Genomic DNA, 288,358 nt, shown 5'->3' on the forward strand with positions numbered 1-288,358 from the left:
CCCAATACAGATACGGTATTCATGAAGCCTATCATACGAATAGCAAATTTCTCCAGATCACAATACTACTTGGCACAAGTCTTAAAGACAAAGAAAGAAGTGGCGGACCATCTGTCTGTGAAGGGCCGTGAAATGCAAGAGAAGTGGAAGCCCTGTTGCCCAAATACCAACGTATCACAATCGTGGAGATTGCAGAAGAAAAGGAAATCAGTCATAGGTCAGTTTTCAACAACTTGCACGACATTTTGATCATTACCAAGACTGCGACTGCTCGCATCCATTCAGAAAGCCCGCCGGACCGAGGCACCTATGGCAATGTTGCAGCTGTGCCATACAAATCTCGATGATCTCCTTAGACGGATAATCACCATGGACGAGTGCCGGGTGTATCGGTACGACCTTGAGACAAAGCGTCAAAGCAAACAGTCTAAAGATGTGGATTCACCACCACGGATAAGGCGAAAAACCAACAATCAATTGGGCAAGGTGAAGCTGGGTGTTTTTTTTTGGGTTTCCCTTGGGGTGGTGGTAACAGATTACTCTCGTTACGGGGCAAACCATCACAGCAGTAGACTACCGGAATCTCCTGGCGAGATTATGGGCGGCTGTCAAGACGTCACGTAGCGGAAAGCTGTTCGCAACGGGTTGTTTTTTGCTCTACAGCAGCGTCCCTACTGGTAGCAGTTACTTCTGTAAAATATATGGGAGTAAGCGTACGGAACGATTTGAAGTGGAATGATCACATACCATTAATTGTAGTTAAGGCGGGTGTCAGGTTGTGATTCATTGGGAGAATCCTTAGAAAATGTAGTCCATCAACAAAAGAGGTGGCTTACAAAACACTCGTTCGACCTATACTTGAGTATCGATCATCAGTGTGGGATCCGTACCAGGTCGGGTTGACAGAGGAGATAGAGAAGATCCAAAGAAAAGAAGCGCGTTTCGTCACAGGGTTATTTGGTAAGCGTGATAGCGTTACGGAGATGGTTAGCAAACTCAAGTGGCAGACTCTGCAAGAGAGGTGCTCTGCATCGCGGTGTAGCTTGCTGTCCAGGTTTCGAGAGGGTGCGTTTCTGGATGAGGTATCGAATATATTGCTTCCCCCTACTTATACCTCCCGAGGATATCACGAATGTAAAATTAGAGAGATTAGAGCGCGTACGGAGGCTTTCCGGCAGTCGTTCTTCCCGTGAACCATACGCGACTGGAACAGGAAATGGAGGTAATGATAGTGGCACGTAAAGTGCCCTCCGCCACACACCGTTGGGTGGCTTGCCGAGTATAAACGTAGATGTAGATGTCGATTCTGCACTGGATACACATAGTGCTTTTCTGGGCTATCAAATTTTGCCTCAGCCTCCGTATTCTCCCGAAATGGTACCCAGTGACTTTTTCCTCATCCTCGGATGACGAGGGCATTTCGTGACAAGCATTTCCAGAATGATGACAAGGTGAATTTCGAGATATACGTTTCCTGAACCGCCAAAATACACATTTATATTAACAAAGCCTTCGGTAATTCATCCATCTTTCGGACAAATTCGAAGGCTGAAAGTGTAGAGAAGGACTAATTCTATCAGTAAGTTTCACAGTCCCTTCTTGATTTTTTTTTACGTTGATTATTAAAAAATTATGACTTCCCTCGCAAGTACACTTCCACTAAGTCCCGTCACGTGATATAATCCATACATATTATAAAAACGGCTGTACGTATATATGTATGTATGCATGCATGTTCCACATCTCCTCCTAAACCTCGGGGCCGATTTTAACCATACTTGGTACACATATCACTTACTGTCTGAAAAAATCGTTGTGTGAGTAAGGACCACTTACCTGTCAAAGGGGAGGGGGTGGGGGTGAAAAAGTAGTGTAGCTCACAACACGTGAATTCATAGGTTTTATTCATCCAGTATTTGAGAATAAGAGCACCTAACGAGTTGCAACAAACTTTAGACATAATTTAAAATCTTTACGAAACATTTTCTCGCTGACAACACCCACAATATGACGAAAGGAGAAAAATGTACGCTTACTACAGCTTCGCTGTTCATGCAGTAAAACTGCCGCATCAGGTATGACGTTTTAAGTTTATTATGTCTTTACAACTCACTGTTTTCTCTGCACATGCTGCAGACAGTATTCAAGTGTGCCATTGAACGTACCTGCAAAATTATATCACTATACGACACATAGTTCAGGAGATACGTCATTAACACTGGCATGTTCACAAAAAATTTCGCAGACAATACCCACATATGCCGCTGAATGTACCTACAAAATTATATCATTGTATGATATAAAGTTCAGCCGATATACCGTCATGAACACTGAGGTGCATGAAAAACTGTCGCATCGTGCGTGATGGTTTAATTTATTACGTCTTTACTATTTACTTACTCGCAACACATTTCGCAGGCACTATAAATATATACCACTGAATTTTCCTGCAGAATTATATCACTGTAGGACACGTTGTTCAGGAGGTATGACGTCATAGAGACTGAGCTGCGTGAAATCGAAACTATAAGACAAAATTCGCTACAAATACATTTGAAATATGTGTACAGATATGTGTGAAAAGTGTTAAATATATGTGACATATGTGTACTACGGCGAAACTGAGAGAGATAGAAGGAGATGGACAGAGAGAGGGTTCAAATGGTTCAAATGGCTCTGAGCACTATGGGACTTAACATCTGAGGTCACCTAGAACTTAGAACTACTTAAACCTAACTAACCTAAGGACATCACACACATCCATGCCCGAGGCAGGATTCGAACCTGCGACCGTAGTAGTCGCGCGGTTCCGGACTGAAGCGCCTAGAACCGCTCGGCCACCACGGCCGGCTACAGAGAGAGGGCGGAGAAGGAAATCAAAGGAAGTGGGGAGGAGACAAAAGAGCAGGAGGAGATGGACCCAGAGGTGGTGGTGGAGGAGATCATACAATGCTATAATTTTGTAGGTATTTTCAGCTGTATATGTGGGTACTGTCTGCGATTTTTTTTGTGAACAGAGATAGTAACAGAGAAGCAATAAATTTAAATGTCACGCATGATGCGGCACGAGCAGAACAGAGAGTTGAGAGCTGCAGAGGAATAGAATGAGAGATATAGGGAGATAGAGGGTGGGGAATGGAGGAGGAGGACAGAGAGAGGAGGGAAAGGGGATGGGCAGTGAGGAGGACGGTGTAGATGGAAAAAGACATGCACTAATAGAATTGGTATAAATACATATCTGGTCAACACCGGGTACTCATCTAGTAAGAAATAAAGCTCTGTATGGAGATTCAAATTGAACAGCAGAAAATATGCACCAATGCAGCTGGTGAGCTTCAAGGCCAAGAACCAGTCGTGAAGTCCTGTTCACGCGAGCGAGAGGAGAACCGGACAAGAGCCATCGGCAGAAGGAAGACAAACTCGTGGCCGGACTGCTGAAGACTCACGTCGACACTAGCCGTAGCCACTGGATACATGGGAGAAGCTGCTGTTGAGGTGCGAGATGACGCACCATAAGCAGAGAGAGGAAGTGTATAAAATCTCTCTTTCTTTATCATGGACACACATATATTTAACAGCTGTAAACTTGTTAATTTACATCACGGAATTATATTACACTACTGGCCATTAATATTGCTACACCAAGAGGAAATGCAGATGATAAACGGGTATTCATTGGACAAATATATTATACTAGAACTGACATGCGATTACACCTTCACGCAATTTGGGTGCATAGATCCTGAGAAATCAGTACCCAGTACAACCACCTCTGGCCGTTATAACGGCCTTGATACGCCTGGGCATTGAGTCAAACACAGCTTGGATGGCGTGTACAGGTACAGCTGTCCATGCAGCTTCAACACGATACCACAGTTCATCAAGAGTAGTGACTAGCGTATTGTAATGAGCCAATTGCTCGGCCAACATTGACCAGATGTTTTCAATTGGTGAGAGATATGGAGAATGTGCTGGCCAGGGCAGCAGTCGGACATTTTCTGTATCCAGTAAGGCCCGTACAGGACCTGCAACATGCGGTCGTGCATTATCCTGCTGAAATGTAGGGTTTTGCAGGGATCGAATGAAGGGTAGAGCCACGGGTCGTAACACATCTGACATGTAACGTCCACTGTTCAAAGTGCCGTCAATGCGAACAAGAGGTGACCGAGACGTGTAACCAATGGCACCCCGTACCATCACGCCGGGTGATACGCCAGTATGGCGATGACGAATACACGCTTCCAATGTGCGTTCACCGCGATGTTGCCAAACACGGCTGCGACCATCATGATGCTGTAAACAGAATCTGGATTCATCCGAAAAAATGACGTTTTGCCGTTCGTGCACCCAGGTTCGTCGTTGAGTACACCATCGCAGGCACTCTTACCTGTGATGCAGCGTCAAGGGTAACCGCAGCCATGGTCTCCAAGCTGATAGTCCGTGCTGCTGCAAACGTCGTCGAACTGTTCGTGCAGATGGTTGTTGTTTTGCAAACGTCCCCATCTGTTGACTCAGGGATCGAGACGTGGCTGCACGATCCGTTACAGCCATGCGGATAAGATGCCTGTCATCTCGACTGCTGGATACGAGGCCGTTGGGATCCAACACGGCGTTCCGCATTACCCTCCTGAACCCAACGATTCCATATTCTGCTAACAGTCATTGGATCTCGACCAACGCGGAATGCAATGTCGCGATACGATAAACCGCAATCGCGATAGGCTTCAATTCGACCTTAATCAAAGTCGGAAACGTGATGGTACGCATTTCTCCTCCCTACACGAGGCATCACAACAACATTTCACCAGACAACTCCGGTCAACTGCTGTTTGTGTATGAGAAATCGGTCGGAAACTTTCCTCATGTCAGCACGTTGTAGGTGTCGCCACCGGCGCCAACCTTGTGTGAATGCTGTGAAAAGCTAATCATTTGCATATCACAGCATCGTCTTCCTGTCGGTTAAATTTCGCGTCTGTAGCACGTTATCTTCGTGGTGTAGCAATTTTAATGGCCAGTAGTGTATTTTACATACAACTTTTCTTTTTGATTCGAAACTATTAATTTTTATTTTTAGTTATCCTTGGCGTTACCTTTTCACAATTACGTACTGCATTAGCATAAATGCTGTTTAATTTTAATTTTGTATTAATCGAAAAAAATTACAGAATGAAAATCGAGACTTCGAAAGAGCGATAAGTTTTTACACATATTTTTTTAACAGCAATCACATTCATAATAATTTGTTCACATTAGTGTTTGGTACATCGCTTTAGCATAATATCCAAAAAAAGAAATCAGAGAAATATAGCACCTGATATGCATTCTTCCTAAATATTTGAGAAGCACATGTGTCATGCAACTGATTTATAACTGTAGTAGCAACAAGCTCTCGCAATTTTCGCAGTATCGTAATTTCAACAACATAAAAAGGTGTGTGCCCACTATTATCAAAATTTCACCAAGCATTAGCATTAGGAACACAAATCTGTAAAGTATGGCTATGTGGAAGTGTAAATGTGAGTAATGTTGCTTCGGGAAGTCAGTCTTTTTTTGTTCTTTTTCCTTAGTAGATGGACTTTCCCTTAATCAACTTCGTGTATTTTGCTGGTTCTACCTGTGGACTCATGGGCCGCCTCGGATTCATTGTTGATGGCAGCTACGGTCAGACTGTAATTGGCGCCGTTACCTAGCTGGGATGTTACTAGTCACGCCGCAATCGTACCCTTGTGCGCATACCCTCATGCAAGTATCTGAAGAGTATTCTATGTTAAACATAGTTTGTGATTAGTTAGCTGCGAAATATCGAGCAAGGTGGCTCACTGGTTAGCACACTGGGATAACAAGTGGGAGAACGACGGTTCAAAACCCACGTCTGGCCATCTGATTTAGGTTTTCCGTGAGTTCCCTAAATCGCTTCAGGCAAATGCCGGGATGGTTTCATTGAAAAAGCACGGCCGACTTTATTCCTTAATCCTATGGGACCGATGACCTCTCCCCTCCCCCCCAAATCAACCAACCAACCATAGCTGCGAAATTTGGAAACTAGTATGTGTAAGAATATAAACACTTCTACCAAAAGTCATTTTTTTGAGTGGGGGGGGGGGGGGGGGAAGGAATCATGACTCTCAATACCTCCCTCCACTCTAGGAACAATGCCTTGTTTGTTTGTTTTTATACTTCTTCGACTTCTTCTTCTTCAGGATTTAAGGCCTCATTGGACCACTTCAGTCAATCATTTCCAGTCATCTTCTAAAATAAGTTTTCTTTCTGCATTTCCCAGTACCTTTTCATTCCTTCTTATCTTTGGTTGTCGTTCCTCATCAATAACTACACTTTTCATAATCTGTCGTCTGTCTGTTTTTGGTTTAAATCCTATTTTTATATTTTTCAGTTTCTTTATATTTTCTGTTTTGTTTTTCAAATTGTGGAGGGTTAGTTCTAGCTCTTTCATATCCTCCCTTGTTTCCTTTGAAAAGAGCTAATAATTGGCAACCAATGTTGTACAATCGCAATTAAGTCATGAGATGTTCAATTGACTCTTTTATTAGAACATATTACGAGTTTCGGGATTACACCCATCTTCAGACATCACAAATTTCAACTCCTTCCTAATCAACCAGGCGTGCAGCCTTGACAACTCAAAGAAAGACTGCTTGTGTCGCAGTTGTAGTCATATGTTACTGGACACTTTCTTTGAGTTGTCAAGGCTGCACACCTGGTTGGTTAGGAAGGAGTTGAGATTTGTGATGTCTGAAGATGGATGTAATCCCAAAATGCGTAACATGTGTTAGTAAAAGAGTCAATTGAGCATCTCGTGACTTTATTGCGATTGTACAGCATTGGTTGCCAATTATTAACATAAAAATGATCGCAGGCCTCAGACGGGATTTTATGTCCTGTATATCTTTGAAAAGAGTTACACTTCCGTAAGTCGCCTGTGGTTGAACCACCGTCTTATAACGTTTTAATTTAGTTTTGACTGGTATACGTTTTTCATTGTATAGAGACCATGTATTCCAGAGCACTACTGAAAAGTAATGGCAACAAACCACTTCCCTGTGATAATCCTATTTCAGTCGTAAATGGTTCACATATTTCTCCTCTGAACTTTACATTAGATTTGGTGTTTGTTAGAGTTAATTTTATCATTTTTATTAATGTGGGATGAAGTCTGAAATTCCTTAGTATCTTCATCATTCAAGATCTTTGGATAAAATCACAAGATTCTTTGAAGTCTACAAAGTTTATGACTTCTTGTTTTTGTCTTATTTTGAAGTAATACATTACCAATTTCAAAGTAACCATCTGTTCTGGCCAGCTTTTCCATGGCCTAAACCTGCTTGGTATTCTCCTAGTTCCATTTCTTCTTTACGACGTTTGTATAGAATTCCTGACATGACTCTATATGTGATACAAGTGTTTTATTATTATTTATTGATTTTCCCTTTCTTTGTTCCCACCCTCTCTCGTCCTTACGCTTTATACCTTGAAACGGTTAAATACTTGAGCTACTCCTAGCGCCCGGACCAAACAAACAGTGGTACGAGCCAGTGCACAAGACGGCTAGAGCAGCAGCGAGGGCGCGCCATGTGTGTCGGCGGCTGGAGGCTACGTTCCACTTGCGGCTGCGAGCACTTTCTCCATGCCGGCGCTGCTGCCGCCATCTAACGGTACGGCAGTCGTGTGCCTGACGCCGCCGGTGCTGCCGCCGCCTCAGCCTTGCTCTCGCCCAGGTGCGTCCCAGCTGATCTACAACGCATTCGTGTTACGCTAAATCTTGCGCACATGGTGTTCCACAGCTTTTACAAAGTTAAAGAACGCCATTTTTAGAGGACAGCATGAGATTTATGTGACAGTTTCTTTATTATGACGTATTAAAGATATCGTCACGTAATTACTGATGATATAAAACTGACATTTCTTAAACTTTAATGTTCTTTGCTGTTTATTATATCTATATGATGAAAGACGTTGGTTTCATGCGTCTACGCTTACACGAGATTCGTACAGCAAATAACTATCTGAGAACTCTAGTGTTGACTTAATCGATGTTGACAAAATAAAGTGTGTGAACGTTGGTTAGGTGGAGGACGCGCCCTTAAAGAGTACAGTGCTAAACTTAATTGTGGACAATAATAAGAACCAGCATAGCTGCAGTTAGTCGAAGCTAGTAACAGATATTTTAGGAATCTAGCTTGAAGGGATTAGTTCTCATCTCCGTTTTCCAACTGAAGATGTTCCTTTTCGCCAATAGTAAACAAGAACGACACCGTCCTGCTGTGTTATTAAATCACACCATTTCTAGAATATCATATATTGCGGGAGGGGGGGGGGGGCTTCAGCAATTACTCTTACTACTCAAACTGTATTATAAAGTGTTACAAGGAAATCTGACAGGATATCAAAATGTATTTTACAACATTGAGTTGAAAATCTGTACACCATTTTTACCAAAGTAAGTAGTGGTACTGAAATTGTCGTGCTAGTACTTAAGAAATATTCTTGGTGTATGAGTTTTTGACCACGATATCGTGCGCCAAAGTGTTCAAGAGGAGCCGTAATCAGATCTTACTCCAACCACCCAACCATCCTATTTTCTTTTATTTTTTTGCGGCTTTCGTAAATAATTCTAGGCCAATGTCCGGATTATTCTCATAATCAACGTCGCTTGTAAGCCATATTTCCTGCAGGTCTGAAGAACGATACATTACGTATTTTTGTGTTGACTATTGGTGAATCATCGGAAATGGAAAGATGCCCATCTGATTTACTTACCGGATTATGCAGAAATTAGATCGACCCTTAATAATTACGAATAGCACCATTCCATAGGGGAATTATATGATTTCCACTGAATCTAGAAATATCGTTTAAGCAAGTCACACCTCAGACATTACAAACTTCGTTACTCCTCCACAATAAATTTTCATAAAGTTCTACGTATGTACGCCTGCACTGTAGTTATAAATCAGTAGCAGTTTACGAGTTTGTTTGCGTGGCCATTCTCCGCAGCAAGACAGAAATATTTGTTTTGTAAGTAAAAACCGCCTTTTCTTGCTGTTTTGTTTTGTATCATTCTAGATCCCACTGATGATGCCTTAAAGTGAAAAGGGCGAAACGCGTCTGGGAGAAATAAAATACAGTGCAGCAAGAAAAGGCGGTTGCTATTTACAAAACAAGTAGTAGTAGCTAGTAGAGAAACGTGTGCTATTAACAATGCTCGGAAGAGGAAGTTCGTGAAACACGACTCAGCAGTGTACCGCTTTTACTCCTCAGATTACTTTCAAAGCTGGTGCAGTAATTAAACATTGTCTCGTATTCCGGAGAAGCCGTAGTTAGAAAATGACACATCGGCCATGAAGCAGTTTTTCTGTTTTCTCTCACTCGTTTTAGACGAACAGCGAAATGTCTGCTTCCTCAAGACACGGTGATAACTTCCTCATCGCTTCATCACTGTCTGGTTAAATTGATGCCAGACATCCAATACCAACAGGCTGTTAACGTCTGGCAACAAAAGGGGCAAAAATCAGTTCTACAAAAATATGTCGTAATGATCTCTTTTCTAGTTTGATGAAAAGTATTTTGTATTGGAAACATAAATAACTCATGTATCGGTTTAATAATATTAATATGTTATCCTAAAATCCATCTTATCATGATATGATCTAAAAGAAATGCTGAGAGTGAATTGTGTTGGAATAATTTTAGTATTTTTCAGAGGTACCTACTGAGCTGGAACTGCCGTTGCGCATTGGACAATGAATGGAAGAAACGAATGACACCTGACGTTTAAAGGCAGGCAGCGCTGGGGGCGGTACAACTCTCCTAACGTCACTTCTCCACAGGGCCAACTAGGACTGCCTCGATTCTTTTCAGGGCTCAGCCTACTTTCGGTGCATCTCTGTAAGTTTCCAGGCACTTTCTTATTTAGCATATGAGGGCACTGAACTAATCCTGGCAGTCAGTTGCTCCTGATAACAATGAGTAGTTCTGCGTGCCAATAGTTCGAGTATGTCAGCCGAATTAGCGCAGTCTGTAGACCTAATAGGTTTTTTTATTATTTATTATCAGCAAAAGTTCAGTTCTCTCTTCCTCTTTTTGTGTGTCCCTCTTGCTTGCTCGCTACATTGCATGGATCGACTATAACGCAGGGTGTATTATGATTAACAGAGAAAACTGGCACAAGTCATACTTTACGATAATAGAAGCAAATGTGTTCCAGGAAACATCGGCCAGCAAACGAATCCTTTGTGAAATAAGAGCGAACGCATGGCGACGATCCGCCATTGACTTCAGAACAAAATATTGTCCTGGTTAGTGTAGAAGCATTTGAACTGTAAACTTTGCGATTTATTCGCCATCTGATTGGGCCCAAATTGTTATCCGTGGCCTATCTTGACAAAAAATACAGTATTACTTCAGAACTTTGCATGTTACAATGTACTATTCACCGTCTGCTAAAGCAGATATTGAACGTGTTATCCTTGTATTTGGATGCAAAGCTGTACTCGTCTCTACAACGAACTGTTTCACATAAACCCTACTCCCCCCCCGCCGGATCATCTCGTAAATCTTGATAAGACTGTACTGTATCAACGTGAGTGCAAGACACATCACCTCTGAGATGACACCAGCCAGAAAAGTTCAGAGCACTGACGTCAGGAGATGTTGGATGTGAAGATACAGGACCTGCTTGGCCTATCCATCTCGAGGTGTTGTATTCACCAAATACATTTGGCGTCAATATACAAGGTGAACATAAATGAAACTGACAAACTGCAGGGACCGATTCCTGACTAGAAATAGAGGAAAGAATGTCCTATGAACATGTGTCTGGAAATGGACGGTGTGTGAGCAACGACAACAAATCGTCCCGAAACACAGAACACAGCTGTATCACATCCACATTACAACAGACGTGCAGAGTGGACTCCATGGGATTGCAGGTGATGGAGATAGTAGCGGTTGTCGTGCAGGATACGCATAATCGTGCTTTGACTTACACCATGTTGGCGGGCCTCTTGCCTGGTGCTTGTACGGGGGTTCGTCTCAATATCCTGTAGAGCACGGTCATCTAAATCTGTTGTACGCACGGTCCGCCACCTCCTTACAAGTTTGCCTGTCTGAAAGAACCCATGATCACACAAACGCCCAAAAAGGGCTTAATATGTTGTGTTGGTGCGTATGAGGGTGCTTGTTTCCGTATAGACGTGTTGCCTCTCGACAGTTTACATTTACCTGGCCATACACAAACATGTCTCGGCTTGCTTCCTTCCGACATGAATACCTGGCCATACTGCTGCTTACAGTGCGCTGCGTCAATAACACAGCCCCAAAAAGAAAAAAAAAAAGGAATACACGGCACGTGGTCAGAGGAACTGTCATTCGTCAGCGGCGTATAACGTGGCAACGATGCATTTCCCGACACATGTTCATGGGACATTTTTCCTCCATTTCAAGTCACGAATCCGTCCCTGCAGTTTGTCGGTTTTATTAATGTTCACTCCGTATAAATTAAATGTGGCAAGAAGAGACCCCCCCCCCCCCCCCCCCAACAGAAAGCAGTTGCTGTTATTGGCGCGGCTTTTTGCGCGAAGTAATTATACAGCCTCATCACAGTGCCAAACAGGTTTAGGCAAACTACAGCGAAACTTAAGGCAACACATTTTAGCAACAGTTTACAATAATCTATTAAGAGAAAATATACATCAAGTATCTTGAGTGTGAAGACGCTTGGCGATGTTGTAAAAAGTTCACTTGTACTGTCTTCGAACACTGGACTAGTCCTGAATCCAGCGCACGACAGCTAGTAAAACGTGTAAAATGTCCAGCTGCGCTCTCCTCGGTTGCGACTGTAGATACTTTACGATGCTGCCTTGAGACACGGTATTGATCTGTCTAACTAACTGACAACTTGGGCCGGCCGTGGTGGCCGTGCGGTTCTAGGCGCTTCAGTCCGGAACCGCGCGAATGCCACGGTCGCAGGTTCGAATCCTGCCTCGGGCATGGATGTGTGCGATGTCCTTAAGTTATTTATGTTTAAGAAGTTCTAAGTTCTGGGGGACTGATGACCTCAGATGTTAAGTCCCATAGTGCTCAGAGCCATTTGAACCATTTGAACTAACTGACGATACACGCTGTAAGTACAGTCGTACGTCTTCCTATATCCGCGTTTGGTAGATGGATTTTCACGTGGGAACTATTTGCGTGACGTGATGATGAAGCATAACATAGTCCATGTTGTGTGGCCCTCTGTGGCGTCTGACCGTGACTACTCTCTAGACGCTGGCATTGACGTGTGGAGCCCTCTCTGTGTATGGCTGTGTCTTGTACCTCCTGGCGGACACAGACATTGATCCACTAGATCTCGTCTTACGTCAGAAACAAATTGTGCTAGTGCCCCATCATGCATCTACCACATTCCGCAACTATGGGTGGAACTTGAGCTTAATCGAAAACTGTACATTTAAAATACCTTTGCACCTATTAGGACAATATTTCATGCTGAAGTCAATGGCGGCTTGTTTCTTTTTTATTTATTTGGCCTCCAGAGTGTGTATAATGTTGTGTTGTGGTTTACAGTCCGAAGGCTAGTTTGATACAGCTCTCCATGCTACTCTATCCTGTACAAGCCTCTTCATCTCCGAATAACTACTGCAACTTACATCCTTCTGTGTCTGCTCACTGTATTCGTCTCTTGGTCTCGCTCTACGATTTTTACTCTCCAAACTTCCCTACAGCACTGAAATGGTGATCGCTTGAGGTCTCCGAATGAGTCCTGTCAACCGATCCCTTCATTTAGTCAAGTTTTCACACAAATTTCTTCTCTGCCCAGTTCTATTCAGCTCATCATCATTAGTTACGCGATCTAACCACGTAATCTTCAGCATTCTTCTGTAGCATAACATTTCAAAAGCGTCTGTTCTCTTCTTGTCTAGACTCTTTATCTTCCACGTTTCATTTCCTAACATGGTCCACTCAAGACAAATGCTTTCAAAACAGACTTCTTAACACATAAATCTATATTCGATGTTAACAAATTTCTCTTCTTCCGATTCGCTTTTCTTTCCATTGCCAATCTAAATTTTATATTCTCTCTGCTTGGGCAATCTTCAGTTCTGTTATTTTTCTGCCCAAATAGTAGCACTAATCTAATACTTTTAGTGTCTCGTTCCCTAATCTAGTTCCCTCAGCGTCACCTGATTTAATTCGACTACACTCAATTATCCTTTTTTTTGCCTTTGGTGATTTTCATCTTACATCCTGCTTTCAAGAAGCTATCCATCTTGTTCAGCTGCTCTCCCAGGCCTTTCACTGTCTCTGTCAGAATTACAATGTTATCGGCAAACCTCAAAGTTTTTATTTCCTCTCTCTGAACTTTAGTTCCTATTCCAAACTTTTCTCTGGTTTCCTTTACTGCTTGCTCAGGGCACAGATTGAATAACATCGGGGATAGGCTACAACACTGTCTCACTATTGAGCTGTCTAAAACACGTGGTTACAATGTGCACTGAATTGTATAAAAAGAATACATAGATTCATATAAGCTGTCAGAATTTCGTCCACTGTAAAATGATAACAAACACATTTAGAAGAAAATCAGACAACTGTTTTTTTTATGAGTCCACATCATTACGGAAATTGCATCACAAGCAAGACATAAAAATGAGAAACACATACCATTAAAACCTAAAGATTTTTCCCACTACTCATAAGGAAGTTAACAATAACTTTCTAAAGTCGAATGCCTTTGCTAAACAAAAGAGAAGAAGCTGATTAAGGGAGGTGGTAGCCCATGCTGAACAACGTCTTCAAAATGTCCAATGTATCACAGTCAAATTTGGGACACAAAAACAATATGGGGTTAACATCTGCTTCCGATTCACAATAGCATTCACGTGCAGGAGAACCATAAATGTTAATTTGATGCAAATGCAACGAAAAATATGCGTGGTTGAAGTGGAGTGAAATGACAGTAGATACTGTTGATCGGTCCAAATGTGTGCACGTAAACCATGTCATCGCAGCAATTCGAGGCTGTAAGGCCGTATAATAACCACCTTTCGTTTGTTGACCCGTACCACATCTCTTTCAGTAGACGTTTTCAGTGGCTCTTAACTCACGTATTTAGTCTATACGGCAATTTAAAAATCAATGACATTCCCTATAGAGGGAGCTTCTTTCGCTAAGACCTCAGCTCCCTCTTTATGGCGGATGCCGGCGTGGTAGTGCACCTACACCAATGGTCAGCCATTTATGAATACTGTGAACAGCCGGCCGCTGTGGCCAAGCGGTTAAAGGCGCTACAGTCTGGAACCGCGTGGCCGCTACGGTCGCAGGTTCGAATCCTGCCTCGGGCATGGATGTGTGTGATGTCCTTAGGTTAGTTAGGTTTCAGTAGTTCTAAGTTCTAGGGGACTGATGACCTTAGAAGTTAAGTCCCATAGTGCTCAGAGCCATTACTGTGAACATATTCTAAAACAACATCCATTGTATTACGGTTGGTTGTTTTATTCCATCTCTGGTGTTTGAATATTTTTAAGTGCGCCCTCGGAGTCAGACACAATTAATATCTTTCGGATAAGAGCTGAAGATACAAACCTGAGAGCATCCAGAAGTGCCACTGTCTCCACTGCAAAAATAGAAGCGCTTTTAGGCAGGTTGAAGTCTTTTCAGACTTGAAGCTGAGGGCATATAAAAGCACATCAAGTTAAATTTTGGATCCATCGGTTTAAATACGTAGATAATCAGGCCACTGAGCTGCAGTTGACGTGCTACGGTCGCAGGTCCGAATCCTGCCTCTGGCATGGATGTGTGTGATGTCCTTAGGTTGGTTAGGTTTAAGTAGTTCTAAGTTCTAGGGGACTGATGACCTCAGAAGTTAAGTCACATAGTGCTCAGAGCCATTTGAACCATTTTTTTGCAGTTGGCTGGCTCTGAGCACTATGCGACTTAACTTCTGAGGTCATCAGTCGCCTAGAACTTAGAACTAATTAAACCTAACTAACCTAAGGACATCACACACATCCGTACCCGAGGCAGGATTCGAACCTGCGACCGTAGCGGTCGCTCGGCTTCAGACTGTAGCGCCTAGAACCGAACGGCCACTCCGGCCGGCTTTTGCAGTTGACGACAACACTATCCGCGCCGGTCGTATGAAAATAATTGACTTGAATCTGGAAGCTGAGTGTATCGAGATAATATTCAAATAAAGGAAAATGCGAAGAACGTCGAATAGAACGAACGATGGGACAGCAAGGTGGTACAGTTGGCCAGAAGTTTTTTCTTTTGCAGGAGGCAGTCCATAATCGGTAAATGCAATCTCTACTTTTATAGACTGAACTGTCGATGAAGGCCATGCCCTGAATGTAAATTTCTCGGACAATATTTGACGTCTACTGCTCAAGGGCTTTTCCCCTGACTCCACCAAAAGGGCATTAGTGGACGTCGAGTACAAGGCTCCAAGAGAGGTACGAATGGCTCTGCATTGACGAGTATCTAATTCAGTGCACTGCGATACAGTAGACAGCAATAATCTATCGAGATCGAGTTATCACTCAGAACATGATGAGTAACGTACTCTGATGCGCTCCACACAACACACGAGTGAGTGAGCGAATTACGTTAAAACCTTCCTCGTACTTAGATACTTCATATTAGATCGAATGAGGCGCCCAGCTTAACCGAGAGTCAAATACCATTTCTAGGAATCGAGCATGATATTATATGTGAAAAGTGAACATTCCACACGTGGCATGACCATCAATGTGAACAGCCTTCGATTTGTAAAAAGGAATAATCAACCGATTTCTCAGCCGAAACCTCCAACCCGTTAGTAGACAGCCACTCATCGATGCGCGCTATGGTAGTGAGTAACGCTGTTTTGGCATGAAGATACGACTCGCAATTGGAATAAACACATACGTCGATAGCATATTGCAATATTTTAGTGGAGGGAGAAATCGTTCGTTCTTAATCATGAGTATACAGAGTGTACAAGAGGGGGGTTAAAGTTATATCGTGTGTCAAGCACTGCGAGATGGGAAAAGGTCTTTGAATCTGACGTAGACTGATCTTTGAGCGACAAGGGTGCAGATACCATTAACCATCCTTGAAGGAATTCCTAATTCCTTCAGCTTGTACAAGAGAATCGGTATGTGTACGTTTTCATAAACTCCTTTAATGTCCAGAGAAGCGGTGACGTCTGTTTGTCTCGTTTGAAAGGCTGACTTGATATCCTTAGCGAGCGAATATAGATTTTCCATAGTCTCTTTGCCTTTCCTGAATCTTTATTAACTCCGAGGCATCAAATTGCGATTTTCAAGTCATGTTCCAGTATCCGTTTTACCATTGGCTCCCACAAGTTCGCAAGCATAGAGTAGTGAATAAAATCGATGCCAGGACATCTGTCACTCGATGATTTTAAAGAGTGGTTGAGTTCTTCTTGAGAGAATGGAAGAAGTCATCGTCAACTGGAGACGGACGATTTAGGAGATGCACCATGGGAGGACAGAGTGTATCGATAAATACCTTTGACAAGTTAGTGGAAGTAGGAATAGGAGAATGCCGTCGGTTGTTTCTAAAAGCCTTTTTTAATACCAAATGTTGGTCATATTGGTTGCTCTATTGAGTGAAGAGCAAAATTTAATCCAGTTATCTTGTTTAACGTTTTTCAAGAATTCGTTAACACGATGCGCTTTAACTTTTCGCACTTCCAAGATATTGTCAAAAGTAGAATTCTGGCGATAGGTTTTCAAAGCAAGTTTGTGTTTTGTAACTTCTTGAAAGCATTCGGGATTCCACCAAGGAGGGGAACATTGCTTTATAATAGTGAACTCTTTTCTTCTTAGGAAAACTGACCTCTGCTGCCAATTCCATAGCGCTGGTTAAAGATTGGTACCGGTACGCGTCTTCTACCAAAAAGTCACGTCGTATGTTTTCGAGTGTCTGTCTAATTATACCCGTATATCTGTCTCATTTGGATTCCGTGATTTTCCACTTACTGTTAGCGTAACATAGTTGTTTGGTATCAACGTTTATACTAATGTGAAACTACTGGGAGATAATCGAATCCCATGGGATCTATTATAATGTGCCAGTTAGAAAGTTCAGTAAACAGATGGTTACAAAGCGTTTCATTTACTTTTGAACGTCTACTGAAGGGTGACTATACCATGGTAGCAACTCCATTGTTGACAATCATTAGGTTATTATCTTCGATAACGTTCATCAGAGCCCTGCCGCTTCTGTCTGTCATATCTCCTCCCTACGCTACATGACGGGAATTCAAGTCACCGTCTATTACAAAGCTAGGCCGAAGCTGGGTTATTAAGTGTCCCCAGTCGTCTTCCAAGATACTGTAGTGGGGAGATTTATACGCAGAGACAAATGCAAACGTTTTGTGAACAGGTTGTATCTGCACAGAAACCAATTTGACGTCATTTTTTCTTACATTGAGCGGATATGGTTAATACGGCATCAAATGTTTTACCAATATAGCAAAGCCACCCTTCCCATGGTGACGGTCCCCCGTTATCATGAAATAATTTTTAAAGCAAACAGTTTGCTGAGACTTGAATCATGTTTCGCATAACAGGACGGTATCAGGCTAACTAATGAATAATTCTCGTTTCAGTCTTCGTCTGTAGGAGATGGCTGACCTAGCGTTCTGCAGCAGTACTTTTATAGGCTTCATAATTTGGGCAGGAAGAGAATGAAATATGCTTGTTACGAGGTGCCGGATATCGGTATAGCTCATAACGCTGTTTTGTTGCATATTCTGAAAGATAACGTCAATAATATTTATAATCTTATCGATGAGTTCGGCGTGAAAATCGGAGGGTGTCGATTTTGTACTTTTGAAGTATCAGGCTGACAGGGACTATAACTTATAGGCGTGGCTGAACGTCGCGTGGGGTACAGTAAAGAGCAGTTCTATAATCCCTTACATACAATACTGTGACTGCTTGCTCCCGCCTGTTGAATGGCGGCTCAAAACCACAACATCCCCAAATACAACACCAACGATGCCTTTGCGGAACAATGTTTACTGGAAACTTTACCGTATACTGTCACCCGTGTCTGTTTTCGGTATTAAATATGACACAATCCATATATCGTATTTGTATGTCAGCATGTCCAGCAGTCAAGCCCAGCTCTTACAACGCCACAGTTCTAATCACGCAGGAAAGGAACCATTGTTTTTTGCTCTTTGTAAAATATAATTGCTGTCACTGTCTGAAAACGTTCTCGCGGTAGTTTATATTGTGGATAGTTGGCTAACTCACCCGTTTACTTCATACCTGACCTCAACGCTCTTAATTTTTCTGCTTGTAGTCATTTTAGAAGTGAAGTGTCCAACACTCCACCTGATACAGTTGAGTAACTGGAACAGTGATTGTACAGTCTTGTGAATATTTACGAGATGATTCTGGAGCGTTTGAAACAATTTATAACTCAGTGTAGAGCCGAATATAGTATTGGTTCAAGAAATCATGAGAGCAGCTATTGCAGTTAAACTTTTTTTGTTTTGAAAGACTGTACCAAGCCAGTGTCAGTGTTGGTTTAGCCGTCAGATCCTGCTCCTACTGCCTCCCACTAAATGTGAGCTCAGCGGTTCTGGGAAGGCGCGTCTGTGCGGCGGGCTGACCAGGCGAGAGCCTTGGAGCCGGTGCGCCGCCAGCCTTCCGCTCACTTTCGTTGGACCTGGCGGAAGTCGACGAAACTGGGTCAAGTCGTAGCCGCCTTTCATGCTGCAGTTAACACGAAAAGGTCGTGCGACTCCAAGTGTAGGTAACAAAATCCAAAAATTGGTGTTATTTGTCCTCTCAGCGTCAATAGGTTCCACCGATCTCAACGTAACTTACGAGCGAAGTCAAAGACAGCTTCAATAACACTGCACACTCATGTAAGGAAGTTGGCGGCAGAATGTTCTTTAGTTTCCTGGACACGAAAAGTTTCGATCTGAATTCGGTGGGACAGTCATCTGCGATATCGAAGCCAATGGATACTGCATTATGGAAATGTCAAACATGTCCTTCCACTGTCTCGTCGAAACACGAATCCTCTGTAACTGACCCGGATGCGGAGCTACGCAACGCTGTATTACTATTCAGAACACAGACCGTAAACTGTGTACTGTCATTTTGCTGTACATTTTGCGCGTGGATACGCGTTTCTCGCCCTCTTTGAACATCTGTACTGTATCCACAGCCTAATTAACCTGCGTGTCAGAGTGTTACACTGCAACTGGCAATATGCCTACTTAAAAACAGCTTCTGCACAGTTCATCTTCGATTTAAAAGAAGGCTACCGAAACGAGGTAGTTTTCGCACAAGTTGTGTAAGCGAAGCACGAGCGACCGTATTGATGAAGGAGATAAAACAAATGTTACTGTACGAAAGTCGATGTGACCTGTAAATGAAGAACCTAAGGTAAGATGAAGTAATCGAATATAGTGTTAGCGTACAAGAAAAATGGTTCAAATGGCTCTGAGCACTATGGGACTTAACATCTTAGGTAATCAGTCCCCTAGAACTTAGAACTACTTAAACCGAACTAACCTAAGGACATCACACACATCCATGCCCGAGACAGGATTCGAACTTGCGACCGTAGCAGTCCCGCGGTTCCGGACTGAATCGCCTAGAAGCGCACGGCCACCGCGGCCGGCAGCGTACAAGAAAATCAACTTAAAACACACCGGCAGGTCACAGATAGTATGAGAACGAAGATTTTACGGTAATTACAATTCTCCCTATTTCATTAATTTCATAACTCTGTTCTTACTTAAAGCAATGGTGAGACTGTGAGCTTCGATTTGGAGATACTTTACCAACTAACTGCTACATTTCGTGTTCTCTCCTGAAAGACGTACGGCGAACAATGGATGAAGAACAACGGGCAGATTCCAAACTTCTAGATTTCCGGAAAGCATTTGACACGGTGCAGGCTGATAATGAGCAGACGGAATAAGTTCACCGATATGTGAGTGGCTCGAAGACTTCTTAAACAACAGAACCCAGTATGTTGTTCTCGACGGCGAGTGTTCATCAGAGACAAGGGTATCATCAGGAGTGCCCCAGGGAAGTGTGATAGGAATGATGTCATGCTCTGTATAAATAAATGATCTGGCGGACAGGGTGGACAGCAATCTGCGGTTGTTTGCTGATGATGCCGTGGTGTACGGTAAGGTGTCGAAGCTGAGACGACTTAAACAAAATGGAAGACGACTTAAACAAAATTTCCAGTTGGTGCGATGAATGGCAGTTAGCCTTAAATGTGGTAAAATATAAGTTAATGCGGATGAGTAGGAAACCTGAAATGTTCGGATACAGTATTACTAGTGCCCTGCTTGAGCGGTCACATCGTTTAAATATCTGGGGGTAACGTTGTTAAGCGATATGAAGCGGGACGAACATGTGAGAACTGTGTGTGTGTGTGTGTGTGGTGGGGGGGGGGGGGGGGGGAGGGGAGTGAGGCTAATGGTCCACATCGGTTTAATGGGAGAATTTTAGGAAAGAGTGGTTCACCTGTAAAGGAGACCGCATACAGGACGCTGGTGTGACCTGTTTTTGAGTACTGCTCGAGTGTTTGGGATGCGTACCAGGATGGATTGAACGAGAACATCGAATTAGTTCGGAGGACGACTGCTAGATTTGTTACCGGCAGGTTCGAACAACATAAAAGTGTTATGGAGATGCTTCGGGAACTCAAATGAGAATCCTTGGAGGGAAGGCGACGTTCTTTTCGAGAAATACTATTGAGAAAATTTAGAGAACCGGCATTTGAAGCTGATTGCAGAACGATTCTACTGTCGTCAATATACATTGAGCATAAGGACCACGAAGATAAGATTCGAAGGATTAAGGGTCACACGGAGTCATATAGATAGCCGTTTCTCCCTTGCTCTACTTGCGAGTGGAACAGTAAAGAAAATGACTAGTAGTGGTACAGGGTACCATTCGCCACGTACCGTACGGTGGCTTGCAGAGTATCTATGTAGAGATAGATGTAGAAGGAAAGCGTTTCAGGCTTCGTAGCTTAATTATGTATTTGCATTTTCGTCATCGTTACGATTGGGTTGACAAGGCTTTTTCGCTTCCTCCTTATCGTATTTTCAGAAAGTAAGCGAATTTCATTATCTGTCCAACCCCATGCTTTCTCTCACTGTGAAACAGCTAGGCTTTGTATAGACGTACACTATGGGATCAAAAGTATCCGGACACCCCAGAAAACATACGTTTTTCATATTAGGTGCATTGTGCTGTCACCTACTGCCAGGAGCTCCATATCAGCGACCTCAGAAGTCATTAACATCGTGAGAGAGCAGGATGAGGCACTCCGCGGCAGTCACGGACTTCGAAGGTGGTCAGGTGATTGGGTGTCACTTGTGTCATACGTCTGTACGCGAGATTTCCACACTCCTAAACATCCCTAGGTCCACTGTTTCTAATGTGATAGTGAATTGGAAACGTGAAGGGACATGTACAGCACAAAAGCGTACAGGCCGACCTTGGCTGTTGACTGACAGAGACCGCCAACCGTTGAAAAGGGTCGTAACGTGTAATAGGCAGACATCTATCCAGACCATCACACAGGAATTCCAAACTGCATCAGGATGCACTGCAAGTACTATGACAGTTAGACAAGAGGTGAGAAAACTTGGATTTCATGGTCGAGTGGCTGCTCATAAGCCATACCTCACGCAGGTAAATGCCAAAAGACGCCTCGCTTCGTGTAAGGAATGTAAACATTGGACGATTCAACAGTGGAAAAACGTTTTGTGGACTGTTGAATCACGGTACACAATGTGGCGATCCGATAGCAGGGTGTGGGTATGGCGAATGACCGGTGAACGTCATCTACCAGCGTGTGTAGTGCCAACAGAAAAATTCGGAGGCGGTGGTGATACGGTGTGGTCGTGTTTTCATGGAGGGGGCTTGTACGCTTTATTGTTTTGCGTGGCACTGTCACAGCACATGCCTACATTGATGTTTTAAGCACCTTCTTGCTTCCCACTGTTGAAGAGCAATTCGGGGAAGGCGATTGCATCTTTCGACACGATCGAGCACCTGTTCATAATGCACAGCCTGTGGCGGAGTGGTTGCACGACAGTGACATCCCTGTAATGGATTGGTCTGCACAGAGTCCTGATTGAATCCTATAGAACATCTTCGGGATGTTTTGGAACCCCGAGTTCGTGCCAGGCCTTACCGACCGACATCGATACCTCTCCTCAGTGCAGTACTCCGTGAAGAAGGGGCTGCCATTCCCCAAGAAACCTGAACGTATGCCTGCGACAGTGGAAGTTGTCATCAAGGCTTAGGGTGGTCCAACAACATAGTGAATTCCAGAGTTACAGATGGAGGGCACCACGAACTTGTAAGTCATTTTCAGTCAGGTGTTCGGATACATTTGATGGCATAGTGTATTTTGTTCATTACCCCCAATTTCTTTCTGAAGGCGAATTATCTATCTAAAACTAAATATGCATTCTGATAAAAAAGAAAATTCCATATTTTGAGTGGTGTTAGTGTGGACCAAAGTATGGAGGCAAAAATGTCCAGTAAACATGGGCTCTAAAATACATTCCTTAAGAACTATGAGCACTTCTTCGTCTTCGCTTCTTTGAAACACATGTCTTTTATTGAACTAATGCTCAGATCTCTTAAGGTATGTACTTTAGAGACCATGTTTTACTGGCCATTTTTTCTTGTTTTCGTCCGTACTTACACCTCTAAAAATATGGGTTGACAGTAGAAGAGATATGTTGCACAGTAGCGAAAATAAACAACTGCTCATAGTTCTTAAGGAATGCATTAGGACCCCATGTTTACAGGACATTTTTGCGGTGTTTGGTCCATAGCACCACCTCTCAAAATACCATGTATACTGATACAAATGAAAGAAAAAGATTGTTATTTTATGACGTACCTACATAAACGATCGAACTGTAAGCGGTGTTGGCCGGCCGCCGTGGTCTAGCGGTTCTAGGCGCTCAGTACGGAACCGCGCGACTGCTACGGTCGCAGGTTCGAATCCTGCCTCGGGCATGGATGTGTGTGATGTCCTTAGGTTAGTTAGGTTTAACTAGTTCTAAGTTCTAGGGGACTAATGACCACAGATGTTAAGTCCCATAGTGCTCAGAGCCATTTCAACCATTTTGTAAGCGGTGTTATTTAGTGTTAGTGTCTAGAAGTACAGTGACTGCTTTGCAAAAGTGCAGCAGTCGAGTGTCGTATGTTCTCCATTCCTTTCCTGCCATGCTGCTATAAAAAGTACACATGCATGTACTTATCCACAACAAATCACCTCTGCAGTCACATAGGTATACATAGAAGCAGCAAAGCCATCATGGTTATTTATTTTCACGTTTGTGCCTTTCTGGAAATTTTAGTTGCGGTGAATTGTCTTCAGCCACAACCCACTGTCCGTATTTTCTTTTCAAACTCTGACTTCACAAGTGATTTCTTGAAATTATTGACTATGGAACTCTGCGCAGCTCTTTAATATTACAGGATATGTTCTTTCATCGCCGCTTTATGCTCAGAACTACTCAACAAACAGCTACAGGTGGTATTATAAGATACTGTTGTACCCATTATTTACCGTTGAGCTAAGCCGACACTGTAAAATGTAAAATGACCTTTTGCTGAAGTTACATTTGCTTGTTCGAGAGACTGACGAATGGTAAAACACAAAAAAAATTTCTATTCACCAAATACAAAAACTATCTTTTTTTCGACAGGTTACTTTTGCCACAAGACTTCGATATTTTACTAAAGAGTTTCGCAACTCACCACGTTAGTTCCGTCACTAACCGAAGTACATCCAGACAGCAGCAAAATTACTAAGTACTTGTAAATATAAGTCTTTCTTACAAGGCAACAGCTTTGGACTGAGATTGGAAAGCTGTGGAAAGTAAATTATTAGCCGCGTCAGTGTAAAATCAACAGTGCGGTTCTGATCGAAAAAGATCAGTAAGCGCCCCAACATGAGGGTCAGCGTAGAGACGGCATTCAGAATATTCTCCACATTACAAGGATTTGCTTCTAGGGACCACCTCATGTTCCGGTTTACTAATACTGTAGCGTATTTACTTTAGTCTCTGATTGCACTAAAAGTTGACGGAACTGTATTTCCCCGTCATGCTTGCCTAGGTACCAACTAATTTACGAAATCAGGAGTTCATGTCCTAATGAAAATATTACTGGTCAAAAAGTGTGTCAAATCAGACTTCGCAAATCCTGTGAATGCTAATTTCAGCAAAGTAAGAATTCGGATAAGCATATTCTTCATAGTGTGTATATCTGGGCAATCTGAATGTTATGTTAAATACAGTGGAACCTCAGTGAGTAATCACTCGGTGGAAAGAATGGTTGTTTTAAATGAAAACCACTAGTTCGTTACCGTATCGTTCTCCTAGTGGAGTAATAATCAGCATTTCCATTTGCTTAGAAATTCAACATTTTAACTGAGAAATCATCTCAAATGTATTTTTAATAACTGTTTCAGTGCTGAAATTTACCCTCCTAAAAGAAATTACGCAAATTTCTAAAAAGTATTAACCGATTGGTGATAGATCCAACAAACATGTCGAATGCAGAAGAGTCTGGAATCACAAGCATTGTAGATCTTGTGTTACTCTCTTCGACTACGAGAAAGGTAGCGCACAGCACATACCCTGCAACCGTTCACATCCGATATTGCGTCATACAGTAGTTCCACTGTACAGCTAAATCTCTAGTACGACAAAGAAAAGGCCGCTTAAAGAAAGAGGAGTCGCATGTTATTGGTACATCACGCTCGTTTTGCAGAGACTTTCTGACCCCTGCAGAGCTATTGCCATTGTTCTGCATATTATATCTTAGAGTTTATTGGATGATCTCATATTACATTATTTTAGCTGTCATTAAATCTTTTTATTAGTCACATTTTGAGTGTATCAAATTTATCAACGAATCCCTTTCATATTCATTCTGTAGTTATAATATAGACCTATTCCGTACGAGAAAAATGAGAGAAATGCTAAAAATAATTATACTGCCGATAAATTACCATTAACTGCTCTCATTTAAGAGCATCTTGGTTCGATTCCAGCAATACTGTTTTGTCTTCGCCTGTTTGCAGAGATTTTTGACATTACCGCGTACTTGATTAATTCAGAACAATGTGTAAGGCTTTGCATGGAGGAACCGATCGACTACTGAGGGCCGGTTCTTGTTGCGAACAGTGCTTTTCTTATTTCTGTTCTTAGAATTCAGTTCGTGATTTGAGTAATTCTTTACCTCATTCAGAAATTCAGAGCTTCAGAATTCCCCATTTATTTCTGAAAGTAGCAAGCAGTAAATACAGGTTGATAGTTTCAATGCAATTTAATTTATGCTCCACAGACTCTGGATATTATACGTGAGCCTAGGTGTCTGTGAGTGGAGGGAGGAACGAAAACAGGGCAGATGTCAGGTAGGGAAACGTAGCTCACAGAGAGTTAAGTATGGAGGATAGTTGTAGAAAGCTGTTGTTAGGTCTATTCCATGATTCTCTCGGAGAAAGCTAACCAACGTCGACTGCAGGCTCTCCGAGAATGTTTGTAAACCACCATTTCCAAGCTTTGCAGGTTTCCGTTTTCACTGCAATGAATAATTCAGTCTGTATTTTATTTTGTATACACACTTGAGTCTACCGCAGCATAGATTTAATTTCATGTCTCTGAAACAGCGTCAGGTGTTCGGAAGCCCACCTGCGCGAGATGCATCAGGTCTGCTCACAGCTATGGACGCACACATTTGTCGGCAACCGTTAGCTGTTACTGACTTTCCGTAAGCAGAGCACTGATTGGATCTCCAGAAGGATTCCTGCACTTACAGAATACTTTCTTACAAGTTTCTGGGCTAAAAAGAGTGTCTTCCACGAAGTCAGTGAAACTTTTCTGCTCATTATAATGTAAATATTAGCAACAGCAGCTAATAAAGGGCAATTCGTGAAAAGGGAGGAATCGCCAATATTAATGTTTCGTACTAAGCGAAATCAGTCATTCTAAAAGTAGTGCTCATAGACTGAAATGCTAAATGGCGAAAATTTTTCGGGAGTTGCTCTAGACTTTTTAAGTCTGAGAGTGCGGTGCAAGAATTCTGTAAAGTGAGGCTGTGCAGGTTTGGCTCTGCAGAGTTTGAAAAACTTGTCATTATTTTAAGGACTGCCGTTGTGGTCTAGTTTGTAAGTGTTGGTGAATAGTGACTGGAAGTCCCGGATTGGATTCGCGGTGACTACTTACTACTTTTCTGGGGTGGAAGGTTTATTAGAATAGGTCCTCTCAACCTGATGAGGTTAAACGAGATATTCATTGAATGAATAACACGAGAATTTTACTCACAAACCACTCAAGTAGAGTCAAATAGCATGACTAGTATTGGGCTCAGAGACACAAGATATTTATTTATTTATTTGCTTTCTTAAGACGAGAGTTGTTGGCCATAGGGGATTGGCAGAGTGACGTTTGAAGTATATAGACATAGTGTGAAACCAGAGTTACAATTCGTATCACTGGCGGCTACTGGAATGGGCTTTGAAGAAGCTGCTCTATATTTTTGACCAAGCGTGCAGGACTTTTAGAGGGAATCCTTGTTAGTCTGTAAAGATAATAAACAATCGGAAAAGGTTTTGCTGGAAAGAATGGACTTCACAAAATTCCAATAAAGTGACAATAAGCTGTGATTATTCAATGCAATTTCTACTACTTTGGTTTTTGCGACATTGGACTCCAATTTTAACTGTTATCCAGAGAATAAAGGATACCAGTAAAAGATTACGTGAATATTACGTGGAGATATTCAAATGATGCATTTTTCCACTCGAATATTCGAATCACGAGTTTTCTGAGGGAATTATAGGCGTACTGGCAGAGACTTTCCCGTGTCAGAGCAAGGCTAAGTCCCTTGTTGAAACTATTTATTGAACACTGAAGTGGAGCAGGTAGATCGGGATCCTCCGATAAAATATTTTCTTTGTCGACCGTGGGACAATTGCGTCGCTTAGGTGGATCACGAGCGCCACACAGCATATGGACTGTGTGGAGACGGCAGCCAGCACTCATCTTCCGTCGCGAAGCTGAAAAGAAAGTTTTAGCGTTATTTATTGACTGCTCTCCTAGAGCATTCGTTTTTTCTGTCAACTGTGTTTGGAAGGAGTTGTTCTCCGTTAAGGGAAGAGTTGCTTAAGATGTGAAATTGTCAGTATAGCATTTGTTAATTTATCTCATGATAAATTTCTGTATTATGAGGTGAATACAAGATAGGAACTTAACCATTGTATTCCTTGCATTAGAAGGTCATACTCCACGAGAGGTGTTTTTTTTTTTCTTTAAATAATGTTAACTGCCTTATAAACGTTTAGTTACTTTGCTGTGCACTCTTCCGAAAACTTTTATCTGCATCTACAGTTACAAAAAATGATTTTAGAATGCTATTAGAGATGACAGCTTATGACAACACGTTTTGAAACCTACAAAAATTTGCTACTCATAAACACCTTTCTACGTTGTTATGCTGGAATTAGTTTTTCTTCAAAAACACTAAAATGTCTTGAACAGTACTATGTATGAATGCTAGAGTGACGTTTTCAGTCAGTTAATGTTCAGTGTCAAAAAATTTGAGCCATTTTTGAGAAGCTCTAGGAAACTTGATTTATTTTCTTTGTGATTTCCGGACAAACGAAGCATGGGATGGAAGTTGATCGCTTTAGAATCACGACGGAAATCAATAGTTGCTTACGGGGATTCGTACTACAAATCAGCAGTGGCAGATCGAACACCACAGTCAGTCTTATTCGGGTGCGAACCTCAGTGTGATAGTCCGTATTTCCTTATTTCATGAGTTCTTTAAGTCACTATATGCAACTGACAGAAAAGTATTTAAACTGTAGCCGGAATTTTAAATAAGAAAGAAAAGAAACCTTCAGTAAGCTGAAATTACAGTAAATAAAATGCATACTTATCTAGCACTTAAAATTATTGCCATTTGTCATCGATGTATGTCCCATGGGTATAACGAATAAAATTTCACTTATTTCCTTAAATCATTACCAGGTGAGATGGCGCAGTTGCTGAGACACTGCAATCGTATTTGAGGAAATCACATCTCTCTCTCTGACATGAGAGGTGGGGACAACATGATTTTTAGGTTAATAGAGCCAATTTGTTCTGGTTCTGTACTGGCGAATTACAATTTGTTTCCCTACAATCTTTCCAAAACTGTCATGATGTCAGATCTATTACATTTAGTAAGAAATATTGTAAATTTCTGAAGCTCTCGATGTCAGTCTTTACACAGGTGGTTCTGTATCTTACTCATGCGATAACTGTGGTTAATGCATCAGTCTGGTTGAAGATATTGTATACAGTATCAGTTTTCGGTTAAAAGTTTAAATTGCAAACCAAGCTAATGTTTAACAGTTTCCATTCGCTTCAGTGTTTTCTAAATTGTAGCAGTCTGGTTCAGGGATAACGTGAGCACAATGAAATTGTTCTCCAACCCCACTATCTCCAGGGTTCATTTCATTGCACCCACTTGGAGAACGCTGCATAGGCAGAGATATTCAGCCATGGGCAGATTTCTCTATCTGTGTAGCAAAATTAATAGTTCGTGGGAGTTTTGTTCGGTCAGTCGACTGAATAATTCGAACAGTATTTAAACGTGGGGGACAGGTTTGTGTAGGTCACGCGATGTCCTTGGAGGAGGCTGCAGAGGTGGGAGGCGCTCCTACCTTACAGGAGGGGGAGGGAGGCCGCAGCTCTGTGGTGCGGGTGCGGGTGTGGGTGTAGGTGGGCTCGCTTCTTAGCAGGCAAACACTCAGCCCTAAGAGCACTGACCTTTCGTCCTACTGCAGGAACTCATTATTCTGACTGCTGCTCCTTGGCACCAACAAAGGAACAACGGTTTTACCATCCGTTTGTCGATGGCTAGATCATTTATATATTATCAGGAAAATTGCTCTTCTTCCGACTTTAAAACTTACTTCATACTTCGTTTAAAATTTCTTGCAGAACTAAGAAGAATGCTGTGTACGAAGTGTGTGGTTTCTGTTCCTCATTTCCATGATGTGCGCAATGGTCAAGACGCAGGTCTCATTTCTTGGAGAGTTAGGTTCAAATTTCGGTCCAGTCATACCGATGTAAGACACTATGATTTCTTTGCCCTACTACAGCGGAACGCTGGGATGATTCCTTCAACATCACCTAACTCCAATACTGAACAGCTGAGCCAGCACATCAGTCATTATTAAATGCAGGAAACACCAAAGTCGTTCACTAAATGCCAACGCTGCCCGTCTTTAAAGACTTCTTGTACTGTGAAGAACTTTATTGAAGCTATCACATGAAAGTGTGTGTTGAAAGAGGAGTTCGCCAATAAAATTTCTACGTCTCTAAAGATGAAACAGTCTTCTATTAGGTTTGCCGAGACATAGTAGGCAATATATTGGGCCTACAAACGTCCATCTCCTTTAACACAACTAAAAAAATAGTAAAGTCACACCGACGCGTAACTCAAGACATTATTACTTCGGTCTCACCAACACGACCTCTGTCAGAGTCTTCCATTTGTTTGTACCGGTGTGTATGTGGCTTACAGACATGCATTTAGTTACGAGTGGTAAGTATATTGCATGCTATGTCATATTAAATTCTCCTGAGATTGTGTAATCCTGTCGGTAAGAGACGTACCAAAAGAAATTAAAAGTTATATTAATTGAGTCCACACCTTGCACTGACTGTGCCATTAACAAGATTTCGGCGGTTCAGAAGTTACTGTATTTCGGCTCTGGTGAGTGTACAAGTTCCTATGGCACACGATATTTATATATTTTTTATATATTGGAAACGTTACGCATTCGTATATAACAATGAAAGATATGGGAAATGGTTAAGAAACTGATTTCAAATTCAGTAGGTACGAGAATGAAGCCCCCGTCCGGCCATTAAGATTTAGGCTTTTTGTGCTTTCCTTTGCATATAAGTGGCGAAAAAAAAGTTTAACGACGAAATTCAGAAAACAGTGAGGAAACAAGAGGCTGTCGTATTCTCGATTCAAAAGAGAACGCGCAAATGAAGGTGGGCAAAGGTTAATAGAGATTCGTGGGTCTGTGGAAAGATACATGCGTGAAGCATACAACGATTACCACCGTCGAACCTAAGAAAAGGATATGGCCGAGAACTCAAGACAATTTTGGTCCTATGTAAAATCGGCAAGTGGATTAAGGCTTTCATTCACTCACTCGTTTATCGTTTTGGTGGGGCAGCAGAAGATAGCAAAACGAAAGGCAAGGTTTTAAATTCCGCGTTTAAGAAATCATTCACACAGGACAACCGTACAAACATGCCGCCGTTTGATCATCGCACAGAGTCCCGTACGGACATCACAGTAATAAGCTCCGCTGACGTAGAGAAACAACAGAAAAATTTGAAAACAAATAAGTTGCCAGATCAGGTTGTAATCTAAATTCGGTTTTACGATGAGTACTCAACGGCATTGCCTCCTTACTTAGCTTGCTTTTATCGTGAGTCTCTCGCCCAGCGCAAAGTCCTAAGAGACTGGAAAAAAGCGCAGGTGACTGCTGTGTATTAAAAACCGGATCCGTAAAATTACGGACCAATATTCTTAACATCGGCTTGCTGCAGAATTCTTGAACATATTCTGCGTTAAAGCCGAAAAGGTTGTGTCCACGAATCAGCATGGTTTTAGAAAGCATCGCTCGTGCAAAAGTCAGTCAGCTCTTTTCCCACAAGATATACCGCATTGCGAACTATGGATGAGAGGCAACAGGTTGACTCCATATTTTTAGATTTCCGAAAAGCATTTAACTCGGTGCCCCTCTGCAGACTGTTCACTAAGGTAATTAGATATGTGAGTGGCTCGAAGACTTCTTAAGTAATAGTACCCAGCACATTGTCGACGGCCAGTGTTCATCACGAACAAGGATATCATCAGGAGTGTTCCAGGGAAGTGTGATAGGACTGCTATTATTTCCTACATACATAAATGCTCTGGAGGACAGGGTGGGTAGCAGTCTGCGGTTGTTTGTTGATGATGTTGTGGAGTACGGAAAGGTGTCGAAGTTAGTGACTGTATCAGGGTACGAGATGAGGTAGCCAAAATCTCTAGTTGGTGTGATGAATGGCAGCTAGCACCAAATGTAGTAAAATTTAAGTTAATGCAGACGAGCAGGAAGAACGAACTTGTAATGTTCGAATACAGCATCAGCAATGTCCTGCTTGACGCACTCACGTCGTTTAAGAAACAGGGCGTAACGTTGCAAGGCGGTGTGAAATGGAACGGACGAGCAGTTCTTGAGTATTGCTCGAGTGTTTGGGATCCTCACCAGGTCAGATTAAAGGAAGACATCGATGTCATTCACAGGCGGGCTGCTAGATTTGTCATCGATAGGTTGGAACAACACGCAGGTGTTACGGAGATGATTCGGGAATTCAAATGGGAATCACTGGAGGGAAGGCGACGTTCTTTTCGAGAAACACTGTTGAGAAGATAGAGAACTGGCATTTGAAGTTGACTGTAGCACGATTCTACTGCTACCAACATACATTTCGCTTAAAGACCACGAAGATAACATAAGAAAAATTTAGGCTCATACGAAGCGATATAGAGAGCCGTTTTTCCCTCCTCTGTTTGCGAGTGGAACGGGAAAGGAAATGACTAGCAATGGTGCAGTGCACACTCCACCGCGCACAGTGCAGTGACTCGTGGAATATGTAAGTTGATGTTGATGTAAATATAGATGCAGAAGGCCTTACAGCCCAGAATCGTTATCCCAATCAGACAAAATCACCGTGAGCATTTAGGGCCGGTCGTTGTGACCGAGCGGTTCTAGGCACTTCAGTCCGGAACCACGCTGCTCCTACGGTCGCAGGTTCGAATCCTGCCTCGGGCATGAATGTGTGTGATGTCCTTAGGTTAGTTAGGTATAAGTAGTTCTAAGTCTAGGGGACTGATGAACTTAGATGTTAAGTCTCACAGTGCTTAGAGCCATTTGACCCATTTTTTAGCATGTAAGTAATCAACCTACTGATGCACCAGGTTCAAGATACTCGTTTGGTAAACACCGTATCCTGCTGCTGGAAGAAGTCCGTAACTGCCTACTGCACATCTTCGTCTGACAGAAATCGTCACTCTTCAAGACCTTTTCTAAGGGACCGAAGGCGTGATAATTGCATAAGGAGAGCTCAGGACTATAGGGCGGATGCTCGAAGGTCTCCCACTTGAGTTGGCGTAACTTCTGCGTTACGAGATTTGCGATATGGGGATGTGCCTTATCACGAAGCAGCTGCACCCCATGCCGCACCATTCCACAAGGGTGGTTTCAAACAGCCATGCTGCCCCATATAAATATGTACTTCATTACCCGACGGATGTCTACCGGTGTTTGTCCATCGGAAGCCAAGAAACCTTAAGTTGGTCATGTTTGGACGTATTCGGTAATAACGTCACCATAGTTCACCTTTCCGCATTGACCACACGCACGTCGGAAAGACACGAATGGCACACTAATCCCTTGGCTACATAGCGGTGCTTAGGGGTATACCCCTCCATCGGAGTCGTGCTACGTTGCAAATACGCTGCAGCAAGGCCTTGAGACGGAAACTTTTTGATCGCCCCTTATGCTTCAGAATAATGCTTAGCAAATCACCGCCTCTAAAAACACACCGTTGTTTGGCTAATGTAGCAGTCAGTCTATAACGACTTCGAGGCCGATGAGACGTGTAACTCCACCTTCCTTCTGTTTTTGTCCAAGGTTAGTGTGGTAACTCCACATCCGTCACTATGTCCTCAATCAACAAGCTTTGTGTCAATACCTGTCAACTACCGCTAGTAAATGAGACGTATTTCTTCTATGGTACCGAAAACTATACACGTTAAAGAATGTCTACAGATATTCTGACATCTCTGGAAGCAGTACAGGGATCTTACAGAATAAATGCTCGTATTTGGTAACATGCATAACATGATATTACCCTACTTCTCAAGATTTGAAATAAAAGTATTACAGCCTTCGCAACTGGAGTCATCAAACCTCTTTATCCGGTAAGTTGCTACCATTGCTGATATCGCTGTCACTAGCTGGTTCCTAACTGTACATGGCTCAGAGGTAATTGGTTCGGATCCTGGTGGTGGAGAAATTTTCACAGTTAGTGTTTGACTAACAACCGGAGGAGAGGTGGTGACGTACAGTTCCTGATCACCAGGCTTTGTAGTGATGCCCTGGAGTAAATTCGCTGTGTCTCAGGAAGTGAGGACACCTCATAGTGTGGTGGTGACCCGTGCGTCGGATGGGAACGTTAATCCCGACGGCCCCGTTGGTGCTGTTCGCGAGCAGTAGGCTATGTCCTCTCTTCTCTCACCATCGTACAATACAAACATGCTACCACACCACACATGCATCCATATGTCACTTACACTCTGACTTATTTCGACGTAAGAGGCCATTGTGCGCGGAGGAAGAAAGCCGTTTCCAATTAGGTGGCTCAGTCTATCCCTCGGAGTCCCACTTCCAACAGTGTCACACGACTCTTCCTTTCCTTATGCGACTAGTGCAGCCATATTTAGGCAAAGAAGGAAATTGACAGTTATATCGTGAGTGACGCTATACACTGCAGTTCACATACTAAAAATTTTCAATAAGGCTGTAATTTATATTTCAGAGGAAAAACGTGTATTTCTTATACAGTGAAATCAACCACTCACTGTTTCGTGTAAGCGAAGGCTTTTTCTTGGAGAGCTCTTGTACAACGTTAAGTATTGACTTTGAGACTAGGTAATCTAATGATCTTGAACACAGAATAAGAAAATAGTTATGATTAATATTGTTTGGCGAAATGTGTCACAGACGTAGAAACTCACCACCACGAATGAGGAAAAATGAGATGTTGCAACTGCTTCAGCGGAAAGTAGATAATGTCAAAACAGGCCAAGGATTTACGATGTCACAACTAATTTGAAATGTGAACCAGTTCCGCGGCAGCTCAGTTTCCCGAACGTTTCCGAACGATATACTGCTGTGGTGAAGGCAATAACTATTCGGTAAGAGTGTTTATCAAATAACCGTCGGAACACCCTGTTACAGTCTTTCTGTAGTTTCTCTAAATAACTTTAGGTAACTACCAGACAGTGACTCTACAGTTTTTCTACTTCATCTTTGTGCAGCTGAGCTACTGTCTGCCTTGATGTTACCAGGACATGAACCTCCCTTCCTTCTGCTTGTACATTCAAACTCCGAAAGGTACTGTAAGTGTACGGCAGGGTGATTATTACCCTAACAGACACAATCGTGCGCCTAACATAGGCACCGCCTACAACTAGCTCTCTTTCAAATGCTGTTCGTAAGCATACAGCAGCTACTACAAAGAGAGCGAGAAATGGAGGCTCGAGTTCTCAAATAGTGTAACTGATAATTCGTGAAGACGAATACCGGGAAGTGGAGATAGAAGTTCTTTCGCATCCGCTATAAGACTAGATTAAGGATATCTGAAGGTGTATCTTTAGTCTCAAACTTTCTGTATGCGTTCTCTTTCCCCAGAACCATGGTTTTTTGTTCTACTCTTTTCTTTCGTGCGCTACACAATAGTATACACTTTGTACGCCAACATGTGCGAATGTGTACCTGCGTGTGCAATGAGTATTGCGTTTGGGACTGAAGGTTGGTGGAGGGGGGGGGGGAGGGGAGGAAGGAGGGGGAATGTGGAAAGTGCAGGAAAGATGTGTTTCATTGGCTCCTGCTCCTAGGTGAAGCCGTTCACGTAATGTACAAAGGTGGAAAATAATAAAATGAACAGCTTCGTCTCCTAAAAGGTTTCTTAGTTTACCGCCTGATGAAAGTGATGGCGCTGAAGCCGACAGGGGCAATGTCTGACTGTAGTGAAACTGGCGAGGCTTCCACTTTTATGCCCAAAGGACGACATCTGGTTGGCTCGATAAAGCACGCAAGCATAATGCATGGACATGGAAGGCACTAACTCAGTACGCGTTGTTTCGGTGATGTCATCATGACGTATCCCAGGCAATCATATGCAGGCCTTTTGGCCATAAAAGTGGAAGCCTCGCTAATTTCACGACAGTCATACATAGCTCCTGACCATAATGGTGGAGGAAATCATCGAAAGCTTGGGATTTTATCCGAAATTGACGCGGCAAGTCTACCTAGAACATTTTATACAAGGACTCCACTGCGAAAGAGCCCTATTTTCCTCCTAAACACAGTACAGGATGAGAAACAACAGCTACTGACAGGCGTAAGTGGTCTTCTAGGCTCTAATAAGAACTATACTGTCACAAAATTTACTATTAGACCTAGTAATCTTGTAGGCAACCCAGTGACAGCGAAAAATGTTCCATGGGAACTGCAGAAAAATATTCATGGTAGAGTTGCTGTCGCCGAACGTCTCATACACCTTGTGAATACAGAAAAGAAGCATCAGCGACGAGAATTGCAAAACCTGAACTGTCAATAATGGCTCTGAGCACTATGGGACTCAACTGCTGAGGTCATTAGTCCCCTAGAACTTAGAACTAGTTAAACCTAACTGACCTAAGGACATCACAAACATCCATGCCCGAGGCATGATTCGAACCTGCGACCGTAGCGGTCTTGCGGTTCCAGACTGCAGCGCCTTTAACCGCACGGCCACTTCGGCCGGCGAACTGTCAATAGAAACAGGTAATATGGTCTAGTGAGTTTCGTTGTACGTTGTTTCTAGCTACGTAGGTCTTTACAAATTGAGGAAACAGGACTTGCCAGTGGCGCAAAAAGAAGTTTTGCTCTTAATTTAAGGGTCATGTTTTGGTTTTGAGCAGATCATACAGCCACTGGAGAGAAAGGTAAGTGGTGGTCCGTTTAACCATTTCAGGGGACTATATTCACATATTAATTCATTCGTACCAGCAAAATATTGTGACCGTAGAAATGTGAACGGCCTAGCTGAATATAAACAGGATTGAGCAGGAGAATAAAATAGTGAGCCTTCCCGCCCCTCCAACAGTATCTCTCAACTGTAGAGCTGTATAAAGCATTTTTTCCACCGTATATAATGGTTACTCATCTGGCGACCATTTTCCACTCGAATCTACCTTTTGGGCCACATTCGATCACTTGCTTTTGCTACTCGTTAACTTAGAGTAACTCAGTATTAGCCTCTATTTCTGCCAAGTGATACTCAACCCAAAGATCTAACTTGGACTGTCCTCTACCATATTTTTGCTTCCTAATTATAGTTTATCCGTCCCTTACCGTCAACCCCACTCCCTCTCCCCGCCCATGCTGCACAGTCCCGCCCATCCAGATTTTTAACGATCAAACTTGCGATGTGAGACACGTGATTTCTGTTTCTGAAAATCGTCATATATTCTCAACACTGCTGCAAGACCCCTCAAAAAGAAACATTTACACACACGGATAATTATAAAAGATGGAATCACTGGTGACCTTTCTGAAGCAATCATTCCAAATTTCGGATACAGCTACCTATAGCAGGATGGTCGGAGTGCAGATAGAAATAGGCTCTCCTCAAACTCTAGTCCAAATTTTGACCACTACGCTCCCTTTCTCAACACCTCCATTATAGTGATATTTTAATATGTGCCGTTCCTAGCTTCCTCACACACCTTCGTCATTTTGTCTTCCTTGTTTTTTTTTTCTTTTTTTTTCTTTTTTCTATTAGTGATGATAATGTGTGTGTCTGGCGAGGGGAGAGGGAAGTTAAGTTCTTGTCTGGCGAGGGCAGAGGGAAGTTAAGTTCTGTTCAACAGATATTTTTGCTTCTATGATGCTATTCCTGAGCATCTGGCCTTACAGAGATAATAAGTTCCGTTTGGTTACAAGTCAACGGGGTAACTGACAAATTCTTATTGTGTTTCAGATAATGAAATCAATACCTGCAGAAATTTGGATTTCATTTTTTAAGCAAAATGATGGACATATGCACTATAATAACAAGTTTACAACAACCAACCAAGAATAATATGAAATAGAAAGCTGAACTAGAATTTTATGAATAAGAGTTAGTTTAGAAATTTGAAGAGCGTAATAGTCGCCTTTGACCGTTAAAACTACTTATTTATAAATTCTCCTTCTGCAGTTTCGCGCGTTTAACCATTTTCAAATGGATCACAGAGCGAAACAGCCGAAAGTCATATATCGATTAAAAAAAGTTTAAAAAGACAAAGGCTTCAACTGTCTCTTTCAAAAAGTTTTAGATGAACGTGAACCCAGCTATAAAAATTAATCGTGATGTAGACTGTTTTGTTTAGGAAAATTTAAATATAGATCGAAACTATCTCATGGGACACAAAGCCGCCGCTTCCCAAACTTGTGTAGTTACAGTATGAAATGCATAAGAATAGCGCGAAATATGAGTTTTGATTTTAAGTAGTTCTTGCCCGTCGTTGACCAATAAAACCAAGAGAAAGGAAGTTTTTTCCATAACTTGTGAATTAAACGCTAGTGTATGAAGTAGTTGTCCCCGAATCTACAGACAGAAAGTAGTTCTCCCAAATATTGATTCTCACCTCAGATCCGACTGCTTCACCTTGCAACACTCTTTCTTGTGGCAAAGACCAAGCACTAAGACTTTCACAAACCAGAAACGTTACGTAAATGGAGGCTGCCTTTCTGCAGTGAGACTGCAATCCACGATAAAAATGAACTGCTCAGCAACCCGTTACGTCCCCCAAACTGCTCGATGAAACGCAATTATATGGTTCAGTGATTAAAACACTCAAGGCTCATTCGACAGGACCGAGAATTAAGACCTCGCCTACCCATCTTTACTAAAGATTTTCGTTTTTCTCCAGTCAATTAAGCCGGATGATGGGTTAATTCCTGTAGCATGGACACGAGCGATTCCTTCAACATCCTTATGTAACGAAGCTTCTGCTCACTCCGTAACAATCTCGATATCGATGAAACGCTTAACCTTACCATGCGTCCTTCCTTCCTGGTTGTTCATTTCATCTAAGGTTCACTCTAAGCGCACGCGGTTGCTGATTATTAAAACGGAAGAAAAGGGAGGAAGATTGGGTTTTAATGTCCCATCGAGAGGTCATTATAAGCGAAGCAGAAATTTGGACTGGGGAAAGAAATCAGCAGTGCTCATTTCATAGTAACCATCCCGGCATTTGCATTAAGTGTATTTGGGGAAATCACGGAAAACATACGTTGACGAGCCAAAGCATTATGATTCGTTACTTGCTGCGGGTACGTGGCGCGGTAATAAAAGTACATTATCTGATCAAAAGTATCCGGACACCCCGGCGTAAAGCGAAATCGACCACTAGGTCTCACGATAGACGGACCCGCCAGTATAAAATGGGGTGGAGAGAATTGTGTTGTCAGTGCAGAAGCAGAATGGGTCCCTCAGGAGAGCTCAGTGACATTGAACATGGACTAGTCAGTGGATATCACCTGATTAACAAATCCATCACGGACATTTCAACACATCTTTTGTTGCCCATGTCGACTGTTAGTAGTGTGACTGTGAAGTGAAGAAGCGAAGGAACAACCACAGCTAAACCAAGTCCAGGCAGACCTCTTTTACTGACGGACAGGGATCGTCGATCATTGGGGAGAGTGATTGTAAAAGATCACGTGATATCAGCGGAAGAAATCACCCATGAGTTCCAAAGAGCTGACAACAGTCCAGCTAGCACAATGAATGTGCGTACAGAGTTAAGAGTAATGGGATACAATGGTCGAGAAGCTCTTCATAAGTCACACATTTCTGTAGTTATCGCTAAGCACCGCTTGAGGTGCTGTAAAGGGCGAGGCCACTGGACAGTGGTTGACTGGAAATAAGTTATTTAGAGTGATTAATCACGATGGAAGTGTTTGGATGGGTGATTGCCCGGAGAACATTACCTGTCGTCGTGTGTACTGCAAACAGTGAAGTACGGAGGAGGTGGTGTTACGAAATGCCTGTATTTCTCATGATTGGGGTATGGTCCCCATACCGCGGTTGGGAAAACGCTAAATGCGAAAGGATATACTTTAGGTACTGCGTACAGTAGATGAACGGTTTAGTGACCTCGATTCTATGTATCAGTATGTCAGTGCACCCTGTCACGAAGCAGCATCTGTGAAGGAATGGTTTTTAGAAAATAACACTCCTGAAATGGACTGATCTACACAGAGTCACTTCCTGAACCGAGTGGAACACATCTGGTAAGTGTTAGGACGCTACTTCACGCCAGACCTGCTCTTGAGAAAATCTGGGTTTCCATTCTCCTACAGACATTCAGACACCTAACTGAAAGTGTGCCCAGCAGAGTTCACGCTGTCATAGATCCGAAGAATGGACACACCCCATATTTATGTCCACATGTAGATGTCCGTGTACTTTTCATTAGTCCTGACAGAACTCTACCATCTGGTGAGCTAGATGTATGAAACAGGCGAAATACCCTCAGACTTCAAGAAGAATATAATAATTACAATCCAAAAGAAAGCAGGTGTTGACAGATGTGAAAATTACCGAACTATCAGTTTAATAAGTCACAGCTGCGAAATACTAACGCGAATTCATTACAGACGAATGGAAAAACTGGTAGAAGCCGACATCGGGGAAGATCAGTTTGGATTCCGTAGAAATGTTGGAACACGTGAGGCAATACTGACCCTACTACTTATCTTAGAAAATAGATTAAGGAAAGGCAAACCTATGTTTCTAACATTTGTAAACTTAGAGAAAGCTTTTGACAATGTTGACTGGAATACTCTCTTTCAAATTCTAAAGGTGGCAGGGGTAAAATACAGGGAGCGAAAGGCTATTTACAATTTGTACAGAAACCAGATGGCAGTTATGAGAGTCGAGGGGCATGAAAGGGAAGCAGCGGTTGGGAAGGTAATGAGACAGGGTTGTAGCCTCTCCCCGATGTTATTCAATCTGTATATTGAGCAAGCAGTAAAGGAAACAAAAGAAAAATTCGGAGTAGGTATTAAAATCCATGGAGAAGAAATAAAAACTTTGAGTTTCGCCGATGACATTGTAATTCTGTCAGAGACAGCAAAGGACTTGGAAAAGCAGTTGAAGGGAATGGCCAGTGTCTTGAAAGGAGAATACAAGATGAACATCAACAAAATCAAAACTAGGATAATGGAATGTAGTCGAATTCAGTTGGGTGATGCTGAGGGAATTAGATTAGGAAATGAGACACTTAAAGTAGTAAAGGAGTTTTGCTATTTGAGGAGCAAAATAACTGATGATGGTCGAAGTAGAGAGGATATAAAATGTAGACTGGCAATGGCAAGGAAAGCGTTTCTGAAGAAGAGAAATTTGTTAACATCGAGTATAGATTTAAGTGTCAGGAAGCTGTTTCGAAAAGTATTTGTATGGAGTGTAGCCATGTATGGAAGTGAAACATGGACGATAAATGGTTTGAACAAGAAGAGAATAGAAGCTTTCGAAATGTGGTGCTACAGAAGAATGCTGAAGATTAGATGGGTAGATCACACAACTAATGAGGAGGTATTGAATAGAATTGGGGAGAAGTGGAGTTTGTGGCACAACTTGACAAGAAGAAGGAACCAGTTGGTAGGGCATGTTCTGAGGCATCAAGGGATCACAAATTTAGCATTGGAGGGCAGCGTGGAGGGTAAAAATCGTAGAGGGAGACCAAGAGATGAATACACTAAGCAGATTCAGAAGGATGTAGGTTGCAGTAAGTACTGGGAAATGAAAAAGCTTTCACAGGATAGAGTAGCATGGAGAGCTGCATCAAACCAGTCTCAGGACTGAAGACCACAACAACAACAGTGTATATACGGGGATCAGTGACGTATGTGCAATCATTCTAACCACTTAAGGGGAAAAAATGTGAAATACACTGACATTAACAAGTTCGACAAAGGCGAGATTGTTATGGCCCGATGTTTGCAAACGTGCATCTGGGAAAGGGCGAAGCTGGTTGGCTGTTAGATTGCTACTGTCGTGAGCATCCATGGTACGTGGTTGAAGAATGGTGAAACCATGATTAGATGCAAGGTGTTGAAAGTTCACGCCCTATCACAGAAGGTGGAGGTTGGTAGCATGATCGTTCTGTGAACCAGTAGAGGTAGCGATCTGTAGCAGATCTCACGACAGAGTGCAGGCACAAGTGTTTCAGAACACATCGTACAGTGTATATTGCGGAACATGGAGCTCCTTTTTTCTCTGCCTCGTGATGACTGGGTGTTGTGTGATGTCCTTAGGTTAGTTAGGTTTAAGTAGTTCTAAGTTATAGGGGACTGATGACCTTAGATGTTAAGTCCCATAGTGCTCAGTGCCAATTAACAATGGAGCTCCTTTGCAGACGATCCCTACGTTCTCCGATGTCGACCCAACGACGTCGTATGTTACGATTAAATGATAAACTAGATTGGACGGTATTAATTTTAATTTGAAAAACCAACAGCCTTAGTTGCAAAGTTTACCTAGCTTTACCTAGGTTTCAGTCGGGATAACCCAACCTTTTAGTTGACGATGTCCACTATGGACAAACGGTAGTTACTTTTATTCTGAAGAAGGTTGGGTTATACCGACTGAAACCTAGGTAGAGCTAGGTAAACTTTGCAAATGAGGCTGTTGGTTTTTAAAATTAAATTGGTTTTTAAAATTAAAATTAATATTTATACAGTTGCTGACAGGGCCGCGAAATGTTGAAAATATTTAAGATTGGACGGTGGTTCAATGTAGATGTGTCACTCCGTCGCAGAAATCACATTTCTTGTTACAACAGTTCGATAGTCGGGTCCGGATACGCTGACATCCAAGGGAATGGCTGCTCGAAACATGTACCACGCCACTGACATAGGTCTGTGACTGGAGTATTATACTCTTGCGGGACATTCACCAGGGCTGATATTCATAGAAGGTATCATGACAGCTGTGCACTAAGTGAGCACAAATGCTTACCACCTGCATCCCTTCCCTACACGTCAGTGGTATCGTTAACAGATATCCGCCCGTGTCACAAGGCCAGAATCGTGTTACATTTGTTTTAGGAGCATGATCGTGAACTCAAGTTGATGCCTTATTCATCAGATTCGCTTGATGGAACTAATTGGGCCTCCGTACGCTTTCGGGCGCCCACTACCCAGGAGAGAGCGATTTTGCACCCAATTACTAATTGATGATTTAATGAAAAAATGACGAGAGTGAAACGCGCATATTGTCTGTCTGTGTGTGTGTGTGTGTGTGTGTGTGTGTGTGTGGCGCACTTCATACTTGTTGTGGGACTGTTTGTATACGCATTCTGAATTCTGCTACTGGCACGAGTTTTAAGTCTACACTTGCTATGGTATGCACATAAACAAAAATAAAAACTAAGATACAGGTGTGTATAAACGGTGGACGTACTGGATCGGTAAATTTTTAATTTGGACAAGAGCCTCATGTTGAAATTGTTACGTCTTCAATGTTTATTCCAAGGATCACGTGTCTGTTCAAAAACATGTTCAGATGTGTGTGAAATCTTATGGGACTTAACTGCTAAGGTCATCAGTCCCTAAGCTTACACACAACTTAACCTAAATTATCCTAAGGACAAACACACACACCCCTGCCCGAGGGAGGACTCGAACCTCCACCGGGACTCCTCCATGACTGCAGCGCCTTAGACCGCTTTTTTTTTAACAGTTTGTTCCTTATTGTTCGTTGTGTTAGGTCGTAGCGGACGTCAAATGACATCCGTTGAACGTCTTTGTTGATCCCTTCACTCAGTATTTTTTTTATTACAGAGACCAGCCTGCGCTCTGACCGAACACGCTGAGCTACCGTGCCGGCTTGACCGCTCGGCTAATCCCGCACTCACGTGTCTGTTGCGACGTCTTCCAATGATGAGCCGAAACATTATGACCACTGCCCATCGCAAGACAGAATGCAACCTCGTAGCGTTGCGAGAACGTGACGTAACGAGGAGAGTATTTAACCTTAGCAGAGACTGATGGTATATCATTCTAGCAACGATATGGGCAGCAACCGGGGAAATCCACTGACATTAAGCGACTTTGTCAATTGATGGATTGTTATACCCCAGCGTCTCAAAAAAATTGGCTCTGAGCACTATGGGACTCAACTGCTGTGGTCATCAGTCCCCTAGAACTTAGAACCACCGCGGCCGGCCCAGCGTCTCAGAAAGAGGATCTAGCAAGTGGCAGCTTGCAGCTGGTCAAGTGTTGGAATGCTGCTGCTGCTGTTACCATTTTTGGAAAGTAGTTGAAGGACTTTGAATCCACCAGTCGGCAAGGTGCTGGACGTCCACGCCTCATTACAGAACGTGGAAGTCGCAGGCTTTCCTGCTGTATAAAATAGGGTAGCTGGCGTTTTGTGACAGGTCTGACGATATAGTACGATGATGGGGCAGGTACAAGTGTTTCGGAGAACACTGTTCAGCGCACGATGTTGAACATGGGGCTCTGCAGCAGACGACTTCTACGTGCTTCCACGTTGACCCAACGACATCGCATACTACGATTTCAGTGGGCACAGGATCATCAAGGTTGCACCGTAGACCAGTGGAAACGTCTTGCCTAATTGGATGATTCACCTTTCTTGTTGTATCATGTCGATGATCGTTTCCGTGTATACCGTCATCCAGGTGAACGGGTCCTCGAAACATGCACTGCGCCACGAACAATGCCGTTAACGCCAGTATTATGCAATTAGGGACGTTTACCTGGGGTTCCATGATGGCTGTGGTAGTAACCGAGGTTACCATGACAGTTGTGGACTACATGAACATTATTCCTTGCCACATGCATCTCGTCACGCTTGATGTCTTCCCCGACGAGGATAGCATCTTCCAGTACGATAACTGCTCGTGTTACAAGGCCAGAATTGTGCTACAATTTGTTCAAATGGCTCTGAGCACTATGCGACTTAACTTCTGAGGTCATCAGTCGCCTAGAACTTAGAACTAATTAAACCTAACTAACCTAAGGACATCACACACATCCATGCCCGAGGCAGGATTCGAACCTGCGACCGTAGCGGTCGCTCGGTTCCAGACTGTAGCGCCTAGAACCGCACGGCCACTCCGGCCGGCGTGCTACAATTATTTGAGGAGAGTGATAGTGAATTCATGTAGATTGTCACTTGATCTAAATCCAATGGAACGCATTTGAGACGCTGTTGGGCGTTAGCTCTGGGCACACAAGCCACTGGTCCGCAATTTACGGGAACTGCTCGAGCTGTATGTAGACATCTGGTGTCACATACCTCCAGAAACCTGTCAAGAAGTTGTCGAATCCTTTTCACCCAGAATCCCCGCTGTATTGCTGTTCAGCTGAGTGCCAGCACAGTGTTAAGCAGGTGGTTATGATGTTTTGGCTCATTAGTGTATACACTGTGTTTTTATGATACTTCAATATATAGGATAATTAGCTTATGTAGAGTAGGTACTGGCTAAAGTGATAAATTTATTGATACGCGTGCAAGGCTGGTTACTCCCAGACAATTAGAACATGCTACAGTGCATTCTAACCTAAAAGAGAAATTTTCAGGAGAGTAAAATGGAATCGTACAGAAATATCAGGTATTAGACAATAAATCATTACCGCTACAAGTGCATGTATTCCACCACTTGAAATGAGCGTAAGTAACGTGACAATCTTGACAATGAATGACTGGCTTAGAAAACAAATATTGACCAGCTGATGACTGGGCAACATTCTAGCTGAGCGCTTTGCTTGCGCAACACTACAGGCATATGATGTAGTGGACTAAGAGGCCTAGCCTACAGCGGGACGAGGCTTGTTAACGGGAGAGAATTACCTCCTTCCGGGATCGGATTACGGTGCGCCGTTCAGACGTAGATCTCGGGTCATAACAATAGGAAAATCTGTGATGGCGTCAGGAGCAGACATTGGCGAAGGTAATAACTCGAAGCATCAGTGGCTACTGAGACGTCTTGACCCCACTCAGACTGCAACACAACAGAGCCCTGTGTTCGAATGTCGCCCTCCAAGACTCCGATTCCGAGTGAACAGAACCACCTTACGAAGTGTTTCTGGCCGTTGCTCCTGGTTCGCCCACTCTACGGCCTGCTGGCAACGGGATGTAAAGTTAAAAACTCGTGAATTACACTAGATCCTCTTCGTGTCACTCGATTCATTTACTAATTTCCAAGTTAGACTGCCACGTTCTTCTGGACTTGATAAAGAACGCGAAGAACCTTCTAAGATGGACAGGTTCCCTTCGCATTTCTATTTTACAGTGCCGTCTTGAGTGCAATTATGTCGTCTACCAGATTCGTTCTCTGAAGATAGCTGTTTCCTGAGTCAAAGTGGACTACTGAGGACTTAGAAGCGTGTGCCACTGCATCTGCCGACAAACGGGGAGGTTCCGGGAAGAACTCTAAATGTCGTAGTGATACACTCCCCTTTCTCATAACTTGAAATATCTCTTTCTGCAACTTTACCGCCCTCCCCCTCCCCCCGCAAACACACACACACACACACACACACACACACACACACACACTTCTCTCCATTACGAAATGGACTACTCACCGACGACTCAGGTTGCTTCCTGTCAACCGATCCCTTCTTTTTCTAAATTTTTGCCATAAATTTCCTTCCTCGAGTTCGATTCTGAACCTCTTCCCTAGCAACTCGATATACCATCTAATCTTTAGCTTTCCTCTTAGCACTGTATTTTACAAGCTTTTATTCTCTTCAAAAAATTTTCTTTTTAAAATTCAGTTTTGATCGCACCACGTATGCTTCAAGAACATAGGTGACCGGTTTCGGTCATATGACATGACCATCATCAGACCTGTAACTTAATTTAGAAAGTAATAGAAACCTTACTAGATTGACAATAAAATATGACAAAATGCTTATAAGGATTAAATACAATAAGACTTGTTATACCATGGTAAAATAAACGGATTGAGGAAACAAGTGTTGCGACACACTCTTATAATAAAAGACTGTGAAATCAAGCCAGCCATGAAAATATCGCCCTACGAGAAGCGCAGACGAGAACAAGTAAACAATACAACCTAAAAAATGAAGACTTCCACTAAGACCCGACGAAAGAATATAACAAACACAAATACGTCGTACCTGGAAAATGGATAGCATCTGCTAAATTTGCAACGGGAAAAAATTCAGTAGAAGAACACCACGATTATGTTGGATGACTGGAAAAATTCGATTACCACCACTGGAAGTTCGTCGCAGGAATTTTTACATTATCTGACCTGGGAAAACTCCAGAATCAAAACACTTCCTTCAAAATCTAAAAGCGTACAACGCCTGCTTCCAAATGACTTCTTTCGGTATCACTTCGATCAACACTAACAGAGATGAAATAGATAATATTTTTTTCCATCCAAGGAGAAATCTATCACAACATGGGATTGTTACTATCACTACCCAACGAAGACCTTAAATTTCTGCAAGTATAATGAAGAAACAGAGATTGGTCAACGATGCACAAATATTAGTGGATTGAGACGAGAAGTAGTCCAAGATGTACAGAGAATCTTATACAAATAAGATCAACTGATTCACGTATTCAAAAGAGCACTGGACCGAATGATTTCTGATGACTATAAGGTTATAAATCGAGTCGATAAAAGACCACCTGGAGAACGCAAACGTCGATTTAATGCACCTCAGATAGACGGAGTCTCCCTCATAATTGTGGACAATGGAAACACAAGCCGTGACATAATTGTACAATGAAGGAGAGAAGGACTACAACGCACTGAAGAGACACACCGTTCATATGATGCCCTCCAGTACCCATTAATATTTCTGCCCGGAGAGGACATATATCATTTTAATGTGAAATACATCCATCTTAGAACAGGCGTAGAAACAAACAAGTAAGTCACTTCCAAGGAGTTCTATGTTTACCGTTCAATGATCAGAGACAATGAAGCAGACAATCACATTGTCAACACTCTCCGTTTATTCCAACAATTCCTGGTAGATATGTGTGCAAAAACAGAAGCAGAACGGACGCTGTACATGAGACTGAATCAGAAGAAACTGCGCGCGGAAGAAAAGTACTTCTAGAAATGTACTTCTAGACTAAATCATGAATGACGGAAACACTGTCGACACGGAAACAATGGTAATCTTACTCTCATTATACATAGTCTGAAACACATGCAGGAATACACTCAAGACGCCATGACCTACATAAGAAAATATGGATGACCTGAAGAGGTCAGCTCTTAGTTACATTCACATGCAACTCGCCGTGGCCAGAAATCAAAGAACAGTTATATATGGAACAGGAACCCGTGCATCGACTCGACATAATAGCCCGAATTTTCCAACAAAAACAAATGAGATTTATTGAAGTCATCACAAAACACCAAATCTTTGGAACCGTTAGACGCTGGATGTACACAATCGAATGACAAAAACGAGAACTGCCTCTCTAACACAATCTCATATAACTACCCAACGGATTTCGACAAAATTATCCAAGCTGAATTTCCCAATCCACAAGAAGATCCGGAACTGAACCACATAGTAGTGAAAAACATGATTTACGGACCATGTGGACCGTTAAACCCCAATTTGCCATGTACGAGTGATGGAAAATGTACAGAAAAATACACAAAACCATACTTGGACGACACACTAACCGAAGTTGATGGCTATGCTAAATACAGAAGGCGATTACGGTGGCTTCACAGGAAAAATACGAATACGAAGCAGGAACGAACTGGAAATAGATACACACTACTTACCAAAATGTTCCAAGCATACATAAACTTAGGATACTGCAATTAAGCGAAATCCATCAATATGTCTGTAAGTATGCGAACAAAGAATGTGACTTGGCAGTATTTTAAATAGCCAAAGGCAGCGAACAACAGCCGGCCGGAGTGGCCGAGCGGTTCTAGACACTGCCGTCTGCAACCGCGCGACCGCTACGGTCGCAGGTTCGAATCCTGCCTCGGGCATGGATGTGTGTGATGTCCTTAGGTTAGTTAGGTTTAAGTAGTTCTAAGTTCTAGGGGACTGATGATCTCAGAAGTTAAGTCCCATAGTGCTCAGAGCTATTTGAACCATTTGAGCGAACAATAAGACAGAAACTGTGAGATACTCATGTACCAAATGGGAAGATACATCAACAGTAACGAAATGGCGTGGCAGGTTTTCGGTTATCCCACACACAAACGCGAACCAACTGTGCAACATATAGCAGTACATTTGGAGAACTGACACCGCCAGAAAAATTGCAAGCGAACCACCTCAGAACCACAACGTTAACAGCTTTTCACCGACTGTGCCAAACGGATCCTTTCGCGAAAACATTACTATATGTCGACGTCCCTACTTATTATGCGTGTAACACAACAAGAAAAATCTTTCAACGACGAAAACAAGGAATTCCAGTAGAAGATCATCCAGAAATTATGAAAACTGGCGCTGTAGGCCGAGTATACAACGTACATCCGAACAACACCGAATGTTTCTATCTCCGGATGTTGATACACGAAATACGGGGACCAACAAGTTTCACAAATCTCAAGACTGTTGGCGGCTACGTACGCCAGACATACAGAGAAGCATGCCATACTTAAGACTACTGGAAAACGGTAACCACTGGGAATTAACACTACCAGAAGCCTCACTCACAGCCTCAGGTGAACGAATGAGAGACTTATTCGCCATAATTTTAACAACATGGAACAATCGAATGAAAAACTGCTATGGGACTCCTTCAAAGACAATGTGAATGTTGACATACTGTACGAAATCCGATAAGCTTAGCATGAACCGACCATTGCATTCAACGACGATATCTTCAATGAAACACTCATTTGCCTAGAAGATAAATGTTTAGCAATAAACAACTAGACCTCAGTGTAAATGCTGATGCTGTCAGTGTGCTAAACTTCGAAATTACAAAGGAAAAAGTCTACTTAGATACATTACTCACAACAAACCATTCTTCAATGATAATCAAGAGAAAATTAACAACATTATCACGGACCGGATTTACAACAGTATTTGAGGAATTGTTTATTCGGACGCACAAGGAAGCACGAGGAGAACGGTTCCAAAAAATATATTGCTGGCGGAAATGCGTGCTAAACGACGCATCGCACTTGCACTGGCATTATCCGTCATCGCAGCCACACTTATGGAATGAGGACGAACTGCCCCTTCTGCCCTATAACTACCACTCAACATAGCCGAAGACCAATTCCTGGTATGTAAAATCTCAAGAGCATCAGGATGGGATGAATTCCTAACGCAAGCTAAAATTAACTTCTGGCACGAATGGATAATGGCACATAAAAAAATCACTCGAAGCCATGGATAGAACATAACAAGACTTGAGAGGAAACTGTGAAATGATAGGAGGAGCTCTACTCATACTCTCAGGAGGTTTTCGACAAACACTTCTAGTTATCACGGAGCCAACACCAGCAGACGAGGTCAATGCATACTTTAAAAAAAAAAAAAATCACAAATCTGGCCACACACACAAGTACTGCGACTAACCAAAAACGTGACAGTTCAAGTATCAAAAGACGAAACAACAGCACATTTTGCTCGACATCTTTTACAAATAGGCGAAGGTACATATGCTAGTGACCAGACGACCGACATCTTTAAACTCAACAGTGATTTCTACAACATAGCCTGTGAATGGACATGTGGCCGCTCCTTCAGCAAAGTCCGAGCAGGCACACGGGGGGAGTGGTTTATTAGTTATTGGGAGCTCCAATGTTAGGCGGGTGATGGAGCCCCTTAGGGAAACAGCGGAAAGGTCGGGGAAGAAGGCCAGTGTTCACTCTGTCTGCTTGCTGGGGGGTCTCATCCGAGATGTGGAGGAGGCCTTGCCGGCGGCGATAGAGAGGGGCTCGAATGGCTCTGAGCACTATGGGACTTAACATCTGTGGACATGAGTCCCCTAGAACTTAGAACTACTTAAACCTAACTAACCTAAGGACATCACACACATCCATGCCCGAGGCAGGATTCGAACCTGCGACCGTAGCAGTCGCGCGGTTCCGGACTGCGCGCCTAGAACCGCTAGACCACCGCGGCCGGCGGCGATAGAGAGCACTGGGTGCACCCGACTGCAAACTGTTGCTCATGTCGGCACCAATGACTCCTGCCGTCTGGGCTCAGAGGTCATCCTAAGTTCATACAGGCGGTTGGCGGAATTGGTGAAGGCGGAAAGCCTCGCTCGCGGGGTGGAATCTGAGCTAACTATTTGTAGTATCGTTCCCAGAACCGATCGCGATCCTCTGGTTTGGGGCCGAGTAGAAGGCTTAAACCAGAGGCTCAGACGATTCTGCGGAGATCTGGGGTGCAAATTTCTCGACCTCCGCTATCGGGTGGAGAAATGTAGGGTCCCCCTGAATAGGTCAGGCGTGCACTACACGCCGGAAGCGGCTACAAGGGTAGCGGAGTACGTGTGGAGTGCACATGTGGGTTTTTTTAGATTAGAGAATTCCCTCCCTAGGTCCGACAAGACGCCTCCTGAGACGCAGCAAGGTAGGAGTAGGCAAAATGCAACAGGGAATAACAATATTAATGTGCTAATAGTAAACTGCAGGAGCGTCTATAGAAACGTCCCAGAACTGCTCTCATTAATAAACGGTCACAATGCCCAGGGAGAGAAAGTTGGCTGAAACCAGACGTAAACAGTAATGAAATCCTAAACTCAGATTGGAATGTATACAGCAGAGACAGGCTGGACAGTGAAGGGGGAGGCGTGTTTATAGCGATAAGAAGTGCTATAGTATCGAAGGAAATTGACGGAGATACGAAATGTGAAATAATTTGGGTGAAGGTCACGGTTAAAGCAGGCTCAGACATGGTAATTGGATGTCTCTATGGGCCCCCTGGCTCAGCAGCTTTAGTGGCTGAGCACATGAAGGATAATTTGGAAAATATTTCAAGTATATTTCCCCACCATGTTGTAGTTCTGGGTGGAGCTTTTAATTTGCCGGATATAGACTGGGAGACTCAAACGTTCATAACGGGTGGCAGGGACAAAGAATCCAGTGAAATTTTTTTAAGTGCTTTATCAGAAAACTACCTTGAGCAGTTAAACAGAGAACCGACGCGTGGCGATAACATATTAGACCTTCTGGTGACAAACAGACCCGAACTATTAGAAACAGTTAACGCAGAACAGGGAATCAGCGATCATAAAGCGGATACTGCATCTATGATTTCAGCCGCAAATAGAAATATTAAAATAGGTAGGAAGATTTTTCTGCTTAGCAAAAGTGACAAAAAACAGATTACAGAGTACCTGACGGCTCAACACAAAAGTTTTGTCTCAAGTACAGATAGTGTTGAGGATCAGTGGACAAAGTTCAAAACCATCGTACAATATGCGTTAGATGAGTATGTGCCAAGCAAGATCGTAAGAGATGGAAAAGAGCCACCGTGGTACAACAACCGAGTTAGAAAATTGCTTCGGAACCAAAGGGAACTTCACAGCAAACATAAACATAGCCAAAGCCTTGCAGACAAACAAAAATTACGCGAAGCGGAATGTAGTGTGAGGAGGGCTATGCGAGAGGCGTTCAATGAATTCGAAAGTAAAATTCTATGTACTGACTTGGCAGAAAATCCTAAGAAATTTTCGTCTTATGTCAAAGCAGTAGGTGGATCAAAACAAAATGTCCAGACACTCTGTGACCAAAATGGTACTGAAACAGAGGATGACAGACTAAAGGCCGAAATACTAAATGTCCTTTTTCCAAAGCTGTTTCACAGAGGAAGACTGCACTGTAGTTCTTTCTCTAGATTGTCGCACGGATGACAAAATGGTAGATATCGAAATAGACGACAGAGGGATAGAGAAACAATTAAAATCGCTCAAAAGAGGAAAGGCCGCTGGACCTGATGGGATACCAGTTCGATTTTACACAGAGTACGCGAAGGAACTTGCCCCCCTTCTTGCAGCGGTGTACCGTAGGTCTCTAGAAGAGCGTTGCGTTCCAAAGGATTGGCAAAGAGCACAGATCATCCCCGTTTTCAAGAAGTGACGTCGAACAGATGTCCAGAACTATAGACCTATATCTCTAACGTCGATCAGTTGTAGGATTTTGGAACACGTATTATGTTCGAGTATAATGACTTTTCTGGAGACTAGAAATCTACTCTGTAGGAATCAGCATGGGTTTCGAAGAAGACGGTCGTGTGAAACCCAGCTCGCGCTATTCGTCCACAAGACTCAGAGGGCCATAGACACGGGTTCCCAGGTAGATGCCGTGTTTCTTGACTTCCGCAAGGCGTTCGATACAGTCCCCCACAGTCGTTTAATGAACAAAGTAAGAGCATATGGGCTATCAGACCAATTGTGTGATTGGATTGAAGAGTTCCTAGATAACAGAACGCAGCATGTCATTCTCAATGGAGAGAAGTCCTCCGAAGTAAGAGTGATTTCAGGTGTGCCGCAGGGGAGTGTCATAGGACCGTTGCTATTCACAATATACATAAATGACCTTGTGGATGACATCGGAAGTTCACTGAGGCTTTTTGCAGATGATGCTGTGGTGTATCGAGAGGTTGTAACAATGGAAAATTGTACTGAAATGCAGGAGGATCTGCAGCGAATTGACGCATGGTGCAGGGAATGGCAATTGAATCTCAATGTAGACAAGTGCAATGTGCTGCGAATACATAGAAAGATAGATCCCTTATCATTTAGCTACAAAATAGCAGGTCAGCAACTGGAAGCAGTTAATTCCATAAATTATCTGGGAGTACGCATTACGAGTGATTTAAAATGGAATGATCATATAAAGCTGATCGTTGGTAAAGCAGACTGAGATTCATTGGAAGAATCCTAAGAAAATGCAATCCGAAAACAAAGGAAGTATGTTACTGTACGCTTGTTCGCCCACTGCTTGAATACTGCTCAGCACTGTGGGATCCGTACCAGATAGGGTTAATAGAAGGGATAGAGAAGATCCAACGGAGAGCAGCGCGCTTCGTTACAGGATCATTTAGTAATCGCGAAAGCGTCACGGAGATGATAGATAAACTCCAGTGGAAGACTGCAGAAGAGACGCTCAGTAGCTCGGTACGGGCTTTTGTTGAAGTTTCGAGAACATACCTTCACCGAAGAGTAAAGCAGTATATTGCTCCCTCCTACGTATATCTCGCGAAGAGACCATGAGGATAAAATCAGAGAGATTAGAGCCGACACAGAAGCATACCGACAATCCTTCTTTCCACGAACAATACGAGGCTGGAATAGAAGACAGAACCGATAGAGGTACTCAAGGTACCCTCCGCCACACACCGTCAAGTGGCTTGCGGAGTGTGCATGTAGATGTAGATGTAGATAGCCTCTGCTGAACACGAACTCATCAACGAAATTTATACAAACATTGTTCACAACTATACCAATCTGGACAGGCTATTTGAAAGGGCTATTTTCGCAACTAAAAATAATATTATCGACGATATCAACTTTAATATTCAAAAGAAAATTCCCGGTGGAGAGAAAACATACAGATCGAGAGACACGATGGTAAACGTTGAAGAAAGTGTGAACTTCCCTGCAGAATTTCTAAAGTCTTTGCTAGTACCAGGAATGCCATTACACTGCCTTTGACTGAAAATTGAATCTCCGATCATACTAGTCAGAAATCTGAACTCTTCAAAACTGTGTAATGGAACAAGGATGATCGTCAAACAGCTGTGGAATAATATTATCGAAGCCGAACTTATGACTAGAAACTATTCATCCCCAGAATACCAATGATCGCTACTGAACTGCCATTCCAATTTAAAAGAGTGCTATTTCGAATGAAATTAGCCTACAGTTTTAAAATTAACAAAGCGCAAGAACAAACTTAAAATATCGCGGAACCAACCTCAGACTCCTGCTTCTCTCACAGTCAACTATATGTAGGAAATTCGAAAAATTTGTACATATATAGCCCGGATAACAATGTGAAAGAATATGTTATTAATAATTACTTTGCCTCTTATACTTTAACATGCACTGTAAATAGTTAGAATATGTTTTCAATAAAAATTTTTACCTCTTATACTTTAAAGTTTATCCTTTTATTCCAACTACCTTGCAACCTCATATCAATTCCCTGAGTGAATCCCGGTACCCTAGGTAGTATCTCATATGTGGAGATACCACTCTCTTGCGTAGTTTGCAAAACTGTTCTGATAATTTCGTTTGTTCTGCAATACATGGTGTAATGTTATCAATTTAAACTTCAGTACTGTTAATCTTGGAGTTTCTAATGTTATCATCTAGTTTACGAATTGACCCCCTGGTCAGATTACCATACTGTTTTTCTGGCCGGTATGTCGCTTTTATTCTGATGTCATAACTTCTTATATCTTGACGTATTAAATGGTTCTGAGCACTATGGGACTTCACATCTGATGTCATCAGTCCCCTAGAACTTAGAACTACTTAAACCTAAGTAACCTAAGAACATCACACACATCCATGCCCGAGGCAGGATTCGAACCTGCGACGTAGCGGTCGCGCGGTTCAAGACTGAGGCGCCTAGAACCGCTCGGCCACATCGGCCGGCTCTTGGCGTATTGCTGTGCAGTCTGCAGTAGTGCTGCAAGTTTATGTTGAATCCATTCCGAGATTCCACGTGCATGATGACATGTGACCCCGGTATATAAGTGTATTCTTTTCATTACACTAATCACAGTTTGGTTAATCCACAAGATGGACAGAATATAACTTTGTGCGACCACTGAGCTACGGAGGCGGAGATTAGGATAGATCTGTTGCTAAAACTGTAGTTAAAGAGATGTGGAGGGAGATAATCGCAAGCACAGGCTTAGATATAAGTCAATACAGCGGGATACAACACTTGTGAAATGAAGAGAATAGCTAGCAAATGACAGGAGTGCAGAACTGCATCTCGCCATCTTTAGGGTTGGTGATGAGAAAAACAACCGGAATTATGGGAACTGCACGGCTGTAGTACCCATCGCCTGGGCTTGGGCGAAAGTAACCTCGCACTATCGGCGGAACTGCAGCAGTAACGACCTGGCGTTGTCCACAAGTGAGCTCTCAATTGCAGCTTATCTGCGATTGCTTGCGAAGCTAGATGGGAACCCATTAAACCCTCCACTTCGGTCATTCTTGTCAATCCAACTCATCCTAGCAAACAGTCCCCACATTTTGAACCTAGTAAACGTGGGTTCCATGCGCTCTGATGCCAGTATTTCCCCGTGTCACTATATGGATGCTTTCTCGCCATATGATTGCATGTAACCAACACCTCGATGCTCGAACGAGAATCTGAACCGTCCTTATTGTAATCATATGAACTTGCTCTGAATTTCTCTCAGATCCCGATAACTTCACTAGTTTTTTCCTAAATTCCCGAATTTCTGTAGTTTAAAAGGTACCAAACGGGAGGCAACTACAGAAGAGTCTGATCCAAAACTTGTACATTTCTCCCTGTCGCATGTTCAAGTTACAGAAATGACGATTACAAAACTTTGTATCATTTACCACTTTTCCATCTTTACTGAGCATAAAATTTAATATCTTGCTTCTCACCTCGGTTAAACTAGGGGAGTATTTCCAAGTGTTCTTGAGAATACATTGAAGTTTCAGTTCAATTTTCACTCCTTCAGAGATAGAAATGTTTTTGGATGGGGTGAGACAGAGGGGATTTATCTTGCATGTTGCCGTCTATTTGTAGTTGAGTCCAAATTCAAGGGATAGCCGACATTTTCCTAGACATGTAGGTGAAATCTTTCTAAAGACAACATGTAGCTCGATCAGCAACGCCAGTGCGCTCTATGCTTGAAAGGCAGCTCCGAGTCAGGTCGCGTCTCCTTGGCACCAGGAAGACTCGAAGGTTAACGTACCGAGTAAAAACTGCGGTGCGAACAGAACGCGTAGGTAGTGATGATGAGCTCGCCTGCAATAACAGTAAACGCTTTCAAATGAAAAACCTCAGTCACGCAGAGGTGTAATTTACGACTGTGACGGGCTGATCTTCTTAAAGCGGTGTGTAAGAATCGTGTTTCGTAAGGCCGGTGGTGTGTACAGGCTTTCCCCGAGCAGTGAGTAACAAGGAAGCCGGGTCGCTCCCCGTTAGGCTCGTCAGTGGGCGGGTACCGCTGCTGCTGCCGCCGCCGCTATTTGGCGCGTCTTGCCAATTTCCCGCACCGCCGGTCGACGATCGAGGCGGCGCCGCCCACCGCGTTCGCCGTCTGCAAGTTAACGCTACCTGCAGACTCCAGGCTTCTTTCTTGCTTCAGGCAAGAGGTGTCGCAGCTCCATTCGCGGCGTCATGCCCTTGATTACCGCTGAAATTATTCCGAAATCACAAAATCTATTAGCTGTCAGATATGTTGACACCCAGTGGGATGCCAGCAAAACGGAATGAAACCCATAAAAGAACCTCAGAGGATAAATCAAATTGTTCTGACCATTAGGCCTCAGTTTCAAGTAATTACACTCTTCGGACCATTAAAATTACAAACTTAAGAAGAACAACAAAATGCAAAATTTAACTTATTTGACGAAGACAGCATAGTAGGAAGAACATCTGATTAAATTTGTAGGTGATTGAAGGTATATAAAGTACCAAATTTAGTACGTCTTTCCATGCTGCTTCAACGCTATACCAGAGTTCATCAGGTGTGGTGCTCGTCGAGTACCCTTTTTAACGAAATAGCTCGGTACAGCAAGGGTAACATGCGGTCTTACGTTATTTTGTTGAAGCATAACGTCATGTAGACCTCGAAGTTGTTGGCCTTAATACCTCAGAAATGTAACACCTGCTGATCAGATTACCAGCATTGCGAACCAGAGGTGATTATATTGTATATACAGTGGCACCTCATACCATTATTGTGGTATCGATATCTACGATGGCACGACGTAGGTGCGCTCTGCTAGGTTGGCACTACTACGAGACACCGACGAGAGCGCCCTCTAGCCGGTGCTGTCGAGCTCTACGAGCTCCGCGACAGTTTCAGCCCATTTTATCAGCCAGGACACTTCGCTTCAGCATCGCACCTACGTACAAAGTTATGTAATCGTTTATCACCTTGTTTTTGCACCATTAAACCATTTTCTTGCAGTACCGACTTGTCTTACCTTTTCCCGTTCATACCCACGCGCCGCCTCCTAGGCGGGATACAAAAATTATACCAAAAGCTGGACTCATGTGACGATGACTAAAGCAATCTGGCTACGTCCGTTCTCCTCGGAGCCTCCACAAATCGATATTTCTATTGTCATGTTGTATGCAGAACCAGCATTCGTACTAAAAGGCGACGTGGTGCCACTCCTATTCCTAGTGAAGGCATTGGCCTCACTTTCGTCGGCACACCTCTCTCTGCTGCCCCATTGAGGGAGGCCACAACAATGGTCGCCATGCTGACAGCCAGTAGTGCTCCAGACCTCGCCACACTGTCCGTCTGGATTCTTGACTTGCTTCAAATGAGCCTATATACTGACTGGAGGTACTTTTGTGGCTGTCCGATCCTGCACGGCCAATCCAACAATATATCTGTCTTCACAGGCCCTAGTCGCCTTGGAACGTTGAGATACTGCATGGCGTTGAGTATGACGCTGCTGAATCCGTCGATTCCACATTCGTGAGAAAGTGGTGGAGCCTTGAGCAACGCGACTGGCAATATCGCGGAACTATAAACCACAGTCTCGGTAGCCCACGATCCTGTCGCTATCGAATTTCGACTTGTAGAAGTTTTTGTTTCTTACATGACACATAATACCATCTTCCCACAATCAGTCAACAATTAAATGCGATTTATGAAAGACAAATCCTTAAATACAATGTGATCAGAAACAGTGAAAAGGGTGTTATAGTGTAGGTTGTGCTGAGAAATAATAGTCAAGAAAAATTTGATGCGTTGCGCCGTTTCCAAGTTAATTAGCACTGAAGATAACCAATCATTCGCCGTCCGCAGTGGCCGAGCGGTTCTAGGCGCTTCGGTCGCAGGTTCGAATCCTGCCTCGGGCATGGATTTGTGTGATGTCCTTAAGTTAGTTAGGTTTAAGTAGTTGTAAGTTCTAGGGGACTGATGACCTCAGATGTTAAGTCCCATAGTGCTCAGAGCCATCTGAACCATAACCAATCATTCCGTTGCGCGCGGAAATTCAAGCGGCCCGCCAGATACAATTAGTGTCAGTTGTTCCCATAGCGTAGAAGATAGCGCACGAGACAGCTCACCCTTTTGCTCGGGCTCGATCCTTAGTACCGTCCAATGTCCAATTTTTGTATCGTTTTTTGTTGGTTTTCAGGAAACCAAACGAAGAAGATGTTTTGCGATACTGTCTTTGGCAGGCCGCTTGAATTCGAGCGCGCAACACCCTCATTGGCTAACTTCAGTGCTAATTAATTCGGAAAAGGCGCAACGTATCGATTACTTTCTAACAAATATTTCTCAGCACAACCTACCCTGCAACACTCTTACAAGCTTTTCAGACTGTTTCTTACCATCCTGTATAGAGCGTAGATGGCGTTACAATACTTCTTTCTTGCGGTTCCGCTGAAACACTTACCCTTTTCATACACAAGTACGAATCATCCGCGTTTATAGCATCATGAAGTTTCAGTTTTAACCCTTTACCTACTAGCGACGTTTATATACGTGCGCAGTCGTAGTGCTTTCATTTCCAATGACGTATATGTGCGACTGGAGCTGAGGGTGCCGGGAAAGCTAACGTCGGATATACGGGGTGTCCCCGGAGGAATCTTCAGTATTCAGGGATGCGACTGGTTCGTTCATTTGAAGAAAAAACTTCATATGCACATGGTTTACGAGATAGCGTTTAGCGTTTTTTTTGGGGGGGGGAGGGGGGGGGGGGTTGGGAGGCAGTGGATGCACGTATACGTGTCGCCCACCCTAACTATTTGACGTTTTGTTCTGTCCCAATCTACCTCGTTACTTTGAACCTCTTTGCTCTAGATGTCTTTCTGCCGTTAAACAAGGCTGCCGAACGCGCAGTTATCCGTGCTGTGTTGTGAGTGCAGTGTGTGTGTGTGAGTTCTTAAGGGACCAAACTGCAGAGGTCATCGGTCCCTAGAATTACACACTACTTAAACTAACCTATGCTAAGAACAACACACACACCTATGCCCGAGGGAGGCCTCGAACCTCCGGGGGGATGGGCCGCGCAGTCAGTGACATGACGCCTAGTGCGAGGGATTGACAGTGTATCAGAGAGAAGCATCGGCTAACTGTGTTTGTACACGCTCTAGCTAAATTGCCACACATCTGTACTAACGAAGAATGTTTACTGCCTCTACGATGGTAGTGCGCCTGCTGCTGTCGAAGAATACCGTCGGCGATTTCCGTCACGTCGAATTCCTGATCGCTGAGTGTTTACTAGATTTTTCAGCACACTGCGTCAAACAAGTACTCTTACAAGCTCCCATTTTTCTTCTGAGCGTATAGTTCAACAACCTGTGCAGGAGCAGTAAGACACTGGAGTAGCGTAGTCCTACTACCAGCACATGGCAACTTTCTGCACGTATCAATGGCCCACGGGCACGTGTATGGCGAACATGACATGCGGAAAAATTCTACCCTTCACACATACAACGTGTCCACAATTGGCGAAAATGCAAAACGACTTGAATTCTGTCACTGGTTAAGTGACAATCATCATTCGCTTCCATTAATACTATTCACTGATGAAGCAATGTTTACACGGAATGGAATCAACAACACCAGTAATAATCATCGACGGTCGCAGAAAAATACACACGCTACGGTGAAAACTAATTTACAAATTAGTTTTTTATCATTATCTGATTCGTTACGATATATATAATGTTGATAGGTCTATTCATTTTAGAAAAGAGAATAACAGGACATATTACTTGCATGTTTTGTTGAACACCTTGAGCAAGTTCCTTCGGCCACGTGGACTGCAATGTTCTTGCAGCATGGCGGAGCCCGTTCACATTTTACCAGACATGTGAGGGAACGTTTAAACTGCACTTACCCTAATCGCTAGATTGATCGTCGTAGTACAACTGATTGGCCGCCAAGAACGCCAGACTTTATACAATTAGGTATTTGTTTACAGGACAGGATGAAGTCTGAGATACGCAAACTAAATTTTAACGCGCGAGATGCACTGCTTGGTCGCATCATGGACGCTGCCCTCGTTAGGGAGCGTGCAGAGGCACTCAGACAAGTAACGCGTGTCCTACCAGGAGTACAAAATTGCATTTACTGTGAACTGTACAACAGCTGTAACGTGAATTGTACGATGAGCAGAGGGAAAATGCTCCTATCGGATCACAAAAAATACGAATACGTTCCTGTTTATTTTAAAAGTCTCTGTCTGAACAGTGGAGTACCGGCTGCCTCGTTCTACCTTCGTCAGCACCTTTAAAAAAGATCCCCAAATTTTTAGCATGTGAATATATTCGCTCTTTTTTTAAACATGCAGTTGACCTCAAGTTCCCAGAAGCTCCGCTGACTATAACTCGCACCCATAGCCCATTGCTGTAAGTCGATGATACCTATACACTCCCAGTTGCCCTTTCTCACCCGCTCATTCAACCCAACCCATTGTCATTCTATCTTTGGGTCTCTCTGCCATTGTCTCCCGTGTCACAGCCACAGTCCCCTTCGTACTGTCCTAATACTACAGTCTTCTCTCACTGTCACCGTCTCCCTCTTGCTCTCTCTTACTTCTTATATCTTATTCTTTACTTCCTACTACTGCTGTGTTTTCTCACCGTCGCTGTCTTTCTCTTGCTCGTTGTCATTGTCATATACTCTGTCTGTCATCCACTTCCCCTTCTCTTTCCCTTTTCCTGCCCCCCCCCCCCCTGGCACTGTCTCCTTCACTTTTTCCTAGCATACTTCAGACTCGGTCAACTATGTTCTACTGCCATTGTGTCCCTCTCTTTCCATCACACCGTTATCGTCTTCTTCTTCTTCTTCTTCTTTCTTTCTATAATACAACTATTATCTTCCAGTATTTCAACGGCCTTGCCGCAGTGGACACACCGGTTCCCGTGAGATCACCGAAGTTAAGCGCTGTTGGGCATGGCCGGCACTTGGATGGGTGACCATCCAGCCGCCATGCGCTATTGCCATTTTTCGGGGTGCACTCAGCCTCGTGATGCCAATTGAGGAGCTACTCTACCGAATAGTAGCGGCTTCGGTCAAGAATACCATCATAACGACCGGGAGAGCGGTGTGCTGACCGCACGCCCCTCTATCCCTATCCTCCTTGAGGATGACACGGCGGTCGGATGGTCCCGGTAGGCCACTCGTGGCCTGAAGACGGAGTGCTTTTTTATCTTCCAGTATTTATTACCTTTCAGTCTCTTTGCCACTGCCACTGCCTTCTTCTCTCTCAGCACAAAAAACTGCGAATATGTTCGCATGAAAAAATTTTTGGGAAAATTTTTAAAGCTGTTGAGGAAGGTAGAATTAGGCAGCTGGTACTCCAATTTTCAGTCAGAGTCTTTTAAATAAACAGGTCCGATTGGGGCATTTTTCGCTGGTTCCCTCCTTTTCCCTGCTGCAGTAGGACATGTAACTCATATGAAATGAAATGTACTGGTCAGTAAAATTTTGATAATTTACTTACGTGAAACTGAAATAACGTAAAACTAATTTCACACTTCAGACCGGGTTTTACGGGCAAAAAAATTTTGCCTGTTCTTCGGTGCTACAACATGAGTTTCCCAGATGATAAAGGAGACACTATAACACGTTCCTCCATGCTAGTCACTTTATAAACTACGTTTTCGCCTCACAACAGATTTCAAGTGCATTTTTTAGATATACAAGTAGGATTACTGTGAGTTTTAGTATCTCAGATACGGATAAAGATCTCAAGAAAATTTTCAAGTTTGTTCGAGATCGGGATCTTAGGAATACATTGTAAAAATTTCAGCCATTTGCTGCGCACAGCCGTCTTGCAATCCCCGGCTGGGTTTTGGTCCGCTGGTGACGGCGAAAATATAGTAAAAAAAACCTTTCTGCTGTTTTCAGAAGCAGTACTTTCCAACTGATACTTTGAAAAACGCATGTTTTAGAGTTTACTAACTGTACATGAGTAAACCTGACAATGCACTGAATAGTAATTAAAATAAATAATAGTGCACATTAAATGTGTTCTATTTCGGAAACCTTTCGGAGTACGGCATATGTCCATACGAAGTTTTTTGTTTCAAATGATCTACCCTGTCGTATCCCTGAAAATTAACCATTCGTCCTAGGACACGGTATACGTTTCGAGGTTTTCTTAGTAAATTCACGCTATAAAACACATGCAGTATTTGGGCAACTGGTATACAACTCGATCTCTCCTCCACTGTTTGCACGAAAAGAAGGACACATATAGAAGGTACAGTTCGTACAAACAGAGAAGGTGCGCCGAAACTTCAAGCCAAACTGCAAAAAGTTGAGATGGAATTTAAGTCAACAGACACTCTGATGGCTTTGAAATGGCTTGAAATCAACTCTGAAAATGAACTGCCCAACTAATATTGAAAAATTTAAACCAAAATGTGTGTTGGATTATAACGAGTCTATGGGTGCACTGCATAAATACGGTACGCTACTTAGCTCAAAGGAATGTGTTCGTAAAACAAAGAAATGGTACAAAGAACTCTTTTCCTTAGACGTTGATTTCCAACGTTATTTGGGAGGTTCACACTGGCAAAAATACTCCAGTCACCGAGGTTCATCTCAACCTCATTCGTGACATACAGAGAAATGAAAGCATTAGGAGGTCGTCGACCAAACGAGAAAAAGTATTGCACCTTCGAGAAAGGCACCGACCGTTGAATCGCTAGTAAAACAACACGAACAAGCAGCAAGAACAAAAAACGAAAGGCATCGCCTTCCTGGCGTGAGCAGTGTGATGTGAGACTGTGTGTTGTTCCTTGTTTCGAAATACATCACACAAAAAACTTTCTGAAATGCACTTCTTTGTAATTTTATCTGGTTTTAGAAACTTCAGCTATAAATAATATTCTAAGTACAGCTTATTTTAAGAACTCATTAGTGAGAGTAATTACAGAAGAGCCAGAGATGATAACGACAGTACAGCAGGCACTGCAGTGCTCAGCATAGCGGGCACTACCAGTGGAATGTCCCGACAGAAAATGAATGTGCTCTCTGTTATGGCGCACTCAGCAGTGAAATGGTCAATCGCTAGCAGTATACACTGATAAGCCAAAACATTATGACCACTGCTCACCGCGACGTTGGATGCCGGATGCCGCCTGGTGGCGTTGCGGGGGCGTGATACGGTAACAAAATATGTAAGCACAGCAGTCACGAACGGGGGCTCACCCCAGCAAAATATGGGCATCAAAGGACAGATTATTATTACGCAGAGCCTGTGAATGAGTATCTCGAAAACGGCGAAGCGGGTCGAATGTTCACGTGCTACTGTCGCGAGCATCTACGGAGAGAGGTTGAAGGACAGTGAAACTACCACTAGGCGCTAAATGGTTGGACGTCCACGACTCTTCACAGAACGTCGGATTCTGAGGCTTCTCTGCTCGGTAAAGTAGTATTGATGGTGTTCTGTGGCATCTCTGCCGAAACTGCACAATGCTGGTGCAAGCATAAGTGTTTCGGAACCCCCACCCCCCCCCCCCCCTTTCACCGTACATTGTTGAACACGGAGCTCCACAGCAGATCACCCCCACGGGTTCATATGTTGACCCAAAACATCGTCGCAGGTTCGAATCCTGCCTCCGGCATGGATGTGTGTGATGTCCTTAGGTTAGTTAGGTTTAAGTAGTTTTAAGTTCTAGGGGACTGATGACCACAGCTGTTAAGTCCCATAGTGCTCAGAGCCATTTGAACCATTTGAACCAAAACATCGTCAGTTACGATTGCAGTGGGCATGAGAACATCGGGATTCTACCAACCATCGGTGGAAACGTGCCTGATCTTCGGGTGAATCAGATTATTGCTACACTAGGTCGATGGTCGTCTCCACAAACGCAGTCATCGAGGAGAACGGCGGCTCGCAAGATGCAGCACACCACGGACGCAGGCTGGTGGGAGCAGATGTCAAAGTTAGCGTAAGGGAGGCTATGCGTGAAGCGTTCAGTGACATAGAAAGTAAAATTCTATTTACCGACTTGACAGAAAATCCTAGGAAGTTCTGGTCTTACGTTAAATCAGTAAGTGGATCGAAACAGCATATCTAGACACTCCGGGATGATGATGGCATTGAAACAGAGGATGACACGCGTAAAGCTGAAATACTAAACACCTTTTTCCAAAGCTGTTTCACAGAGGAAGACCGCACTGCAGTTCCTTCTCTAAATCCTAGCACAAACGAAAAAATGGCTGACATCGAAATAAGTGTCCAAGGAATAGAAAAGCAACTGGAATCACTCAACAGAGGAAAGTCCACTCGACCTGACGGGATACGAATTCGATTCTACACAGAGTACGTGAAAGAACTTTCCCCCCTTCTAACAGCCGTGTACCGCAAGTCTCTTGAGGAACGGAAGGTTCCAAATGATTGGAAAAGAGCACAGGTAGTCCCAGTCTTCAAGAAGGGTCGTCGAGCAGATGCGCAAAACTATAGACCTATATCTCTGACATCGATCTGTTGTAGAATTTTAGAACATGTTTTTTGCTCGCGTATCATGTCGGTTTTGGAAACCCAGAATCTACTCTGTAGGAATCAATATGGATTCCGAAAACAGCGATCGTGTGAGACCCAACTCGCTTTATTTGTTCATGAGACCCAGAAAATATTAGATACAGGCTCCCTGGTAGATGCCATTTTCCTTGGCTTCCGGAAGGCGTTCGATACAGTTCCGCACTGTCGCCTGATAAACAAAGTGAGAGCGTACGGAATATCAGACCAGCTGTGTGGCTGGATTGAAGAGTTTTTAGCAAACAGAACACAGCATGTTGTTCTCAATGGAGAGACGTCTACAGACGTTAAAGTAACCTCTGGCGTGCCACAGGGGTGTGTTACGGGACCATTGCTTTTCACGATATATATAAATGACCTAGTAGATAGTGTCGGAAGTCCCATGCGGCTTTTCGCGGATGATGCTGTAGTATACAGAGAAGTTGCACCATGAGAAAATTGCAGCGAAATGCAGGAAGATCTGCAGCGGATAGACACTTCGTGCAGAGATTGGCAACTGACCCCTAACATAGACAAATGTAATGTATTGCGAATACATAGAAAGAAGGATCCTTTATTGTATGATTATATGATAGCGAAACAAACACTGGTAGCAGTTAGTTCTGTAAAATATCTGGTAGTATGCGTGCGGAACGATTTGAAGTGGAATGATCATATAAAATTAATTGTTGGTAAGGCGGGTGCCAGGTTGAGATTCATTGGGAGAGTCCTTAGAAAATGTAGTCCATCAACAAAGGAGGTAGCTTACAAAACACTCGTTAAACGTATACTTGAATATTGCTCATCAGTGTGGGATCTGTACCAGGTCGGCTTGACAGAGGAGGTGGAAATGATCCAAAGAAGAGCGGCGCGTTTCGTCACAGGGTTATTTGGTAAGCGTGATAGCGTTTCGGAGGTGTTTAGCAAACTCAAGTGGCAGACTCTGCAAGAGAGGCGCTCTGCATCGAGGTCTAGCTTGCTGTCCAGGTTTCGAGAGGGTGCGTTTCTGTATGAGATATCGAATATATTGCTTCCTCATACTTATACCTCCCGAGGAGATCACGAATGTAAAATTAGAGAGATTCGAGCGCGCACGGAGGTTTTCCGGCAGTCGTTCTTCCCGCGAACCATACGCGACTGGAACAGGAAAGGAAGGTAATGACAGTGGCACGCAAAGTGCCCTCCGCCACACACCGTTGGGTGGCTTGCGGAGTATAAATGTAGATGTAGATACTATGGGAGACATTTTCCTGCGCTTGCATGGCACCTGTGATAGTAATCGAAGACACACTGACAGCTGCAAGCCATCTGCATCCCTTCATGCTTGATGTCTTCCCCGACGGCGATGTATCTTTCAGCTGTACAGTTTTCCGTGTCTCGGAGCCAGAACCGTGCTACAGTGGTTTGAGGAGCATTATAGTGAAGGCACGCTGATATCTCGGAGACCAAATTCGCCTGATGTAAATCCTATGGAACCCATCTCCCATCTGGGTCGCTGTTGGCCGCCATCGTAGTGTGCGCAAATCAGCGGTCAGTTACTTACGCGAATTCACAACCGGTGCGTAGACATCTAATGCCCCATACCTCTGCGAACCCACCAACAAACGTTCGGATCCCTGACACGCAGAATCAGTGATGTATTTCGTTCCAAAGACGGACAAACAACCTATTAATCAGGTGGTCATGATTTTGTGGCTCATCAATGTATGTGCCATCTGGTTATGTTCGGGTACACACATACATAATAGAACATAAAAGTTACTTCCAGTTACTAGAAAAATATGGAGCTTAATACGTCTGTTCAGTCCTTATTAACAAACAAGGAACAATAAATGAACGATCAGATTTTCGACCATGTGCTTACTTCTTTAAAGTTTGTGCAACCAGTTAGACTGCATGCGCGTAATCAATCGGATGTCTTGGGCACATTCTTTGCTGTTCTGCACACGAAATTACAAATTTTTACTGCGGGATAATGATCGGGTACAGTTTCTGCAGGCTAGAAGGCACATCTTTCAGCAGATCGTTGTACAGTTAATTTATCGTGAAAATTCCAGCAGAAGCTCTTGTTACTCTGTCAGTATTTCGGTCTTATTTCCCTACTCATCTCCATTTCAGTTTCAGAGCTGACAACATGTCATTCTCGTCTAGTGGGTTTTGTTAACCTCTTATCTGCCTTTCCATTCCTTTTATTAGCCACTCATTCATCAGTTTGTCTGTTATCGAGTTAAGTGGCACAATGCTTAAGCCACTGGCCTCACACCTATGAGCAACGGAAGTAAAATATCTTTTCTGACCGATCATGATTCAGGTACTTGTCCTAAATCGTTAAGACGAATGCAAGAATTCCGAATGGTTCTTTTGACAGGGACAGATTCAAGTCTTCATATAATCCGAGGATTTAATCAATTTAATGGTCTCGTCTTTTAATAGCATACGTATTCGTTCTTCCTATAAATAATAGCCTTACTTATTCAAATACATTCCATTCTTTCTCGCACTTCTTCTGAAGTCGAGTGAAACGAAACAGTCGCATTCGATAATTGATGTTCATTGATAACCTCCATTAGAAAAGAATCTTTCTCCACCTTAGTTCAGTGAACTAAAAACAAAAAAGAGCCACCTTTTTAAGCTATGAATTTCCCATCCTCTCACCGAAATATAAATAAAACTGTAGCGTTACGGCAGATATATTTGTACTTATTAACGATTGGGTGAGGTGGCACAGTGATTAACACACTAGACTTGCATTCCGGAGGACGAAGGTTCAAATCCGTGACCAGCCATCCACATTTAGGTCTTCATTGATTTCACTAAATCGCTCCACGCAAATGCCGGGCTCGTTCCTTTGAAAGCGCACAGCCGATTTGCTTCCCCGTCCTTGAAACATTCCGAGCTTGTGCTCCGTCTCTAATGACCTCGATGTCGGCAGGACGTCTAATCCTAATCTTCCTTACTTCTTTCCTTCCTTTGTACTTATCGATTCCATTCCACATATATCAAATGCTGTGTGTACAGATTTTGTCCAGAGTTAAAATCTTCCTTCGGATGAATAAATCTGTGATAAACTGGCGACTCATTCTCATTTCCCTTTTCTGCAACCTCATTAACGGCTTGCATTAGATCCTTTATTTTATACTCACCTAGACCCTAACCAACACTCGCGTCCAAAATTAAAGCAGCGAACCGCTATTTCCCCGTCTTGTGTCTAATTCACTGTATAATCATACTAACTGTCGACAGATATCCGTACGATTTGTCTTCTGCACGGAAAATGGCATTGTGGTCAACGGGCAAGCACGCTAACGATGACGTCAGGGCACCTGTAAAACGGGGTAGTGTTCGCCGGGAGGTCCCACAGCCACAACCGCTGTATATACAGTCACTACCGCTGCAGTATGTCACGGAGAAGACGCCTCCCAGACTCTCTGCGATGGAGGGCTATAAGAAGAATGGAAGCTGGGCAGTCGCAAACTGATGAGTTCCGATGGCTTAATGTGAATCGTTCTGTTGCTTCTCAGATGTGGCAGCAATTATAAAGACCGGAACAGTACCCGGAAGACCAGGGCAGCGCCGACCACGTGTGATACCAGAAAGAGAGGAGCGTTATTTGTAAGTAAGGACTCGATGCTACCGCCTTGGCACTGCACGGCAACTGGCATCTGACCTCGCAGCATCCACCAGACGTGTTGTCTCGAGACAATCGTTGTCCAGAACGCTTCAGCAGAGTGGCCTTTATTGTTGGAGACCTGCTGTATGTGTACCTCTGATGTGTCTTCACAGAATGGAACATCTAGATTGGAGTCGTCAAAATGGCACCTGGGGAGTTGAGAAGGGGGGCAATATTCTTTTCACAGATGAGTCCAGTTTTACTGGAGCGTGATTCTCGACGCATTCGCATCTGGAGGGAACGTGGAACACGATTTCGGGACCCAAACATTGTGGAGAAAGACCGATATCGAGGAAGATCCCTAGTGTTTTGAGCAGGAATTATATTGACCACATGAATACCTATTCATGAAATTGTATGGATGAATAAGTAATGTTTAACTGCTATCAGATATCGCGACGAGATCTTGGGACCTCATGTGCGGTTGTTGCGAAGTGGTGCGGGCCCAGACTTTGTATTGATGGACGATAATGATCGACCTCATAGAGCAAGAGCGGTTGATGTTTCCTTGGAGACGGAAGATATTGCACGCATGGCGTGCCTTGCTCGCTCTCACGATTTAAATCCCATAGAGTATGTCTGGGGTGCATTAGGAAGACGGGTTGAATCATTTCAGCATCCATAAAGCATTCTCCAAGACTTGCGAGCAGCTCTCGAGTAAGAATGGGCATTATTGCCTCAATATGAGATTGATGATATCATTCACAGCATGCTCCGTCGTTGTCAGGTCTGTATTGCTGCCAGAGGTGGTCACACCCCATACTGAGCAAATTAACCAGTCGTCGGAATGTATGTGCAAATCCGTTAAGTTGGAGAAAACGAAGAACATTTTTGTCTACCGATATGCGTATTGCAGTTATTTACGTTTTCTATTCTTTAAATTGTTTCTACTTCACTATCACCTGTTTACGCTGTTTTGTGGCAAAATAAACACGACTTTGCAAAATATCCGATTGTTGCTTTAATTTTGGACAGCAGTGTAGTTCAAGATTAAAGCGAATATGTTAGATAATGCTTAAGTTATGCTTTTATGAATTTCGAATGAAAATGACAAATATTTGCTATCAGTAATTCTGTAGGAGCATCAAACATGCATTTGGAACTGTTGTATCTCCATTACCATATGGATTCTATTCACATTAATATAATGTAAATTTTTATTTTATGTGACCAATTTTGTGAACAACGTATGGCAATGTCTATATTACATAGTTCCTAAACCATAGCTGAATGATGGATAACTTTAGCATCACCACATGATCAATCACTTTCGCAGTTACAGAATATGTTATTGAGCTTTCTAGAATTTTTTGGAGGAGGGTGGTATATTTCTGAGAAAAGGATGGTATCGCCTCATAGTCATTTGTAGTAACTGTAACTGAGGATAACAATAATCAAAAACAAAGCTCTTAGACTGTGCTAACCCTTGTGAGGAACCCACGATTACTGACAGTTAGTCCTCCTCACAGATAACTTTTGGCAGTTATTGGCGACGCTTGCTGTATTGAAGAAGATATGTTACTATTAATACCATATCTTTGAAAAAAGGAATATAGTGACTGGTTAGCAGTATTTCTGTTGGTGAAGAGCCTCTCGAGATCACGGGACTATGAAAACCAAAGTTGGAGGTACAGGTTCTTCGAATGGCAAGATGCGCATGTAGCGCAGTACTAATAGAACAAGCTCATTCTCCAAGTTGATAATATCCTTCCGCACAGAGAACGTCTGGCAACAAACACTCGAAATAATACAGTATTCAAAGAACGGATTGGTCAGAGTAATACGTTTCCGGCTCCTGACTAACCTACTCACGTTAGGGCTCACATTCAGCTCCCGTTACAACGAGAGGGAACGCCAATCTAACTGGTTCACAGCAATTTTAACTGTATGCAGCACATTGCACATTCGCGTGAATAGGAATTTTAAAATAAGAAATTCAGTTATGTGAATTTTTTATCAGTTCATTACGTATATGTTATTGTGTTTCTTCAGTTTTTCGTAAGCCTTTTTTTTTAATTTATAGCGGGAAAATTATTTGAACAAAACTCTACTTCATCTCGGGCTGTTGTATTAAGAAAGGTATTATTTCTACTGTGTCAGAGGTACAAAAATTGCTTCTATCTTAACATACACTCCTGGAAATTGAAATAAGAACACCGTGAATTCATTGTCCCAGGAAGGGGAAACTTTATTGACACATTCCTGGGGTCAGATACATCACATGATCACACTGACAGAACCACAGGCACATAGACACAGGCAACATAGCATGCACAATGTCGGCACTAGTACAGTGTATATCCACCTTTCGCAGCAATGCAGGCTGCTATTCTCCCATGGAGACTATCGTAGAGATGCTGGATGTAGTCCTGTGGAACGGCTTGCCATGCCATTTCCACCTGGCGCCTCAGTTGGACCAGCGTTCGTGCTGGACGTGCACACCGCGTGAGACGACGCTTCATCCAGTCCCAAACATGCTCAATGGGGGACAGATCCGGAGATCTTGCTGGCCAGGGTAGTTGACTTACACCTTCTAGAGCACGTTGGGTGGCACGGGATACATGCGGACGTGCATTGTCCTGTTGGAACAGCAAGTTCCCTTGCCGGTCTAGGAATGGTAGAACGATGGGTTCGATGAGGGTTTGGATGTGCCGTGCACTATTCAGTGTCCCCTCGACGATCACCAGTGGTGTACGGCCAGTGTAGGAGATCGGTCCCCACACCATGATGCCGGGTGTTGGCCCTGTGTGCCTCGGTCGTATGCAGTCCTGATTGTGGCGCTCACCTGCACGGCGCCAAACACGCATACGACCATCATTGGCACCAAGGCAGAAGCGACTCTCATCGCTGAAGACGACACATCTCCATTCGTCCCTCCATTCACGCCTGTCGCGACACCACTGGAGGCGGGCTGCACGATGTTGGGGCGTGAGCGGAAGACGGCCTAACGGTGTGCGGGACCGTAGCCCAGCTTCATGGAGACGGTTGCGAATGGTCCTCACCGATACCCCAGGAGCAACAGTGTCCCTAATTTGCTGGGAAGTGACGGTGCGGTCCCCTACGGCACTGCGTAGGATCCTACGGTCTTGGCGTGCATCCGTGCGTCGCTGCGGTCCGGTCCCAGGTCGACGGGCACGTGCACCTTCCGCCGACCACTGGCGACAACATCGATGTACTGTGGAGACCTCACGCCCCACGTGTTGAGCAATTCGGCGGTACGTCCACCCGGCCTCCCGCATGCCCACTATACGCCCTCGCTCAAAGTCCGTCAACTGCACATACGGTTCACGTCCACGCTGTCGCGGCATGCTACCAGTGTTAAAGACTGCGATGGAGCTCCGTATGCCACGGCAAACTGGCTGCCACTGACGGCGGCGGTGCACAAATGCTGCGCAGCTAGCGCCATTCGACGGCCAACACCGCGGTTCCTGGTGTGTCCGCTGTGCCGTGCGTGTGATCATTGCTTGTACAGCCCTCTCGCAGTGTCCGGAGCAAGTATGGTGGGTGGTGGTGGTGGTTAATGTTTAACGTCCCGTCGACAACGAGGTCATTAGAGACGGAGCGCAAGCTCGGGTTAGGGAAGGATTGGGAAGGAAATCGGCCGTGCCCTTTCAAAGGAACCATCCCGGTATTTGCCTTAAAAGTATGGTGGGTCTGACACACCGGTGTCAATGTGTTCTTTTTTCCATTTCCAGGAGTGTAGATTGCATCTAAAGCATCTGACTCATTCAAAATCATACATTTGTATTTTCTGACCTGTGATCCGTTTTTCTACTCCTATACTCACCAGCTGCTCCTTGCACATAACAGTAATTTTGTTCTGGTCAAAGGACAGATCTGATGCAGCTTTCCATGCTACTGTATCCTGTGCAAGTCTCTTCATCTCCGAGTAACTTCTACAACCGACATTCTTCTGAATCTGCTTGCTGTATTCATCTCTTGTCTCCCTCTCCGATTTTTACACCCCCACGCTTCCCTCCAGTACTAAACTGGTGATCCATTGATGCCTCAGAATGTGTCCTGACAGCCGACAAAAATTTTTCTTCTCCCCAGTTCTATTCAGAACCTCCTCATTAGTTACATGGTCAACCCGTCTAATCTTCAACATTCTTCTGAAACACCTAATTTCAAAAGCTTCTAGTCTCTTCTTGTCAAAACTGTTAACCGCCCACGTTTCACTACCATACATGGCTACACTCCACACAAATACTTCCAGAAAAGACTGCCTGTCACTTAAAACTATACTCGATGTTAATGAATTTCTCTTCTTCAGAAACGCTTTCCTTGCCATTGCCAGTTTACATTTTACATCCTCTCTACTTCGACCATCATCAGTTATTTTGGTGCGCAAATAGCAAAACTCACTAACTACTTTAAGTGCCACATTTCCTAATCTAATTCTCTCAGCATCACCTCATTTAGTTTGACTACATTCCATTACCCTCGTTTTACTTTTGTTAATGTTCGTCTTATACCCTCCTATCAAGATACTGTCCATTACGTTCAACTGCTCTTCCAAGTCCTTTGCTATAACTGACAGAATTACTACGTCATCGGTAAACCTCAAAGATTTTATTTCTTCTCCCTGAACTATAATCCCCACTCCAAATTTTTCTTTTGTTTCCTTTGCAGCTTCCTAAATATACAGATTGAATAACATCGGGGATAGACCACAACTCTGTCTCACTCCCTTCTCAACCACTGACCCCCTTTCGTGCCCCTCGACTCTTGTAACTGCCATCTGGGTTCTGTACAAATTGTAAATAGTCTTTCGCTCCCTGTATTTTAACCCTGCCGTCTTTAGAACTCGAAAGAGAGTATTCCAGTCAACATTGTGAAAAGCTTTCTCTAAATCTACAAATTCTATAAACGTAGGTCTGCCTTTCCTCAACCTATCTTCCATGAGAAGTAGTAGAGTCACTATTTCCTCACGAGTTCCTACATTTCTCCGGAGTCCAAACTGATCTTCCCTGCGGCCGCCTTATACTAGTTTTTCCATTCTTCTGTAAAAAATTCGTGTTAATATTTAGCAACCGTGACTTATTAAACTGATAGTTTGGTAATTTTCACACGTGGCAGCACATGCTTTCTTTGGAATTGGAGTTATTATATTTTTCCTGAAGTCTGAGGGTGTTTCGCCTATCTCATACATCTTATTCACCAGATGGAAGAGTTTTGTCAGGGCTGGCTCTCCCAAAGCTGTCAGTAGTTGTAACGGAATGCTGTCTATCACGGGCCCGGGGCCTTGTTTCGACTTACGTGCTCTGTCAAATTCTTCACGCAGTATCATGTTTCCCATCTCATCTTCATCTACATCCCCTTCCACTTCCATAATATTGCACTTAAGGACATTTTCGTTGTATAGACCCTCTATATACTCCTTCCACTTTTCTGCGTTCCTTTCTTTGCTTGTGACTGGTTTTCCATTTGAGCACTTGGTATTCATGCACGTGGTTCTCTTTTTTCCAAGGGTCCCTTTAATTTTCCTGTACGCGGAAACTGTCTTACCCCTAGTGATATATGCTTCTGCATCCTTACATTAAGCCTCTAATCATTCCCGCTTAGTCATTTTGTACTTCCTGTCGATCTTATCTTTTAGACGTTTGTATTCCCTTTCGCCTGCTTCATTTACTGCCTTTTTATATTTCCTCCTTTCGTCAATTAAATTCAATACCTCTTGTGTTACCCAAGGATATCTACTAGCCCTCGTCTTTTTACCTGCTTGATTTTCTGCTGCCTTCACTATTTCATCTCTCAAAGCTACCCATTCGTCTTCTACTGTATTCCTTTCCCTGTTCTTATCAAAAGTTCCGTAATGCTCCCTCTGAAACTGTCTACAACCTCTAATTCTTTCAGTTTATCCAGGTCACATCACCTTGAATTCTTATCTTTCTGCAGTTTTTTCAGTTTTAATTTGAAGTTCATTACCAATAAATTGTGCTCAGTGTTCACATCTGCCCCTGGAAGTCTCTGTATTACTATTATATAATCGATCTGAAACCTTCCGGCGTGTCCAGGTCCTTCCATGTACACAACCGTATTTAATGATTCTTAAACCAATTGTTAGCTGTGATTAAAAGTTACGCTCTGTGCAAAATTCTTCCAGGCGGCTTCCTCTTTCATTCCTCTTCCCTAGCCCGTATTCACATACTACTTTTCCTTCTCTTCCTTTGCCTACTATCCACTTCCAGTCCTCCATGACTATTAAATTCTTCTCTCCCTTAACTATGTCAATAATTTTTTTTATCTCAGCATACGTTTCTTCAATCTCTTCCTCATCTGCGGAGCCAGTTGTCATATAAACTTGTACTACTGTGGTGGGTGTGGGCTTCGTGTCTATCTTGGCTACAATAATGTGTTCACTGCAATGTTCATAGTAGCTTCTCCACGTTCCTATTTTTTTATTCATTATTAAACCTTCTCCTGCATTATCCCTATTTGATTTTGTAATTATAATCCTGTATTCACCTGACCAGATGTCCTGTTCCTCCTGCCACAGAACTTAACTAATTCCCCCCTATATCAAACTTTAATCTATCTATTTCCCTTTTTAAATTTTTTAACCTATCTGCCCAGTTAAGGGATCTGTCATTCCACGCTCCAATCCGCAGAGCGCCAGTTTTGTTTCCCCTGATAACGGCGTCCTCCTGAGTAGTCCCTGCCAGGAGATCCGATTGGGGAACGATTTTACCTCCGGAATATTTTACCCAAGAGGATGCCATCATCAGTTAACCACACAGTAGAGCTGCATACACTCGGGAAAAGTTACAGCTGTAGTTTCCCCTTGCTTTCAGCCGTTCGCAGTACCGGCACAGCAAGGCCGTTTTGGTTGATGTTACAAGGCCAGATCATTCAATCATCCAGACCGTTGCTCCTGCACCTACTGAAAAGGCTGCTACCCAGCTTCAGGAACCATATGTTCGTCTGACCTCTTAACAAATATCCCTCCGCTGTGGTTGCACGTACGGTACGGCTATTTGTATCGCTGGGACACTCAAGCCTCCCTACAAGGGGCAAGGTCCATGGTTCATGGAAAGGAAACAGTAGCGTAAGCCAATGTTATATCACTCCTAATGTCAGCATAACTTTGTTGGTGAGTCGCACGAATCAAGTAGGATAATTCACCTTTGTTGTTTGTAAAGTGTGTAATGACGTTTAGTCGACGAGATAATACATTTTATGCTGAATTACCATTTAATCTAACCTGAATTCAACATTATAGTTGAGTTCAGGTGTAAAAAACTCAGAGACTTTCGAACAGGCAGCTTAAATTCTATTCTGGGTCGCCTTTCACATCTCCCATACTGACGTAGTAGGTTACATGAAATTACCAGCACGAAACACTGGAAAGTGAACAGCTCAAACTTCTTGGCAATTGCCCCGGAAATACACTAGGAGTTGTCGCAGTAGATCCGTACAGCGTCCGTGACTTTCCTTCCTACGTCTTTGTTTGAATTATATGCAATTAATGTCTTGCTTAGTTCATGGGATATATGTATGAGGCGTTTTAAGGAGTGGAACATTCAGAATTACCGTCTTGCAAACCGAAACGGATCACCTACATTCAGTCCGGAATCATATGGTTAAAAAATTCTGTAAAACTATGTTGCAAATAAATAATAAGTTTATTGATGTACCCTGCATTTCACACTAAAATTCACTTAAGTATTTATTTTACGTGTGATAAGTGTACCATTACAATTTATATCTCTCATCGAACATTTTGCTTCAATTGTGCCTGTGATGAGTTTCGTTGTTCATTGAAATATCTGTGAATGAGAGACGGTATAAAGTAAAACATAGACTTAAATATAAACTTCGGAACCGTAGTTGAAAAGCTGTGAAGTGAATTTCAAGCCTGAAAAGCATATTTTCAATGTCAGGTAGCTTTAAACTAAGTTCTGAGGAAATAGTTGCAGCTGAACAGTTAGTAATAATACTACTCATGAAACTTATCCGTTATACGACGCAGCTGCTATTCTTACAATACTTGGTAAGTGGTAAAGTTGCACAGACTTTAGTAGTGTGAATAATAGTTTTATCAAGTTTACAGAAAGTCATACTGATGTGAAACAGTTGGTTTCTCATGACAAACCCAGCGAGAAATCTCCTTACCGCCTCTTCGTTCAGTTCTTCTGTCGTTTTCCCCTCTCATCTGTGTTTCAGTCCTAGGACTGTTATTATGACATTCCCAGCACAGTGGTTTTTCTGAATCTCTCATCTCTCTTGCCATTCTGTCTATTTCCGGATCTCTATTAAAACAAGAATCATCACATTTGAGACTATGCCTTAATATTACTCGGCGTTTTTCCAGCTCAGAGATGGGTTTTGTGTACACTACCTACTTATGCTATTCACATTCCTCGAATCGTAAATTTGCAATGCCAGTATCAGGTGGAGTAGCACAGACAGCGTAAAGGTTTTAACATTCACTGTTTGACTTTCCATCATTTCATTACAGTGCCGACAATAAATCTGTGACTGTGCTCTTATGCAACGTTTTGGTTCAGCACAACTTTCTCTTCCCACCCCGGCAGAAAATGTGCTAACCAGAGATCTGATGCTGCGGTAAAGCGCTTGAATAGAATTCCCGAAGGACAAAGACCATTCCGTTTGAAAGTCTGGTAGCGTGAATTCTTGTACTGAAAGCAAACTTTCAAGGTAAAAAACGTATTGTACGAACAAAGCTGCGAGTCTATAAGGGCAGATGGAGTGAGTACATGATTTGTGAAACTCCTCGAGAAAATATAGTTGAATAATTTATACAAATATTCTGACCTTGTGTTTAACGCTGGAGCATTTTGTCAAATATATTCTACTGAATATATCTGAAGGGATTTGGTGTTCGAATTACAATATCTTCCTGACATTGGTAGAAGGACTCAGTGTGGTAACAACTATAATCATACCAGAAGGAGATTTTCACTCTGCAGCGGAGTGTGCGCTAATATGAAACTTCCTGGCAGATTAAAACTGTGTGCCCGACCGAGACTCGAACTCGGGCCCTTTGCCTTTCGAGTTCGAGTCTCGGACGGCATATAGTTTTAATCTGCCAGGAAGTTTCATAACTATAATCATGTTTTTCCTTTCTCTCGCTTTCTTGTTGAAAACTCAGACGCACCTTTGTGGTGGGACCAGCTCTTCTTCTCAGATGTCGTAATCGAGTAGAGTTTCAACCACAAGACCAGTTACAGGTAGATGCGTGTTTTTTGTTCCTCCGTCACTCGTCCGCTGCGATGGCAAGTGATCATACGGCTTGTAAATGCTATTTCAACGTTTCAGTAAGATAAAAACAATTGACGTTGAGCTATCAACTGCTCTTAAGTTTTCTGAACGCATTTGAGATTTGTGAACGCTACAAACGGCAATTATAAGACGTTAATACTTTTGAAAATTGAAAAAGGCAAAAAATTCCCAAATTAACCTAACTCTGAAGACATCGAGAACAACGTACTAGCAACAAGCTCCTAAGTTCACAGAGAGATGGTGTACCGGGACGACCAGCAGCAGTGTCTGGTGACAGCGATAAGACACGGATTCCCTCAACATCATGAAGAACCGTCGATCGAAGTGGAAACATGAAAGAAACTGTCATGCCGCCTAGTTGACGTCAAAGGGAAGAATAGTATCCTTTGAGTAATTTAAAACGGGGCAGAAGGATAAGTCTACAAGAAATCTGGTTTTTCATACCGAGAAATTTCGGCTTTTACAGGATATGCTGTTATAGCACTGGGTCAAAGAGGATTGTATGCATCGGCGGCGGCAGTGCTCCACGCAATGCGACTGTAGCACGGGGTGGTCGCCATTATGTGCGTAAGGCTACAATGGATTCTTTCGAATAACAAGTGCTAATACAAATTGTTATATAACGTTTTTTATACAAGTAAAATGGAATCTGAGTTTCTAAGACGTCATCAGTTTTACAGTAAACTGCTGTCAGATTAAATGTACCGTCGGAGTCAGCATTACATTGTTTGCACGAAAGATATGCAGGTAACAGCTCATTATTCTGACTCATAAATGTCGTGATGTTTCTCATTATAAATGATTTGTGATGCTTTAAAAAGCTGTTCCGGTTGATCAGTGGTTAAGTGCTAGACTGAACACTGAAAAGTATAGAGTTAGATCCCCGATTAGTCCTAGAACTTATGTCTCTCATTTTTTACTTCTTTCCCGTCTTGCAATATTTGTTAATGAGAAAAATGCCGAGATGCACTGTTGCTCAGAATCTATGTCAAATTGTAGATCCTCCTGTAGTTAGCTGGGAAAGTCAGTTCATAAGTCAGATGAAGGAAAGAGCGTACCAATTCCAATACAACCACGCCAAGTAATGCACTGTAGCGGTGAAATCAACCGTCCATTGACGACAGCTTTACCTCTACCTTCTTAGCACTGTGCGTGTGACACAATGACATAATTTCAAATGATCGTCTTTGGAGCGTTGACACCTAATACAAGATTGTTAACTTGCGAGAAGTTAAATACTTTTACTTAAATTTCACGCGTTATCTGACCAAAGATAAATTGAAATTTCTCTTAGACAAAATTATATTTCCTGCTTCAACACACGAATGAATATAAACCTGGTAACATTTTTTATGAGTTTTAAGTAAGCTCATGCACAACTAATACTCTGCCACGAGCAATTAAATTTAAGATAACTACTGACTGAAAAGAGCGATCCTGACGCCATGGTATGCCGCGAAACCTTGTACAGTCCAGGGTCACTGTACCTCCAAGGTCGTCGACACACTCTTCACCATATCAAAGCGTACCATGAGTACTTCGATTCGAAAAAAACCGCAGCTGTCAGAGTGAACCGCCGTGGGCAACAATATGTTGATGACGATAGTGACTTGTAACAGAAATAGCCTGGCCACAATACTGCAAATCAGTCCATAATTTTGCACTGAACGACAACAAACGGTAAAGGCAACGAATACAAGGGGAACCACCTCCTCGAATCCACTGCCCTAAACTTGTATCTTTCCTCGCGACGCGCTACAGTGCACAGAGATCGGCGTGGTTGTAGAAGCTCCGCCACTGAATGCTCAGGACATGTATAAATGTCATGTCTACTGATGTTCTGTGCAACATTTTAGTCCACACCGGTGGTACAGTGCGAGTACATCGAAATCTATATGAGGATAAGCATTCCCGGTGCCAAGAGCGCGCAGTGTCGGGAGGTAGCGGAAGTATTCTTCAATGATAAATGTTTGCATGGGATGAAATGGAACGAGATGAATCTTGAAGCAGGGCAATCCCATCCCTCTAGAACTGTATAAAAATGGTTTCGGCAACATTCTACAGGCACCCGGCCGCTGTGGCCGAGCGGTTCTAGGCGCTTCAGTCCAGAACCGCGCTGCTGCTCTTGTCGCAGGTTCGTATCTTGCCTCGGGCATGGATGTGTGTGATGTCCTTAGGTTAGTTAGGTTTAAGTAGTTCTAAGTATAGGGGACTGATGACCGCAGATGTTAAGTCCCATAGTGCTTAGAGCCATTTGAACCATTTGAATTCTACGGGTATAATGCTGAGCTCATCTATGGAGTCATCGTACGAAACTATGGCACCATGGCTCCACATCCGACCAGTCGGCGAGAAGTATGGGGCTGGATGAGGAATCATTAATAACGATGATTTCCAAACGATTTTCGTATCTGGTGTAATACATGTCACGACTCTTTGTTCCCGTCATTTCTATTCCTCCTGGATATACCGTAGATTGAAAACAGTCCACCAGTATGAAAAGTGTGCCTTGGTAACTACTCTCAATGACGCCCGAACTTTGTTTAGGAAGCCTTTTGCCAGAAAATTGTTTTGGTATTTGTGCTTCAGTATTTTTCAGTTTTGAGAAACTCCTGATGTTAGTTCTCTTCAGAATACTTGGCAATACGTTAAACACTATACTCTACTTCGAGAATTTAAATATGCATCGTGAACCAGAAATCCATCGATCAACTTTCAGTGGTTGTTCAGAGACATCGTTTGAGTATTCTGCCATAAGGGACCCACAGTCGCGGTCGGCAGAAGATACCAACTCTGGAAGTTTGTCGGTGGAGTTCTGATTCACCCTGCACCTGAGGAAAAAACGTAGATTAGTGTCATGATTAACGTTATAAGAGGTTGTTCATGCATTTTTTTATGCTCAAAATATACCGAATCTAAATCAAAACGGCCGGCCGCGGTGGTCTCGCGGTTCTAGGCGCGCAGTACGGAACCGTGCGACTGCTACGGTCGCAGGTTCGAATCCTGCCTCGGGCATGGATGTGTGTGATGTCCTTAGGTTAGTTAGGTTTAAGTAGTTCTAAGTTCTAGGGGACTGATAACCACAGCAGTTGAGTCCCATAGTGCTCAGAGCCATTTGAACCATTTAAATCAAAACGAAGTTAGAATTGTATCTTGAAATTTCTGACTTTCAAAGAATCGTGCATGTTAGTTGATGGGACTGTCAAGAGCATCTAACAAGTAAGAGACTTTGCAAACGTTCAAACACAGTTTTCACTTCATACAGATGCTAGTAAATACAGTGGCAGCAGAATCGCCTGCAAAAGTAGCAAATCTTTATTACAGGCCCGTCCACCATAATTCTATAGAAAATAGATCAAACTAAGCCCGTGAGCATTCAGGCGTAAGTTATCTCTAGTAAATGCAAACAGTAAACTACTGTTTTGACTTTCACAAAGATACAGCATGTTGACACCTCTGACGTACATCAGTACAGATCTAAAAAAATTTCATTTTAAACATATTTCAAACTTCCTCGATATTATATGGCTCGTACCAGTCTTGTACGCTAGTGATACTGCACCGCTGAGATTTCGGTCTTTCATTCTTCTCTATTCTGTTTCGACCCTGAAACCGTATGAGCGGTCAAGAGGATTAAGGATCTGTAAGTCATCCAGCAAGAGCTCAAGATAACGAGACACTCGGGCATATTAGGAATTAATCTTCCTTCGTCCCATATTGAGAACCAGTCTCATCCACTCTGAACGTAACTGGTTACATGACAGAACCGCATTCTATCTACGAAGCTAACGGCAGATAATCAGAAGAGCTTCTCCAGTTCCGTCAAGTATTAAGTATTCCTCAGCAATACGATAGACGTAATAACAGCTTCTAAAGGAATGCTCTTGAAACTAAATGGTAGTACAGATTGCTATATGTGAGCATAATGCTACAGTAGTACACAGAATAATAGCCCTGAAAGGTCCAGTACTCAACTTTACAAATTGATTCGCAGATGTTCTGCGTAAAAATTACTTATGGATGGTTTTGTAACTGTTTTGGTCTCCAGACCTCCTCTTAGCCGTGTATGGAATAACTATCTACGTAAATCAGAGGTCGATCGAGCGCAGTGCGAAACTGAAACTCTACCTTCACTTCTCCACTTCAAGGCAACGGATTCCTAATTTACGAGGGTTATACGGAAAGTAAGGAACGATCGGTCGCGAAATGGAAACCACAGTGAAAATCTGAAAAAGTTTTGCACAGGTGTGTTGGGCAGTGTCTCTAGGATGCCTGTCGATCGCTTTACGTCGTTCTTTTTAGTTCTGAGCACACAGGGAGCACATAAAGATACCAAGAACAATAGTGTCTCCCGCCAAGTACAAGGGCTTGGTGAGAAAATTCGTCTGAAGCTATGCAACCACAATTACATAACTGTCATGCGGTTTCTTCTTCAAGACAATCCTCAACCGCATTCTGCAGGGGCAGTGAAAATGCTCCTGCACCGTTTTCAATTGGAAGTGATTACCCACAATGCAGCCCGTAATTGTCTCCCTCTGAGTTTCATCTCTGCTCACATGAACCGCTGGCTATGAAGACAACATTTTGGCACAGACAACGAGCGGTACGTCAGCGTAGAGAATTGGCGTAAAGCACTGGCGGCTGCCTTCTATAACGAGGGTATTGGAAAGTTGGTACAACGCTACGACAAACATCTAAGTCGCATCGGCGACTGTGGAGATAAGTAGCTGGAAGTTGTAGCTAACTGTTGCAAATAAAACAGTTTTTATTTTCACTGTGGTTTCCATTTCGCGACCTATCGTTCCTTACTTTCCGAATAGTCCTCGTAAATGTAAGTATTCCACAAAAAATTACTGTAGATTAGGAAAACAGTCACTGAAGTACCTTGTGTAGCAGAGCTATCATTGCCGAGATGTTGTAAACCCATGGTTTTGAGACGTCCATGGTGGGAAGAACAGTTGTGGTGTAGCGACGCGGCACTTGTGGAGTGGTGTGAAGGTGTCTTTGGCGTCTGGCGGCTGTAGAGTTTTGCCGTTCAGTGTCGGAAGCTCAACCATAAGGTCAATAGCTATGGGCATGTGTGTCAAACATTCCGATGAAGCTGCATTTAAAATTCGTAAAAAATATACTGAAATGTCTTTATAATCCATTACGTTAACCACAGATATCGCTTCAAAATAAATGCACTTTGTTAGTTGGTTATCTTGACAAATTATATGTTTTCAGATGTTAGATATCTTCCTGTTTAATGACTGTCTTCACTATCTTGACAGCTTCCTGGATATATAGAGAATATGAAATAGCAGTCACTTCCTCTGCGGTCCTTATTGCGTCTTTGGCTGATCAGCTATCATCTTCATAGGTATCCGGACGACCAGAATTGCTCTCCGCCTGATTTGTATGCAACCCACATAACGAAACTGTTTTGCAGGTCCGCTATTCTCTTTTCGGTACAGTCCTTTGACTATATAAAATGATTATTACAAAAGACTTCTAGAGAACATTGTTCTGTATGACAACCAGACCAGATGGAAATTAGTACCACGACGATGAAAAAATCAAGAACCACATTATTAGAAATGACACAGTCTTTCACACTTGAAAACTTGAATTTGTTTTCAAGAAACAAGTTTCAACTTGAAATTATATGACGAAAAATTTGTACTGGACCACGATCGGGGACTCCTATCCAACAATTGTTTTCCCTCTTAACCAACCACATAAAATCTTAAATATGGTTTCAGTCACAAACAAAAACGTGTGCACGAGATTAAACTTGAAATGATGGGGCGTAGAGTTTTGTGTTTGACGGGGAGTTGAACTCATTACCTAACCGATAGTTCACTAATCACGATCAGATGTTAGATTTCGAAAGTTTTCACTAGGAACAAGACGACACTGAAATTACGAGACAAAAATATTTTACCGTACTCGGTTTCGACTGCTATCGCCATTGTTTTCTAGCTACGAACAAATGTTAAATATCGGAGTGTTTCACCAGTAGCAAGATTTGTGTGTGTTTTAACAGGAAATTAGGCGACACAAGATTCTGTGCTGGCTGCACGTCGAACCTGCACAATGATTGATGTTTTCTATACACGAATAACTCTTAAATATCGAATTATTTTCACTAACAGGGAGGAGTAGCATGTTTGAACCTGAAATGATATGATGCAAAGTTCTGTCTGACTGAGAGTGGAAATCAGCACCAATCGTATTGTTGACAACCACACGGAGAAACGAAACAATTCATAATCATTTTCCAACTTACATTTTGGTGAGCACACGCCACTTTTTGAAGTGAGATGATGAAAATTTTTGTGTCGGATCTGGATTCGAACCCAGATAAGCGCTTTTTGTGGAGACATTGAGAAGTTTTGAATCTTGGTGAAACAACTAAATGATGAAACTGTATCATCCCGAAAGCATCAAATCGAACCAAATGATAGATCTGAGTTCTAATCCACATCCACATCTACATGGATACTCTGAAAATCACATTTAAGTGCCTGGCAGAGGGTACAGAACCAATATTTCTAGCATATGAATTTAAAATACTGTAAGAAACAAGTGTCCTGTGACTTGATGTAACAATTGGTTCATTGTAAAATAATATTTCTGGTGTAAAGAAACATACCTTTGCCAGAGATTCTACTTGCCGCCATCTCCATCTCTGTTATGATCCATCCTACACCGACACTCCTCCAGTCGGTAGCGAAGGGACGTAACGTTTAATGTGGGTTTGGAATCACGGTGCAAACCTACGTTATTCAGTTGGCGTTAGCAAGAAGTACAGATGGTTTGTTAATGCTTGTTAAATATGGTTGTCCAAAGTGTGTATCGAACCCAGACCTTAAGAATAAGAACACACAACCGAACCACAGATAAGCTGGGAGCATGATTTTGTCGTAACGGAAAGCGCTCCACGCTTGACGATAATTTTGGTCTCCTGCAGGTAGATTACACTCTGTTCAAAACATTCATTTCCTTATTCGTCTGCATCGACATCCACCCGCTGCTTAGGCTTCATTTTATAGTCACTGAAATAAAAACCACAAAACGGCCATCTGCACGAACTGGAAAAACGGTAGGAAGTGGAAATTGCTAGTTGAACTATTGCTTTTGATTTGAGCTGCTGTTGTGCTGTATATAGTAGTTGTCTAATGCAAAACGTACGTATGTGTAATTCGTTTTCTCGTTACAAATCGGATCGTTTTGACGTGAAACATTTTTCCAGAGTCAAGAAGACAAAACGGCTTTCATGAACGACGTTTTTACTGTTTACCATTATGGTTCACTCAGTTATAAATGTGATGAACTGCGATCATTTAACCTTCGTGAGGCGCTTGCATTCAGAGGCCAATGGGGGGAACGCTGATTAGGGATTAATATTCCACCGATGCCGAGGTCATTAGAGACGAAGCAGAAAGTAAGATTGCGAAGGATGGGGAACGAAATCGACGGTGCGCTTTCAAAGAAAAGATCTAGTATTTGCCTTAATCGATTTCGGGAAGTAACGGAAAATAAAAATCGGGATAGCCAGACCGGCATTTGAACCAGCGTGTAATAATAAAAAGAAAATAATGGTTGACCCTAACAAAAAATATCTGAAGTAAAGGCCAGTGTGAGTCCACACAATGAAATTTGAAGCATCTGGAGGCCCAAAGCAGGTATTACGAACTGCATTCCAGTTTACAAATTACGTAATACCACACATAAAGCAATCAAACGGCATATTCACAGAATCTAAGAATTGTGTCAGCATTAGCAGAAAATCATAAATCAACAAGGATGCAAGGTTGAAATTTCTTTAATTTTTCACCCTTAGGTATTGAGGGTGTTAAATCTAGGTAGTGAAGAGACATAAAGTGGAGAAATTAATTTTTCCTTACACATTTTCGAACTGTAATCTTGTAGCTCGGCAAGAGATGGGGCAGAAACCTTACACATTATCTGTATCTATAGGGAGGTTAGAGCTAAGGGTTAAGTAATTTTCTCTTTCACAATCCAGCCTCATTATCACTTAGCTAGCGAGCTATTACTTCTGGAAGCAAGCTCTTATTTCCATAATGATTAATAAAATTGGTAACTCGCAACGGAAAATATGAGATCACCTCTAGATTATGCATAGAACGACCTTCCTGCAGTCCAACCATAAATCTGATAACCCAATATTGCACCTAAAGTGAGAATCACTCAGATTATTTATTCGAAATGACGAGAAACTATCGAGTGAATTTAGTAGGATAATTCTGAGCCACAGTAGGAAGTAAATCAATGACCAAATAGTTACCGAATGTATTCTACAATGGTGACAATTCTCTATTAGACTATCGACAGGAAGGGTACGTTTACTCACCCATTGTGCACCTCGAGCTGCCTAGCACTTGGGAACCTAGCAGTTTTGAAGACGCCGAAGCGCCGCCTGCCACCACGTTGACAAGTAGCCGAAATACGTAACGTACAGCACTGTGGGTTTCATTCACATTTATGGAACTATGATTCGGATCTAAAGCGAATAAATATTCAGATACTCCGACAACAACTCGAACTTCAAGGGTAGAGAGAAAGGGGAATTACGTGGGTGGTCCTCCTCCTCAGTAGCTGCCTTGGCTACTTTTGTCTTTCAGCATTAAGTGAGCTGCAATCTAAGAAGCTCATTCACCGGAAGCGAATCGCCTTTTTTTGCGTCATCAGACGCTGGTAACATTATGAGCAAGTAACATTCATTTTAATATTATACAGTTAAAAATAATTTTCCTTAACAGTGCTTTCATTTGGCACCACCTCTAATACATAATAACACACATGAAAATAATAGTACTGATTAGAAAATGCGAATATCAAGAAAGGAATTTCATAAACTGCGAATAACGGTCTCGAATTAGAACAGCCAACTGTGCGAAAAAATCTTGCGCAAAGACCGAAAAATAGTACTCAAGAAGCCGTGAAAGAAGAAAGTAAATTAATGAATAAGTGCTCTGGAAATTCGATTCCAGCTATTGATAACATGAAAGGAGAAGGAGTTGTGATGAGAATGTGGAACAAGGAACATAAGACGCTGACCTTAATGTCTCGGATATGTCATCGTCAAACAAAACTGTCACTCAGTATACAAGAAACAAAGGAACGTTTCATCTACACGTAACGATTACGATATAACTCAGAGTTTATTTCTTGGTTATTTCACACTAACTAAGCCTCTAGACTATCAGAACACTCATATGAGAATTATCGAATGTAATTCTTAGAACAGAATGCTACGTTAAATATCACGATATTTGTGGTCGAATCTTCCTCAGTGTGGAACACTAACTGCAGTTTCATTTCATCTTGTAGACTGTTGAAAAGGCTACATATCGCTTTGAAGAGAGTCCCTGCAGACATCTACTTGTGTCCTGGTACTACTTCTCGTTGGCTCTTGCTTAACTAAATAAAAAAAAAATATTCGGGCCACATAAATGAGACCAAAACAGATCTCCTAATAAATTTTACCTATAACTACATAAATGCGCCGAGTAGTGAGATCGCATGTTGTACAGCATGGGGACTGCTATGACTACTGTAGACATCGTCCACACTACTCTTGAGTTACGAAAGTAAGTTTCTAAGACCACGTGAAGGCATATTCAATGACACTTATTTGACGTTTGTTCGCTATGTTTAGGCCATTTAAACACAAGAATTCTTAAGCAAGCAATGAATTATGTTTGACCCTGAAACTTTTAATTGATTTTATAAACGTCATATCATCTGAAACAGTTGCTTTACTAATTTTTTACTTTTTCAAGCCACTACACGGTGATGTCAAGAGTGAGATCTCTAGTCTCCACGTCTATTTTTCTATCTGGTTTGGTCCCATTTATGTACCCCAGTTTTTTTAGTCAAGTAAGATCCAATGAGAAATAGTGCCAGGACACAAGTAGATGTTTGCAGGGGCTCTCTTCAAAGCGATATGTAGCCTTTTCAATAGTCTGCCAGATGAAACAGAACTACAATTAGTGTTCTCCACTGAGGAAGATTCGACCATAAGTATCGTGGTATTTAATGTATCGAATTACATTCGATAATTTCTCGATAAAGCATCACCAGCAATTACATTGAGTTGTATTGTAATCGTTACGTGTAGATGACACGTTCCTTTGTTTCTTGTATACTGAGTGACAGTTTTGTTTAACGATGACATATCCGAGACATTAAGATCAGCGTCTTATGTTGCTTGTTCCACATTCTCATCACAACTCCTTCTCCTTTCATGTTGTCAATAGCTGGAATCGAATTTCCAGAGCACTTATTCATTAATTTCCTTTTATTTCTCCGCTTCTTGGGTCCTATTTTTCGGTCATAGTGCAAGATTTTGTCGCACAGTTGGCTGTTCTAATTTGAGACTGTTATTCACAGTTTATGAAATTCCTTTCTTGATATTCGCATTTTCTAATCAGTACTATTATTTTCATATGTGTTATTTCGTATTAGAGGTGGTGTCAATGAAAGCACTGTTAAGGAAAATTATTTTTAACTGTATAATATTAAAATGGATGTTACTCATAATGTTACTACTAGCGTCTGGTGATGCTAAAAAGGCGATTCGCTTCCGGTGAATGAGCTTCTTAGCCTGCAGCACACTTAACGCTGAAAGACAAAAATAGCTAAGACAGCTACTGAAGAGGAGGACCACCCACGTAATTCCCCTTTCTCTCTACCCATGATGTTCGAGTTGTAGTTGGCGCATCTGGATATAATTTGCTCTACATCTGAATCATAGTTCCATAAATGTGAATGAAACTCATGGTGCTGTAATTTAGGTATTTCGGCTACCTGTCAACGTTGTGGCAGGCGGTGCTTCGGCGTCTTAAAAACTGCTAGGTTCCCAAGTGCTAGGCAGCTCAGGATGCACAATGGGTGAGTAAACGTATTCTTCCTGTCGATAATCTAATGGAGAATTGTCAACATTGTAGATTTCGTTCGGTAACTATGTGGTCATTGATTTACTTCACGCTGTGGCTCAGAATTATCCTACTAAATTCACTCGATAGTTTCTCGTCATTTGGAATAAATAATCTGAATCGTTCTCACTTCAGGTGCAATAATGGGTTTTCAAATTTAAGATTTGACTAAAGGAAGGTCGTTCTATGCATTATCTACAGCTAATCTCAAATTATACGTGATAAATACGTGTATCATGAAACACCATGGCAGTACCAGCTCAAATGGTAGTTCTAAACTCAGTGGTGACCTACATAATTTGTGAGCTGTTTTCCTCTTCCCTTACTAAGCTACAAGTTTCCAGTTCGAAAGTCAGTAGGGAAACCTTAATTTCTCCACCTTAAATTTCTTGCATTCCACATTTAGTAGCTACCCCTCTGATGCGAATGCTGAAAAATTTAAGAAATTTCTACACTGCACCCTTGTTAAAACTTATAATTTTCTGCTTATACCGACATAATTTTTAGTATTTTGTGAATATTCAATTTTATTGATATATGGACGGCATAATATAATTTGTGCACTGAATTTCGTTTTGGTCTCCATGCTAGATTTACATATTTTCGTCGTTCTTATGAAATGCTTCTTGTGTAAGACACAGGACGTCGTGTAGACAAACGCCATATCGAGGTCAAATGTGCGTAATATCTTACAAGTGGTTGCAGTTTTGGGTAGGCTCGTATTATAGACACAAAATGTTTCATTAAATTATACTTTAGTAGTACGGTTATCACGGTAAGTTTTAATACACTTCTACAAGAAAAGTGTATATTTTTACAGCTCTTCTCGTTGATTTCTTTTGTGTAACAGAAAAACGTATGAGAGAAATTCATCATTAACTACATATTTTCTCACAGTAAATAAAACAATCAGATAATGCTAAGGCAGTTATTGGTTTTCACGTCTGTAGAAAGCTACTGTTTCACAGATAAAGTGTTCTCAATCCACGTTTAAAGTCCGTTTTTGTCCACAAGGAATTTTCTTGATGGCTGTTCGATATGGAGCGAGATAGGTAAACGTTTGACGGCACAAGAATAAGTGTGGTAGGGATTGCTTTCCAGCCAAGTTCCTGAACAGGTTCTTCATTCAAATCAGTAGAGTGTAGACAGTCGTTCTCGTCCAGCAGCAAAACTTGATACAGTTTCCTTAATCGGTTTCATTATATGGCGAACACAAGACCTCTTAGTTATTGGCGACAGGTGCCAACATTTTTCGTCTCGCACTCATTACAACGCTCAAAAGACGTTTCGCATAACTATGCCATATTCAGTAAGTCTCCGCAAGAGAAGTTCTAGACTCACAAATAGAAAATGACGAGTTATAATTATACTTGCAACACGCGAAAGAGAATCTCCATGAACTTATGCATCAGTCTACATTTTTCAGTAAAATTTTGCTTGCATGGTGGATTACATTCTTGAATATTCTTCATGTCACGTGCTGCATGAACACTGATCACGACACTGTTGCCTACGCAGTTATATCAGATGAAACGCAGCTTTCGAAGTAAAGATTATTTCGGCTTTGTGCCACGTTTGTCCCTGGACCACCAATGCATACAGAACCACAGCAGCTCCAATGGATGAGCGTACAGTCTAGTAAGCGCCGGATGGTACATATGGAGAGGCAATCTGTTTAAAGCCCCATGCCACACGGCACTTGTACACCGTCAAGAAAGAACACTTGGACTATGGAACATACAAGCACTGTATTATTCATTAACAGGACGTTAAACATAATTGAATATTGTCTCCCAATGAGCTAATTATATACTTGCCTCGAACCAGAAGATAAACAAATCCCAGTAAAATGTAAGCCGTATAAAAACAATTATGGCTTACATGAGGAGATGTTACCTCAACTCAGTTATACTGTAGCAATGCTAACGAGTGTGTGTAATATCAACACTACAGAGATATACAGTTTACAACTTTTAAACTCAAATGGTTCAAATGGCTCTGAGCACTATGGGACTTAATATCTATGGTCATCAGTCCCCTAGAACTTAGAACTACTTAAACCTAACTAACCTAAGGACATCACCCACATCCATGCCCGAGGCAGGATTCGAACCTGCGACCGTAGCTTTTAAACTCATATTGATTTATTCATTTAACGTACAGACATGGTTTTGGTGTCATTCTATAGCAAAATACATCATGTTTATTGCCATATACCTACAAAAATTGGTTATGTGGCACGTATCCCATCTGAAGTCTATTTGTTGCCAAACTCTCTGCAGAACGTCAATTGCGATGTGGATTCTAGCTCGGATGGAGAGTCTTTCAAAGGTGAAACAAACAACGTACCCTTGATGATTCCCCAAAAGAAAAAGTCAATAGGTGTCAGGTGCAATGAACCTGGGGGGTATACAAATGGCGCACTTTGACCAATTTACTTACATGGAAAGCACACATTTTGAAAATCCCAGATGTCTTACCAGACAGTCAAAACCGGATATATATTCGTTCAAGATGACACCAAAACTAAACCTGTAAGTCGTATGAACAATTTTGTACGAATTTTCAAAGTTATAAAGTCCCTTTTGATACACCCTATATGTCGCATTCACACAGGGTGATTCCCGGAATCCCATTATCAACAGGCATCGCACAAATAATTGGACTAATATCTGGCAAAACATCAGTAACTCGATAATTTCAACAAAGATTTGCTCAATCTGGTACGATACAAAAATCGACGTCACACCAATGGCAACAAAACTACACAAAATAAAACTAAGAACCACGCTGAATGGTACAATCAGCCAAACGAAGGACAGTTTAGAGCATTTACTCTCATGCAGGAATCAAACAGACACATGGAAATGGACCCGAAAAGTCCGGCAGTAATAAAGAGAACAGCAGAAGATACGATTACTATAAATCCCATACTGCGACCGAACTGGAAACGGTTTCCCAAATCCAATAACAACAGCTAACCTGGATGTTGGGGCACGGCGTTAACTGCTTGATAAATAATGTACATATTTCTAAGAATACAAATTATGTATCAGAGAACAACATCAAAGACTTATTTCAGGAAAAATGTACAAAAAATGGTCTCGAACTTTCCTAACAATCACTCCGTCTCACCTCGAAACCCCATGAACGATATTAAGCATTTCGTCCCCCAAGTACACTTACAGAAGACAAATAACTCCAAAATAATGGATCGATAAGATTCGAATAAGAACACAAATGTTAATTTGCCAGTCAAGTAGTCGTCTTTTATTTATATGATCTTTCTGAGCAACTTCACAGAAGAAAATTTCTGTTGATCACTACTTATATGTCGCATGCACCAAGGAAGAAGACTACATTCACTAGTACACAAAGAAAATATGCTTAAAGAACGTCTCGTTATTGCTGACAAAAAAGGGAATTTCAGTCTGGCTCAGTAAATAATTTCATTTTAGTGCAAGAAGTATATCATTATTTTATTTTTATAACAGGATATTGTCGTTAGTTTGGAACCAGAAAGCCGGCCGGTGTGCCCGTGCGGTTCTAAGCGCTTCAGTTTGGAACCGCGTGACCGCTACGGTCGCAGGATCGAATCCTGCCTCGGGCATGGATGTGTGTGATGTCCTTAGGTTAGTTAGGTTTAAGTAGTTGTAAGTCTAGGGGACTGATGACCTCAGAAGTTAAGTCCTATAGTGCTCAGAGCCATTTAGGCATAACAGAGGCAGAGATGGCGGCAAGTAGAATCTCTGTCATCAGTAAGCTTCTTTATACCAGAAATTCTATTTTTTAATACACCAATTGTCATGTAAAGTCACAGGACACTTATTTATTACCGTATTTTAACTGGAGATTTTGAAAATATTGTTGTTGGACTGGGATTCCGACTCAGATCTCCGCTTTTGCGGAAATTGATGCCTTTGCGACAATACTGTTCCATCATTTAACTGTTTCCCCAAGACTCAAAACTACTGAAACTCTCCACGAAAGACAGTTGTCTGGTTTTGAGTCGTAGTCCGACACAAAATTTTCATCATATTATTTAAAGCTTTAGCATATGAATACCAACGTAAATGTGCGTTGTCAACAATAACGATTGCTGCCGGTTTCGACTGCCAGTCAGATACACAAGTTTTCATCATACCATTTGAGGTTCAAACACGCCACTCCTTGCTACTGGTGAAAAAGAACTCGGTATTTAATGTCGCGTCGGCTGTAGTCAACAGCGATCGTATGTGCGGGTTTGACTCCAAATCTTCACGTTATTTCCAGTTAAAACACATATCTTGCTGTTGGTGGAACCCACTGATATTTAACGTTTGTCTGTGGCTAGAAAACCACGGCGAAAATTGCCAGAAACTGCTTATGGCGATTTCTAGTTCTCATTCCTTCATGTGAATCTAAAATAAGCTACTAGATTGAAACACTGGCTAGGAAGCATCGTGTACAGGTAAACTGTTCTCCAGGTACAACTGTCTTCCCTACATTACTCATGGAATATACGAGATGTGTTAAAAAGATAACGGTATTTTTTTAAAGAATTTTATTTATTCATCTACATCGACGTTTCCCCTTCAAAATAGGCTCCAATTCGTGTTACACACTTACGGCAACGATATTTTCAATTCCAGTATTCTCCTGGAACTCGATTTTTGGGAGACCTTTCGGCAATTACAGGTATGCGTTCTTAATCTCAACCTTGCTTATAAAACGACGACCCTTTAAGGTCTGGCGAATATTGAGCCTGGGACACCATTAAGTATCGTCTTAGGCCAAAAAAATTCACGAACAAGGAACGATGTGTGAGGGGGGGGGGGGAGGGGGGGGGGGAGGGGATACATTATCGCTCTGCAAAATCTATGAATTTATTGGCCACAAATCCAGGTCTTTTTTCTGGATTGCTTCACGAAAACGGCTTTGAACGTATAAGTAGTACTCTTTGCCGATCATTCGACCTTGTGGTGGAAACTCATCATGCACATTCCCGTTAAAATCGAAGAATCCGTTGTACATAACTTTCATATTTGACCACACTTGTTGAGGGGCTTTTTTTTCGGTCTTGGTGATCCAAAATACTCCCACAGCGACGTTTGAGCCATATCGAGTAACCGATGCTTCCTCGCCTATTATGATATGTTGTTGACTTCATGTAACGAGGAGTCCTGTCCAACTTGCATTCGCTGCCGTTTTTGTTTGAAATTCAACAAATTTGGGACAGATTTTACTGTTACACTTTTCATTCAAGAGACACTCGAGAAAATTTCGTGGCATGAGCCAATCGATATTTTGACATCATCTGTTACTCCACTGACTGCTGTAGTACATAATCATTTCTTTCACCTTTTCCACGATTTCTTCCGTTGATGATGTGCTGAGAAGTCAACGGCGCTTGTCGTCCTCAGCGTCTTCGTGGCAATCTTCGAATGTTTATACCACTCGCAAACCCTTGTTTTACTCATAGCAGATTTACCAAAAGCAATATTTAACATTTATAAAACTTTTTTGTACGTTATTCCTTTCTTGTAGCAAAATTTAATACAAATTCTCTAACACATTTGTATATAAAAAAATAATCGTCGATACTACCAAATCACGTATAACTTTTTCGAGAGCTGACAGCAGACTAAGTATCCATTATGGCTGACACTGCAAAGACAATTTTGAGACATTTTTAACAAGTCAACAATGACAAACTTCGCTTGAATCAGACTAATACAACACGTGAAATTGGAAAAATTCCCGTTGATTTTTGAACACATCTCGTACATAGAAACAGAAATTAACAAGAAACCACATAAAGCTCTTCCTTATATTAAAAGTTCAAAATGTTGAGTTTTAAAGCTACGAAACCATACGCGATAAGTGAACAACAGCTAATCCACAATCAAGTCGATGGTAAGTTATCGAATGTGTCAATTCTAACGGAGGGTATGTTGAACATTCAATATAACAAGGCTGATGTGGTATGCTAGTACATTACGTTTCTGTGTTTCCCAAGATTAATGTAGTTTAAAGAGTCGGTAAAAATGAAATATAACGCCTAAGTAAGTCCCATAATCGTGTAATACATTTCCTTATTTTTATTTTATTCGTATTTGGAGAGCGCTGCTACTTCACACTTTGTACTGAATTAATGAGTATTCGCTCCAGTTGCTAAAAAGCTCTTTATTTTACTCCTCGACTGGTTTCGGATTTATATTGAAGCCAGTTTTTCTAGTAGAATCTGAAAGTTTTGCTGTGGCGAAGGAACACTGATTCACCAAAGCCCAATACTCAGATTCACTAATTAATTACTATTTTCTTCTTCTACGTGAGAGGACTACGTCCTGGAAAGCCTGGTGGTTTGTTTTGTCGCACACTGCATACTGAATTACTCCCTTCTCCCCTCTCCCTCCCCAAGCAGTAACTGACAACGCCCTCAGGATAGCCGCTGCAACACAGCCGAAACATGGCCGTTTTAGTATTTTAGCATTTTACGTGGTGGCGTGGCAGTACACCAACAACGATTTTATTGAAAGGTACAACGGCCGCGGGAACCTACTTATTTACATTCGAATCAATCAATGTGCTTAATATTTTCATATAGTACGGAAGGTTAGTTACTTGTTTCGAAAATTCCATTAATGATGCCTGAAAAGAAGGGGTTCGTAAGTCAGCCAGGAGAAAAATGTTCAAATTCTGATTTCAGAGTGGAAATTGCCGGAGTATTCTGAAAACTAGCGCAACGTTTTGACTATGCGGACTTCCTTCTAGCGTCGTCCAGAAATAAGTTAGTCGTTCGTCGTTTTACATTTTTTGTGGGTTCCACACCTCACCGAGCGAGGTGGCGCAGTGGTTAGCACACTGGACTCGCATTCGGGTGGACGACGGTTCAATCCCGCGTCCGGCCATCCTGATTTAGGTTTTCCGTGATTTCCCTAGATCACTTCAGGCAAATGCCGGGATGGTTCCTTTGAAAGGGCACGGCCGATTTCCTTCCCCATCCTTCCCTAACCCGAGCTTGTTCTCCGTCTCTAATGACCTCGTTGTCGACGGGGCGTTAAACACTAATCTCCTCCTCCTCCACACCTCAGTCGGTAAAAAAGGAACCCTTGTAGTATCACTTTAGTGCCCATCTGCATGTCCGTCTGTTAAGGCTCTTTTTACTCAGGAACGGGTAGAGCTATCAAGCTGAAATTTATGAAAGTATTACGGTGTACGGCCCATTGGCGGAGTAAAAAACGTATGCTTCTAAGTTAATGGAATCAAAAGATACGGCCATTTGTGTCACGTATTTTGATACTCGCCAACTCACTCATCAGATACTGTAGATGTCTATATACATAATTAAGTTTCTACAGAAACTTCAGGGCTCGAGCTTGCTTCCACTTGTCCGGTCTTTTAATATTCATAATGCCAGAGTACAGCTTTGAATTTAGAACATCAGTGAATATGCGGAGACAAACCGTGGTAGTAGACACTAGCTAGAAATGTTCCTTCTGATCATAATTTATATCAGTTCATTTGTTTTCTCGAAAAGAGTTAACACTTCTGAATCTCTGTGAGATTGAAAACCTCTCCTGTTGTCGGACACGCCTGTCTCCCCTGCTGGCCGCAGCATCCATTAAAAAACTAGTTCGGCCGGCTATCGACTCTGTCGTGTATGTCAAGGCCTCCGTGCACCACATAACGGTCTGCAGAGCCGGCCACTAGCGGGAAACGACAGTCCTCGGATTACTCCGCCCGCACTTCAAGGAGACCCGGCGGTCTCCGTAAAGGAACAAAATAGCGCCACGCTTCGCTGTGTAACAAGCCAAGAACTGCCTGTTTTTCAAGGCGAAGTGACGGTCGTTCGCTGGTTTCTTACTCCGTAATCACTACAGCAGAACTTTACATTTGCGTCGATGTAAATACGAAGTAAGAAATTTCGTAACTTCCTCAACATAATTATAGTTATCATCACCTTTCATATTTATTCCCACCTACAGTTGCATCCTAACGTCTTTTTGCTCTTACACACAGAAAATTTTTACTCCGACACACCCTGTTATCGCAATAGCTTTTCTGTCGATCCCTTCTAAAAGAAACACTGGATGTAACTTCAAGCTTTTTTTGAAAACTGGATAAAGCCCACTCATAGCTTTGGTACATCAAACTCATGTCAAAATCGACTATGTACGTGCCAAGTGATGTGTCCCAAAGATCAAAGAGGGAACAACTTCAAAGAAACGTTCAGCAATATTCATTAAAGTTACTTGTGTTCCCCCTGAGTTACCTAGATGAATTTCAGAATTTTGTTTCTTTTTCTAGGAGGCTATTTCCAATCGCGGCCCACGTCATGGTCAGAAGTATGATCTGGTGGTTTGAAAAATGATAGTTCGCTGTTTCTGGCTGCGAGTAGTTTTTTATGCTCCTAGCCGGAAAGGATTACTTCATTTATGAGTTTTACCACCTTTCCTTCGTTGTACGTGGGCTATACCTTACGTTTATCTGTGCATAAACTGTGATGCGAACGTGTACAGCATCTTTGTGTTGTTGATGACGAACAAAGTGCTGACACAGCTTGCTAACCTTGAGTAGCAAAGCTGAACTTTCCCGCTTGACGGCCAGATACCATGAACAGTTTGGCTTGCCTCATTCTCCCGAGACACTTTGGAGAGATTTGGAATGTAATCCAGAACATAGGGACACAGTCTGACGATCATGATCCGTTCTGAATAGCCCGCTCTCCCTTTGACGGCCAAATTCAGTTTATAAAAGCTTCTTTCGCCAAAAAGACTCGAACCAGCATGTGTTGGAAACCTCGGCAGCTCTATTCTTAAACATGTTGTTATCTTGGGGTCAGTATGACACGGAAAGGAGTTTGTTCTTCCATAACCTTTTAATATCTAAACGCTACCGTTAAAGCTTAATGAATTCGTTTTTCTATACATTCTGCATAGCTGAAGACTCAAATGAAAGAAACAAGATTTTCTCCCCCTAGTTATAGCTAAATTTACTATACCGGTGTTCCTTAGGTCTTTACGACCAGGTTGTTGAAAAATTCAGAACACGTGCAAATATCGGTAGTAAAATTTTATTTCCACATGTCTGAGATACACGTATAATTTTTTTTATAACAAAAGAGGCCTTTACCTGCTTATTGTTTACATGTATTAAGCTACTCAAATCAGTATAGCTAAAATCAGTACAGCTACCAGTAATGTTTTATCAACTGTTCGGTGCTGACTGGGTTCATGTGCCTATAGTAGTAATATCTGTGTAGCTATCATGAAGAAGCAATTTCCTTCTGACAAGCGGTTTGAAGTGAGGAGAATATTAATGAAGAAGAAGTTGCGGCAGCATTCATCCTACATCTGAATTGGGAGACACTTCAAACATTAACACCTCACATGGCAGCGTCCTAGCGAGACAAGAGGTTCCATCAAAAGACAAAACTGTCTAGTGAAACTTAGATCCTTTTTCACAAACTGGAAGGTCATCCAGTGTAAACATTATTACGCTGAGTCCTGGTCCAACAAGATATGCTATATCCAGAGTAAGCGATAAAATGATCATATTTCCAAACTCTTATGATCGATAATATTCAGAGCATTATGGTGGATATGACTAATACTGAGGATCAAAGAGTTTTTGGTAAAACTGGGAAGAATTAGATCAAACTAAACTTGAAGCCTTTGCTGGTGGAAATGACTAATACTGAGGATAAAAGAGTTTGTGATAACAACTGGGAAGAATTTGATTAAATTACACTTGACGGCTTTACTGGTTTGTTATTACTGGCTGGTGTATATAAATCGTATGGCGACTCAACAAAAAGGCTATATGTTCCAGAAACACCTAGAGCCATTTTTTTTTACCGTAAGGCACAGAAACTATTCTGCTGCAACTCACGTGTGTAACACTTCGATTTCAAGTCTGATCGAGGCATCCGACGAGTAAATGATACGTTAGTGCCTATATGACTTCAGTGGGAAAAGTAGCTGCAAATACTTTCGGAATCACATAATCCTCGCACAAACGTAACAATAGAAATTTAAAATTATAATGCATTTTAATAATTTGTGGATATTATGCTCTTAAATACAAATCAGACAGTATTATCTGAAGGAGATTACACATATAGATTTTTTTGAGGAACGGAGAAGCGTTAATTATCTCACCATCACTTCACACTAAAAGAAAAACAAAATAAGAGTTGATTACTACATTATTTTATCCACGATACTTATGATTTTGCACCGCAGATGTTGGCCATAGCATCCGAGAAAATACATAAAACAGCCATTTTCCTTAATTTATTTTGTGAAGTCACGTTCCGGACGTGGAATCATTTTCAGCTAAATTAGAGGCGCATTTGAGAATATGTGCAAAACCTAAATGAGACTTAGTAAATTAAAGTTCAGAAAGAGAAATGACTGCTACTTTTCTTTAACGTTATATAGATCAACCGCTCCAGTAACAGTACATATGATTTTCCAACGTTGGCACCCCGTGATAGTGCAATTATTCGGCCATGAAGTACAAGTGAAAGTGGTTAAGTGACTCCAGACTGTTTCAAGTCCACATGCACAGGTTTCTAACATATAGTCCACTACTTGCACTCCTGTTATGAGCTTAATATCCGTTTTGCTCCACCTTCTGGGTTTGTCACGGGTTTCCACCAAAAGAACGGCACATAAATGGAAAACAAATGAATAAATGCTGTCTACAGCGCTGATAAACCCAATGTAATGATGTAACTGTATACAGGCGTTACATCGTAAGCAATTGCTGACAACTGCATAAAAATACAGCCAACACTTCTCTCACAAGTTACTGTAAGCAGTTTTGTGCTTATTTTTATAAAATATTTTCTTTTCCGTTTATTCGCTTCCTTGGGCAATCATTGAAAAATCTGAAGAAATACATTCAACTGACTTTTGGGAGAAATGAGTCAACAGTCACTCGTCACATGTGTATACGTACAAGTACATTACTAGATGGAATCAAAAGAATAACACATAATGATAGGCCTATAATTTTATCCTTCATTTAAAAACCATTCTGTCGGGATTTAGTTCGTAAACTTTGTCGTGTATCATGGCGTTATTAAGATCAGCTATTATTACGTAACAGAATCAGCCATAAATCGAATACACATTAAACATGTGAGAAACAAAGAAGGTCGCACTGTTGACGTCTGACAGGTGTTAGTGGCGGAAGAGGTTCGTCGTTACTTTGCTCCAATGTGGGATGGTTAATGCAGGACATTTGCGTACTACTCGATAATCAAGAAAATTATATAATATTTTATTTATTGTCGATTTTACATGTAAGGCCGTCACATTACATACTTAACTAGCTGTGATATTCATACAATTTTACAAGGTCGCATTTAACACAGTGTGATATTTTTTGTGTTACTGTAGTTACTTGTATCCTATAGATGTTTATCTATAAATTTGGCCACAATTCCCTCAGCAGACGGATTTCCAGCTATGCTTATGGGGGCCTCGACACAAAGTAATATTTCGTTGTATTTCCATAGCTATATCTATTCTTTATATGTTTCTCCACATCCACGGCTAAGCGGTCTGCAGTAGACAGATTAATCTCTACTATAAACTACTACCATTAGCAAATAAAATGTTCTTGGGCCTCCAGCCGTGTTAAGTGGTTAAAATTCCACGAAATTTCCACCAAGTACTTCTTGGCCATTGACAAGTGGATTTTCAGTTGACAGTGACCAATCCTATACGTGCCCCAAAGCTCTTCGCGCTATAACTACGTGACACGGCTGAAAACCTGAAGATGTTTTATTGAATATTACGGACGCAAGACTCCGAGTTCTTACATTATTACTGCATTATCTACCACAACATTCTATCACAAAATAACCTTCATTACAAAACAAACCTTCACAACCAAGTTATATCACAGTATACTCTACTCACTACAACATAATCAACAGAAAATGATACACTTGCTTTCGAAACAAATCAATGTGCGGATTTTGTCCATTTCCTCTAGCTCTTGGTTGCCAGGCGTATTTCTTTACTGACAACGTGTCAGCGGATGACATTCGTTTACTTATTTAATTTCCTTGTCTCGTAAAGTCACCCTGGACTTTCTTGGATACTGATACTGCAAGTACGGTCCATTTATGTTTATGTCTGACAGTTTCACTTGCATTCTGTCTCACGCTGGTGGGTCAAACCATTAAAATCACGGTCCATCACTAGCCGACACGAACCGCAATGCGGAATTCCACTGACGTAAGCGACTTCGACAAAGGGCAGATGGTTATGGCACGATGCCAGAGAACGAGCACCTGTGAAGCTGTTCGGCTGTTCGCGTAGCACCGCCGTGAGCATCTGTGGTAACTGGTTGTAGAATGGTAGGCGACAAGGTGTTGGACATGCACGTCTCGGAGACTTGCCCGGTCTATAAAAGAGGATAGGCGGCGATCTGTGACAGATCAGACGACAGAATACAGTACTGGTGCAGGCAAAAGTGTTTCGGAGCACACCTCTCAGCGCACATTATTGAACGTGGGGTCCCACAGCGGACGACCATTGTTCCCACGTTCAACGAATGACATCGGTATTTACGGTTACAGTAGGCACGGGATCATACATATTAGATCGTGGATCACTGAAGACGTATTCCATGGTCGGATGAATCAAGGTTTTTTTTTACATCAAATCGATGGTCGTGTCGGAACACGCCGTCATCCAGCCGAACGACTGCTAGAAACATGTACCACGCCACGGACGCAGCCCATGATGGCAATATTATGTTATATGTTACATTCATCTGGGTTTTCATAGGACCGACGGTAGTAATCGAAGTTGTGGACTCCATGAACATTATTGTGGATCATCTGAATCATGTCATGCTTGGTGTCACGGTTACTGGACTAAACAATAGGTATCACGTGTAGATGTGCTGTGATCGGCGATGTTATCACTGACCCTTTCGCCTCCAATTTTTTTCGTTGTCTGCAGTGGTTATTACAACAAGCGATCGCACAGCAAACCATTATTTTTAATGAAAAACAATTCAAAACATGCTCCTAGAATTTCTCAGTACAATGACAACTATAGCATAACTCTGCATGAATCGTCAATCACGAATAAGAGCTCATACTCGCGTCAACGATCTTGTATTCACTCAAAACCGCAATGACATCTCAATGTTATATGGCAGTGGTCGGAAATGGGCTGGCAATCATTAAAACAAAGGGGTTTTTCGCTGCGGCAGAATCTTCACGTGAAATTTCAATCACCATCTTCCTCTTCCTAATGCGACAATGTTTTCTTGGCGCCCAACTACAAAGGGAGAAATGATCATTGTAATAAAATAAGAGAAATCAGAGTTAGCATGGAAATATTGAAGTGTTCGTTCTTCCCGAGCGCTGTTCGAGAGTAGAACTGTAGAGAACCCTCTGTCACGCACTTAATTGTGAATTGCAGAGTAGTCATGTAGATGTAGATGTAGATACTGAGGTGTGGCTGGGTCGGCTGTGACGTCAGCGTCGCAACTTGCTACTGTGCACACATCTGGTGATAACTACCGCGTGTTCTGGTAACTGTGCTTCTGGATTTCCCTGGCGGCGATGCCATCTTTCAGGAGGAAAGGCCAGCGTCGTACTACAGTCGTTTAAGCAGGATAATAGTGAACTCTTGTTGCTGTCTTGGCCACCAGATTCGTCTTACTTGAACTCGATGGAACATAACTGGGATGCCACTGGGCGCCAGCTCCAAGACCGCAATTCGCCGGCCCGTAATTTTATGGGAATTGTGTGGCCTGTTCGTCGACGTTTGATGGTACATACCTCCGAAAACCTACCAACAAAGTATCAACACAAGACCCCTGCTGTATTGCGTTCCAAAATGGGACCAACACGCAGTTAGCCAGGTGGTCGTAAGTTTTGGCTCATCGTTGTATCAATGTCTGCTTTCCCACGCTGTTCACTGGTGCATATACACGAACTCTCAAATTTTACAGTGAATATCTAGACCTCTAGTGAAGTATTCTTCAAAAATGTTCAAATGTATGTGAAATCTCATGGGACTTAACTGCTAAGGACATCAGTCCCTAAGCTTACACAATACTTAACCTAAATTATCGTAAGGACAAACACACACACCCATGCCGAGGGAGGACTCGAACCTCCGCCGGGACCAGCCGCACAGTCCATGACTGCAGCACCCAGACCGCTCGGCTAATCCCGCGCAGCGAAGTATTCTTCGCACGGCGCGATCTCAGTACGCCCTGATGTAGTTATCTGGTATTCCTAGTTGTGTGTGAAACCACACTCGGGCTTTAGAAGGTTTAAGATTAGGCCGAAAAAGTTACACTTATTGATGCATTCAGGGCTATTATGTCGTGATCGTATGAATTTTTTGTTGAAGCACAACGTTTAGTCCCCTTCTGCTGAGGAAATCTTCAAGGGGGGTTGTAGATTTTTCGAAGGTCTGATGCATGCCCTCGCTGCGCGTGCTCCCACGCAGAGGCGCGACTTCATGTGTTTTTAATATTCGAGTGCAATTGGCCGTTGTCTTTTGCTGCCGTCCGCTATTCCTGGCAACACATGGTGGAAGAGCGATACACACTTTCTCAGCACCGAAATGCATACCTTCCTCCTTCCGATTAAACTACTTTGGTGTTTAGTTATCTCTGTAGACTCCCTGTATAGTAGAAATGTATTCGCAATTTCGAATACGATTAGACTTCGTCTGCACAGTTTATGGGTGACATATTAAAATTTGCACCGGATCGGGACTCGAACCCGAATTTGCCGCTTTTCGCGAGCCGTCGCCTTAAGCACTTCGATTATCCGATTACGGCTCCCGGACCGACTGAAACCCCCATTTGTCATCGTATATCCACGTCCTACAGTCGCACAGCTGCTGTATTTCCCGTACAGGGAATTATCGCGGCCTCTCTAGGCTTGTAATACTGTTTTGCAGTGTCTGTGTTTAACCATATGCTATGAAATGTCCTTCAAATCTGCATGCATTTCTGTTGGAACAGACACTGCTACGATCTACGGCAGTTACATTTCTTGTGTTTTTATATAGCTGTAGATCGCAGCAGCGTCTGTCCCTTCAGACATGAACACATGTATAAAGGACATTGCATGGCACATCTTAAAACATGCAAAATAGTCTCTGTATAGTCGTTCACAGCATACGCTTGTGGTTGATCTGTCAGTTTCTCCGCTTCTACAGTTTTCCTTGCGTTCATTTAATCGTTTTTCGAACATTCTTTAAGTAGTACCCACGTTTATGCCTGTACAACTACATTATACCCTGTAAATTCCTGATATTGCAGAGGTTTTCGAGCAACCTTGGACGACTTCAAATGTTCCTGTACCTTCCGGGTGGATCTGTAGACTAAAGCAATGCTCCGTTTCTACAAGATCTTTGCTATGCGGTCAATAACGTGTTGCATCGGCGGCAGGAAAGCCTTGGATTTCGGAGACGCCTGTACATCGCTATGACATTTTAGCAGCTGTTTTAACGCTCATTTTATCTCGGCGAAGGAATATCCGTTCTTTAGCAACGCACTGGTCAAATACTCCAATGCCGCGTCGAGCATTTTGTAAGTCGTAACGGACGCTGTATTTGCCGTTCCGCTACTGCGAGCCACCGGGCTTTCTTACATTTAGTGCGTGACGAAGAAACGAGCCAAACCTCTCAAACATTACTTCTTCCCTGTGGAAGAAACAGCAGTAAACAAGGCTCATCTATCCCGACTTTAATAACGAATGATGTGCATTCTTACTAAAAAGAACAATTTCATGACGAGCGAAAAAAGGAAGATTTGGTTTTAACGCCCCGTCGACAACGAGGTCGTTCGAGACAGAACACATACTGTGACTGTTTCAATGATGGGGAAGGAAATCTGTAGTGTCCTTTCAAAGAAACCATACCGGCATTTGCCTGGACCGATTTATGGAAATCACGAAAAATCTAAATCTAGATGGTCGAACGCGAATTTGAACCCTCGTCCTCCGAAATACGAGTCCAGTGCGTTAACTTCCGCATCACTTCCCTCGCTCAAAAAAATGGTTCAAATGGCTCTGAGCACTATGGCACTTAACTTCTGAGGTCATCAGTCCCCTAGAACTTATAACTCCTTAAACCTAACTAACCTAAGGACATCACACACATCCATGCCCGAGGCAGGATTCGAACCTGCGACCGTAGCGGTCACGTGGTTTACTGTAGCGCCTAAAACCGCTCGGCCACTACGGCCGGCTTCCTCGCTCAGCACGAGCGAGAATATCAAATTTCCTTGGTCTAGGCGAATATGATCCAATGTTCCAGAGTCGAGAGTATGCAAACATTTCTTCAGAGTGCCCGAAAGTAAAGGTACTGACCACAGAATATATTTATAGAGTTGCAATTTAGTTTCGTTAACTCTATTTCATTTTAGAATACATCTACAGTTGTTTTTCCACATAATCACTAACTATATCCATTGTTTTAATACCATTGTAGGACTTTAACACTCCTGCCCTCTCAATCTATTTACCAAGATTTCTTGAATCACACTTTTTTTTGCAATCCTGTTACCACTCAGGTAATGTTTCAGCTGTGGAAATAAATGAAAGAAACTTGGTTAGAGAGCTGTGCCGTTCGATAGATGCGCTGATACTCCATCTCCTGCAACCTCAGTGGACTCCTGTTGTTCCGCAGTACCATGCGCAGCAATCAGACGGGCGTTGGCATCCAGTAAATTAAACTTCACAGCTTTCCTCGTTATTTGTTTTCATCATGTCGACGTAATTTTTATAATGTCTCACAGTGGAAATTACCGCTGATACAGTACGTCGCGACAAAATCTCACAATGGAAATTAGCGCTGATACAGTACCTTGGGACAAAATAGGTGGACGCATGGCCTTCATATACCCCAAAGAATGACTACCATAAACTGATGTTCTGTATACCGATTAGGTTCCTTTCAGATTACACTGATACAATAGCTCCCTACTTAGCAATCATATATAACCGCTCGCTCACCGATAGATCTGTACCTACAGATTGGAAAATTGCGCAGGTCGCACCAGTGTTTAAGAAGGGTAGTAGGAGTAATCCATCGAACTACAGACCTATATCATTGATGTCGGTTTGCAGTAGGGTTTTGGAACATATACTGTATTCAAACATTATGAATCACCTCGAAGGGAACGATCTATTGATACGTAATCAGCATGGTTTCAGGAAACATCGTTCTGGTGCTACGCAGCTAGCTCTTTATTCGCACGAAGTAATGGCCGCTATCGACAGGGGATCTCAAGTTGATTCCGTATTTCTAGATTTCCGGAAAGCTTTTGACACCGTTCCTCACAAGCGACTTCTAATCAAGCTGCGGGCCTATGGGGTATCGTCTCAGTGATGCGACTGGATTCGTGATTTCCTGTCAGGAAGGTCGCAGTTCGTAGTAATAGACGGCAAATCATCGAGTAAAACTGAAGTGATATCAGGTGTTCCCCAGGGAACCGTCCTGGGACCTCTGCTGTTCCTGATCTATATAAATGACCTGGGTGACAATCTGAGCAGTTCTCTTAGGTTGTTCGCAGATGATGCTGTAATTTACCCTCTAGTAAGGTCATCCGAAGACCAGTATCAGTTGCAAAGCGATCTAGAAAAGATTGCTGTATGGTGTGGCAGGTGGCAGTTGAAGCTAAATAAGGAAAAGTGTGAGGTGATCCACATGAGTTCCAAAAGAAATCCGTTGGAATTCGATTACTCGATAAATAGTACAATTCTCAAGGCTGTCAATTCAACTAAGTACCTGGGTGTTAAAATTACGAAGAACTTCAGTTGGAAAGACCACATAGATAATATTGTGGGGAAGGCGAGCCAAAGATTGCGTTTCATTGGCAGGACACTTAGAAGATGCAACAAGTCCACTAAAGAGACAGCTTACACTCGTTCGTCCTCTGTTAGAATATTGCTGCGCGGTGTGGGATCCTTAGCAGGTGGGATTGACGGAGGACATCGAAAGGGTGCAAAAACGGGCAGCTCGTTTTGTATTATCACGTAAAAGGGGAGAGAGTGTGGAAGATATGATACGCGAGTTGGGATGGAAGTCATTAAAGCAAAGACGTTTTTAGTCGCGGCGAGATCTATTTACGAAATTTCAGTCACCTACTTTCCCTTCCGAACGCGAAAATCTTTTGTTGAGCCCAACCTACATAGATAGTTTGTCTGACGAACCGGGTTCAGGCTCTGTCTCAGGCTGATACTAATCTTCGGCCGGACATGGCCGCTTGTCCTGTTCCAGAGGTTGCCCCTCAATCTGCAAGATCCGGGCGGTCGCAGAGCGTGGGCTTACTGGTAGTTGGGAGCTCCAACGTCAGGCGCGTAATGGGGCCCGTTAGGGATGTGGCAGCAAGAGAGGGGAAGAAAACCAATGTGCACTCCGTGTGCATACCGGGGGGAGTCAGTCCATATGTAGAAAGGGTCCTTCTGGATGCCATGAAGGGTACAGGGTGCACCCATCTGCAGGTGGTCGCTCATGTCGGCACCAATGATGTGTGTCGCTACGGATCGGAGGAAATCCTATCTGGCTTCCGGCGGCTATCTGATTTGGTGAAGACTGCCAGTCTCGCTATCGGGATGAAAGGAGAGCTCACCATCTGCAGCATCGTCGACAGGACTGACTGCGGACCTTTGGTACAGAGCCGAGTGGAGGGCCTGAATCAGAGGCTGAGACGGTTCTGCGACCGTGTGGGCTGCAGATTCATCGACTTGCGCCATACGGTGGTGGGGTTTCGGGTTCCACTGGATAGATCAGGAGTCCACTACACGCAGCAAGCGGCTACATGGGTAGCAGGGGTTGTGTGGCGTGGACTGGGCGGTTTTTTAGGTTAGATGGCCTCGGGCAAGTACAGAAAGGGCAGCAGCCTCAAAGGATGCGGGGCAAAGTCAGGACATGCGGGGGCCAAGCAGCAATCGGTATTGTAATTGTAAACTGTCGAAGCTGCATTGGTAAAGTACCGGAACTTCAAGCGCTAATAGAACGCACCGAAGCTGAAATCGTTATAGGTACAGAAAGCTGACTGAAGCCAGAGATAAACTCTGCCGAAATTTTTACAAAGGCACAGACGGTGTTCAGAAAGGATAGATTGCATGCAACCGGTGGTGGCGTGTTTTTCGCTGTTAGTAGTAGTTTATCCTGTAGTGAAGTAGAAGTGGATAGTTCCTGTGACTTATTATGGGTGGCGGTCACACTCAACAACCGAGCTACGTTAATAGTTGGCTCCTTTTACCGACCTCCCAACTCAGCAGCATTAGTGGCAGAACAACTGAGAGAAAATTTGGAATACATTTAACATAAATTTTCTCAGCATGTTATAGTCTTAGGTGGAGATTTCAATTTACCAGATATAGACTGGGGCACTCAGATGTTTAGGACGGGTGGTAGGGACAGAGCATCGAGTGACATTATACTGAGTGCACTATCCGAAAATTACCTCGAGCAATTAAACAGAGAACCGACTCGTGGAGATAATATCTTGGACCTACTGATAACAAACAGACCCGAACTTTTCGACTCGGTAAGTGCAGAACAGGGAATCAGTGATCATAAGGCCGTTGCAGCATCCCTGAATATGGAAGTTAATAGGAATATAAAAAAAGGGACGAAGGTTTATCTGTTTAGCAAGAGTAATAGAAGGCAGATTTCAGACTACCTAACAGATCAAAACGAAAATTTCTGTTCCGACACTGACAATGTTGAGTGTTTATGGAAAAAGTTCAAGGCAATCGTAAAATGCGTTTTAGACAGGTACGTGCCGAGTAAAACTGTGAGGGACGGGAAAAACCCACCGTGGTTCAACAACAAAGTTAGGAACCTACTGCGAAAGCAAAGAGAGCTTCACTCCAAGTGTAAACGCAGCCAAAACCTCTCAGACACAGAAACTAAACGATGTCAAAGTTAGCGTAAGGAGGGCTATGCGTGAAGCGTTCAGTGACATAGAAAGTGAAATTCTATGTACCGATTTGACAGAAAATTCTAGGAAGTTCTGGTCTTACGTTAAATCAGTAAGTGGCTCGAAACAGCATATCCAGACACTCCGGGATGATGATGGCATCGAAACAGAGGATGACACGCGTAAAGCTGAAATACTAAACACCTTTTTCCAAAGCTGTTTCACAGAGGAAGACCGCACTGCAGTTCCTTCTCTAAACCTCGCACAAAACGAAAAAATGGCTGACATCTAAATAAGTGTCCAAGGAATAGAAAAAAAACTGGAATCACTCAACAGAGGAAAGTCCACTGGACCTGACGGGATACCAATTCGATTCTACACAGAGTACGCGGAAGAACTTGCCCCCTTCTAACAACCGTGTACCGCAAGTCTCTAGAGGAACAGAAGGTTCCAAATGATTGGAAAAGAGCACAGGTAGTCCCAGTCTTCAAGAAGGGTCGTCGAGCAGATGCGCAAAACTATAGACCTATATCTCTGACATCGATCTGTTGTAGAATTTTAGAACATGTTTTTTGCTCGAGTATTATGTCATTTTTGGAAACCCAGAATCTACTCTGTAGGAATCAATATGGATTCCGGAAACAGCGATCGTGTGAGATCCAACTCGCTTTATTTGTTCATGAGACCCAGAAAATATTAGATACAGGCTCCCAGGTAGATGCTATTTTCCTTGACTTCCGGAAGGTGTTCGATACAGTTCCGCACTGTCGCCTGATAAACAAAGTAAGAGCCTACGGAATATCAGACCAGCTGTGTGGCTGGATTGAAGAGTTTTTAGCAAACAGAACACAGCATGTTGTTATCAATGGAGAGACGTCTACAGACGTTAAAGTAACCTCTGGCGTGCCACAGGGGAGTGTTATGGGACCATTGCTTTCCACAATATATATAAATGACCTAGTATATTGTGTCGGAAGTTCCATGCGGCTTTTCGCGAATGATGCTGTAGTATACAGAGAAGTTGCAGCATTAGAAAATTGTAGCGAAATGCAGGAAGATCTGCAGCGGATAGGCACGTGGTGCAGGGAGTGGCAACTGACCCTTAACATAGACAAATATAATGTATTGCGAATACATAGAAAGAAGGATCCTTTATTGTATGATTATATGATAGCGAAACAAACACTGGTAGCAGTTAGTTCTGTAAAATATCTGGTAGTATGCGTGCGGAACGATTTGAAGTGGAATGATCATATAAAATTAATTGTTGGTAAGGCGGGTACCAGGTTGAGATTAATTGGGAGAGTCCTTATAAAATGTAGTCCATCAACAAAGGAAGTGGCTTACAAAACACTCGCTCGACCTATACTTGAGTATTGCTCATCAGTGTGGGATCTGTACCAGATCGGGTTGACGGAGGAGATAGAGAAGATCCAAAGAAGAGCGGCGCGTTTCGTCACAGGGTTATTTGGTAACCGTGATAGCGTTACGGAGATGTTTAGCAAACTCAAGTGGCAGACTCTGCAAGAGAGGCGCTCTGCATCGCGGTGTAGCTTGCTCGCCAGTTTTCGAGAGGGTGCGTTTCTGGATGAGGTATCGAATATATTGCTTACCCCTACTTATACCTCCCGAGGAGATCACGAATGTAAAATTAGAGAGATTCGAGCGCGCACGGAGGATTTCAGACAGTCGTTCTTCCCGCGAACCATACGCGACTGGAACAGAAAAGGGAGGTAATGACAGTGGCACGTAAAGTACCCTCCGCCACACACTGTTGGGTGGCTTGCGGAGTATAAATGTAGATGTAGATGTAGGTAGGAATGATCATCAAAATAAAATAAGACAAATCAGAGCTCGAACAGAAAAGTTTAGGTGTTAGTTTTTCCCGCGCGCTGTTCGGGAGTGGAATGGCAGAGAGATAGTATGATTGTGGTTCGATGAACCCTCTGCCAAGCACTTAAATGTGAATTGCAGAGTAATCATGTAGCTGTAGATGAATGATTTCTTTGGTGGTACAAGCGTATGTGTGTGCGGGGGGAGGGGGTTGTGTGTGTGTGTGTGTGGGGGGGGGGGGTTAAAATTCACTTATTCAAAGGTACATGATACACGTCTCAAGTTTCATCATCCACCACAATTTAGGGCATTAAAGAATCGTATTTCTTCACGTCACTGCACCAGATTCGCAGCTGGTACGACGTGGGAGCGACACGACCGTTTTGAACGAACCTTACAATATGCATAGTGTCGTCATTGCTGTATGATGAAAACTGTTGAACGTCATGCAGACAGTAGAGGAAATGACAGCACCGTCAGCAACCGAAAAGTAACTTTACTTCATTTTTGTTTGGCCTATGTCTGATCTGTTCTTGCGGATGTGTCACTTGAACTACTGGCAGCTGCAGAAGACAAAATCAGCGGCTACTGTGGAAATCAAATTTAGAGGCAAACGTGAAAGAGAAATATACCACTACTCGAGGAAAGGCCTGGATAGCTTGAATCTACACAAAATTCTGGGCTTAGAATTTCTAGAGGTCTGTTTCGACGACGACAGGAGATGGGTGGCAGCGGTTCTGGAGTCCCAATTTTCCTCGAAGAAAGTTACGTACGCGTAGCTGTGTCCGAGAGAGGCCTATATGATGATGGCTGGTCCTTTCGACACATAGCGCAAAACATTGGTTGAGAAGATGTGGCGAATGCAACGGCTGAGAGAAGACAAGAGTTACCGACGGGAAGGATTTGTAAGATCTAGACTCGCATGCAGAGAGAGGACTGAAGATTTCTACAACAGATTGTGAATGGGGGTTTGTCTATGTTTTGAATGACAAGAGATTACACTCATACCAGCCTATACGTCAGGTTCCCTTAAATGTTCACCAGCTCCTGCAAGACAATGGAATGGCGTCGTATCAGTACCCAAGACCAAGAACACGCTGGAAGCATGTCCTGTTTCTGTCAAGGCCTCGATTAGGAAATCTGTGTGTTAAGGAACTCTGGTCGGTGTCAAACAACTCGAAAACCGCGGCTTCCAGCGAAAATGTTTCCCAGCAGAAAATTAAACAGCATTAAATTTCCACAAAGAAGGTTTTACTCAATTTTTCTCTGTTGGTATAAAATTAATGTTTATTGTTAAATGAAGTGAGATAAGAAAATATATTAAATGTGTGTACCACCTCCAAATGCAGTAGAGCCGTATTAGGGGATACGTTGTACTCTGGGGGTTTAACAAGCTGGAGGGGTAGTGGGGGGGGGGGGGGGGGTTGAAGGGAGAGACGTGTGTGCAGACATGAGATTCAGTTGATGGAATGGGGCTGGTCATATTAAATTCTGGAACAGTAAACTACTTTAATGGATTGTTTGACTTATGCTGAAATGCGTGAATTTTTATAACACATAGGTGACACACAGAGAGAGACAATTTAAACCTCCGGGCCTGTTCAGATTTTGAGAAAGCTGAGCTTGGGGTGATACGTTTGATACCTCTCATAATTCCAGACATTGACAGTGGAGACAATAATATTGACACTATCGAATGTACACACATCAATAAAAGTTTTGCATCATCTGGGTTCCGAGAGTTCTGGAACCTGAACAGAAAATTGGAATAGATATCAACATAAACATCATTTCCGCCCTTTTTACTGCACGTGAAAACCGCACATTGCGTGTTGTACCACCATACAGCGAGACCTTCGGAGGTGGTGATCCAGATTGCTGTGGGCACTGGTAACTCTAATACCCAGTAGCACGTCTTCTTGCATTGCTGCATGCCTGTATTCGTCGTGGCATACTATCCACAAGTTCATCAAGGCACTGTTTATCCAGATTGTTCCACTCGTCAACGGCGATTCGGCGTAGATCCCTCAGAAAGGTTGGTAGGTCACGTCCTCCATAAACAGTACTTTTCAATCTGTCCCAGGCATGTTCGATAGCGTTCATATCTGGAGAACATGCTGGTCACTCTAGTCGAGCGATGTCGTTATCCTGAAGGAAGTCATTCACAAGTTGTGTACGATGGGGGCGCGAACTGTCGTCCATGAAGACGAATGCCTCGCCAATATGCTGCCGATATGGTAGCACCATCGGTCGGAGCATGGTATTCACATATCCTACAGCCGTTACGGCGCCTTCCATGAACACCAGCGGCGTACGTCGGCCCCACATAATACCACCCCAAAACAGCAGGAAACCGTCATCTTGATACACTTGCTGGACAGTGTGTCTAAGGCGTTCAGCCTGACCAGCTCGACTCCAAACACGTCTCCGACGATTGTCTGATTGAAGGCGTATGCGACACCCGTCGGTGAAGAGAACTGTTTCCAATCCCCAGCGGTCCATTTGGCATGTTGTTGGGCCCATGTGTACCGCACTGCATTATGTCGTGGTTGCAATGATGTACCTCGCCATGGGCGTCAGGAGTGAAGTTGCGCATCATGCAGCCTATTGCACACAGTTGGAGTCGTAACACAAAGTCTTGTGGCTGCAAGAAAAGCATTATTCAACATGGTGGCGTTGCTGTCAGGGTTCCTCCTAGCCATAATCCGTAGGTAGCGGTCATCCACTGCAGTAGAGCCCTTGGGCGTCCTGAGCAAGGCATGTCATCGACATTTCCTGTCTCTCTGTATCTCCTCCATGTCCGAACATCACTTTAGTTCACTCCGAGACGCCTGGACACGTCCCTTCTTGAGAGCCTTCCCTGGGACAAAGTAACAATGCGGACGCGATCGAAACGTTGTATTGACCGTCTAGGCATGGTTGAACTACAAACAACACGAGCCGTGTACCTCCTTCCTAGTGGAATGGCTGGAACTGATCGGCTGTCGGCACCCCTCCGTCTAATAGGCGTTGCTCATGCATTATTGTTTACATCTTTGGACGGGTTTAGTGACATCTCTGAAGAGTCAAAGGGACTGTGTCTGTGATACAATATCCACAGTCAACGTCTGTCTTCAGCAGTTCTGGGAACCGGGATGATGCAAAACTTTTTTTGATGAGTGTATATTGACAGTATGTCATGCTTATAACAGGCCCAATATCTTACTTAATAACAACAAATAACTACTCATTTAATAATCTGAGAATAGCTCCACTACATAAACACGAGCTCAGTGAAGTTGTTTTGCTACTCTCATGACAGAATTGTACAGGAAATGTTCCGGGGTATAGTTTGTTTGTAAACTGAAAAACGAGCAGCGCTCGTGGTGGAGGAAGTTGCCTTTTGCCGGAGGACCACTGAAGCTGCCGTAGAGCATGACTAAGCACCAGTTTCCAGAGTGTACATAGGCTTACATAGTTTCTGTCTATGTGCATATGTTACGTTAGTATTACTAATAATCTATAGCTACATTTTTCTACCCTACTTCATTTAACAACGAACATTAATTTTATACCATTAAAACACTATTTTAATACCTTTCGATTTTTCCATCCCCTGTACCGTGGAAATTATTAGCCATAGAGAAAACAATAAAGACTCTTTTTGTAGGAAATATAATGTAGTTAAATTTTGTGCTGGGAAATAATTTCGCTAGAAGTAGCAGATTTCGAGTTATTCAAGAAAAACAAAAAACAAAAAATTTAAATACCCTCACCCCTCTCACCACCTCCAAGCTTACACCCCACCGGTCAGGATTTTTAGTACATTGTTCATGGTAGTTCCTCCTACCAATGTGCAAAAATTTGCGACTATACGAATTTTTCACCTATTGAACCAATTTTAATCTTCAGTGATTCAACTGCTAACGACAGGCGCCAGTGTGATCTATCCAAAGGAACTACGCGCTTAAGATTATTCTTTGAAATCGCCAAAAATTTAAATTTTGATAGGCGGTCGGGGTTGTGAGTTGATGTCCTTCTGAATTCGAGTCTCTGTTGTTTAATTGCAGTTTCACCTTGCTCAGTAGATTAGCAGCGGCCACTAGTAGAAGCGAATGCCGTAAAAAAACAAATAAAGCATGTGTGTGTCTGTGTCAACCACAGCGCATGTCAAAACTACAGCACAGTTCCGGAAATATCATCATTGCTCTAAGAAATAACATGCCTGACGCGTAACAACAGCGACAAGTCACTTTCGATAAATTTTATTCACGCTATTACCACTTGCGTAAAGCGAGGCTCACCTCCGGAGGTGATTTATTTTCATGTTATATATTGGAAGACGTCAACATTGAATCTGAGATTACAGCAAAGTATTTTAAGCCACTTTCACAAACTTTACTGTATAGGAGATATACGAGGGGCGTTCAGAAAGTGAGCTCCGATCGGTCGCGAAATGGAAACGACTATGAAAATCCGATAAAGCTTTGCACAGATGTGTTGGGTAGTGTCTCTAGTATAACCCCAGTTAGCATCACGTCGCTCTTCTCATTTCTGAGCTCGCAGTGAGTGCGTAAAGATGTCTAGAAAATAGTGTCTGCCGCCAAGTACGAGGGCCTGGTGAGAAATTTCGCCTGAAGCTATGCAGCTAACATTACATAACTGTCGTGCTGTTTCGTCTTCACGACAATTCTCAGCCGCATTCTGCAGGGGCAATGAAGATGCTCCTGCATCGTTTTCAAATGGAAATGTTAGATTACCCACAATACAGTCCGCAATTGTCTCCCCCTGAGTTTCATCTCTGGTCACATGAACCGCTGTCTTTGAAGACAACATTTTGACACAGACAACGAGGTGTAGGCCAGCGTGGAGAATTGGCGGAAAGCACTGGCGGCTGCCTTCTATGATGAGGCTATTGAAAAGTTGGTACAACGCTATGACAAAAGTCTAAGTCAGAACGGCGACTACGTAGAGAAGTAGCTGAAAGGTGTAGCTAGTTGTTACAAGTAAAACATTTCTGATGTTCACTGTGGTTTCAATTTGGCAATCAATCGGAGCTTACTTTCTGAACAGGCCTCGTATAATACGTTACGGGATCGTTGAACGTAGGAAAACATGGCAAAAGATGGATGACTCACTGGGTTTTTACATATGACGTGAACAGTCTTGGGTATCTATTTCCATTCTTAATAAACAAATTTAGTGTGGTATCGAAGAATGTACTAAATCTTAAGATGGGCTTTGATTCGCAAAACCTGTAATAGCGTTAATAAACGGTACTGAAAATGGCTGGTTACTGTTCCTATTCTTGTTAATAAAGAGCATCGATTCACGGAATGAAATGTCTTGAGAGCAACGGTTATTTTCTTGGGAATAATCAGCACAGCTCTAAATATGTGTCATCTTAATGTCATTTAATTATTGTTAACAACATCCTGCAGGTGATTCAATGCAACTGATATCAAGTGCAATGCCTGTTTCCGACCTTTCTTCTTTACTAACTTTTACGGCAACAAGCTTGCAAAATCCACCAAGGACTTGTTGCGTGGTTACCAGAAAGGCTCAAGCCAATTGCGACATTCAAAGCTAGGCGTGTCTTGCGATTCGAACGATATGTGCGCTTGGTAGTTAGCTGTAGTTTACTTTCTCTTTGGGCACTGCATGTATCAGAGTCCTGTCCCTACAGTGTTCAATACGGTACTTTCTGAGGAAATTTCAATGGCAGGAAAGCTGCATGTAAATGAATTGTGCTTACAACACATTCAAAGTAAGTTATCGCTTGCAAATGCTTAGAATGACAGAATTCTTGTGGGCTAAGTAGCATCTCCTAAAATATCTTGTTAAGCGTATACATTATATACCTGTACATAAACTGCCTTAGAGCAGCATAGAACGTTGGATGTTGTTTTATACCTGTAGAAGAACCGCCAGTATGTCTCGTAAGCGCCAAATGATGCCAAATAACCAAGTTAATGAGTACAAACTTGAGCGAGTGTTCGGTCTTCATGAATGCATTCTTCGTTAGATCAGATCCTCATCTGATTAGGAAATAATAGTACTACAGTTACGTACGTGTGAAAGAAGTGGTTCTAAGGCAATTGGACAAGTTGGCACCCAAACTGGACCACTAAATGCTTGCATCGTCGTCACAGGATAACCCCTACCTCATGAGCGTGTCACATTGACCACATTGAGCATAAAAGTTGTGCCCTGCAATTAGAACTATATTGCTCCTAACATTCTCCATCGTCTGCAGCGCCATGCTTAGTGCATGAACATTTCTTCTGATCAGGATCATCAGCTTTTATAAAATGCATCCGAATATTTTATCCATCAGGAAAATTCAAATGGTTTAGTTAATATTGGTTCAAATGGCTCTGAGCACTGAGTTAATATTGGTACTGTAATGTACTTTTCGCTGGCGTTTCACATTTCGCGCGTGCGCTCGCGCGGTATATACTAACTCAAGCAGGGCACTTTAATGCAGAACTTGGAATCAACAATAATAAAAGGATGTCGTGTGGGAGTTGTAAGAATGTAATGAAGGTAAATTGTAATTGCTTTTATTTGAAGCAGAGATATCTGTTAAGGGCTGTTAAAACAAAAGAACACGCATATTACAGTTACAAACCAGTATTTACAAATAATCATTGGCCTATGCTGGTACTAATCATCTCAGGGACAGTTTCTGGGTGTTATTTGCCTATAACTTTGAGATGAACGGAATATTGGTGGGTGAAATTTTGCAGGAGTACATTATTACCTCCGCATAGAGCGACATACAGGTTCCATATTGGGTGGGAGCAAAGTAGCACCTACAGTAGCTGTTTTGTGCGTGGTATCTGTGACCTAGCCAACCTGTACATTATGCATAAAACCAAAGTCTTGAGGAATTTCTAGTGGAATAATTTTCGGACCGGGGCATTTATAAACGCTAGTTGGAACTATGGTCCATCAGTTATGTACTCTCTGTCACGCACTGCCTAATATATGTATCTAATCTTTTCATCGTATTCTGGAGCTCTTGAGCATAGTAGAGGTGTCCGTTGTGTCGCGGTATGCATGCCTTTAGAGCCTCCTTCCACTCAGATATATCACAGTACAAAGTACGGTCAGCTATGCGCAGTTGTCTGAAGAGTGTGTATTTCAAAATCTTTGTATCAGTCTTCTAGGTGTGATAGATCACTTCATGGGAAATAACTTTTGTTATATGCAAAATGGTTGTTGATACTTCCTGGCTGCATTAGGCATCCTTTTGTATTTGTTATGCCCCTGAGAGGCGGCACGGTGCAGGCATTCTGCAGCATGCAGACACTTGCACGGAGTGGGGAATGTGTTGACATTTGCACGGAGCCCAGGACACTGTAGGTAGGGACAGGGTGTTTCAGAAGTAGGATATACTGGCCTGTCCGCTGCTACCTGCGACGTAATGTGGAGAACGAAAAAGCCTATTTCCTGCACAAAGTTCCATATTCCCGCACCACTGCGCAGCGTGCGTGGCTTTCTCCCAGCATTTCGGTTCACCTTTGACTGGCGAGTAGTGTAGTAGAGTTTCACGTTTTAGTGCTTAGATAACTGAGTTCACCGAGACCACCATACAGAAGCCTTTACTGATTTACAACGGGCATCAGTATACAGTGGACTATACAAACAAGAAATGACTTAATGGCACTGGGCCGGCCGGGGTGGCCGAGCGGTTCTAGGCGCTACAGTGTGAAACCGCGCGACCGCTACAGTGTATGATGTCCTTAGGTTAGTTAGGTTTAAGTAGTTCTAAGTTCCATAGTGCTCAGAGCCATTTGAACCATTTGAATGGCGCTGGGTAAAATTTGAAAAGAATAAATGCAAAGGAAGGCCATCCACGAAAAGTAACACAGGTTTAGGGGAAGGTAGCCACGTTTGTGTTCCAGATGAAGCTGAAAATTAAGTGCGAAAACATTTTGTCAGCACAAAGAAGCGGGCAAAAGAAACAGACTCCACAGTTTCATCAGTTTACGTTGAAGAAGTAGGGCAGCTCTTTAATAGAGGCTACTACTTGTTAACATCGTTACCATCACTCATAAATGCGAAATAATCTTTATATTGGTTTAGGTGAAAATATATGGGAACTATACAAGATCCCACCGATTCTGGAGGAATATTCTTCCAAAAAAATAATTTACTGATTGAATGTCGGTAGCAGTTTTTTACTGGCTGATAATAATAGGGGACCGAATGACAGAATGCTGGTATTTGCCAGCGAAAAGGGAAAAGATTCTTCATCAAACCGCGAATCATTCTTTCTAGACCGAACGTTCAAGAGTTCGAGCAAGCACTTTGGGCAGTTGTTTATATTCCTCGCCGACCTTATTAGTTCTTGCGAGGAAACAAACACCACACAAGTTGTTTACTCTTTCCTGCCAAATAAAATGCGAAAAACATAGGAACATTTTTTTAGCTATTAAAACTAACGTGCCTGGATGGTACCCTGCATTTCTGTTGATGAACTGCCGGTTCAGTCCGAAACCGCGCTGCTGCTACGGTCGCAGGTTCGAATCCTGCCTCGGGCATGTATGTGTGTGATGTCCTTAGGTTAGTTAGGTTAATGTAGTTCTAAGTCTAGGGGACTCATGACGTCAAATGTTTAGTCCCATAGTGCTTAGAGCCATTTGAACCATTTTTTTTTGCTGATGAACTTCAAAACTGCCGTCGTTCTAGCAGCTAAAATTTTTTTCCCTGGAACAGAGATTATTGGTTGTAATTATCATTTTAATCAATGTTTATGGAAACAACTTCAGTGTTCCGGCCTCGTTCCAGCCTGTAGAGAAAGCGAGAAAATACGCTGTCACATAAGAATGTGTTCTGCTCTGGTACATATTCTCCGGGAAATGTTGGACGATGGTTGGCAGTGTATTCGGGAGAGCACACCTGCAAAACAAAAGCTTCAGGACTTTTATGTCTATTTTTTGGACCAGTGGCTCCATAACGAACATATGCCAAGAGAGATGTAAAATTGCACTGGAAGGCGCCATCGTACCTACAACGTCTCAGAAGGATGGAACCGAAGAATAAATACATTAGTATCAAAAGTTCATCCGAGTGTATACTCATTAGTGAAAAATCTTCGAGAAGATGCAGAATACCGCGACCACGGAGTCTGACGGACTAATTTTAAGGCCGGCCGCGGTGGTCTAGCGGTTCTAGGCGCGTAGTCCGGAACCGCGCGACTGCTACGGTCGCAGGTTCGAATCCTGCATCGGGCATGGATGTGTGTGATGTCCTTAGGTTAGTTAGGTTTAAGTAGTTCTAAGTTCTAGGGGACTGATGACCACAGATGTTAAGTCCTATAGTGCTCAGAGCCATTTGAACTAATTTTAAACTTTGATGGGAATGGGAAAAAAGTCACCAATGAAGACAGACGAAACGTTTGCAAAGGATTTAAAGAAACGCCAAACTCATGGAAACTTAAAATCATTTCTGACTAGTGTGGCCTACGAATAAAAGCTACAATGAACGACATATTCGCTGAAAAATTTGTGGTTTTTGAAACGTAGTTTAATGTAATCATTGGTAATCTTGTAAATATTGTAAATAAATTTAATGGGGGACTCAAAGAGATACTCTCTTCGTGATGTTCCCTGGAAACGGCACAAAGCCGGCCAAATGTAACTTGAAATTTGTAAAATATTCCCTAATGAAAACTAATAAAACTATCTCAAAGACCAAACCTTTTCTAGGGAATATTCGCAGCATTCGCCTTGGAGGTTCTTAGAATCAAAACGTGTATGGGCAGACACCGAACACAAAATCCTTGCAGCGGAAACCAAGGCAAATGACATGCAATTAAATCTACTCGTGGTTGTGCGGTAGCGTTCTCGCTTCCCACGCCCAGGTTCCCGGGTTCGATTCCCGGCGGGGTCAGGGATTTTCTCTGCCTCGTGATGACTGGGTGTTGTGTGCTGTCCTTAGGTTAGTTAGGTTTAAGTAGTTCTAAGTTCTAGGGGACTGATGACCATAGATGTTAAGTCCCATAGTACTCAGAGCCAGCCAATTAAATCTATACTTTCTCGCTCGGTTAGAAAGTGAGCAAACCAGGATGAAACTGCCAAAGACGAATTAAATTATCATAAAAAAATTGACTGGTCGCAGTTTTGCAACCTTTCGGCATATATTAAAACTAATTCCTAGTAACACATATCATAGACTGCAGCAGACCAGTTGAGGATGTGGCTGGGCGACCAAGAGCGCCCACGGAAAAACGGGACGGTCAGCCAATGTTACGTAGCGCGCAGCACGGCCGATTAGTAGCGCAGGAGAAGTGCAAACAATGTGCTACCTTCAGGGGGATTAACATAAATACACTATGTGATCAAAAGTATCCGGACACCCCCAAAAACATACGTTTTTCGTAGTAAGTGCATTGTTCTGCCACCTACTGCCAGGTACTCCATATCAGTGACCTCAGTAGTTCAAAATGGTTCAAATGGCTCTGAGCACTATGGGACTTAACATCTGAAGTCATCAGTCCCCTAGAACTTAAGAACTACTTAAACCTAATGACAGTTAGACGGGAGGTGAGAAAACTTGGATTTCATGGTCGAGCGGCTGCTGATAAGCCACACATCACGCTGGTAAATGCCAAACGACGCCTCGCTTGGTGTAAGGAGCGTAAACATTGGACGATTGAACAGTGGAAAAACGTTGTGTGGAGTGACGAACCACGGTACACAATGTGGCGATCCGATGGCAGGGTGTGGGTATGGCGAATGGCTGGTGAATGTCATTTGCCAGCGTGTGTCGTGCCAGCAGTAAAATTCGGAGGCGGTGGTGTTATGGTGTGGTCGTTTTTTTCATGGAGGGGGCTTGCATCCCTTGTCGTTTTGCGTGGCACTATCAGAGCACAGGCCTACATTGATGTTTTAAGCACTTTCTTGTTGCCACTGTTGAAGAGCAATTCGGGGAAGGCCATTGTAACTTTCAACACGATCGACCACCTGTTCATAATGCACGGCTTGTGGCGGAGTGGTTACACGACAATAACATCCCTGTAATGGACTGGCCTGCACAGAGCCCTGACCTGAATTCTTTAGAACACCTTTGGGATGTTTTGGAACGTCGACTTCGAGCCAGGCCTCATCGACCGACGTCGATACTTCTCCTCAGTGCAGCACTCTGTGAAGAATGGACTGCCATTCCCCAAGAAACCTTCCAGCACCTGATTGAACGTATGCCCGAGAGAATAGAAGCTGTCATCAAGGTTAAAGGTGGGCCAACACCATATTAAACTCCAGCATTACCGATGGAGAGTGCCACGAACTTGTAAGTCATTTTCAGCCAGGTTGCCGGATACTTTTTTAATCAGATAGTGTAGGTTCGGCGTAGCCATAGATACGAACATACAGTATATAGGGCACAGTGCTTAAGGGGAGACTCCACCCAAAAGTTTAACTTTTCTTCTTCTTCTTTGCTGGTAGCAACCTAATTTTAAAATCGTGTCTGTTATGTAAAGATGCAGCAATACCCAAGTTTTGAAGGCCATAACTTCATTGGTTTTCGAGTTTTGAATTTTTAATATGATTTTAATGGTATTCGTGAAAACCAATTTTTGGTACTTACACCACAATTTTCACAAGCCAGATATTGTAGTTACATTCATAAGATATAGTTCAACGGTTGTGTGTATTCGTTTTATGAGAAATGTTAATAATTTGTTTTCAGTGTTTATTTAAAATTTCCGCTTTAAATGTTCTTTAATTATCAGTACATAAATGTAATGATAAAGTAAAGAAATTAAATTTTCGATAATATTAATGCACAGAAGTATGCAAACGCATCGAGACTACTTCCTGCAAAAATGTCATTCAGAGTGCTTAATATTTCTGGTAAAGAAGTTGGCACTGAGGTTAGAAGAACAAAGTTATGATAAAATGGATTTTAATATTTTATCTTAAAAATTAATGTTACTACAAGACACATACCAATTACAATTCACGGGCACCATAACGTTTTCCCATTCTGCTTATATGAGGCTAATTCTTGTAATTTCAAGCTCAGGCTAGCCTTTTCCTTGAATATTCTGAGTAAAAATCTACTGTCTTCTTGAGGTGGTGTAATGGTAGGGATAACTGATTGTAAGCCAATGTCTATTTTCTTGGAGCTTGTTGACTGTAATGAACAAGACTTCAGTGTGTTCCCTCAAACTATATTTACGCAGTCAACAGCCAAAGTAATTGATTTCCAACTTCTGGGTGCCAATTGTTTCGCTTCAGTTTTCCAGTATGAGTTTACGCCAAGTTCGGAGTAAAGTTGGTTCTTTTTGATGGTGATAGAAATGAAAAATTATCTTCGTTATCTTTCGGTGTGCCACGGGCCCTTATGCAATTTTTTGTTTTTATTTTTTGTTTGTTTTTGAGTGGAGTGTCCCCTTAAAATGGGAAGTAGCTATTTTGAAAGGGATGAAAAGTAGCATGATGGTCGTGTTAGAAACTTCATTCAGACACATCAACGTCAACGTATCAGTGCATGATACCTAGTCTTTCCTTTTATTGTATGTGATACGCTTAGTGTTCTATTAATGGGCTTCAAAACTTTGAACACAACCCAAAAATCAGTTTACGACAACATTGCAATAGATTCCATGCAAAAGATTATGGTTATTTGGGAGATGTACAGAAAAATAAAACCGCTTTTAATCGATAAGACTGAATAAAGTATTCACCAGAAGGGAGCAGAGAAATAACCGTTTCAATAATTTTCCCAATATTTTCACAATGAAAATACATTTTTGTTTTCCTGAGGAACACTCAATGAATCTGCAGTTAGCTCAATTTACCATACTGCTTTTCAGCTTGCAAACGGTTGCGCAATTTCATTGATTTCCAGGTTGTGTTGGCAGTGTGGAAAATTGGCTACAGTTAGAACTTATACACCTACTGTGTAAGGTTTAAGTGATTAGTTTCATAGCAAAATTAGTCTCGTAGACTTCCGTTTCCTCAATGTAAATTTTCACGTCTTTACAAGACTGCAGCTATAATTATGCCGATGTTTGGGCTTACATGTACATACTGCTTTTTTTCACGGTGAAGGGAACCAAATCCACCCACAAAAGCTCACTGGTAGACTTCAACTTAAGAGCTTGTCTTCGAATTAGCATTAAATTAGCATTAGCATTAGCATTAAATAAAATGCTAACGAAATATAAATTTGTCAATTTAAATTTCGTCCTAATACAGCAGTCGTCATAAGGCTGCAACAGTAATAAAAAAAACCGTGTTTCTTACATAGCAACATCAAAATATTAAAGGAGATATTGAATTTCATCTTCAGTTCTCATTATGTTGAATTTCATTGTCAGTTATCATTAATACATCAATCTTAAAAATAAATTTGCCACGAAACGCGTTAATGAGCCACCTGAAGCGATACGTTGTTGTTCAGTGCTGTGGTGTGAGCGCGAGCTAGCTCGCACGATCGGCTGTGCTGAACTGCGAGACATAAGTGTGCCTGTACTTGTGAAAGGCCAGTTCGGCAAGAGCCCCAGGCTCCATGTAAGTGTCAGTCCGTGCAAATCTCACTCCGTGCAAATGTTCCAACCCCCTCTGCAGGGTGGGTATTCCTTGTATGTTGCCTATAGTCCTGTAATCTGCACCTTATGAAAGGTAGTAGGCCCAGCAATATTAACCTTCCTGATTGATGTTCAGACTTTGAAACACCCTGTATATATAATTGTAAATGTAGACCTGCGGCTTTGGGCAACCTCATTCTCTTCTGTAGTCAGTACAAAAAGTAGTTACGCCCAGACATCTGCAATTGTTAGCAGAAGTTAGTTGTTGGACAACAATCGAATCGCCGATGCACATTGCCGAAGACCATAAAAACAAGAACAGTCGCTGCCGTTGGTAATTTAACACAGTACAGATCATCCATGCACAGTCACCATCAGCGTCCGAAATACAAATCCAGAGGTGAAGTCCAGGCCACCACGATGTCAGTTACGATACTCAGAGTAGATAAAGCGCGGAGAGAATCGCACACGAAGTGCCCAGAGCCGCTTTCGACCTTGCTTATTGCTTTCCTGAGGCGGGCAACACTCCGCAGGTGAAACGGTGACGTGGGCGTGGCCTGCAGACCAGGCCGATCTCTGTTGTACACTCTTTACTGTGTTCATCTGGTGTAGGCACTAAAGTTAAGCTGGAAGCTCCATCCTTCGTCGACGACTTAAGTTCTCTTTCTGGACGCCAGAATTGATGTGGAACTCCAGATACAACCTAACAGAAATTACACGATTTTTTGCATTATACATCATTAACTCATGGCGCTACCGTCTTTTCAGGTGTAATTGAGATAAAGTTTGGGTAAGTTAAGCACCTCTGATGGCCTCATTGTTATGGTGCTAAGTTTTCCGTGAGGGAAGGATGTGCACTTGTGTTTTCATCTACCAACATGTCCTGTATTCACTCTTTTCCTAAATATACAACACCCACTTAAAAAATTAAGTGAGCTAAAATGCTGACTTTTTTACATGATCAAATATGTTACACACGATGTATTTGTACCGCTTAGAGAACTGTAGCTAGCGCTGGAGAAATTACGTAATCAGTAAATCTTACACTAGAGCTCATAAAGAGTTGTGTGCAACGGGACTGGGTGAATGATGCAATGGCTCAGACGACAGATCGTCATCCAGCAACAACGAAGTTCGTAGCCCGTACGGATATGTTAAGATACATTTCTGTATCATTATACCTTAAGAATATAGGAAATGCTTACTTGAAGAAGGTGACAGCTGACGTATCCTCCTTCTTTACATAACTGAGATAGTGTTCAATCTATGGTGATTTTGACGTCGATGCAAAGCCAAATCCTAACCAATAAAATGGCTGTGCCTGTCTCATCAGAGACTGTTCTTGTATTTAAAGTAAACTGTGAGCTTACTTTAATCAGTTTTTCTTCTCATTTCTATTTCAGAGTTCGAGAATGATACCACACAGCGCAGTTCTGCTGTTCGCTGTGATGGTGACAGCGGAATACATCCCTCCTGGACCTCGTTACAGGTGTCCTGAAAATGGTGTAATGCTGTATCCTTGCAAATGCTCTAAGGAAAGTGATCAAGGCCTGAGTATACATTGTGAGAACACAAATTTAGCAGCAATGGCTGTAGGTTTGGCCAACGTCGCTGCCCTCCGATCTCCTATTGAGGAACTGGTGTTGTACGAGTGTAATATTGGTAAGTAGCAGCCATTTTAATAATTTAAACTGCCTCGTTCGTTAACTTAGGACTCTGTTATTACTAAACATTATTTGCTTTAATAAGAGTTTACATTCCCATTCCATATATCCGCTACTTCTCAGAAGAAAAAGGTGCTGTATAAAAAATATACTTTGCTACGCATTTACTAGGAGTAAAACATGTAAACATAATAGACTATCTACCACTCTGACGATAATTTCGAATAGTGTCAACGCAGTATCCTTAATGCTCCTAAATTTGATCGGAGGATGTTCTTATGTGCTTTTAGACGATCTTAAACGCCCCAATAAGTTTAAAAATAGTCTTTCGTTATCGTCCTCTGCCACTATTCACAATAATACAACAAAGCCACATTATGTGATCGCGGTTACTTTAATAATACGACAATAAACTAATTTGGAAATTTGTGGTAAGGACTATGGTGCCAAGCTGCTGAGGTCATCGGTCCCTACGCTTACACACTACTTAATGTAACTTAAAGTAACCTACGCTAAGGACAACACACACACCTATGCCCCAGGGAGGATTCGAACCTCCGACGGGGGAAGCCGCGCGAACTGTGACAAGGCGCCTGAGACCGCGCGGCGATAGTAAATTAAGGGCTTTGGAGCCAGGAACGAGGTCGCATTAACAGTACCCGTCCGTGAAGTAGGTTTCTATAGTGCAAGTTTCCAGTGAATTGTAACTGCGCTCCCTACGCACGCCTTCACTAGGTAGCCAGCTACGCTGGAATTGTTTTATCCGACAATCCCATTGGTTATTCAATGATTTTTGCGGAAGTTATCAACTGCAGGATAAATGGAGCTGTGGGTATTAATCCTGGCAAGATCTTACAACGGAAACGTCAGAACTCTAATGTACAAATAGAATAAAAATTATTTTAAAATATGAATATGTGTCTGCTTTACCACCCATCAAGGCCTTTTACTTCTAACACTCTACATTTTTTGTACTGTGCAGTCAATGCCTGAAGTCTGACCAATATAAAACCTACAGAATTACAGTTAACTGAAGAAACAATGCCGTGTAACAGACAACAATGGCCAGCAGATTCACAAGTAATAAATTAGGTATTATATGGCAAAAAGATAAACATTTGTTCTAAAAAAATGCAGGGTGGTCAGAAATAGTCTGAAAGGCTTGTGACGGTGTTGCAGAATAGATTATGCTGAGAAATAGCTGTTAAGAAAAGAATTCGATGTGTTGCGCCGTTTCTGAGTTAATTAACACTGCTGTTAACCAATCAGGCTGTTGCCCACTGCCGGCCAGATACAATAAATGTCAGTTGTTTTCATAGAGCAAATGGTAGCGCACAAGGCTACTCAGCCTTTGGCTGGGTTCTATCCTCACTGCCGTCCCACGTTCAGTTTTGGTATTGCTCTCTTGTTTGGTTTTAGGAAACCAAACGAAGGACACGTTTGGTGACACTGTCCCTGGCGGGCCGCTTTAATTTCCGCGCTCAACAGCCTGGTCGGCTAACATCAGTTCTAATTAACTCGGGAACGGCGCAACGTATCGAATTTTTTTAACACTTATTTCTCAGCACAAAAAACCCTGCAACACCCTTACAAGCTTTTCAGACTGTTTCGACTACCCTGTATGTGTTAACACTTCCCAAAATAAAAGTTGCTGTGTTGTACTTTCTTCCCTCATTCGTCAGCGAAGTGAAAATCTGGGGTTTCAGTTTAGTGACTAAAACGACTAGGAAACACGTGGACTTGCTACGTCATTTTCGGTGTATATGCACTGCAGCTGTCCCATATAAAATGCCACAGTGATCACACGGTCCAGATCTCTGCCACGAATTGTTCCATTCTGCAGTGTTCTGATCATTTCGTTGAAACTCTACAGTTGCAGTTCTGTGAGGGAAAAGGAAAGAGCGTATAAAACAGCAACTTCTATTCTGGGAAGTACTGCATCTGTTACCATATATTGTTCCAATCAAATATTTATCCTTTTGCCAAATAATGCCTCATTTATGGCTCTTTTGAATCTGTTCCACATAATTGTCTGTTGCACAGAGTATCGTTTCTTATTGGTCTGCAGATTCATTAACCTTCAGACATTGATTGCTCACAGATATAGGGTAGAACAGACACGTCTCCATGTTTTAAAATCATTTTATTCAGTATTAGCAGTTCGAACTGGAACACCTGTCTTCTTGGATAAGGTAGCTATATGTGTTTCGGTTTACTGAATAATTAAATTTACAACTGCCTGTGGTTACACTTTCTAAGGCTAAACAATAAAATATTTTAAATGATTTTAATACATCTAATAGTTTCGATAGCACCTAACATTTGCTCTTATTTCTTTTTAATGGCCACATAGAGTAGTGCAATTAAATCGATTATTTATGAACTTGTATCTGTTTCCAAATGTTAAGTATCACATCTGCATTGATTTGTCTACTGTTTTGACAACGATGTTTACTCTATCACAAGAATATCACCAGGTTTAAAAAGCAAATCTTCTAACCAACTGTCCGCAAATGGTTTACATTTCATTGTTTAAAAAATGTAACTATGTTGTCATATCTACTTGATAAATGCTCCAAACACTGAACTGTACTCTAGAAAGAGTCGCAATAGCCCCTTGCATGCGATATCCTTTATAGATACTTTCTCAGCACCCTTTCAACAAATATAATTTTTCCATTGACCTTCCCGAATACTAATTTCACACGATCGCCCCATTTCATATCGCTCCTTAGTATAATATTTATAAAATGTGACGATCTTACGATGTTTACCACCAATCCCGTAATTAGGCACTATCAAATGGCTCTGAGCACTATGGGACTCAACATCTATGGTCATCAGTCCCCTAGAACTTAGAACTACTTAAACCTAACTATCCTAAGGACAGCACACAACACCCAGCCATCACGAGGCAGAGAAAATCCGACCCCGCCGGTAATCGAACCCGGGAACCCGGGCGTGGGAAGCGAGAACGCTACCGCACGACCACGAGTAGATTTAATTGCATGTCATTTGCCTTGGTTTCCGCTGCAAGGATTTTGTGTTCGGTGTCTGCCCATACACGTTTTGATTCTAAGAACCTCCAAGGCGAATGCTGCGAATATTCCCTAGAAAAGGTTTGGTCTTTGAGATAGTTTTATTAGTTTTCATTAGGGAATATTTTACAAATTTCAAGTTACATTTGGCACTATCAGTTTCTTTCTCAGCATATAGGCACTGCATTACATTTATCTACTTATAAAAAGAGCAGAAATTCATTACACCAAGTGAAATTTTGGCCAGCTCTGTCAACAGTTCATTAAAATCATCCAATTTCCTCCCTGCTCCCAATATGAATGCAAAATCCATTAAGGAAGCCGAAATCATCTGAGCTGAGCACTGATGGAAACCTGTAGTGGGAACAAGTAAATCGATGTTTAAAGTAGGGTCGTTATCCGAATAGCGGAAAACGTGACTGGTAGTAACACATGTAACATACTATGCAATACTAAACTGGCGGCTGCCAGAGAGGCTTCATACAGACGAGAGTGGGTGAGCACATGTGACGTGCTGCGTATGCTTTTGCCGGCGTCCGTCGATCGCGAGCTGCAGCACCTCTGAGGTGCGATCGATATCTGCCGTTAGCAGGGATACTAAATCCAGTGCCGAGACTTTCATGTGCACAACAGCATCGTCAGCGAACAATCTGATAGTGCTGCTGACCTAGTCTGATACATCGTTTAGAGACCCTACTACGCTTTCTTATGTTACTTTTGTTTCTGTGAAATAGTCACTGTCCAACGTAACGCACTAGGTTCTGTGAGTTAAATATGCCTCGAGATTTTGTCATATTTGATAAAACCTTATGATCATATCTTGGATAGTAGTCGACAGTGTGGTACAGTGTGGTTCTGTGTCCACTGCCTTTCGGCACTCGAAGATGACAGAATCTAAGTGTTTAATTGCTCCTATTGTTTAAAAGGTATGTATGAATAAAGCAAGCTGTGGTTCACAAGAGCGTTTTTCTCTGAAGCTGTGTTTATTCTGTTACACTAGCTTGTTGTTGAACTTAGAAATTTCTCTAGGATCCTGCAACAGACGGATGTCAGCGTTACTGGTCTGTTATTCTGTGTATCCGCTTTTTTACCCATTTAGCAAACAGAACTGGCCTGCGCTGTGTGCTTCGTTAAGGAGCCTACCAACTTCGACTCACTTCGAACGTCAGAACAATATATACTTTTTCAAACCTCACGCTGGATGTCAGACATTTCACCACGATTAAGCTGATTCGTGCCTGCAGTGTTTAATTGTAGTCGTCTGCCATCTTTTTCGGTAAGGCATAATTTCCTTTCTGTCCGTAACACAGCACCAGTCTGCGCAGTTTAACAACATTCTCTCCTGTCACCTCCAAGATGATGGCAGCGGGGTTGAGGTTATATGACAGTTCGCGAGTCACACAGTTGCTTGTGCTAAACGCATGTAACTGTATCTTTGGACCTTAGGAATATGTTGACGCTCTTCATGTGTGTCTAACAATCGATCTCTCACGTCTTTGTGGATCGTTCAGGCATGAATAGCTTAAGATGTCCATCACTTTCAGCAGGATGTAGTTACAAATCGTTCATGTTAGTAAGATACATTTTGTGTAATGGGCTAATCGAGTGACGTCTCTGAATCTTGTTCATATGAATTGTAAGGGGCGATCACAAAGTTTCCATTTGAGAGCGTTGCTGAATCGTATATGCAACGTAGTGCGAGTCCGATGCGGGCGAATAAGCACCGACATGATGGCAAGGGATAAGTGCGGCATTCGTGTCTTTCCGACGTGCGTGTGGTAAATGCGGAAGCGTTAATCATGGAGACGTTATTACCAAATGCGTCCAAACACGACCAATGTGCTGTTCCTCTTTTCTTGACTGCCGAAGGACAAACACCAGTAGACAGCTATCAAAGAATGAGGAATGTGTATGGGGCAGCATGTGTGTCGAAAACCACCGTTGTGAAATGGTATGCCAAGTTCCATGCTGGTCGCATTTCGACACAAGGCTCCGGTCGATCTGGGGGGCTAGCCTCAACTGGGAGACTTGAACTGGGGGGACACTCGAGCGCTCGCCCTATAGTCGAGATCTCTCCCCATGCGAATATCACACCTTCCGTCCCTTAAAAATAGTGCTTGAAGGAACGACGATTACTGTCGGACGAGGATGTGTACGGTGTTTTACCAAACGGGCACCTTCAACCTGGTGCTTCAGTGGGATGATTGTCTAAATGCTCACGGCGATTTTGTCTGATTGGCATATCGATTCTGCACTGTATGGCCTTCGAACGGAAACTTTTTGATCGACCCTTACGTATTGTGTGTTTCCTAGGCTAATCTGACGCTTATGAATCAAGTCTCGCACCTGTCACTGGTCGACATCGTGAAATTTCCTCTAGAACAATTACAGTCTATAAGTCACTCTACCCATGAGTGACTGTATCATGCTCGTTCAGCGTTGTCGACCCCTAACGGCACACGTGAGCAGTAAGAGTCTCTTTACCAAATGTTACTGTTTACCATATTCTGCCCTTACGGGAAGGCATTCACTCGTGTTACAGTTGTTATGGCAACAATGTCTCTGGAACACTGAAAACCAACGGTCTTTAACTGTCATATGTGTATCATAGAGAGCTTTTTTATACTTGTATCTCCTCTTACAGATAATTAAAAAAGAAATTAATAGATTTTATCATTTCACAAAGTTTATGGCTACAATGCTCCATAACAGAAGAGCATGAAACATGTTCTGTCATTTTTCAGTTAGTGGAACTCACGGCTTACTTCTGCCACCTCCACACCGATCCATTTAACCTAGTGGCTTTCAGTTTCCTGAATGTTATTTTATTAAGTGTTGTGCTCACAGAACATTTTACACATCTGAATTTGTTATGAATATGCACCAAATCACGACACCGGAGCCCTGTTTATTACATCTACACTAAAGAGAAACACGTATGTTCGCTATCGTCAGTGTTTTAAGTACTGGTAGGCTTCATGAAGCAGACTGGTAGTTTATTTTTGTTGTTCTCACTATGTTGTATATTTCTTATGTACCTAATGAATTGTACTGGATATTCTCCTTTCTAGGTCGGCTTTATGGGCCAATGCTGTATCCTCTTCGTGTCCGTATTTTGAAAATCATTGATACGCCATTAAAAACCATTGACCAATATGCGTTTCTTGGGATAAACAGAACAATGCAAGAGCTTCATTTAATCAATTCCCAGCTGGAGCATTTTCCAGTTGAAGCGTTTCAGGTAAGTCAGTTGTTAGTTATTGTGAGTAGTTTTAGGATGTACAAAGTATTATTGCAATCTTTTGAGATAATTTGTCATACTTTTAAATATCTTCTATGAAAACAGAAGAAACACTTTCCTGATAAAGAACAATACACAAATTCAATTCAGTAACTATGTGTTTGTTCACAGGTGCCATGCATCATGGTACTCCATGCTCAATATGAGTATTTACAGAATGTTACCAGCTTGATAAATGAGACATATACTTAACATCTCCCCTGTTGTTTGGTGAACTCACCCTATTTTCCCATTCACCTGTGGATGCAATGCACTCATTTGTGACTTACAAATACACAATAAATGACAAAACTGTTTCATCAGTTCTGACGTAAATTAGGGTCCTGATCCATAATTAACATCTCTGGAACACTGAACTTCAGCAACCAATTATTTACTATGGCCATAGGCACTGCATCAGCTTGCTGCTTTTGGATAGTTACCATTCCCACATAGGTAATACAAAAAATATCCATTATTGCAGCACATAGTGTTTTCTTGCTAGAATGACCACACCAATCATTTCAGATGGCTTATTAATTGCTGATATTCTTTGCAGTGGAATACACTGATGGATCAATTAAGACCACTGTGCACAAGGTAAACAGTTCTTTACATATTGCTCCACAACCTGTTTACATTTACAGCACCAGTACTGTTCAGCCACACACTGTTCTGTGGTTCTTCGACCCTTGTGCCCTGATAACACATGACCATGTGCCTGTCACAAAACTTCGTCATGCACTGCACACATTCCTACTGAGGTCATGATTCTTGTCATGTTGATTAATTACATCAAAATCAATTTAACTAAGTTTCAGTGCACAAAGCATTAATCTACTTGATGGATCTTTGAACACTAGTAGCCACTTAAATGCTGTGTGACTCGTTATTACCTTCAGTTTTTTACCATATAGATAACACCAGAAGTATGTTATACCATGTCTGAGGCTTATCAATCCCTTCTCCATAGCACATTAATTCCTTTCTGCTATATTCAGCTGACATGAGACATAGGCTACCAAGTGCTCTGCTCCATTTACTCCTTGATTAAGCCTCTGAGTACCAGTGGTTTCTGCCTCAAACTGCAGTTTCATCATTTTCTTTTCTTTTTTGGAAGTACCTGTGCCTTTCCCATGAACCTACTGATGTAATTGCAAGACAGAGACATCGAGATACTCCTATGAATGTAGTGCAATGTAGCTGTAACTTACAGTGTTCAAAGCAACAGTCGGCATGGATATTGTGCTACGTGATTGTAGGAATTCGTCATATTTTTCTTTAGTGATCATATTGAGGTGGTCATAGACAGTGAAAATAAGTATACACACTGAGGTGAAAAAAGTCATGGGATACCTTCTAATATCATGTCAGATCTCCTTTTGCCCAGTGTCGTGCAGCAACTTGACGTGGCGTGGATGTCACAAGTTGATGAAGGCCCATTCACAAATACTGGGCATACTGCCTCTATAGCTGTCCATAATATTGCAAAAGTGGTGTTGGTACAGGATTTTGTACATGAACTGACCTCTCAATTATGACCCATGTCATCTGGATTGCCAAATTATTTGCTCAAATTGTCCAGAATGTGCTTTGAACTCAATCACAAACAACTGTGCCCCAGTGACATGTCACATTGTTATCCTTAAAAATTGCATCATTGTTTGGGAAGATGAAGTCCACGAATGGCTGCAAATGGTCTCCATGTAGCTGAATATTGCAATTTACAGTCAATTAATCAGTCCATTCCATGTAAACATGACCTACACCATTATGGACCCACCACCAGTTTGCACAGTGCCTTGTTACCAACCTAGGTCCATGGCTTCATTGGCTCTGCAACACACTCAAACACTATCATCAGCTCTTACCAACTGAAATTGAGACAGTTGACCAGGCCACAGTTTTCCAGTCATCTAGGGTCCAACTGATATGGTCACGAGTCCTGGAGAGGCACTGCAGTGCAGTGTCAGGACTTGGCATGAGATAATTTAGCTCACCACTGTGGCAGATTGGGGTGTTGCAGCATACTGCTTTAGTAATATTTTGGCCCTGCCAGAAAGATTTCAGAGGTAACTAGCTTGCCTGCCTTGCATGGGTTGTGAAGTCTGCACCAAGGGGTGCTGCTGCAACTATACGATTCAAATGTTTGGAGGCCTCTGCGCACTTTTCATTCATTGTCATCATAACCAATTTTTTGTAAAGATTCTGTGGAAAGTATCAAATACATAATAACTTTTTGCTGAATGCATTCCAAAATCTGTGACTATTTGCACATGGTATGTGGATGCTAGTGAAAGTAACATCAAATCAGCACTGAGTGTTTTAACATGCATACAAATCTGGGACTGGAGGTAAACCACAGGAATTACTGACTGATTTGCAGATTCTTAAGGAAACAGCCTCTTTTCAAGTAGATACATGTACACTAGCATCTCTCATTAGAAAATATATCTGGAGTCAGTTAACCAGTTTTTTAGCCATTTAAATTTTATCCCAACTGATACTGCCCAAACCTAACCTATTAAAAGGAAAATTAACATGTATGTAGAACATGGGCTGCAAGGAAACTGCAAGCAATTTAAAACTAGACTCAGAAAGTGGTCACATTCTTAATTACAGCCTCTGTAGTGTTGAAGATGAACCCTCAATAATCAAAAATAGGTTGGCGATAATGAAAGCAATGTATAAAAACAATTAAAGATACAAAACAAGCGATTTATAAAGTTGGACTTCATTGTTTTTATGTCTGATAATGGTAACTTCTGATTTCCTCCATTTTCTAATACTGATTGTTGAATAAGAATTTAGTAGATGTATAGAGCACGATAAGTCATTATTTTGAGATTTATGTAGCAAATAATACAACAATTTTACCTTTTTTGATTTAATTACAGTAGCTTCCCTAAAACTGAGAGAGATTTCTTCTCCTTCTACCAGTAATACTGTACATATAATTTAAAACTTTGTCATAATAGTTCACAAGACACCTACATTATGTTTCCTTTGTTTTTATACATATTATTTAATGGCGTATTGGACACAAGATGGCATTTGCCTCTGAAGTATTCATCAGGCAGTTCTTTAGTGGTTTGCTGCTACACTGTTGCACTGTTAAATATCTTAATATATGCCTGTGTACTTGGACACTAAAAATATTGCTGCTATTTACAGAAAGATTAGGGCTACATAGTTTGTCTTATGACTCTATGATTTTAAATAGACCTTGTCAGTTCAGTCAAATTTCTTCTAAAAATAAAACTCTTCATAACAAGGAAAAGTGAATGGCGGCTGTTACCTGCCAACCTTTTAAAATTTCCATATGAAAAGCTATTTCTAAATGTGTAGATTAGATTAGATTAATACTAGTTCCATGGATCATGAATACAATATTTTGTAATGATGTGGAACGAGTCAAATTTTCCAATACATGACGTAATTAAGTTAATTTAACAACATAATTAAGTTAATATAACAACTTTTTTATTTTTTTTAATTTTTTATAATTTTTTGTTTTTTTTCCTTTTTTTCTTAATTTATATCTAAAAATTCCTCTATGGAGTAGAAGGAGTTGTCATTCAGAAATTCTTTAATTTCTTCTTAAATACTTGTTGGTTATCTGTCAGACTTTTGATACTATTTGGTAAGTGGCCAAAGACTTTAGTGGCAGTATAATTCACCCCTTTCTGTGCCAAAGTTAGATTTAATCTTGAATTGTGAAGATCATCCTTTCTCCTAGTATTGTAGTTATGCACACTGCTATTACTTTTGAATTGGGTTTGGTTGTTAATAACAAATTTCATAAGAGAGTATATATACTGAGAAGCTACTGTGAATATCCCTAGATCCTTAAATAAATGTCTGCAGGATGATCTTGGGTGGACTACAGCTATTATTCTGATTACACGCTTTTGTGCAATAAATACTTTATTCCTCAGTGATGAATTACCCCAAAATATGATGCCATATGCAAGCAATGAGTGAAAATAGGCATAGTAAGCTAATTTTCTAAGATGTTTATCACCAAAATTTGCAATGACCCTTATTGCATAAGTAGCTGAACTCAAACGTTTCAGCAGATCATCAATGTGTTTCTTCCAATTTAATCTCTCATCAATGGACACACCTAAAAATTTTGAATATTCTACCTTAGCTATATGCTTCTGATTAAGGTCTATATTTATTAATGGCGTCATACCATTTACTGTACAGAATTGTATGTACTGTGTCTTATCAAAATTCAGTGAGAGTCCATTTACAAGGAACCACTTAGTAAATTTCTGAAAGACATTATTGACAATTTCATCAGTTAATTCTTGGTTGTCAGGTGTGATTACTATACTTGTATCATCAGCAAAGAGAACTAACTTTGCCTCTTCATGAATATAGAATGGCAAGTCATTAATATATATTAAGAACAACAAAGGACCCAAGACCGACCCTTGTGGAACCCCATTCTTGATAGTTCCCCAGTTTGAGGAATGTGCTGCTCTTTGCATATTATGAGGACTGCTTATTTCAACTTTCTGCACTCTTCCAGTTAGGTATGAATTAAACCATTGGTGCACTGTCCCACTCATGCCACAATACTGGAGCTTCTCTAGCAGAATTTCATGATTTACACAATCAAAAGCCTTTGAGAGATCACAAAAAATCGAAATGGGTGGTGGTCAGTTATTCAGATCATTCAAAATTTGATTGGTGAAAGCATATATGGCATTTTCTGTTGAAAAACCTTTCTGGAAACCAAACTGACATTTTGTTAGTACTTCATTTTTACAGATATGTGAAGCTACTCTTGAATACATTACTTTCTCAAAAATTTTGGATAAAGCTGTTACAAAGGAGATTGGATGGTAATTTTGACATCAGATCTATCCCCTTTTTTATGCAAAGGTATAACAATAGCATATTTCAATCTATCAGGGAAAATGCCCTGTTCCAGAGAGCTATTACACAGGTGGCTGAGAATCTTACTTATCTGTCGAGAACAAGCTTTTAGTATTTTGCTGGAAATGCCATCAATTACATGTGAGTTTTTGCTTTTAAGCAAGTTTATTATTTTCCTAATTTCAGAGGGAGAATTGGGTGAGATTTCAATTGTATCAAATTGCATAGATATGGCCTCTTCCATTAACTGCCTAGCATCTTCTAATGAACACCTGGATTCTTCTATATCCACAACATTTAGAAAATGATTATTAAAAATATTTTCAACTTCTGACTTTTTGTTCATAAAGTTTTCATTCAATTTGATGGTAATACTGTCTTCCTGTGCTCTTCGTTGACCTGTTTCTCTTTTAATAATATTCCAAATTGTTTTAATTTTATTATCAGAGTTGCTGATTTCAGACATGATGCACATACTTCTGGATTTTTTAATAACTTTTCTTAATATAGCACAGTAGTTTTTATAATGTTTGATAGTTTCTGGGTCACTACTCTTTCTTGCTGTCAGATACATTTCCCTTTTCCGGTTACAAGATGTTTTTATACCATTAGTAAGCCATGGTTTGTTACATGGTTTCTTATGAGTATATTTAACTATTTTCTTGGGGAAGCAGTTTTCAAATGCATTTACAAAAGTGTCATGAAATAAATTATATTTTAAATTGGCATCAGGTTCACAGAACACCTCATCCCAGTGTAACTGCTGTAGGCTTTCCCTGAAATTTGCAATTGTTAAATCATTGACTGAACGTACTACTTTGGAGGACTGTTTAGTGCTGCTGAATGGAGCTATGTCATATATTGTAACTAGCTGTGCACCATGATCAGAAAGACCAGTCTCAACAGGCTGAGCATTTATCTGGTTAAACTTATCTTAGTCTATAAAGAAGTTATCTATCAGTGAGCTGCTATCCTTTACCACCCGAGTAGGAAAATCAATAACGGGTGTCAAATTGAAAGAATCGACTAATACTTCAAGGTCATTTTTCCTGTTACCCTCTTTCAGGGAATCTACATTGATGTCCCCACAAATAATAATTTGCTTCCCCCTGTCTGGCAGATAGCACAAGGAGTCCAAATTTTTCAGAAATAGATGAAAATTTCCCGATGGGGAGCTATATACAGTTACAATTATAAATGTGCCTTTATTTAATTTGTAACTGTATATAGGTCCCCATCGGGAAATTTTCATCTATTTCTGAAAAATTTGGACTCCTTGTTGTGCAATCTGTCAGACAGGGGGAAGCAAATTATTATTTGTGGGGACTTTCATTTACCAGTACATAGCATATATTGCCCATGGATTTTATATGAAAGTAGGCTAATTCATGTTTGACTGGTGGCACTGTTTCTTAAATTGTAGTTCCATAAAATTAAATTATGGTTAATATCCTAATACTTGAAGAGTTTACTAATAATTAACTCATTGTTTCAGATTCTTGGTAACATTTCTGTACTAGAAATTGATAACCACAATATGAAAAAGTTACCACAGAATGCATTTTCTGCAGGCTTGCTTCCAAATCATTTGGCAAAACTGCATATTACAAATGGACTTATCACTGATATTCCTGCAGATGTTTTTGTAGCACTGAGGAAACTTAAGAAACTTGATTTGCATGGTAACAGAATAACACAGCTGCGCAAAAATCAGTTTAAAGGACTTAGAGACACAGAAGTGCTTGATTTGTCACACAATAACATAACAAAGATAGATGCATCACAAATTGCTGATCTTCCAAAGATGGGCTGGTGCAACCTGTCTCATAATGCACTTACTGAGTTGACAAGGTAAAGAATCAGAATAATATTTTAAAATGTGTTTCTCTCTCTCTCTCTCTCTCTAGTTATCTGTCTATATTTTGTGTGTGTGTGTGTGTGTGTGTGTGTGTGTGTGTGTGTGTGTGTGTGATGTGTAGTTGAACCACATTAATGACATACAGCCTTGATACTTAGTGTCCTAGTTATGGATCCGTAGAAGTCAGAAGATTTGAGACCACTAACATTTCTTCTCTAGTCACCACAAACCGTAGTGATCAAACAATACTATAATGCAGTAGCACTGTGGTAATGACGAGTGGTTGTGCCACTTCACTGGGCTGTGTTAAGACTAACTGTCCTAAAATGAGTGATGGAGAGCTGATTTCCTCATTCATCATAGGCACTGCCTCTTTGTACTACTTTAGTCTTTGTATGTGATTGGTGTGAAGACAAAAGCAAAATTTTTGTGGGTGCTTTGTCTCTCACAGAATTAGTTTATGTGAGATACAAAGTTTGGTTTGTCTGTTTCTTACAAACATCTATAAAACTGTGGAAGGAAAAGTTTGCATGCAACTTATACATTCCAACTGCAGCATCTGAAGACCACATTCTAGGCCCTGTGATGGTTTAAATTTGAATTATTGCCATTAAAATTATAGACCATCTAGAAGTAAAGATTTTCGATAAATACTGGCCAACTCTGCACTGCAGCTTATTTTGTGGATGTGTCAAGAAAAAGCACCTGATGTTTTTGTATAAATAAATTCCATATTCATTTACTTCTGAGTTATATTGAAGAAGTGACAGATTATGATAATGAAAAAAACAAAAATTGTTGCTGTAAATGAGTTTCATATAATGATTCAGTTTTTTTTAATTTTAATGAGAGGTGTTATTTCATCTAAAAACTGTGAATAATTGCTATCTTCAGATTATAGCAAGGTATACCATTGCCAGTCACAGAAATCTAAGAAAATGGAGAGATCATATTTTACTATTTCTTTTAGTTGAATTTATAACGACCAATATCACTACACTGCATACAATGATAAGTCACTTCTTCTCAAACATTACAGACTCTCCCTTATTCACATGTAATGGTGTGAAGAACTGACAAGCTATCTTTCTATGTTCAGAAACTGAACCTGCAACCTGTGACTTTTCATGTTTGTTGACTTTGATACAACATATTTTATGTGTGCTATTAATAAAAGTAACAATAAGTAAGATCTGAGTCAGAATAATTTTAATGGAAGGTGCTGAAGAGACATGTAACAGCCAAAGGAGACAGAGAAATGTTAGGCATTTGGATATCACTTCCTTACAAGCGGTTCAGCGGATTTCATTTTCAGTTGGCTACCATCATAACTGAGAAAAAAAAAAAAAAAAAAAAAAAAAAAACGAGAGATATACCCCATGAATTCAAATCAATTATTTTTTCATTATATATTAATTCTTTTATTTACAAATTTTCTTATCATATTCTGTAGCTTATGTACTGATTCATTTTATGATCAAATAGATGTGGCTAGCATAGATATATAGGTAATAAACAAACAAATAAAACAAAATATTGAGTAGATTTCTTATAAACACTCATGCTCCAAAAGTAAGAGCGAAGTACTCATGGCTGAGGAATCAAATTAAGGGAACCACAATGCTGGTACCGTAGACTGCAGAAGTATATTCACAATCCACAGACTTACATGCTGTATATAGGTGAGCATTATCTAGATTTTGCTATGTGATGTCGATCCACCAGCAGTAAGTGCTTTCAGAAATCTAAAAAGCTAAATTTTTCACTAAAACTAATTCCCCTTAAATTTCTTTGTATGCTTTAACATACTAATAAATACAAGGACAGTCTTCTCGGAGGAAATCACCTTTCTCAGTCACTCAGTTATGTGTAGGCTTTCTTAATTCTGTGGTCACCTATCACTAATATAATGTAATGTAGTTATACCATTATCAGACCACACACAATGAGAATTGTTGATGGCTACAGTAACAGTCATATCGTGAATATTCCTTACTTGTCCTGAATGTGCTTTAACAATGCTACAATTGTTCAATCTTAACATTTGTGTTCTAGAATAAGACTCAGATATGTGTATATGACATTATCTATCTACACTACTGGCCATTAAAATTGCTACACCAAGAAGATGATATGCTACAGACATGAAATTTAATAAACAGGAAGAAGATGTTGTGATATACAAATGATTAGCTTTTCAGAGTATTCACACAAAGTTGGCACCTGTGGCGACACCTACAACATGCTGACATGAGGAAAGTTTCCAACTGATTTCTCATACACAAACAGCAGTTGACTGGCGTTGCCTGGCGAAACATTGTTGTGATGCTTCATGTAAGGAGGAGAAATGTGTACCATCACATTTCCGACTTTGATAAAGGTCAGATTGTAGCCTATCGCAATTGCGGTTTATCGTATTGCAACATTGCTGCTCGCATTGGTCGAGAGCTTTTAGCAGAATATGGAATAGGTGGGTTTAGGAGGGTAATATGGAACGCTGTGCTGGATCCCAATGGCATCGTATCACCAGCAGTCGAGATGACAGGCATCTTATCCGCGTGGCTGTAATGGATCGTGCAGTCACATCTCTATACCAGAGTCAACCGATTGGGATGTTTGCAACACAAAAACCATCTGCACGAACAGTTCGACGACGTTCTGCAGCAGCATGGATTATCAGCTCGGAGACCATGGCTGCTTTTACCCTTGATGCTGCATCGCAGACAGGAGCGCCTGGGATGGTGTACTCAACAACGAACCTGGGTGCAGGAATGGCAAAACGACATTTTTTCGGGTGAATCCAGGTTCTGTTTACAGCATCATGATGATCGCATCCGTGTTTGGTGACATCGCAGTGAATGCACACTGGAAGCGTGTATTCGTCATCGCCATACTGGCGTATCACCCGGCGTGATGGTATGGGGTGCCATTGGTTACACGTCTCTGTCACCTCTTGTTCGCATTGAGGGCACTTTGAACGGTTGACGTTGTATTTCAGATGTGTTACGACCCGTGGCTCTACCCTTCATTCGATCCCTGCAAAACCCTACATTTCAGCAGGATAATGCACGACTGCATGTTGTAGGTCCTGTACGGGCCTTTCTGGATACAGAAAATGTTTGACTGCTGCCCTGGCCAGCACATTCTCCAGATCTCTCACCAATTGAAAACGTCTGGTCAGTGGTGGTGGAGAAACTGGCTTGTCACAATACGCCAGTCACTACTCTTGATGAACTGTGGTGTCGTGTTGAAGGTGCATGGGCAGCTGTACCTGTACACGCCATCCAAGCTCTGTTTGCCTCAATGCCGAGGCATATCAAGGCCGTTATTATGGCCAGAGGTGGTTGTTCTGGATACTGATTTCTCACGATCTATGCACCAAAACTGCGTGAAAATGTAATCACATGCCAGTTTCTAGTATAATATATTTGTCCAATGAATACCCACTTATCATCTACATTTCTTTTTGGTGTAGCAATTTTAATGGTCAGTAGCGTATATTAAATTTAAACACGTTTGTGACTCATTTTTCTTGCCTTTGGAATGCTTTCAAGCATAAGTGTCTTAGGTATGAAGATTTTGTCTACAATACTTACTGTATATTCCTCTAGCTTTGTCAAATTTTATACATATTACAGTTGCCTGAGGTCTCCAAGTCACCAATCCAAATCTGTATGATAACAGAATTTTTATTTGTGAAAGTGTTTTCTAGTCTAATGTCATTCAAAGTGCTTTGACTAAATTGTGGTGTTTATTATTTAATATGATGGGGAATTTAAGCATGAATGTTTCACCATGAGGTTACAAAACACATTACATATACCTGAGAAACTACTATATTTTGTGCATAACCTCATAAAGAGCACCTAGGCTATCACAAAAAGTATGGACAAAAAACTTTGCCCTGGTCTTTTAGATGACACAATAATTTTACTGTTACATTTGCGCAGAAACAAAGCTTTTTCTGCTTTCAATATATTTCTGCATTTCAGGGGAGCATTTGCTCGTAATGCTGTCCTCAAGGTTCTAAACGTGAATCACAATAAGATAAAGAAACTTGATGCAAATACCTTCCGTGGCATGAGGTTTATACGTCATCTTTTCATGAGTGATAATAACATCACAGATGTTGGAAGAGGGACATTTGGTTCTGTACCAAAAATAGGCATCATTAATCTTGCAAGAAATTATATTAAAAAGATTGATTACCAGATGTTTCAACAGCTTCAGTACGTTGAGGTAATTCAGTTTTTAAGTATGGCCACCTCTATGATGTGTGTGTGTGTGTGTGTGTGTGTGTGTGTGTGTGTGTGTGTAATTCACTTTAGAATATAATATTTCAATCAAACAAAATTTAAATCTTCTTTTATTTTTCATTTGTAACTTTTCATTTATTTATTTACTTTTGTATTGGCACACTTTATAATATTAAATATTTATTTTGTCTTCATTGTTTTTAGGTCATAGATGTTTCAGAAAATAAAGTAAAAGTAATTGAGAAACTTGCATTCAAAGATCTTTATCTAGTGAAGATTAATATTTCGCACAATGAAATTGAAAAAATTGAGGCTGGAGCGTTTGAGCAATGTTCAAACATAAGCCTCCTTGACTTATCACACAATAAGATACAGTACATCCCCTCAAAAGCTTTTGATAGTGCTTCATATGCTATTGACTTTAATCTTGCTTACAACCAACTCACAAATCTTTCTCAGGTACGTATTTGGGAAATATAATTTAAATTTCTAAGAATCTTTGTAGGAATGAAATGTTAATCACTTATGACTTAAGTAAAAAAATTATTTATTGTAGATATTTTTGGCTGGCAGTGCAATACAAGGAATCTTCAAATTGTTAGACATAAAAGTGCACTATTCTTTCTTACATTGTTGGCTAAAATTTCACACATGATATAGTGGCTTGAAATGTTACTTACATATATATATCTTTTTATTTCAGGTCCCTCTTCAAAATATGACTGGGTTGAAGATACTAAATGTTTCTTATAATATGTTGGAAAGTATACCAAGAAACTCATTTCCTAAACTCTATGAGCTTCACACTGTTGATTTAAGCCACAATCAAATCACAGAAATCTGGAACTCAGTTTTTCAAACACTATTCAGTCTCAGATACTTAAATCTCAGTCACAACTCTTTACAGACCATTAAAGGTTCCACATTTGGTGCTTTACACACACTACTTGAACTTGATGTTAGCAATAACAACATATCTGATGTTAATCGTGCTTCCCTGACAAGACTAGCATCAACAAGAACTCTCAGGCTCAACAACAATAAAATCCAAAAAATATTTCAGTTACCCATCTCACTAGCTCATCTTGACCTTAGCAACAATTCGATTGAATCAATTACACCCCTTACAACATGGCCAACAATGAATTCCTTACTGTCTCTTGACCTCAGTCATAATAATATTGGAGATTCTCTCGAAACAGGAGCATTCACCAACCTACTGACGTTGCAGAAACTTGATTTGAGCTTTAATAATGTATCAAAACCTCCATTTGAAGCTCTGTCTGGCCTGACAACTCTTCAGTATCTGAATCTGAAGGTAAGAGAAAAAAGAGAAATACCTTCACAGCTAACAATTATTTGCAGCTATTTCATCAATAGCCTACAGCACAGATTTCAGTCCAGCTACTGCAATACACAGAATGTTCTCTCCACAGCTAAATGTGATTATTCAAAGAAAATTTTCACTTCTACAAATAATAATTTATCATTGATAGCAATGTCTGGAGAGTAAGGAGTCTAGGGTATGAATAAGTTTTTAATGCAGTGTCAACAGCGCATCCAGAATGAATTTTCACTTTGCAGTGGAGTGTGTGCTGTTTTGGTAGAGTTCTTGCTTACAAAAGCCAAAGGTCACAGGTTCAAGTCCCTGTCTGGCACACAGTCTTAATCTGCCAGGAAGTTTCAAGTTAGCACCCTCTTCACTTTAGAGTGAAAATTGATTCTGGAAATGATTCGTCTGCAGTATCCTTTCTTCTAAGAGAGATAGTCCTACAAGGTGTGCAGGAAAACTTCTGTGAAGTTTTGAAGGTAGGAGATGAGGTACTGGTGGAAGTAAAGCTGTGAGAGCAGGTCGTGAGTCATGCTTGGATGGTTCAATAGTAGATTACTTGCCCACAAAAGGTGAAGGACCCAGGTTAGAGTCTCAATCTGATACACAGTTTTCATCTGCCACGTAGTTTCAACAGTCATTAATAAGTCTCCACTGTTCTTCCTTCACATTATACATACAATAGTGTCTTCTCTGAGCCTCACAATTTTGTTTCATTTGAAAGTTTTATACATTTTAGAGATTCAGGCCTAGTATTTGTGGTGCCTATATTTTCTGAATGGCAGCAAAGTGAATGTTTTATTTCCTGACTGAAGGTAGTTTCTACAAAATTTTCCTATATGTTATGCATATAGAATTGTGGAAATATTTTTGGCTGAAATAGATACAGTATTGATATCAATAAAATTGTGTTTAAGATACATTGGCACACACTACATAAAAACATAGTTGAATGTTAAATTCATCTAAGAAAATAGTTTTTTATGGATTTTAAATCAGTTGTGTGTGATAAACTGAAACACCATGAAATCATAAAATTATTTGTTTTCTATGGTTCAGTGCTACCAGAAAGTCACTGAAAGTTGGTAAAAGTTTCTGAGGAGTCTGCTCCTTCATTTTCAATAGTTAAGTAATTGGGTCCTGAATTTATGTCAATAATGTTTCAAAACTGCAACCACAGATGATTGTGCACAGTATTTTGGACAAACAGTAATCAAAGGTGTAGCACATTGGTGACATCATAGGCACATGAGGAGATGGAATACAATGTGTTTTACATGCTGATTTAAGTATTTGAAAGCTTTATACAAGAAGGATACTGCAGTTTTGAAAGATGACCAAAATAAAAGGCAAAAACAAATGCCTCAGAAAGTTTCAGTTACTTTAAAAAGAATCAATGTAATTGCATGTACGAATTTGTTAATGTGAGTGAGAGATGGGTGCAACACCTGATTTCGGAATAAAACATCAAAACCAGTGGCTGGATGTCAGTTTCCCTGTGCCAGAAACAAAATTAGTTCCATATATTGGAAATTTAAGGTCACTGTATTCTGGGATTGAAAAGGGATTCTTCTGATTGATCATGTTGTAAAGGTTAAACACTAACTGATGAATACTACAGAGTTCTTCTGGACAATGTGGGAGAAAAGGAAAGGTTGTGAAAGAAAAAAAATATATTAATCAGCAGGCTAATTTATCTGCTCCCAAATCTGAACTGGTACATTACATTACATTAATACTCATTCCATAGATCATGAATATGACATTTCATAATGATGTTGAATGTGTCAGTTTAACATAAGTTTCCATCACAGATTTTTACAGTTACTACTTCATATCTAAAAATTTTTGAGCAATTGATTTGGTTGGCTCAATTAGATTTGTTAAAGGATGATGTCTTACCTGGAGTGTGGCCTGGTTAATGACATTGCAAGCATAGAGGAAGTTGTATGGCTGCTGCAGTTGCAGATGCACTGATATGATCATGAATGGTAATAATAAAACATGTGCTGTTGTTGCATGGTGATGTAAAACTGGCTTTGGCAGTAATGGCCACTCTAGTGATGGAGTAAGAGAGAAGTATGGTAAAAAGGAAGGGTATAAGGTGAAGAGGGTATAGAGGGTGAAGGTAGGAGTAGAACAGGGGTGGGATATTATAGTGGTAGAAAAGTCCATGGTTAATTTTTTCATTGACCACTGGTGAGAAGGTGACAGCAGTCACAGGGGATGCCAAAAAAATTATCCAGGTGGTGCAGATGAGAAACAATGACAGGGAAAGTGTCCAGGGTGACAGAAATGACATGAAAGTGTGGTTGAATAATGGCAAAACAATAATCAATCCTAGGTACTGCAAATGATGAAAAGTGATGACAGATTGTGACATACAGAAAGAGATCAAGGGATGATAATGAGAACGATAGGTGGTGATCCAGAAGACACTACAGATATTCAAGGGAGCAATGCACAAAAGGACTGAGTGAGGAAACTGTATCTCATCATGAACATTAACTCAGAGTGATGCCCTCATTATTTACTGCATGAGTCAATTAGGAGTTCCAACCCACCAACACTCATTAGGTACCTATAAGAAACTATATGTACAGAACATTTTGACTAACATGTCAACATACAGACCAAACTAATGAAACATGAAATTTGAAAGCAAGATTCTGTATATAATGTAGAATTCATAAGGTAGTGAAATCGAGATTCATACTTTGTTTACACCACCAATTCAAAAAATGATCTGTCTGACTGAAGTTTCTGAATGATGGATGTACTATACATCTTATAGTGTGGCTCCTGTATGGTAATCACAATGTCTTCAGGACATGTCTGTTAAAGTCTGTAACTTGTACTCACAAAATTATTCCAACAGGAAGTTAACGTAACTAATTCACATGGCTGCTTGTTCACACAGCCACATGACAAACTCACCAACAACAACTGACCAACACACAAAGTGCCCCCTGCTGCTCACCCTTAAATATTTTTCTGTGGTGTCATGCACTGCTGAATCCAAGTTATACACATAAATAATGACCACTGTTCACATGTAAAGCTAATTACAAATACATATAAGATATTAGAAAACAGAGAAATTTTTTGTGGTCATTTTGTGACATCTTATTAAAATAACAACACAGCACTAAAAAAGTTATTAAGAAAGTTTATGATGCCTGCCTATATCTATTTCTATAATGTGAGAAAGTTTATGTAAAATTATAAATATTTCTGAAATAGGGAGATTTGATATGCATCTGGGAAAACCAAACTGCCTTCATACTGAAGTAACTGCAGAGTATTTATGTAGTAGTAGTAGTTTTATTCATCTGTAGATCTCTTTTCACAAGTTTAGACCAATTTAAAATTAGCTAATTTGTATACACATATATTTACAGACTTCTAGTTAGACATAATCATTAGATTTACCCCTGGTATAGAATACTTCGTTTTTACAGATAGCTTATTAAATACACACACACTCATTGCTGATCTCTGGGCCATTTTCTGTATCTCAACTTCCCATTTGCTATCCTGAAAAACTAAGTTGGCATCCCTCCATAATGAGTGAGATGTTGAGCTCAGAAAGAGGAAGAGATGTTAGTATTGTGTTAGGCATAGCTTGGGGGTAAGCATTTCTAGAAAGGAAAAAAGAAGGGAAAAAAAACATAAAGTGAAGGTGTTATGTGGAATGTTGGATGTTTTATAATCATTATTATTACTATTATTATTATTTATTTGTACAACATTTTTTTATCAAACCCCTACTCTGTTTTATCTAAGTAATCCTTCAATGTATAACATGTATTGCATAACAGGTATTTTCAGCTGCCTTTTCAAATAAGTGTATTTTTGCAATTTCTTTAATCTCTTTTGATAGAAAACCCTGTTTTGAGTTTTATGTTTATTTTTTCTTGGTAAATGTAAGTTGAGTCTATCTCTTGTTGCATGGTTATGGACAGAGCTGTTTGTGCAGTAATTAACAATAGTAGTAGTAGTAGTAGTAGTAGTAGTAGTTTATTCATCCAGAGACAATTTACATTGCATGGATTTCATCAAAAAATACATAGTATATATATACACACATATAGGGTGAACAATACTATACAAAATACAGATGTTATTTTTGATGTGTATAACTGACTGGTAAATGTATTCACATGGAGCAGTTAAAATCCCCAGTGTTTTGAACAAATCTTTACAATATTGGCACATCTGCATAGCAATTTTAATAAACTCTTTATGTATTTCTTTACGTATAAGCATGGTTTCTGAATTAGCTTGTGATGTTTACTGATCTTGTCAGCTCTTATTTTACTTTTCATATGATCAGATCATTGCAATGGTTCAGTTGTTATTAATTTTACAATGTATCTTAATTTAATAAATTTTCTCAATATGTGTCCTAGAATTATGCTTGAAGTTGCAGCTACCTCATCTCATCTTTGTAATTTTCTGGTGTATTTGACTTTTCTGTACCAAGTTTGTGTGATTTGCATACTCTGGCTTCAGGAAAAGGCCAACATCTACCACTCAGCCATCAGCTTAGCTGCATACCTTGCTTGATTGGCTGGCTGCCACTAGCTCACACCATGAGCCAGTTTCTCATAATGTTACAAGCTTAACATCACAACACAGTGAATGGCAATAAGTAAATTGCAGGAACAAACACCAAGATTTCAAAGGCAATGACTTGAGGCAGGACTATTTCTTCCATTGTCGGTTTTTACATGGCATGTTCACAAGTAAATTAACAATGCTTTGTCATTGTTTTTTCTGCCACTCTCCAAAATAGTAGACACATTGCTTATGAAGAACTACTGTGAATAGCCTAACATATGCAGTGATATGCACTATTGGTACTTACCATTTACCTGCCACTGTCATTAAACACACATGTGATCTAACATCATTTATCTAACTAAATCTAACATAACTATATCATTCATCACATTACATTTACTAACTGCTTACAATTTTCTCACTGTCTTTTCTTTGTCACTACATTCATTTCTGTCTGCTGTCATCACAACTGACCTAAAAGAAATACATGAGTACTGTGTAGACACTAGTAGCAAAGATAAGTCTCTGATTTTTAGTCTTGCACTTCATATGTAAAACATTAAGCAATTTCCTTTTCTTGCTGTCTGTTCATGATACAACAGCTAACATAACTCAAGTAGCTAATTCTTATGAAGATATTGTGGAAAATTAATCCTACCACACTTGTTTAACGGCATCTGGCTATAGCTAAAGATGAAGAGGCACAAAAACTGTCACTAAAGCAATGGTATGTACAGGTACTTCTCTGAAATCCTTTATAAAGTACAGGTTTTTAGTTGGTCTCTTACATTGTACATAGAGTTATCATTTTCATGATCCTCTTCATAAACAGTTAACTTTGAGTCTTCCTTTTCCCTGTCATAAGAATCTTCCTTGTACTATCTTATTTAATTATCTCTTAGCATAAATGTTTCTTTATACTTATTTCAGATTATTTGTCATGGATTTGTGGATTGAGATGATTTTTTTTTTATTACTGCAAAAGTAATTTATGACTTCATTGAAGGACTGTTTGTTTCTGTTATATTATGTTCTATTTTATTTTATCTCACTATACTTTAGGCTATTTCTATACCTAGTTACAGTTCCTGTACCTTTAGAAAGCTGTGTGATTATTGAAATTCTTCCAATAAGTTTTAATGGCTATAAATTATAGAACATATAGAGATGTAAATTGTAGACAAAGTTAAAAATTCTAAAGTGATATTTTTCTCATGTAGAACAATGAAATAAAGTCCCTTGGCAGAGGTGCATTTGGAAGGCTACCAGTAGTGTTTGATTTGAATTTGGCCCACAATAAATTAAATAACATTTCTAAAAATGCGTTTGAGGGGCTTCTTCAATTGCTGACTCTAAATTTAACTGCAAACAATTTAACTCACATTCCAAATGGAGCTTTCTTAGGTAAGCATACATTTCAAAATATCATTCATTCTGTAATTTGTGTTGGTTCATTTCTGAGTATGTTTGCTTATAGATAATGTTAAGAAGCGTATTATGTATAGTTTTCTTATCAAAGTACACATCTACAAAGTATGAATTATACTATATTTTAGCATCTTCAGTTTCTGCTTCTTACAAAACATGAGTTTAACATAGCCAGTAAAACTGAGAGGCATGCTGTATAAGATGCTGAACAACTGTGGAAATATGCAGAAGCATCACAACTGAAACAACAATCTGTGAATATGTATTTATTCAGCTGATCACTTCATGAATGTCTTGTTGTCCTATTATGTGAGATTTACACTGTATTGAAATGGAAATCGTACTACTGGACAAACTGCTTTTCCAGAAACAGGAAGTAAAGTACAGTGAGATAAATGCTTCTGGCCATAGAAGCATACTTTTTTTTTGTGCCATATGTTAGAGAACTTGCAGACTGATAAACCTATATATATTCTATTCAGAGCAACCTAATTTTGATTGAATTACTTATTAGCTTGGCTCCATTAGAACTTATTAATTGTACTTTTCATGCATTATATGTGTAAGTATGTACCATTTCACTTTGATGTGCATCTAATAAGGAAATATAGAAGTATATTACACACTTACAAGTGATGAAAGTTAATATAGCTAGTTGCTGGTCATTTGTAGGAAGAATGTGCATCTGTTTATAGTTGATGTTTCTAAATCCCCATTAGACATCTTGAGGGCTTTTAGTGTGTTGGGACCTTTGCTGTTCATGTTGTATGTTAATGACCTTGCAGACAATATAAATACTGCTCACTTCCCTGAGGCACACCTGAAGTTACTTCTACATCTGACCCCTGCTGTTCATGTTGACTAGTGGAACTGGCCAACTCATACATTTTGGTATACATGTTCCTGATGTATGTCTGCATTTTCAGCTGTTTGGAATATTTAGTTTATTTGTGATAGTCAAAAGATTTTGTTTTTGAGCCTTTGGTGAATTTGTGCTTTCAAAAAAGATGGATCAAAAAATCTGCATAAAATTTTTCTTTAAAACTGGAATAAAGTTCAGCACCACATTTGAAATGTTAACTATGGCTTTTGGCAAATCTACTATGAGTAACACATGAATTTACAAGTGGTATAAATGTTCCAAAGGGGGTCAAGAGGATGTTGAAGATAATGACTGCTCTGGATGCCCTAGCACATCAGTCACTGATAACAGTGTGGAAGAAGTACAGAAAATGGTTCTGGAAGATCACTGAATCACCATCAGAGATGTGGTTGATAATGCCGGCATATTCTCTCTCTCTCTCTCTCTCTCTCTCTCTCTCTCTCTCTCTTTTTTTTTTTTCATGTAGATGTCACTCAGAAATTGGTGACAGGTGATTGGGTGTCATGTCTGTACGTGAGATTTCCACACTCCTAACATCTGTAGGTCCACTGTTTCCGATGTGATAGTGAAGTGGAAATGTGAAGGGACACGTAAAAAGCCAACCTCAGCTGTTGACTGACAGACACTGCCAACAGTTGAAGAGGGTCATAATGTGTAATAGGCAGACATCTATCCAGACCATCACACAGGAATTTCAAACTGCATAAGGATCCACTGCAAGTACTACGATAGTTAGGTGGGATGTGAGAAAACTTGGATTTCATGGTCAAGCGGCTGCCCATAAACCACACATCACACCAGTAAATGCCAAACGGTGCCTTGCTTGGTATAAGGAGTGTTAACGTTGGACGGTTCAACAGTGGAAAACCGTTTTGTCAACTGACGAATGATGGTACACAATGTGGCGATCCGATGGCAGGGTGTGGGTATGGTGAATGCCCGGTGAACGTCATTTGCCAGCGTATGTAGTGCCAACAGTAAACTTCGGAGGTGGTGGTGTTATGGTGTGGTCATGTTTTTCATGGAGGAGGCAGGCATCCCTTGTTGTTTTGCCTGGCACTATCACAGCACAGGCCTACAGTGATGTTTTAAGCACCTTCTTGCTTCCCACAGTTGAAGAGCAATTCAGGGATGGCGATTGCATCTTTCAACACAATCAAGCACCTGTTCCTAATGCACAGCCTGTGGTGGAGTGGTTACATGACAATAACATCCCTGTAATTGACTGGTCCTGACCTGATCCCTACAGAACACCTTTGGGATGTTTTGGAACATCGACTTTGTGCCAAGCCTCACCGACTGACATCAATACCTCTCTTCAGTGCAGTGCTCCATGAAGAATGAGCTGCCATTCCCCAGGAAACCTTCCAGCACCTGACTGAACATATGCCTGCGAGAGAGGAAGGCTAAGGGTGGGCCAACACCATACTGAATCCCAGCATTACCAAAGGAGGTCACCACGAACTTGTAAGTCATTTTCAGCCAGATGTCTGGATACTGTTGATCACATAGCGTACAAAGTCAGCCCAGATACAAGGTCTGTTCAAAAAATTCCAAAATTTTGTCTACAAAATTTTTCTATGGTTACATTCTACTTATTGTGCACTGTCTGCTTCGAAATACTCTCCTCCATAATGGATACACTGCTCCCAACACTGTTTCTACTTCCAGAAGAAGTCTTGGTATGCCTCTTGCTGGATCATGCAATGCCATCTGCGAATTTCCTTTTATCTCATCTGTCATTGCAAATCTTCATCCTTTCAATGGGGTTTTCAACTTCGCAAATTAAAAAAGTCTGCAGGGGCCAGGTCTGGAGAGTATGGAGCATGAGGCAGCACAGTGATTTAATTTTTTGTGCAATAGTCATGCACCAACAGGGATGAATGTGCGGGTGTATTATCATGATGTAAGAGCCACGAATTGTCTCATCACATTTCAGACCACTCTCACATTTTCTCACAGGCGTCGCAAGATGTCCCAATAGCACCACTGATAAACAGTTTTCTTTTCATGCCAATAAACTTCACCAACAACCATGTACTTTAAGATATTTCATTTTATTCTGAAAGCAATCAATTTTGGCATTTCATTTTGCCAGCTTGAGGCCCCATACACTTTTATCCAAATAAACAAACTTGTCATATAGCACCATAAATCACTGGATATCATAAATTCCAATCATTATACAATTGCTTCAGATGAAGACATGAAGTTTATTGACATTTAAAGTTACTTGCCAGCTGATGTCCCCTGGCCTTGGTGGACCAACAGAGATTAACAGTTTGTCCTTGTGGCATGAATTCAAAGTCAAAGAAAACTATCATCTGACCTGACCTTACAAGCTTTTTTGGTCTTGGAGAACCTTTTCCGACCCATGGTGAAGACTGAACCTTGGTCTCAACATCGTAACCATAGACCCAAGTTTCATCACCAGTTATGATTCTCTTAAGGAACATTCTTATTTGCACAATCTAAAAGCTCTTCACACATTGGGAGACAAAGATTTTTCTGATCTTGACTAACAAGTTCGGGGCTGAATTTGATGGCAACAAGATGGATTCCAAGATGATGTGTCAGAATTTCATGACAATAGCCAACTGAAATGTTACATTCTTCTGCAACCTTTTGGACAGTTAGTCTTTGATTGGCACACACAATTTTGTTGATGTTCCTGACACGGGCATTGTTGGTAGACATCAAAGGGCATCCTGAATGAGGGTCATTTGTAATTTCTGTCTGGCCATTTTCAAACTATGTGAACAATTTTTAACACTAATTATGGTTTAAGCACTCAACACCATAGGCTTCCTGCATCATTTTGTGTGTCTCTGTAAAGGTTTTCTCAAGTCTCATGTGAAATTTAATGCAGATGCATTGCTCCTCTAACTTTGCCATCTCAAAATTTGCAAACCATGTGACACAGTGTTCTACTCAATACAGCACAGAACAATAGCTACCAGATATACAACAATGAAACTTGCAGTAGTTACACATTAAACACAGGAATGTGCAGGGATGCCAAATGAAGTTCACTCCTACACACCATCGGCATGACATTAGGAAAGTTCCACAATTTTTTGAACAGTCCTCATATGTGCATATGCTGATGATGTAGCAATTATTACTAAAAGAAGAGTTTCACTAGAGAGAACAATAGGTGAGCTGAAAGAAGCAGCAGTACTTAAGAGTCGTAGCCATTAATGGAAAGAAGACTAAATACATGAATTTCACCAGGAAGGGAAATAATATCTTGGATAAACTATCAGCAGCTGGTTTCAATTTTGAACAAGTGGAGAACTTTGATTATCTGGGATCTAATATTGATATGACAAAGTCCATGTCAATTGAAATAAAACAGTGCATCATAAGTGGTAGCATGTGCTTCCACATATTTAGGAAATTGTTGGCCTCTACGTTATTAAATAGACAACTGAAATTTCAAGGTCATGATCAGGCCAGTTGTAACCTATAGATGTAGAACATGGACACTAATGAGTGCTTATGAGCAGCAGCTCAGGATATTTGAATGCAGGGTTCTGTGCAGGATCTACATGGCAATTCAGGATAACAACGGTTTCTAGAGATCTAGAATGAACACTGAGCTGGATCGCCTCATACAGGGAGCTGACATTGTAAGAACAATACAAAGTAGGAGAATAGCCTGCCTTGGACATGTCCTTAGGATGGATACTGGATGAACAACTACAAAGGTTTTTGAATGGAGGCCAACTGGATGAAGACAGAGACACAGACAATGAAAGTGGTGAACAGACGATGTAGAAGAGGATATAAAATCCCTTGAGTTAGAGGATGGTGGAGAACTGCACTGGAGAGGGCAGAATGGAAGAAACTTGTTGAAGAGGATAAGATCCATGCACGGTTGTAAAGCCATGAGAAGAAGAAGAAGAAGAAGAAGAAGAAGAAGAATGAAGACTCTCGTATTTCAAGAAGAATGTAATAACTCCAGTTTCAAAGAAAACACGTGTTTGCAGGAATGAATATTACAGAACTATTAGATTAATAATTCATTGTTGCAGATTAGGGGTATGAATTATTTACAGAAAAATTGAAAGACTGGTAGAAGCTGACCTCTGTGATTATCAGTTTTGGTTCTGGAGAAGTCTAGGAACATATGAGGCAATACAGACACCATGATTTATATTAAAAACCTACATTTAAAGCATTTCATATATTTAAAGAAAATTTTTGCACTGTTGTATAGAATACACTCTTCATAATTCTGCAGTTGGAATAGATAAAATACAGTGGACAAAATATCATCTACAAGTGAACTTTATCCATAATGGATGCAGTTGATCTCCATGACTTTTCCTTTATAGAGTGTAGAATACTAACCTAAAACTTGTACAGGAATGGACTGCAGTTATTAGAGTCAAAGCACATGAGAAGGTAGCATTAGTTAAGAAGAAAGTGAGGCAGGTTTGTAGCCAATCCCCATTTATTCAGTTCACAGACTGAGCAAGTTACGAAGAAAACCACGTAGAAATTTGGAATGGGAATGAAGATTCAAGAAGAAGAAATTAACAACTTTGAGGTTTCTGTTACTGGTGAGAAAGGTGTTGGAAGAGCAGTTGAATGTAATGGACAGTGTCTTTAAAAGAGATTATATAATGAAGAACAGCAAAAGTAAAAGAAGGGTAATGGAAAGAAGGCAAATTATGTCAGGTAATGCTGAGAGAATTAGATTAGGAAATGAGAAACTAAAATTAGTACATGAATTTCACTATTTCGGCATAAAAATAACTGATTATGGCTGAATTAGAGAATAAATAAAACAAAGACTGGCAATAGCAAGAAAACTATTTCTCACAAAGAGAAACTGGTTAACAATGAATATAAATTTGTATGTTATAAATCCTTTTCTGAAGGTATTTGTCTAGAGATAATCTTGTACGGAATTCAAACATGGACAGTTAACAGTTTGAACAAGAAGAGAATATAAGTTGGTGAAAAGTGGAGCAACAGAGGAATGCAAAGATCAGAGGGATAGATTGCCTAGCTAATGAAGAGGTACTGAATCAAACTGGGGACAAAAGAACTGTGTGACACAACTTGAGTGAAAGAACAAATTGGTTGACAGGATGCATCTTAAAGCATCAAAGTATGGTCTGTTTGGTAGTGGAAGAAAGTGTGAGTGCTTAAAATTGTAGAAGACAAGGCTTGAATGTTGTAAGGTATTTTAAATGGTTACAGGTTGTAGTATTATAAAAGGGGCATTAGGCAACTATTGATTGCAACAGGGGAAAGAACATAACAGAGAATGAATGGGTAGCTTTAAGAGAGAGTATAGTTAAGGCAGCTGTCAGGCTCCTTGTACAGGACAGACTAACAGGGAGAGCTGCATCAAACCAGTCTTCAGACAGAAGACCATGACAACAACAATAACAACAACTGATTGTTGTCATACCCTTGATACTAAATGCCACCTTTGTGTCTTTATTGCTCTGAACATGTCATGTCTTGTCATTCTCCTGAGTTCAACATACCACTCCCCAATGAGGAAATGCTGACTCAGTTTTTCAGGTGGATAGAGGGGAGGACACGAAAACATGCATGGAAAATGGATGAAGTTTTACAGGCCCAGAATCATTTTTCTGAACAACTGTAGTTAATACAATGGACATAACAGCATGTTCATGGTTCAGATATCACCAACATGTGTCCTTAGTGTGTACAGTGATGAAGATGAAAACTATGTTATAAGTTTCTTAAAGCTAACTGTGTGTAGATAAAAGAAAATTGTACAAAAGGGACCACTAAAATGAGGCTGTGCTGTTGTTAAGAAATTGACCTCATATTCAGGAGGATGGAGTTTGCTCTGACCAGCCATCCTGATTTAGATTTTCCAAGGTTTTTTTTAAAAAAAAATCATTTATGGCATATGGCAGGATGGTTCCTCCATCAAGAGCACAGTTGCCCACATGTTCTCTCTGTTTTTGAACTACTTATTTTCATTGCATTAAATTGAAAAATCCCATATCTTTGTATGATTATCTCTGGATGAATGAATAAATCAAATAAATAAATGACACACAAGTTGGTGGATTGTAAGGTGCAAAGTGAACCACTGTACAGCACTTGAAGATAAATTTAGCCTTGTTAATCTTAGACAATTATGATAGAATACAAGTTGGCTGGTAGTCAGAGGGTTATTTTCCAGATTCCTTCTTGAATAATAGTCTTATACAATCCCTATTTCTATGATGTTGAGTAGGCACTTGGGTTCGGAGAGTAGTTAAAGGTGTCATTCATTTGTTTTGGGCAGTAATGAGTCAACAATAAATTTGATCATACACACTGTTGTCATCATATCCTGCAGCTGCCTATGTAATTTCAGTGACTGATTTTCTCAGAGTATTAACCATTATGCACTGAAGAAAAAATTCTTTCTTTTATCAACCATTGCTTCTTTCAGCATAACGATGGTTTCCAACTTTTCATGTTGGTTAAGCAAAGATGTTTTCATTGTACAATACAGGTTTAGATCCTGAAGGGGCACAATAATGAATTTATAGGAAAAAGTGCCTGTACTCAAAGAGGTACCATTTACATTCCAAAAACAGTAGTTAATACTGAACTTATGAAGAGATATGTGGACTAAATCTGGAGGATATTCATTACAGTTCTGTTGAACTACAAGCTTGCAGAATATTAGACCAACATTTTGTCTGGATTTAAGACTTTCTGACATAAAGAACTTAACTTCTTGTTTTTATGAGGCAAAATCATCAGATGTAAAAGTAATTTTGAGACAAACCCACAGAATTGTAATAGGGTGATAAATATCAATTGTCTATACAAATAATCTGATGGATAATGTCAGAAGGTTGTTTGCACATGTCTTTGGAGAAGTTACAATGGTGAAAAACTGTAGCAAATTGCAGGAAAACCTGCAGAGGGTTGGCACATGATGAAAATTCCAAGATCATATATTCAAGAAGAGTCAGGTAATTTATTACTTTCTCTTACAGGGCTCTCACAAAATGACTATGACAACAAATTCAGAGATATCTGGGCTCATATGGGTCATTCCTTCTATCCACCATTAGATAGTTCACAGAGTATAGAAGTTATGGGGGTCACCACTTCAGTAATTAATGCTTCAGAGGTTTTTTCTGGGTGTGTGAAGTGGTAAAACTATTGTCATTTATGTTAATATTGCTGGCAGTCTTCATTAGGGTGACAATCATTCTGATGAAGGCTGCCTGCAATAGTAGCCAAAATATTGCCCATTTCATCATATCATGACACCAGAAGAAGCTTATTGAAATGGTCTTCGGCTGGGAAAGCCCTCATACACCAGAGACCCTTTTGCAAGAGAACCCGTCCAAGATGATGTTCCATTTTGAGTAAGTTCATCTTGTCACAAAGTTAAGCACTTTTGTTCTTCTTCTTTTATTGATAAAGAACTAGTCTGCATTAATAGAATTCTCAAATTAATATGCTGACATACTTAGCATCTCATGCCATGCACCACACTGCTGTACAGTAGCTCTGTCGCAGCATGAAAGATAGCAGATGGTGTTATTGGCAGCAGCAGTCTTGTGGTTTAAGTCCACTATAACACTTTCTTGTAATCTTATGATTTACACTGAATTATAAAAGTATCTTTTCCTAACTTGTGACTAAGGGATGAAAATATGTTTGTATCATGCAACTACTTTCATTGCAACTGTAACAGTTTCCTATAATATTCCACCCTAAATGCATTATTAATATTATATAGTGACATAAGAACTATACTAAAAGTTAACACACCATCAATATTCCTTGCATGTATTACAGAAGTCAGGAGCTCTTCATCTAAGCTGTCCCACAAAGGTAGACTAACAGCAGAAGTTGCTGCTACTGAGCTTCTTAATACATACATGTTATCAGAAATAAACCAATTATACAGGGTGATTCAAAAAGAATACCAAAACTTTAGGAATTTAAAACTCTGCAACGACAAAAGGCAGAGCTAAGCACTATCTGTCGGCGAATTAAGGGAGCTATAAAGTTTCATTTAGTTGTACATTTGTTCGCTTAAGGCGCTGTTGACTAGGCGTCAGCATCAGTTGATGCTAAGATGGCGACCACTCAACAGAAAGCTTTTTGTGTTATTGAGTACGGCAGAAGTGAATCGACGACAGTTGTTCAGCATGCATTTCGAACGAGGTATGGTGTTAAACCTCCTGATAGGTGGTGTATTAAACGTTGGTATAAACAGTTTACAGAGAATGGGTGTTTGTGCAAAGGGAAAAGTTCTGGACGGCCGAGAAAGAGTGATGAAAATGTAGCACGCATCCAGCAAGCATTTGTTCGCAGCCCAGGAAAATTGACTCACAGAGCTAGCAGAGAGCTTTAAATTCCACAATCAACTGTATGGAGAGTCCTACGAAAAAGGTTAGTTATGAAACCTTATCGTCTGAAATTGGTTCAAGCACTGTCTGCAGCTGATAAGATTAAAAGAATCGATTTCTGTGATTTTATCCTTGCTCAAATGGAAACAGATGAATCTTTCGTTTCAAAGATTGTGTTTAGTGATGAAGCAACTTTCCACACTAACGGGAAAGTCAACCGTCACAATGTCTGTATATGGGGCACTGAGAATCTGCGGGAAACAACTCAGTATGAATGTGACTCGCCTAAGGTGAACGTTTTCTGTGCCATTTCAGCCAATAAAGTTTTTGGTCCCTTTTTCTTCGAAGGTGCTACTGTAACTGGACTACAGTATCTGGAGATATTAGAGAATTGGCTGTTCCCTCAGCTCGAACAAGAAGCACAACAATTCATATTTCAGCAGGATGGAGCGCCACCACATTGGCACGTATCTGTCCGTAACTACCTGAACGTCAACTACCCGAGGCGATGGATCGGCCGCCAGGCAGCCCGTGACAGAGCACTTCATCACTGGCCTCCAAGAAGCCCTGATCTTACCCCCTGCGATTTTTTCTTATGGGGGTATGTTAAGGATATGGTGTTTAGGCCACCTCTCCCAGCCACCATTGATGATTTGAAACGAGAAATAACAGCAGCTATCCAAACTGTTACGCCTGATATGCTACAGAGAGTGTGGAACGAGTTGGAGTATCGGGTTGATATTGCTCGAGTGTCTGGAGGGGGCCATATTGAACATCTCTGAACTTGTTTTTGAGTGAAAAAAAACCTTTTTAAATACTTTTTGTAATGATGTATAACAGAAGGTTATATTATGTTTCTTTCATTAAATACACATTTTTAAAATTGTGGTATTCTTTTTGAATCACCCTGTATTTCTGTCCAAAACATTGTAGCATCTACTCTGGAAATTAATGGAATATTGTGCTACGTGACAGATGTAATTATGATGTATAGTGGAAATATTAATAAGGGTATCATAGACACCAACATGTTGAAGCAAAACATGAATATCTAAGATTTGTGAAACATCACATGAAAACTCTGTATGTTTTATATACAGTTATTAAAATCACCAAACAATGTCTGAACCTACCTCCTTCCACCTATTCAGTCAAAATGCAGAATATCTCTAAATAAAGCCTGTGATTTTCTTGTGTTGTCTTGGATGAAATATAGGATACTGATAGCGGCATTTTTGTATAAAATTAAATGAGTAAATCTTTTAATGTATAAGTGACACTAACTGAAAAACTACCATCATGCATTTAAATGCTCATGTGGTTTCCACTGAGTTTAAATGGTATCTTGCATGTTGCATGTGTTATTCAAGACTATTCATGGCATTCCTCAGGAGAATCAACATTTATGAAATGACAATTGCTCAGAAAATTCCAAAAATGAGATATTTTTACTGTGTACACATTTCAGTAATTTTGGAATCAATAACAATTCTTGCATATACAGTAAATCAATTTCACTCCATGTGAATAAGCACATAGTTTGTAACTAAAATACAATTGAAGCATTGGTTGTGTTTTTTGTAATAACAAAACCAGAAAAAGTGTCATGTAAGTATGTGTACTGCAATGGAAATGCTTTGTCTTTCATTTATTCAAGAACAAAAACGTAAATCCTTATTTCATTTTGAAATAGTTATATGTAATTTTAGTGACATAAAAAGTTTGGACAGAACGCTGCATGCATTTTCTACTAGTTTCAAGGAATATATAAACAAATTATTGACTACTTGTACTACATACTTCCAAATATCAATACAGTTTTGTACAACCTTCTGGGCTCCTAGAAGATACCATGCAGCAGTCATGCAAACAAATATGCATATTGTACAATAAACATATTGTGAATGGATTTTGTCAGTCAGGAATGAATTTAATGGCTGTATCTCATTCAGTTGCTGTGTAACTCAGTCTAACATTCACAAACATAGATTTAGGTAATTATTTTCTCTCCATTTTCTTTTTTCATAAACAACTGTGATTCTCTAAAGGTTTTCTGCATGGATGATTCAGGTTTTGGGTTAGACATAGGCAAGGGTTTCTCACTTCAAGTAGAACAATAACTGTAAAGTACTTCAATGTTGAAATGATCCTCTACGTTTACACGGCAATATTTTCTTGTGTATACCTTGTAAATAATGAAAAAATCTATAGTTTAATAGTCTGTTTACATGATTGATTTAAGAGGCCTACTGACAAACTTTCAGGTGTTTTTTAGTTATGTCTACTGAATTGATTGAGACAAGAAACCTGTATTCTCCAATAGCTTATTTAGATTCTTGATATCTATGGAAATAAACTAATTAAATAAGCACTAAATTAGTATCTGTACTACCATGGAAATGTAATGGATAACCAAAAGTTATGAACAAAATTACATGAATTATGCAATAACTCTTTGCAAAACTTGTACACTTTCATTGGGATACTGTTCAGCACCTACTACATTATAACAGATAACTTTTATTAAACTAGCTGTCCAGATATTGTCTGCTGTGGTCACTAATGACTGTTCATTGGACATCTTAGGGGACTGAAACACAATAGCAGCTGTAAAAGTCCTAGCACATACATCAATGAAAATTTTCAGTGAAGTTTCATAAAGTAGGTCCACTTGATGACTGCATGTATAAATGTCCCAGTGCATCATATTTTGTAAATGAAATGGCTATGGAATAGGACCATTGCAACCAATCTACTGAGTGAGACTTTCAGATGTGAGCTATACAAAGGAGAAGTGACTTTATTGTCAACTGCATATACCACGATTTAATGTAAATATTTTGTTTGCACTCTTGTCACACTTATCATGTAATCACAGAAAAAGTTAATTAGGACAAAACCAGGATACAGTTTAATTGTTCTGTAATGATCCTCTGGAGACCATAGCTTCCTTGCACTCAACATTCATCAAACAATACCTTAACAGCAACTGAAAGTTTGTTGGTTGTTTTCATATAGACCTTGTACTTGTAGTTTTTCCCCTTTTATAATCACAGAATTTCCTACAAGTCTTTCACAAGACTAGTGTCATACTCATGACGCTAATTTGTAACATTAATACCTAAGAATACTGTACTATTATAATGTAGAAGCTTAGATGTTAGCTCATGATGAAACAAACTTCAATTTTGTTGGTTAGAACATCCTCTGAACTGTTCATTGTATATTTTTGTGTCAATAGGAATGATATTGTGCCATAATTCCAAGTAAATATGTGTATAGAGAAAAGCTTGTGTAACTGCTTTTGAAATTACTAACATCCATGAAACTTCATACATGGAATGTAAACTGGTGTGCAGAATTTATGGACGAAAGTAACTTTCACATTATGAGTCAATGCCCAGTAACATAGCTCAAAGAAACTTGGACAATACATTGAATTAACTGGTATAGTATAGTATAGAACAATACACTTACCGTGATTCATGATGGCCCCCTGGACACTACATGGTTTTATAATCATGTTGTGTGATCATCACAATGGCAATTCATACCCTGCAATGTGTTCCCATGTTGGCCACAAGGTTGGTAAAGAGCTTTTGTGGGAGGAAGTTCCATTCTTACACCACCACAGTTGACAACTGCTGGATGCAGTTGGTGCGTATGGAAATGTGCAGTACATCTTCCCAAGGCATTCCACATATGATTGGTGGGATTTAAGTCAGGGAAATAGACAGGCCAGTCAATTTGCCAAATATCCTCTCATTCCAACAACCACTCCACCTGCACTGTTTGATGCAGTCACACATCATCATCCTTAAAAATGAAGTCACAGATGAATGCACCCCTGATAAGATGCACTTGGACAAGGAGTACAGTGTTACAATAATGATGACCAGTGAGTGAACTATGTCCAAAGTTTTTCAGAACACCCGTGTGACATTATGCCTCCCCACGTCATAACATCTGGACCATCAAAATTATCACGCTCAACAATGCTTTACATACCCCCACATGGCAAGAAACCAGAACACGTGATGCAGTCAGGAACATTGTCAAATATGATCATTTTGGTGATCCAAGAGTTATGATGTGAGGAGACATAATGTTGCCTGGGCATACTGATCTCCAAATCTTTGAACGTGGTACACTCACTGGTCAACATTATTTTAACACTGTACCCCTTCCACATGTGTATCTTTTCAGAGGTACATTTGGTACTGACTTCATTTTTATGGATGGTAATGCATGACCACAAGGAATAATGCAAGTAGAGGAGCTCTTGGAATGAGAGAATATTTGACAAGTGGACTAGCCTGCCTTTTTCCGAGACTCAAATCCCATCAAGCACATGTGGGATGCCTCGAGGAGATGTACTGCAAATTTCTGTACCCACCAACTGCCATCCAGCAGTTGTCAACTGTGCTGGTGTAGGATATGGAATGCCCTACCACAAGAACGAGAGGATACTTGGTGAATAGACTGGCCTGCCAATTTCCCTGACTTAAATTTCATTGAGCACATGTGGGATGCATTGGGGAAACATACTGCAGCATGTCCACATGCAACAATGATCATCCTGTAGTTGTCAGCCACACTCACGTAGGAATGGAACACCTTATCGCAATGACTTCTTACCGATCTTGTGACCAACACGGGAGCATCTTTCAGAGAATTCATTGCCATCCATGCTGATCAAATACCCTGTTAAGAGTCATGTGCCACCATGTTTAATGTCCAGGTGACCATAATGAATCATGGTGACTTCACTGTAATGATTGTTTTTCAACAAAAGTGTCATTCCTGTTTGTCACATTCCATATATCTGTCAATTACCTTCAAGACTACACTGTAGCAATTCTTTCTATGTAGTGTTCAAGTTTCATCAAGCTACGTTAATTGGCAGTGACACATCATGTGAAAGTTATTTTCCTCCATCAGTTTTACACATAAGCGTATTGAGCCTTCAGCAACGTGTAAATCAGAATAGCTTCAAGAAAAAATGAAATTAAATGTTGAAAGCATGATTATCTTTGTAAATACTTTCAAAATATTTCAATATACTGGACCTTGGTTCATTTCATAACATTATTTTGTGACTGGAGTTACTATTTTCATTAAAAAATTTTGTAGGTCTGGTTTCATTACGCACATTAGACCTTTCACACAACTACCTGGAGAAGTTAGATAACAAGACACATGGTTTATTGGATGACTGCCTCTCACTAGAAAGAGTAAGTACCTGTGGAATAGAAAATTGGTTGCAGTACCATGAATCTGTGTAAACTAGTTCAGCTTCATAATAAAGTGCATCCACTGATACAATAGTAAGTAGCTTTTATCCTTGTACAAAACAGAAAAATAATTGTAGGAGTATTGTAGTTAACATAATTAATTCTTTATTCTCTCTTTAATTTAATTCCATTAAAAACTCTTGCTATATTGATCTTTTCAAATGCCTTTTCCCATATGTCTGTGAATAAAACTATGCACTCTGCTTTCTAAGCTAACAGCTCAAATAGTTATTTCATAAACCCTAACTAATATTCTTATCTCCAACATGTCAATACGGGTCAACTTGGGCTGGACCATTTGGCTTAAGAATGGAGAAGTCTCTTGTGATTCCACAGATGAAGAGCCCAGTGTGTTCCTGAGTTATATATAAAACAAATATATATCAACAAAAAAGTCTCTTGAAATATTAATTATAGTGCATTCTATGTCCTTAGGTGAATTTGAGTAACAACAAGATATCCTCCATAACAAGGAAAACATTTCCTAGCAATCCATGGATACCTTATCGTTTGCAAGAAATTGACCTTAGCTATAACACAATGCCAGTACTGTCATATGATATAACATTTGGGACTAAGAAGCTACAGTTGCTTAATGTGAGCCACAATCTTATAAATGAGATAAGGACAAGTGAGTAAAAGCAAAGTTTGCAGTATATTTGGTAATCTCATATGAAAGTGATATAATAATAATAATTGTTAAAATACTTTCCAGATGCACTTGGAAACTTGACAGCACTTAAAGTGCTTGATTTGTCACATAATGAACTAACAGATTTGCCAGGAAATGTGTTTGGGCCACCACCAAATCTGACTTCATTGTATCTGTCATACAACAAATTAAAGAACTTGCCTTTAAAGCAAATATCTTCTTTAAAATCACAGTTATTATATATAGATGCAAGGAATAATGAAATAAGAGAATTTCCATTTGAGATCATGCCATTAATCAAGAATGGAACTGATTTGCTATTTTCAGGTAATTGTAATTTTCTATATACATTATTCATTGCAACAGAAGGTTGCAATAAGTTTAATTAAGCTTATCTTTTTCCTTTCACTCTTTTTCCCTACTGCCTAAATGTATCTCGGAAACAAAATGTAGGATTTATTGTATGCATATTACAGCACATAATTCAAGGACAATTTGAACAAATATTCTGTTGTGCAGTTAGTAATGGGATATTATAGGTGCCTACATGCTATTCCTGGCCATTATTAAGTGTATGGTAAGTTGCAGAGAGAAAGACTGACTCAGTGTTGGCGTTTGGTTTTATTAGTATAGCTCATGTAATAACTTTATTTCTAAACCATAAGTATGCTGCCCATTTATGACATAAAATTGGCAATATCATTAAGGGAGGAGAGATTGCAGGCACAATCCATTTCATGTCCATCTTGAGACCAGCTGAGAAACCAGTGAACAAATCTGATGCTTGGGTTACCACCTATTTATAACATGATATAGGCCTATCACATAACAAACTTTAAGGTGGATATACCATTTTCAGAACAAGATTAACTTCCTCATCCTATATTCCTAGGTGATATGATCACACGAGTTATGATAGTGTACTGAAGGCATGGAAAAATCATCTTTAGACATTTTGGGGATTGTAAGTGGAACCAAATATTAATTCTCACTACATTATAAAGGAAATCAATCTATTGACTAATGACTTGTCTCATAAAATTATTAGTTGTTATGCATCAGCATTTACTTACTATTGCCTTTGTTAAGACCACAATGATTTTACCTTGCTGTGAGGACATGTCCACAAGTATGTCTGGTTGGCTGGTTGAGCACTATGGGACTTAACATCTATGGTCATCAGTATGTCTGGTGACACTAAGACAGTCATAAATATTTATTTCTGTATATTAATATATTTATTAATTATAACGAATTACAAATAACTGTAATTATTTCAAACAAATCTTTTATGCCTTTTAGGGCCTCCCATCCAATATAGTTAACAGATTTTAATAATATTATTGTTAGGAGCACTAACCAGCAAACCAAATAACTACCAAGTTTGCTACCAATGGTAAAAATATTTTAAGTATTCTATTACTAACATCATTGTTTGGTCAATCAACTTTTTTCTATAGTGACTTGCATATTTCTGTTTTAAAATATCAGAATTTCACATTTTTTAAAAGTTGCATAATGGTGCAATGAAACAATTCTTTTTTAGTATAGCCCAAACACACATTTCCTTGTTCCATACATAATGAATACAACATTTCGTAATGATGTGGAATGTGTCAGTTTCACATAAGTTTTCTTTACATGATATTTTTTATATATATGGTTACTACTTCATATCTAAAAATTCATCTGTTGATTAGGAGTTATCATTCAAAAATTCTTTTAATTTGTTCTTAAATGCTAGTTGGCTGTTTGTCAGACTTTTAATGCTATTTGGCAAATCACTAAAGATTTTTGTGGCAGCATAATTCACCCCTTTCTGTACCAAAGTCAGATTTAATGCAGAATAGTGATCATCCTTTCTTCTAGTGTTGCTGCTATGTACTTTGCTGATATTTTTGAACAGGGATGGATTATTAATAAAAAAGATTCTAAGTGAATATATGTATTACGAAGGTACTGTAAATATCCTGAGCTCCTTGAACAAATGTCTTGAAGGTGACCTTGTGTGGGCTCCAGCTATTATTCTGATTACATGCTTTTGGACAATGAATACTTTTTCTCTTAGTGATGATTTACTCCAAAATATGATGCCATATGAAAGTAGTGAATGAAAATGGGCATAGTAGGGTACCTACTGGTCTGTTTATCACCAAAATTTGCAATAACCCTCATAGCATAAGGAGCTGTACCTAACCATTCAGAATGTTATCAATGTGTTTCATCCAGTTCAACCTGAAGTTTTGAATATTCTGCCTTAGCCACAGACTTCTGTTCAAAGTCTATATTTATCAATGGTGTTATGCCATTTTCTGTACAAGATTGTATATACTGTGTTTTCTCAGAATTTGCAGAGAAGTACTCAACAGTTTTCTGGAAGACAGTATTTACAATTTCCTTAGCTAATTCTCTCTTTTTTTGAGGGGTGGGGGAGGGGGGCAGGGGGGGGGGGGTGATTACTTGTATCATCAGCAAAAAGAGCTAGCTTTGATTTTTATAAATATAGAGTGGCAAGTCATTAATATATGTTAAGAACAATAAGGGACCCAAGACAGAATCCTGTGGGATACCATTCTTGATGCCTCCCCAGTTAGAGGACTCTGGTGATTTATGCAAATTATCTGTACTGTTAATTTCAACCCTCTGTATTCTTCGAGTTAAATATGAGTTAAACAATTTGCATACAGTCCCACTCATACCATAATACTTAAGCTTATCTAGAAAAATTTCATGATTCACACAGTCAGATGCCTTTGAGAGATCACAGAATATCCCAATGGCTGATGTTCCGTTATTCAGAGCATTTGATATTTGATCAGTGAAAGTATATATAGCATTTTCTGTTAAAAAGCCTTTCTGAAAACCAAATTGACGTTTCATTAGTACTTCATTTTTAGAAATATGTAAAGCTACTCTTGAATGCATTACTTTTTCAAGACTTTTGGACAAAGCTGTCAGTGGTGAGACTGAGTGGTTGTTGTTATCAATCAGAATAGCACCGGCACTGCAATATTGTATTTATCTGCCGGTACCGGGCATGCAACTTTCAAGCGAAACTTGTAATCTGTATGGGAATACACAGAATGGATGGGCAAGTACAGATCATAGATGTATGGGTGACAACAAATAGAATTTTGGGTCAGTGAGTCGTGCATGGATAAGCAAATAGTAAGGCAACCGCTCGCGATAAGCAGGAAATCCGGATTCTATTCCCAGTCTGGCACAAATTTTCATTGTTGTCATTCCATTCTACAGGTGATGGTAGTCATTATTCACAACTGGGAATTCATCTGATGTGTTTAATAGTGGCTGTGGTCAAAACAGTGCATCATCATCAGAATAACACTGAAATTGCAATATCGTAATTAGAACAGTGTCAAAGGGATAAAATTTAGTGGCTTTGGAGAACCATCCCAGAAATATATACATATCTGAATGGTTCTGTCTGCTATGGGAAATATTTGCATGAAACTCATGGGACACATTTTTGTCACAGAAGGACTCTAGAAAACTATGGTTTTCAATCCAGGAGGTCAGAATTATTACTAGCTTTTAGTTGTCTGAGTCGACTTCCTGGTTGTCAAATTCAATACATAGGGATCCTACTAAACCTTTACTGTCCTAATTTTTCTTTTTTGACATCAACTATTCTTAAAGTAATTGGTACATAATTAGAGTGGGTCATAAAGAAGTATTAGTATAAAGAAAATGAAGTCAACTATGATATTTTGGCATTTAATTATTTTTTTGAAAAGGTATTTTGACAGTTGTGTCCAGTCACAGTGGCATCATCATCAACATACATTGGTTCTTGAGAAATAATACTGATTAAAATAGTTTTTCCTCACATTTACATGGGATATGCCTTGAATGAAGTCATGATTCAACATTATTAAGAGCACTGTTTTCACATCTCCCACATAGGCTATAGCAACAAAATGTGGGAAATGAGCTCGATTATTTTGGGTTCCAGTTTCACTTAAATGTATTGGTTTATCTGTATTAATGGGAGACATACTAATAAATGAATTATGGGCAGAATTTGTTTGTACCTTGATCTTGTCATTGTTTGAGTCACAACTAGAACATTCAGATCATTATCACAGCACCAATAATGATGGATGATGTTTCTGTAGCTAGTGATGATAACTGGAGGGAAAGTCAATACCCAGAAGGCATAAAACTCATCTTTAATTGAATCAGTCACTCCATAAAACGAATCAAGTCATTTTTTCTGGAATTGAGAAAATCGACAATAACTGTTTTTCTCACAAATGAGTTGCTGACATATGTAAGCATCATTGGCTATGATAATACCATTCTAGAGAGATGTGTTTGATTGGACTTATCCTTTCAATATTAGAGAAAATAAAATAGCAAACCTCTGGCTTACTTCTTTCTAACAATGAATCACAGTTTTACAAAGTACGTAGTTTACTTGTACAACAAATATAGACATCAAGATACTGACATGGCATATCAATATTTTTTCAATGAAAGGCAGTACAGTAGTGGACATATAAAAATATGTAGGGAAAAAGCTGTGATAGGTAATTATGGTTTCTAGTGCTTAGGTATGTAATAAACTTCTGATTACGATGCTGTGATATGTGTTACAACCTTTAATCAGTATTATTGTGTTCCTTTGTTCCCACAACTTTATCGCCACATAATAAATCATTCATAAATTCAGAAACTGTCAGATAATGCTGACTCATCTTTTATCATGTTTAGAGAACAGGTATTTCGGTTGGACAGCTGTACTGTCTACATAATATATCTTGCATAAGGACACAGGGAATAAAATAAGAAAGATTCAGATAAAGACAATGATCTACGACTGTGGTGGTGATGAGTGTGTTCAATAAACAGAATAAGATTCAGTCAGTGACAGAGGGGAACATCATGAGTTATAAGAACTGTATTCATTTACTGCAGTTTTCTGAATCACTAATGTTACAAATACTGAATATATCATGAATAATATAGGTCATCCATGTTCCAAACCTTGACTTGATCTGTCATGATGTCTAATCTCCAGGGATTAAAAATATGTTTCTAAAAGTGAAGGTGAAATGAATGAAATTTTGACTAAAAGCTGCTGAAGAATGAAAGAAAAATGTGTACAAACTCTGCATAGTTATCCATCTGTATAATGCACTATACAAAATTGAAAAGCAAAAGGTTGTGGCAGATTTGACAATATTAGATACACTGGTCAGAACATAAACTCATAGTGTAGAGATTCTCAAAGTTGTGGAAGATTTAAGAAAAAATGCATAACATATGTTAATTTTAAAACTTGCTCTTCAAACAGAGCATTCATAAAAGTTTTGAGCTGGCAGCTGGTCATGCTCACTTCCCTGCATGACATTTCAACTGAGCACCTGCCAATCATCCTCAGGTGAACCATCAAAGACTGAAGAAACTTGCCCATCTCACAATTTATTAGTGTGTTAGGAAAATGTGGTAATAAATTATGGTTCGGGAAAATTTTTGCTAGTTTTCGGTGGCTCAACTCAGACACACACACACACACACACACACACACACACACACACAGAGAGAGAGAGAGAGAGAGAGAGAGAGAGAGAGAGAGAGAGAGAGAGAGAGAGAGAGAGATAAAAAACAATGTGAATATCTGTTTAATAGCTCATTGATCCACCACCTTTGGGATGCAATACAGCAGGAATTCTGCATGGCATGGATTCAACAAGTCCTTAATACACTTCCAGGGACACATGGCACAAGTTGTCTACGCACAAGTCAAAGCAATCCCCATACATTATAGGCCTCTGGTTTGTGAGTGCAGGCAGGTACCAGATAAGTGTCCCAGATGTGTTCCACTGGGTTCAGATCAGATGAATTAGGTGGCCAAGACATCAACTTTAGTTCACTATCATGCTCCTTAAATCGCCACTGCATGAGTCTGGCCTCGTGACTCAGCCAGTGATCCTGGTGGAAGATGCCACAGCTGTTGGAAAAGGCATCAACCATGATGGGATGCATGTCAGTCCATAGTTTGTCCAGAGATGATGATCAACAAGAAACATGATTTATTTGACCAAGCAACATGTTTCCATTGATTCATGGTCCAATCTCAATGACCCTGTGCTTACTGTAACTTATGATGACACAGTGTCAACATGGGAACAGGTAGGCATCATCTACTGTTCTGAAACAGTTGAACCTGCACCAGCATTGTGCACTGTTGTCAGACATGATACGGATTATTACCTATCCTGCTTTACAGTGTGGGCAAACCTCTGAACTTTACATCTTGAGATGAGGTGTGGACATCCAGCATCTTGTTGCCTACTCATAGTTTTTCTGTTCTTCAACCACTTTCCATAGATGCTCACAACAATGGCATGTGAACAGCCAACCAACTTCATCTTCTCTGTGATCCTTATTCCCAGGCTCCAAGCTATAACAATGTGCCCTTTGTCAAAGTCACTTATGTCAATGGATTTCCCCATTTGCAATCTGTGTTGTTGTTAGAATGATTCCCCATTCATGTCTGCTCTGATGATACACATTGAATTGAATTGAATTTTATTTGGTCCTGTAAGATTACATTGTGTACAGTAATTGTATGTGTAATATAGGACATGTCAAAGTATTAACATTCTTTATCACTTATTTTTCTACACCTTTAGCTTACATTTTTACATCACTGATAATGAGTAACAATATATACAAATTTAATGGCATAAGTATTCTGCAACACTGTAAAACTCTTTTTCAATGAGATAGTCTTTAAGTTTCTTTGGAAAGTCATTGTGAAGTACACTATCTTGCAGGGTTTTGGGCAGACTTCTTAGTAGTCTGATACCAGAGTACTGCGGTCCTTTTCTAGCATTGCCAGTCGTTGGGGTATGCTCCATACTTCATTCTTCTTTCTTCTTTCTTGTATTGTGGGTGTGTACACTAGCATTTGTAATCCAGTCCTCACTACCTTTTGTGATGCACATTATTGTTTTGTATATATACAACGATGAAAAAGTTAAGATACCTAAATTCTTGAAACAGTTTCTGCATGTTTCAGAGGTCTTTCTTCTTAAAATGGTCCTAATTGCTTTTTTTTGTAATGTGAACACTTGTTTTGTCTCTTGTTTGTTTGAGTTTCCCCACACAGTCACTCCATACTGTAAGTATGGTTCGAAAAGTCCATGATACACTGTACACAGAAAGTTCTTGTCTGAATACTGTGATAGCTGCATCATTAAGAATATGACAGAGCTCAGTTTCTTACAGACATTATTATTATGTTTTTTTCCATTTCAGTTCATAATCCACAAGAATACCTAAGAATCTAGCAGATTCTACTTCTTCCAGCCTTGTTCCATCAACCTCTAAATCCATGCTCTACAGCCTTTTCCTTGTTTTTAAACACTGCATACATAGTCTTTTTCAGATTTATAACCAGTTCATTTTCCAACAGCCATTGAGCTGTGACATTTGCAGATATGTATGCTCTTCTCTCAAGCTGTTCCATATTTTGGTCACTATTTAGTACTGTCATGTCATCAGCATACAATATTTTCTTTTCTTCCTCCTCAACACCTATATCATTAACAAATACATGAAATAACAATGGCCCCATTACCGAACCCTGCGGCACTCCATATTTGATGGATTTGGTTTCTGATTGGTATGAGTTTCCTAATGATACATACTGCTTGCGGTTGCACAAGTATGATTTTTTCCATTCACCTGGTTGCCCCCGAATGCCATAGTTGCTTAATTTTTGTATCAGAATTTCATGGTCAATGGTGTCAAATGCCTTTGAAAGATCCAGAAACATTGCAGAGACAACCTTTTTCTCATCTAAGGACTGTAAAATGTATTCTGTTAGACTGACAATTGCTGATTCTGTAGATTTACCCTTTCTGAAACCATGTTGTGAGGTCATGAGAATGTTATGTTTGTCCAAATAGTTAACTAATCTGGTATACATAAGCATTTCTAGGATTTTTGAGAAACCTGATATCAATGAAACTGGCCTGTAGTTGTTGGGATCATCCTTACACCCTTTCTTGTACACTGGCACTACCTTCGTTATCTTCAGTTTTTCTGAAAAATTGCATCTCTGAAAGAACAGTTTGCTATGTTCAGCAGTGGTGTTATTATCTCCTCACATACCAGCTTTATTACATGATTTGATATTTCATCATCACCAGCTGATTTCTTGGACTTCAGTTTCTGTATAGTTTTCCGCAATTCATCTTCCGTGACTGGTCTTAAGAACATAGTACTGCATGATCTTTTTGGTACCTTAATACCCATCTGTTTTTGACTATTTCTTTCCAATTTTAGGTTTTCTACTACACTGATATAGTTATTATTCAGTATGTTTGCTATTTCCATACCATCTGTGACCACTGTGTTGTCTATTTTAATTGACCTAATACCTTCTTCTTTGTTTGACCCATCTTTTTCCTTTCTTTCAGCATTGATTGCATTCCAAGCTGCCTTTGCCTTGTTTTTTGAGTTCGCTATAGTGGTGTCAATTGCTCTTGCTTTCGCTTCTCTTATTGTTTTTCTATACTTCTTTTTTAACATTTTATAGTTTTCAGCTTCGCCCATCCGTCTCATGTCCTGAAGCTTCCTTCGCTGTTCTAGTATTTCACTGGTAATCCACTGTGTTTGATCTTGCTGCCTTTCTTGTCTCTTTACTTTGGGAAATGCTTCATTAAAATGGTACTTAATTGTTGAAATAAGTGCATCATATTTTTCATTTACACTCTGGGCCTGTAGGGTTTCATTCCAGGTTTCCTTACTTAACATTGTTCTAAAGATGTTGATATTTTGTTCACTGATGATCCTAATTTCTTTGGTTGTTTGTTTTGGTTCTGATACTGTGTCATTACTTCTGCAAAAGCTGACTAGTTGTCCATGATGATCAGATATTTCTGTCTGAACTACATGTGACTCATAGTTACACATTATTAGTAATTATGTTGTCAATAATTGTCACTCTTGTTGGTGCAGTTATTGTCAATTTCATGTTATGCTGTATTAACAATTCTTCAAAATCCCGTCTTATTTTTTGTCTTTTCCCATGTCAATGTTGAAGTCTCCACATATAATGAGATTTCTCTTCATATTCATTCTCAATAAGCTAGCAACTTTTTTTTAGAAAGATGCTAATATTGCCACATGGTGACCTGTACACACAAAACACTCTAAAATCCTCTGCCACTATACCAGTAACTTCAAAGCCTTTTTCTCCAGCTATGGGAAATGTAGCAGCTTCAATGTTTACATTCTTTGATAGAGTACCTGTTTTAATATATATACAAACGCCACCACCCTTATATTTAGATCTGCAGAAGTAACTAGCTAGTTTGTAGTCCTTTATTGCCACATTATGTATTTTGCTTTCAGTTAGTCCATGTTCACTTATGCATAATATGTCTGGTCTTACTTCACTCAGGAGTACTTCTGCTTCTAATGTTTTGTTACCAAAGTATTGAATATTTTGATGAAGTACTTTTATGTGATTTTTCTTTTGTTGGTTTACATGTCGTGAGCTGCATTCTGGGGCAAATTCTTTAGTATCGTCTTTTTTTTGTATGGTGCTTATATTTTTCTTTTCCAGCTGGAGTGTATGATTTTTCACCCCCTTCAGACCATATTAGTTTCCCTTGCATCTAATGATTTTGCAGACATCTGCAAACATTCTGCTGAACGTTACAGACCCCAGTCTATTTAAATGCAAGCCATCCTTCGCTAGTGAGTTTTCACATAGGAATTTGTTTGGGTCTATAAAAATTGCCCCAAGATGATCACATTGTTCTTTAAGAGCACAGTTTATTTTGGCGATATATTTTTCACTCACCGACTTTCTGTTTGTGATTCCGCTAAGTATCAGACGAGATCCTGCATACATATTTCTTGCAGAACGAATCATGTTTCTTGTTTCGCTTGCCATTTCTTCCTCACTGCTGCTCCTTAACGAATTCGTTCCAACATGTATAAACACCCCATTATAGTTATGCCTGGTTTCAGAATCTGGTTCTGTAGTATCTTGACTTGCATTTACCATATTTTTAAAATGTGTACCGAGTTGATGCGTTCTAATACCAGGTCGTACGTCGATCTTGCTATTGGGGACAGCGATATTCTTCAGCAGAGAATCGCCAATTATTAAAAAGTCATTTTCCTTTTGTTGCGTATCTGTCGCCTTGTTTTTCCTTTTGCTGTATATCACCACCTTCCATTTATATTTATCTTCCGGTTTTTGGCTTACTGAGTTTACCGAGACATTAACGGGAACACTTGAAATGTTGTTTTTAAAGTACGATCGGTCATTCGTATTTTCGCGATCTTCTTGCTTTTCCGTTTGATGGCTTTTACACACACAGGACTTCTTTTCTTGTATTAATGTATCGTTTTCTTTCTTGATGGTTGAAGTTCGGTTTTTAATGCCTCAATGTGACTTCGTAGTAACTTTATAATTTCGTTTTTTGTATCAACTGCACTTACAAGATCGGCCGTTTCGTCACGTAAACAACCGTGACATGTCCACGGAAAATCATCGCTGACGAACTTTAGATTTACTTTCGTGCACTTTTCGTGTAACCAGAAGTTGCATTTGATACACAGGATACCCTTCATCACACGCTTTTTCCATTCTCTACACGAAGAACTGTTCATTTTTTGCCTTTTTAACGAGAGAGAAGCGTCGCTATACTTTCCTATCAGCGCCATCATGTGTCATGTGCCCACAAGTCCGAAGTGTTCATAATGTTTTGGCTCATCAGCATGTGTGTGTGTGTGTGTGTGTTTTCCTGATAATAAAACATTACCGCACCAAAGTCAGTGACAGTAAGTCTTTATGTAGATTATTCCCAGCAATGATTCCATGAACTGAGCTATCAAAAACCATAAAGAGATACATTATTTATGGCAAATTTCATTAAGAATAAATATACTGAGAAGAAGTAAGTAGTATACTCATTTTTTCAATTGGCTCCTGCAAAATGTTCCTAAATTTACACCACAAATTATTCATACTGTACATTTCTGGGGTCAGAAAATGTTAACTTATCTGATGAATTACTAGAGAATATTAAAGTGTATGATAGTATGGAATGAAGGAAAGTATAGTACGTAAGCTTTCTTTGGTACTCTTGAGCTGCTCCAGACAGCATATCCATTATAAATAAAGATTTGTCAAGTTGTTTCAGCATTTCTACAAAATGTTCTACCTAACTGAATTTATTATAAAGGTCCTATTGTAAGAATTTAACACTGGACACCTTTTTCAACTGCATGTCTCCATATTTTATTCACATGGTGGATGTAAGTCTCTTGCAGATTTTTTTAAGTTAAATTTTAATTATTTTATTTATTTAACATGGTACGATGACAATGAATTGTCTAGAACCCATTTGAAATTTAAGTAACTCTACTTGATTTACAATTTAACACAATTTTCGTTTTGTCAGCAAAGAAAACAAACTTTACAACTGATAATGTTAATGATACTTTGCAGCTTAAGTGTAAGTACAAAGACAAAAATGAGTTTCAAAACAATTAGGTCATAAAGATATATATTGTTGTGTATATCAGTGCTTTATAATATTAAGAATATTAGTAGTAATAACAACAATAAAAACAACAATAGCAATAATGATAATTCATTTCAGGAAATCCTTTATCATGTAACTGCCTTGTGCGTCCATTGAAGCACTGGATGTCATCACAGCTTAATGTCAAACAGCACTGGAAAGATATTCGCTGTGCTCAACCAGAATATCTGTTCAACCAATCTCTTAGTAGTGTCAGTGAGGACAAGATGACCTGTGACTCTGAGCGAGAATATAAAAATGATCCTGCCTTTGATGTCAATCCTGATATAAAATTCAGAAATGTTAAAAAGTAAGTTACATGTAAATATTATTTAAAAATCTTCTTTTCAGATTTGAGGGTCAAACTTTGTAATTGTTAGCTATTCCCTTGATTTTTTATTTATTTACATTCCTTTTTGCATGCAGTCATTAAATAATCACTCTGAAAAATATCATATTATGCACAAGGTCAATACATATCATATTTGTGTACAAAGTTTAAATACATATGATACTTGGGTACAAAACTTTAATAAATATCATATTTATCTACAAAGGTCAATACATGACATGTATAGCTTAGAATTTCCTCAGCAGTCAATTATATACTGTTTTGAACAGCCAGCTAAGCTAGTACAATGCACTACATATTCACTGTGTATGAAGTTAATATGAATTTCTCATCGAAGAATGCCATCCAAGTGCAGACCAAAGAATTTACACTCCTCACTACCTACATATAAAATTCCACAAGTACTTCCTATTCATCTGTGGAATGAGTGCCCTGCTTTGAACTCCAGTAATTCTAATTTCCCAGTATGGACTTTAGGGCCCATGTTACAAAAATATTTAATCACTTCTGATGTCCCATGTGTTGAAAAATGAGTTATCTCCTCTCCATTTTCACCACAAAATAGCACAGAGGTGGCATCAGCATAAGTAATTGTATGGTAATTAGAAATTTTTACAATATCATCTAAATACACGAGAAACAAAAACGGGCCCCATATTGATCCCTACAGCACACCTTCCATTTCTGTTTCACTCATGGACTGAATGTTGTTTTTTCTCACCCCATGATAATTTATATTTGTGCATTGTTTATGATTTTTCAGGTATGTAGACAGGAGTTTAAGAGACATGTGTCTGATACTGCAATTGCTCAGTTTCTGTGAGAACAGTGTGTGGCTGATTGGATCAAATGCCCTTGTGAGATCTAAAAATATGCCCACAATGTTCTTCATTTCATCAAGACAGCTATAGACTTTATACAAAAATTCTGTGACAGCTGTTGTGATATTGCAATCCTTTCAAAATACTGATTTAGTTTCAGCAAGGAGACAACACTAACTCAAAAATTATCTCATTTTGGCTGTAGGATGCTTTCACCTTCGATCCTTTTTTATGCAGCTGTTGGACTACACTTCTTTTCAGTGCACTGGGAAACATACCTTCTTTGATGCTACAGCAGATGAGATATGTAACTGGTTTAACCAGAAGATTTTGCAATTTTAATTACTGTGGTGGAAAGATCATCCAAACCACTTGAGTGACCATCTTTAGCTACAGAATTATCTTGATTATCTGCAAAATTTTAATTACTGTGCTGAAAAGACGACCCAAACCATTTGTGTTGCCATATTTTAGCTATAGAATTATTTTTTTATGTCTTGTTCTTTTACTCCCCCGAATTCAAAGCTCTTGTCGATTGTGTAGCAATGTGTTGAGTTGATAAGTGGTTCTGAGCCTGGAATTATGGCACCAGTTTGTAAAACACAATGTTCATTATGAAGATTAGACAGTTTTATGGACTTGTTGACCTCCATGTCAGATATTTTTTGCTTCCACTTTTGTGTTTGTATATCTTCTACAGTATTTGTTAGTGATGTTCTATGAGGCATGGCATACATTTGCTAACTGTGTCATTAATTCAGTGTGGACTTTTTTCTTAAGATTTAGGTATATCTTTCCTTAAAAATATACAGTGCAGATGACTTGTACAACACAGAGGTCATGGATATTCTGTCTTAGTTTGACTAATCTAGCTGCTAATTTCAAGCTCTTTTTTTCCCACTGATTGGGAGTCAGTGATATTGTTACTGTTTTAACTGGACAACAGCAATCAAAATGCCTGAGCAGGATTGGATTAAATTCATCCCATATAGTTTTTGATCCTTCTAACGGAAAGACACTGTCTCAATTTTCTCATCTACTGTATTTTTGAGTGTGATTTTGTTCACAGTAGTTAGGCTTCACATCTGCTGAATTATTTTTATCATTTCTGTAGGATCCACAGGTAAACTATCAGTTTCCTGGAAATAATGGCAGTATTAGTGGAACTCTAGGTTACTGAGCTCAATACCATTTTTATCATATTTTCTAATTATTACATAGTTTATCATACAGGAGATTAGTTTGTTGTCCTGGGCGCTTAAGTTACTATATTTGTAAGATTATGGTATACATATTTAATTTATTTGATAATTTCCATCTACTGATATTACAGGAAGTTGAATCAGTATTTAAATCGCCCATTATAGTGAGGTTATTTGGACCTGTCCAACCAAGTTATTAAGGTGGTTGAAGAAATGACTCAACTGTCCATTTGGTGGGTTATAGATACCCACCACTATGAGATTCATTGTGTTGTTCATGAAACCTTATTGATATTTCACAATGCCAGCTATTTCAAGCAACCCTACTATGCAGTACTGCTCAAGAAATGTCAACTCTTTTACTTTATTGCTTAACATAAAGAAGAAGTATTTTGATTGAACAATGTAGTGTTTATGATATGCTCAAAAATATCCCTGCATAGTGGCAGTGAATTACTGATAGACCATTTTGCATAGCCCTTCAGGCATTTACTGCTATAACGTTATATGTAAATATTGTTCAATTTGTAATTTGTCTCAAATAGACAATATTTTCCTTAAATCTCATTGCTTGGATGGGATGTTACTATATCAAAAAGTATTTATGAACAGGTTCATAAGTGACTGAAATTCTTGATTGCAGTCTCCAAAAATTTCTAGTGTTAATAAGTTGTTACTTTTTAAATGTATTGTTTCTTGTTAAAAGTTTATGTGAAATGTATACTTATTAGAACTTCTGAGACTTTCCAGAATGAAATTTTCACTCTGGAAGGTAGAAGAAGTAGTACTGGTGGAAATAAAGCTGTGAGAGCAGGTCGTGTTTGGGTAGGTAGCTCAGTCAGTAGAGCACAAAAGATCCTGGGTTGGAGTCCTCATCCAGCACACCATTTTAATCTGCCGGAAAGTTTAATATAGGATACACTCTGTTGCAGAGTGCAAATATCATTCTGGAGACAATCCCCAAGGCTGTGGCTAAGCCATGCCTCTGCAATATCATTTCTTCCAGGACTGCTAGTCCTGCATGTTTTGCAGGAGAACGTCTGTGAAGCTTGGAAGGTAGGAGATGAGGTACTGGTGGAAGTAAAGCTGTGAGGGTCGGTTGTGAGTTGTGCTTGGGTAGCTCTGTCAGTAGAGCATTTGCCTACAAAAGGAAAAGGTTCCAGATTTCAGTCCCAGTCCACCACACAGTTTTAATCTGGTAGGAGTGGAATCTGTGGAGTGGAATTTTCTCAAGTTTCATTTGAGAAGGCTTTATCTGTACTTCTCTGACTATAGCTTGACATGTGGTTGGACCTTTTACTGCTAAAATGTTATATGTTAATAGCCTGAAGAAGAGGCAGTACCTCAGGCTCTACAACCTTCCTGATTTTGCAGTTGTTTTATAGTTTGCTCTATTTACATGAAAATCAAGATCACATGTTTCATCCAGTGGTGGTCCACACTATCAGTTATGGTCATGTAGACAAGATTGCATTCATCGTCTGCATTGGTCACATTGTGTGGGCCAATATCCACATGTTGCTGTCTACAGTCTTCTTCTGTCCACTGTTTCCACAAATGCACAACTGTGATAACAACATTCCCTGTTTGAGCCCAAAAGACACCTCTCTGCAATCTCATGCAATTATTCCTGAAGCACAATTCTAATCATCATTTGACAGTGGATTACTAAGGCCATTCTTTCTGAGTGTTGCCATTTTTTGAAGGGGTTAGTACATGTTTATGTTTGGTGTCTTACATGAAACTTGAATGTGCTGTTTTTCATGTCAGTTTGGTAGATTTTATCAGAGTAGCTGGAAACCAATTTGTGTGATCTAGTAAAGAGAAAATGAAAAGACAGTCTTAAGTCATCAAATGGATGAAAGTTAGTTTGTTATATGACAAACATTATGAACAATAAGCTTGCAATATCCAACACTATTTCTGAAATCCTCACTCTGTTAGTGTAGCACTTATGTGTAACAGTTCTGTTTATAACATTCTTCTGTGAGTGAAAAAATTCAGGAGGCAGGCTTCTTGACAAATGTGAATGATTAACGCGTGTGTGTGTGTGTGTGTGTGTGTGTGTGTGTGTGTGTGTGTGTGTGTGTGTGTGTGTGTGTGGAGAGAGAGAGAGAGATAGAGAGAGAGAGAGATTTCAAATTACAAGTTACATTATTTATTGAATACAACCTTTTTCTCCATTCATACAGAATTCATTTTGTGAAAATGTGGCACATAAAAGACATATCTTCAATGTTTAAAATTGTATTATTCACAGTTAAAATAAAATAGTCCTCATTTACTTTCTATAACAACGTTTTATCTTTGACTGAAACTATAACAATTACACAATTAACAAACACTGACAGAATGGTACTCGATGGTGCTGAGTCAGAGTCATACAATATTTTCCAAAAGAATAGGTCACCATCTGATTGTATATTACTGTATTTTTCTTCTGTACAATCTAGGTTTCAGCTTTAATGCCATTATCAATTATAATACTAAAAGTTCTTAGACCATTAATACTACATATCTGCTAAGGTCAGCTTTGAGCTCACTTTAGCAGGTATGATATGTTAATGGTCTAAGAACTTTTATTATAGTATTTGATATTGGCACGAAAGACAAAATATAGACTTTTACAGAAAAAAATACAGTAATATACTGTAAAATAGCAGTGTATTCTGTTTTTTTCAAACAGAAAAGCAAAAAACGAGGACAAGGAGAAGAGAGATGGAGAAAAAGAGAGAGAATGATACTGTTCATAATATTATCTTCTGAAGCGGCTGGAAACACTGGTGAACTGTAATGAACTTGAATGTAACCTAATATTTAATTACATTTTTAAACAAAAATATTTCCCAACTCCAGTCATAATTATAGTAAAATACCATGTTTCACACGTTGCTGTCTTAAAATATAAACTAAATTCTGTATGTCTTTCAGGCTCTACACAAATTCTTGTTATCAACTTACAAAATTCTGTTTTATATTATAGGAATGAAAAGGGTGACCTTAGCCTGGCATGGTATGTGTCAAGTACTGAAGACATTGGTGACTTTCACTTGCTAATGAGAGATCTGCCTAATATGCAATCAAATGAAAGCACTAATCAACACCTACTTGTACAGAATTTGTTTGAGAAAGACTTATCCTACATAACACGTAGCTATGTTGTGAAAGATTTACCCAAACGACATGGTGACCTACAAATGTGCTTGTTAGCAAGAGACAGTGAAGGAAACATTCGTAAATGGAGGATGAGTCAGTGTGAGCGTGTTCCTATGGATGGTTCTATTAGTGCCTTATCAGCAGCACTTCCATTACCAAGTACTATGACATTATTATTTTTTGCAGTATATGCCATATTCAGGTTCTGATAATATCTTAGAGATCTTTCACATAGTCATATTATACAAAGACATTTTTTCTGGCAACACTTGGTCATACTCTTGATTAATAAAATTCATTTAAATCTTTGCCTTCAGTAGTATCCCATTGATTTTATGAACTATAAAAAGCTGTCTAGCATCAGCTTAAGATACAAGTTAATTCTTAACTTTAAATTAAATTGACCTTATTTACTTAACAGATAATTAGAAGCATAACAAAACATGCAGCTGTGTCAAAATGTTTGCATTGGCTGTTAGCTGATGACAGAAATAAATGAAGCTATGGCTGATAGCTGATAATAGAAATAAATGAAGCTACTGTTCTTAATCTGAGACTAAAGATGAAAGTAGGCTATCTCTTCTGATGAAATGCCTCAACTAATCTCCAAAGAAAGAATTACTGAAAGTTTTTGATCTGAATATGTTATAAACAGAAGGAAGTTCTTAAAAGTATTACACACTAATATGTGCATCTGTTATTGTGACTAGCTGGTAGGTAAAAGTGATGAAATACTTATTATTTCTCTAATCTACCTGGTGCAAGCAAAAGTAAATCACCAGGTGAAAATATTTATCAGTTAATGAACTTCATTTTTGTAATAAACTCGGTATCAGCAAAATTCTCTGTTGATTGACTTATCAGTTACAGAACATAATATTATGCCATACATGAAAATATTTAAACTGCCAGTGTTGGCAAGTAGAGTAGACTTTCATAAGAATATTTTGAAGAGGAATGAATATGATAGTTCAGTTGTTTATTGTTGCTGTCAATCAATGACAACTGTTAATTTAGAAACTAAAATCACATACGGATTTGATGAATTTGTAACATATCTTTTATGTAGATTGGTACAAAAAGGATACATATAAACTTAAGTGCTCCATAGCCTGTCAGATGTATGCTTTCCTATTTTTCAAATCCTTCACATGTACACAGTAAAATCTAAAGTAATCAGGCTCGTACACCCATCCAAGAGTTAGATCACTTATTACAGCAAATACAGAAATAAAATAAATTCATAAAAAGATATCCTTGCATTTATAATTGTTATTTTCTTCTTCATAGTGAAAATAGAGGAAGATGTGAGAAGTAGTAAAGGACAGCCACGTTACTTAGAGCCTAGTTTAATGGAGTGCTCATTTTCTCCTACATACTCCACACACCTCAAAAGTCCTTCTCAATCAAGGCTCTGAATGAAATACCTCAAATTTTCTATATCTATCACATTATTTTTCAGATAGAAGAAGTAAGCTGCATTAAAAAGAAACTAGCACTTTGTTACTAGAGAGAGGTAGAGAAAATATATGTATGGATATTTCTATTATTTGTATTTGAACTGGCATTTCATGACAGTCAGTACTAACCAACCCATCTTACTACACCAGTATGTATTTCTTTTTCCTCAACTGAAACTCCTTAAATTATATATGACAGCCTTTGTTACAACTAAAAACACCTGTAATGATAAGCATAACAAGGAGCTGAAGTTGGAGCTGGTTTTTTTCTGTTACTGTATCAAAGTAGAGCAGATAATTACCAATGGAAGTTACAAAGAAATTAGATGATATAAAAGTGGAGCAGACAGATCATCTAGAGCTCAGAGATGATAGCACTTTTTCAGTTGTAGCAAGTTCTAAATATTGAAAATAGCAATGATATTACATATTTAATAAGTCATCTTGTTGTCTTGCACATTAATATGATTACATTTCCCTTCTCATGAGATAACATTAAAACAATATTGTCACATGGTCTTTTGCAAGTCATTTCATTATGTGATGGATCATAAACTATTTGTTTGGATGTAGAAGAGAGAATAAACATATTTTTGTGATACACTGTCTATCGTAGCTGTAATATGAAAAAAACATGTTACTGTCACATACAAAGTTTGTAAATTGTACAACAATGAACAACTCTGGTTTATTTGTTGTAACCACTGCCCATATTTTGCAGGAGATTTTATTTGCTTCACATAATTATACATGTGTAATTGAAACTGCTCAGTGTGACATGTACTATGCAGTTTCATTCTGATTTAGAGGATAATTGATATAATAAAGTCTTTAGAAGTGCTATAAGCAGGTTGTAAGATACTAGTTGGTTATAATGAAAGCGCAGCTACTCACAGAGGTTGAGTTCGCGCTGCAGTTGTATGGCAGACAGTGAAACTCAGTAGATATGCTAAAGCATTATTGTGGAACCAATTTACACTGGAAAAAAAGTTCCAAATTTGGCCACCAGGTGCAAATCTGACCCTGTACAGCATCTCATCAATGCCACCGGTGCTCATACTGCTGAACAAGTTGTGTACAGGCCCTTAATAGTAAAATTGACATTATGCTTTTCTCACTTGTTTGACCTTTCCTGACCTAGACCCATTTCTATTCCATTACATGTGGAAAAATTTCTATATGTCACTCTCACATTCACAGTACCAGATTTGCAACTGGTGGCCAAACCTGGAACTAATTTCTTCCAGCATAAATCAGCTCTGCAGTAATGCATTAGAATATGCACTAAGTTTCACTGCCATCTCATAATTACAGCCCACATTGGACTTCTGTGAGTAGCTAAACTTTAATTCAAACCTCCTAATACTTTCTACATGCTGGAAGAAATATATAGGCCTACTAGTGCACCTAATTCAGTGCCAGAAATGTTGTTAATATGTGTTAATCTCAATATAAGAACAAGGAAGTATTATTCAGTACCAATTTGTGGGGAAAATTAAAATGATTTACAACAAATATTTTGAAATGCCAGTGAACGTTTTATAGGAGGACTGTCTCAGTAAATAAAAAAAATGTATGGTTGTCATTTGCAGTATACGCAAAGGCAAAGCTCAAGCTGTTATAAAAATACTTAAGCATCTGAGCATATTCTTACTATTTTAAGTGAAGCTATTATTACCTATCATTTAACTCATACTAGTCTTTGGAAAGGTCACAGTTTGTTTAGAGAGAGTACTTTACTGTTTGTATATAATGCATATAGTTTGTAAAGAAATTGTAATTGACTGATAAAAGTGTATGCTGTATTTATAAAGTTTTACAGAATGTAGAATATTCGAACATGTACATGACTGTATCAATAATTTATTGTTAATTTGTACATATCTCTGTTACTGTATACATAACAAGTATTTAAACTGTGAATGGAATATAAGTGAATAAAGAAGTTTGTTTCCTGGAACTTGTCTTCAGTACTTACAGCATTTTTTTAAGGAAATTCTCAAAATGCTGTTGTTAACTGAGCATGTAATGACTGTCTGTATTCATTTGTTTCTCCTTATCAACTAATAACACTGAAGTAAATATGTAGTATTTATTTTTATATTTGATTATTGTTATTACTAATAGTGTTACTGTCACATATAATTCTATAGTTGAGAAACGGAAGACATGAATATGTTTATGTAGGTAAAAAAATTTCCTTGCGGTATGTAGAACTACAGAGGACACAACACTTATGACAATTAATGATATAAATACTTGACATAACTTCAGAGGCTTCCACATCTGGTGTCATGATGATTAGAAATCTTCTGGATGTTGTAACACATTACTATATAAAATGCTTTAATTATAAACTGGTCAACCAGTCTTGTCCTGAGGAAGGCTATTGTAATATGGTCAAAACATTGGTTGTAAGTTTATAATTAAAGGATATTATACAGTGACATCGTACAACACTCAGAAGAATTTTGATCATCATGATATAAATGCTTGTTTATTAGTGAGAGGAATTAAGGCAGGGACATATCCCAAAGTAGTAAACAAAAGATTTATAGCTATCAGGACACTTACAATGCAGACACTTACAGCCAATATTAAACAGCAAATTTGGCAAGAAATTTACAGAACAACTTTAATGACAAATGTAATAAATTTCTCCAAACCTTTATCACTTGCTCAAACAGTGCTTTCCCATTAAGATTTTCAGACTGATATGCAGTACAAATAAGCAGACATTCTGAATAACTAACAGCATTAGTATATCATGTAGGAGGAAACAGGGTGTGTATGAGAATATGAAGGACAATCAGAGCCCAGACAGTAGTTCAAAATGCTGAAGAATGTCAGCAGACAGGCCAAAACAAACCATTACATCAAGAGAATAGTAAGCTCTCAGAATAAAATTAAAACTATATGGTCAATAGTGAAAGAAGTATCACACGAGAAGGTGAGTGTTCAAAATATTACACCTCTCTTGCGTCAGAATGAGACTGTAAGTACTCCACCAGATCCATACAAAAATATTTAACAATCACTAACTGTTCGATCAATCAACAGCTGGCAAGTTAAATCAACATTTTATAAGTACAGGTAAAAACACAAAACTCATAAAAGCTTGTATTCCAAGAAAACTTTCTCATATGTAGCTGCAGGGAACAAGGAAAGATGAAAATAAATTAATTATTAAATCATTAAGGAATAAAAACTTCTGTGAGTTTCATGAGGTATCAAGTAGGATTATGAAGATCAGTACACCATAGATCAGTTCTGTACTCAGTCACACGTGCAATATGTCTTCCAGGTGTGGTCAGTTTCCTGAGAGACTGAAATACTCATTAGTCAAACAACTTTATACAACTGGGCAAATGTGAGTAGGAGTTACATTCTGAGAGTTCCATGTAAATTTAGTCTATGCTTCTATATAAAGATAAGCTGTTACTTAATGTTGCTACCAAAAATTACAAAAAGTGCAGGACTGATTTACTTCAAATTTTTACACAATACTCTAATGAACATTCAGACAGGCATAGATCATAATTTTTTTTGAAAGGCAATGTACAGACTGTGAGAAAGAAAATGCTATGTTATGCTGCAAAACTGTGTTTTCGTTTTCTTTCTTGCAGTTGCAATTATGATAGCAAGGCTTGTAAACCATTGCATAAATTTTTTCTCACATATATATATTATTTCTACTTACATATGATTTCAAACAAAAATTGTATACAGAGCAATGTGCTGTTTTATTTTCTTCCTTCCCATCAGTTTTACAGAAAACAGGGGAGTTGTACTTATGGTTTATCTGCTTATGATCAGAATCCTACCATGGAATCTGAATTGTCTAATACTTTGAAATCCTACTGATTCACAGATTAAAACTTATGTGGAATACTACCATTGAAGCTACTATCCTTTCAGATTCAGCAGCTGGATAGCTCTTTCTCATACTCCATATACCAATGATACCAACTGATTTACCCATTCATTTGAGGCGATTTCAATTCACAATGCAGGTTTTGTTTGCAGTAACAATAAACAAGGCTCAAAGGTCTGAGAGAGTGGTAAGGGGACAAGGGAAGAGGGGGGAGGGGTTGAGGAAATGGACATATAGAGAGGGGAGGATAAAATGGACAGAGAGAGGGATGAGGAGTCGGAGGTGATACACAGAGAGAGGGAGGGAAGGAGCAGGGCAATGAGAGGGGGGAGGAAATTATTGCCAGAGAGGGGGACACAAGCTTAAAATGTATATCCAATTCCCATACATATTCAGAAATTGCAAAGCACTGCTAGGTTTGCTAGTTATGTGCATAGATAATTACAGTACATTACATTAATAATTGTTCCATAGACCATGAATACGACATTTGGTAATGATGTTGAATGTGTCAGTTTAACATAAGGTTAAACAATAGTAATAATAATAATTTCATGTGGCTCAATGGCCTGGTGCAAGTCTTTCTATTGGACACCACTTTGGCAGCTTGCATGTTCTAGCCTACCCCCAGGCACATACACTGTTAATAAAACACCAGGCACAAAACACACACACACACACACACACACACACACACACACACACACACATTGTGAGTGTCAGAATATGTGGCAAAATGGCCATGTCTTTTGGCTACATTGACTCAGAAGCTTAAACTATTTACGGGATCATAGAGAATCATAGACCTTAACATGAGAAAAAAATTTCAACTTGATACCTTTACCCATCCCTACGAAAAAGGGTTCTTAATGATCAGACACACAGGCAGACAAAAAACGGATACTATAGGAGTTCTGTCTTTACAGATTGAGGTAAAGAACCCTAAAAATGGGAAAGTAGATGCTGTCTATTATTGGTCAATTTCTTTGATGCTTGTGTTCAAAAGTTTTTGAGAAAACAATGTGTAAGGCTAGTGCCACATTTTGCTAGTCATAATTTGCTTCCAGACTCTCAGTTCAGCTTCTGTAAAGTGTTATCCATAGAAAATATAATTTATTATTTTGTGTGTGATGCAGTAACAGGGCTAAACAATAGTTTAAGGATACTAAATATTTGTTTGGGATTGAAGAAAAACATTTGACTGTGCATACCATATAATACAGTTAAAAAAGTTGAAACATTGCTCGATTAGGGAAAAAACCCTTCAGTGACATATTTCATATCTGGAAAGCAGAAAGTAGAAGGTAGAAGGTTGTTCTCCTGTGTCAACAAACAGGAAGAAGGTTTGAATGTGACTGAGGTCATGTTAAGTGGAGAATGCCACAGGATTCTGCTCTGGGCTCTTTGCTACAATGCTCTACCACAAAACATGGCACATGAATCAAAAGCTTTTCTCTTTGTAGATTACTCAAGTGTTTTATCTATTTATACTTATTTTGTTACTTATTTATATTTTCTTTGCCTGGAGCCATCACAATGATGGCTTTTGTAAATGTCAGAAATAACAATATGACAATAAAAATATTATCAAAATGCCAGTTGCTACTCACTATATAGCAAAGACACTGAGTCGCAGATAGACACAACAAAAAGACTGTCAATCAAGCAAGTTTTTGGCCAAAAGGGCCTTCATTAGAATTAGACAAACACACACACACACACACACACACACACACACACACACACACACACACACACACGAGAGAGAGAGAGAGAGAGAGAGAGAGAGAGAGAGAGAGAGAGAGAGACAGTCTCTAGGTGCCAAGGTCAAGTCTGTGGTCAAGTGTGTGTGAGTTGCGTTTGCACGTGTGTGTGTGTGTGTGTGTGTGTGTGTGTGTGTGTGTGTGTGTGTGTGTGTGTGTGTGTTTTCTAACTCTGAAGAAGGCCTTTTTGATCAAAAGCTTACTTGTTTGATAGTCTTTCTTTTGTGCTTATCTGTGACTTGGCATCTCTGCTACATGGCGGGAAGCAACTGTCCTTTTCGTAATATTGTCGTTATTCCATCCTGGATTTTCCATTGGTTGAATATGACAATAATTATATTTATAAAATATCTTGCACACTACACTTGTCGTGTCTTATATCTGTTTTATACATTTATTACTTAATGGTTGATATGCTATGGGTTCATGTCATAAGTAGTGTCTTAGAACTCATTGAACGATGGTCAACATTTATTATAAGAAGAGATATTAATTTTGTGTTACAATCAATCCAGTTTCATGTTCTTAAATAGTTTGATGGTTTCTTCAACCAAATCAAATCATGGATGTATGGGCTTCCATTAATTATTTTTAATTTTGTTCTTTTCATAAAGTAGAGGGTTACCCAAAAAAAGTCTATTAATTGTAGAATGAAGGCTTTCACGACCGGGTGACATGGCTGTTGATATACATTCCGGGATGTGAGGTCGTGGTCCAAGAACTTTTCTGCTCCTTACGTTTCGTCCAGGACTGCGCTGGACTTCCTCAGAGGCACTGCCCCGCTGAGTCTTGCCGACTGACTGGTCGGGTGTCTGAGAGCGACTTATATATTGTGAGAAAGGGGGGCGTGGTTCAGATGACACGTGATGAGCAGTGATAATCCATAGCAAAGATAAGGTTGACTATCGATTACCACCTTGTCAAAGATAAAAATTGTTAGCAATTTTGTAGAGCCACTGTCCATATATCGCTAAGTTTCATAGCCTCCTCTTTCCTATTAAAATAGGACGAAAGGTAAGGAGCAGAAAAGTTCTTGGACCACGACCTCACATCCCGGAAAGTATATCAACAGCCAAAGTCCATTAACATTCAAAAATGCACTAATATACAGAATAATGAAAGTACAGAGGTAAAAAATGATAAATATGCTTGAAATGACATGGGGTTTTATTGAAACCAGTAACAAGTGCAAAAACTGGTCAAGAGATAGCAAACATGCGAACTGGATAGCAACATGTCAGTGTCATTGCATAAGAATCGTGTATAAAGTGAGCTGTAGTGAAAGAGATTGTCACATGCACCAGCAATCACAGCATGTTAACTTTACCAGAAACTGCACTGTTGGTGAAGCTTTATTATCACAGTGAAGAATTCACTACTGCTGCTTTACAATCTTATCGGCATAAGAATGTTATTCAAGAGGGTAAAGGTCCTGTGGCAAGTGTCAGTGTGAAGAAAATGATCACCAAGTTAAAAACCATGGGTCGTCTAGACAACTGGCCTCATAGTGGGTGACCAGATGCAAGTACTACTGCTACTCAGACAAGTCAGGGAGAAAGAGAGAGTTTAACGGATTTATCTCCACATGATGAAGTCAGCGCTAGGAAACTCACATGTCACACCTGCATTTCATGCACTACTGTTTGGAGAGCACTAAGGTGTACACTCCATTGCTACCCCTACAAAATTCAACATAATCATGAACTGTTAGCCACTGATTTTGTGATATGGAGAGCATGTGTAGTGTGTGCACTTCAAGAAATGGGTCAAGATTATGACTGATTGTCTAATGTGTTGTGGACCAATTAAGACCATTTCACACTCCAATGGTCTCTCAACACCCACAACTGTAGAATTTGGATTACCAAATCCTAGAACTGTTGCAGAAACTCCATTACATGACAATAAAGTCATGGTGTGATGTGCATTTACCACATCAATTATGACTGGACCCTTTTCCCTCAAGGAAATGTGGGGTGCAGCTTTTCAGACTGTCACTGTGATTGGTGCAGGGTTCACCAATATGTTACAGAATTGCTTCATCCCTAGGCTGGCTGATAAATACCTGCTGGAAGGTACAACTTTTACGCGGGATGACTCTCATCCATATTGCTCCAAGTGGCCACTTCTGTGATGCTTGGCCTCCTGGGTCCCTAGACTTCAATCTGAGTGATTATTGATTTTATTGTGATCTGAAGTTTTAAGTCTATTGAGGTTGTCCTACCTCATTAGGCATGATGAAAGACAACATCCTACAGTAATTTCTCAACATACCTACTGTTATGCTATACAGTGCTGTTCACAAAATTGTCCCTCAGCTACAAGTATTCTTGGTGAATGATGGCCAACATGTTGAGCATTTGTTATAAATAAAATCATATTTGTTAAAAATCAGTCATTATACTAATTATTGCTTTTCTATCATATAAAGCACCATCTATTTGTCATTTTGTGCACTTCTTTTGGTTTCAATAAAAGCATTTCATTTCAAGCACATTTGTCAATTTTTACCTCTCTACCTTCATTATTTCTTGAAGTACTTAAATTCCAAATGTTAATGGACTTTTGCATCACCCTGTACTTATAGTCTGTTCTGGTGTTGTGCTTATATACAAATCCATGTTTGAAAACTTCAGTTGATTAACTCATAGAAAATGTAAGTAATTTAAATGTATACAAAGAATATATTGTTAAATATTTGTGCTGCACAAAAACTTCACACCAGGATTCTTTATGACCTATCCCATGTATAAGTCTTATAACTCATTTCTATAGCTGCAATTTTCTCTTTAAATGGAGATCAGCTTCAGAACCCCATAATTTAATCACATAGTTAATAAACGGGTAAATTGTTCCATAGTGAACTGTTTTTAGTATTTCACAAGGAGCTATCTTTGCAAGATGTTTGAGATATAAGCCACTACTGAGTTTTCCATGTACAAAGTTAATGTGGTTTGTCCAGAGCAGATTGTCATCAACGTACACACCTAGACATTTGCAGCTGTCAGTTTCTGCTGCTAAGATATTGTATACATTACTTTCTATGATGTAGTGAATATTGTCTGTTTTAAATGCCTGTGACAGAAATTTGGTGGCATTCATGTTGAGTCCCTGATCGCTGAAGTACATTGTCAATTATGTTACCACACTAGTAGCAAAAGGTTCAAGCACCTTATATTCTTTACCATGGAATAATATTGAGATGTCACCTGCATACGTTATAATATGGGGGTTAATAGATTGTGCAGTGCCAATAAAGAAGAGGAAGGGATAAAGGATTGAGCCCTAACACACAGTTTACACTGCAGTTTCACTGACAGATTGAAGGCTTATAATTTTTTCATCTTTTTTGCATGTCGGCTTAGTGCATTGCTTATGATCCAACACTCAAGTTGCTGTAAGGTGGATGAATCTTCTTTTTTTCCCCCTAGAAGTAAGAGGGGCAGTCAAATGAAAACCGAAGACTGGCCACAATGGGACCATGGAATGGTGTCATTCAAATTAATCACCAAACACTTAAGACATTTCACTCACTGGGAGACAAGATGATGAATTCCTGTTTCAAAGAATGTGGTCGGCCACTGATGAACCCACAAATACACCCTCTCTTGCACTTTCTTGTCCAGCTGAAACTGATGTCCATGTATGTCTTTCTTCAGGTCACTAAGGATGTGAAAATCACATGGTGAAAGATCTTGACTATACGGCGGATGCTGCAGTGTCTCCCAACGAAACTGCTGAAGCACAGCCTTCGTCCAATTGGCAGCATGAGGATGGGCATTATGATGCAACAGGATGATTCTGTCTGACACAAATCTGACAGCATGAGGGCAAACAACAAAGCCAACAGTGGGAACACCACACATTTCCCCGCCAGAGACACATAGCTGTTCACACAAGCTCTGGCAAGGTCGTGACGACCTCCTTCTTCAACTGGAGGGGACTTCTCCTCACCGAGTTCCTCAAGTGTGGATCCACAATCGGTGCACAGATGTACAGTACTACAAAGACACTTTGCAGAAACTGTCATGAGTCATAAAGTCAAAACGTCCAGGTATGGTGTTAGAGAGAATCATCCTCTCACACGGTACTGCCTCACCAACACTGCCAGTCAGATGAAGGCTATGCCTCAGCGATATGGTTGGGAAACACTGCAACATCCTAGGTTCACGCTGGATTTTTCACCATGTGGCTTACACACCTTTGGCAACCGGACATTGTGGACGTCGTTTTCACTTGAACGAGGAAGTGCAAGAGGGGTTGCAGGTGTGTATCAGTCAGCGGCCGACCGCGTTTTGCAAAACAGGAACTTACCTCTCATCTCCCAGTGGCATAAATGTCTTAACACATGTGGCGATTACTTTTGAATGGAACCATTCCGTGGTATACTTGCGGCAGGTATTCGGTTTCCATTTGATTACCCATTATAACCTATAGTTTACTTTGTCGAACACTTTTGTCAGATCTAGACATATACCGTACCTGGTGTTTGCATGATCTGATATCAACAGAGCACTTCATGGAAGAACTGTGTAACTGCTGTGGTCATGCTTAGCACTTTTCTCTATGCTGAGAATCTTCAATACACCCTCAGCAGCATCAGAGCAATAATCGCATAGCAGTACTAGATTGAAAGCCAAACCTTATGGGCATAGGTAGAAGAAAGCAGGCAATGTTTATCTACTTCGTTTAAGCATATATTAAGAAACGCAACAGAAAGTTTTGGACTCACCCAATGGTTAGTTCACAGCTGCTGAAAGGGGCATTCGTGACACTATTCATTTAAGTGAAGATGAAAGAAAATTATTACTTTTCAGATGAATGTACAGTCATTTGATGAATGAAGAATAAAGTAGCAGCTGTAAAGTCAACTGTTAATCTTTCCCAGGTATCTGGGTGACGGCAGCATTCTTAATTGAGCTGCATTATCAGTACAGAAATGGCCACACAATACTGTGTAAATTAGAAAGGAAACTTTATAAAACTGAGAGGGAAGTCATGCACAAGAGTCCATAGTATAATTCACAGAAGGATGGCGGCTGAGAGATGCCAGGGGATTTGAAAAGCATGCTAGGTGATCTGGATAATGGAGTCCTGTCAACCCAAAAATCACTTTATGGTAGAAGAAATATTTTCACGACCACTATGCTGGAAAAACACCATTGCAAGGAAAATGTAAAAATCTTAGTGAACACAATTTGTTCCCAAAAGTGAAAAACTATTCAATTTATACCACAATTAAAATGTGCAAAATTATGTATTTTGTGGCTGCAATACAATAAAGCACTGATTATACTGAACCAGATGACATAACAAAATTTAATTTAAACTGTTTTTCTTAGTTGAAGATTTGTTCATCCAAACTAAGAGGATCCTTCCAGGGAGCAAGGAGTTTGCTGCTTACAAGGGAACCTCAACTCCCCATCGCCCTCCCCCCTCCCGCCCCACAGATTTAGTGGTAAAATGGCCCAGTGGATAGGACGTCTAAAACTGAACAGAGATCAAGCATGAAAACAAGCAGAACCTGTGCTGAACTGTGAAAAATGAAGCAAAATAGAAACATTGAATGGTCCAAGCTGAAGATGTGCAATATCGAATGGCTTGCAAGAAGCGCGGCGTCGAGGTTGTATGGTCACAGTATTCGACTGCAAAGTGGTAGATTCACGTTCAAATCTCCATCGTGCGCCATATATATATTCACAAATTTGTAAGCTGCGCGTCCGGTCATTTGCATGTCTATGCTTCTATAGTCTTTGCAACTGTGATATTATACACTGGTTATAGAATATGAGTCATGTTGTAAGAATATAACACCATCACAAGTAAAATTGATGAATATTGAGAGCAGGCGAGACGGCACGTAGACTTTTCATTTCATTTTATTATCTTTCTGTAAATCATATACATGATGTAGGAATTGTCACAACAAAGTTATCATAGAAGTACTACAAACATAATAATGGAATATCACTTTCAAGGCATTTTTAAAATTACAAATTTAGACATATAAATTAAAATCTTTGGAAATAAATTTACACACAATCGAAGTACTCATCTATGTCACAGAAAGTTTTGCTTAAAAGGTACTTTTTAAGCTCAGTCTTAAATTTTACTTCATCTACTATTTCCTGCATGTACACTGTCAGAGCATTGTAAAGTTTTATTCCAAAATAACTTACATGCTTTTGGGTTTGTGTAGTCCTTACCCTTTCTACATACAAATTCTTATGACTTCTTGTATGATAATTGTGACAGTCCTCATTTGTATGTAGATTTTTCATATGTGCTCTTGTACACAGAATGCTTTTAATTATACACAGTGATGGTACTGTGAGTATTTGTAGTTGTTTGAAATGGGGCCTACAGTGATTTCTTGGAGAATTATGTGTTATGATTCGTATAGCTCTTTTCTGAAATTTGGAGATATCTACTAAGACACATACAACAATTAAAACAACAAATAAATGGGTGTGAACTATGTTACAACGAAGGCATTCCAGAGTCAAGACTTTCAAAACGGAACACAATAGACATAACATGTGGTACTTGTGTATAACAAATAGGAGGTATTTTCGTCTGATGGTTCCTACATTACACGTCGCCGTTGCAAACGGACGTAACGCCATGACACAAATACAAATTTGAATACCGTGAACGGACACGTCATTGAGCGAAGGGCAGTTTATAATTTTGAGAAAGAAAATGGGGCACGAGAGAGATTTTAAGCCGGATCTCCTCCTTCGCAAACCAACACAGTGGCCACAGGACCACTACGCCACATTCAACGTAATCTGCTCGATGTTGTACATATTGATCTTCGACTGTTCACTGCTTCTTGTTTGCACAGTACACCCCCTTCCTGTTTTCATGCTTCATCTGAGTTCAGTTTTTGCTGGGCTATCCAATGAACTATCTTACCACTAAATCTGAGGGGGTTGCGATGGGGAGTTTTCCTTGTTAGCACTACTGCAAATTTTAAATGGCCACATTCGAACAAAAACGCCACCTATACAACACAACCCGAAAATAGTTATACACTGATGTTTACCTGTATCACTTCTCTCCTTATTCAGTTTCGCAGCACAATCCTCACAAAACTTTAAACACACTTGAAACCATGCGGCTCTCTTCCCAATCCTATCACGATACTCCTCGCGAGATGTTTCCTGTATTTCAGGGCATTTTTTCACCCCTTCAATAAATAATTCGACGCCCAGACCAACAGCATCTGTGGCAGGCCGATGGCAGCTGCTTCTGTGGTTGCGAACCTTACGCATTGCCCCATTCACCTACGACTGCTCTTTCGCGGCAACCGGCGATACCGCTGTGGTGCAGCAGTGGCTAGTTTCATTCTCTCTCCGCATTCTCGCGGTTAGATCGCAGCGTCGGTACCATACCGTACGCTGCTACATTGTTTCATATGCATTGCTTACAGTGGCGGACTAAGCCCGTCGGAGGCTCGGGGTGGCGAAACTAAATGAGGCCCCCAGCCTGCTTAGAAATTGATGTACTTGTAGTGTACATTTTGTAAAAAATGAATAATATAATTGTGATGACTGACAAAAAACTTAAGTATTTTTATGTGTGTACTCTGCACTCTAGTAACTATAATATACGGTACCACCTAAAGATATAAGTTAGAAATTTACGATGCGAATCAGCATTTTGTACATCTACCAACAGGTAGGCTGCAAAAAATAGTAAAGAATAGAATAAGAAAATTACCTTTTATTTTATAAGTCTAGAAACAAAGCTTGTACAATTATACCAGTTAGTTTTGTAAACTTATTACGAGGTAGTCGTTACTACTAATGTTATTATACTGTATGTTTTTGTGCCCCTCATTTACTGTAATTCTGAATAACATCATTGAAACCTATTTCGTCTGAAACTTTTCTTTCAGTTGATAAAATGGACAGACTGGCTAGTCGTTCTTGGAAAGAAGATAATTTATTAATTTCAGTTTGGAAAAACTTCTCCCGCCTGGCGCTACTGAGACACAAATGGTCAAGATGTATTGGATTAAAAGTGATGTGGAGCGTAATGAACCACTGAAGTACCATTTAATAATAAACTGAAAGATTTATTGCTTTGTCCATCTAGCAGCAACGTTCACATTCGTATCGGTTGCGCTTAGATGTCTACGATAACTTTTTATTTCTTGCAGCACCTTCTCCTTATCAAGCACATCGTAAATTTCTACCAGATTCAGCAGTCCTACAGCCAGAGCGCCATCGAAAGCTTCAAGCATAAATTTTGTTTCAACGATTTGAAAAATTTTGGTGTTTTCCTTCATAGCCGTGCATGGGCGGTCACTGGTATGTCCACATCATCGCATTTTTAGTGACAAAAACAACACCGTCTCTATAACTGTAGATCGTTTCCTCACTAAACACTCATTCAGAGTTTTTAATTCGACGATTCCTTTATCCAAAGTCAGATACCGATGAACTAAATTTACTTCCAGCTGTATCTTGTGCCAAGAGTTGATGTTGGTCAAAATCGTAAAATCGCATATAGTTGGAAGGAGCAAACTTGCTGCAGATCTAGTAGCACGGTTTGTTTTGAATAGATATTTTGCAAACGTGCTCACTATTTTTTTCCACATTTTGTTTTATGACTTCAGCTGAATTGTAATGAGCACTCCAGCGAGAATCAGACAATCATTTCAGACTTTCTCCTTTTTTTTCTGCAAGTAATTCCAAACCGTATGTAGCAGACGAGAAAAATGGTTCAAATGGCTCTGAGCACTATGGGACTTAACTTTTGAAGTCATCAGTCCCCTAGAACTTAGAACTACTTAAACCTAACTAACCTAAGGACATCACACACATCCATGCCCGAGGCAGGATTCGAACCTGCGACCGTAGCCGTCGCGCGACTCCGGACTGAGCGCCTAGAACCTCTAGACCACCGCGGCCGGCGCGAGAAGAAAGAATATAATTTCTCTACAGTTCCAAAATGGGTGACGCTACAGAATGCATGAATTCCACAAAGATTTAAGGAATGATTAGCATAGGGGCTGAAAAGAATTTTGGATTGATTTCTCAAATTTTTCGTTGAACTCCTCCATGTACATTTGGCATTAACGCGGTATTATGATACTCTCGAGCCCTCCACAACATGTTTCTCCAGCTGCTGTTGAATATCTTCTGACATATCCTCTACAGTCTGCCGCGGCATAAATAGAACTAAGAAGGATTCTCGGACTTCCACAATGTTGTCTTCTACATGGACATATCTAATTATTTGATTTATTTGGTCAGCTCAGGTTTCGTCTAGAGTGCTGTCGAAAATTCTTTCGTAATATTTAGCCTTTTTTATATCTGAAATAATTTTTTCTTAACTTTTTCACCCAAAAAAATTATTTTTTTTCCGTTCAAGAATAGGAGTCCGCAGCTCGTGGTCTCCCGGTAGCGTCCTCGCTTTTCGAGCACGGGGTCCTGGGGTCGATTCCCGGCAGGGTCAGAGATTTTCACCTGTCTCGAAATGACTGGGTGTTGTTGTGTCGTCTTCATCATCATGATTCATCCCTATTACGGTCGGAGGAAGGCAATGTCACACCACCTCCACTAGGAGCTTGCCTAGTACAGCGGTGCGGGTCTCCCGCATCGTTCCCTACGCTCTGTTACGGAGTATGGGACTTCGTCATCACCATATAAATAGGAAAGGACTGTCTTTGCCCACCATCGGACTCTTCAAGTTACAAACAATGCACTTTCAATACTATGTCATATTTCGTCATCAATTACACCAGTTCTAAAAAATTTCATCTGTTTTCCAACGAGCGCCTTCACAATGACTGCGGAAAGCAAGGATTTGTTCGCCTAAAAATAGTGTAATATCTTAAAGACGATGCAAAATGTTTCTCCATGTCGTGGTCTCTCAGTTAACAATCTTATGATTATCTTTCTCTAAAGTTTTATTTCGTTTTGAGCCCAAAGGGAGTGTTTGCCACTTTTCTAAATTTGATAGATGTTCAAGCGATGATTCATGCTTAGTAATTTTCTCATCATTATTATCTTTCTTCCAGTGTCTCCTATGTCAAAGTCTTTATTAAAATCACATACAATAGGCTTTCCACCTGTGTTTGCGGTCTCAGCATCAATAATTATCTGCACGACGGAGCCAGATTCAGCAGTTTGACGACTGTTTCGTGGCCATCTTTATTTTCTCCACGAGCAGAAAGGTATTTGAATAAAAATTCACCGAATGATTTAGCCTCTTCAGTCTTTGCTTTTCATAGCTTTGTTTTGTAAGAGACAAATGGTGAATTCTTTTCATTAAAAAAAAACCCAATATTGTTCCGGTGACAGATAATGACCTACACGCCCATTAAAAGTAATTTTTTCTCAGCGTTTATCCTGTAGGTTCATACCGTCATGATCATGAATGATTGGTCATTTTCAGATGAATGTTGTGTATAACGTTTATGTTGTGGATGACAATAAAGCCAGTTGATTCAGTGGATAAAAAGATTACTTTTATTTTACTAACTCACAAATTAGTATTTGGCAAATATAATGATTCTTCAATTTCTAGCACATTTTGATATTAGAACAAACATTTATTTGCTGCGAAACAGCGTAAAGAAAGAATCTAATATTCGCAATGAATTATAGCCTCTATGCATTTCTGATCTTGAGAGTATGCACTATAAAATTCGAGATAATAATAACCTAATTGGAGATGTAGGTACTCACTTTTTGGGCTCTTCTTAGTTACACGACAATACGCTCACTGTTTAAATTCACTCAACAGGTCAAAACAAAAACAAAAGAATTTCTCTGTTGTTCAAAACTATTATTTATGCTTCGCGCCGAAGCCGCCATAGAGCAAGCGGGGTGCACACCGTAAGGCGCCAACTATAACTGCATAAAGACTTATGTAACATTGGGTGTGCTCAGCAGGAAAAACTTCACAAAACGCTTTTCCACATTTACTTCCGGTGTCTATAAAGTTTAGATGACTCTATTGTTGATCTTGATGTTTACAGCTAATAAAAACCGTTGCTTAAATCTAGGTGACTCTACTCTAGTTCATTTAGCAGGAATTTGATATTCATGAAATAAACTATATAATACACTACTGGCCATTAAAATTGCAACACCACGAAGATGACGTGCTACAGACGCGAAATTTAACCGACAGGAAGAAGATGCTGTGATATGCAATGATTGGCTTTTCAGAGCATTCGCACAAGGTTGGCGCCGGTGGCGACACCTACAACGTGCTGACATGAGGGAAGTTTCCAACCGATTTCTGATACACAAACAGCAGTTGACCGGCATTACCTGGTGAAACGTTGTTGTGATGCCACGTGTAAGGAGGAGAAATGCGTACCATCACGTTTCCGACTTTGATAAAGGTCGGATTGTAGCCTATCGCGATTGTGGTTTATCGTATCGCGACATTGCTGCTCGCGTTGGTCGGGATCCAACGACTGTTAGCAGAATATGGAATCGGTTGGTTTAGGAGGGTAATACGGAACGCCGTGCTGGATCCCAACGGCCTCGTATCACTAGCAGTCGAGATGACAGGCATCTTATCCGCATGGCTGTAACGGAGCGTGCAGTCACGTCTCGATCCCTGAGTCAACAGATGGGGACGTTTGCAAGACAACAACCATCTGCACGAACAGTTCGACGACGTGTGCAGCAGCATGGACTATCAGCTCGGAGACCATGGCTGCGGATACCCTTGACGCTGCATCACAGACAGGAGCGCCTGCGATGGTGTACTCAACGACTAACCTGGGTGCACGAATGGCAAAACGACATTTTTTCGGATGAATCCAGGTTCTGTTTACAGCATCATGATGGTCCCATCCGTGTTTGGTGACATCGTGGTGAACGTACATTGGTAGCGTGTATCCTTCATAGCCATACTGGAGTATCACCCGGCGTTATGGTATGGGGTGCCATTGGTTACACGTCTCGGTCACCTCTTGTTCGCATTGACGGCACTTTGAACAGTGCACGTTACATTTCAGATGTGTTACGACCCACCGAGCGAGGTGGCGCAGTGGTTAGCACACTGGACTCGCATTCGGAAGGACGACGGTTCAATCCCGCGTCCGGCCATCCTGATTTAGGTTTTCCGTGATTTCCCTATATCACTTCAGGCAAATGCCGGGATGGTTCCTTTGAAAGGGCACGGCCGATATCCTTCCTCATCCTTCCCTAACCCGAGCTTGTGCTCCGTCTCTAATGGCCTCGTTGTCGATGGGACGTTAAACACCAATCTCCTCCTCCTCCTCCTCCTCCTGTTACGACCCTTGGCTCTACCCTTTATTCGATCCCTGCGAAACCCTACAGTTCAGCAGGATAATGCACGACCGCATGTTGCAGGTCCTGTACGGGCCTTTCTGGATACAGAAAATGTTCGACTGCTGCTCTGGCCAGCACATTCTCCAGATATCTCACCAATTGAAAACGTCTGGTCAATGGTGGCCGAGCAACTGGCTCGTCACAATACGCCAGTCGCTACTCTTGATGAACTGTAATATCGTGTTGAAGCTGCATGGGCAGCTGTACCTGTACACGGCATCCAAGCTCTGTTTGACTCAATGCCCAGGCGTATCAAGGCCGGAGGTGGTTGTTTTGGGTACTGATTTCTCAGGATCTATGCACCCAAATTGCGTGAAAATGTAATCACATGTCAGTCCTCGCACAATATATTTGTCCAATTAATACCCGTTTATCGTCTGTATTTCTTCTTGGTGTAGCAAATTTAATGGCCAGTAGTGTAATTATGTATAAACTTGGAAAAAATAATTTTGCAGTGTAATACTTTATAGGGTAAAATCTGCAGAGGAAGATAGAGATTGAGATACATCCAGCAAATAATTGAAGACGTAGGTTGCAAGTGCTACTGTGAGATGAAAAGTTACACAGGACATGAATTCGTGGCAGGCCGCATCAAACCAGTCAGGAGACTGCTAAAAAAAGTAAAAAAAAAAAAAAAAATCACCGGCAAGCGCTTCACTGCACTTACGCATATATTTTTAAACTGTGCTTATACTACACCCGTGTAGATGGCTTAGATATCAATAAAGCATTTCGCGTAGAGTAATTGCGTCTAGTGACAACTGGTTATCATTCCACAGTTTTTAAGTTTTATGCAACATGTTACAAAAATTCTGAAACCAGCTACTGACAAATGACATGATCTGTGATCAAACGTATCCGGACACCTGGCAGAAAAGTTCGTGGAGCCTTCCATCGGTAATGCTGGAATTCAGTATGGTGTCGGTCCACCCTTAGCCTTGATGACAGCTTCCAATCATGCACGTATACGTTTGATCAGGTGCTGGAAGGTTTCTTGGGAAATGGCAGCCCATTCTTCACGGAGTGCTCCACTGAGGAGAGGTATCGATGTCGGTCGGTGAGGCCTGGCACGAATTCGGCGTTCCAAAACATCCCGAAGGTGTTCTATAGGATTCAGGTCAGTACTCTGTGCAGGCCGATCCATTACAGGGATGTTATTGTCGTGTAACCATTCCGCCACATGCCGTGTATTATGAACAGGTGCTCGATCGTGTTGTAAGAGGCAATCCCCATCCCTGAATTGCCCTTCAACAGTGGGAAGCAAGAAGGTGTATAAAACATCAATGTAGCCCTGTGCTGCGATAGTGCCACGCTTAACAACAAGGGGTGCAAGCCCCCCATGAAAAACACGACCACACCATAACGCCACCGCCTCCGAATTTTACTGTTGGCACTACGCTCCATGGCAGATGACGTGCACCGGGCATTCACCATACCCACACCCTGCCATCGGATCGCCACATAGTGTACCGTGTTTCGTCACTCCATACAACGTTATTCCACTGTTCAGTCGTCCAATGTTTGCGCTCCTTACACCAAGCGAGGCATCGCTTGGCATTTACCGGCGTAATGTGTGGCTTATGAGCAGCCGTTCGACCATGAAATCCAAGTTTTCTCACCTCCCGCCTAACTGTGATAGTACTTGCAGTGGATCCTGATGCGGTTTGGAATTCCTGTGTGAGGGTCCGGATAGATGTCTGCCTATTAAACATTACGACCCTCTTCAACTGTCCGCGGTCTCTGGCAGTCAACAGTCGAGGTCGACCTGTACGCTTTTTTGCTGTACGTGTCCCTTCACGTTTCCACTTCACTACACCGGAAACAGTGGACCTAGGGATGTTTAGGAGCGTGGAAATCTCGCATACAGACGTATGACACAAGCGAGCCCAATCACCTGAACACGTCAGAAGTCCGTGAGTTGCGCAGAGCACCCCATTCTGCTCTTTCACGATGTCTGATGACTACTGAGGTTGCTGATATGGAATACCTGGCAGTAGGCGGCAGCACAATGCACCTAAAATGAAAAACGTATGTTCTTGTGGTGTCCGGATGCGTTTGATCACATAGTGTATGTTTATATGTTGCACATTCTAAGGTCTCGAGCTCCAAATTGCATCTTATTTACTGAACGTGTTTTGGCCTTGCTTGGTGTCTGATCAAAAATGATCTGGTCTTGGGTGGCCTCCAGATGTAGAGGCAGGACAAGAGACCCAGGGCGGCAAGAGGCAGGACAAGAGACCCCTCCATCCGCCCTTGGGTCCGCCACTGACTGCTGATACGCGAGACAAAATGACGCTGCGAGATCACGGTGATAAATCGCTAGTGTGCATCGAGCCTTGCAGATATCTTCCTTACTTCCCTTTTTACACAATGGTTTCACGGCATTCATTTTTAGAGCCGCTGGATACATGTTTTCTTTAATACTCCAATTAAACATATAGGTAAATGGATCTTAGTAATTGCACTGGACAGTCACACAGATGATTTTTTTTTCCTTTAGCACGCCTGTTACCTTACATACAACCTGTTCATTCACCTCCATACACTCAAACTCAGTGCACTGAGTGAGGTTGTGTGTGGTCTCTACCTGTTCATCTACCTACAACATGGGTTGGTTGGTCGGTGAGATTAGTGAAACAGTCATTAAACATATTACATACAGTATTTTGGTTTTTACAATGTTACCATAATGCCTTATGCTGAATAGTTCCATGTTCATCAGGGGACCTTTATAGTATCTACCCAGGACTTATATTGACAGAGAGCTCTGTTGCTTTGCTGTTAATTCACTTCTTAAGGTTAGCAACTTCAGTTTTACAAATTACCTGTGCCTCATTGTATATCCTTCGATTTTTGTAGAGTAGTAGCCTTATAAAACACGTTTAGATCATGTGTACTCTGCCTGAGCACAATCAGACTAGGTGCGAGTTTCAGTCTAGCATTACTTCAATTTTGCCAGTGTTTAACTACCTTCTGGTTTGCTCTGACAGGGCGTCAATATCCATAATGGCTAAACATTGAATAGAACACATGCCATTTGTCATCAGATCCTCTCACCAGGTACATAAAATCCCATTTCTCCTTTGCATTTATATTTGATCTATCCAGAGTTCGTTTCTGCAAAATAACCTTTGCTATTTTTGGGACAGCTGAATTTATGTACTCAGTAACCCGACAAAAGTGACCAGAATAACAAAAATCTAGGATGCTGTAATTTTCCTTATCTGTGTCATTTCTGCTGACTGTAGCATAATCAATTCTAATGGAGCACGTGTGCATTACTCTAGTGTCTGAGTTTGGTTCAAATGGCTCTGAGCACTATGGGACTTAACTTCTGAGGTCATCAGTCCCCTAGAACTTAGAACTACTTAAACCTAACTAACCTGAGGACATGACACACATCCAGGCCCGAGGCAGGATTCGAACCTGCGACCGTAGCAGTCGCGCGTTTCCGGACTGAAGCGCCTAGAACAGCTCTGCCACCGCGGCCGGCTCTAAGTGTCTGTATTTACTATATTTACAAGATTATGTGAGATTAGTAGATCAGAGAGCTTCAAATTTTCTGTACTGTTTGAATTTGCGTCTATGTTAAGTGCACCAAACATTACATTCGCATTTTATAGATGATATATCCCAACCACTTTATGCTTAGATAACTGAAGATCATTACTGTGTAGCTCAACACCTGTCATTTGAACAGGTCCTTCTGTAGTATTTTGGTCAAGTGCTATACGTTTACTAACACAAATTTCCATAGCAACACCTTAATGTCTTTGCTTGGTGTGACTATCTGCTAACAAGTAATCTTGTTGTGAAGGACGTTGAATATAATGTAAATGATGTGCCATAGCTTACAGGGTAGCTAGTCACATTGGCACAAACTGAATGTTCTGTTCTATATAGCTTATCCTGCGTTCAAAAATGGTTCAAATGGCTCTGAGCACTATGCGACTTAACTTCTGAGGTCATCAGTCACCTAGAACTTAGAACTAATTAAACCTAACTAACCTAAGGGCATCACACACATCCGTGCCCGAGGCAGGATTCGAACCTGCGACCGTAGCGGTCGCTCGGTTCCAGTCTGTAGCGCCTAGAACCGCACGGCCACTCCGGGCGGCTTATCCTGCGTAATAAGGTGAACACGTTATCTTTCAGTGATCCATGTAGACTATTTTTGCACGTTTGTTCGTACTTTTCACTGCCTGTAAAAGAACATACCAGGCGTAAATGGGGCATCAACACACTGCAAATAGACGTGAGGCACACTTCTCATACATCTGCACGGAAAGGGATCAATGTGGCTGTGGCGCGGGGGGGGGGGGAATAACTTTTCCGATAAATGGCTGAACTCACACCGTAGGATGTCTCAGCCAACAATACAATAAGGCATTTACATTTATTTGTTTCATATGATGGTGAAAATGTCTTAAGACCCGCACTATACTGACCAAAGCGCCATACTAATAACTGGTAGTCTAGTACAGGAAACAGGAGGGGCTTCTACCTTAACTGACATGTAACAACCACAAATAAAGTTAAATAATACCACAATTACACTGTTTATGCTACCATTTATAGAAATGTATCAGATTTCCATAGTAGCAATAATATTCCAATTACCTTTCTAATATGAGAAGAATATGGTGAGGACCCATAAACTGATATTGTATCACTAGTCACACACTATGATTATTTCAGTAGCTAAACTCAATTCAACTAAATTTAATTCTTAGCTTCACTTGGAATAATTTCTGTTTTTACTTTTCAAGGCAAATTATTCAACACTAAGGTTAATTAACTTCAAAAAATCGTTAATGATAGTAATCAAGGCTAAATTATGTTTCAAATAAGTTTAACTTATGTGCCTTTTTCAGCACCTGTGAAGCAGGTATTTTAGACAGTAACATTTACACAGTCTTGCACTGAATTTTTGCAAAACGATACTTTGCAATAAACTGCGATCACTTTAGCAACATTCTAACTAACTTCAACTCTTGCTAACCTTTGCACATTTGAGAAACATAAATAAATCACTAGTTCATTTGAAAAAGGATACTCTGTTTTCTGAACACTTAGGAGGGGATCCTGCATAGGTTCATGATTAGGATAAAAGATATGGTTTTAAACACGGGTTTATAGCACTTGGATTATTATTAAATCACTCACACAAATTAACACGTCCATGCTCTGATACGTATCTGTATGCATGAAGTTGGTGGGGCAGTGGCGAAGTAGTGGGGGCAAGCGACGTGGCTGCTAACTGTACTCACGGCTCTGGATGTTTGAACGCTCTATACAATTCCTTCTTGCCGACGGATTTTTAATATGTTAGAGCCATTCCTTATGCCGAGAGTACCATGCAATAGCCGAATCGACATCCGAGGCAAAATTCCTTGCAAAGCGGCTTCCAATTGCCTCCCTTGGCACCATCGATGTGTACCGTCCAACAGCTAGCCACTGACTGCGTACCGTTCACACCAAGGAGCCGCCCAGTTCGACCGCCAAAACCACCTTTTGCATCGCGCCAAGCCACTTCCGTTGCGGAGGGACTTCCCTACATCTTTTACATTTTACAACAAAGTGCGCTAAGCATGAACCAGTTCCCAATATACAATGTTTTTCTTTATAAACATATATGTTTTTTAAAATGTCATTATTTTAACAAAAAAAATGATTCAAATAGCCCTGAGCACTATAGGACTTAACTTTTGAAGTCATCAGTCCCCTAGAACTTAGAAGTACTTAAACCTAACTAACCTAAGGACATCACAGACATCCATGCCCGAGGCAGGATTCGAACTTGCGACCGTAGCGGTTGCGCGGTTCCAGACTGTAGTGCCCAGAACCGCTCGGCCACTCCGGCCGGCATTAATTTAACAAATTGTTTTTCTTTGTCCATATATATATATATATATATATATTACAAAACTCTAATTTCCTGTCACAAAACAATGACCTTAATCAATAAAGAATACACACTCCATAATTACAGATACACAGTTACATAAAGTAAATCTGCCACTAATCGGCATAAATGTTACAGGTCTGGAGTAAATTTCTCTTTCTTGACTGCCTCGGAGTCCCTTAAACAGGCGCAGCCACAGGTTCAGCTATAGCATTTGGCGACGGCGCATTTTCGTCCACATTTGAACTGGCTCCCCACAGTTTCCTGATGTCCTGCAAACAATTTTTTTCTATGTTTCAATGATTAAAATTAATGTAACATTCAATATAAATTTTTAATGAGTCTGAGTTACTCACTTTCTTAATTGAAAACATGTCAGGAGAAAGAACACTTACTTGTGATACACATACCGCTTTTTAATTTCTGCAGCATCTCCACTTCTGTCTTCCTGTAATTTTAAGTTTTACAGATAGCTTTCTTTCATGCTCTCCCAACTTTTATGAATGTCCTTACCTATAAGAAAACCTATATAAATTATAATACACTAATTATAAGGTTGAAACACCGTATTTTTCAGGTATCTAGGGTTAGGAAACTCATTTCTTTCGTTTCATTTCGAGTTTCTACTTGGTGGTTCTCCGATTAAAATCATTGTATTTGTGATACCAAGCTGCGCGGGATTAGCCGAGCGGTCTAGGGCGCTGCAGTCATGGACTGTGCGGCTGGTGCCCGCGGAGGTTCGAGTCCTCCATCGGGCATGGGTGTGTGTGTTTGTCCTTAGGATAATTTTGGTTAAGTAGTGTGTACGCTTAGGGACTGATGACCTTAGCAGTTAAGTCCCATAAGATTTCACACACATCTTAACATTTTTTGTGATACCAATGTGACTATATGGGAGACGCTCAGAAAAGACTTCATGAGAGAGCCGACAACTGAAGACTGGATGGAAATCAGTCAGAAGTATGAGATTAAGGCCAACTGCTCTCCATGTGTGGGAGTCACTAATGAGGAACGCATCAGAAAACCACGCGGATCAGCGAGTGAATTTTTTAACTAAATTAAAGGGAAAAAATTGCAACACCAAAAAATAATTGATGCAGCGTAATGTGCGATGGGGAATACATTTGTCTAGGTAACATATTTAAGTGATCAACGTTGCGAGATCACCGGTTAATGTAAGCGCAAGATAAGTAATTGCAAATGTGAAATGCTGGTTCATTAATAATCGGTGTAACCGCCCGAATGTTGAATGTAAACATGCTAACGTGCATGCATTGTACTGTACAGGTGCCGGATGTCGGTTTGTGGGATGGAGTTCCATGCCTGTTGCACTTGGTGGTTCAATACAGGGACGATTAATGCTTTTTGCGGATGACGCTGGAGTTGTCCGATGACGTCCCATATGTGCTCGATTGGAGGCAGATATGGTGATCTAGCAGGCCAAGGCAACATGTCGACTCACTGTAGAGCATGTTGGGTTACAACAGCGGTATGTGGGCAAGCGCTATCCTGTTGGAACACATCCCTCTGGAATGTTGTTCATGAATGGCAGCACAACACATCGAGTTACCACACTGACGCACAGTTTTGCAGTCAGGGTGCGTAGAATAACCATGAGAGTGCTCCTGCTGTCATACGAAATCGCAACCCATACGATAACTCCAGGTGTAGGTCCAGTGTGTCTATCACGAAGACAGGATGGATGCAGGCTCTCAACTGGCCTCCTCCTAACACACAAACGGCCATCACTGGCACTGAGGCAGAGCTAGCTTTCATTATAAAACACAACAGACCTTCACCCTGCCCTCTAATGGCCGGCCGCGGTGGTCTAGCGGTTCTAGGCGCTCAGTCCGGAACCGCGCGACTGCTACGGTCGCAGGTTCGAATCCTGCCTCGGGCATGGATGTGTGTGATGTCCTTAGGTTAGTTAGGTTTAAGTAGTTCTAAGTTCTAGGGGACTGATGACCTCAGATGTTAAGTCCCATAGTGCTCAAGAGCCATTTGAACAAGCCATTTGCCCTCTAATGAGCTCTCGCTTGACGCCACTGATGTCGCAAATGGCGGTGGTTTGGAGTGAGTGGAATGCACACTACAGGGCGTCTGGCTCGTAGCTGTCCTTCTAGTAACCGATTTGTAACAGTTCGTTGTGACATTGTGGTGCTTTCCGTTGCTGAAATTGGTGTTGCAGATGCAGTATGATGCTCATCTTGCGCCGAACAGGATGGTCTTCCCACTTGGAAATGCTCCGTGGCCTCCGCAGCCCAGCCATATTGCGACCGTACATTCTCTTGACTATCGTTACCAGCAATTATTTATAGTCGTTACATTCCTGTCAAGCCTTTCTGCAGTATCGCAGAAGGAACATCCAGCTTCTCGTAGCCCTATTACACGACCTCTTTCAAACTCAGTGAGGTGTTGGTAATGGTGTCTTAGTTACCTTAAAGGCATTCTTGACTGACATCAGCTGACCACGCCCACTCTCAAAGGTAACAAACGGTCACGACTGTTGCATCGTATATTTAAAGCAAACCCGATTTGCACACTCATAGTGATGCCACTCGTATGGGACCGTTGCGAAATTTGAATAGATGTCATCTTTCAGGTGAAGAAACACGCCATGCAATTTTCGTCTAGGTGGAATAATTCCTTCTTGGTGTTGTGATTTTTCTTCGGTCAGTGTAAGAAGAGTCAATGTCATACCGAGCACATGGCGAGATAGACTCCCGCCAAAGACACAGATACAGTGAAGACGTTAAAACTGACAGGAGAAAAAAAAACAAGGATGAAGGACAGTGTATGAATGAAACAGAGAGGTACGTGAGTTCTCCTACCCATCAGTTTCCTGTCTTCTGTCTACGAGAAGCAGCCCTTTTCCTCGCCGCACGACTGCAAACGCACGCTGTTGTCAGTGTCTTTTCGTCCTAATAGCATCTTAAAGAAACGACTACTACTAGAGAACACCGGTCTTTATGACAGTCTGTCCAGATGCAAAGTAACACCACGATAGTGCAGAACAGATTAGACAGTCCTTAACGTTTGTAAACTAAACTTAATTACAATAAGTGACATTTCAAATGTTATGGGACAACTAGTTTTGTTACATAAATCGTTCAGTAATCCTTAGGCAGAAATAAAGATTTGAGACAGTATATGGATTAATAAAGTTATATGGCAATTGGAAACAAGTTCTTTGCTGTCTAAAAGGTTTACCCAACACATGCTGAACGTCGTTCAACGGGGAGTGGTTTCGCATCGACTTTATGTAATACTAAGCAGTTAAAAGAAAACGTGATTAACGGCGTCAACCACTCTACGGAAATCTCAACATTAACAGCGAATCACCAGTAATATCATTGTTCTCGTAACACATCAACAGCTACGTGTACACAAATCTGAACTTTAAATGACATGACCAACGTCTTCGTTCTGGATCCGGATGCAAACCCAGAACGTAAAGCCATTGTTAACCAAGCAAAGCTTTGTGCCTTATCGAGACTCGATCACTAGGCAGAAAGAGTCGTCAAATATTGACGTTTGCACCAGTATCAGTTATCAATTCTCAACTTGAACGTAAATGACGATAATGTTTGTACGAAAGCAGGAACCCTAACATGACAATTACCTTCTTGGTAATAAACCTCGAAAGACGTTGTATAGAGTTGCATTGTCAAGGAATAAAGGATGCACATGTTTAAAATTGAAATGCCATCATGTAATGCTGGGGACAAGGATGCGAACCCAGCACCTAATCGGATTGTTGAATAAGTACGTAAAATCAGAATGTAGATATCACAGTTTGTCACCAGTAGTGGGGTTGGAACCTTAAATGACGACTGAAGTTGTATTGCCTGACCGGGATTCGAACCCGGCGCCTACCGCCATCGTCGTCTAACCAGGAACAGACGAGAAATGTCCAATGTTGGTCCACCATCAGCGAGATGTGCACACGTTTAACTAGAAATAAGGTGACGAAAACGTCTATGCTGACTGAGAGTCGAACGCCGCACACATGGCTATGAAGACACGTTAGTAATCAACTTCATATTCAGTAGTAGCTAGGAGTAGCATGTTTAGTTGCAAACCTTAAGGCCTTACTCATCCCTAGTAACGTGTTGCCTAATATCTGCGATATCATGATGTTAATTTACAAGTGGATTGACTGCCGTAAAGAGCAATGTTCTCTAGTAGTCATGTATCATTGAGGTGTAAATGAAGTGCCACAGCAGAAAGTAATTTCCGTCGTGCAGCACGTAAGACACTGAGTACATGTTATAAGTGCACAAAACGTGTATTATATACTATGTATATACTATTATTTGAAGCCGGCCGAAGTGGTCGTGCGGTTCTAGGCGCTGCAGTCTTGAACCGCGAGACCGCTACGGTCGCAGGTTCGAATCCTGCCTCGGGCATGGATGTGTTTGATGTCCTTAGGTTAGTTAGGTTTAACTAGTTCTAAGTTCTAGGGGACTAATGACTTCAGAAGTTGAGTCCCATAGCGCTCAGAGCCATTTGAACCATTTTTATTATTTGGAGAAGCTGCCGCCAATCTTGTTTACTTTTACATTCCGCTTAGTTGTCGTGGTTGAATACAGGTTTACTTAAGGCTACATCTAATGCACAGCGCTTACAAGAAAGTATAGTTTCCTGCGTCATGCTATTGCTAGCTAGGTGAAATATTTTGTGGTAGCTATGTTTAAAATGAATGTATTTTTGAAAGTATTGTTCGTCAAATATTTGAATTAGTCGTCAACTGTAGGTGTGCCTGAACATGTTATAGCATAATAGCTGTAGCTGCGTTAGTTTGTACTACAGACATGGGTAGGTTAGATGTAACTTTTGATCCTTCAAGGGGTGATCGTGGCCATGCGGCCCAGGTCTGTACTAGCCGCGGCTCGCGAGCTACGGGCCAGCCAGGCTGGCCGAGGCGAGGTGCAAGTGAGCGAGCTGGCGGTGGCGTTGGTGGGCCAACAGCCCGGGACGAGCCAGCACGGCTGCGCCGCATGCCTCTGCCTCTGCCGCTCCGTTTGACGTAAATATACTGGAATCGGTATAAGAGCGGCAAGCAGAAATACACGTCAGGCTGTCTGCCGTAATGGCTCACTGGGAGAGGTCTATTCGAGGTAGAGTCAAAAAATGGTTCAAATGGCTCTGAGCACTATGGGACTTAACATCTGAGGTCATCAGTCCCCTAGAACTTAGAACTACTTAAACATAACTAACTTAAGGACATCACACACATCCATGTCCGAGGCAGGATTCGGACCTGCGACCGTAGCGGTCGCGCGGTTCCAGACTGAAGCGCCTAGAACCGCTCGGCCACTCCGGCCGGCCGAGGTAGAGTCGTCGCTCTCATTGAGGAAGGAGGATGTTCCATCAGAGATGCTGGCAGACGGTATGGCGTACCACATACCACTGCAACGAGATGGTGGAGGATCTGCCTTGAAAGAGGCACCACCAACAGGGCTCCTGGCTCAGGCAGGAAGAGAGTGATCTCACAGCAGGAAGACAAGGACCTAGTGTCTAGGAGCAGAGAAAATCCCTTTCTGAACGCGAAGCAGTTGCGGCGGGAGACCAACTTCCCCGGCTCCAGTGACACGATTCGCCGAAGGCTGAGGGACGCTTTGTGCGCCCTAAAACACTAATAATCATCATCATCATCTGAGGGACGCTGGACTGCGTGCACGACGATCAGCCGTGAAACAAGAGCTCAGCGAAGACAACGTTTTATACCGGCTAGCATTTGCGGTGCTCCACCTGAGGACGTCGTGGGACAACGTTATTTTCACTGATGAGAAGGTGTTTTCCGCCAATAACGACGGTCCACGAATCGTTTACAGGCCGCAAGGGACTCGCCATCGACGCGAATATGTAACCACGACGAGAAGAAGTGGGCGGCTATATGTTACCTGCTGGGGTTGGAATTCTGCGGGAGGGGCGGGAATTCTTCACAGGATAGAAGGAACTCTGGACAGCGTGCAGTATGCTCACATATTGAAAAATGTGATGCTTCCGTCAGTACGAATGCTGTACGCAGAAGGGGCGTCACATTGCAAGAGAACCATTCTCCCATTCGCAAGTCTGCATTTGTTCAGCAGCGGCTCTCCACGATTGGCGTCAACATCATGGACTGGCCGCCACGGGCGGCTGATATGAACTCCATGGAAAACATGTGGGCTGAGGTCGCCAGAACATTAACAGAGAACTGGCCACGAAACCAACCAACTACTGCAGACGCTCTTTGGGACTGTGTCCTGGAAGCCTGGGAGGAAGTTGCTTCTTCAGGCTGTTACGTCCGACGGCTTATACATTCTATGCCAAGACGCGTGATAGAAGTACAAAATAATGAAGGATTCTGGATAAAATATTAGAGTTCTTAAAGTGTTTTGTTATGTCTTCTTTTTCGTCATTTTTCCTCATTGGGAGCTAGTGGAAGATCGCGTGGCAACAGAAAAGATACAACATGGGTTAGCTTTCCTTTGAGTTGCCCTTTTAATTCAAGTGGGTTTCTTTTGAATTTACAGTCTGTTAAGTGTTCTATTTAGAATTTCATTTATACCCCGTCTACATACTTACAAACTAATCAGCGTAGATGGACTCTGTCACAGCAGTTTTTGTTATTTCAAATGCGTCTCTCTCTTCCCCTCCATACACGAATACATCCTCCGTCCTCCACACAATACGCCAACGATTTCATATTATGTTTACTCGACGCACGGGATTAGCCGAGCGGTCTGAGGCACTGCAGTCATGGACTGTGAGGCTGGTCCCGGCGAAGGTTCGAGACCTCCCTCGGGCATGGGCGTGTATGTTTGTCCTTAGGATAATTTAGGTTAAGTAGTGTGTAAGATGAGGGACTGGTGACCTTAGCAGTTAAGTCCCATAAGATTTCACACACATTTGAACATTTATGTTTACTCGTTGTTAATATCTCTTCTATTGAAACTCCCTGGCAGATTAAAGCTGTGTGCCCGACCGAGACTCGAACTCGGGACCTTTGCCTTTCGCGGGCAAGTGCTCTACCATCTGAGCTACCGAAGCACGACTCACGCCCGGTGCTTACAGCTTTACTTCTGCCAGTATCTCGTCTCCTACCTTCCAAACTTTACAGAAGCTCTCCTGCGAACCTTGCTGAACTAGCACTCCTGAAAGAAAGGATATAGCGGAGACATGGCTTAGCCACAACCTGGGGGATGTTTCCAGAATGAGATTTTCACTCTGCAGCGGAGTGTGCGCTGATATGAAACTTCCTGGCAAATTAAAACTGTGTGCCCGACCGAGACTCGAACTCGGGACCTTTGCCTTTCGCGGGCAAGTGCTCTACCATCTGAGCTACCGAAGCACGACTGACGCGCGGTACTCACAGCTTTACTTCTGGCAGTATCTCGTCTCCTACCTTCCAAACTTTACAGAAGCTCTCCTGCGAACCTTGCAGAACTAGCACTCCTGAAAGAAAGGATATAGCGGAGACATGGCTTAGCCACAGCCTGGGGGATGTTTCCAGAATGAGATTTTCACTCTGCAGCGGAGTGTGCGCTGATATGAAACTTCCTGGCAGATTAAAACTGTGTGCCCGACCGAGACGGTGAGTACCGGGCGTGAGTCGTGCTTCGGTAGTTCAGTTGGTAGAGCACTTACCCGCGAAAGGCAAAGGTCCCGAGTTCGAGTCTCGGTTGGGCAAACAGTTTTAATCTGCCAGGAAGTTTCATATCAGCGCACACTCCGCTGCAGAGTGAAAATCTCATTCTGGATCTCTTCTATTCTCTCTCACACTCGCTCTCTCTCTGACACTATCGCCGCAAGTGCCCTTCTATTAGACTCCCCCAAAACTTTGTAAACAAATCTAGCGGTTTCCAATGACTCTACATTTTCTCTTTTAATTGCTGCTGTCTTTACTCTCTATCATTCCTCTTACCACGTATGAAACCGCATTATATTATCTCCCCTTCCCTATAAACCATTCTTCGTTCTGAGAACAGTCCTTCCTTATCTCTTGGTCCTAAGATAAAACGAACTGTGGCACACATCTAAGTAAGCAATACTTTGGAAGCATTTCACGCTTATATTTTGCACTTGCGCACTTCTATCCATTCCCAGATCCCGCCCTCCTTCCTGTTACGCGTCCCTTGACATCTGCATCTACATCTAAATGAATACTCTGCAATTCATAATTATGTGCTTGGCAGGGGATTCTGTGGTCTGGTGGATTAATCTTTTATTGATGTGTAAATCGTGTAGGTTCACATCTCACGTCAGGCGTAGATTTTTAACACACACAAGTAGCTCTCCTTCACCCCTAGTAACGCCAAGTGCAGAACGCCAGTAAGCTCCGTAGTTCAATATCCGCAGTAAAGATAACATCCCTTCTCTGCCGACTGGGCTTTCGTTTGAGCTGTGACAGATGGAGAAACCCCGTAAGGCAGAGACTCTGTCACCAGCAAGCCGTCGTAAACTAGGAAACGTATTTCATGTAATGAACCAATGGCCATGTGAGTTCACAAGGCTCTTACTTTATTTGAAACTGAGAAGTTGAAAACTGTGGTGCTGGACTGGGATTAGAATCCGATTTCACGGTGTTCCCGAAGATTGCAAACTCTTCTAGGCGTCCTCGAAAGGCACCTATCAGGTTTCGAATCCTGATCAGCACAAAATATTCATTATTTCATTTCAAGCCCTAGCATGTGCACTGCGAACTACTGGTGAAAAATAGTTGCATTTTCAACGTCTCTTCGTGCGTTGTCAGGTGTAACGTGTTCGTTTCAACTCACAACCACATGATGAGCTTTTTATCACAACATTACAAGATCAAACGTTTCCTTACATCTTTTCAAGTTCAAACATTCCTCTCCATCCTACTGGTGAAAACGGATTTGGGTTTGACGTTGTGTTCGTTGTGATCACCAACGACGACAAGTTGTGGATTCAACTTCTAGCCAGCAGAGTATTTTCCTTCACATCATTGAAAGTACAAACATGCCATTCCTAGCTATTATTGGAAAAGAATTTGATAGTTAAAGTTTCGTTATGACCACGTGTTCGGGGTTTGAATTCCATTCAGCACAGAACTTTTCGTCGCCTGATGTCTAGCTAAACATGCGCCCATCTCGTTACTGGTGAAGCAACAATAGTTATTTCTCGTCTGTTCCTGGCTAGAAAACGACGGTGCTAGATGCTGGGTTCCAATCCCAGTCAGGCAAAAACAATTCTATCGTCAATTAAGGTTCCAGCATTTCGCTATTTGTGAAAACATTTGATATTTAACTTCTGATTTTATGTACAGTCGTGCTCAAAAGTATCCGAACGACTTGCATTGAATTTCACCTGATTTCCATGCGACCTACATAACGCAGCTGTCTAGCAGGTCCACTAATCGCTCCTTGGTACAGTAGTTTGACTATTGAAAATGGCTCCAACAAATCACCACTAGAAAATACTGCTCTGTATCGCAATAACTCAAGATGTAAAGTAATACCACGATACTACAAATATCAGGGAACACCTCATCACAGATAAGACTGTCCTTAAGGCTTGTAGGCTCACATTTATTACAATAAATGACATACCTGAAATGTTACCACTCTCATTATTACGTCAGATAGGTAATGCACGTAGTAAGTTCGTCGTATTCATGATTTCCTCTTCAAAGTAACATACCATACTTGTTATTTAACACAAAATGTCATTAAAAATTACGTTACTCACGAGCAGCTAGTTGAGAATATGTATGAACTTCAAATGACACGACGAACTGCCTCGTTCTGCATGTGGATTCAAACCCAGGTCACGCAGGCTAGGACGTGGTGGCCGTGCGGTTCTAGGCACTTCAATCCGTAACCGCGTGACTCCTACGGTCGCAGGTTCAAATCCTGCCTCGGGCATGGATGTGTGTGATGTCCTTAGGTTAGTTAGGTTTAAGTAGTTCTAGGTTCTAGGGGACTGATGACCTCAGATGTTGAGTCCCATAGTGCTCAGAGCTATTTGAACCAACCGTGCAGGCTAAGATTTCGTGGCTGACGGAAATTAACAGTCATTCCTGACTAGGCATAAAGAAAGTGATACACCTCATTTTTGGACAGTATCAGTTAGCAAATATCAACTTTAAATTACATGACGTAACATTTTTAACGGACGCGAATTCCTACTCAGCATCTATTGTCCCTGTTAACGAGCTACGAGAGATATTAAATATTGCTACTTCACAAGTAACTTACTTGAAATGCAGTGACGTAAAGCTTTGTGTTGGACAGGGATTCGAACCCAGAACCTAATCGGATTGTTATCGAAGCACAATCAACTTTGACATATCGGATTTTCTCGGCAGTAGCTAGGTGTATTAAATGAAATGACGAGACGAAACATTAATTTTTTCCTTCCCAGGACTCCAACCCAGCACGTATAGCTGTTGTATTCTAGAGAAAAGGAGCTTTACGTATAGGTTTGTTCCACCATGTAACCTCCCCCTCTCTTATCGGCCTTAATGACAGTGAAAACCGAGCGAGGTGGCGCAGTGGTTAGCACACTGGACTCGCATTCGGAAGGACGACGGTTCAATCCCGCGTCCGGCCATCCTGATTTAGGTTTTCCGTGATTTCCCTAAATCTCTCCAGGCAAATGCCGGGATGGTTCCTTTGAAAGGGCACGGCCGACTTCCTTCCCCATCCTTCCCTAATCCGATGAGACCGATGACCTCGCTGTTTGGTCTCTTCCCCCAAACAACCAACCAACAGTGAAAAATTAAACCGCGTGTACCTAATGGAAATTTGGGAAAAGCAATCGTCACCGAAGTTAATTTGTCGGTAAAGAGGGAGGAAAGGGTTACATCTAAATGAAAGGAAAAATGCAAATGAAATTGGTGGAAATTAATTTTGAAAAGGGGTAAAGTTGATAAAGAAAGTAAATGTGCGGCCGTTACGTTAACAAATAACTAGCGGTAATTAGATATTTGAGATTTGGGGGAAATAACGGTCGCCAGTCCTAAGGACAATTACTATAGTAACTGAAAAAGAAAGGTTATTACACATATAATTAGCACTAGAAGCGTGGCAACCGAAGGTTCACACGTGTAGTGTGAAAACTGAAAGTTTGTCAGAAGTAATAAATTTCGCTACACTCTGACTTAATTTAGCAAAAGAATTAATAAAACCGGAAAATTGAAAGTTAATGTAGTGACTGAAATTAATAGTGAGCTTTGTTTCTGAAGCACATCGAAATTCAGTAAAATACGGTTAGTCTTGGGCTACCTCAACAATCATTTCAAAAGCTACTTGAATCTACGCAATTTAGAAATAAGAGATTTAACTTTGAACTTGAATTAAATGATTCTGAACAATTAACAATAGTAAAATTTAGTACGTACCAAGCTGAGCTGCAGTCACAGGTAAGCTAAAATACGGTAACAAAACTCGCACTCTTAATTTGTGCTTGTGTAATCTAAGTATTGTAGCCAGCTATGAATACCTTAACTGAACTTTGAAACTAAAGCAGTGAAATCGAATGATGCTGGCGTTTGAATTTCAACGACACTCGGGTTCATTCCGGAAAAGGAAGGGACCCTGCTTGGTAATGCAATTGGGACAATGATCAACAAAGGTTCATGCTACGTTGCTGTAGTTTAGTTATGAAAACGGAACAGTTTGAAAAGCTGAGGTCTGCCATACAGTTCTAAAACTTGATGTGCTTCCAGTCTTCCTTGTTGGTTGATTGAAGGTTTGAAGCCGTCGATCGAGGAGGTGGCGACAGTCACTCATTGTCGGCCGTCGCTGTTGCAGAAGCTGGATGTTGGCCCGCCTTCCTCTCGACACGGTCACCAGGCGAAACGGGCTCTTGATGTGCGCCAGCTAATGCTTCCCGTCCGCGACACCGTGTCAGAAACTATCATAGCAAGTCGAGCGCAATTACATGCTGCCCAACCCCGAAAGCGCGGCAACTCGCGGGAGCGTCACACAACACACCTGCACCACTGCACCACCCCAGCCAAACTCCCCCTCTTCCCGCGCTCCACGCGACAGAGTTAACACTACCAAAGATCCTAAACACTTTTGTTCTCCACACGACCTATCGATGTATTCGTTCGATAGCATAGTATTCCCTAGGCGAGACCCAGCGTATAAATACAAATAATATTCACAAAATAAGGAAAAAAAAATATAGTGCAGCAAATGGAAATAGGAGGATATGCATGTCCGGCGTTACAACCAGCAGCGACATGTGAGCATGTTTGAACGAGAAATAATATGACGAAGTGTTCAGTGCTGACTGAGAATCGAACCCTAAACATACCGTTGCTGACTACACACAAAGAGACGACACTTACCGAATTTTCTCCACCAGCAGCTCGGAATAACATCCTTGAACTTACAGTGATCTCGCAAATACTTCTGTGTCTCACTGGGAGTCAAAAACGTCAGGTATCGTTAGTGTTGACAACGAATGAAAATGCATTAAAAATAAAAATTATTGTCCACCAGCAGATAGGTGTTTTCATGCTAGAGTTTGATAATACATAGTGAAAAGTTTAGTGCTAGACCAGGATTCCAACCCACCCATGCGCAAAATGTGGAGATGTTGAGGAGTCTGCAGTTTTGAACAAACAACAAGTTGTAGTCGAGCTGTATTGTCACGAAGGGATCAAATTCCGCGTTAAGGGCGGTCTGAGTTGCATTCCCAGTTCAGAACCAATTTTATCGACATACAGAAGCTCAAATAAAAGATGGAATAAGTGTCGTGTGACTATACACAGGGTTTGTTTCGTCACTAGAGATAAATAACTAGTATAAGAAAGGTTACTAGTGATAGAGTTTCTACATGTCGCCACTCCTTACTTTATTGTGGTTCCACCTAACGTCTACTTGGTAGAGAAGGAATATCATGTTTAATGTGATTTTCAGATCACAATGCCATTATACATTCTTCACTTGGCGTAGCCAGAAGAAAATAGAACCTGCGTCTCCCCATCAAAAAACATCGGCAGAAGTTGGAATCGAAACGAGACCAACTTCATATGAAACTATCATCAATCCAACAGATCACCAAACCCTCTTCTCTACGACGTTTTTCTCTGTCATAACACTATTGCGGCACACAAGATGAGACTTCTGACACACAGGCTCCCTGTAGTGGTTTGCAGGATGTTCAGTACATTCATTTACTTTGTTGACCGAATCGCCATGAACTAGCTGCCTTGGCTACCCAGTGCATACATTCGACTCTATTTTGTAATCACCGAAATAAAATAACGCAACTGCCACCTACACAGAACTGCCAACAGTGTAGGATGCAGAAATTTAAATAGGAAGTGTTCCTTTCCACTTGAGCTACTCTATTGCGCTATCTGTTTGTTGAAACCATCGTGCAGTGTAGAAGAAATGCTGTAACTGTCTGTCTCTCAGAGGTCTATATCCGGCCATATGCATTATCTCGCAGCACTGTGGAATGCCGAAGTTCTGGAGGAACTGTTGTTCACTTCCAGAGGTGCTGTAGCTACGTCACAGCTAGTAGCGTAACGGAAAGCGTCGCGCACTGTTGATAAGACGTCGCGTGTTCTATTACATTTTTTTTAAAACGCAGTTTCCTGTCTGCTGAAGTTAACAATTTAATGGAACTTTGAAGATAATTCTCTTCACTTCCCAACCCAAAATAGTCGCATGTGGAAGAAAGGCTAACTTCTACGTCATTTTGTTCTTCTCAGGTTTAATAGACGGCCAGGCAGCAGATGTGTCTCGAGGCTTTTGTATTATGTATGGGGAGAGCGCATCGTGCCAAAAGTCAGAAAAGTATTTTCTGCATTAGCTGTCGTCTGGTAGTGGCATTTTATTCTTCTTGAAACCTTGTTTGACAGCTTTAACTCAGAATAAGTTTTCTACATGCATGTAATTAATAAACTGCATGTGCATTGTCAGACTGTTATACATAACATCAGAGAATTCGGATATATCGTTGATGATGAATATCTCTCTCATGTTTAGTATTGTTTTCACAACACTAAAAGAAACCTTACGAAAATTGTGCACTGTATTGTAAGAAATGAAATAAAACTACCCACGATAACCTTACGATGAAATTAAGTCTGTTTTAACAAAACTGAGTATCTGTACACAAGCGTGCCTCTATCTGCACAAATTAGTAAAAAACTACTCACTTAGATTTCGATTGGGTCTGTGTTTAAATGGTATGCTGTGTCATACTCAACAGGTATGCAAATGTGACATTGCATAAATAAAGTTACGTATTCCTAGAAACCCAAAATTTGCTTGTCAGCAGCGGAAAGAGGCGTTACCTGTTGTGCAGTATTGTACGTTTTTCACCATTGCACTATGAGCTGAAAGTATTTCTTGCGATTTGCTAATCAATTTATTTCCTTCATACTTATCACCCTGTCATGGGAGTCTTAAGTGAAAAACGTTATTGAATTTCGTATCGTTGACGGTCGATTCAAATTTCTTCAGAGACGCTTGTATTGTATAGCAGCTTGGCAGTCAGAAAGCCGAGATCTACGACCACGAACACAACTTACTGAGTCGAGCTGCCAAGAGGATTTGATGTGTACAGGTTTTCTTCTGATTTCGTTACAGAATTTTTTCTGGGAATTCGCAGCTCCATGAAATAATACACAAAAAAAGCTTGCACGCACTGCCCCTACCACAGTTAGAACTGACGGTTTTCTTAACCGTTGGAGCAAGAGACACGGTCGGTACCACGGGGCTACGGACACACTGCTGCCTGTGCGTCATTCAAATGGAAAGGCAATATCAAGTGAATTTAGCGAGTCAGTTCAGTACCATACGCGGAAGTGATTGCACTGTCACAGTGTTGCCAAATGTTTGTGACGATGCTGCCAATTCTCAGCTGTGCTAGGAACAGCTCTGTAGCGTTATAGGAGGAGAATCCTGTGCTCGTGTCATAGGAGGATACGGAGAGGAGGCGCGGGGTTTGGTTAATATGCAGCGTTTTCTCCTGCCAGCTGTGTCAAATATTCAGGTGTGTAATCTTCCATCACGATTACAGTTTCCCACAAAATATATACTAATAAAACACTTACCTTGTTACTTTGTTACAAAACATTATTTCAGTACAATAAAAAGTCTTTGGAAATCAACTTTGCCAACCTGTCACGAAAAGTAAGATAACAAACACCTTGCACCTCGAAATCGATTGCATCTATGTGCAGTCTTGTGATCATACAAGTAGAATTTCATGAATTGCACGAGAATGAAGAAAAATGTTGGTGCGAATGGAAGCTGTAAGAAACACAGTTACCTAATTATTCTGTACCACGTAATAATCAATTCATTTGATAATTCAGAAGAGAAGAAACTAAAAATTATGCCCATTAAGACAGAAACTAAAGTGCAGATGCGGGCACTGTGCAGATCTGCGCCTTTTCATCTTCAGATCTATACAAATAATGTATACTAACCAGCGTATTCATTGCTTTCGTAATGTTTCCCTCTTGTTTAGTCTTCTTATGATGAACTGGATCCACACCCATGAGTTTGATCTTTTCTTTGTATCCTTCCATCTACTATCTTTGTGTGTTATTGTACGGTGTTCAAAAAGCAAAATATTATGCCTGCTCCCACGAGGTATTAAAATGAGGTCGTAAAAAGGCTAACGAATTATAATCAAAATACAGTGAGACGCCAATTTGTCTGTCGTCATGGTGTTAAGTGGACAGAAATAATTGGGTGTTATTGTCGTCTTTTCTTATTGAGATTTTCATATTACCCTGACACAAGACGCCGAGATAAATGTGTATATTCTCCGTGACGAAACATCCCACATTCCATTCATCCTGATCCATTCGTTACGTGCATCGGCGGCAATGAGTGATGGGAAAGCTGTTGTGGGGTGACGAACAACAATAACAATGGTAGTAATTACAAATCAATAATCAAGGATGTTTACTGCACTACAGACGATTAACAAAATAACCAAGAATGGCTGAGTGTTTAATTGGCGCACTGAGTAGGTGTTCTTACCACTTTGTTACTGAATTCTGTTCTAGTTGTTTGCAGAGAGAAAACAAAGAACCCTGTAGCCATACACATCGCTAGTACAACGAGATATTACCTATCAACTATCCTTGCTTTACATCACGAGACGAACATGGCGTCACTGAGCTGATATTAGAAATACATTTCTGTTTTCTCTCTCTGTCTCTCTCTCTATTTTATTTTTATTTTAATTTTTTGAGGAAATCATCGAGAAGCGCTATAATAAGCAAGTAGGCATATAACCTGTTTACAGTTATTTTCATCGGGATACACAATGCAAAAATACAACTTTTAAGTGTGTTATTGCGTAATTTCAATTATCGACAGTCTATTCGTGAGTTTGCTCGCATTCAGTGGGTTGAAACCTATCACAGAAGCAAGCAAAACACAAATATTTCTTGCACCATGCGCAACACATAAACGAAATCTCGCTGTACTGACGTGTTGTCCGGTATATTGCACAGAAAACTTATCTGATTCATGTTGCTAAATACAGCTCTATCAGATATCAATTTGGAAACGTACCAATTGTATAAAAGTATATCTTGAAATACGCAGAAAGGCCCATAGAGGTATTCGACTGAAACATAGCCATGACCAAAATTGTAACTGGGGTCGACAGCAGCGTCGTCTACCACCTTGACAACTCGAATGGTGACAGTGCTCGGCTGGTTACTTACGTTTACTGGTATCAAAGCTACAGCATGAAAACACAAAAATGTTAATAACCCGAAGATCATTAGTTTTGGAACCTATAGAAAGTAAAGCAGTCATCAATCGCAAGAGTGGTTTGAACACCGCAGTGCTTTAATAGGCACGGACTTGTTGGAGGTGGTATGCTGTTGCTTTCATCCGACCTTTGAGTTGACTTACCTAGCCAGTTAATAGGGGAACCTACAGTTTTACGTGGCTTTCGGACCACAGTGCAACTCGGCATTTTTCACATCAACAAACACTGCCCCAGGGGAAATATGTGTAAAACGGCGCATAAAAATCGTGGGACTGGTGAGGGATCGAATCTGAGACCTTCGTAACCATAGTCTTGCTCTTTATCACCCTGCCACCATGCAGCCAACACTGTGGTTTCTGCTTGCCATTAAAATTAAGGATCTCTCGTTCGTGCCTGCGTTGGCACTTGCGTGTCCCTTCGGAGACCTTACCTTTGGGATTACCCTCGTATACGTGTGTGTAAACGACTTCCAATGCCCACTCAAGGAAGACAAGGATACCTAGTCTAGCTTCAATATTACAAATACGCCTCTGTTTGTGGATGAACGCAGACTTAGGTTGATAATCATTTTGAATATTTATCAGTACTGTACCCACTGGTGTGAAACTCGTCTTCTACCAATGATTCCCACAGCTACAGGAACACTACTTTAATACCTCTTACACAAAATACTTACGCAGTGCTATCAGACGAAAAGATCAACCTGACACAATCTGTGGGAAGTTTGTTTTACAGCCTTCGTACCTGGATAAAGAGCTTTTCCTATTTGAGATATCTGTGAACGTTGCTGCATAAGACAATTAAAGAAGAAACTAAATTCCTTCAGCTACGCCAATGTTTAAAGAAATCGTGTTAACGGTACTAAATCGTGGTTTGTAAATCGTTTACCAGCCGTACTCTGCCGCATTTCGCTGGTTCGAAGGCAAAAAGCTTACTGACAAATTCCACAGAAGGAAAAGGGGGACGAAATGTCTCCCACTCGAAGGTCATGTTGTTTTACTTAAATTATTACAAAATCGGGTAAAACGAACAATGAGGTTGTCAGTATAAGCACATTACTGTTGTCAATATGATGTTGCACCGCCCAGGGCCTGTAATGATAAAGGGTCCGTTTAGGTTAGGCATATTGTACACATCTACATCTACATCTACATTTATACTCCGCAAGCCACCCAACGGTGTGTGGCGGAGGGTACTTTACGTGCCACTGTCATTACCTCCCTTTCCTGTTCCAGTCGCGTATGGTTCGCGGGAATAACGACTGTCTGAAAGCCTCCGTGCGCGCTCTAATCTCTTTGATTTTACATTCGTGATCTCCTCGGGAGGTAGAAGTAGGGGGAAGCAATAAATTCGATACCTCATCCAGAAACGCACCCTCTCGAAACCTGGTGAGCAAGCTACACCGCGATGCAGAGCGCCTCTCTTGCAGAGTCTACCACTTGAGTTTATTAAACATCTCCGTAACGCTATCACGGTTACCAAATAACCCTGTGACGAAACGCCCCGCTCTTCTTTGGATCTTCTCTATCTCCTCCGTCAAACCGATCTGGTACGGATTCCACGCTGATGAGCAATACTCGAGTATAGGTCGAACGAGTGTTTTGTAAGCCACCTCCTTTGTTGATGGACTACATTTTCTAAGCACTCTCCCAATGAATCTCAACCTGGTACCCGCCTTACCAACAATTAATTTTATATGATCATTCCACTTCAAATCGTTCCGCACGCATACTCCCAGATATTTTACAGAAGTAACTGCTACCAGTGTTTGTTCCGCTATCATATAATCATACAATAAAGGATCCTTCTTTCTATGTATTCGCAATACATTACATTTGTCTATGTTAAGGGACAGTTGCCACTCCCTGCACCAAGTGCCTATCCGCTGCAGATCTTCCTGCATTTCGCTACAATTTTCTAATGCTGCAACTTCTCTGTATACTACAGCATCATCCGCGAAAAGCCGCATGGGACTTCCGACACTATCTACTAGGTCATTTATATATATTGTGAAAAGCAATGGTCCCATAACACTCCCCTGTGGCACGCCAGAGGTTACTTTAACGTCTGTAGACGTCTCTCCATTGATAACAACATGCTGTGTTCTGTTTGCTAAAAACTCTTCAATCCAGCCACACAGCTGGTCTGATATTCCGTAGGCTCTTACTTTGTTTACCAGGCGACAGTGCGGAACTGTATCGAACGCCTTCCGGAAGTCAAGAAAAATAGCATCTACCTGGGAGCCTGTATCTAATATTTTATGGGTCTCATGAACAAATAAAGCGAGTTGGGTCTCACACGATCGCTGTTTCCGGAATCCATGTTGATTCCTACATAGAAGATTCTGGGTTTCCAAAAACGACATGATACTCGAGCAAAAAACATGTTCTAAAATTCTACAACAGATCGACGTCAGAGATATAGGTCTATAGTTTTGCGCATCTGCTCGACGACCCTTCTTGAAGACTGGGACTACCTGTGCTCTTTTCCAATCATTTGGAACCCTCCGTTCCTCTAGAGACTTGCGGTACACGGCTGTTAGAAGGGGGGCAAGTTCTTTCGCGTACTCTGTGTAGAATCGAATTGGTATCCCGTCAGGTCCAGTGGACTTTCCTCTATTGAGTGATTCCAGTTGCTTTTCTATTCTTTGGACACTTATTTCGATGTCAGCCATTTTTTCGTTTGTGCGAGGATTTAGAGAAGGAACTGCAGTGCGGTCTTCCTCTGTGAAACAGCTTTGGAAAAAGGTGTTTAGTATTTCAGCTTTACGCGTGTCATCCTCTGTTTCAATGGCATCATCATCCCGGAGTGTCTGGATATGCTGTTTCGAGCCACTTACTGATTTAACGTAAGACCAGAACTTCCTAGGATTTTCTGTCAAGTCGGTACATAGAATTTTACTTTCGAATTCACTGAACGCTTCACGCATAGCCCTCCTTACGCTAACTTTGACATCGTTTAGCTTCTGTTTGTCTGAGAGGTTTTGGCTGCGTTTAAACTTGGAGTGAAGCTCTCTTTGCTTTCGCAGTAGTTTCCTAACTTTGTTGTTGTACCACGGTGGGTTTTTCCTGTCCCTCACAGTTTTACTCGGCACGTATCTGTCTAAAACGCATTTTACGATTGCCTTGAACTTCTTACATAAACACTCAACATTGTCAGTGTCGGAACAGAAATTTTCGTTTTGATCTGTTAGGTAGTCTGAAATCTGCCTTCTATTACTCTTGCTAAACAGATAAACCTTCCTCCCTTTTTTTATATTCCTATTAACTTCCATATTCAGGGATGCTGCAACGGCCTTATGATCACTGATTCCCTGTTCTGCACTTAAATTGTCGAAAAGTTCGGGTCTGTTTGTTATCAGTTGGTCCAAGATGTTATCTCCACGAGTCGGTTCTCTGTTTAATTGCTCGAGGTAATTTTCGGATAGTGCACTCAGTATAATGTCACTCGATGCTCTGTCCATACTACCCGTCCTAAACATCTGAGTGTCCCAGTCTATATCTGGTAAATTGAAATCTCCACCTAAGACTATAACATGCTGAGAAAATTTATGTGAAATGTATTCCAAATTTTCTCTCAGTTGTTCTGCCACTAATGCTGCTGAGTCGGGAGGTCGGTAAAAGGAGCCAATTATTAACCTAGCTCGGTTGTTGAGTGTAACCTCCACCCATAATAATTCACAGGAGCTATCCACTTTTACTTCACTACAGGATAAACTACTACTAACAGCGACGAACACTCCACCACCGGTTGCATGCAATCTATCCTTTCTAAACACCGTCTGTACCTTTGTAAAAATTTCGGCAGAATTTGTCTCTGGCTTAGGCCAGCTTTCTGTAACTATAACGATTTCAGCTTCGGTGCTTTCTATCAGCGCTTGAAGTTCTGGTACTTTACCAACGCAGCTTCGACAGTTGACAATTACAATACCGATTGCTGCTTGGTCCCCGCATGTCCTGACTTTGCCCCGCACTCGTTGAGGCTGTTGCCCTTTCTGTACTTGCCCTAGGCCATCTAACCTAAAAAACCGCCCAGCCCACGCCACACAACCCCTGCTACCCGTGTAGCCGCTTGTTGCGTGTAGTGGACTCCTGACCTATCCAGCGGAACCCGAAACCCCACCACCCTATGGCGCAAGTCGAGGAATCTGCAGCCCACACGCTCGCAGAACCGTCTCAGCCTCTGATTCAGACCCTCCACTCGGCTCTGTACCAAAGGTCCGCAGTCAGTCCTGTCGACGATGCTGCAGATGGTGAGCTCTGCTTTCATCCCGCTAGCGAGACTGGCAGTCTTCACCAAATAAGATTGCCGCCGGAAGCCAGAGAGGATTTCCTCCGATCCATAGCGACACACATCATTGGTGCCGACATGAGCGACCACCTGCAGATGGGTGCACCCTGTACCCTTCATGGCATCCGGAAGGACCCCTTCCATATCTGGAATGACTCCCCCCGGTATGCACACGGAGTGCACATTGGTTTTCTTCCCCTCTCTTGCTGCCATTTCCCTAAGGGGCCCCATTACGCGCCTGACGTTGGAGCTCCCAACTACCAGTAAGCCCACCCTCTGCGACTGCCCGTATCTTGCAGACTGAGGGGCAACCTCTGGAACAGGACAAGCAGCCATGTCAGGGCGAAGATCAGTATCAGCCTGAGACAGAGCCTGAAACCGGTTCGTCAGACAAACTGGAGAGACCTTCCGTTCAGCCCTCCGGAATGTCTTTCGCCCCCTGCCACACCTTGAGACGACCTCCCACTCTACCACAGGTGAGGGATCAGCCTCAATGCGGGCAGTATCCCGGGCAACCACAGTCGTAGTCCGATCGGGGGATGCGTGGGACGAGGTGGCCGTCGCCGACAAACCCCCATCCGGACCCCCACAGTGATGCCCATTGGCAACAGCCTCAAGCTGTGTGACCGAAGCCAACACTGCCTGAAGCTGGGAGCGAAGGGACGCCAACTCAGCCTGCATCCGAACACAGCAGTTGCAGTCCCTATCCATGCTAAAAACTGCTTTGCAAAGAATGTCTGAACTAATTTACAGAGGGCGCAAACAAATCGACAAAATTTAAACGGTTATTAAAATACAAGATTGCCTAGTAAATGCAGTAATGCTGCTACTTGCGCACTGCTGACACTGCTCGGCGGTGAAAGGAGACTACGCGAATTTACACTATTCAGGTACTAAAACGCGATGCTACAACTCTCAAATACTATAATACGCCCGAAATTTATGAATTAAACAATGCAAGTACCAAAAACACGCAAAGAAATTAAGAATTAAACTATGTAACAAATGAGTGAGCTAGGAGTATACGACTTGCTGCTGCAGCTGCTTACCCAACAGCGGCAGGGAGCACACTAACTGTGACCAACCGACACTGGCAGTTCAAAACAAAAACAGAAGACAAACGACTACGCGAATTTACATTATTCAGGTACTAAAACGCGATGCTACAACTCTCAAATACTATAATACGCCCGAAATTTATGAATTAAACAATGCAAGTACCAAAAACACGCAAAGAAATTAAGAATTAAACTATGTAACAAATGAGTGAGCTAGGAGTATACGACTTGCTGCTGCAGCTGCTTATCCAACGGCGGCAGGGAGCACACAGAAGTGGAAAAGAGAGCACCACTAAATTCTACAATCCGTATGCATTGCATGCAAACAGAAATTACTGTTACAGTGTATTTATGGAGCCCAATGAGTGAATTGCATATTTTCCGGCGAGAAAGAGCACTGGCAAACAGTCTTCGCTACATTAGGTTACTTAAACTGGCGTCACTTTGAGCTAGAATTTATGGCCAGCGACTAAGTGTAAGGACAGTCAATCGGATGCGGGTTTTGCAACTGTGAAATACTTTCCTTACATTATGGAAGCGAATATTAAATTTGAACTAATATTGCGAAAATTTTGGACTTGTATAGCTTAGAACGAAAATCTTTCTGTTTTTTGCAAAGGAGAACAATTGGTTTTCTAAAACATTCTGTGTCATACACAACTTGAAACAGGTCACGTCGACCAAATCATATGGAAGAACCGACAGCGACGTATATTGGAACGCAGTAAGATCCCTTGGCTTTTGGTTTGGCTGTATTCGACAGCCATTTCTAGGCGGAAGTAAATGAATAAAGGCAGCGCGTTTTCGTTATCAAGTAACGTCTTCATCAATTACCTTAGTTTTAATGTGATCTACGAGTAACTGCTGATGTTTGGTATTAACATGAAAAAGATTCCGTAGACAGGGAAAGAACTTGTTCTTGGGCAACTTCTTCTACAATGACCAAAAGGACTTAAATCATCTTCAAGCACATGTGTTCCAGCAGCGGTATGAATTAAATGATAGTAATAATGACGGTGATAATCGAATTATCCGGTAACTTCACATTTCACAGTGGATTTTCTCGAACTAAGAAATTTCCTGAATTAGTGAAAATTTCAAAATGGCTTCAAATCGAGGCTATGGCGCCTAGAAGAGACTTTACATCCTGCTTACATGAGAATAGCATAATCTCCACGTCAGAAGCTTGCTTCTACTTAACCATTTAATAGACTCGCGTTTTTTTCCACCGTGACTAGTTTAGTAAGCTAAGCACTTCATCCATTACAGCACATTCCTGGGGCTGGGAAATGTGGCCACAATGGTCTGGTGGAACGACTATCACAAGTGCAATGCGTGGGTTCAGGTATTTACTTTTAAGAGGCACAAACAGATTTACTTTACCTGTGGTAACCTCAAGAGAAAGCTGTTATGATCCAGAATCCGCATTAAACATCACGTTCCTTCATTCCAAACTGGGCATAGCCGGTTTACGTTGGAAAATGACATAGGTGGAGGTCAACGTAGACAGAAATACTGTCACCAGTAAACTTACTTACATTAGAAAATTTTATTTGATTTGATGAACTGATTGCCGTCTAAAGGAACAGGGCTCTTATTTTACTTGTACTTGATTGAACTAGAGACGTTGAAAAATTTGGTGCTGGACTGTGATTCGAATTCGTATCTCCTCTTTCGAGGATCTGAATCTCTCGGAACAGTATAGTTCAACCATTTCATTCCTTTTCCCAAGACTGCAGTCTTATCTAGGTCTCCTCCAAAGGTAAATATGTGGGTCCGAATCCTGATCCAGTACAAAAATATTCATAATTTCATTTCAAGCCCTATCACGTGCACACCGGCCTGCTAGTGAAAATTAACGTGCATTTTTAATGTCTGTTAATGTTGTCAACAATTCCTGGACAAACACGCACACATCTTACTGTTGGTGAGTAAGCAAGTGATACTTAAGCAATATTCGTGGACAATAAAGAAGAACGATAGGAGTGCGGTTCGATTGTCGCTCAGGCACAAAAATTTGTGTCCTTATTTTAGATTAAACACCTAGCAGCTGGCAAGAAAAACCGATACGTAACATTCGATTTTACTTAGTTAACAATCCGATTACGTCTTGGGTTCGTATCTCCGTCGCAGAACTTCACATCATGCGCTTCATCTTTAAATTCATACACACTTCGTTACTTCTGAATTGAGGTGTATCAGACATCTTTCATGGTTAGTTAACAGGGATGAAAGGGTCTTGATAGGAGTCCCGGTTTATTACAAAAACTGTCGTCTTTTATTTTCAAGTTTAGATTTGGTTACTGATATAGGCGAAAATTTCGGTACTTCATAACTCTTCATGGATAGTCAGCAATATGATATGATTAGATTAGATTAGATTAATACTTGTTCCATAGATCATGAATACTACATTTCGTAATGATGTGGAACGAGTAATTTTAATGAAAGATTTCTTTACATACCAGTATTCAATTTCTTTACAACAATTTTTTACCCTCTCTCTCTCTCTCTCTCTCTCTCTCTCTCTCTCTCACACACACACACACACACACACACACACACACACACACATTCTCTTTTTATTTTATTTGTTTGTTATGCTCGACTATCGGCGAGGCACGAAAACGTCCGTGAATGAGTTTCTTAGTTTTGAGAACAGCTGCGAAAGAAATGTAAAAACAACCATGAGAGTTACTGATTTATGATGCTTAGTAGCAGTCAGTTCGAGTATTATTAGCAACTAAGCTCCAGTCCCTAAACCTAGTTACAGAAATGCGAATCAGACGCATTACGTATTCCAGGCTGTAGCAGCCGCATCTTTGAGGCGCCAGCTAAGATCACTTCCCAGCCCGCTGTAGGATGACATCGGTTCGTCTTCTTCCTGCTGGTAATGTAACTGAAATTTGGCAACAACGCAAGGTATGTTTGGCAACTCTGTGATCGACGAGATACTTTCTGATGTGCACGGAATTAAGCCTCAAAGTTCACTTGATTTCTCGTGTCATTTCCATTGAATAACCTGAGTTGTTATCCCTTGAGTTGTAACAGAAGATTGTAAATTTACGGTTTTCAGCACAGCAAAGTCATTGAATGTGGCAATCGTAACTAATCTCGTCCTGTAAATAGCGGTTTACGAGTTCTAGCTACTATTGGCCTCGTAAGAGGAAGGCGTAAACCATATGTATCCGCTAGCTCTGTGTTGACTTGCTGACCTGTAGAAACGCGACTGTTATGGTTGGCGGTTCCAGCCTCGCTGAATGTAACGTTTTTATCCCTTCTGTGTAAGAGCTGCAAGCAATCAGATCAAACATCGATAAGCAAATCGTAAGAAAATACTTTCAGCTCATAGTGCAATGGTGAAAAACTTACGATGCTACACAACAGGTAACGCCTCTTTCCGCTGCTGACAAGCAAATTTAGGGTTTCTAGGAATACGTAACTTTATTTATGAAATGCTACGTTTGCATACCTGTTGAGTATGACACAGCATACCATTTAGACACAGACCCAATCAAAATCTAAGTGAGTAGTATTTTACTAATTCGTGCAGATAGAGGCACGCTTGTGTACAGATACTCAGTTTTGTTAAAACAGACTTACTTTCGTTGTAAGGTTATCGTGGGTAGTTTTATTTCATTTCTTACAATACAGTTCACAGTTTTCGTAAGGTTTCTTTTAGTGTTGTTAAACCATACTAAACATGAGAGAGAAATTAATCATCAACATTTCTTTTGCACTGCACTATGGTTTCAACAAACAGATAGCGCAATAGAGTAGCTCAAATGGAAAGGAACACTTCCCATTTAAATTTCTGCATCCTACACTGTTGGCAGTTCTGTGTAGGTGGCAGTTACGTTATTTTATTTCGGTGATTACAAAATAGAGTCGAATGTATGCACTGGGTAGCCAAGGCAGCTAGTTCATGGCGATTCGGTCAACAAAGTAAATGAATGTACTGAACATCCTGCAAACCATTACCGGGAGCCTGTGTGTCAGAATTCTCATCTTGTGTGCCGCAACGGTGTTATGATAGAGAAAAAAGTCGTAGAGAAGAGGGTTTGGTGATCTGTTGGACTGATGATAGTTTCATATGAATATGGTCTCGGCTCGACTCCAACTTCTGCTGATGTTTCTTGATAGGGAGAGGCATATTCTATTTTCTTCTGGCTACGCCAAGTGAAGAAGGTATAATGGCATTGTGATCTGAAAATCACATTAAACATGATATTCCTTCTCTACCAAGTAGACGTTAGGTGGAACCACAATAAAGTAAGGAGTGGCGACATGTAGAAACTCTATCACCAGTAACCCTTCTTATACTAGTTATTTATTTATAGTGACGAAACAAACCCTGTGTGTGGTCACAGGACACTTATTCCGTCTTGTATTTGAGCTTATGTATGTCGATAAAATTGGTTCTGAACTGGGAATGCAACTCAGGCCGCACTTAACGCGGAATTTGATCCCTTCGTGGCAATACAGCTCGACTACAACTTGTTGTTTGTTCAAAACTGCAGATTCCTCAACATCTCTACATATTGCACATGAATGGGTTGGAATGCTGGCCCAGCACTAAACTTTTCACTATGTATTATCAAGCTCTAGCATGAGAACACCTATCTGCTGGTGGACAATAATTTTTATTTTTAATGCATTTTCATTCGTTGTCAACACTAACGATATCTGACGTTTTTGACTCCCAGTGAGACACAGAACTATTTGCGAGATCACTGTAAGTTCAAGGATGTTACTCCGAGCTGCTGGTGGAGAAAAATTCGGTAAGTGTCGTCTCTTTGTGTGTAGTCAACAACGATATGTTTGGGGTTCGATTCTCAGTCAGCACTGAACACTTCGTCATATTATTTCTCGTTCAAACATGCTCACATGTCGCTGCTGGTGTAACAAACCCATGCTTAACGTTCCTTTTCTCTAGAATATAACAGCGATACGTGCTGGGTTGGAGTCCTGGGAAGGAAAAAATTAATGTTTCGTCTCGTCATTTCATTTAATACATCTAGCTACTGCTGAGAAAATCCGATATGTCAAAGTTGATTGTGCTTCGATAACAATCCGATTAGGTTCTGGGTTCGGATCTCTGTCCAACACAAAGCTTTACCTCACTGCATTTCAAGTAAGTTATTTGTGAAGGAGCAGTATTTAGCATCTCTCGTAGTTCGTTAACAGGGACAATAGATGCTGGGTAGAAATTCGCGACCGATAAAAATGTTTACGTTATGTAATTTAAAGTTGATATTTGTTAACTCATACTGTCTAAAATCGAGGTATATCACTCTCTTTATGCCTTTTGAGCATGACTGTACTTCGTTAACAATCCGATTAGGTGCTGGGTTCGCATCCCTGTCACAAGCTTTATATGATGGCATTTCAATTTTAAACATGAGCATTCCTTGTGAATGACGCCATATTAAACGTCGTTGGGGGTAGTTCCCAGGACGGTAACTGTTATGACAGGATTCCCAGTTCAGTACAAACATTTTCGTCATTTATTTTCAGGATCTGAATTGATAACTGATACTGGTGCAAACGTCTATACTTCACGTCTCTTTATGCCTAGTGATCCGGTCTCAATAAGGCACAAACAAAGCTTAGCTTAGTCAGCAATGGCTATAGGTGCTGGGTTTGAATCCAGGTCCAGAACGACGACGCTGGTCATGTCATTTAAAGTTCAAATTTGTGTACACGTAGGTGTTGATGTGTTACGAGAACAATGATATTACTGGTGATTCGCTGTTAATGCTGAGATTTCCTTAGAGTGCTTGTTGCCGTTAGTCGCGTTTTTCTACTGGTTCGTCCAATATCCAGTTTCCAGAGGCACTCGCCATTGAGTGACCTTCAGCATGTGGATGGAAAACCTTTTGGAGAGCGAAAAACCTTTTTCCAATTGCCGTACAGCTTTGTAACTCCATATATTGTCTCAAGTATTTAATTTTGAGTAAGGATAACTGTACGATATATGTAAAATAATCCGTTTTCTCAGAACTTTAGGAATGTGAAATTGTTCAAATGGCTCTGAGCACTATGGGACTTAACATCTATGGTCATCAGTCCCCTAGAACTTAGAACTACTTAAACCTAACTAACCTAAGGACATCACACACATCCATGCCAGTCATCACGAGGCAGAGAAAATCCCTGACGCCGCCGGGAATCGAACCCGGGAAGCCGGGTCTAGGAATGTCACTTGTTGTAATTAAGGTTAGTTTATGAGTATTATGGGGTGTCTCATCGCTAAGAATGTGTTTTCTAATATGTTTTGTGTGACGATATTAGTTGACGCTTAGACTGACTGCCATAAAGACCTTTGGTCTCTTAGTAGTCTCTTGCGGTACCCATTGTGTGTAGTCAAAAGACTGTACCCCGCGGGGTTTTGGTGTTTAGAGGACCTGCAACACAGCTATGTTATGTTGGTTGCATTCGGCAGTGACCCACTTTTTTTGCTGTCAAGTGTACATGGGCGCCCACAGAAATTTTTTCAAGAGGGACCAAGATTCAAAACTTGCCAGTCCCTTTAATAATTGATTTTATGAGTCTGAAAATGTGTCATGTTTCAAGAGCTAAATTTGACAATAAGTACACAAAACTTCTGTATCTCAAAATACTGAGTGTTATCTACTTGGTATTTTGAAAGTAGATTACATTGGTACAATATGGTAAGTATATTTCAGCAGTAATCCGAAGTATATCTTTTTAAGTTTGGTAGTATGAATATGGATGCCACCTGTTTTATTCAACGATCTGAAGTTACATACTCCTACGATTAAATCCAGGATCTCGAATGAGCTATGAAATAAAGCTAGTAAATATTTGTAAAAATAGTTTATTCATAATCTTTACGTTGAAACTGAACTTTAAAAATCTGAAATAGGATAAATATCAAAATGACTAGAAAGTCCTGCTGGATACCAACAAAACTGCCATGTTAATGCCTTTTGAAGTGTAGAAACAAGGAATAAACTTTGAAAAAAGCCTATTCAACTTTGATGCTATCTATAATACTTGGCTTGCTTTTAACATTTCTTATTTTTTCATGTTAATGGATTTATTGCATTATATTCTTCTGACTTATATTTTTTTAGTGTTGAATGGGATAACCAAACTTTAACAAAATGTGTTTTGAAAGCTAAATTTTTTGTCTTGGTTAGGTAATGTACAGACCAGGAATAATATATGATTAGACGAATGTGAGTAACCGCCCAAAAACACAAGCGAGTGGACTGGTAGAATCAATATTTAGCAGCCTAGAACAGTACCACGTTAATCCCCAGATCGCTCCTACACGGGCTCAAATAGCTCTGAGCACTATGGGACTTAACATCTATGGTCATCAGTCCCCTAGAACTTAGAACTACTTAAACCTAACTAACCTAAGGACATCACACAACACCCAGCCATCACGAGGCAGAGAAAATCCCTGACCCCGCCGGGAATCGAACCCGGGAACCCGGGCGTGGGAAGCGAGAACGCTACCGCACGACCACGAGATGCGGGCCCGCTCCTACACGCGGAAGAGAGAACTCACTACGACGATGTAAGCACTTACTAGTCGGCTAGTGTTCACACAGTGTAAACAGTAATAGTTCGTATCGGTACCTGATGTACGGGGTGATTATAATTAAAGTTAAACTTTCAAACTGCTATAGAAATAACACCACTTGTCAGAATGACATCAAATTGCAAGGGCATATTATCGAAGAAGGGGGAAAACGTATGGTAGAAGAAAAATAAATAGTTACAAAATGTAGCAAGGTATGGTGCTGCAAGCATCATAATTTAATAGTGGTCGACTAAAAATGACAAATGAATCATACAACAATGCTTAAGGTGTAAGTCTGACGTTAAACAAACTATACTACTCAGTGTGATACAGTTAGTTACGTAAGCCCACCACCACGGCAAGGCTATATCACATCGGATGAGCAAAATCGTTTTTTAATTGTCCTGAGGCCAAAACCGCATAAAAAGTATCAATCAAAATCAAACTGCATTATTAATTACCGTGTGACTTGCGCAAAACATGTTTAATATGCTGTCCACAGATTTCTGCAACAAGTTGAAACCGAAAAACAGCATGTTCCACAACTGGTCGATGTGTTTCCGGGGTCACGTTCAGAATGTATTGCGCAATGCGTGCCTTAAATGCATCTAAGTTTGCGATCGGAACACTAAACACAATATCTTTCAGATAGCTCCACAGCCAGAAGTCACACGGATTAAGGTCAGATGATCGGGATGGCCAGGCTGTAGGAAAATGGCGACTGATAATTTCAGCATTTCCGAAATAGCGCTTCAGCAGCTGCTTAACTGGATTTACAATATGCGGAGGTGGGCCATCTTGCATAAAAATGATTCCATCCACACATTCACGCCGTTGGAGAGCTGGAATGACGTGGTTGCGCAAAAGACACGCTTAGCGCTTACCAGTGAGGGTACAGGTAGCAGGACCGGAAGCACCTGTCTCTTCGGTAAAATATTGCCCTATGATAAATGATGCCGTAAACCCGCACCACACAGTGACCTTTTCAGGACGAAGTGGTACTGGTTGATTTGCGTTGCCCATATTCGACAATTCCGTGTATTGACGTATCCAATAAGCTGTTCAAATACTCAAATGTCTGTGAATTCCTAAGGGACCAAAATGCTGAGGTCATCGGTCCCTAGACTTACACACCACTTAAAGTCACTTAAACTAATTTATGCTAAGAACAACACTCACACCCGTGTCCGAGGGAGGACTCGAACCTCCGGCCGCAGGGGTCGCGCAGTCCGTGACATGCCGCATCTAACTGCGCGGCCCTGTCAAATGGAAGTGGGCTTCGTCTGTCCACAAATCTTCCACGGCCAATCGTTGTCCACTTACATGTGAGCAAGAAATTCTAAAGCAAAAATATCTCTTGCTGGCAGGTCAATAGGAAGCAACTCGCGCACATGGGTAATTTTGAATGGATAGCAAAGTGGGATGTTTCATAGGATTTTAAGCAGCGTGCTCACGGGTATGTCCAATGTCGGGATATTCTCCGTGCACTACACGTTTGTTCACCACCATTCGTCTCCTCCTGCACTGCTGTGGCCACTGCTTCCACTGACGTCGAATCAATTCGTTTCCTCCCTCTACCAGGTTGCACACCTAAAGAACCTGTCTTTTCGAATTTCCGAATCATTTTCTCCAGACACAAGGCAGTCGTCGGCCCTACTCCTTCTTTCAAACTCTTCAGCGTCCGGAACTACTGCAGAGCGATGTGTGCACAGTCATCATTCTTGTAATGTAGCTTTACAAGCAGAGCGCAATCCTGCATTGAGTCATGGCGAATGTCGCAGACGCGAAAGGAGGAAAATCCGTGTACCCGGCGTGTTCATACCAACTTCAGGGGGTCGTGCGCAAGAGAGGTGTTTTCATTTACGTTTTCTGACACATACAGGGCCATCTAGAAAAGATGGCTCTGAGCACTATGGGACTTTACATCTATGGTCATCAGTCCCCTAGAACTTAGAGCTACTTAAACCTACCTAACCTAAGGACAGCACACAACACCCAGTCATCACGAGGCAGAGAAAATCCCTGACTCCGCCGGGAATCGAACCCGGGAACCCGTGCGCGGGAAGCGAGAACGCTACCGCACGACCACGAGCTGCGGACACAGGGCCATCTATTGATCAATTTTCACACTATTTTTTCTTCTGCCATACGTTTTCCCGCTTCTCCGATAATATTCCGTTGAAATTTGACGTCATTCTGGGCCCCTCCCGCCGGAGGTTCGAGTCCTCCCTCGAGCATGGGTGTGTGTGTTGTTCTTAGCGTAAATTAGTTTGAGTTAGTTTAATTAGTGTGTAAGTCTAGTGACCGATGACCTCAGCAGTTTGGTTCCTTAGGAATTCACATACATTTTGACGTCATTCTGAGCAGTGATGTTATTTCTACAGCGTTTTGAAAGTTTAACTTCAATTATAAACACCCAGTGCCTCCACAGGCTCTGCCGTATCGTTAAACGTTTGCCACGCTGTGATCACCACCATGGACGGTGGCAATTACAGCCCATCCTGCTGCACAAAGTTCGCAAAACCAGCCACACAGTGTCACAATGGAGACTGATGTATTTCATACACCCATCAGTGAAGTGATTAGCGATGCAGTCATCGTGTCCCACAACGCAGACACGCACGAACATGTCCCACCTGTCGATGTACCTACAATTAGAGACCTGGAGCCCTCGCAGAAACGTCAATGGGATCGCAACGAGAGACAAAATGAGAGTGTGTTACCTCTTGACGCCACCCAAGAAGGAGCCATCACCCACCAACACGTAGGTTACACAGCTAACTTATGTGCAACTATCAACAAAGGGTCTTTCATTTTATTTATTGAAAATGGCGACAGAAACTTAGGCAGGCTCCCCATATGGCGCTAGGGAAACTTACTAGACGGTAATGTGAGTCATTATTCAGACACATTAACAATATTACTGCTGCAGGGAAAAACAGTGTGAAAATTGGGGTGAGAAGTTCCGCCTTATGCAAGACACCTGTTTTTGTTTTGTTTCACCCAAACATGTTTCAGCACTTTTGTGCTATCGTCAGTGGGTTCAATTTTTATTTTTAACAGTAAAATTGTTGTTACATATTAACATTTGTGTTGTTTACAACATTATGTAAAAGTTCCGCTTAATTGGCGAAAAGTGGATGTAAGCATTAGTTAACATATCTTACATGATGTTAGTGTCCATTTATTTTGGTAGCTATTCTGCTACACAATATACAACTTGTCATCTGCAAACAGCAAAACGTAATTTATTTTCTGTTTGTTATGCATTTTCGAACGGATAAGAATCTGCATCACGTATTTTTTGTGTGTAACTTACAGTTTTGAAGTTGTGGTGCGTTATCCTGTGTTGTTGGCGAAGTAAATAGGCTTACTTGTTAACCTATGGTCGCTTGGCACTTCACTTTTTTCGATTTCTCAAAACATGGGTGGAGTTTTCGCTGCCATTACGTGTTGTTGTGGCTGTGTGGTGTTCATTTGTTTCGTAGCGTGTTTTGATGAGTGAGGCGCGCGAGTATGAATTGTATTTGGCGTCAGTGGTGTATGGTGCTTGATACTTCCTCTTACCCCCAAACAGCGTCACCTCAGTGTTCAGCAAAATCTTCAAATCCATTCACTCCTGACACACCAATCAACAACTGAACCAACACCACCTCCTTCCCATGAACCATTGTAGCTTCCATCCCAAATTCTTCTCTTATGACCAACTCCTGTGCCCACCAGATCACCGACTGTTGAGCCACTATTTTTGTCTCTCTCGACATAGATAAAGCATACGACTGTGTATGGCATTCTGGTCTCATTTTCAAACTCCACACTGACACACTTCCAATTAACTATATCTGCCTTACTGCGTCCTTACTGTCTAATTGCCTGTCCTTTGTCACTATTAACAATACCAACTCCCATACCCTTCATTCCACTACCTATTTGCCCTAAAGCTCTAACCTATCTCCTCTTCCTTGTCTCCTCTACCCTGCTGATCTACCCAAACCACCACCGCCAGTCCTCTCGTTGATTATGCTGATGACACCACTTTTCTCACGCTCTACACTACACTCCTTAAATCCCAGCGGTCCCTCAAAATCCACTCCACTCAGTTTACTTTCTTGTGCAACAAACAGCTCCTCAAGATCAACCCTTCCAAAACCTAAGCAATAATTATGGGACAAAACATACACTGCTTCCACCTCCATGACTTCTACATCACCATTTTCAACCGTCCTATACAATTAGCTAACACACTAAAATATCTGAGACTAACACTTGATCTCCAACTAACATGGACACCCAAGGAAATGTCCATTCAACAGAAAGCTCACTGCTAAAAATACTAAGTGGCTGAATTTAGGGTTTGCACCCCTTCACTGTCCTCCACACCTATGAATCCTTTATCTGAACCATCCTCTCCTATGGAAACGTTGCATAGATAGCTGCTTCTCCTAAGTTATATCATCCTATCTAAATCCCTGAATGTCACTCATTCTGCCTTGGTTCCCTCATCTGTTTGTATTCTCCCACATGGGTCCATTAACATCTCATCAAATTCCCACCCCTCCTTACCCACATCAAACTCCTCTGTATATCTTGCACTGTCCACAAACTAAATTCCAATAACCGCATTGTTCCCCTCTTATCCCAAATCCTTATATGCTGCTGCGCCTTTGCTAATACATTTCAACGTCCCTACATCAACCCACACTCAATATCCTACCCCAATGCAACTTCAATGGACTTCCTCTCCCAGACAATGAAATTCACCCCGAAATTTATCCGTCCTACCAACTACAATTCCCCACCTATCGCACTCCACATTAGAGCTCCCCCCCCTCCCCCCACTTTAATAATCTTTATGACATAACTGTCTAGTTCTCGGAGAACCATGCTATTCTTATCAACTAGGAGGCTGGAAACGCTTATCTCCTCAATGTCTATTTTATCTGCATTCGCTGGTAATAATAACATCAATGATTTAAACTTTTTGTTACTTTTCGTTTTGTAAGACTGCATGCGTCAGTCTGTAATCTGCACTTTGGAAACTATTTGGTAGCTCTGACTCTTTTGTTGCGTGTGGAAATGTGGAGTTGTTGTAAGACAATCCTGAGGCACAGATGACTAACTTTGTAAAAGTTGCTATAACAGATAGATTTGTTACCTGTAGTTGCGGTGCGATCAACACACGAGTATACGGAGATGCTTCGTGAATTCAAATGGGAATTCCTGTAGAGAAGAAGACGTTCTTTACACGAAAATACTATCGAGAAAATTTAGACCGACATTTTTAGCTGACTATGAAACGACTCTACTACTAACATACATTTCGCGTCAGTACTACAAAGATAAGTGATATTTGGACTCGTACAGGTGGCATATAGACTGTTGGTCTAGCTTTTTTCTCCTTGCTCTGTTTGTGAGTGGCACAAGGTACCATTCACTATGCACCATACAATGACTTGCGGAGTATGGATATAGACGTAGATGTGTTCTAAAAATCTAGTAGTCATAACCAGAGGAGACATCATCATAATCATATAACCAACTTATAAGCATAAAATGATTCAGAGTTCATACATATGAACAGAGACATTAAAAAACATCAAGAATCTGTGACATGTCTGCAAGATTAGCGAGGACTGCAAGTACAACCAAATTTAGAAGGTATGAACAGAAGATCGCCTGACTGGAAGCATAGCCATCTTGGCCTTTACCAAAATGTTTTTGCTACTTGTTTGAATAATCGTCGTCAATAAAAAGCATTTCCTGATAGTTGACATTTTGATCATATTGCTATGTTAAAATGCGTTCCAGTGTTTGGCCTACACATATTATATTTCGTGAAGATCGGCGGATCACCCTGGATGATCTCTGCACTTTGGTTCCTGAGGTTTCCCGAAGCACCGCTCACAGAATTTTAACGGAAACGTTGAACTACCGGAAGGTGTGCGCAAGATGGGTGCCGCGCATGCTGACTGAGGACCACATGCGGCAATGAGTTGATGCTTCCCGCGCATTTCTTCACCGCCTTGCAGCCGAACAGGACAACTTTCTGGACTCAATTGTCACGGGTGACGAAACCTGGGCATACCACTTTACACCTGAGACCAAGCAACAATCACGCAAGTGGCGGCATCCTTCTTCGTCAAAGCCGCGGAAATTCAAACAAACGGAGTCTGCGGTAAAGTCATGACAACCGTTTTTTTGTGATCGGAAAGGGGTATTTTTGGTCGACTTTATGCCCACTGGGACCACAATTAACGCTGACAGGTACTGTGAGACTCTGAAAAAACTCAAACGGGCAATTCAGAACCGGAGAAGAGCAAGGGCGTACACATTCTCCATGACAACGCTCGCCCACACATCGCTCGGCAAACCGTTGCTCTCCTGCAACAGTTTCAGTGGAACATAATCACCCACCCACCCTATAGTCCTGACTTGGCACCCAGTGACTATCACCTGTTCCCTATGTTAAAAAAAAAAAAAAAAAAAAAAAAAAAACATTTGGCTGGCTAGCGATTCAGCTCCGACGACGAGGTGAAAGAAGAGGTTCATAACTTTCTGAACAGTATGGCGGCGAGCTGGTATGACATGGGCATACAAAAACTGCCACAGCTTCTACAGAAACGCATCGACAGAAATTGTGATTATGTCGAAAAACAGCTAAACGATCAAGCTGTAAAGTGATGCAAGCCATTGTAAGAATAAACAGGTCTATGTACTTACAAAAAAATGGGAGACCTTACTTTTGGGATTAACCTCGTACAGAAACTAAGACAGAGTGATGAGGAATCTAATCCAGCACCATATGGAGGACTAAAGCAAATATATTGAGGCTGAAGGTTGACTTGTGTAGAAGTACACGCATTCGAGGCAGTCAAGACGTATATTGGGTCATAAATCTCTGCTCTGTATATCTACAATTTTAATTAGTTAACAAGGAAAATCGATTATGCAAACTACCAACAGCGGTACTGACAGTTGTATTTTAGGTTATATCTTGGTAGAATTCTACGTTGCTCATCTGGATGAATGTCTATTCGTCTTAAGCAAACTGAATTTAAAAATCAGTATCGGTAAAAATACATTACACGAATGTAGTTTCAACTGAACATTTGTTAATTGGAGTGGATTACTGGCTATTCGTCTACGTACAAATTGATTCGTTGGCCAAGTGTTGCTATTGAGCCAAGGTTGAATAAGATGATGACACTTGGAAACATGTTTATTATTTACGGTTGTGCACTCTCAGCTATAGCAGGCAAAGTCTCCATCTTCCCTAATGTTTTGACTAGTGTTCTGAATATGGAAAAATACAGTGAGAGTCAATATCTCATGGCAGTAAATCTGAGAAGACAAAAAACAGCATTACGTCTCTACTAACAATGGAGAGTTACTGGCAAAAATATAGAACAAGTTTCGCCTGCCTGATACCTTTTGGAACTAGTCTGTTGAGAAGACTTAAGCCATTTACCTATTAAATCATAGATAGGTAGTTCTGCAATTTGTCTACTGGAAAGTAATATTAATTTATAAGTTGGTCGCTTGATTATGACGTCACTTTCTGTTATAATTTCTAGAATTAGAATACATAATATCACTACAATAGAAATCACGTAATATGACTGGTTGGTTCATGATGTTTTCAGTTTGTGTTAGGTGCTGCTAGCCTACTGTGCAGATTCTACAACAGATGATGTTGTATGTGTAAATGTGTTATAGTTATAACACACTACGCTAATGTCAATATGCAGTCGTGAAACACCCCCCCCCCCCCCCCGAATATCCATCATGTTCGAACTAATATACATTAATTTATCACTTGCGGAACATGTTCGGGAAATGATTCATATTTCCACTAGCGTTTTTATGGTGCGTTATATAAAAAAGTACAGTGTGAGCCCCCTACCAGGTTGAACTAATAGATTTGGGGCATAGTTATCACGCAACCTACCTCGCACGGATGTACCCTAAAAAGTTACCGCATTGACTTTCAGAAGAACTGTGTTGTTGCTCTTCCATATAAGCCTAGTTTACTGTGGAATGAGAAACACCGGCTAAGTTTTACGTATGTAAATGTCCGAACAGCTATCGGACTGGGTCGTGGAAGAGACAGGTGCTCGCTAGTCCGGACACCTTTGGTCACAGAGTGTACATACTTTGCAACACATTTTTTAAAGGCCTCTGTTAATATATGTAATGCTGGTCTGAACTCAAGAACATTTATGTTAAAGCATTGGTCACATGATCATATTGCCTCTTCCGGTTATGATTCCCAAATTCTTTAAAACGTACCTACTTCTACATACACTATGTGATCAAAAGTATCTGGACACCCGGCTGAAAATGACTTACAAGTTCGTGGCGCCATCCATCGGCAATGCTTAAACCCAATATGGTGTTTGTCTACCCTTAGCCTTGATGACAGCTCCCACTCTCGCAGGCATACGTTCAATCACGTGCTGGGAGGTTTCTTGGGGAATGGCAGCCCATTCTTCACGGAGTGCTGCACTCAGGAGAAGTATTGACGTCGGTCGGTGAGGCCTGGCTCGAAGTCGACGTTCCAAAACATCCCAAAGGTGTTCTAAAGGATTCAGGTCAGGGGTCTGTGCAGGCCAGTCCATTACAGAGATGGTACTGTCATGTAACCACTTTGGCGCAGGCCGTGCGTTATGAACAAGTGCTCGATCGTGTTGAAAGATGCAGTCGTCATCCCCGAATCGCTCTTCCACAGTGGGAAGCACGAAGGTGCTTGAAACATCAATGTAGGCCTGTGCTGTGACAGTGCCACGCAAAACAACAAGGGGTGCAAGCCCCCTTCCATGAGAAACACGACCACACTATAACACCACCGCCTCTGAGTTTTACTGTTGGCACTACACACGCTGGCAGATGAGGTTCACCGTGCATTCGGCATACCCACACCCTGCCATCAGATCGCCACATTGTGTACCGTCATTCGTCACGCCACACAATGTTTTCCCACCGTTCAATCGTCCAATGTTTACGCTCCTTACATCAAACGAGGCGTCGTTTGGCAATTACCGTCGTGATGTGTGGCTTACCAGCAGCCGCTCGACCATAAAATCCTAAAAAAAATGGTTCAAATGACTCTGAGCACTATGGAACTTAACTTCTAAGGTCATCAGTCCCCTAGAACTTAGAACTACTTAAACCTAACTACCCTAAGGACATCACAAACATCCACGCCCGAGGCAGGATTCGAACCTGCGTCCGCGGCGGTCGCGCGGTTCCAGACTGTAGCGCCTAGAACCGCTCGGCTACCCCGGCCGGCCATAAAATCCTAGTTTCCCCACCTCTCGCCTAACTGTCATAGCACTTGCAGTGGATCGTGATGCAATTTGGAATTCCCGTGTGATGGTCTGGATAGTTGTCTGCCGATTATACATTACAACCCTCTTCAATTGTCGGCGGTCTCTGTCAGTCAACAGACGAGGTCGGCCCGTACGCTTTTGTGCTGAACGTGTCCCTTCACATTTCCACTTCACTATAACATCGGAAACAGTGGACCTAGGGATGTTTAGGAGTGTGGAAATCTCGTGTACAGACGTATGACACGAGTTGACACCCAATCACCTGAAGTTCGAAGTCCGTGAGTTCCGTGGAGCGCCCCATTCTGCTGTCTCACGATGTCTAATGACAACTGAGGTCGCTGGTATGGAGTACCTAGCAGTAGGTGGCAGCACGATACAGCTAATATGAAAAACGAATGTTTTTTGGGGTGTCCGGATACCTTTGGTCACAGAGTGTACATACTTTGCAACACATTGTTTGGTGCATAGTAGATGGTACGTTGTGCCACACACAAACAGAGTGAGGGCGAAAAAACTGGTGTGCCTTAGTATGAACCCTAATTTCACTCATCTTCGTGGTCCTTATGCGAAATGTAAGTTTGTAATACAGCCCCTGTAGTCAGCTCTCTAAATTTTTTCGACAGTGTTTTCGCACAAAAAATGTCTTCTCCTCTATATGGATTCCCATTTGAATCCCAGAAGTGTCTATAATACTCTCGTGTAGCTCTAACCTACTGGTAACAAATCTATCTGACTATAAGAGAGTAGTACAATTCGAAATGTCGAAACCCCCGCTGAATTTTTTTATGCAAGAAGAATGCAATGAAAGAAACACTATGCCAAACTTTATCTCTTATGAAACACTGCAAGTATTTTACAAAAATGTTGAAAATTGCCAAATTTGTAGCTCACCAGGCGGGTGGAGAAGTGTACGAGTACGTCCCTACCGTAACCGTAGTAGATAGCGCACGCGCAACGCGACAGGTGCATAGCTTTGGTTGAGCGCATCAGTAAACGGATAGCACGGCAAAACGCGATCGTAACTTGCAAAGGGTATTTCAATTTCCGTTGACATTTGTCTCACACTATTGTTCACAGGTACTATTCGCTCGAATCTGCAACTCATTTAATATCTATAACAATTAGCAATTGCCTTCGCAGTATCGCAAACGGAATTAATTCAGTTTTATCTCTGTTTGCGATACTGCGAAGGCAACTGCTAATAGCACCTGTCTTTATCCAAGTTCAAGAGGTTCACATTGATGTGGAAATCCTGTTAATGTTTCAACCTTGTAAAGAAGAAATATGAAGAAAGTGGTGTAAATCGAAGTCACCTACTTCTCTCGAACACCTACGTATGTGTTATTTCGTAGTTTATTTCTTGGTCATAGATTCAAATGATATTGACATTTCGTTAGGAATTGAGGAAATATTAGAAGATACAGGAAATAACTCTGACGATTCCGCGAATTGTGGTTCGAAAGATGATCGTTATGCTTAATAAAGTCCAGAACAAAACTCAGGCAGGTTTCGTGAGGTAACTGCGTACAAACCGAACTTCATCATTTTGAAAGAAAAAAGACAAAGTCGCTTGTGCCGTCAGTGAATGCTATGACACATTCGTGTACAACAAAGCCAGTGATAAGTATCAGTAGATTACTGTTTCCGTAGCTTTATATCGTTCTTCAGGAATCTCAAAGGAAATTAGGGCAAAAAAATTTTAAAACGACTGCTAAGTTGCAAAAATCTTATAATCGACGTAGCAAACTCTGGAAAAATGCAAGAGAGTAAGTTTTAATATTACATCTGAAACGTCTTCTTACTAATCGCACAAAATAAGTCATTGGTTTCGTTTGACTCTTGGCCTGGGCATAACAACACCTTTGTCTTTAGAAGGACGACGAACTGACTGTTAATACACTCCTGGAAATTGAAATAAGAACACCGTGAATTCATTGTCCCAGGAAGGGGAAACTTTATTGACACATTCCTGGGGTCAGATACATCACATGATCACACTGACAGAACCACAGGCACATAGACACAGGCAACAGAGCATGCACAATGTCGGCACTAGTACAGTGTATATCCACCTTTCGCAGCAATGCAGGCTGCTATTCTCCCATGGAGACGATCGTAGAGATGCTGGATGTAGTCCTGTGGAACGGCTTGCCATGCCATTTCCACCTGGCGCCTCAGTTGGACCAGCGTTCGTGCTGGACGTGCAGACCGCGTGAGACGACGCTTCATCCAGTCCCAAACATGCTCAATGGGGGACAGATCCGGAGATCTTGCTGGCCAGGGTAGTTGACTTACACCTTCTAGAGCACGTTGGGTGGCACGGGATACACGCGGACGTGCATTGTCCTGTTGGAACAGCAAGTTTCCTTGCCGGTCTAGGAATGGTAGAACGATGGGTTCGATGACGGTTTGGATGTACCGTGCACTATTCAGTGTCCCCTCGACGATCACCAGTGGTGTACGGCCAGTGTAGGAGATCGCTCCCCACACCATGATGCCGGGTGTTGGCCCTGTGTGCCTCGGTCGTATGCAGTCCTGATTGCGGCGCTCACCTGCACGGCGCCAAACACGCATACGACCATCATTGGCACCAAGGCAGAAGCGACTCTCATCGCTGAAGACGACACGTCTCCATTCGTCCCTCCATTCACGCCTGTCGCGACACCACTGGAGGCGGACTGCACGATGTTGGGGCGTGAGCGGAAGACGGCCTAACGGTGTGCGGGACCGTAGCCCAGCTTCATGGAGACGGTTGCGAATGGTCCTCGCCGATACCCCAGGAGCAACAGTGTCCCTAATTTGCTGGGAAGTGGCGGTGCGGTCCCCTATGGCACTGCGTAGGATCCTACGGTCTTGGCGTGCATCCGTGCGTGGCTGCGGTCCGGTCCCAGGTCGACGGGCACGTGCACCTTCCGCCGACCACTGGCGACACCATCGATGTACTGTGGAGACCTCACGCCCCACGTGTTGAGCAATTCGGCGGTACGTCCACCCGGCCTCCCGCATGCCCACTATACGCCCTCGCTCAAAGTCCGTCAACTGCACATACGGTTCACGTCCACGCTGTCGCGGCATGCTACCAGTGTTAAAGACTGCGATGGAGCTCCGTATGCCACGGCAAACTGGCTGACACTGACGGCGGCGGAGCACAAATGCTGCGCAGCTAGCGCCATTCGACGGCCAACACCGCGGTTCCTGGTGTGCCCGCTGTGCCGTGCGTGTGATCATTGCTTGTACAGCCCTCTCGCAGTGTCCGGAGCAAGTATGGTGGGTCTGACACACCGGTGTCAATGTGTTCTGTTTTCCATTTCCAGGAGTGTATAATTCGGATTCCACCCGGAATTAACAGTGTGATTCTGCCTCCTAATAAAGAAATTTTTCGACAGTGTAAAGCAATTTTAAGAAAATTGTCAGGCGACATAATTTCCGATAGCTCTTTGTTTATCAGCAGGACAGTACTGTTAAGCTTCAGACATGTGTGCATCGTCAGCTTTCATCGCCACGCTTTACGAATTTGATCACGCCTGGCACGCAGCACAACATGCTGAGCGAGGGCTACGACCATTTCTTCCTGCATCCTCATTCTGTCTCAATAAAACTAGTAATTACTGTGAAGTGCTCGAATGCATTAATTTTTCTTTTACCAGGAGTGCCCGGAGTAAGGAAAATCTTTGTTTTCGTCATTCAACAGACACTTCGCATTTCTGGAATGAATACAGAGAATAAACAAGGAAATGTTTCGTTGATGTTTCATTTTCTTAAAAAAATACTTGCAATGGCCCTCAGTAGTTAAAAATTTGACAGTGCCTTTCCTTCGGTGTATTCTTCCATAGTGAAAAATTTCAGGTTAGGTTTCGACGTGTTTGAGTGGACCATTCCCTTGTTAGCATCACCTGAATGATTTCGAGAAAGTATTCTACATAATTTGTCATTAATGTCAAAGGAGTGTGTTACAGCTTTTTCACATTTCCACAAGCATAAAAAGATTTACAGGTACCAAGTAGATTCCAAAGTGCAGGTTACGGACGGAAGCGAACAACCTTAGAAACCGCAAAGTAACGTAAAGTTTAAATCAGAGACGTTATTGTTATGAACGAGTGTTAACGAGATAATCACTGATGAAATAAGCGTTTCCAGCCTCCTGAACAATAGCATTTGTACGGCTCTCCGAGAATTAGAGAGATATGTTATAAAGAGTATCAGAGGGCATCTAATACAGCTTGAATTATAATCTGCTACAGCGCTCTGACTGGCGGCGTACTGCCCACCTTATCAATCCTCTACTTCCAGCGATCCCAGAGGTCGGCGGTGCGGGTGAGTTGATGATATTCCCCTGTTATTGTACAGTTTCAATGATCGCGCAGAGGACGCTCTGTGTTCTGGACGCTGCCAGTGACCGAAGAGTCTCGCAGTCGGGTGGTAGCCCACTGACAGCTTCAGTGTGTCATTATCTCTCCAGCCATCTCCGAAAGCAGGTCACGCGTGTACGGTTCCGTGTAGGGCGGCGGCTATTATTGTTTTTACATTTAGCGATGTGTAGAGACTCTCATACTTCCCTCATTTTATCTCTCAAGGTCAAGGTCAAGTTCATCTCGTTCTCTTCCTGCACAGCTATTATTATTATGGGCAAAACGTCTAAACTGCACACAAATCCACCATGAAATTCTGGCGCTGCATCGACGAACTGCAATATTGCCTCCAGCCATAATGAAGCGGTGCCAACAGTTTTACCAAGGCTGCACAGATGCGGGTGAAGCTTACTGGGAAGGAAGACCATCAACATTGACCGCAGATAATTATGTCCATGCAATCGATGAACTAATCCGCTGCTAATGCAAAATTTTCGACTTTGAGGAAGTTCACACATCACTTCTCGAACGGCTGCATGACCAAGGAGCAGATTTGTATCGTCGAGGCATTTAACGATTGGTAGAGCTTTCTGACTAACGTTTACAGAAAGTTGGTGAATATGCAGATAATTTGTATGATGTAGCTGCGTCACTTTGCTGTGTGGTACAGCATTCAGTAATATTTACTTAGCCTTTCATAATAATGTGTAACTTAATTTTCTAAATCCCACTGTACGTAGTTAATGATCATTCATTTTGTCAAATTCTCTACATTTGTATGTCTTAAGATGTGTTGGTGATAATAGCCTGCTTCAGTAGCTGTACTAAGCTATACGTGCACTCACGAACTGAATTTCCCAATTTATTCATATTATAATTCTGAATGATATGTGTGCGAGATCACGTCATTTGCAGTGCTAGCGGTATACCTCGAGGGCCTATTTACTAACCCATACATTTTCATCGTTAGTAATATACAGGTTGTTATTTTTATCAAAGTTTGTTGATCTCATTCTTCCATGTTATAGACCTATTACTGAAACATTCAGGAATATAATGATCTCAGTTTTTTACAACTGGGTCTCCACCTTTAAGACAGTTATCGCTTGGATGTACTATTCTGTCTTCATGTATAAGCAGGACTGTATTCTTGTTTTCATTTACAAATAAATTAGTTTTACTGATATATCAGTTAGCCTTTTCAAATTTAGGAATATTCTGGTTTTCAGATCTTCTGTCGAGTTTGTACTTGCTTTGAGTCAAGTGACTTCTGAAAACACAATGGTGTTGTCACCTAATTCTGAAGGTACGTGTTGCACATATGGAATGGAACAAAACTAGACCTAACACAGATACGTGAAAGAGACCAACCTTGTTGTTGTTGCTGTTGTTGTGATCACAGGCCAAAGACTGGTTTGATGCACCTCTCCACATTAGTCCATTCTGTGCAAAATTCTTCATCTCTGCGTACCTACTGCAACCTACATCTGTTTGAATACGCTCAGCATAGTCAAGCCTTGGTCTCCCTGTACAATTTTCACCGCCCATACATTCCTGCAGTACCAAATTTACAATTCCTTGATGCCTCAGGATGTCTTCTACCAGATAATCTCTTCTTTTAGTCAAGATACGTCACAAATTTCTTTTCATCTTAAAATTAGATTTAGTACCTCTTCATTGGTTATCAGATATACCCATCCGCCGCGCGGGAGTAGCCGACGACAGTTCGGCGCTAGCGAACGTGCGAAGCGGAGGTCCGATACTTCCGCCTGTGTGGCGTGTGCGAGTGTTTGTTTACGTGTGGACTTAGTCTGCGCGCGGGCTAGTAACAACGATCATGGCGAACACGTACAGGAAAATTACATTACGATTCAATTTCTGCAAAGACTACGAACGACCAAAGGCTTTAGCAGTGGAACGATTCATTCGAGAGGACGTCAAGATACCGCCAAACGATATTGTCGGAATTCACCTGTCCATCGTTAGTCCCACGGTGTATGTTAAGATGGTAAATGACGCGACGTGTGAGAGCATTCTACAGGCGACAAAAGCAGGTCTCCGATTTTGCCATAGTGACGGGAATGTCGGCACGGTAACTGTAGAACATGCTGGTCTGGGTGTACGGACAATACGTGTTTTTGAGCTGCCATTTGAGCTCCCGGCTGACGAAGTTATCGAGGCGTTTAAGCCATACGGCACGGTACATGGTCACACAGCAGAACGCTAGACACAATTAGCCACGTACCCCGTTCTTAACGGTGTGCGACAGATCACTATTGATCTTCAGAAGCATGTACCGTCCTATCTGACAATTGGTGGTTGTCGGGCGGTGGTGATTTACGATGGTCAACCACGTACATGTTCTGGCTGTGGCCAGGAGGGACACCTCAGGTCGAACTGTATGCAACGGCGGATTACGCAACTGCCTTCAGATGTGCGGGAGCCGTAGCCGGCGATGACAGTACTACCGATCACCTATGCCAAAGCCCTCACTGCGTCCGCTGATGACCGAAAAGACACAACCCCGGTGGAAGATCAAGATGGCACTCTCCGAAACCTTGTAGCAGACGTCGGGATGACAGAGGATGCTGCTCCATCGAGCATACAATCTACGGCAACAACATCAGATGAGACCGAACTCCCACCAAGCACACCGATAGTACACGGAGCAGTTCCAGCCACTACGGATGCTGTTCCGTCTGGAACGCACTCTGTGACGACAACATCAGTTTCGACCGAACTCCCGCCAAGTACAACGATGGGACTCGAAACACTTCCTGTTCCTACGGATGCTTTTCTGTCGGGCAGCCGTGATTCCCTACAATCTGAGGACACGGAAGGAAGATCACGCAAACAAAGTTCCCCGAAAAGGAGGAAACGACGTCGTCGCACGACATCTCCTAGGGATGACTCCCCTTGCCCCGACGACGATGTGCCTGTGGACCAAGACGACACAACAGCCTCTACGAAACAGGATGAGGCAATGGAAAATGTTCGATCAGACCCACAGCGGTCTGTCACATTGACGGTACCGGGACGTGGTAATGCTGAAGAGGAATCACAACCAGTTGGCTCTCCCGACGCAGATGCTGTGGCAATGGACACGAATATATCACTGCCTGCAAAGATGTGGTATGACGATATTGAGGAGGCGCCGGACGTCATACAGAGGCAGCCGGTACTCACGAAGACAGCCTAATAATTGCTGAAGTTGAAGGGAGAGGGGCGAGAGAACGTCTTCTAACTCAGCCCCCAGCGCCGATGCAGGGAGATGTTGTTGCGCATCGACATAGTGGGATTCAACGCCATGCGAACCGTATTGCGACATTAAATATAAATGACGTGCGTTCACCGGCCAAAATACACCTACTGAAGGAAACCATTTGGGCATCTGATGTGGATATTGCTTTGCTGCAGGAAGTCCACATAGCTGCACTCCCATACATCGTAGGCTACCAATCCTATTCGTCACATGGACGATGTGCGAGCGCAGGGTTGGAAGGTATGTGACGAAACTTGATTGGTGGCTCACTTGTGCTAAACCGGCGGTTCGCCGTACGTTCATCTCATATAGTAGGGAGATGGCAGAATGGCGCCGCCGTACGACCGACTTTTATTTTTCAGCGCTGCGCGACCTGGACGATGGTCCGCCGGGACAGGACGTCTGGATCGAACGCAAGAGGATAAAAGCTAAACTAGTGGCTTTAGCTCGGAAACATCTTCAGGGAACCATGGTGCGCGCCAGATGTCACGATACGATAATGCGCGAGATTCCTTCCATGCACCATGTCGTGAATGAACGAAAGCACCGACGACGCGTTTTGGTACGGGAATTAATTACCCGCGAAGAGTGACGCGTCAAGCAGACATTGTCTCTGCATTCGTCGACCATTACCAACACATCTATCGGGAAGAAGCAGCCCCTGTCGATGACCTCGAACGTATAGCCACGTACGTCTCCCGTACACTGACGGTGGAAGGCGCGGGAACCTTACTGGAAGCCATTAGCTGTGAGGAAGTACATGATGCGATCGCAAAGGGTGCGTTGAATCGGTCCCCAGGCATTGATGGACTTCCTGCTGAATTTTATCGAGAATTTCGCAACGAAATGGCACCGCGATGGACGGAAATGTACAACGAGATGTTAAATTCCGATGCGCCTACTCCACCGGCTTTTATGGAAGGCCTCTTGGTGCCAGTACATAAACCGAAACCAGGAATTACGGTCACGCATTATCACCCCATCACCCTGCTTAATGCCGACTATAAGATCTTTGGACGGTTGCTAGTGTCCCGATGTCGTATGTTAATTCGTAGCTTTCTCTCTCCAGAACAGACGACGCCGGGTGGATCGGTGAATGTGCAAACAGCTACTGGCGAATGCCGTGATGTGATAGCGCTGGCGGAGGAGTGCCGCCTTAAAGCGGCGATGGTGGCGGTTGATTTTGACAGTGCTTTTGATAAGGTGCACCACAACTATCTGTACGCTGTACTGGAACAAATGGGATTTCCAGACCGTTTTACTGGTCTCATTAGAAGGATTTATGGGGGCGCACAATCCTTGGTACAGGTTAATGGGCTTATAGCAGGGCCCATTCAAATTCGACAATCCATTCGCCAGGGCTGCCCTCTTTCGATGCTGCTGTCCGCAATAGCGTTGGAACCATTAATTGGGAGGCTAACAAATTCTCTTTCTGGGATGGAACTGCAGGGCTACACCTTCAAATGTCGTGCCTATGCGGACGACCTCCTGCTGCTCGTTCGTTCTGAGGAAGAGGTGAAGACGGTCCTTGAACTGTTGTTGGACCACAGTGTGACGGCGGGTAGTGCAGTGAACATGAGCAAATCGGCGGCAATGCCGGTTGGAAGGGGCCTTACGCCAGAAGAAATCAGTCTGTTTCCTTATGTGCAACGATTCCGCTATCTCGGCATAGACTTTACCTCATCTGTAAAACATACTGCGGCAGTTAACTACCGACGTATTTTACAGACAACACGTACCATGGTCCGATATCTCCTACGGCGTCTTGATCCTTTGCAGCGAGTCGAGTATCTGTACACTTATGTGGTTTCTCGAATGGTGCATATTTCGCAGATCCTGCCCCTACCACTCACGCTCGGACGTCGACTTCAGTCAGCACTAGGCTATTTTGTGATGACTGGATCGCCCCTCAAGGTGCGATACGCAACGCTCACGCTCCCTACGGACAAGGGGGGACTCGGACTTACGAATGTTCACTGCCGAGCGACGGCGCCCCTTCTAGCCACGATGTACAAGCAATGGCGTAGCGGGCGTGATTCCCTTACATCCCGCCTACTGGATCTCCTAGTTCCAGCGTCCCTCATACCTCCGGTGGCGGTGGGCAACATTACGTCACATTTTGCGCATGTATCAACATTTATTGTGGAACTTAGTTATATCAGAGACAAGCTTCCGCGCACGAGACCACCATGCGCGAAGGATTTTTATGTTTGGCTGCTACGACGGATAAGTCGTAATGTCATTGAACTCAAACACCCCAAGTTGCATTGGCCGAAGATTTGGAGACATGTGCACCAAAAATTCCTTCCTACCTTCGTTCGGGCACTTTGGTTCTCTGTCACCTGTGGTAAGTTCAACACCAACCAACGACTCCATGCAATTGGACTAGTGGACACTCCACTATGCCCGAAATGTCGCCAAGTGGATGACGACCATCACCGTTTAACTTGTATCGCGGTGGAGGACGGATGGCTCCTAGGAAGACAGATGGTGACTTGCTACCTCCGTGTTACCCTGCAACATATTACACCTGCTTCCTTCTTACATCCGGAGAGTGACTACTTTCCGGCGACTAAATCACACTCGATCATCTGGGTCAAAGGTTGGACGATCGCATACCTCTATGGGGATGCTGCCAAGTTGCGACTCGACTTTTGGTATTTCTTGCAGCAAGCCCACAATGAGGTTCATAGATGGTCACACTATCGGAAAACCTTTGCCAACTATCTTCAGGCAGTCTTCCTCGACCCCCCACGCAGTTGGGATGTGCCGGGTGCAGTCGGTGTGTACATTTGACAGCTGATAATGAACCTCACGCTTCTCTCACCGTTCCATATATAATGCACATACTATACCATGAAATGATCTACATGTTCCTTTTCACAGAGTGATCTTTATGGAAAATAAATAAATAAAAACAACATCCCTGTATCCCAGTTCCTTTACATTTGTGATTTGTTTTACAATGATTTTTTTTTGTTTTTGCAGAGAAAAAAAAAGCTGTCTTGGGCGCTGCAGTCATGGACTGTGCAGCTGGTCCCGGCGGAGGTTCGAGTCCTCCCTCGGGCATGGGTGTGTGTTTGTCCCTAGGATAATTTAGGTTAAGTAGTGTGTAAGATTAGGGACTGATGACCTTAGCAGTTAAATCCCATAAGATTTCACACACATTTTTTCTACCCATCTAATCGTCAACATTCTTTTGTAACGCCACACTCCAAAAGCTTCAATTCTCTCCTTGTAAGGACTGTTTATCGTCCAAGTTTCTCTTCTATACAAAGCTAAAGTCCAGACAAATACCTACAGAAGACACTTCGTAACCCTTAAATTTATATTCGATCTTAACAAATTTAACTTTTCTGACGCGCTTTTATTGCTATTTCCAGTCTGTTTTTTATGCCCTCTGTATTCCAGCCATTCTTACTTATTTTGTTGCCCAAATAGCAAAACTCATCTACTTTTAGTGTCTCATTTACTAATCTATTTCCCTCGCTCGAGTAATTCGATTCCATTCCATTATCTTTGTTTTATACTTTTGTTGCTATTCATCTTACAATCTCTTTTCAAGACATTATCCAATTAATGTAACTGATGCTCCAAGTCCTTTGCTGTCTCTGACAAAATTACAGTGTCATCGGCAGACCTTTAAGTTATACCTTTTCCCTGGACTTTACTTCCGTTTGCAAATTTCTCCGTGGTTTCCTTTACTGCTTGCTCAGTGTACAGACTGAATAACATTGGGGATAGGCTACATCCTTGTTTCATCCCATTGTCAACTAGTGCTTCCTTTACATGTTGTTCGACTCATAATTACATCTGATTTCTTTACAAGTTGTAGACAACCTTTTCTCCTCCGTATTTTATCCCTACTACCTACAGAATTTCTGTTAGCGTATTCCAATCAACATTGTCAGAAGCTTTCTGAACACCACAAATATAATAAAGCTTGGTTTGCTTTCTTCCATCTATCACCTAAGATAAGTGCATGTAGTTATATTAGTACTACCCTGTTAATGCTCTTGGTTTTCCATAAATGATTTTGTTATATCACTTACTTTGCTCACCACACCATAGCAGCTGAGCTCACTGGATAAAATATTATTCACCCTGTTAAAAGAGCAAACGGGGCTCTTTCGTGCACTGTACATAGTTTACCAGACTATCGTGTGACCCTCTAGCTGATTTTAGTCACGCCACTGAAGTGGAGTGTGCGCACCAGTCAATTGTTTGGCATCAGCGCAGGATGACTGGTCGCCATGCGGAGGTTACAGCATGGCGGAAAGGTTCCCAAGACCACGCGGTGAATGAAATCGGTCGATTTGTTGGTGCATCAAAACGGACTGTCCAATGTATCTACAATTAACGGTGTACCACTCGCAAGCATGTGACTTGGCACGAAATGGTATATAAAGGGTCGGTCGTAAGAAAACTTTTAGCCGACTAGCACCGGAGAAGAGTGTCACGGCTTGTCAATAGAAATCGGTCTAAAACCCGACAAGAATTGTTGTTGTCAGTGAATGTAGCTGCTTCTCAATGACGGACATTTGGGGTCCTGTATTGCGCAAAAAGTATTTGTACTATTGCAACACATCCCGCGGTCTGGAACTTAATAATGTAACAATGTGTTTATAAAAATGTGTGCCGTTCTCGTTGGTGGTTGGAACGCACTTTTATATATAGTTTAACAAATGAAAATATTTTCATCGGGCTATAGACGAAGATACTAGAGTTTTAGATACAATAATAAAATCTTGTTTTATTTTGTGTAGTTTCGTAAGACAAAACGACCGTGTACGAATGCATTCTCCATAACTGTTCTACAATAATAAAGGGTGCAATGAGTGGTATTAATGTAAGACACTGTTTCGTAAAATACTTCGTGACCACAAAATAGTCAGTATCTTGATAATATGACAAAATTAGAAATACAGTTTGAAAATACGAAGGCTGAGTCAGTGAATGCATGATAATAGGGGACTATGACGCACTGTTCTTTTCATTTTCTAGTCCAAACGCTGCAACACACTTCTTCCCATGGTAACGTACTGACGTTTCGACCACTGTTGCATTTAATTTCCTATTGTAGAGAGCTGGTCTCGTTTCGAGATTCCAGTTACTTTCTCTGAACTGACAACACAATTTACGATGCTATTTGCAGCGCGAATCTCGTTTACCAGACGTACTGCAGTGCACAGAACTTGTCTGTTTCGAACATAGTCGCGCGCTCATGGCTGTTCGGTCGATTTTCCCGTTGTCTTGTGGATCCAGGTTCTTTTGAACCCTAATAAGTAAACTATTTAAATGTATGAAGAATGTAAAGATTGTGGGTTTTTTCGATTAATAACTGATTTGTCTGTACGTCGTAGATGGAAGAGGGTATGCTACATTTAGTTGTCGAGAAACTACAGAGGAATAAACGCGAACTACACAACTGACTGCAGACTACTAACGCCCAGACTAATGTGGATGGGTTCTAGGCGCTACAGTCTGGAGCCGAGCGACTGCTCCGGTCGCAGGTTCGCATCGTGCCTCGGGCATGGATGTGTGTGATGTCCTTAGGTTAGTTAGGTTTAATTAGTTCTAAGTTCTAGGCGACTGATGACCTCAGAAGTTAAGCCGCATAGTGCTCAGAGCCATTTTAACTAATTTGGATGTAGAGTGCTGCTATACAGAAAAACATCAAAACACTCTGCAGACACTGTTCACCGAGCGCCAATGCAACGACTGTGCTCATACCCGTAACCAAACGTCTTTGAAGGAATCCTATGAACAAGTGTTTACTTCTCAGAAAGTATGCATCCAGACCCATGATTACTTGATTTTTTTTTGTCTTGGTGACTACTAATACCTCTCAAAACACTGGATACATGTTTGACAGCCAGTATATTCGTTTGTAGGTTGCAGTTAGTCTGGTCGTCAGTCCGCAGGACGGTTGTTAAAATAGAGTAATAAATTTTTTATGACAGTGATTAATGAGCAGAAGGTATGACATTCCAGAAATGTGGTAGGCGCAGTGGACTATGAGTAGTTATTCACGTCCGTTGACAGCGGTAGCAAGCTCAGTGGCATCGGAGAATGTGCGAAATGAGACACTCTGTGTTTCAGAACTTGGTGGGAGTCAGCTTGCCTCAAATTACCCGTTCCCTGCTTGATGAAACTTGATAAACCCGTTAGCTCCTCTCCCACAGCGCATTTAGGGGTAATTCCGTCTCGGAAAAACGGGGACCTGCCTTCGCGACATCGTTGGAGACGTTCCCTTCTTTCTCCTCCGACCCGCTCATCGTAATTCGAAGTCAGCAGAAACAGGGAATTCGGACAAGTCTCAACATACATTTCACTTAACTGATGCTCTTCATTAATTACTAAATATAGACACCAATGTTATGTTAATAATACGATACCTCGAAAGATGCTGAAAGCGCTTTGTAGATAATAAAAATGCATCGGCATCAGAGTGAACAAAGCAAATGCGTTCCATGTCTACGCTTCCGCATATGTTTCATAGGAACAAGATTTCAGGACACCCTCAGCATTTACTTCAGTTAGTCATTTTGACGATTACTGAGTACTCTCATCCAGTCCGTGTAAGCCTTCAGTTAGTTCAAGTGTTTTTTGCAGGGCATTCTGCAGCAGAATCTTTGATGCCCCGTGGACGTGTTTTCCATGTTTGGCCTTCATAGAATCATAGTTCTGCACATACTTTTTGTTTTAACTTCTGTCTCACGTAAACAGCCCACTGGGTCCATTTTCATCTCAAAGTATTTCTGAACTGGTATTTATGCACTATACTTCACAGCTATCCTCTCTTTTGTATATGTTTGCTCATGCATTGGGTCACTCTTCTCTGAAAGGTGTCGATTCTTTTTTATTTATTCTCTTCTTTATTGATATTCAGTCCACTGGCATTACGACCATTTTCATTGTGCGCATTAAATCAATAGCTGAAGTCATTGCACTACACAAATCAGTAATTACTCGATCAAATTTTAAAAGAAACTATAGAAACTCACAGTCATCATATATTTACTTAGTTATAGATATTTCTTGGGTAATATTTTAAGTTATTGCAATTGTATTATTGGTTTACTTTTGCCTAAAATGCAAGTGTCACCTGACACTGAATCTCTAGTAGCCCTTAAATATCTCTTAGAGTGTAGGAACAAAATTAATTATCGTATTTATTGGGTCATGTAATTGTTATGAGCATTTAAATTCAAATTTACGGTAATGAGGGAATCATTATAGATAACATATCATACAGAGTGTCTATAATTAAACTGACGGTGTTCCGAGAGCTGCAGTGTGGGCTGTATAGGTTTACATCGCCGTACGCTGAAACATCGTAGGTATATTCATTGATCGGTGCGTTCGCGGAGTATGCTGAAAAAAATAATATTTCCACTCCCTGCCACCATTTGAAAATGTGGCACTGTAAGTAGTCGGGATGTGAATTGTTTCCTGTTTTGACGTCAGTATGCTGTTTGTCGCTGGGCGACAGGTGTTGATTTCTTCTGTGAAGCGACTTTTGGGATAAATAGTCAAGACGGTTGTTTTCCATACGAAACGTAATGGCTGTTAGCAAACAGGACCGCGCAGTGCTGGTAAAGCATGTTTTATTAGAACGGCACCAATAGCAGCCCTGCATTGTGGGAATATCGCCGACAGAAATACCTGCGAAGAGGCCCTATGTCAACAAATGGGCTGAAGAATATGACCAAGGAAGTAGAAGAAACAGGTGAATTAGGTGGTGCAGCAGGGAGAGGGCAGCTATAGCCGACCGTGCAGCCCATGCCTCGATGTCTACAGACAGTGCTCGAGCTGCGTCACGGGAATTGTCTCTCCCCCGCTCAACATTTCAAAAGATTTTGTGGCGCATTTTAGACTGGTATCCTTACAAGATTTAGAATGTGCACCACATGAAGCCCCAAGATGTGCTACAACGCCGTGACTTTGCTCTTCGTTTTTGGCACGCATGGAAACGGATGACGTGTGGCGGGGCAGCATTCTTTGGATGGACGAGGCACATTTCACTCTGCACAGTGCCGTGAATAAACATAACTGTCGCATATGTGGTCCTAATCCAAGACGAGTGATGTAGGAACATCCATTACAATCAGCTTATGTGACTGTGGGGTGTGGTTTCACAAGCTCCTTCATTCTCGGTTCGTTTTTCTTCGCACGTTATAAGAATCTCCTTGTGCAACACGTGATTTCAGCTTTGCAAGAACGCAACTGTGTCCACACCACTATTTTTATCAAGATGGGGCGACACCACATGTTGCTTGCCAGTTGAAAGATTTGCTTCGAGAAACCTTAGGTAATAACCACATCATCTCTAGGCAATTTGAAGATTTGTGGCCTCCTAGATCTTCCGACCGAGACCCATGTAACTTCTGGTTGTAGGGATATCTGCAAGACCGTGTCTATCATGGATGTACCAGGACTCTCCCTCATCTGAAGGATAGCGTAAGACGATACATCGTTCTGATTACACTGGATATGTTGCGAGCAACTGCCGACCACGCCGTGATACGGATGCAGCATATTGCTGAATCGGGAGACAATACTGAACACATGTAACTTGTGACCATATCCTAATAAACGTGTTAGAAACACCGTTATCACGTATCTGATCGTTCCCCTTCCTCCCCCCCCCCCCCCCTCCTTTTCCTTCATGCACACCACATTCTGGCTGCTTACAGCGCCATATTTTCACCTTGTGGCATAAAGTGGAACTATTATTTTTTTCAGCACACTCCGCGAGCGCACCGATCAGTGACCGTACCTCCGATGATTCAACGTCCCGCGATATGTACAGCCCGCACTGCAGCACTTGGAACACTGCCGGTTTAATTATAGTCAACTAGTATTTTAAATCTGATTTATTGTTTCTATATTGTTTGTTATGTATTTTAATGCACTTACAAACATGTACTGTATGTATAAATAACCGTTCTTTTACATTCTGTATTTGTCTAACTATGGACCACATAGAACTTAACGCTTCTCCGCCTTTCCTTTCGTTTTTTCTCAGAACCTCTTCACTGTACAGATCTCCTTTTCAGTGGTTTCTTTTCGAATGATCTCATGCTGTTGACTTCGTTTCTGAATTTTTCTCTGTTTTGGATCATCTCTACTGTAATAGTAGTTTCTAGTGCATCTCTGTTGATCTCTTTCGCTGTATTAGATGTGGGCTTTAATGATATGATGTAACTCAAGTTCTGTTTGCTCTGTCGATTTTCGTCCATTCTAGCTGTTCCTTTGACGACCAATTTATCCTGTCCACTGAATTGCATCCTCTCTCGTAAGTATTTGTATTTATCTATCGTTTTAATCTTCACATATTTTATCTCCAGACTAGGTGTCTGTAATCCATATATTCAATCTTTGCATATGAGACTTTGAGACCCGTTTTACCAGCGACATCATGAAAGACCCCCCAGCATTATTTTATAAATGGCAACTGCTCCTAATCCCTAACAGAGTGCTGCTGGACACAAAAAATTTCCATTATTACTTACGTAATTAACTCTTCTTACTGACTGGTTAACAGGTGCAAGCAAAGCGGAAATGGATGACATCTGCAGTTATTAGGTTACTCCACTCATGGTAGGTTGTGCACGAAATCCAATGGAAGATGGTGAGTTTGACCCAGTCAGTTTTCCTAGCTCTTCATGATTATGTGCCACGATCTAGGATCTGGAACTTTTCTTGGTCCTGGTTTGGTAAGAGAAGATGTAAAATTCACCCTGCCTCTGAGGCTGAAAGCACACCAGTGTCTGCCTTGTCAAAACTTTGTGAAGAAGTCTATGTTTCACACACCACTGAAAAAACTTGCGGAGCAAGATTTTTCGATGGGTTGATAAACATAGATTCTTCATAAAGTTTTAACAAGGCCGACACCTGTGTCATTTTACTACGTTTATCGAACTACTTGAAGTTCGTTCCATTTTCAAATAGTGCTCTAATCTTGCCTTAGGGGGATACTTACTTTTTATTTCGTGGATTAGAAGTGTAAACTTCGACACCCACTCTACAATCACTCCCATCACTTCTTTTAATAGTTCCTACTCTTGGATCATCGAAATGTTCGCGAGAACTCAGAGCTTTGCATGTTACTGATCTCCATTTCACCTTCCCCAATAGCAAGTATAAGTAGTAGGGGGGGGGGGGGGGGGGCTGTACCAGTTCGGATCCACTCTCCGTTATTACACTGTTGCCAACTTTCTGATGATATTAGCAATGACATCACAATGCACTGTTTCTATATTTCAGCCTCTCCTCACCTCTGCAAATCTGACGCCATAGTGAACATTGGCCAATTGCCCCACTTGTAAAATGATGCGAAATTAAAAAACTGATGGGAAATGCCCCAAGCCAAATTGTGCTAAGTGTAAAATGGTAGAAAATTAAAAAAAACAAATCCCAGTTACCCTAACTGTAAAATGGAAAAAATGTCCAAAGATTAAAATGACATCTAAACAATTTTCCCCGCCCTCTGATGGAACAGTTCACTGGCACAACTTCCACATGTAAACAATCCCTCTTCCCTCCCCCCTCCCCAGCCACCCACCTCAAATATTAATGACAAGAGGCCAGATGCCCTAAGTTTAAAATGGTGTCCTGTTAAACATTTACGGTGTGTGTAGTAGAGTAGGAAGAATTGTACCTTTAATTAAACAAATATGGAACATACTTCTAGAGGGGGGAGGAGGGGAGACACCGCGCCACCTCTGCCGCCCATGCACCATCATAGATGCCCAAGGCACTCCTGTGTAGCCATAGACACTGAGTCCCAAGTTTAGAATCTAGAGGAGCCCACATGTTGTAAGTTAAAAATTGTGGGGGTGCCCTACACTGCCTGCACCACTCCTGCGGACTACAGGCGCCAAGTCCCAAGTTTAGAACCCAAGAGCCCACTTGTACTAAGTTTGAAATAGCGGAAAATTCAAAAACCCAAGCAGACTTCCCCAAGTTCCGTTGTCTAAAGTTTAAAATGACGTCAGTTGTACGATGGCCCACTTATACACTCTGCAGCATAATGTTACTTCAGTTCAAAATTTTTGGTAACGTTTTTGGAGAACAGCGATCCCAGAAACACTAACAACTTTTTTTTCTTTTATTGTGATTTCATTCCCTTGCCCCATATGGGCAGGGGAGGGCTGGTAGCGGCACAATCCGCCGCTCTTCAGCCGAGTGACATGACAGCTAATAAAAGGAGAAAGTTATACATATACAGGCGATAAAAAGGGGGACATAATAAGAGAGTAAGGGGAGGCGATGGAGGGAAAAGATAAACTGACTCGGAGACGTTCATGGGGGTATAATTAAAAAAGTCTACATAAGGTTAAAAAACGCAGCTGTAGATTCGTATAGCACAAAAAAGTCACAGAAGTCAGACGCACAGGTTAAACGTTGGCTACAGTGTTGAAACACTCCAGAACAAAGACACATTAAAACCACTGTAAGAGATGAAGCACACATGGCAAAGAATAAAAACTGCCAGGAGGGACCTGCCGAGGGAGAGGCCTGGGAGGATGGAAAAACAGGAGAGAGCAAGGTGCAGTGGGGGAGGGGGCGGGATGAAAGGAATAGGGGGTTTAGGGGGTGCACCAAGAGACAGGAGACAGGTGGAGCGGGAGTTAAAGGGGGAAGACAAGGCAGGAGGGAGTGCAGGGACACTGAAGGGGAGCACGGGAGAGGGAGGGGGAACACTAACCACACACAAAACCTAACTGCATCAGGCATGTACCCTATACATATGAGAGTGAAACACGTTTATACGAAGTACCCAGACGACTTTTGACAACCAAAAGCAATGCAAACACAGGTGATGAAAAGAACGACGTGCTATGGGAGTAGTGGTTGGCAGCCTTCTTGTGTGCATTATTTCAACGTGAAAAATTTCCACGGAGCTAGGTGCAGGACCCCAAGCGCCTCTTGTTGGATGAGTAGCTGAACGCTGTAACCAGCTGCGCCACGAGTCAGCTAACGGCTGAAGCATCATCTCAGACAACGAGGTACTGTGTAATGCTGGTACGCACTCTGCCGACTAAGGTCGTAAGTGCAGCAACGGGCCGGCCGAAGTGGCCGTGCGGTTAAAGGCGCTGCAGTCTGGAACCGCAAGACCGCTACAGTCGCAGGTTCGAATCCTGCCTCGGGCATGGATGTTTGTGATGTCCTTAGGTTAGTTAGGTTTAACTAGTTCTAAGTTCTAGGGGACTAATGACCTCAGCAGTTGAGTCCCATAGTGCTCAGAGCCATTTGAACCATTTTGCAGCAGCGGTAAACAGTACCTCAGCCCAGTAAGTCGTAAAACCTCCTTCGCTCAGTTAAAGACATCGAAGCAATTCAGAGGTGCGCAGACACTCTTTTCGTGAAACATTGTTGAGAAAGTCTGGAGAATCTGCACCTGTGACCGATTGCAGAACGATTTACTGCTACGAACTTTCGAACTTTCATCAAGTGTAAGCAGCTTGAAGGCAAGAGCAGTCACGGCTTGTACAACAGTACATAGCAGTTTCCCCCTCGGGAAAGTATTGTTACATTTTAGTTTGGTACTCCAAAATACATTATTCTAGGGCACTTGCAGTGATATGAGTGCTTATTGATGTTTTGTGTTCTTGATTTTTTTTTCAATGGAATTTAGTGGAAGGAGAACGGAAAAATGACAAATAGTGATCGTCATCATTTACCACAAAACCAAGAAACCATATGATAGAAGCACTGAACATTTGTCTGAACGACTGAATTCTATCACGAAATTAAAATTATATTAATACCTTCAGCTGCTAATGGGCGTTGATATATATCAACAGGGACAGGTGAGAATGTGTGGCCCGACCAGGACTCGAAACCGGGATCTCCTGCTTACATGGCAGACGTTCTATCCATCTGAGCCACCGAGGGCACAGAGGATAGCGCGACTGCAGGGACTATCTCGCGCACGCCTCCCGCGAGACCCACATTCTCACCGTGTATGTCCACACACTACATTCGTAGTGTCCCACCCCAACACTCTCATTACTCGTGGAAGACATTCTTACCAAGTCCCGTAAGAGTTCGGGGAATATGTGTGCATCCGCACAGAAGAAGAAGATGGTGGCCGGTGTTGCCAGAACTATATACTTATATGGATATGGTGCCTGTTCTTCGGACATGTCCGAAAGAACAGATACCACCGATGACCTGCAGCCGTCTAGAGCGAAATTAGAATTATATTAATATCTTCAGCTGCTAACGGGCGTTGATATATATCAACGGGGACAGGTAAAAATGACTATATGTGGGTGGGTATTGTCCTGTGACAAAACGGTGCCGTCCGTCAGCATTCTTGGGTGTTTGGACTACGATGCATAAATGTCGTTGGGAAACCCTTATACATCCTCCATACAGTCCCAATCTCTCCCCATGCAGTTTCAATATTTTTGGAGTCCTGAAGAAAGACATTCACGACCGTCGATTTGCTTCGGACGAAGAAGTGTACGCCTGGGTGCAATTATGCTTCCGTAAGCAGCCGCAGACATTTTTCCACAAAGGCATTGACCGTGTTGTCTCAAAGTGTCATAAATGTGTTAACAGTTATGGCGATTACTTTTGAAATAATGAACGATTTACTTACTTATTTTCATCTGTCTTGTTTTAATTTGACTGCCTCTTATACCTCAGAAACATAGTGTACTCTGGTGCAGTTAAGCGAGGAGAAAATACGCAAGGTTTTAAGAAAAATAGTCCGTATTTTGAGAGGTGGTATATGGACAAAAACAAGACAAAAATGTCCAAATGGTTCAAATGGTTCTGAGCACTAAGGGGCTTAACATCTGAGGTCATCAGTCCCCTAGACTTAGAACTACGTAAACGTGACTAGCCTAAGGACATCACACACATCCATGCCCGAGGCAGGATTTGAATCTGCGACCGTAGCAGCAGCGCGGTTCCGGACTGAAGCGCCTAGAACCGCTCGGCCACAGCGGCCGGCCACAAATGTCCAGTAAACGTAAATATCTGCGATACAGCACTTGGTTACTTGTACGTGAAATAAGTGTCACGTGCAGTCCCGTATGGGAAGTAATACGGGAATAGCAGCCGCACCTCTACGATTCACAGAAAGTACAAGCCTTAACTCGTGCTGACTTTAGTTATCGTGTAGTGTGAACCAATGCTGTAAGGATAAAATGCATCCCTTAAGAAATATGAGCACTTGTTCGTCCTCGCTAGTGTGCAGCTCATATCTTTTTCTTCAAGCGCCGTGTTGTTACGCAGGACCTACAGACTGCAGTATGAAAAGTAAGCATATTCCTCTGTTATTGCCCATGGATACAGCATGCAGTAAACATCTCTGTAGTGTAGGTACTTAAACCGCAATCACAGCTCTGGTTAAGTGCAACGCATACATTAGTTCTAATGGAACCAGTTTGTTTTGATATGTTTGTCAGGTGCCTTTATATCGTAGTTTTGTTTTTGCACTTACGAGCATAATGGAGGATGACTCACTATGAATGGACACCGTAGTAGTACCTCCTTTGGCGATGGCTCACAAATGCAGATCGTAAGTAACAGCAAGTAGTTACGCTAGAAACTCTGCTGTTTCACAGGAGCAGAATAATGTGTTCTTATTTCTTTACTTATTTGCTTGCTGCATTCTGTAGATCGTTCGTAATAGCAAACAGCTTGCAGTATAAGACATGTGTTTCACAGCAGTAAAAGGTGAACAAGTGTTAATAGTTCTTAAGGTATTCATTTTAGTGCCCATGTTTACCAGACATTTTTTATACTTGTTATCCATACCACCATCTCCTAAAATATGGAATAATTATTTTGAACATTGTGTATATGGTAATGGATCTTCACAATAGTAACATGGGATTTTCAACGACTGTTCTGTTGACTGTTCTGACTACTGAACATCTCGTGTTGGGTAAGACTTATTTAAAGTACGTATGCAAGAAAGCTAGGATCGATTATACCGCGCTGGCTCACACTACACGACAGCTGGAGTCAGCAGGAGTTAAAGTTTGTACTTTATGTGAATTGTAGAGGTGTGGCTGGTGTTCTCGTATTACTTCCCATACGGGACTGGACGTAACACTCACTTCACGAACAAGTAACCGAGTGCTGTCTCACAGATAGGCCTGATATTTCATTGTAAACATCTCATCTTCAGCAGCACAATAATGGAGCTTACTATCGTCCTCCTCCTCCCCCTCCCCCCCCCCCCTCCAAACCGCACGCATGATATGCGATTAGATGTTGGTCAAGATGATCAATCTTACAGTATTACGAACCACTTACATTATAAGTCAGTTTATTGCGTCAAACAAAAGCCAATTCGTAGGTACTCGTATTCTATCAGTAGAATTATCATCACATTTCTAGACTCAGTTGTATGGGACAAGGATTCCTTACCTCAAATTAACACATTTGGCTTCTCCGTTGTCTCAGAAAATTTGTGTCACCGTCAGAAAGACACCCTGTATTTTTCAGCAGAGACGCACACTGAAGCCTGTGAAAAGGGTCAGATTCTGCAAACACACACAGTCAAGGCCGGGAGCCTTATGACATTCTAAAACAGCTGTTTCATAAATTCTCGAACGAATGACAGTCGATGACAATTCTGGACAAAGAAAAGAAACTTTAAAGGAAACTAAGGAGAAATTGCAAATGTAGTTTAAGTTCAGCGAGAAAAAAATAAAAATTTTTAGATTTTCCGATGACGTTGTGCGAGGGCATGCTGAAAAGTTATGCCTACGAATTCTTAATATCAAAAATCTTCAAGATTTTTAAATAAAACTAATGTTATTAACATTGTACATCTGTATTCTTCATGTCTACATATCTGCAGCGCTCTGCCGCTATAGGGCTCCGAATTGTAGCATGTAAGATGATGGTGCGTAACGTAACTATGTAGATGCGTGAGAAAAAGTATGCAGTTATCGAGTTTCGGGTTTGAAGAGCCCGTCCGCACACGGAGCACCCCGTCCATCAGCGTGACAATGCCAGACCATACACAAGCGCTACGATAACTGCAATAATCCGACGCCTTGGGTTCACTGTCGTCAATCATTCTCCATACAGTCCTGACTTGTCCTCGTCTGATTTTTATCTGTTTCCAAAACTTAAGTAACACCTCCGAGGACTTGACTTTGATAGTGATGAAGTGGTGCAAGCAGAGGTGAAGTTGTGACTCCGTCAACGAGGTCAAACGTTCTACTGTGATGGTTTCAACAAACTGGTCGCTCGTTTGGAGAAACGAGTTCGTCGCCAGGGTTACTGTGTTGAGGAATAAATAAGTAGACATGAAGGATAGAGATGGAGAACGTTAATAAAGTTTGTTTTATTTAAAAAGTTTTAAGAGTTTTCATATAAAAAATTCGGGGGCGTTACCTTTCAGGACGTCCGCGTAACTCCACCAGAGACGGTAAACGACTTGAAAGATCAATTGAATAACAGAGGAACGAAAATAAAAGAAAAACCAGGACCAGGTGATGCTGATGGAATAAGATTAGTAAACCAGACAATGAAAGAAGTAGACAATTTTGTTATCTGTGCAGCAATTTCATTGCGGACGGTAAAAGTAAAGAAGGTAGAAAATACAGTCTGGCAACAGCAAGAAAAGCTTTGACGAAAGAGTGACTGGGGTACATACTATCATACAATACATGTATGTATTAAACCGGGGACCTAGAAACGACGGAGAGGCTTCGTCCCGTCGTAGCCCTCAGTTGTTCACAACCCCACAACAGGCCACAGCAGTCCACCCACCCCACCGCCGCCCCACACCGAACCCAGGGTTACTGCGCCGTTCGGCCCCAGTCGACCTCTTCGGAAACGTCTCATATCAGACGAGTATAACCCCAAATGGTTGCGTGATAGAACAATTATGGTGTACGCTTATGTGGAAACGGTGTTTGCGCAGCAATCGCCGACACGGTGTAACTGAGGCGGAATATGGGGAACTAGCCCGCATTCGCCGTGGTAGATGCAAAACCGCCTTAAGAACCATCCACAGACTGGCGGGCATACTGGACCTCGACACTTATCCGCCGGGCGGATTAATGCCAGGGGCCGGCACGCCTTCCCGCTTGGGAAGCAGCACGTTAGACGGCGCGGCTACCTGGGCGGCCATTCAATATAAATTTTGGTGTTAAGAAGTATCAGGTGATCAAAATGTCAGTATAAATTTGAAAACTTAATAAATCACGGAATAATGTAGATGTTGTTGTTGTTGTGGTCTTCAGTCCTGAGACTGGTTTGATGCAGCTCTCCATGCTACTCTATCCTGTGCAAGCTGCTTCATCTCCCAGTACCTACTGCAACCTACATCCTTCTGAATCTGCTTGGTGTATTCATCTCTTGGTCTCCCTCTACGATTTTTACCCTCTACGCTGCCCTCCAATACTAAATTGGTGATCCCTTCATGCCTCAGAACATGTCCTACCAACCGATCCCTTCTTCTAGTCAAGTTGTGCCACAAACTTCTCTTCTCCCCAATCCTATTCAACACCTCCTCATTAGTTATGTGATCTACCCATCTAATCTTCAGCATTCTTCTGTAGCACCACATTTCGAAAGCTTCTATTCTCCTCTTGTCTAAACTATTTATCGTCCATGTTTCACTTCCATACATGTCTACACTCCATACAAATACTTTTCAAATGGTTCAAATGGCTCTGAGCACTATGGGATTTAACATCTTAGGTCATCAGTCCCCTAGAACTTAGAACTACTTAAACCTAACTAACCTAAGAACATCACACACATCCATGCCCGAGGCAGGATTCGAACCTGCGACCGTAGCAGTCCCGCGGTTCCGGACTGCAGCGCCCAGAACCGCACGGCCACCGCGGCCGGCTTAGAAATACTTTCAGAAATGACTTCCTGACACTCAAATCTAGACTCGATGTTAACAAATTTCTCTTCTTCAGAAACGCTTTCCTTCCCATTGCCAGTCTACGTTTTATATCCTCTCTACTTCGACCATCATCAGTTATTTTGCTCCCCAAATAGAAAAACTCCTTTACTACTTCAAGCGTCTCATTTCCTAATCTAATTCCCTCACCATCACCCGACTTAATTCGACTACATTCCATTATCCTCGTTTTGCTTTGTTGATGTTCATCTTATATCCTCCTTTCAAGACATTATCAATTCCCTTCAACTGCTCTTCCAAGTCCTTTGCTGTCTCTGACAGAATTACAGTGTCATTATTTCTTCTCCGTGGATTTCAAGCCCGCATCTCGTGGTCGTGCGGTAGCGTTCTCGCTTCCCACGCCCGGGTTCCCGGGTTCGATTCCCGGCGGGGTCAGGGATTTTCTCTGCCTCGTGATGGCTGGGTGTTGTGTGCTGTCCTTAGGTTAGTTAGGTTTAAGTAGTTCTAAGTTCTAGGGGACTTATGACCACAGCAGTTGAGTCCCATAGTGCTCAGAGCCATTTGAACCATGGATTTTAATACTTACTCCGAATTTTTCTTTTGTTTCCTTCACTGCTTGCTCAATATACAGATTGAATAACATTGGGGAGAGGCTACAACCCTGTCTCACTCCCTTCCCAACCACTGCTTCCCTGTCATGTCCCTCAACTCTTATAACTGCCATTTGGTTTCTATACAAATTGTAAATAGCCTTTCGCTACCTGTATTTTACCCCTGCCACCTTCAGAATTTGAAAGAGAGTATTCCAGTCGACATTGACGAAAGGTTTCTCTAAGTCTACAAATGCTAGAAACGTAGGTTTGCATTTCCTTAATCTAGCTTCTAAGATAAGTCGTAGGGTCAGTATTGCCTCACGTGTTCCAATATTTCTACGGAATCCAAACTGATCTTCCCCTAGGTCGGCTTCTACTAGTTTTTCCATTCGTCTGTAAAGAATTCGCCTTAGTATTTTGCAGCCGTGACTTATTAAACTGATAGTTCGGCAATTTTCACATCTGTCAACACTTGCTTTCTTTGGGATTGATAGAGAGGTAAAAATTGACACACATGCTTGGAATGACATGAGGTTTTATTAGAACAAAAAAAAAAAAAGTTCACAAAATGTCCGACAGATGGCGCTGGACAGCAGGTAACTGCTACCGTGACTGGTGAGAGGTGCGCTGATATGTTACAGAATCGCATCATCCCCAGCCTGGGTGATAAACACCTGCTGGAACGTACGATGTTTATGCAGGATGGCGCTCCACCCCATATTGCTAGACTCGTGGAAGATCTCTTGCGCGCGTCGTTTGGTGACGATCGTGTACTCAGCCGCCACTTTCGTCATGCTTGGCCTCCCAGGTCCCCAGACCTCAGTCCGTGCGATTATTGGCTTTGGGGTTACCTGAAGTCGCAAGTGTATCGTGATCGGCCGACATCTCTAGGGATGCTGAAAGACAACATCCGACGCCAATGCCTCACCATAACTCCGGACATGCTTTACAGTGCTATTCACAACATTATTCCTCCACTACAGCTATTGTTGAGGAATGATGGTGGACATACTGAGCATTTCCTGTAAAGAACATCATCTTTGCTTTGTTTTACTTTGTTATGCTAATTATTGCTATTCGGATCAGATGAAGCGCCATCTGTCGGACATTTTTTGAACTTCTGTATTTTCCGGTTCTAATAAAACCCCATGTCATTCCAAGCATGTGTGTCAATTTGTACCTCTCTATCTACATTATTCCGTGATTTACTCAGTTTTCAAATTTATACTGACTTTTTGATCTCCCTGTATTTTCTGGAGGTATTCACTTGAAATATAGCCCATACGAAGACGAAAATTTGGTGATAAACAGCACAGACGAGGAGAGAACAGAAGCCTTTAAAATGTTTTGCAAAAGAGAGCACAGTAGGTTAAATCGTTAGATCGAGTAATTAACGAAGGCGTATTGAATCGATTTGTCGAAAAAAGAAAAAGATTTATGGCACAGATTTCCTGAAAGAAAAAATAGGATGACAGGTCTAATCCAGAGGCATCAAGATACAGTCGATTTGGTAATGGCGGGAAGTGTAGGAGGTAAACCATGGCGGCACGCGAACAGTTTCCAAAGTTTACATACCAAGGCTTGAATTGAGTAAGCAGACACGAACGGATGTAGTTTGCTGTAGTTATGCACATACACAGTCCAGTCACATTGGTGTGACCACCGCCTACGTTCTTGTCAACATCGAATAACTACTCACAGACGCAGGTGGCAGCACTAACAGTGGATGGTATATAAATCGTGTCGTGGCGATGCGGACAACAGTGCAGTCGTTATCGTATGTGGAAACGGTGCAATTTATCTGACGTCAAAAGGGGCATGATCATTGGCTTTCGAGCCAAAGGTGGAAGCATTTCCGAAATGGCTAAGTTTGTAAACTTAGTCGTACGGCTTTGATTAAAGTATAACGTGCATGGCAAAATGGCGCTATCCAAAACCTGCACCTAGGCAACTGTGATGCACCGCAGGCCGTAAATGACGGGGGTGAATGAAGGATGCGTAGATGTGTTCGGACGAACAGCCGACCTCCCAGATGAACCAAGTGGCTACCAACAGCATCTACTCAACGACCGTTCAGCGGACGTTACTTCGTATGGCCATCTGCAGCAGGCGGCCGTTTCATGCACCCATGCTGGCTGCAGTTAATCGGCGATGAGGGCTGAAATTTGCGCGCCAGCACCGCAACTGGACGTCCACTGAGTGGCGACAGGTGGCCTTTTCAGATGAATCACGTTTTGTGCTCCGTCGGACGGCTGGCTGGCTTCGTGTTCGGCGTAAACGTCTGAAAGCAAACACCTTGTAACAATCGTCGGAAGGGTCCAGGCCGGAGGAGGGCGTGTTATGGTCTGGGGAATGTTTTCCTGGCGTTCCCCGGATGATCTCGACATTCTGATCGGCGCAATGGATCAACACAAGTATGCATCTATCCATGGGGATTATCTCCACGCAAACATGCAGTTTGTTTTTCCTCGGCACGATGACATCTAATAGCACCACAGTGCAACGTGTCACGCAGCTCGTAGTCTACGGGCGTCGTTCGAAGAGCACCTGGATGAGTTTACCGTACTCCCCTGACCACCAAACTCCCCGTATTTAAACCCAGGTTTTCTACAGTTGTTCATATTAATTTTACTAGGAAGCTCTGGCTCTGAGCACTATGGGACTTAACTTCTAATGTCATCAGTCCCCTAGAACTTAGAACTAATTAAACCTAAGGACATCACACACATCCATGCCCGAAGCAGGATTCAAACCTGCGACCGTAGCAGTCGTGCGGTTCCGGACTGAGCGCCAGACTAGGAAGCGTATGAAAAGACTTGCATAAGCGTGGAGTGTACTTCCACGTAGTCTTCGGACTGACAACAACAACAACAACAAGAGCAACCAGTCAAGTTTGTAGTTCACCGGTCATCAAATAGAGAGTGTTATGTGATGAATATGCTGGAGTCTGCTCAGCGCTATTATTTCGATACAGGTGCTATTTACACAGGGTCTACAGCTCCAGTATTCTTTACATATGTGGATTCTTAACACCACAGTGCTGCTTTAAGGTGTCTCTTCTCCATTTTAGTAAGCCAAGAAAAGTAAGCGAGTCTCACAGTTTCCTTTCTTCTTTTTTAAATTCAATAACTTGGCTTGCAAAATGTTTTCAGTGTCCTGTTCTGGAGATAAAAACCTACATTTTCCTTGCTAGTCTGGCGTAAAAATCCTGGATCTGTTCAGATGAGATACAACATAGGAGAGTCATCATTGTACAACATAGTCAACAGTTTTTAATGTATGTTGTCTCAATTATCACTCATCACTTGAAAAATACGTAAGTGCCAGTAGCCAGATGAGTGACAACATTTAACGTTAATAAGGAGTAAAGCGCAGCCATACTAAGCTACAATAGTTTCCTGAAGAAACATTGTTCAAATCTTGTTCCAGTAATCTGTAACTTTGGTTTCCCATATAAATTTAGGTCACTACAATCGAGTTCTGGGACGGTTGATGACGGAGTACTACGATTCTGTACCTTAACCATATGAACATCTGTTAGGTGGCATTTATCTTTCACGTCTGTGTCACTCAGACGTTAAACCATGAGAAGTGATATGTAAGGGTATAAAAAAGCAAGAATTGATAAGATAGGTCAAAGCTGAACTCAACGTTATGCCACATGTACATTTTCGATGTTTCCCTAACCAAATAAATTATTATTTTCTCTTTAGTAAAATTACTGCTGCTATTAGGTCTACAACATTGATTCCGCCTATTTTCTCGAAGTTCGAGTGCTTATTGCGAAAAATTTGCAAAAAATGTACTATTCAAATTACTGGCCATGGCTGGCCACTGCTTTCTCCCATCTTTCGAGCAGAATACGAATCCCGCGGCGGAAGAACTCTGCGTCTCTTGAGGAGACTCATGAATCGATCTAGTTTTGCACTTGTTCATATGACCAGATGTGCTGGTCAGCTGGGTTGTGTGCCATTTATCGAAAAAGGTGGTAGTCAGCAGGAGCAATGTCTGGAGTATACGTCGGGTAGTGTAGCACTTCTCATTTCAACGTTTCCAAGTATGCTTTACGAGCTTTGTGACGTGGGGTCGAGCACTGTCATGCTGCAAAATCACCATTTTATCTCCATCGCTGTCTTCTGGTCACTTGTCTTTCAGTGCCCGTCTCAACCGTATCGACTGATTTCGATAAACGATCTCCTGTGCTTGTTTCCTTCAGTTTCATTATCTTCGACAACCTTCTCTCTTCCACAGCCATGCCGCTCGTTGACGTAAAAAATCACCGTTCTTGAAGAGTTCAAAGCATCATCTGCATGTTCCTTCACTAATAGGTGCTACACCGTGTAACGTCCCCTTAGAATAATTTCTGAATTACTGTGCTGATAAACCTCTAACATTATTTGCTTTTCAAACAGCTGAGCAAAACTCAAACATTCACTAAAGTGATACACAATAATTTTAGCACAACGCAATCTGACTTTAAAAATCCCTACAAAAGAATGGGCCTGACTAACATTAACCTATACGTTTCACAAATCACTTACCTCACAAAGATCTTGGTTACTCGAACTACTGCAATATAGCGAGCGCCACTACTGCTGGCTGAATAAAAGAATCAAACTACTGAAGGTACTAACTACTGATAGGCATAGTTAGCAAATGAAAGATTTTAATAGAGAACATACAATGTATTTACCTTAATAATCATAATATATATAGCAGTTCATGACATCCAGTCTTACAAATTTCAAAACTCCACCATTTTTCTCCCCACATCCACCACTGCTGGAGGCTCACCTCCAACTGCGGCAACGCTACGCGCTGTTCACATCCAGCTGCCCAACACTACAATGGCAGACAACAATGCAAACAAGCCACAGACTGCACACAGCACAGCTAGTGATTTTCATACAGAGTGCTACGTAACGTTGCCAATAAGAAAGCATATACAGTCTACTTACATAGCCCTCATGCTCCCCACAAAAAAATTTACAAATTGTTTTGGGCAGTGGCCAATACAGATTTGAAATTTTTTTTCATAATTACAATAACAAAGAAATCAAATGCACAAACTTGTCAATACAATGTTGGTCAAACGCTAAAATTTCCTCACAGTCCATAAAGACAGTCCTCATCATTCATCACAGTAAAATTGCAGTGTTTTTCTCAAAGTCTGAGCAGTAAAAGAAAATGCACACAGAAGTAGTGGATTTCCATGCAGTCTTGAAAAAGTAGTGTTGTCCTTCCAACGGAAAGACAGTGCTGACTCTAGACATGCAGACAGGTAATGGGCCACAACAGAGCAAACCCACAGCAGAGTCAGTCGAAGTTTTGAAGAATATTGGAAGGTAGGTCATCACAGAGTAGACCCACTGTAGTCCTGGTAGAGAGTATGGTATTGGTGGGCCACCAGAGGTGCAGCCCCTTTGTAGTCCTGGTAGAGATTGTGGTATTGGTAGGCCACCAGAGGTGCAGACCCACTGCAGTCCTTGTAGAAATAATGCTAGTGGTGGGCCATCAAAAATGCAGACCCACTGTAGTCCTTGTAGAGACGGCCAGCAGCCATCTGTTGTGACTGTGCAGGTGCACAATCACCATTGAAGAGTCTTGAGGATAATATAGCACGTCCATAAACCACCACTTGTACACTCACAAAGTTTTTGGAATTGTCCTTAGAACCAGCAATGCTGTTAATCAGTCCCTTGCTGAATTATTAACACACGTGCAAACAGTAACAGTCCCTACTTCTCACATATTGTCCATATACTATGACCAACAGAAACGTGTGTAGTGAAATGTAACTTACAAGTTAATAATATGATGAACTGGTGACAATTACAATTTTATGACATGAGAATACAATTACAAAGATACAGAAAACATCATTAAAAACATAATAATACAGATAACATTTGCAGTAATACAGGCTTTACAAAAGAATCGAAATACCATATACATCAGTGTTACAGGAATTATAAGTACCTACATAAAAGATCAGAATAACTTTTGAAACATCAACTTCACACATGAGCAACAAAACAGAACAGATAAATAATGTCTAAACATCTTTACAAAGTAAATAACATATTATTAATGCAAATTATATTTGAGGATAACAGTATTCCTCATCATAGTGAGTGTAGCTGAGTATTAGAAAAATTCTACAACATAAATCGTATCAGATAAACACATAAAGACAGGATGAACACAAATACACAAGGGTACACAAAACATATAGCGGAATAATACAAAAGGAAAGGACAGGGTTTGTTTTACTGCAGTATTTTGCAAACAAAACTTTCTTTACTTCTTGGAGATCTCCCTTCATTCATCATTATTCCCAAAAAGTCCTATCTATACCTGCTTTCTGTATTCTATTCATATTTCTTTCAAAATAATTATTTCTTAGTGTACAATACTCATTTTGGCCCAAATCTTTTTCGTATGACTTCTCAATGCATTCTTTCCCTATTGTCCATAGTCAGTTTCTTATATAGTCTACCCCCTCTTAAGCTAACTTAAATCTACTGAGCTCAGATGCATAAACTAAGGGATGAGGCAATGCAGCAGCACAAAACAGTTAATACAAACAGCAATGAAAAAAATGGAAATTGTCAAAGCAAGCTACAGTAAATCTAAATTAGCAAGCAAATGCAACATTACAACTAATATGAGCCAATGTGCAGCAACAAGAAAAATAAATCAGTAGTAAAACTGGCTTAACAGAGTAATACAAAGTGAAATTCAGTAGCACTATGCCTGGCACACAGCAGCAGCAAATGCAATAACTTATACCTAAACACGACAAAGCTCAAGCAGAAAAAATAGTACACTAAAGACAACAATGCAGATAAGGGAAATGTATAATCACATCTTAATGTCTATGTAATTAAAGCGGTGCACCACAAAAACTAATTCTACAAAAAATTACCAAGTACTTGAAAAGAAAATTATGTATGCAGTTACTGTTATTAGTCCCTTCTTATTGTTCTTTCCATTCCAAGAGATCCTTTTTCGAAGAATGTGGATCATAAAATAATTATTTAATAGATCTGTTGACAGAAAGTGTTCATATTAGCAAATGCATTTAATTTTATTTTATAAAACCAATGCTGCAACACAGCTGGATAACATATCAAATGAAATAAGCAACTATGTACAAAGCATAAAAATATCATTCAATAGTCATGTGACATTTCATAAGTTCGTAGAAATTCTCTCAACTCTCATAGAAAGACACTTGTCATAATCAGGTGTGCAGATGTATGAATATTTCCCATCAATTCATAATCATTTCAGTAAGTAGCACAAAGTACGAGTAATCATACGTTTTCAAGTAATGAGCGTGTCATATTTGCGATGCTTTCTACAAAGGAATGTCAATAGCGAGGTTAATGGTCTCTTTTTTTTCTCCACCTGTGCCTCTGAAAGGCACACACTAATGGTTTTTTCCCAGGTGACTATCGCACAGCTGGGTGCCCACCACGCATTACGTGAAGGTCACTTAACTTTCCTACCGAAATATTTATGACAGCAGTTTGCGCTACAGTGAAAGTCTCATATAAAAAATTTCACAGGTCGAGAATTTGTGTTGCAAATGTGTAGAAACAAAATCCTATGAATATAACAGTGTTCAAAAAGTTTTCGTTGGCACTGTGATACATTCGCGCATTTACACACATTTCATAACTCTTAAAGTACGATTCTTGGTTTCCAACATACTTTTTCACAAGTCAGAATCCCTAACCACTACTCATTATTCATATATGTATTCGTCGACACTTCTTCAATATTTCATCATAATAAATATGTAGCATAATCAAACTCCTCATATACGGTAGCATCATCTTATTGATCATAAACATACCTCAACAGCATAATACACATCGTCATCGTAATAATAGAATCACAACAGATCAATCACATCTCAGAATCGTTGCAGCTTCTTTCAATAATTTCAAGACCTTCAATAAAGTCATCTACCTCAAACGTACTTCAAAAATCATGATCCCTTACCAAATACATCATTCTAAGCTCTCATAGTATCACAATGGTTCCGAAAAAATATGAACAGTTCACAAAGTACAGACGAAATACAATTTCATAAATGTGAAGCTATCCAACTGTGTAATTGCGTAAATATCTGTCACTGACGTAGTAAAAAAAAATGTTTGTGTCTCTCAGTTAAATGATCAGATAGCTGTGTAATTTATGTATTAGAGAAATATAGTACCGATGTGTAAAGTTGTATAAGCAAATACCACATTAGCTAGGGCTCCTTGTGCTTGCCAAACACATGGTAAACAAAGTAAGCGTGTACCCCCCTGAGGATTAATGTAATTATACCCTCAGGTGTTACAGATTACAGCAATGGACTGAAATGTATCACGGAAAACCTTTGTATCATTGTACTTCACATATCTTTAAAAATAAATGTTTTAAGTACAAAATTAATCACTTAAATACGTGTACTGTAGCGCTAAACTGTGTGTCTTGTAAGATAATCTCTGTGGAAGTGTCGTAGTTATCGTCCTCCGAAAGCTAAGGTCCGCAAAAGTCAATGTACTTACCTCATGATAAACAAAAGTGAAATGCTTTGCGTATAGATATCTTAGTTATTACGCTTATTGCCATGATGAATAAAGTACTGTGCTGTAACGTATTGTTGTGCTACGGAAAAGGCTGTCTCATTGTAGCTATACCACAAAAGTTACTACTAAAACATGTTTTACTTTCCAGAATAATACAGAAAAACTGTGCAGATACAAAACAGAAACACTGCAAAAGCAACATCGTAAATTGTCACTCATTAGTAGCGTCGTGATAAAATCGTGTAGCTGTCACATAAACTAACCACTGTGTCATCTGGTATCTTTCAGAAAGTACTTTAAATACAGAATGTATTTTCAAGTAAAACAAAATGTTGCATTAAAATCTCATTAGCAGTACCAGTATATGTTCTAAGTATGTAAGCCTTGTAGTCGTTACGTAAGCGTGCAAATAACAAGCAAGACTGTACACACACAATAACACTGTGTCGTCTGTTCACAATAACAATGCATTCGTAATTTCTGTTTACATAAGTTCTCTTGGTTCTTGATTGGATATTTAACTTCAAACATAGTTGCATAGCAACAGTTTCTAAGTCTGACAGAGGCATACTAGTAACGTGAAGTGAAAAATTTTATGGCAAAGACTAAGTTAAAAAGCAGATTATCTCTCAATAAATCGTTTTACATGTGAAATGTGGTGTAACCCTTTGCTCTTCCTAGTACGCAGAGTTTCAACTTTAACGCAATTATCATGTGGTATACGTCGGTAAAGAATACTGGAATTTTTCTCAAGGTTAGCGTCTATGTTATTTTTCCCTGAGGCAGTGGGCGCACGTGGCTGCCTGCAGTGCGAGTCATTGTCTGTTTCTTTGTTGGCGCGCGTCGGTACTGGGATTAGGAGACCTAACTTCTACAAATTCACCTTGTCGAGAATGCCCTGCTCTGTTTGAATCTCGCCAGATCTGATGCAATTCAAGTCTGTCGTTACGATTATGTCGTCTGTCGTCATGTCGGTAGTTCCTGTAATTTTTTTTCTTGTCGGTTAAGTGGTGGAGAATTTCTCCCTGAATTATCACTGCACGGTGGACTGTTGCGTCTGAAGTTATTCTGTCTCCCGTGAATATAATAGTTCTGGTTGCCATATTGTCTGTTTCTATGATTGTCTCTGTCATATTCATTACTACGGAAATGCGACCTTTTTCTGTAACTATTACTCTGCCAGTGGTTGTCATATGGGTGGTGTCTGTTTTGTTCACGATTTGCGTTGTAAGAATAGCCTTGTTGTATCCAGTTATTATTTCTTTCATCGCGGAATTGTGACGGATGTGACCTGTAGTTGTTGTGCTCCTGTTTTCGCGTTCCGCGATTGTCAGTGTTTATTTCCAATTCTTGTAACAGTTCCTGAAAAGCTTAGGTGTCGTCTTTGCAACGTCCTGCCACAATAACACACTCCTGGAAATTGAAATAAGAACACCGTGAATTCATTGTCCCAGGAAGGGGAAACTTTATTGACACATTCCTGGGGTCAGATACATCACATGATCACACTGACAGAACCACAGGCACATAGACACAGGCAACAGAGCATGCACAATGTCGGCACTAGTACAGTGTATATCCACCTTTCGCAGCAATGCAGGCTGCTATTCTCCCATGGAGATGATCGTAGAGATGCTGGATGTAGTCCTGTGGAACGGCTTGCCATGCCATTTCCACCTGGCGCCTCAGTTGGACCAGCGTTCGTGCTGGACGTGCAGACCGCGTGAGACGACGCTTCATCCAGTCCCAAACATGCTCAATGGGGGGCAGATCCGGAGATCTTGCTGGCCAGGGTAGTTGACTTACACCTTCTAGAGCACGTTGGGTGGCACGGGATACATGCGGACGTGCACTGTCCTGTTGGAACAGCAAGTTCCCTTGCCGGTCTAGGAATGGTAGAACGATGGGTTCGATGACGGTTTGGATGTACCGTGCACTATTCAGTGTCCCCTCGACGATCACCAGTGGTGTACGGCCAGTGTAGGAGATCGCTCCCCACACCATGATGCCCGGTGTTGGCCCTGTGTGCCTCGGTCGTATGCAGTCCTGATTGTGGCGCTCACCTGCACGGCGCCAAACACGCATACTACCATCATTGGCACCAAGGCAGAAGCAACTCTCATCGCTGAAGACGACACGTCTCCATTCGTCCCTCCATTCACGCCTGTCGCGACACCACTGGAGGCGGGCTGCACGATGTTGGGGCGTGAGCGGAAGACGGCCTAACGGTGTGCGGGACCGTAGCCCAGCTTCATGGAGACGGTTGCGAATGGTCGTCGCCGATACCCCAGGAGCAACAGTGTCCCTAATTTGCTGGGAAGTGGCGGTGCGGTCCCCTACGGCACTGCGTAGGATCCTACAGTCTTGGCGTGCATCCGTGTGTCGCTGCGGTCCGGTCCCAGTTCGACGGGCACGTGCACCTGCCGCCGACCACTGGCGACAACATCAATGTACTGTGGAGACCTCACGCCCCACGTGTTGAGCAATTCGGCGGTACGTCCACCCCGCCTCCCGCATGCCCACTATTCGCCCTCGCTCAAAGTCCGTCAACTGCACATACGGTTCACGTCCACGCTGTCGCGGCATGCTACCAGTGTTAAAGACTGCGATGGAGCTCCGTATGCCACGGCCAACTGGCTGACACTGACGGCGGCGGTGCACAAATGCTGCGCAGCTAGCGCCATTCGACGGCCAACACCGCGGTTCCTGGTGTGTCCGCTGTGCCGTGCGTGTGATCATTGCTTGTACAGCCCTCTCGCAGTGTCCGGAGCAAGTATGGTGGGTCTGACACACCGGTGTCAATGTGTTCTTTTTTCCATTTCCAGGAGTGTATGTCGTAAATGTTTAGGTAGTTTGATTAAGCAAATGCGGATGAGTTCTGAGGGGCTGTATGGGTTTGACAGGTACTGATTCTTGTGCAACATGTCTTCAAAATATTTCACAAGACTGGAAAATTCAGATTGTTCGAAATGTTTCATCATTATGATGCTATGTTTTACTCGGTCTTGTGTAGCTTGAGACCAAAATGCTGAGAGGAAGGCATGATAAAATTCTCCTTCACTGTGGCAATCGTGAATGACCGATCGCATTCTTACAGCTAGTTCATTCTCTAAATAGCCACACATAAATTCTAATCTGTGCTCTAATGACCAGTTGGGAGGAAAACAATGAGAGAATTGATGGAGCCACGCTTGTGGATGAATGTCGTTGCCAGAATTCTTAAATGTTTTAAATTTACGCGTAGTAATGAACAGCTTATAGTCAAAATCATGTCGGCAAGTCGCATATCGGTCATTGTTACGTCGTTTCGGCAGTTCCATTTCAAAATTGGTTGCACCTTGCGAATTTCTTTCATAATTTCCGAAATGTGCTGTGTTATTATTTTGTGGCTGTATTTCTATGTCCCTCTTCCCAAACTGGAGCGCGAGTGTCCTCTGAAATATGTAATTCTTGTATTACCTGTGTCAGCTGATCTTGTACTTCCCGGATTTCTCTTTAGTGTTGCGTATTAATTTGATTCTGATTTTGTTTGAATTTCCTAATCTGTTCGCACTCTTCTGTGTCATTAAAGACTACCGGTTTTGTGTCATTCAGATTATCATCTACCTTCGTAGATAAATTATTTAGCTTATCCGAAAGCTCAACTACTTTCTCTGATAATGAACTAATTTCCCCCATGTGTCTTTCTGAACCAATTTTCAGTGTATCTACTGTGTCCTTTAAGTTTTCCTGAGTTTTTCCAAGTTGCGTAACCGAATTGGTAGATGCAACTGAGTCAATTTTAGCTTGCAATGTCTCATGATTTTCATGAACAATAGTTTGCAGTTCTTTTATGGCTGCTTCGTGATTCTGTGACGCATTTTCATGCCGCGAAAAAATAGGTTGAAAATGCTCACAAAATTTGTGTTTTTACGTCATTACAGACTTTTTGACATTTAGATTCAATGTTATGTAACTCAGTAGTTAAATCTTCACGTGTTTGTTCAAGCGTGGTGTCTAACTTTTGTAGCCTTTGTCCCATTTGTTGCAGTAACTGTAATAACAATGCACTGGTGTCTGAAACATGTTCCTCAGTGCTTTTCGGCAGTGAATTTGCACCGGCAACATTCACATTTTGACAAGCAGAAAATGTGTCTTGACTTATTTGAGAAAACGGTGAGGACCCAAAACCTGAATCTACAGTATTTGCGAGTTCGTGTCCTGTCATTTCGGATTCCTGAGGCGAGCTATTCCCGACCGATCGATCGATAATGCTTCCCTGTTCACTAATTGTTTCACTGTCTATGCCATTATTTGCCGCCCGCTCCATTTCCCTACGCACAATTACTAAATTACTAGTTTGAACATTAGTTAATTCATTACACGGTGGCGCTAACACACTGCTTTCGTCTTCACTGTCATTTCTCAGTTTACTTTGGAGCCTAGTATTACGTTTTTCACATGCCATTATTGTCACAGTATTTCACACGACAACACAGAAAAGCACAATTTGAAGAGCAAAATAAGAAAACACATTAACATAGCACTGGAAATAATATCTAGTTAATTGCAAGCGCAGCTGCGAAATACTTGGTGCAAATCTACATGCGTGCCACAACTGTTTTACTGTACAACAATGAAAGACTGCAACTACAAAGGAGATTCTCTCTACAATTACGCGCTAGCAATAAACAATAGCTACACTAATTACAGAAACTACAAGAAAAAATCAGAAGATTCCAGTAAGGTATCCTCGGCTAAGGGTCGACATATGTAACGTCCCCTTAGAAAAATTTCTGAATTACTCTGCTGATAAACCTCTTACATTATTTGCTTTTCAAACAGCTGAGCAAAACTCAAACATTCACTAAAGTGACACACAATATTTTTAGCGCAACGCAATCTGACTTTCAAAAATCCCTACAAAAGAATGACCCTGACTAACATTAACCTATACGTTTCACAAATCACTTACCTCACAAAGATCTTGGTTACTCTAACTACTGCAATACAGCGAGGGCCACTACTGCTGGCTAAATAAAAGAATCAAACTACTGAAGGTACTAACTACTGATAGGCATAGTTAGCAAATGAAAGATTTTAATAGAGAACAAACAATGTATTTATCTTAATAATCATAATATATGTAGCAGTTCATGACATCCAGTCTTACAAATTTCAAAACTCCGCCATTTCTCTCCCCACATCCACCACTGCTGGAGGCTCACCTCCAACTGCGCAACGCTACGCGCTGTTCACATCCAGCTGCCAAACACTACAATGACAGACAACAATGCAAACTAGCCACAGACTGCACACAGCACAGCCAGTGATTTTCAAACAGAGTGCTACGTAACGTTGCCAATAAGAAAACATATACAGTCTACTTACAACCGTAAGTCTTACCCAACATTTTATGAGCCTCAGCCGCAGATTTCTTCATGTCAAAGCAGAAAATTAGAACTTCCCTCAAATAACGAAAATTGAGCTCGTAAGTTGACATATTCAATGGAGAATAACTTAATGATGCACTCACAAAACGACTAATAATTTGATGGCGTTATGTTTACAGATGCCTAATTTATAAACGCCTTAGCTTATTGTATGACACTTACGACCTACCACCTGCACCATTACTTGCCGTTATTACAAAAGGCGGAAGCAAAGTTGTAGACCTAATAGAAACAAAGTAATTTATTTAGTTAAGAGAATAAATTCCCTTTCCCTTCAAGTAAAGACAGGCGGATGATGTTGATATTTTTCCACGGTATTTCTGCTGACAACCATTTAGCCATCATCAGGACAGTTTTTACAATGGAGATTTCTGGTGCATGTCGCTAAAGTTTACACCAAAAATGGTGCGGAAGCGCATGCGCTTAGGGTACATCTGCGTGAACGCCCTCTGCCGAGTTTAGTGCCCTCTGCGACTATTGGCCCATCTCAGGGCCGCAGACGTGTGCGTAAAGCCCCCTGCACACCAAAGCGAAAACAAGAGAATGCTCATTCGCTAACAATACGCAGGGATTCGCTAGTGCGTCTCATTAATTACTTACACTTGCGAATAAGCATTTGCGCTAGAGTAAACAAAAAGAGAACGCGAGGGAACGAACATCAATGCATAGGCTGTGAATTGTTTTCTGGCTCTAACGTCGACACGGTAAAGTTGATTAACTTATCCTTTGTACAGCTTATTATAGTCGCTATGGAGCACAGAAACGCATAACTTAGCTTGGTAAAGGAAGAATTTAGATGTTTCAGTTTGTACGTTAACGTGAAATGCGTGGAGGTAGTGCCCTTAACAATGAATTTCAGCTGCAGCTTTTCTTAGAATAATTCCACAACTCTGCACATATGTTAGCTGAAACTTTTCGCTTGCTTCTCATTTGAAATGAGGAGGAAATTTAAAATCAGAACTTTAATTACGGAGGACCAACATAACTTGAATAATATTTACACTCAAGTTATCAGCAACCGGATAAGTTAATTTGGCGATTAGCTGCATTTCAATAACTGCTTATTATATTAGATAGTTTCTTATCTTTGGAACGATATGTGAGAAGCACGTCAAGGGTTTTATTGAAGTACGTATAAGGAAGAGAATATTAATAAAATGTGATTACTGAAATATGTTATAATATATGTACGACCTCTGACATAGGTTACTTGATAAACCTGTTACATGCACTGCTTGACAGTTTCTAGGGAACAACTGAAAATTCTAAGGAATAACTGACAATTATTACGGAACAACTGACAGTTGGTACGGAACGCCTGGCCAAAAGTCAACGTAGAGGGCTGGACGCGGTAGCTACAGCGAAGCCTGTGCACGAACGTTCTGTATGCCTTTGACAGTTCATGCAGTATAGTGATTTTCTCCGCTCAGGGACTGGGTGTTGTGTTGTTCTAATCACCATCATTTCATCCCCATCGACGCTCAGGTCGTCGAAGTGGCGTCAGATCGAAAGATTTGCACCCGGCGAACGGCCTACCCGACGGGAGGCCCTAGTCACACGACATTTTATTTTTTACCTACAAGAATGATGACGTCTTTCGTATATTTTTAATCAGCAGGAAACTGCTC

At 41.2% G+C, this 288,358-nt stretch overlaps 1 protein-coding gene across 1 annotated transcript; it reads left to right on the forward strand.

Annotated features, from left to right (window-relative positions):
* Positions 1 to 7,611: 7,611 nt before the first annotated feature.
* LOC124554879 (protein artichoke) lies at positions 7,612 to 182,663 on the forward strand. The gene is made up of 13 exons (XM_047128550.1): positions 7,612 to 7,733; positions 125,147 to 125,405; positions 131,517 to 131,686; positions 138,111 to 138,466; positions 142,466 to 142,712; positions 142,934 to 143,188; positions 143,433 to 144,047; positions 149,846 to 150,029; positions 164,433 to 164,533; positions 165,029 to 165,224; positions 165,309 to 165,572; positions 176,903 to 177,134; positions 182,183 to 182,663. Exons 2-13 carry the CDS (start codon positions 125,156 to 125,158, stop codon positions 182,562 to 182,564), a joined length of 3,252 nt encoding a protein of 1,083 aa, XP_046984506.1. The 5' UTR covers positions 7,612 to 7,733; positions 125,147 to 125,155; the 3' UTR covers positions 182,565 to 182,663.
* Positions 182,664 to 288,358: the final 105,695 nt, after the last annotated feature.

This window comes from Schistocerca americana, chromosome X (genome assembly GCF_021461395.2).
Source record: "Schistocerca americana isolate TAMUIC-IGC-003095 chromosome X, iqSchAmer2.1, whole genome shotgun sequence".
Lineage (NCBI taxonomy): Eukaryota > Metazoa > Arthropoda > Insecta > Orthoptera > Acrididae > Schistocerca > Schistocerca americana.

Excerpts from the sequence above, each read along its gene's own strand:
- LOC124554879 (XM_047128550.1), top strand. The coding sequence starts at position 125,156 with ATGATACCACACAGCGCAGTTCTGCTGTTCGCTGTGATGGTGACAGCG. Across the intron at positions 142,713-142,933 it reads AACAGCTTCAGTACGTTGAG|GTCATAGATGTTTCAGAAAA; the intron begins GTAATTCAGTTT and ends CATTGTTTTTAG. Across the intron at positions 143,189-143,432 it reads AACTCACAAATCTTTCTCAG|GTCCCTCTTCAAAATATGAC; the intron begins GTACGTATTTGG and ends TTTTTATTTCAG.